We start from the raw sequence: 288,358 nt of genomic DNA on the forward strand, positions 1-288,358 counted from the left end.
TTAAATGAACCTCTGGCTTCTACTGTGTTAAATGCAGTTAATATCCTCATTGCCAAATGGTTGTCAAGGGGATTACACAAGACCCTATACATTGAAAGGTCATTGAAAATAGGAGCAACTGTTGTATATAAACAATGCATTAGCATCCTACATCAGACCTGGTGGGAAGCTTCCCAGGATATAGATATGTCAGGGGGACTTATTCTAGGAAGAGGCCTTTCCTGGAAACTGGGAAGAGTCTCCTTTCTCTGTTTTAGTTCTGGCCATCTGTGAACACCACAGATATCTCTCTCCACCCCTGAGCTTCCCAGAAGATCCTGGGGAAAAGTAGAATAATAAACCATCATCCTTGGTACAATGATCTGGGGATTGGCTAAGGCCCTCCCCTTTGAAAGTCTCCTAAAAATGATACTTAATTTTTTTTTAATCTTTCTAGTTACTTTTTTTTAAATTTATTTTTTATTTATTTTCGGCATAACAGTATTCATTATTTTTTCACCACACCCAGTGCTCCATGCAATCCGTGCCCTCTATAATACCCACCACCTGGTACCCCAACCTGCCATCTACTACCCCTTCTGTCCTCAGTCAAGGGGAGAAATTTAGTACTTAGAAAAGGCAAATTGGAAACTTAATTAGGTAAGTGGCACTTTCATCAATGAATATGGTGGCACTCGCAACACTGAATAGGGTGTTTTTTTTTTTTTTAAACAAAACTGAGGGCAGCAATTAGGTAAATGTTCTTAGTAAATAAGCTTGTATTAGAGCCATTATTTATGGTAGTAAAGAATATGAATGATCATGTGGGCTATATGGAGCTTCCAGAAATAATTCTTCTGGTGATGAGAAAGGCTTGATTTTAGGTAGATTAGGAGAGAATCAGCTGCATCCCATAATGTAAGACCTCCCCAGGATTTACCTCCCCAATCTCCATTCTAGGACCCTCAGAAGGTAGTCAGGGAATATTCATACCAGAGGCAGTCCTCTTGCTCTGCAGGACATAATTGAAATTCACCTTTGGAAGCTGATGAAGCTGAGAACTGGCAAGATGGAAAATGGATGTCTGAGAACTGAGTGTTCTGAATTTGCTGAAAAAAGATTACAGACCCCATGGAAAAGAGAAAAAGTGGGGACAGTAGAAAAAGAGGTTAAATTGTGAGAGAGCCAAGAAACAGGGAAAGTGCAAAATTTATTGAGGGAGATGTTTTAATAATTACATTCTCCAAATTCAGGATTAGGGACATCCCTTTGTCCTAATAGACAGGGCTCACACCCTAACCCAGAGGCACAATATCTGCTCTTCCTCCTAACTCTGTAGCTTAGAACAATTACCTGGTCCCTTTCAGTACACAAGCATTTTATTAGAGTTAGTGTTTAGTCACTCTGGAGACAGGCAGGTGAGGCAGTGTCAGAACAAACCCACTATTGTATCTCTGATGGGCAGGATAAGACACTACATGTGAGCCTTGCAGGCAGCAAGGAGCACTGACTTGCAGACAACACTATGATGAATACAACAGTAAGATCACTACACTCACTTTGGGGGGGTGGATAAGGAATGTTTCTACCTCTAAGAAGACAGAACCACGATATGATATGGCTTCTGGCTAGATTCAAAAAGCAGCTTTTAAGCTCCCATGAGTGCCCAGGGCAGGTACTGGATTTGTAGCTGCAAGGAAAAGGAATGGGGTCAGGAATGGGCTCTCAAGTCTTATCAAAGGGACAGGTGACATGAAGAAATGTCCCATGTATAAAGACCCTCTAAGTGTCCCTGATTACAGGATCAAATTTGTCTTCCAGAAAGGACATGGAAGGTCACAGGAAGCCCATGAGATGCCTGCCAACAGAACAGCAGGGCTGGCAGGCCAAGAGTAGGTTGGGATAAGCTTTTCCCCATCAGGAAAATTCCCTTTATTTTGCAATTAGTGAAATGCACACACACAGGAAAGAAGACTCTGCCTAGAAGTGTCTTTTTACTTCTTTTATTGAACTCCATAAATATTTTCATAAGGCTTTGTGTCATTACAACATCATGGTTTTGTTGTTAAACATTTTTTTAAACACACAACTTTGACACTTGTTTGACAGGGTCAAACAATCAGAAGAAACGAAATAATAACTGGCAAATGCAGAGCAGCAGGGGTAATCAAAATCACTGTTACCCATCCATCCACCCCAGCCCACCCCAGCCCCAAAGCACTAAAAGATCACTATTCGGCTTCACACTAGAATTTTTAGAACTCTCTTGCTGTCCTTGGTAAATCCATTAGAGTTATACACATAGAGAGAAGAGGAAAGAGGGAGAGAGAAAGAGGAGTTAGATTTCTGTGTTAGGACCATCCTACATCAGGGCCCATAAAACACACTAGCAAAGCCTTTTGGAGAGCAAATCCAGACCTCATTGAGTTGCGAAAAGGGGAGCTTGGGGGCCATGCACACATAGAGGAAACTACAGAGTTCTTGGGGGATAGCACTGCTGTGGGAACACAGAATAGACCTGGACCCTGATTCCAGATAACAGGGCTCCCCTTGGGGCTGTTAGACACTGGTCTGCTTTGTTGCCATAGGCTGGGGGAACACTCCAACCAATGGTAAACTGATTTCTGGTTGTTTTCACAAGTTATTGGCATCTGGTGAGGCCAGCGGTTTGGGTAGATGAGAGGTGGATGGCAAGAGGTAATATTCCTGATCCTGGAGCTTTGGACACAGGTTCAGGGGAAAAGGGTATGGAGGGAGGGCAAGGGTACTTGGTTAAGAGATGTTGTAGGCCCAGGGACTTGATTAAGCATTCCCTCTTGGTTTGCTCCTAGCCCCTGGAGAAACATATCAAGGTTAAGCCTAGTGGAGAAGAATGGAAAGTAGGAAAAGAATGTATACTTAAGGGAGGCCTACACAGCCACTGAAATAATGCTCTTTGCCAGGGAAGCCATTGTAGCTTAGGCACTGGATACCAGGTTCCTTGCCAAGGCAGGACTTCAGTAGCTGGATCATTTGCTGAGCAGTTGTGGCCAGTCCCGAGCCCCAGCCCTCTGCCCAGCTCAGGCTTACCCTTGGCTTAACCCACAAGTCCAATTTGAATGTGGCAGAATGAAAGCAAACAGCTTGTAATTTGATTCCCACAGAGGAATAATTCCCAGGCTAAGCAGGGCCTGGTCTGTGTCAGGAGGCATAGAGCAGCAATCAGTTCAGCCGTACTTAGGGCCTCATGCAGCCATGGCTGCTGCTTAGTAAGCTGAGGTCCTTTCATGATGAAGTTTTCTCCTAGGATCCAGAGCAAACTCACAATTTCTAGATTCCTCATTATAGTGGTTCTCCATAGCAGGGCCCATTCTCATTCCTTTGTACTCCATCCTCTTTGCTGTTCAAGGTCTGTCAACCTGAAGGACTATGTGAGGAGGAGGAATAGGTATTCCTGCACCCAATAGGGAGCCTGCCTCTTAGTGGGAGAAGTTAATTTTGTCTAAGTATTAAAGTCTGCCAAAAATCAGCCTGAGGGTAATATCTCTACCTCAGATATTTTCTCCATAGAGAAGTCTCCCTGAGCTCCACACTTACTTGTTTCCAATGTCCTGGGATGGGTCAATGTTGGAAATAGGGCCTTCTTAGAATGAGACTAATTCTTTATGCTAATAGCAGCAATTTTCCTGTGCCAGGAGAACAGGAAAAAGATGGACAACAGGGAGAGGAGAAGGAAGGAATCATGAAAGACTGTTCATGCGATCTGTTAACAATGGGGGAAGTCTCACATAACTTGAGTGGTAGGAGCTGCAGTTACATATTTTGGGCTAGGGCTGCCTCTTTCCATGACCATTCCTGTTCTTTCCTTTAAGAGGTTATGGTCAGCCTTGGATCCTGTCCAGGTCAATAATTTGAAGGCAGCTGATGATCTTGGTCAGATGGGCTCTGTCTTGACCCTTCATAGGCTCCCATAAATGCTGTCTGTAATCTGAAAATGGAAGCAGGGATGACCAGGCCCCTGAAATTATTCCAGTGGGGAATCCCAACTTTAAGCTTACTTGGTACTAGAGGCGGTTGAATTCCTCCCCCAGGGCAGCAGAATCTCAGTCCCTTTGCTTCAAGTTCAGATCTTTTAGGTTAGGGGAGGGAGAGGCCTAAAAGGAACACCATAACCAAAGCAGCTTGAAGAAGAGAATAACTGGCTCAAGCTAAACCCCAGATGCAAAATTGCTCATGACCCAGCAGTGCTATTACATGGGATCCCCCAGTTCTAGGAGAAGAGCCCAAATGCAGAATGTTCCTTGAACAGAAGTCCTCTCCAGAATTACTATACTGACTCTCCCTTGATTCTGTTTGGTTTTGATCCCTCTACGACATCTAAAACACAGTGAAAGCAATAGAAATATCGAGCAGTTATGTCACAGGGCACAACAGAGCATGTCTAGACTGGCATGACTGAGGACAGAAGATGCAGGGAAAAAGCTGTCTGGAGCAACTGCAGAGCTGTAGAAACATTCACAGATGGTCAGCTGAGGGAGATGAGAAAGGTGAATCTTGCCTTTACCCATTGAAAAGTAAAAGGGAAAAAAAATTACACACTCCCAAACTCTATCACATCAAAGTAAATTCAAAAGTTATCAGCATCAGTATCATCAGGAAAGAAAAAACAATACAAACACATCTATGGTAATAATGACAAGTTAATGAATCACTCACAGGGGAGCAAAGAGTTTATCTCAATTAGAAAAGGAACACACAGAAATGTAAATTTCTGAAAATAAAGGGGAGGGAGACAGGGTAAAAACAGAAAACTTCTAAGAAGGGATCACATATTTAGAAGTCATTGGTACCTCTTCCTATCAACTATAGATTTCACTTCCCCAAAACAACAGAAAACTTTTTTTTTGGTCCTTCTGTGTGTGTGTGTGTGTGTGTGTGTGTGTGTGTACTCAAGGGTCTCTGTGTGTGTATATGTGTCTCTCTATATATAAATATATATATCTGTATATATATTTATATATATATAAATTTCAACAGTGCTTCTCCAAAAAAATGTCCATCTATAAATATAATTATATTTACTTTATTTTAAAATTATCTGCCTCCCTGTAGTTATTTTTTGAAGGGGGTTAACCTGCTGAAGTTTTGCCAGAATGGTGACTGGCTGCGCTTGGGTTCGGTGAACTCAAAGACCTGTGACTGAGCGATGCCATCGGGGACCAGGTACTGGCCCTGGTTTAACGGGTCCTGCGGTGGTGGGTAGGAAGGAGGAACTGAGCGGGCAGAGTTGACACCTAGAGTAGATGGGAGAGCAAAGGGAAAGAGTATAAGTTAAGTAGCAAGGAGCTTCTCAAATTACCCAGTGACCACTTTGAACAGACAGTTAAAGGCGGCCTATATTAGAAAGTGTGAACAGGAACTGAAAATCATCCAAAGGAAGAAATGCATTCCTTAACAGACTTTGGAACAACACACACTTTCTTTCCTGTTTACTCAGGTATCACTGAGAATCTTGTGGTGTTGTCACCAGTAGTTTTACAGATGAGGATACTGAGACCTGGGGTGAAATGTCATACCCAAGGTCATAAAGCAAAGGATAGAATCCATATTCTTTGATTTCTCAGTTCAGAGGTCTTTCTTTTTTTAAGATTTATTTATTTATTTGAGAGAGAGAGAAAGCTAGAGTAGGGGCAAGGGGAAGGGCAGAAGGAAAGGGAGAGGAGAAACAAGCAGACTCCAAGCAGGGCAGGGAGTCCAATGCAGGTTTCAATCCCATGGCCATGAGATCATGACCTGAGCCAAAACCAAGAGTTGGATGCTCAACTGACTGCACCACCCAGGCTCCCCAAGAGCTCTTTTCAAGACACCATGATCCATTATGCCAGACTTGGTCCTGCAAATCACCCAACAATTTCCATTTAATTTCAAAGGAATTTGGTTTTCTCCCCCCTCAACTATCCCTGTGTCAAAAGAGCCTGATTTCAAAGCATGTCTTTGGTTGGAAAATGGGTTTCTAAAAGCTAAGGTAAAAGTGGTCCAGTATTCTACACCAGGGTATAGTGATGGAGCCATATTTAATATGAAAGTAGCATTGGTAAATGAGGGAGAAAGCAAAGAAGACATGATTCATGGAACACAGGTAAGACTTGGAATAGATCTGTGACCTTTCAAAGGGAAAAATTCAAAAACTGCAACTTTCATATAAGTTTTTACAAACTTCAAAATTCACATGAATAGGGGATTCCAGGGTGTGTGTGTGTTGGGAGGGGTAAATCTAAAGTTCAATCCTAACGTATATTCAGAACATAATAGCATACCGCATAGGATTCAGAATGCAACAAATACCTCTCTGTTCCTCCCAAATAGCTACCTCATCTGCTAACCAATGTGTGAAATTTCAACATTCCAACTTCTTTGTTTGCCTTTGTTTGATAACTTGATCTCATTACCTTAGAAGTAGTATCATACTAAGCCATAGTCAGCCACTGGCACTTCAATAGGAACCAATGAGTTATTTTCTAAAAGCCAGTATTATTTTGCTATGCTTGGGTTATTTTGTTTTCCAGATTTATTGAGATATAATTGATACATAAAATTCTGTAAGTTTCAGGTGTGCAATGTGCAATATCTATCTATCTATTATCTATCTATCTATCTATACATTACAAGATGATTACTACAATAAGGTTAGTTAGTATATCCATCATTTGACAAAATTACCTTTATTTGTGTTGAGCATTTAAGAACTATGCTCTTAGCAATTCCCAAGTTAAAATATTAACTATATTTACCACATGCTATATATTATACCCCCAGAATTCTTCATCTTATAATTAAAGTTTGTGCCCTTTGACCAACAACTTGATTCTACCCCATCTTCAGCCCCTGGAAACCACCAATCTACTTTCTATTTCTATAACTTTGTTTTTAGATTCCAATATAGGTGATATCATATAGTATTTATATTTTTCATTGTTTGTGCTTTTGGTGCCATATGCAAAAACTTGTTACTAAAACCATGTCAGGGAGTATTTTCCCTATATTTTCTTCTAGTATTTTTAATGGGGTTCAGCCTTACACTTAAGTCTTTAATTCATTTTGAGTTAATTTTTCTGAGCAGTCTATACAGATAGAGGTCTAATACATTCCTTTGCACATGAACATCCAATTTTCCCCAATACCATTTATAAAAGTCTACCCTTCCCCGCTGAGTATTCCTGGCCTCCTGATAAATATTAGCTGACTATGGGTTCATGGTTCATACTTGGGATCTTGATCCTCTCCCATTAATCTATATGTCAGGTTTTATGCCAGCACCACATTGTTTTGATTACTATAACGTTGGAATGAAGTTTGAAATCAGAAAGCATGACACCACCAGTTTTGTTCATTCTCAGGATTGCTTTGGTTATTTGGGGTCTTTTTTAGTTCCATATGAATTTTATAATTTATCTACTTCTGTGAAAAATACCGTGGAATTTGAGATAGGGATTACAATAAATCTACAGATGACCTTGGGTAGTAAGGGCATTTTCACAATATTAATTCTTAAAATCCATGAATATGAAATATCATTCCATTTATTTGTGTTTTCTTCAATTTCTTTTATACATATGAAATAGTTTATAGTATACGGATTTTTAACCTCCTAGGTTAAATGTATTCCTAAGTACTTTATCCTATTTTGTGTTATAGCAAATGGGATTGTTACATTAATTTATCTTTTCAATGTTCATTTTTACTGAAACACATATGATTCTTGTACTTGTATTTTGCATCCTGAAACATTATTGACTTCCATTATTATTCTAGTATTCTTTTTTTTTTCCAGATTGGCTTTTTAAAAAATATTATTTCTTAAAAGAGTCTTTATATTTTTCTTACATAAAATCATGTTATCTGTCAACAGAGACAATTTTACTTCTTCCTCTCTGACTTTCGTGCGCTTTTCTTGCCTGATTGCTCTGGGTAGGACTTCCAACAGTATGTTGAATAGAAGTGGTGAGAGTTGGCATCCTTGTCTTGTTCCTGATATTAGAGGAAAAGCATTCAACCATTTACCATTGAGCATGATTGTTAATAGTGGCAAGCTTGTTACATAAGGCATTTATTATGTTGAAGTATATTCCTTGTATATAAATTTTATTGAGTTTTTAATCATGAAAATATGTTGATGTGATTTCACTTATATGTGGAATATAAGGAATAATGCAGAGGACCATAGGGCTAGGGAGGGAAAACTGAATGGGAATAAATCAGAGAAGGAGACAAACCATGAGAGACTCTTGACTCTTGGAAATAAACTGAGTGTTGCAGAAGGGGAGTGGGCGGGAGGATGCAGTAACAGGGTGATGGGCATTAAGGAGAGCATATGATGTGATGAGCACTCAATGTCATACACAACTAATGAATCATTGAATACTACATCAAAAACTAATGATGTTCTATATGTTGGCAAACTGAACTTAATAAAAAAAGAAAATATGTTGAATTTTTTCAGATGCTTTTATTGCATCTGTATAGATGTGATTTTATCTTATATTCTGTTAATGTGGTGTATCACATTTTTTGACTTGCATATATTGAATGATCCCTGCTTCCTAGAGATGAATCCCACTAGATATTGGTGTATGAACCTTTTAGTGTGCTGTTGAACTTGGTTTGCTAGTATTTTGTTGAGAATTTTTTGCATCTATATTTATCAGAAATATTGGCTTGTATTGTTTTTATATAACATTCATGTCAATGTAACCACAACCTCATAAAATCAGCTTGGAAGTATTCCTTTCAAGTTTTTGGAAGAGTTTCAGAAGGACTGGTGTTAAATTCTTCTTTAAATGTTTTATGGAATTCACCAGAGAAACCATCTGGTCCTAGGTTTTTCTTTTTGGGAGGATTTTGATTACTAATTCAAACTACTTAGTCATTATTGGTTGCTCAGATTTTGTATATCTTTTTTTTCTGTCAGTTTTATTGAGCTAAAATAGACATATTACCTTGTATATGATTAAGGTGTACAACATAATGATTTGATGCTTGATATGTTTGATACTGAAAAATGATAACCATGTTAAAGTTACTTCACATCTATCACCTCACATAGTTACAAATTTTTTCTTTGGATAAGAACTTTTAAGATCTATTCTCTTAGAAACTTTCAAATTTTCAATACAGTATTATTAACTTTAGTGACAGTGCTATATAGAACTTAATTGTTTTGTATCCTTTGACTACCTTTACTCATATCCCCTACCACACACCCCCTTTGACTACATTTACACATATTTCCCACTGCATACCCCCTACATCTGGCAACCACCAATCTGTTCTGTTTCTATGAGTTTGAATTTTCTTACGTCCCACATATAAATGAGATCATAGAGTATTTGTGTTTCTCTGAATTATTTCACTTAGAATAATATCCTCCAGGTTCATTCATGATGTGGCAAAAGGCAGAATTTCTTCCTTTTATGATGAATAATATTCCGTGTGTGTGTGTGTGTGTGTGTGTGTGTGTACTTTATTCACATTTATTTTATCTATTTGTTTGCCCCATTTAGGTTGTTTCCATGTCTTGGCTATTGTGAATCATACTGCAATGAACATAGGGAGCAGATTTTTTTTTGATACAGTGATTTTATTTCCTTTAGATATATACCCCAAACTGGAATCACTGGATCATATAGTAGTTCTATTTTTTTTTTTATTTTTTGATGAATTCCCATACTGTTTTCCATACTGGCTGTACTAACTTACATTCCTACAGTATACAAGGGTTCCTTTCTCTCCATATCCTTGTTAATACTTATTGTTTGTCTTTTTTTTAACATCTTAATTTTATTTTATTTTTTCAGTGTTCCAAGATTCATTGTTTATGTACCACATCCAGTGCTCCATGCAAGATGCGTCCTCCTTAATACCCATCACTGGACCAAACCATCCCCCCACTCCCTCCCTGCTAAAACCATCAGTTTGTTTCTCAGAGTCCACAGTCTTCATTATTCATCTCCCCTTCTGATCCCCCCTTCATTTTTCCCTTCCTTCACCCAATATCCTCCACGCCATTCCTTGTGTTCCACAAGTTAATGAAACCATATGATAATTGGCTTTCTCTGCTTGACTTATTTCATTCAGCATCATCTCCTCCAGTCCTGCCCATGTTGATACAAAAGTTTGGTTTTCATCCTTTCTGATGGCTGTGTAATATTCCATTGTATGTAAGGACCATATCTTTATCCATTCGTCTCTTGGAGGGCTTCTTGGCTCTTTCCAGTTTGGTGACTGTGGCCATTGCTGCTATGAACATTGGGGTACATATGGCCCTTCTTTTCACTACATCTGTATCCTTGAGGTAAATACCCAGTAGTGCAATTGCAGGGTCATAATGTAGCTCTATTTTTAATTTTTTTGAGGAATCTCCACACTGTTTTCCAAAGTGGCTGCAACAACATGCATTCCCACCTACAGTGTAAGAGGTTCCCCTTTCTCCACATCCTCTCCAACACTTGTTTCCTGCCTTGTTAATTTTGACTATTCTAATTGGTATTGCTTGTCTTTTGATAGCCATTCTAATATGTGTGAAGAGATATCTCAATGTGCTTATTTAAATTTCCTGAAGATTAATGTAATGTTGTGTACCTTTTCATGTACTTAGTGGACATTTGAATATTTTCTTTGGAAAAGTATCTATTCAGGTCCTTTGCCTCTTTAAATTAAGTTATTCATGGGTTTTTTGCTATTGAGTAGTATAGGTCCCTTTAATATTTTAGATATTAACCCCTTATCACATATGTAGATTGCAAATATTTTTCCCATTCTGGAGGTTGCTCTTTTATTTTGTTCATTTTTGTTGTGCTGAACCTTTAAATGTCATGTGATCTCACTTGATTTTCTTTTGTTACTTGTGCTTTATGTGTCATGTCCAATAATTCATTGTCAAAACCAATGTCAAGAAGATTTTTCTCCCATGTTATTTTATATTCATTTGAGTGGTATAACATAGGGGTCTAGTTCATCCTTTTGTATCTGAGTATCTAATTTCCCTAGAGCCACTTATTGAAGAGACTGTCCTTTTTTGACTATTCTTGCCTCCCTTGTCAATTTTTACTTGATTGTATATGCATGGGTTTATTTCTGGGATCTAAATTATTTTCTATTGGTCTGCATATCTGTATTTTTCCCAGTACTAAACTGTTCGATAATCATAGTTTTGCAATACAGCTTTTTTTAAAAAAGGTTTTATTTATTTACTTGTCAGAGAGAGAGCAGGAGATCACAAGCAGGGGGAGCTGCAAAGGGAGAGGAAGAAGCAAATTCCTCACTGAGCAGGGAGTCAGATGTGGGGCTCAGTCCCAGGACCCTGAGATCATGATATGAGCAGAAAGCAGACGCTTAACTGACTGAGCCACCCAAGCACCCCTGTAATATAGCGTGAAGTCAGAAAGTGTGATGGTTCCAGCTTTGTTCTTCCTCAAGATTGTTTTGGCTATTCAGGGTCTTTTATGGTTGCATACAAATTTTAGAATTTTTTTTTTAATTCTATAAAAAATGTCATTTGAATCTTGATAGGAAATGCACAGAACCTATAGATGGTTTGGGGGTGTGCAGACTTTTTAACAATATTAATTCTTGCAATCTAGAGGCATAGGATATTTTCCATTTTTTTCATAAATGTGTTAGAGTTTTCAGTGAACACATCTTTCACTTCCTTGGCTAGATTTATTCCTAAGTATCTTATCATTTTTGATACTATTATAGATGGATTGTTTTATTTTGTTTTTTGAATAATTCATTTTTGGTGTGTAGATACTACTGAGTTTTTTTTTGTTTTGTTTTGTTTTGTTTTTTTTTAAGATTTTTATTTATTTGTTAGAGAGAGAGATACAGAGCACAAGCACAGGCAGACAGAGGGGCAGGCTAGAGGCAGAGGGAGAAGCAGGCTCCCTGCCAAGCAAGGAGCCCGATGTGGGACTCGATCCCAGGACGCTGGGATCATGACCTGAGCCGAAGGCAGCCGCTTAACCAACTGAGCCACCCAGGCGTCCCATACTACTGAGTTTTGTATGTTAGTTTTGCATCCTGAAATCTTACTGAATTCATTGATTAAATCTAACAGGTTTTTTTTTTTTTTTGTAGAGTCTTTAGGATTTTCTACATATAAAATCCTTTTTTGTTCTCCTTCTTCTCCTTCTTCCTTTTTTTCCGTGAGTGCCAACTCCAGTCCTTTAGTAGTCCATGCCACTGCTCCTTAGGTCTGAGCCCCTAAGCCCTGATTTGCTCTCTGGCTTTTCCCACAGAGTTCCCTCCAATTCCTGTCCAGACCTTCTGCCAGCCCTGCTGTTCTCCAGCTCTCTTCTTCCCCAGTGAAGGAGCTATAGTTTAATTATGCTTGAGCACTATACTATTCTGTTCTCCTTGCTATAAAACTTCTGACTAATTTAGCTCTCTTGTGTTAAACTGCCAGATGTGGAATATATTTCCCACCAACCTTGCCCTTTATTTCTTTACCTTCTGAAACCTATATGCGTTCCCTGAGTCTTCAAACTAAAATCAGAGCTATAAATGACACCATGCCAGGCATAATGAAGCTTAATCTCTGTTCAAAACATTTATTCATACTGTATTCTAAATGTTCACTTTTGTGTGCTAAAGATTTTTCCAGTAGCAACAAGTCATTAGACAAATAAGTATCAAGTGCAAATCAAGCTAGACCAGTCAATAGTCCCATTCAAAATGACTGGTTGGAACAGATAAATACAAAGTAGAAAGTGGAAAGGAAGTTCCTTCTAATTAGGAAATAAGGTTTTATATGACCTCTCCATCAATATGTTTTATCTTTCTTTTTATCTTCTATGAATTAAGAAATTAATAAGTATCCAGAAAATGGGGATATAGAGAAAGGGGAACCCTCTTACACTGTTGGTGGGAATGCAAGTTGGTGCAGCCTCTTTGGAGAACAATGTGGAGATTCCTCAAGAAATTAAAAATAGAACTTCCCTATGACCCTGCCATTGCACTCCTGGGTATTTACCCCAAAGATACAGATGTTGTGAAAAGAAGGGCCATCTGTACCCCAATGTTTATAGCAGCCATGGCCACGGTCACCAAACTGTGGAAAGAACCAAGATGCCCTTCAGTGGACAAATGGATAAGGAATATGTGGTCCGTATACTCTATGAAGTATTATGCCTCCATCAGAAAGGATGAATACACAACTTTTGTAAGCAACATGGATGGGACTGGAAGAGATTATGTTGAGTGAAATAAGTCAAGCAGAAAGAGTCAATTATCATATGGTTTCACTTATTTGTGGAGCATAACAAATATCATGGAGGACAAAGGGAGTTAGAGAGGAGAAGGGAGTTGGGGGAAATTGGAAGGGGAGGTAAACCATGAGAGACTATGGACTCTGCAAAACAATCTGAGGGGTTTGAAGCAGCGTGGGGTAGGAGGTTGGGGGAACCAGGTGGTGGGTATTAGAGAGGGCACGGATTGCATGGAGCATTGGATGTGGTGCAAAAAATAATGATTATTGTAATGCTGAAAATAAAAAATTTTAAAAAGATGTAGTATTATGTTGCATAGGACTAGTGAGATAGGGCACAACTGTGTTCTTATATTAGAAAAATAGTTTCCAAACTTTCACCATTAAATATGATGTTGGCTGTGGATTTGCCATGTATTGTCTGTATTATGTTGACATAGCTCCTTCTATACCTAATTTGATGAGAGTTTTTATCATGAAAGTATATGCTTTTTCAGAATCTATTGAGATGATTAAATGATTTTTATCTTCCTATTAATGTGTTGTATTAACATCTTGCACCTCAATAATGAATCCCACTTGATGATGCTGTATGATCATTTTAATGTGCTATTATTCTATTTGGTTAGCTAGTATTTTGCTAAGAAATTTTGCATTAGGAATATTATCCTTTGGGTTTCTTTTCTTATACAGTCCTTATTCGAATTTGGTATTAGTGTAATGCTGGCCTCATAAAATGAGTTTGGGGGTATTCCCTTCTTTTCAATTTTTTTTGAAGAGTTTGAGAAGGATCAACATTCTTTAAATTCTCTGTACAATCCACCAGAGAAACTATCTCTTCTTGGACTTTTCTTTGTTGGAAGGTTTCTGCTTACTAATTCAATCTTTTTTGCTCATTTTTAATATGTTCTTTCTTTGTAATTCAATCTTGATACATTGTATTTTTTTGAAATTATTCATTTCTTCTAGGTCATCAAATTTGTTAGTATGTACTTGTTCACAGAATCACTCTCATGATTCCATTTCTGTGGTATCATATGTAATATCTGATTAATTTCTGATTTTATTTCTCTCCCTCTTTCTTAGTCTAGCTAAAGTTTTGTCAATTTTGTTTATCTTTATGAAAACAAACTCTTGATTTAATTGATCTTTTCTACTGTTTTTCTGGTCTCTACTTCTCCTCTGATCTTTGTTATTTCCTTTTTCCTGCCAACATTGGACTTAAACTTTCTTCTTTTGTTTGTTCCTTGAAGTGTAAATTTACGTTATTTGATTTTTTTCTTTGTGCAAGCACTATGACCATTAGCTTCCCTCCTGGAACTGATTTTGCTACATCCAATAACTTGGTTTTTTGTGTTCTCTTTTACATTTATCTCAAGATTTTTTTTAAATTTCCCTTTTGATTTCTTCTTTAACTCATTGGTTGTTCAGGAGTGTGTTGTTTAATTTCCACATATTTGTGAACTTTCCAGTTTTCCTTCTATTGATTTCTAGTTTCACACCATTGTGGTTGCGTGATACTTGATCTAATTTCAGTCTTCTTAAATTTGTAAGACTTGTTTTGTGACCTAACACATACTATTGTAGAGCATGTTTCAATTGTCTTGAGAAAATAGCTGCTGCTATATGTCTCTTAGGTCCATTTGGTGTAAATATATTTCCAATCCAATGTTTTCTTAATCATTTTTTGTCTAGGTGATCTATCAACTGTTGCTATTATTATACTTTTATTTCTTCCTTCAGATATGTTAGTATTTGCTCAATATATTTAGGTGCTCCATATTGGGTACATATATAGTTACAATTTATATATTCATGTTCTGGGTACATACATATTATATCTTGATGAATCAACCCTTTATCATTGTATAATGACCTTCTTTGTCTCTTGTGATTTTTTTACTTATAGTCTATTTATCTGTTATAAGGATCAGATAAATACCCTTGCTCTATTTTTGGTTTTCACTTGTGTGGAATATCTTTTTCCATCCCTTAACTTTGAGGCTATGTGTATCCTTAAAGATGAACTTAGTCCTTTGTAGGCAGTGTATAGTTTTGTCTGTTTTTTCTTTTATCTATTCAGCCATTCTATGCACATTGATAAGACAATTGAATCCATTTACATGCTGGTGGGGTGGGCAAATGGGCTAAATGGGTGATGGGATTAAAGAAGGCACTTATTGGAATGAGCACTGGGTGTTATATGTAAGTGATGAATCACTAAATTTTACTCTTTTCTAAATTATTTTTATTAACATATAATGTATTCTTTGCCCCAGGGTTATAGGTCTGATTCACCAGGCTTACACATTTCACAGCACTCACCATAGCACATACCCTCCCCAATGTCCATAAACCAACCACCCTAAATTTTACTCTTGAAACCAGTACTACACTACATGCTAACTAACTTGAATTTAAATTTAAAAAAAAAATAAATAAACTAGAGGGGTGCCTGGGTGGCTCAGTGGGTTAAAGCCTCTGCCTTTGGCTCAGGTCATGATCCCAGGGTCCTGGGATTAAGCCCCACATTGGGCTCTCTGCTCAGCAGGGAGTCTGCTTCCCTTCCTCTTCTCTCTCTGCCTACTTGTGATCTCTGTCAAATAAATAAATAAAATCTTAAAAAAAAACTAGAAAAATAATAAAGTAATTATTGATAGGTAAGGACTTACTATTGTCATTGTATTAATTACTTTCTGTTTTGCAATTTTTTTTGTTCTTTTCTTCCTCTCTTCCTATCTTTCTTTATGAATCAATGGTTTTCCTAACTGGTATGATTTGATTAACCTCTTTTGTGTGTGTGTATCTGCTGTTAAGTGCTTGCTTTATTGTTACAATGAGGATTACATAAAACACCTTAGAGTTACAACAGTCCATTTTATGCTGATAACAAACTAACTTTGGATACATAATAAAACTACCATTTTACTCCCCAACCCCACATACTGTGTTTTTGATGCCACAATTTACATCTTTTTATTGTTATTCATTAATCAATTATTGTAGTTACAGTTATTTTTAATCACTTTAATCATTTCATACTTTATCCTTATAAATATAAATATAATTAATTAACACACCTCAATATTAGAGTATATTAATTAGAGTATTCTGAATAAAATACTTTCTTTACCTGTGTGTTTTATGTTCATGTTACTACTCAGGACCCTTTCATTTCACCTGAAAAATTCCTTTCAGCATTTCTTGTAAGATAAGTCTAGTGATAATGAACTCTCTCTCTCTCTCAATATCCAGCTCTCACTCTCTCTCAATCTCTCCTTCTCTCTGGGAAAGTCTTTCTCTCTCTTCATGTCTAAACTTCCCTGGTTATAGTATTCTTGGTTGACAGTTTTCTTTTTTAAGAACTTTGAAAGAACATCCCACTCTCTCCTAGTCTGCTAAGTTCCTGCTGAGAAATCTTTGAGTAGTCTTATGTGGGTTCCCTTGTATATGAGGATTTTTTCTCTTGCTGCTTTTAATCTTTTCTCTTTGTCTTTGATTTTTGACAGTTTTATAGTGTATCTTGAAGAACATTTGGGTTGAAATTGTTTGGAAACCAGTGAACTTCGTGAAGCTGAATATTCAAATACCCAACCAGAATTGGAAATTCCTCAGTTGTTACTTCTTTAAACAAGCTTTCTCCCTCTTTTCTTCTCCTGGGAGTCCAATATTTTATGGAATTCTTCTCTTAATCTTATCCCATAACTCAAATCAGCTTTTTTCACTTTTTAAAATTCTTTTTTCTTTGTTCTACTCTGGACGATTTCAAATGACCTTTGACTCCAGAAATTCTTTCTTCTGCTTGTTTGAATTTGTTGTTGAGGTTCTCTATTGCATTTTTTTTTCCATTTCATTCATTGTATTCTTCAGCTTTATAATTTCTGTTTGGTTCTTATGAATTTTAGTCTCTGTTAATTTTCTTGTTTTGTGTACTGTTTTCCTGAATTTGTTGAATTGTCTCTCTATGCTTTCTTGTAGCACACTGAACTTCCTTTAAAAACTATTTTGAAATGTTTACTGGAAAAAATTGCATATCTCCATATCTTTGGGGGGTCATTTATTTAAAAATGTGTTCCTTTGGTAATATCAAGTTTCCTTAATTTTTCATGTTCCTTGTAGTCTTGGGTTGCTGTCTTTGCATTTGAAAAAGCATTCACTTCCTTTAGTCTTTATTGACTGATCTCTTTTTCTATGCATCTAATCAAGGTTATTTGTGGGTTTGTTTGTTTGTTTGTTTGTTTTTCTCCATGAGTAGTCTGGAACTTTTCTGCTGGACTTCTGAACTTTCACAAAAGCACACTCATCTATGGGTGATTGTCAAAATCAATTTTTTTTTTTTAAGGGGGAAGACAGTAGAAAATTATTCTGCCATTTTGATGATGTCCTCTAACAGGCAATTTTTAAAAGTGGTGAGTGTCAGAAATATGAGTGTACTGGGTGCCAACAAATGATATGAGAATACTAGGGAGAAAGTCTGGGAAGTGTTCATTTTAATTTCTCAATTAAGCTTTTTATTTTGAAAGTATCGCAGGTTTACATGCAGTTGTAAGAAACAATACAGAGATATGCTTTGTAGCCTATGCTCAGTTTCTTCCATGATAACATTTTGCAAAACTGTAGTACAATATTACAACCAGGATATTAACATTGTTACAGGACACAGAGAAGAGATAGGACATTTCTGTATCAGGAAATCACTAGTTACTCTTCCATAACCACACTTCTCTCCTGACCTCTCCACTCCCCCTTAACCATTAGCAATCACTAATCTGTTCCCCATTAGTAAATGACAATGTTTCAAGAATGTTACATAAATGGAGTCATACCATATGAGACTTTTGGGGATTGGCTTTTCTCACTTAGTGTAATTCTTTGGATAGTCACCCAAGTTGCTGCATATAGCAATAGCTGGCTCATTTTTATTCATGAGTAATATTCCATGGCATGGATATTCCATAATTACTCACCCACTGAAAGACATCTGTGATCTTTCCAGATTGGGCTATCATGAACAAAGCTGCTATAAACATTTGTTTAGAGGTGTTTTTTTTTCCTCCAAGATTTTATTTAAATTCAAATTATTTAACATATAGAGGTGTTTTCTGTTTGTTTGTTTGTTTTTTTTTTAAAACAAATATTTTATTTATTTCTTTTTAGAGAGAGAGAGAGAGAGCATGAGTTGGGGGAAGGAGCACAGGGGGAGGGACAGGGAGTGGGAAAAAATCTCAAGCAGACTCTGCACTGAGCACAGAATCTGACATGGGGCTGGATTTCACAACCTGAGATCATGACCTGAGCTAAAACCACCAACTGGATGGTTAACTCACTGAGCTACCCAGGGGCCCCAAATATGCAACACAATATTAACTATAGATAATGCTGTATATTGTATCTCCATGACTTTTTTTTATAACTGGAAATCTGTACTTTTGATTCCCTTTACCCATTTGTTTGTTTTTTGTTTTGTTTTGTTTTATAAAAGTAATTTCTCATTTCTCTGGGACAACTACCCAGGTATACTTTCTGGGTTATATGGTAGTGGTATGTTTTGTGTCTTAATAAACCATCATACTATTTTCCAGAGTGGCTGTACCATTTAGCATTCTCACCAGCAAGGTATAAATGATTGAGCTTCTCTAAAACTTTGCCAGCATTTGGTGTTGTCACTATTTTTTATTTTAGCCCTTTTAAGAGGTATATAGTGGCATCTCATTGTGGTTTTCATTTGCATTTTTCCAATGACTAATAATGTTGAACACCTTTTCATATGCTTAACTATCATCCATATAATCCTCTACAGTAAAATATCCATCTTTTGCCCATTTTCTAATTGGAGTGTGTTTTTTTTAACTGCTGAGTTTTGATAGTTTTTTTATATATTCTAGATAATAGTGTTTTTCTCAGATACATGGTTTGCAAATATTTTTCCTAGCCTATAACTTCTCTTTTCCTCCTCTTCATGTGATCTTTCATAGAGGAAAAATTTCTATTTTGATGAGGTCCATTTTATCAATTTTTCATTTCATGGTTCAAGCTTTTGGTATGAAGTCTAAGAACTTCTTTGCATAGCACTAGATGAAGATTTTCTCCTTAAAAAAAAAAAAAAGTTTTGTAGCTTTAAATTTAAGCCCATTATGTATTTTGAGTTCATTTTTGTAAGGTATGAGTTTAGGTTGAAGTTTATTTTTGATCTATGGCTGAGGCAGCATCTGTTAAAAAGACTACCCTTCCTCCACTAAATTTCTTCTACATCTTTATCAAAAATTACTTGGGTATATTTATATAGGTCTATTTCTGGTTTCTTTGTTCTCTTCCACTAATACAATATGTCTATCCTTCTCCCAATACCACACTGTCTTGGCTATTGTACCCATATAATTTGTGTCAAAATCAGTATAGACTGAGCACCCCAACTTTACTCTTCTTTTTCAAGATTATTTTAGTTGCTTTAGGATGTTCATTCGATTTTTGAGATGGTCCTATAGCCTGTGGAGATGGGATCTTTGCTCATGGCCCTATGTAGCTCCATGATGGCAGACTGAAATGGGTTGATAGACTAGGATTTAGTATTAAAATTCCAATATGTTATACATCAGTCTTAAAACTAAGACAGTATAAAAGGTAAACATAAAATGCCTTCCTTGTAGCTAGGCTTTGTCCTCTTTGCTTATCTTACAGATAGACTTCCTCTCCTCCAGAGGAGTTGATAAGGACCCATGGCATTATGGATGAGGTCAGAAGAGAACACTAGAATAATTTCCTATCCAATTACATCTGCCTTAGAGAAATCTTAACAACAATGTTCCCATCACTTCCAGGAAGCGGTCACTGTAAGGGTTAAAGAAACTGGCTTTTATGGGTATCTGGAAGAATTCCCATCTTGTTCTTCCTATGTATAAAACTATTGAATTCCTAGGTTTGACAATTGTTTCCACATGTGCAGTTACCTTGAGTCTCAAAATATATCAGTCATTATAGTCCTGGACTAGGAGAGTCTTGAAAACTAGAAATAGAAATAAAGAAGGAGATTTGTAGGAATTTTGCAAGGTTTGAAAATAAATGAGTTTGAAAACTTTAGAATCGTTTAAGGTGGAAAGTTGCCCATGTGAACCAATGTTTAGATACTGGAGAGTAAGAGAGAACCTGAAAGGAATAGTCTTGTGACTAGACAGGAAAAGGAACCTGACACAAAAGCTTGGTATGAGTGAGTTGGATTATTTTGCAATTTGTTGTTTTATGGTTGTTCTTGTGCTTTAAGAGTTCATAGTGAAAGCAAACAAACAAACCAAAAAATAAACAACAAACACACACACACACACACACACACACACACACACACACACACACACGCACAAACAGCCAGCCTCAGATAGGCTTGAGGGAATCTGAATTGAGGTAAATGGGTCCCATCCCATCATGAATGTCACTGTGGTGAGGATGGCGGAGGGGATCAGAGTAAGAGAAGCTCAAGGTTTAAGAGCCTCCAGGAAACAGGAAGCTATTAAGACAGTAGCCTCTTTATAGCTTGAGGATTCCCCAACTGACTGGGATTCTGTTCTGCTTATATATATGTCTAAGGAAGGAGCACAGTCTCTCATAGGGCTGCCCTAGTCATCCAGATCATATCTCCACTGACATTAACTCCAGATAGCTTTCTAACACTATTTCTCATGTTTTCATTCCCAGGAGGTTAGGAGTGATTGCCTTTAATTCCCTGTCTGAAGATAATCACATTTTCATGATGAGAGAAAGAGCCAGTGAGTGCCTCCCAAGGGCAAGAAACAATAAACAGTAAAAAGGAAGACATGTCTAGCCAGAGGGGCCCCAGCTAGGTGCACTGTTTAATTGGAGATCAGATATTCACAGGCACACAGCTTCCTTGGTGGAAAGGAGCTTCATTTGGGAATAACTAAGGGTGCTTTATGTGGTCACTGGAATTTCAGGCAACTTGAATCTAATCATTTTGTATGGTGACTCATTCTGAATTAAAGAGACTACTTAGAAAGCAGAGGAAGGAGCTGCGGAAAGTGAGGTCTCATTAAGATCACCTACACGTGGGGAAAATGACAGTGGTGGTCAGTAACAGAAGCAACTGTCAGTAATTGAGGAGAGACAAAAAAGTGAGCTGTTCTTTCCCAGCACAGAGAGCCAGCAGAACCCTGAGATAGTGGGGTAAGAACAGTGGACTTATAATCAAGATGAGTTAAGTTCACAATCACTTCACCCCAAAGATCTTATTTCCTCATCTGAAAATGAGGCTAATAATGCCTTCCTTTTCAGAAGTAGCATAAAGATAAAATTAAAGAACTTACATAAAATGACTGGTACTGAAGAGGCTTCATGAATTACTTTCTTTTGTTCAACTAAGCATTTTAATTATGTCTACTTCATGAAAAATGAGAAAATAAAGCTTCATTTGATAATAAAATTGATTCTTAAGGTATTTAGGTATTTTTTTTTTTTTTTTGAGAGAGAGAGAGAGTGCACGCTAGTGTGGGCCCATGGGGGTAGGGTGGGAAGGAAGGGTCAGAGAGAAAGGGACAGAGTATTTCAAGCAGGCTCCAAATCCGGTATGGAACCCAATGTGGGGCTCTATCTTAAGACCTGAGGATCATGACCTGAGCCAAAATCAAGAGTAAGACACTCAATAGACTGAGCCTCCCAGGTGCCTCTATTTTCCTTTTTTAAAGTACTTTAGTTTATGGTTCAGAGAAAGAGAATGAATATATGAATCTTCTGTCTTGGTTCAGTATGCAGTTCTCCATCCTGATTTGAAACTCCTAATCTTGAAAATGCCCACAAGCAAATGAAAGAAAATCGCATACATATTCCCAATATACTTATTAATAAAATTTATAATTATTATGGACTGTCTCTAAATTGTGAATAAAGTTTAGTTTTTCTCTCTCTTTTACTTATGTAAAAAGGAAAAGAAATAGAAATTCTATTTTTTCCTGTACCCAAATAACTATCTTTGGACCTAACTACCTTACAGTATTTACTCCTAAGACTTATGTCTTTAGGACCATTTGCCACCTCTCATCAGGGACACCTGGAAACCCAAACACTCACCAACACACTAAGTGAACATCAGCCTGGAAACAAACCTACAGATATGCAAATCACATAGTTTATGGCTTCCCAGTCTCACAAAGAGAGTAAGTGGGGCTGCTGGGGTGGTGGTGGTTATAGGCAGCTTTACCTTTTTGTTTAGGGACTTTTCTCACAGTCATTGCAGCCTGCCTCTTCTGGTTTTCAGAAATTTCAAAGCCTATAACATAAAAATACATGATTCTGTTATAAAAACATAGACCTTTCTTAAATGTAAAATTAGTACAACTTTTCTGAAAGAGTGATTTTGGCAAGATATAGCAAAAGTCTTGAAAAACAAATAAATAAATAAATGGTGAGCACTTGAAAAAATATTTAGCTATAGCAATGCATTTCATAGTCAACAGAGGCAAAAACAATGAGACCATGAGTTAAGAAGTTGTTAAATGAAGAATGGATGAATAAAGTTTGGTGTGAAGTGGAAAACTATTTCTCAACCACAAGCAAAAACATAAACAAGGAAATAATGAGTCAAAAAATAAGAGATTACAATAAGAGATTTTTTTAAGTCTCAAAAGGAAGAAAAAATCAATAGCAAAAATTAATGAAGTAAGAGAAATGTCTATTTAAGTCCGTTGTCCATTTTTAAAATTAAGTTATTTGATATTTTGCTACTGAGTTGTAAGAGTTCCTTATATATTTTGGAAATTAACCTTCTATCAAACATATAATTTGCAAAGATTTCACATGCCATAGGTTGCCTTTTCATTCTGTTCCTTTGCTGTGCAAAAGCATTTTATTTTTCTGTAGTTTTGTTTTGTTGACTGTGCTTCTGGTATCGTATCCAAAAAAAATCATTACCAAGATCAATGCCAATAAGCTCTTTCCCTATGTTTTCTTCTAGGAGTTTCACAGTTTTGGGTCATACAATCATGTCTTTGACACATTTTGAGTTAGTTTTCATGTATGGTATAAGGTAGGAAATCAACTTCATTTTTTTGCATGTGGATGTCCAGTTTTCCCAGCAACATTTATTGAAGAAAACTCCTTTCCCAATTGTGTATTCTTGGTACTATTGCCAAAAATACATTAACTGTATATGTGTGGGTTTATTTCAAAGCTCTCTATCTTATTCCATTGGTCTATATCCTATATTTATGTCAGAACCACAGTGTTTTAATTCATGTAGATTTGTAATATATTTTCACATGAAACCTTCAGCTTTGTTCTCCTTTCTCAAATATCTTTAGCTATGATGGGTCTTTTGTGGTTCCACATGAATTTTAGGATTGTTAATTCCATTTTGGTAAAAAATACCATTAGAATTTTGAGAAGTTCACATTAAATTTAGAGCTAACATTGGGTAAAATGGATATTTTAACAATATTGTCTGTTTATTTATGTTTCTTTAATTTCTTTCAGCAAGATTTTATATTTTTGGTGTATGGTCTCTTACCTCCTTGGTTTATTCCTAAGTATAATCACATCCATCTTGATGTGATTATAATTGAGACTGTTTGCTTCATTTCTTCTTCAGATAGTTCATTGTTAGTTTATAGAAACACAACTGATTTTTGTATGTTGATTTTGTACCCTTCAACTCTACTGAATTCATTTATTAGATAAAAAAGTTTTTTTTTTTCCTGTGGAGTCTTAAAGGATTTCTATATATAAAATAATGGCATCTACAAACAGAAATAATTTTACTTCTTCCTTTCCCATTTGGATGCCTTTGATTTATTTTTTCTTGCTTAATGTTCTCTCGCTAGGACTTCCAGTATTATGTTGAATAGAAGTGGTGAAAATGGGCATCCTTTTCTTGTCATTGATCTATGAGAAAAAGCTTTTAGTTATTCCCCCATGAGTATGATGTTAGCTGTAGGCCTTTTCATAGACCTTTATTATGTCCAGGTAAATTCCTTCTATACAGAGTTTAATGTGAGTTTTTTATCAGGAAAAAATGATAACTTATGTCAAATCCTTTTTTCTGCATTTATAGATATGATTATGTGATTTCTATCTTTCATTTAATTTTATCACATTAATAGATTTGCATGTTAAGCCATCATTGCATCCCAGGGACAAATATGACTTGGTCATGGTGTATGATCTTTCATGGTGCTGCTGAGTTCTGCTTGTTGTTTTTTTTTTTAAAAATATTTTATTTATTTATTTGACAGAGATCACAAGTAGGCAGAGAGGAAGGCAGAGAGAGAGGAAGGGAAGCAGGCTCCCGGCTGGGCAGAGAGCCCGATGTGGGGCTTAATCCCAGGATGCTGGGATCATGACCTGAGCCAAAGGCAGAGGCCTTTACCCGCTGAGCCACCCAGGCGCCCCTGTTGCTGTCTTATCAAAGATAGTTTCATGTGTGTTCATTAGTGATACTGGTCTTTAATTTTTTTTTTTAATTTTTTAATTTTTTATTTTTTATAAACATATATTTTTATCCCCAGGGGTACAGGTGTGTGAATCGCCAGGTTTACACACTTCACAGCACTCACCAAAGCACATACCCTCCCCAATGTCCATAACCCCACCCCACTTCTCCCAACCCCCCTCCCCCCAGCAACCCTCAGTTTGTTTTGTGAGATTAAGAGTCACTTATGGTTTGTCTCCCTCCCAATCCCATCGTGTTTCATTTATTCTTCTACTATCCACTTAAGCCCCCATGTTGCATCACCACTTCCTCATGTCAGGGAGATCATATGATAGTTGTCTTTCTCCGATTGACTTATTTCGCTAAGCATGATACGCTCTAGTTCCATCCATGTTGTCACAAATGGCAAGATTTCATTTCTTTTGATGGCTGCATAGTATTCCATTGTGTATATATACCACATCTTCTTTATCCATTCATCTGTTGATGGACATCTAGGTTCTTTCCATAGTTTGGCTATTGTGGACATTGCTGCTATAAACATTCGGGTGCATGTGCCCCTTCAGATTGTATGTTTGTATCTTTAGGGTAAATACCCAGTAGTGCAATTGCTGGGTCTTTAGTTTTTTGTTGTTTTTTGTTTTGTTTTGTTTTGTTTTGCTTCTTTGTTTTTGTAATGGAAGACTTAATATTGTTAAAATATCCATTCCGGTGAAGTTTATCTACAAATTCAAAGCAATCCTATCAAAACTCTCTAGTTCCATTTATACAAGGTATGAGTAAGTTCTGTAGATCTGCTGTATAACACTGAGCCTATGATTGATATTACTATATTATGCACTTAAAAATGTGTTAAAAGTATAGAGTTCACGGTGTTTTTATCACATAAAAAAACAGGGTAGAGGTCTCCCCACAAAGGAGAAGAAATTCTTTCTCAGCTTAAGCCCATGTATGCAGAGTCTCAACCGTCTCATGATCCTCCTGCCTATAGATGACAGCTTTGGACTATGCCCATAAGTTTGAGCCTGCCCTTGATCTTGCATTTGACTGCCTGCTCCATAGATATTGGAGTTGCTTAGCCAGGTTTTGTAATCACATAAGCCAATTCCTAGAATAAATCTCTTAATAATACATTGTCTATGAGTTATGCTTCTCTGGTTGAACCCTGATTGACAGAAGGAATTATAGTTAGATTCTATATTCCTCATCTAGAGAGTTATTTGTGATAAATTAAATTAAAAAAACAAGTTATAGAGTAATATGTTTGCTATAATTTTATAAGTAAAAAAGTTTTTAAAAAGCCTTATCTGTATATATGCTTATATGAACAGAAGTATGGAAATAGGCATACCACAATTATACTGATTATCTCACAGAGCATAGGAGTGACAGAGAAGGGAAAATAATGTTAAACTTTATTAGACTTTGGTATGTGTTTAAATGGTTATTAAGGTCATGTATTCATTTTATCATTAAAAGAGAAAAAATAACAAAACAAAACACTATGGTAAATGCATATGACAGCCATAAAAATAATAATTAAAAATATTAATCTCAGGAGAGGCAAGATGGCAGAGGAGTAGGGGACCCCGTTTCCAACCAACCCTCTGTATTTAGCTAGATATCTAACAAATCATTCTCAACACCTACAAAATAAGCCTGAGAGGTAAGAATATATATCTGGGTCTCTATAAGCAGAAAAACACTGCCTGCCACCAGGTAGAAAGGGCAGAGTTGTGAATCTGCGGGAAGATATCAGAAGATAAACAGAAGGGGGAGGGAGCCTCCATAAGCTGGTTCCTGGAAATTTATATAATACCAGAGTGCAAAAGCCTCCTGTGCCAGGGACGGAAAAAATTCACAGAACAGTAGCAGCCAGGAAAGGGCTTTAGAGTGGCACCCAGACATGATCCAGGAGCTGTGGGTTGTGCATGGTTGCTCCTAGTTTTAGAAGCACAAAAGGCAGGGACATGCCAGGGCACCTGGAATGCCCTCTGAGAGAGTCACGGGGGGTGCACACCATCAGAGACAGCAGAAACGGAAACTGTGTTCTGGAGGGTTTAGTGAAGAGAGCAGACATCAAATTCTCTGCTCTAGGACAGATGTTTGGGTGTGGCCATTTTTGCTCTGACCCTTGGAAGAGGTGCAGAAAGCTGCCAGAGAACAAAAGCTCAAAAAAATGGGTTTCCACTGAGACCAGCATTTCCCCAAAGGGAGCAGTGCAAATCTGCCCAAGCAGGGTTGTCTGAGAAACAGTGTGGTAGGACCCTCCCTAAGAACACAGGCTGGAAGAACAAGAGGACCACAACTTTGTGTTCCCCATAAGACTGTAAAATCCCAACACCAGGGGAAAATAGTATATTGAGCTCCAGGCATTTCCTCACAGCTTGTTTATTTTTCAGATACAACTCTGTTTTACTTTTTATTCTTTCACTTATGCTTCTTCTGTTTTTTTTTCTTTTTACCTTGTTCTTATTTAAACTAGATATTTAAGATATCAATATTGAAGATATCAACTTAGATTTCATAATAGCCTTTTAACTTGTACTTTTTTACACCTATATTTTTATAGATATATGTTTCATTATAGTTCTTTATTCCCTTACTCAGTACTTATATATATGTATATATATATGTATATACATATATATGTGTGTTTGTGTGTATGTATATATACATACACACACATATATGTATATAAATACATATAAACAAACATATATACATATATACACATATATATGTGTCCATACACACACACATTATATTTTACTTATAATTTTAGGAAGTAATGTTCTCTAACAAACAGACCAAAATACACTCAGGAAAAACTGAAACATCCAAATTTGTCCACACTGAGAGATTATATGCCCCCTTCCTCTCACCCCCTTTTTAATTTTTTTTAAATTTTATAAATATTATTCTTGTTTTTCATTTTGGTTATTTTTTTGGTGGTGGCTTCTGACCACTCCATATTTTCCTAGGTGCATTTAGCTTGGGTCACGGTTGATATTTTGGGGCCTGTACATTCCTTCAACCAACCCTCAAAACAATGACTAGGAGGAGAAACTCCCAACAAAGAAAAGAACCAGAGACAATGGTCTCTGCCACGTATATAATGGATATGGACATAAGCAAAATATTAGAGATAGATTTCAGGGTAGCAATTATGAAGTCAATAGCGAGGCTTGCAAAAAGCATTAGCAACAATATAAAATCTATAAGGGCAGATATGAGATCTAATCTGGCCAAACTTAAAAATGCTATGAATGTGATGCACCCTAAACTGGATATTCTAACAGGCAGGGTAAATGAGGCAGAATAACAAAATAGTAATCTAGAGGATTGGCTGACAGGAAGGAAGGAAGCCAAGGAGAATAGGGATAAGCAGCCAGAAGTCCATGAGATCAGACTTAGAGAGATCAATAATGCTATGAAATGATCCTATGTCAGAATTATTGGAATTCCTGAGGGGGTGGAGAGAGAAGACTAGAAGGTATATTTGAGCAAATCACAGCTGAGAACTTCCCTAATCTGGGGAACAAAACAAGAATTTGTGTCCAAGAGGCAGAGAGGACCCCTCCCAAGATCAATAAAAATAGACCAACACCCCGGCATATAATAGTGAAAGTTGCAAATCTTAGAGCCAAGGAAGCTATGCTGGGAGCAGTTAGGGGAAAGAGATGTCTTAGGTACAGGGAGGAATATCAGAATAATATTAGAACTGTCCACAGAGACCTGGTAAGCCAGAAAGGGCTGGCAAGACATATTCAGGGTACTAAATGAGAAGAACATATAGCCAAGAATACTTTATTCCATAAGGCTGTCACTCAGAATGTACAGAGATACAAAGAGATCCTAGGAACAGCAGAATCTAAAGAATATGTGACCACCAACCAAGCCCTACCAGAAATTTTGAGTGGGGTTCTATAAAAGAAACACCCCAGGAGTAATATAGACCAGAAATTTACAGAGACAATCTATAGAAACAGGAACTTTACAGACAATATGATGGCAGTAAGCTATTATCTTTCAATAGTTACCCTCAATGTGACTGGCCTAAATGCTCCCATGAAATGGCACAGGGTTGCAAACTGGATAAAAAGATAGCATGCATTCATATGCTGTTTATAAGACTAATTTTGAAACTAAAGCACCTCCAGATTGAAAGTGCGGGAATGGAGAATGATTTATCATGCCAAGAGACCTGAAAAGAAAGCTGAGGTAGTAATTCTTATATCAGACAAATTAGATTTTATTTTTATTTTTTTTAAAGATTTTATTTATTTATTTGACAGACAGAGATCACAAGCAGGTAGAGAGGCAGGCAGAGAGAGAGAGAGGAGGAAGCAGGCTCCCCGCTGAGCAGAGAGCCCGATGTGGGACTCGATCCCAGGACCCTGAGATCATGACCCAATCCGAAGGCAGAGGCTTAACCCTCTGAGCCACCCAGGCGCCCGACAAATTAGATTTTAAACCAAAGACTGTGGTAAGAGATGTAGAGGGGTTATCTCCCTCCCAATCCCATCTTGTTTCATTTATTGGGGAGGGTATGTGCTGTTGAGTGCTGTGAAGTGTGTAAACTTGGCGATTCACAGATCTGTACCCCTGGGGATAAAAATATATTATATGTTTATAAAAAATAAAAAAATTAAAATAAAAAGAGATGTAGAGGGACATTATATCTTATATTTAAAGGGTCTACCTAACAAGAAAATCTAACAATCATAAATATCTATGCCCCCAACGTGGGAGCAGCCAACTAATTAAGCCAACTGTTAACCAAAATAAAGAATCATATTGATAATAATATATTAATAGGAGAACTCAACACTCCACTCTCAGCAATGGATAGATCATCCAACAGAATATCAACAAAGAAACAAGGCTTTGAATGACACATTGGACCAGATGGATTTCATAGATAAATATAGAACATTCCACCCTAAAGCAACAGAATACTCATTCCTCTCGAATGCACAAGGAACTTCCCCCAGAATAGACCACAGAACAGTTCACAAATCAGGTCTCAATTGATACCAAAAGACTGAGATTATTCCTCGAATGTTATCAGGCCACAATGCTTTGAAACTAGAACTCAGTCACAAGAAAAAATTTGGAAGGAATTCAAACATGTGGAAGTTAAAGAGAATTATGCTAAGGAATGAATGAATCAACCAGAAAACTAAAGAAGAAATTAAATAATTCATGGAAATCAATGAGAATGAAAACACATTGGTCCAAAACCTACAGGATACTGCAAAGGCAGTACTAAGGAGGAAATATATAGCCATACAGGCCTATCTCCAAAAATTAGGAAAACCCCAAATGCACAAGCTAACCTTACACCTGAAGTACCTGGAGAGAGAAGAGCAAATAAAACCTAAGCCAAGCAGGAGAAGAGAAATCACAATGATCAGAGCAAAGATCAATGGAATAGAAACCAGAAAAACAGTAGAACAGATCAATGAAACTAGAAGATGGTTCTTTGAAAGAATTAATAAAATCAATAAACCTCTGGTAGACTTATCCAAAAGAAAAGAGAAAGGACCCAAATTAATAAAATCATGAATGAAAGGGGAGACATAATGATTAACACCTAGGAAGAAGAAAGAATTATTAGAAATTATTACCAGCAGCTACATGCTAACAAATTAAGGAACCTGGAAGAAATGGATGCCTTCCTAGAAACTTATAAACTATCAAGACAGAAACAGCAAGAAATTGGGAATCTGAACAGACCAATAACCTGTAAGGAAATTGAAGCAGTTATCAAAAAACCTCCTAACAAACAAGAGTCCAGGGCCAGATTCCCCAGAATTCCCAGGGGAATTCTCACAAATATTTAAAGAATAAATCATACTTATTCTACTGAAGTTGTTTCAAAATATAGAAACAGAAAGGAACACTTCAAAGCTTGTTCTATGAGGCCAACATTACCCTGATCCCAAAACCAGGCAAAGACCTCATCAAAAAGGAGAATTATAGGCCAATATCCCTGGTGAACATGGATGCCCAAATACTCAAGAAGATTATAGCCAATAGGATCCAACAGTACATTAAAAGAATTATCCATCATGAGAAGGTACATTTTATTCCTGGGATGCAAGTGTGGTTCAACATTCACAGATCAATCAACGTGATAGAGCACATTAATAAAACAAAAGAAAAGAACCATATGATCCTTTCAAATGATGTATCAAAAGGATTTGACAAAATGTAGCCTTCTTTTTGGATTAAAAACCTTGAGAATGTAGGGTTGGGGTAACATTGGTCAATTTCATAAAAACCTTGTATGAAAAGACCACACTGAACATCATTCTCAATGGGAAAAGCAGAGAACTTTTCCCTTAAGGTCAGGAACATGACAGAGATGCCAACTCTCACCACTATTGCTCAACATAGTTCTAGAATTCCTAGAATTAGCAACCAAACACCAAAAGAAATAAAAGTCATTCAAATTGGCAAAGAACAAGTCAAAAATCTCTTTTCACAGATGACACCATACTTTATATGGAAAACCCAACAGACTCCACCACAAATTACTAGAAGTCATACAGCAATTCAGCAATATGGTGGGATACAAAAATCAATGCACAGAAATCAGTTACTTTTCAATACATTAATACTATAAGTGTAGAAAGAGTAATTAAGGAATACTTCCATTTACAAGAGCATCAAAAACCATAGGATACTTAGCAATAAACCTAAACAAAGAGGTAAACTATAGAACACTTATGAAAGAAATTGAGGAAGGCACAAAGAGATGGAAAACTTCCAATGCTCATGAATCAGAAGAGCAAACATTGTTAACTATGCTGCCCAGAGCAATCTACACTTTCAATGCCATCCAAATCAAAATATCAATAACATTTTTCAAAGAGCTGGAATAAACAATCCTAAAATTTGTGTGGAAGCAGAAAAGACCCCAAATCACCAAGGAAATGTTGAAAAAGAAAAACAAAGCCGGGGGTACCATGTTGCCTGATCTCAAGCTATCTTACAAAGTTGTGATCACCAAGACAGCATGGTACTGGTACAAAAACACACACATAGATCAACGGAACAGAATAGAGAGCCCAGATATGGACCCTCAACTCTATGGTCAACTAATCTTTGACAGAGCAGGAAAAAATATCTCATTGAAAAAACACAGTCTCTTCAATAAATGGTGCTAGGAAAATTGGACAGCTATATACAGAAGGAAGGAAGGAAGAATTCTGGGGAAGGAAACAAGAATTTCTCTCCAAGAGGCAGAGAGGACCCCTCCCAGGATCAATTCTCTTATACCATACACAAAGATAAACTCAACGTAATACAGGTATACATCAAAATCCTAGAGGAGAACTCAGGCAGTAACATTTTTGACATTGAGCACAGCAACTTCTTTCAAGACACATCTACAAAGGCAAGGGAAATAAAGCAAAAATGAACTTTCAGGACTTCAGCAAGATAAAAGCTATCCCAAAGATACAGATGTAGTGAAAAGAATGGCCATATGCACCTCAATGTTCATAGCAGCAATGTTCATAATAGCCCATCTGTGGATGGAGCCGAGATGCCCTTCAGTAGATGAATGGATAAAGAAGATGTGGTCCATATATACAATGGAATATTACTCAGTCATCAGAAAGGATCAATACCCAATTTTTGCATCAACATGGATGGGACTGGAGAAATTATGCTGAATGAAATAAGTTAAGTACAGAAAGTCAATGATCTTATGGTTTCACTTACTCGTGGAACACAAGGAACGGCATGGAGGATATTAGGTGAAGGAAGGGAAGAATGAAAGGGGGGAATTAGAGGGGGAGATGAACATTGAGAGACTATGGACTCTGAGAAACAAACTGACAGTTTTAGCAAGGAGGGGATCAGGGGATGGTTTGGCCCAGTGATGGGTATTAAGGAGAGCATGTTTTGCATGGAGCACTGGGTGTTACATGTAAACAATGACTCTTGGAACACTACATCAAAAACGAATGACATACTACATAGTGACTAACATAACATAATAAAAAATAATAAATAAAGGGTGCTGGTATTCAAGATCTATAAAGAACTTCTCAAACTCAACACACACACACACACACACACAAAATCAAGAAAAAATAGGCAGAAGACATGAACAGACACTTCTCCAAGGAAGACATACAAATGGCTAACAGACACATGTTCTGTTCAACATCACTAGCCATCAGGAAAATTCAAATTAAAACTACAATGAGACAGCACCTTACACCACCTAGAATGGCAAAAAGTAACAAGGCAGGAAACAACAAACACTGGCCAGAAGGTGGAGAAATGGGAACGCTCTTACACTATTGATGGGAATGCAAAGTGGTCCCGCCACTCTGAAAAACAGTATAGAGGTTCCTCAAGATGTTAAATATACAGCTACCCCATGACTCAAAAATTGTACTACTAGGTATTTAACCCAAAGATACAGATGTAGTGGAAAGAAGGGGTATCTTCACCCCAATGCTCATAGCAGTGTGTACAGAATGGGCAAAACGTGGAAGGAGCTGAGATGTTCTTCCAAAGGGGAATGGATAAAAGAAGATGGGGTATATATATACAATGGAATATTTCTCAGCCATGAGAAAGGATGAATACCTACTATTCATATCAACATAATGGAACTGGAGGGGATTATGCTAAGTGAAATAAGTTAAGTGGAGAAAGACAATTATCATATAGTTTTACCCATATGTGGAACCTTAGAAATAACAGAAAATCATACAGGCAGGGAGGGAAACCTGAAGGGGGGCAGTCAGATGGGGAAACAAACCATGAGAGAATATGGACTCTGGGAAATAAACTGAGGGTTTCAGAGGAGGACGGGCATGGGGTGATGGGGTATCCAGGTCATGGGTATTAATGAGGGCATGTGTTGGTGTGGGTACTGGTGTTTTTTGCAACTAATGAATCATTGAAGATACATCTAAAACCAGTGATGTAATATAAGGTGGTTAACTAAACATAATCTTAAAAAAAATACTGACTGATTTATGGCATAGAAATGCAACTGATATCTGTACAATGATTTCATAACCTGCCCCTTTGCTGAATTCCTGTATGAGTTCTAACAATTTTTTGGTGGAATCTTTTGGGTTTTCTACATAAGAGTATCATGTCATCTGTAAAAAATGAAAGTTTTACTTATTCTTTGCCAATTTGGATGCCTTTTATTTCTTTATGTTGCCTGGTTCCTGAGGTTAGGACTTCCAGTATTATGCTGAATAGCAGTGCTGAGATTGGGCATCCCTGTCATGTTACTGACCTTAGGGGAAAAGCTTTCCATCTTTCCCCAATGAGGATGATATTCACTTTTCTTCATATATGGCTTTTATGATATTGAGGTATGTTCCCTCTATCCCTATACTGCAGATAGTTTTAATCAAGAAAGTATACTGTATTTTGCCAAATGCATTTTCTGCATCAATTGAGAAGAGCATATGGTTCTTGTCCTCACTTTTATTAATGTGGTGTATCACACTGATATGCAGATGTTGAGCCACACTTGAAACCCAGGAATAAATCCCACTTAGTCACGGTGAATAATCCTTTTTATGTATTGTTGGATCCTACTGGCTACTATCATGGTGAGAATTTTGGCATCCATGTTTGTCAGGGACATTGTTCCGTAATTCTCATTTTTCAGAAGAAAGAGAAATTAAGGAATTGATCCCATTTACAATTGCACTAAAACTCATAAGATACCTGGGAATAAACCTAACCAAAGAGATAAAGATGTGTACTCTGAAAACTATAGAACGCTTAGGAAAGAAATTGAGGTAGACACAAAGAAATGGAATAACATTTATTGCTCATGAATTAGAAGAATAAATACTGTTGAAATGCCTATGCTACCTAAAGCAATCACACATTCAATGAGTCCCTATCAAAATACCATCAGCAATTTTCATAAAGTTGGGACAAACAATCCTAAACATTGTATGGAACCAGAAAAGACTCCAAATAGCCAAAGGAATGTTGAAAAATAAAATTAAACCTGGTGGCATCAAATTCCAGGCTTCATGCTATATTATAAAGCTGTAATCATCAAGGCAGTATGGTACCAGCACAAAAACAGACACAAGATCTACGGAACAGAACCCAGAACCCAGAAATGGAGCTTCAACTATATGATCAACTAATCTTTAACAAAGCAGGAAAGATCGGGAGCCTGGGTGGCTCAGTGGGTTAAGCCGCTGCCTTCGGCTCAGGTCATGATCTCAGGGTCCTGGGATCGAGTCCCGCATTGGGTTCTCTGCTCACCGGGGAGCCTGCTTCCTCCTCTCTCTCTCTGCCTGCCTCTCTGACTACTTGTGATCTCTTTCTGTCAAATAAATAAATAAAATCTTTAAAAAAAAAAAAAGCAGGAAAGACCATGGAATGGAAAAACGTTCCTTCAACAAATGGTATTGGGACAATTGGACAGCCATATGCAGAAGAAACTAGATAATTTTCTTACACCATACACAAAAACAAACTCAAAATGGATGAATGACTTAAATGTGAGACAGGAATCCATCAAAATCCTAGAGAACACTTCTTTGATCTTGGCCACAGCAACTTCTTGCTCAAGATGTCTTCAAAGGCAAGGGAGACAAAAGCAATAATGAACTTTTTGGACTTCATCAAGATAAAAAAACTTCTGCACAGCAAAAGAAACAATCAACAAAGCGAAAAGACAACCTACAGAAAGGAAAAGATATTTGCAAATGTCTTATCAGATAAAGGGTTTGTATCCAAGTTTCATAAGGAAGTTATTAAACTCAACACCCAGAAAAGAAAAAAAATCTAGTCAAGAAATGGGCAGAAGACATGAGCAGATACATCTCCAAAGAAGACATAAAAATGGCCAACAGACACATGAAAAAATGTTGCAAATCCCTTGGCATCAGGGAAATACAAATCAAAGCTACAATGAGATCCCATCTCACACCAGTCAGACTGGTAAAATTAACTTATGAGGAAACAAGGATGTTGGCAAGGATGTGGAGAAAGGTGAACCTTCTTACACTGTTGGTGGGAATGCAAGCTGGTATAGACATTCTGGGAAGTTCCTCAAGAAGTTAAAAATAGAGCTACCCACAACCCAGCAACTGCACTACTAGGTATTTATCCAAAAGATATAAACATAGTGACCTGAAGAGGCACCTCAATCTTTATAGCAGCAATGTCCACAATAGCCAAACTATGGAAAGAGCCCATATGTCCACCAATAGATGAATCAATAAAGAAGGTGTGGTATGTATGTATGTATGTATGTATGTATGTCTATCTATCTATCTATCTATATGGAAATAGAGGGTATTATTGTGGGTGAAATAAGTCAGAGAAAGGCTAATACCATATAATTTCACTCATATGTAAAATTTAAGAAACAAAACAGATGAACATAGGGGTAGGGAGGGAAACATAAAGTAAGATAAAATTAGAGAGAGAGAAAAACCATAAGAGACCTTTAACTATAGGAAACAATCTGAGTTTGCTGGAAGGGAGGAAGATGGGGGGATGGGGTAACTTGGTGATGGGCATTAAGGAGGGCATGTGGTGTAATTAGCAGTTAGTGTTATATCCCACTGATGAATCACTGAACTCTACCTCTGAAACTAATAATATACTATATGTTAATTAATTGACTTTAAATAAAATAACACAAATTTAAAAAACAAATGATTTAGAGAAATGCTAATGATATGATATTAAATGTAAAATGAGGATATAAAATTAGAACTGTTCATCATGGAGAGGTAGAGTTTGGGGGAGACATAAAAGAAGATTCAGCCATCTTAGCCCTAGTATTTTATTTATACACAATAGAACAGGAAAGAAATATATCAAATATTTACAAAAGTTATCTCTTTCTGGGTAGAATGTTTTAATGTGATTTTTAATTTTCTATTTTTCTGTGTTTTTCCCCAAAATTGCCTACAACAAAAGTGGTATCATTGTAATTAGAAAAAAAGAATGTTTTAGAAAAGATAATATAGGTTTGTCAGAAAGTAATTTCTGTAGCTCCATCCATGTCATTGCAAATGGCAAGTTTTTGTTATTTTTTATGGTTAAGCAATATTCCTGTGTGTGTGTGTTTGTGTGTGTGTGTGTACTACATCGTGGAAGGAGCTTGAGTGTATTACACTGAGCTAAATAAATCAGAGAAAGACAAATACCATATTATTTAATTCATATGTTGAATTTAAGAAAAAAATGAGACTAGGGGGGACAAAAGAGAGAAGGAAACCAGAAAGAGATTTTTAAAATATAGAGATCAAAGAAATTGTTATCAGAAGGGTGGTGGTCTGGTGGAGGGGTTAAAGAGGTGATGGGAATTAAGGAGTACAGTTTTTATAACAAGCATATGGTGCTGTGTGTAGGTGCAGAATCACTAAATTGTACACCTGAAATTAACATTGCACTTTATGTTAACTATCTGGAATTTAAATCAAAACTTGAAAAAATATTAAAAAAAATACTTTCTGGAGGCTTTTTTATTAGAAGCAGATTCTTTTTTTTTTCAGCAGTATCCCATTGTGATTTTATTTATTTATTTATTTATTTATTAATTTTTTATTTTTTATAAACATGTATTTTTATCCCCAGGGGTACAGGTCTGTGAATCACCAGGTTTACACACTTCACAGCACTCACCAAAGCACATACCCTCCCCAATGTCCATAATCCCACCCCCTAGAAGCAGATTCTTAAAGTTACAGGTTATTAGGGCATTGTGTGGGAAATATCACAATGGAACCAGACAGAATGGTGGGGATCTTCGAGTTGACCTAGGGTCTACATAAAGCACACTAAGACAACTCCTTTAATAGGTCTAACAAACCAGATGGTATCAGAGGCTGCTGCTGCCTGCCACTGAAACAGTCCAATAGTATTTCTGTATGACCCTACATCATGTCCCATTGCAACGCTCATATGTTAAAAGCTATCTGGCTTCAGTGGGACTCTAAATGAATTATTTTTTTAAAGATTTTATTTATTTGACAGGCAGAAATCAAAGGTAGGCAGAGAGGCAGGCAGAGAGAGAGAAAGGAGGAAGCAGGCTCCCCGCCGAGCAGAGATCCCGATGCAGGACTCGATCCCAGAACCCTGAGATCATGACCTGAGCCGGAGGCAGTGGCTTAACCCACTGAGCCACCCAGGTGCCCCTAGTTTGGTATTTTTATGCTAGAATGGCAGGACCATGAGCAAGAGACCACATAGAATTTTGTAAACCACAGAGCTATAGTCAATGGCACCTAAATCCCACAGTTGGAAAGCAGCATGAAAAATCCTTCTACTAGTTATGTACCCTCTGAAAAAGGGGAACAACCTATTAAAAGCAAAAAAAAAAAAAAAAAAAAAAGTATGGTTTAGTGTAACAGAATCATGCAAGTGATCATGGTTTTATACCCAGCTATATTTTCTACAATTTATTTTAAAATGCTTTTATACAGAGAGTGTGATATATACATGCACATTAATTTTAGTCTGTGCTCTAGGGGCATTTAGTTAACATCTGAAGCACCTTAATCAGGCATACACACTCAAGAGGTGATTTGTTAACACAGTAAACACTCAGAAGTCTTTGTTCCAGACACAACTATTTCCAGCAGTTCAGTCACTTTAATACAGGAGGCCTAATTAGCCTAACACATGTTAAAAATGAATTTTCATTGGTAAAATGAATGTTTTTCAAGATGTGTACTAGCCACAAATGTCTTACAGTACTTTGCCCTCACAAGACCTGGGTATAAAAATCTAGTGAACCCTATAGCTTTTACCCTTTAGAAGGAAGCCTTAAGCTCAAGATTTAAAATAGGTATTACGTCTTGTCCTCCATCAGAGGATTTTGTCACCAGACTCTAAGTAGAAAGTTAGTTGAAGCCTGTTGCTATAATATCACCAGCTCGTCCTTGACTAACCTCTTCACAGAAGATGCTGCCATGTATCTAAGAACAAAAATGGGACTTCACTGAGATTACAGAACATGTTGTATGACTTCTTTTGTGTTTATTTGCTAATAAATGTTTTTATGTTTGGGAGAATTGAGACTGAGGTTTGCCTCCAGTGTAATAGTCTTATCTAGGTATGAGACTGTGATGGAGGCAAATTATAACTCTCACTTAACTCTGACTAGTAGAAACTGATAACTGGCAAAAAGGACCTAATAATAGGAGACCACCAAAATAGATTAGGTCAGTTTGCAACAGAAATCTTCCCTCTGCTTCTAGAAAAATGAAAACTAATTCAAATCCTCTATGCTCTTCATAGCTATATTCTTCTTTCTCTTCTCAGGTCACTTACCAATTTTTTCATCTTCCTGTACCATTTTCCTCTCTTCTCTGAAAGCCCTGAGCCAGCGTATTTTCTCCTCCAGCTTTTTGGCGAAGAATAGATGTATCTCCTCAGTCTCCTTGTTGTGAAGCTTGAAGGCATTTTTCATGCTGACATTAAAGTCATCATCTCTGCCATCTTCAATGTCAACTACTTCATATTTATCCATGTCAATGCGGCCTTTGTAGTACAGGATATCTCTTCGGATCAGGTCCTAGGTGAGAAGGAAGAAAAGGCTTTTTACTGAAGGTATGTGGACAGTAGGTACCAGGAGAGTTGGCTCATGGGCACAGCAGGACGCTAAGGCTGCCATTGTTTTGGAGCACCATAAGGGGTTGGTTTGGTCAAATTTAGGCAGGTTAGTTTAGCAGTATGACATTGATACCTTGGTTAGATGCTCTTAGAGAAAGCCTTTGTCCTACAACCAAGGACTCTGTCACAGACCACAGCATCAATCCTTGTGTGTGTTTATAAGACGCATATATGGGAAGCAGGATGTAGTAAACCACACAAGCATTCCTAGCATGGGCCTTTTCTTTTCTAAAATAATTGCAAGCCCTCCAGAACTATGAAATAAGTTAGATGTTTGTCTTGGGCAAACTTGGGAATTCAAGCAGGATAAGGAGCCTGCATATCAGAATTGGGATGAGTGGTAAGAGTACCAAGGTGACCACAGGCTGCTGGACAGGAAGGATTACATGGAAATGGTTGAATACTTAGCACTCTGGGGGATTTTAGAGAAGGCCTAGTCTGGTAGGGGAAGTGGGGGTAAGAGTGAATAAATAGCTTCATATATTGACTTGAATGAATCTCACAAATATTACCACATGAAACACATAAAAGCATAGATGGATACAAACAGTATATGGCCTATCTTTTATTATTGTTGTTTTACTCTCTGGTATCCAGAATTGGATCAATAGTCTCAGTCTATGAGGTACTCATCATTAGTTCACACAGGGTGCTCTTATTCTTCATTTTTTTAATTACTTACTTTTAATAATACATTAAATTTTGGTGAACCCGCTGCTCAATTTAAAAGCTAAGGTGTTGCAACTTCCTACAAGATAAGTCTCCAAAGGCAAAGGAAACAAAAGTGAAAATGAATTTTGGGGGCTTCATAAAGATCAAAAGCTTCTGCACAGCAAAGGAAACAGTCAACAAAACAAAGAGGCAACCCAAGGGATGGGAGAAGATATTCACAAATGACAAAACAGGCAAAAGGCTAATATACAGGATCTATAAAGAACTCCTCAAACTCAACACACAAAAAACAGACAATCATATAAAAAAATGAGCAGAAGACATGAACAGACACTTCTCCAATGAAGACATACAAATGGCTAACAGACACAGGAAGAAATGTTCACCATCACTAGCCATCAGGAAGATTCAAATCAAAACCATATTGAGATACCACCTCACACCAGTAAGAATGGCCAGAATTAACAAGACAGTAAACAACGTGTTGGAGAGGATGTGGAGAAAGGGGGACCCTCTTATACTGTTGGTGGGAATGCAAGTTGGTGCAGCCTCTTTGGAGAACAGTGTGGAGATTCCTTAAGTAATGAGAAATAGAGCTTCCCTATGACACTGCAACTGCACTACTGGGTATTTACTCAAAATATACAGATACAGTGAAAAGAAGGGCCATCTGTACCCCAATGTTCATAGCAGCAATGGCCACAGTCACCAAACTGTGGAAAGAACTAAGATGCCCTTCAATGGACGAATGGATAAGGAAGATGTGGTTCATATACACTATGGATATTATGCCTCCATCACAAAGGAGGAATACCCAAGTTTTGTAGCAACATGGTCAGGACTGGAAGAGATTATGCTCAGTGAAATAAGTCAAGCAGAGAGAGTCAATTATCATATGGTTTCACTTATTTGTGGAGCATAACAAATAGCACGGAGGATATGGGGAGATGGAGAGGAGAAGGGAGTTGGGGGAAATTGGAGGGGGAGACGAACTATGAGAGACTATGGACTCTTAAAAACAATCTGAGGGTTTTGGAGGGGAGAGGGGTGGGCAGTTGGGTGAACCTAGTGGTGGGTTTTGTGGAAGGCACATATTGCATGGAGCACTGGGTATGATGCCTAAACAATGAATTCTGAACACTGAAAAGAAATTTAAAAAAATGAATTTAGGCCATTCTAACTGGTGTAGATATCTACAATATATCTCAATGTGGTTGACATCTCAATGTGGTTTTTGAATCTCCCTGATGGCTAGTGATGATGAACATTTTTTCATGTGTCTGATAGCCATTTGTATGTCTTCACTGGAGAAGTGTCTGTTCATGCGTTCTGCCCATTTTTTGATATGATTATCTGTTTTGTGGGTGTTGAGTTTGAGGAGTTCTTTATAGATCCCGGATATCAACCTTTTGTCTGTACTGTCATTTGCAAATATCTTCTCCCATTCCATAGGTTGCCTCTTTGTTTTCCTGACTGTTTCCTCTGCTGTGCTGAAGCTTTTGATTTTGATGAAGTCCCAAAAGTTTATTTTCACTTTTGTTTCCTTTGCCTTTGGAGACATATCTTGAAAGAAGTTGCTGTGGCTGATATCGAAGAGATTACTGCCTATGTTCTCCTCTAGGATTCTGATGGATTCCTGTCTCACATTGAGGTCTTTTATCCATTTTGAGTTTATCTTTGTGTACAGTGTAAGACAGCAGTCGAGTTTCATTCTTCTACATATAGCTGCCCAGTTTTCCCAGCACCATTTATTGAAGAGACTGTCTTTTTCCACTGTATATTTTTTCCTCTTTTGTCAAAGATTATTTGACCATAGAGTTGAGGGTCCATATCTGGGCTCTCTACTCTGTTCCACTGGTCTATATGTCTGTTTTTATTCCAGTACCATGCTGTCTTGGTCATCACAGCTTTGTAGATATCACCAAACACCAGTTAGAATGGCCAAAATTAGCAAGACAGGAAACAAGATGTGTTGGAGAGGATGTGGAGAAAGGGGAACCCTCTTACACTGTTGGTGGGAATGCAAGTTGGTGCAGCCTCTTTGGAGAACAGTGTGGAGATTCCTCAAGAAATTAAAAATAGAACTTCCCTATGACCCTGCAATTGTACTACTGGGTATTTACTCCAAAGATACAGATGTAGTGAAAAGAAGGGCCATCTGTATTTACCCCAATGTTTATAGCAGCAATGGCCACAGTCACCAAACTGTGGAAAGAACCAAGTTGCCCTTCCACGGACGAATGGATAAGGAAGATGTTGTCCATATACACTATGGAGTATTATGCCTTCATCAGAAAGGATGAATACCCAACTTTTGTAGCAACATGGACAGGACTGGAAGAGATTATGCTGAGTGAAATCAGTCAAGCAGAGAGAGTCATTTATCATATGGTTTCAGTTATTTGTGGAGCATAACAAATAGCATGGAGGACATGGGGAGTTAGAGAGGAGAAGGGAGTTGGGGGAAATTGGAAGGGGAGGTGAACCATGAGGGGTTTGAAGGGGCAAAGGGATGGGAGGTTGGAGGAACCAGGTGGTGGGTATTAGAGAGGGTTCAGATTGCATGGAGCACTGGGTGTGGTGCAAAAATAATGAATACTGTTATCCTGAAAATAAATAAAAAATAAATTAAAAAAAAATAAATAAACAGATTTTAAAAAAGGAAAAAATAAAAGCTAAGATGCTGAACAGACATTTTTCCAAAGAAAATATACAAATGACCAACAGACACATGAAAAAAAAAGTATGCTCAACATCACTTGGCATCAGGGAAATAAAGATCAAAACCATAATGAGATTCCACATCACACCGGTCAGGATGGCTTAAATGAACAACTCAGGATGAGTATTCAGAGAAAGGGAAACTCTCTTACACTGCCGGTGGGAATGCAAGCTGTTACAACCACTCAGTATGGAGGTTCCTCAAAAAGTTAAATACGGAGCTACCCTATGACCTAGCAATTCTGCTACTAGGTATTTATCTAAAGGATATAAATGCAGTGATCCAAAGGGGTACCTGTACCTCAATGTTTACAGCAGCTATGTCCACAATAGCCAAGCTACGGAAAGAGCTGAGATGTTCATCAACAGACGCATGGATAAAGAAGATATGGTGTGTATACACACACACACACACACACACACACGAGGGAATGTTCCTCAGCCATCAAAAACAATGAAATCTTACCATTTATATCTATGTGGATGGAACTAGAGGGTATTATGCTAAGCAAAATAAGTCAATCAGAGAAAGAAAATTATCATATGATTTCACTTATATGTGAAATTTAAGAAACAAAACAGGATTATAGGGGAAGGGAGGGAAAAATAAAATGACATGAAATCAGGGAGGAAGGCAGACCATAAAAGACTCTTAATTATAGGACACAATCTGAAGGTTTCTGAGGGGAGGTGGATGGGGGGATGGGGTAACTGGGTGATGGGCATTAAGAAGGGCATATGATGTAATTAGCACTGGGTGTTATATGCCACTGATGAATCACTGAACTCTACCTCTGAAACTAATAATACACTATATGTTAATTAATTGAATTTAAATAAAATATAAAAAATTAAAAAATAAATAAAAGCTACGATGTCACAGCAACCTTAAATCCCATGCTCATCAATCCCGTGGTTTCTTCCCTATGCAGCCTTATCTCATCTTTATCTATTCCACTTATATGAGGTTTAAAAACCTACAAAGGAATGCCACATAATATATAGGAATGCATACATATTTACATAAATTATACAAAAATATGACAATGACACATGCAAATTCAAGAGAGTACAAAGAGAAAGAAGATGGAAGGAAGGAAAAGAAAGGTAAAGAGCAGAGAGATATTTACAGAAATTATACAAAAATATGACAATGACACATGCAAATTCAAGAGAGTACAAAGAGAAAGAAGATGGAAGGAAGGAAAAGAAAGGTAAAGAGCAGAGAGGGAGAGGAGAAAGAATGTATTTGTAATGAATTATTTCTTAGACTGGGTAGTAAGTACATAGGTACCCATTATATAATTTATGTATCTTTTTGAATGTCAAATATTTTTTTAAAGGTTTCATTTATTTATTTGACAGAGAGAGAGATCACAAATAGGCAGAGAGGCAGGCAGAGAGAGGGGGAAGCAGGCTCCCTGCTGAGCAGAGACCCACCATGTGGGGCTCAATCCCAGGACCCTGAGATCATGACCTGAGCCGAAGGCAGAGGCTTAACCCACTGAGCCACCCAGGTGACCCTGAATGTCAAATATTTTATGAATTAAAAAAAGAGGGATAGATGAAATGACCTGTGGATCTGTGGAATGTAAGGTCTGATAAGTATCTCTCAGAGTGGTCTTTCAGCTCCTCCTTCTCTTAGGACTACTCTCAACTCCCCCTGAGGGCACACTGTAGAGAGCAAAATGGACTCTCTTATGTCAAGCAGGGATCTGTGTCATGTAATGATGGAGGTAGTTAAATGTACTGCAGCTACAAGATATTGTTGGGACCAGCATCAGCTGGCACCCTAGAACTGATAATGAGTGGAACCAGAGGAGGTCTGCAGGGACCCAGAACTAATTAAATCCCTTTAAAAGGGGGAGAATTTTTGCAGCAAACTATCAGACTCTTGAGACATGAAGTCTCTATGTCTGACCACTTAAAAAAGGCAACTGCCACCAAAGGCTCTACCCGATTGATCTCTGACCAGAACCGAGATCCCTCACTGCTTGAACATAATAAGCAGTAAGTGCTGAGAGCTGACCAAGACCAGACTGAGGCCTTATCTCAACGGCACACCCACAGACAGACTTCATGTTTGGTTCATTAACTTCCTACACCCCTTCTGTTATTTGTTGTGTGCTTTGTCTTATGTCCTACCCTGTGTTGCGTAAGTAGCCAAGTTTTATCACATGGTGAAATGTCATTGACTTTGGAATCCTAAACCTGCTTTATAATTGTGATTAACTTTATGACTGAATAAAGTTGACACTGGAAAGACACAACTCATGTGTGCACCTTCATAGCATGCCCATGACACACATCTATTCTTGGGACATGTGATGTGACTAAGTCTGGCCGAGAATATCCTTTGTCTTGAGAGATGCCTTCTAGTAGCCAACTCATTCTGACCAACTTTCCCTCCTCTTTGTATATATTTGGCCTTTTAGACAATTTCACAGAATCAGAAATGCTCATTAATTTTTTGTTAACATTATACAGTTTGGTTAAACTATTCCTATTCTGCTGAATTGTCTTACATGCCTCACTTTTCAACTGCAGGCTACTTGCAAAGAATTTGCCTTTGTAATCCTGACTCTTCACACTGCATGGTAAACTAGGTGTTTTGCTTTGTCTGGGGAGGGCTGTCTTTAAGAATTCCCACAGTAGCTGTGTCAATTTCAAAGTCCAAGGCTATGAAATACAGGTGTTGTTGAATTGATTTGCAAGAAACAATGTCTACATTGTTCTTTTTCATCCCATAATCATTGTGCATATACATAAGCTGTGCTGAGTACAGATGGGTTCTGATTTTTGGGTGTCTCTTGCATCAAGTTCAAAGGAGAGGAAAAAGTCAGCTATACAGAGTGGGCCAATGTTGCTCCAAGATTGATTCAGAGCCTGGGTTCCTTTTACCATACTCAAAATAGACAAGCTCAATCCTGGCCAAAAGGATGGGGTTGTTCCCACGCGCTGACTTCCACAGTCCTCAGGAACACTTATGAGACGTGCATAAAAAGTGGGCCCTGTCAGTCCAATCTAACTACAAAAGCAGGACAAGCTAAGGAGAATGGATTGGTGTAATCTAGTTTGATCTCATAAAGGCCTGAAACATGGCTTAGAACACTTAATACAAATACACATAGACCTGGGAAGCTAGTCTAAACTGTACAGCTAATAGGTAGGTAACCATTTGACTAGAATAGGTAGCCTTAACCACCCACTATTCCTAACTTCAGCCAATGAGGCAGGGAAACTGAAGGACTCCATAAAAATCTGTTTTTCACTCCTTTTTCTGCTTCTATTCTTGCTAGGACATCCATTCCTATCCCACTTTACACACGTTTTGTAATGCAAACAGCATATGTCCTCCTTATAAAGGACAGGAGTTAATGATTTCTCTAGAATAGGTAATATCTAAAGAAGGACCAGATGAGAACGACTGGACAAAGCTACCATGTGTGTATTTTAGACAACCATGGCTAGACCTCTCAATACCAAGGCCCCCTGGCTCCAAAGAATAATATCTGGGCCCTTGTCCTTGTTCTAACTGGTACCTAGATGCCTGAGAGGACAACTATATCAGAGCACCATCTGCAATAAAACCACCCAGACCCTGAACAAATGAGACTCCCACCTTTCCTTTCTTAGTCTCCCAGAAACTCTGTATCTACTCTCTCTCTATGTTCAGGAATCTCTGCTTTCACATCCTGCTGGCTCATGGTTTATTTCCATCCTTTATGAAGCCAAGAACACTCTTGGCTGGTCCTACAGGATCCTCTTTGGGTCTCTGGACCCAGCCTGCCAGCATCACATACAGCTTTCTTTAACTCTGAGTTGGTGAGTCATAATCCTTGTCAGCCTTTAAAATCTTTACTAGTTTCCCGAAACAGGAAAGGATGTACCTGATCTTGGAGCTAAATTAAAAACACCAACTGAAACTCCTATTATTTCTTTAGCTATTTAATGATAACAATAAACTTGAGAGAGTTCTGCTTCTGTGGTAGGAGAGTAGGACTAGACAAATGTGTGATTAAGGTTCTCCCTTTTCCTACTCTTTATAGCTCCCCAAAGTGTTGAATGTGAGTTTTCATGCACAAGATTAGTCATAAAGCCAAGTTTAGGGATGTGATAGGAATTATTAAGAATTACCTACTGTTCAAAAAATCCCATCAGAAAATTGTAGCCAAGGCCACAAAGCAGCATGCAACACATATGGAAAGAGTGTGAGTTATACAGACTCCTAGCTGCTTAACCTACTAGCTATGGCCTTGGGAAAGCCATTTTATCTCTCTGCACCTCAATTTTCTCTAAAAATGTTTGTAAACCTCAAATCTAAACATGCAATTTCCAGGTCATGAGGCCAGCCTTGTCTAATAAATATGGTCCTGAGCTTTCTTGGTCCCAGAATAATTTTTTATTTATTTATTTTTACTATTTATTTATTTGACACACAGAGAGAGAATACAAGCAGGGGGAGTAGGAGAGGGAGAAGTAGGCTCCCCACCAAGTAGGGAGTCTGATGCAGGGCTTAATCCCAGGACCCTGGAATCATGACCTGAGCTGAAGGCAGATGCTTTACAACTGAGCCATCCAGGTGCACCCAGACTAATTTCTTTGGTAAGCCTTCAAAACTCCTTTGATGGACCTAAAAATATCACTTTTTTCTTCCTAATCCATTTAAACTTTCAAAATAATTTAAATATTGTGACAAAAATAAATCAAAGCAAAAGTAACTGAATATTTTAAACTTTACATAGCTACCTCTATGTCCTTGGAAATTCCATTTATCCTTTCAGGGTGGGGGTGGTCGCAGATCTATACTTAGGTTCACACTAATGTGTCCTCCCTGCCCCAACAATACCTCTTATACCAATCCAATTCCAGCCTTCAGGTCAATTTTACAGATTCTTCCTCCACAAGTCTTCCTTGAAGGTATCTCTAGCTCAAGTTGTTGCAATCTCCCTTTTCTGAATGCTAGCACTGATAATGAAGACTCTTATAGAACTTATATTTGGCCACCACACTCCTGAGTTACATTAGTTCCATTTCACAAATGTAGTCTGCTTATTAAGTTGTGCTGAAGTAGTATACCCTCCTTGCTCTTGCTTCACTCAGGGGCTTCCCAGGGAAAAACAGCTGACAAAGCCTCAGAAGTTTCTCTGCTCAGCTTCTGGATATGGCAGAAGAGGGAAAAACCCTCTGGAGTCCTGGTTGTCTAAGGTATCATTGGGACCAGGCTGCCCAAATGCCACATGTTAATGGTGGTCTGAGTGCTTTCATAGGCACATGGTGAATAGGTGTCCACCACAGATGCTATTTAGGTCATCACAAGTTCCCTGCCTAAGAGCGTGCCAGCTTTCCTATTTTTCCCTTACACTCATCCAAGCTGGAGGATATCAAGGGTGCCAGTGCTTCTCCAGAAGGTCCCTGGCAGTCTGCAGACAAGCACCAAGCCTAGCCATTGATCCAGCAAGGAGCCTACTCCAATTCCTGACATTATATAATTCAAACAGTTGGGAGATAATTGAATTTGACTTCACTGGGTATTCATGGGGTTTAGTAAGACACTGCAAACATTTTGTATAAATGACAGATGCTACAATCAGGGGAATGCAACTCTTAGGGACTGCAGTCTGTCTCACTTGCTTGTCAGTAAGGTCTTTTTAAGAGGGGCCCCAGTTACTGCCCACCCCTAGCCTTGACCATCCTGGGTTTTCTCTCCAGAGCCTGAGGAAGGCACATAGGGATGGGACTGGAATTATTTTTCTCATTATTTCATTCCAGCATCTAGAGTACATTTTTAATAACAGAATAATAACAGCAACAATGGTAACAGTTAACACTTAGCATATATCATATGCTAGACACTGTTCCAAATGCTTTTCATTTCCCTAGCTTTATTGAGGTATAATTGACAAAGATTATATATATTTAAGGTATACAATGTGATGTTTTGTTATATGTATACATTGTGAAATGATCACCACAATCAAGCTAATTAACATATATATCTCACATGGTTACTTTTTTGTGATGAGAACACTTAAGATGTACTTTCTCAGCAAATTTCAAGTACACAATATAGTATTGTTAGCTATAGGCACTGTATTGTATACTAGCTCACCAAAATCTATTCATCTTGCATAATGCAAAGTTTTCACCTTTTGACCAGTGTCTCTCAATCTCCCAAATCCCCACCAGTCCCTGGCAACCACCACTCTGCCTTTATGACTTCAACTGCTTTAGATTCCACATAAAGTGAGATCATATGGTATTTGCCTTTCTCTCTTATTTTACTTAGCATAATGTCCTCCAGGTTCATCTGTGTTGTCACAAATGACAGGCACTACTCTATTTTAAAGGCTAAATAATATTCCACAATGTGTGTGTGTGTGGTTGTGTGTGTGTGTGGTTGTGTGTGTGTGTGTGTGTGTATGCATGCATCACATTTTCTTCATGCATTCATCCCTCAGCAGCTAAATGCTTTGCACTTATTAACAGATAATCCTCACAACAATCCTACAAGTTGGGTACTGTTATAACACCATTTTATGAGGTACTATAGTTAGAACAGTTAAGAAGCTTACTCAGGAACAAAAGCTACTAAATGGTAGAGCTGGGCTTTGAGTCCAGACTACCTGGCTCAAAAATCTGTGCTTGTTCAACTATTGCATATACTGTCTCTCAAAAGAGATTTGCTGAATGAATAAATAGTAACACCAAATATGCAGTAATTAAAAAATACCAACAGCTAACATTTACTAAATACTATGAGCCAGGCACTGCAACTATATTGTTTCATTTAACCCTCACAACTTCTCTTCTCTGTAGAACCATTACGATTTCCATTCTGCAAATGTGAGGCACAGAGAAGACACAGCTCATGGGAAAAGTTGGTACCTTTCTGGCTGGCCCTAGAACCTATGCTCTTAATACTATAATTCACTGCTTCCCACTACCTTAGGTGGTCCTCCTCAACACATTCTGAGATTAATTCTATCATCAGTCTGATTTGGCGCTGAAGAAAATATGAACATAAAGTTAAAAAAAAAAAACTGGCCCAAGGTTAGAGACAGTAGAGCCTACGGCCCAGATGTTCTGGTTTCAAATCTGCATTTCTTTTCTGCTCTTTCCCTAACCTCTGTTGCTATTGTTACATTTCTGAGTCCCAAATCACTCATCCTCCAAGTCTGGCCCTTCAGTACATGAAGAAATGGCCCAATGCAGAAAGTTCCTTGAACAGAAGAAGTCTTCCCTCCAGCACTGTTATACTCTATTTAGTGCCTGATCCTCCTAAAATACAATGGAACTAACATAAATAACTAGTAGTTATGAAACAGAGGACAACAGAGTATGTCCAGGAGGGTATAATTAAAAACAACGGATACAGAGAAAAAGCTGTTTGGGACAACTTCAGAGGTGTAGAATATTAGTGGGTGACTGAGGAGAAAGGAAAGGGGATCTCCACCTCTCCTCTGGTGGGGGGGGAAGGAGAAGAAAAGGAAAAATTCCCCAAAGCAGCAAAATAATTTCCAATATAATCATCTCTGGAAGAAAATAACAAAACACATGCATAATTAAAATAACAGGACAATAAGATGCAGTGGAGCAGAGACAGCCATCACAGAAGACAAGAAGAAAGAGAACAAAGAGTCTTATTCTATATTTTTTTAAAGGAAAATTGACAAAGAGGGAAAAATAGCAAAAGTTAAAGAAGGAGTCACAAAATTAGAAGCCACTGGTGTTTTTTCCCACCTACTATAATGACCACTTTATTGGGAGCTGGGGATAATGGAGAAGGAGGGTCTGATGCTCCTGAGGTGCCCATCTCCCATCTCCCTCAAGAAAGAAGGGTTTGGGGTTACCTTCTTGCAGAGAACCATCTGGTGGTCAAACAGGAAGAAGACCCGCTGCTGGTTCCGGCCATAGGGCTGGTAGATCCAGGCCATTTCCCCAGTGTAGATCAGTTCCGAGCTCCTGTCTAGGATGTCCTCACCCTGGGAAGAACATGTGATAGTGAGAGGGAGCCAGGCAGAAGGGATGGACCTGTCACCTGCCTGGAAGCACTGAAAACTGGACATAGACTGGGGCAAGAGGAGTACAAAAAAGGCCTGGTGGGGAAAGAGGGATAGAGAGGACTCCTGGGAATCCTTAAAAGGCTCCATGAGTGGCAAAGACCCATACTCTTGTTCACCCTTGGGCCCAATGAGCCCTACTACTCAGGACTGCTATATTCCTTCTATGCCAGTTGCTCTCTAGCCCAATAGGCACCAAGGTTCATTCTGGTTCCATGAGGTTTCTCTCTCTCTCTCTCACTTTCCTTGTCTTTTTCTCTATTAATTTCTCTTTCTGCATCAGTCCTTCATCCCAGATCTATTCTTTTAGTCTCTTTCTTATACCTGAAGAAGAAGCCTAAGGAAATAATAGAAGTCTCTCTGCTTTCCAAAGGAGTAAAAAGAGGGGACAAGGGAGGGCAAGAAGGAGACAATGATAGAAAGAGAAAAAGAGAATACATTCGGTCTCTTAAAAATTTTTTCTTCTGTCAATTTATTAAAATACATTGATTAAATAGGAATAGGAAATAGGAAACTTCACAACCATATTATTCATAGCCTGAAACCACTCCTCTTCTTGCTGTATAGTCAGACAGAAAAAAAAAAGTACCAACACATCTGACTTCTAGCTAATTCAGTTCTTCAATTTTACAGAGATTCTAAGGCCCCCTTTTCACAGTAACTCTGCTAGGTCAGAGGTACATGGGATATATGTCAGATGCCAAGGCAGATTTGGCACCTGTTCTCAAGAAGCTTACAGTCAGGAGTAAACTAATGCAGGTTGTGCACAGAACTCTTGGAACATGAGGCAAACTACACCAAAGCCCTGGGCACAGGGTGTGTTCCAGGACCTATATAAAGATAGGGATAAAAATCAGTAGTCCAGGATGCTGGAAAATTAATACTAGCATCTATGGGGTACCTGGATGGCTCAGTCAGTTGAGGTTCTGACTCTTGATTTTGATTCAGGTCATGATTTCAGGGCTGTGAGACCAAGCCCCATGTTGAGCTCCATGCTGGGTGTAGATCCTGCTTGAGATTCTCTCTCCTGCTCCCTTTGACCACCCTTCCCCTCTCTAAAAAAATATATTAACACCTATGTGCATCAGACATTTACTTTTGCTCTATTTCTTCTGAGGTATACAAGAAGCCTGGGAGGTGGTCTTACTCTCACTTTATAGTCCAAGAAATGTCAGGTGATCAGCTAAGATCACCCAGCTCATTAGCTAGATAACCATGACCCAAGCCCAATTCTGTCGCTCCAGAAAGTATACTCATTCTTGCCCACTACATTACACTGTCTTTAGACCAGTCAGTCCCTTCCTGGCTCTTGGTCTCAGTTTTTCCAGATGTTAAATGTGGTACATGACGATGATCTCTAAGGTCCTAGCCCTGATACTCCAAAGTTAAGATCTCATCTTTGCACCCCAAATTTTCAAGTCAAGGTTAGAGATGGAGATCCCTGCATTAGCCCTATAAATAATTAGGACAGCCTAGACAGGCCAGTGGGCCAAAGGGAGGGGTAGCTGGAAATGGTATTCTTTAGCATACTACTTTTTTCAGTCTAAGTGATGAGACGGAAAAGGGCAGCTCAGTGGAAATATTTTGTAATAATATAACCTCAAAAAGAAAGCTCACAGATACTGTGACTCCAGTTTCCATTTCAGGGGTTCCTTGGAACTTGAGTAAACATTCATCCTCAAAGGGCCCACATACTAACACAGAATTTCTGGGAGAAGAAGCTCTCAGGGTGAGGGATTTGTGCAGGGCTTTTCTGTTATATGTATGGGAAGCTGAGAGTGGTACCTGTCTGCCACATCCCACCCTGAGACAGGCCAGGAAGATGTGCTACAGTCCATTTTGGATATATATAAAATGAAAGAAAGCCATAAAAACAGGCTAAGCCCAAACAAAGTTGGTCAAGATGACTTTTTTTTTTTTTCAGGATGACTTTCAAAGTTACAACCACTGTACCAGCCAGGAATACTCCTATTGTAAGAACTTGCAACACATAACTCGGAAAGGAAAGGAAAGGAAAGGAAAGGAAAGGAAAGGAAAGGAAAGGAAAGGAAAGGAAAGGAAAGGAAAGGAAAGGAAAGGAAAGGAAAGGAAGGGAAGGGAAAGGAAAGGAAAGTAAAGGAAAGGAAAGGAAAGGAAAGGAAAGGAAAGGAAAGGAAGGGAAAGGAAAGGAAGGGAAAGGAGAGGAGAGGAGAGGAAAGGAAAGGAAAGGAAAGGAAAAGAAAGGAAAGGAAAAGAAAGGAAAGGAAAGGAAAGGAAAGGAAAGGAAAGGAAAGGAAAGGAGAGGAGAAAAGGGAAAGGGAAGGAGAGGAGAAAAGGGAAAGGGAAGGAAAAGGGGAAGGGAGAGGGAAAGGAAGGTGAAGGGAAGGGAAGGTGAAGGTGAAGGGAAGGGGAAAGGAAATGGAAGGGAAAGGTAGGGGGAAGGGTAAGAAAGGGAAGAGTAAGTAAAGGGAAGGGAAAGGAAGGAAGAGGAAAGAAAGAGAGGAGAGGAAGAAAGAAAACACCCTTATGCTCACCAAGTTGATTGATGTCACCTCTCTGTGTGCCAGTTTCCTCATCTTCATTTTTTTTTTAATTCTAAGGTCAATTTTTATTTCTACAAAAAAGGTAATCAAAAGAGTATAAAAGGCATGTAAACTATATTACTGAGTGAACTTCAAGTGGAGGTGAGTCTGCAAAGACTGTGAATCTAGAGGGAGATGGAGGGCCATCTTGATTCTGGGCTGGCCAGCTGCTCTGAAGGAAGAGATCAGCAGACCACTGACAACCCCGCACTGGTGCTGGCTATAGCCAAGTCCTGCCAATTGCAGACAATCTGAACCCTGAAAAGGGTCAAATTGTGCCTAGGGAGGATGACAGTGAGCTGCACTATATTTCCTTATCTTCAAAATGCATTCCCTACACTGACTGGCATCTTTAAAATGAGGGTAATAACAGTACCAATATCATATGGCTGTTGTGTAGATTATGTAAGTTAAAACACGTAAAATGCTTAGGAAAGTACACTTCATACTGTAAGTTCTCTTGATTATCATTGTGCATTCTATATCCTATGTCACATATTCCCATTAATACTCACAAGAACCCAATGAGGAATGTACTGTTATCACCCCCAAAACCAAGATCAGAGGAATTGGAAGTAAGTTGCCCAAAGAATCCAGAATCCAGAATCCAGGCCAGACTCCCTCCAAAGCCACCAAAGAACAGTATAATGATAATCCTTAGTGGAACAACTAGCTACCTTGAAAGATTTATGAGATGAGAATCTCCGAAGACTTGGGTTCTGGGCCCAGTCACCAACTCACTCTGTACCCTTGGGGAGTAGCTTAAACACTCTCAATCTATTTTCTCAATTGAATAATGGATAATACAACAGTTCCTGCTTGTTTCACTTCACATGGCTGCTTGAGGCAAAAATCAGATCATACAAGGGAAATGGCCCTCTCAGAGTTCAGATTTCTCACCCTTTGCCTCTTCCACCACACTTGCACCATATATTTACTTTGTCTTGCCCCCAAAAGTACAATACCTTCCCATTGCCACCTCCCCTATGTACATGCTGTTTTCTTTCATTCCTCCAGGAATTTGCATATACTGTTCCCTCTGCCTGGAACATATTTGCCCCAGTGTAAAACCAAGGCCACTCATTCATCTCAATAGCCCAATGTCCAACACCTCATTCTAGTTATAGGCTGATTTTTCTGATGTGAGGCTGTAGCCTAAACAGATCTAGGGAAAGAAGAACAAGGGAAATACCCTACTTTTCATATAGTTCATTTTCAGTGCTGCCTATTCACAGGATAGCAGGGAAATAACAAATCCAGCCAGCTTTACACTTGATCTCCTGGTCCCAGAAGTATGCCTCATCAAACTACCTTAGCTTTTTAAATAGATGTTTTTCTGTTTCTATGATATTGGGTGTCTGTGTTTCCTCCGACGTTTTGGATTGAATTATCCAATGGTAAACTGGAACTGGTCTTTGGGTATTACACAAGCGGGCTGTTAGGGGAGTGGTGTCACCACAATCATATACAGTCAAATTCTCAAACATGAGCTACAAATTTGGGCTCATGGTAAAAATTTCTGGTGGCGGGGGGAGATTAAAAGGAAGCTTCCAGGGATATGTTCCTTTTCATTTACTTTCAAGTGGATCTAATGAGTGTGAAGGGTAGCAATGTGACAGCTCAACCAACCATCAGCATCAGAGAAATTAGAAATGTAAATTTCCCTAAAATTATAGTCTATAAGAACAGATTCTTCTCCCTGTTGCTTTCTCAGCCTCTCTAAGGTATGGATTATTACTTTAATGTATGGATGATACTCTTACTCATCCATTTATTTTTTAGGAGCCCTGGGCAGTGGGACAGAGCAGAGGGTACTTCATGAACTCTAGTTCTCATGGGAGGGGAGTGGGCAGGGAGCAGGGTTGATAACTAGAGTTGAAAAAAAAAGTCCTGAATATTTATGTAATAAGTTGAAGTAGGGTCAGGTCTGGATATAAAACAAGGCCTCCTACTCTCTATTCAGATATTCTGATTTACTGAGTAGGTACCAATTGCCTGTATGCTGCCAACCCTCAATGATCTTTCCCAATTCTCCTTCAAAGTAGTTTAAGCCCTGAAGGTTTCCCCTATGACTCTTCTTTTTAGTTTGACAAATAAAGCTGAAATTATCATATTGATGCTTTGACAGCCACCGTGTTTGTTCAGACTTCTGGGGGAAGGCAAAAAATCATTTTCTTGATTTGCAAGGCTTGTCCACAGCAGCCCTCAGCAAGCTGTGGGACCTTTCTTTGCTTGTGCAACTGCTTGGACAAGTAGAACATACGAAGAACCTCTATCAGGGAACCAGTAAGGTTTGGCTACTTATGTCAATAGCTAGCAAGTCATGGAGTGGATATGTCTTATTGCCTTTTCAGGGTGGTCCTTCAGTACTCATCAACCTTTAGCCATACTATGGTTTGGATATTTCCCCCAAGTAATTCTTACTACCTGCTTATATATGGAACTTTTACTGCATAAACAAGTCCCTGCAGCATCACAAAGGAAAGCAACTGGGGTGTGGGAAGCAGAAGGTTGAAAAGAGTATGTAGGCAGCAGTGAAAAGAATACCACAGAGAGAATCTAGAGAACAGATTAAAATTTTAGCTTTGTGGTCTTGGTCAAGAATAGGCTTCTCAGACTTTCACCATCATTACAACATGTGTGTGTATGTGTGTGTGTGTGTGTGTGTGTGTGTGTGTGTGTGTCCCTGGACAGAATTGTTGATGGGGAGAGTGGTCCCCTAAAAGCCCTGGTGATTGACATTCTAGAAGTCTTGAAGACTAGATATGACAAACATAAGACACTTTAGGCCTGCCCTCTCAAATGTACCCACCAGGGTTAGATGGAAAAAAGCTTCCTCTAGAGCTAGGACATTCCACAGTGAACCCAGAGTCTGAAAAAGGAACCATAAGGAATTTTTCTTCTTACCAAATTAGATGAAGAAGGACTTCACCAAGTATCAGGGTGTCAGGGTTATACATATAGGCTTGGTTGAGATTAGCATGATTATGCTAACAAAGGAGGCAGAGAGTAACTTCTCCCATTGATCCTGGCTCAAAATTGCCACTTTGTTTCCCATCCCCCACTTCTAGACAAAAGCATATGAAATTCTTTCTTAGATGCTGAGTCTTTAAATCATAGTTCAGTGTTTTTGAGTTTGGTATTAATAAGGTTCCCTGGATAGGGCAAAGAATTTCAAGCTATTGCTGGTCCTCCATGGCTCTACCTTCAATTACTGGAGGCTCAGAGCATATGGAGGAATTAGATCTCGTAGGCATAGGAAGAGGGAAAATGTGCCAGGGAATATGAAAACAACGCTTCTGGGAACCTCCTTTTACAGAGAACCCTGCAGGAGTAGAGAAAAAGAGGCCTGATAACCAGACACAATTTCAGAGTCCCTTGGAGTTGATGGGCTTGTTAGAGGTCATTTAATCTAGCTTTTTGCTTTTGATCAGGCAACTAGCCAAAGTAAGTCAGATACAAGGGAAGAAGAACCATGATTCCCTAGTAAGTCTGGGCCAGTGTTGGTTTCCTCTTAAGAGCAACAGGGTCTCTTCATTCCATTCTATTCATCTCAATCACTCCTGTTTTCTACTCTTACAGCAACATTATCCTTTAAAGAAGACTAAAAAATATGCCAAATGCTCAGAACTGTGGTCTTTAACAGCCATCTACATTAAGAAGGATCAGAGGTAGCAGAATAAACAAAAGATGATTTTTTTTCTGGACTTAAGTAAAATAGCTGTTTGCAAGGCTGATGCTTAATCTTCTTAAAATGTGCTACTGCTTGAAATGCTAGGGAAATACTACCTCTCAATCACAGGAAATGATACCAGAATTGAGGCAAGTGGAATAGGGAACTGGTTCAACTTCTACACTGTGACTATGAAGCTTAAGTTTGCTCTGACCACTTCCTGATAGCATGACCAGCCTTTCCATCTTGGTTACGTTAGCCTACAGACTGTCAGATTTCACAATCTGCATCTGAGAATGTGAAATGCCATGACCCCTGGTTCTCTTGGTGGGCACAAGAGATAAACACTGAATGGTGTACTCAACACATCTACCTGTGAGGCTTTATAATTCACAGCTCTGTTTCTACTGAACAGAAACCCAAAGAACCTCAACAGAGCAGTGGCATGAACAGAAGCAAAATCTCAATTTATTTGTTAGGTTGTATATAGCTTTTGCAAGTGAGTGTCTAGGAAATAAGTCTTTAGTGATCTCATTCACTGAAGACTTTCTGAGTTCAGAGAAGTGGCTGTTTCCAATGAAATAGGAGGCTTTCGGGAATTATTTTTATAAGCAAATGATAAAAAACAGAATTTGGTCTGTCAATTCGGCAGGAATGATGACCTCAGCCTCAAGGGTGCAAGCTTGGGTAGACCTAGTAAATGTGTCAGGGCAAGGTAATCTCACCAATGGAAAAAAGATATATGTTGGTTGGCCTGCACCAGAGAGAGAACCACCTTTATATTCTGTGTCTGGGAGTGAATTAGTACATACTACTTCTTAATCAAGTGTTCACCTGGAGGTGATAAAACTCCAGGACTGGAAAGGAGCTTAAAAGTATATTGAGTCGATCCAATTTGTTTTCCTGGCAACACCCAAAGAGATGAACCTTTCTTTTCTTAATGAAGTGTTGCCTCAAAGATTTTTCCAACCTTCTTAGAAAGCTACTCAAATACACAACACCTCTCATTAGTAGAAAGTTTTGCCTTGGCTCTAATATAAATCCTTTCTGCTGCTCTTTAAATTTAATTCCTTTTCATCCATCTTTGTCTAAGATGTGATGTTCTAGCTAAGCTATTCAGACTCCCCAGTGCCCCTGTTCATGAGGATCCTACCTCCCAGTCTAGGACAGACGCCTGCCACTGAGCAATCTTGTCAATATTCTCCAAACGCCGCTTGCGCTCATTGATCTGCTGAGTCACATTTCTCATGACAGCCAGAGCAGCTGCCACATACCTGTAGTCACTGTGAAGACACAAAAGTACAAGTTAGATGTATCAATGTGTTAGAGAACCAATGTGTTGTGTGCCAACCCTAACATCTATTCTTCTCTTCCTATTTAGTAACAGAGCCCTGATTTTCAGATGGAACCCATGCCACATTGAGTAAAATATTACATTTCCTATCTCTTTACAATAGTGGGTGATTATGTGATGAGTCAAGTGATATGCAAATAATAATTCTGGGCAGAGATTTTCAGAAACCTCCTTTAAGGAAGATAGCATATGCTTCTTTAGCCCTTACTCAATTTTGATGCTTGGAATGTAGATTGATGGTTGAAGTTCCAGCAGTTATCTTGGACCATAAGAAAAACTCCCTACTCCTAGGGAGAGATAACAGAAAGTTGGAAGGAGCCCAAGTTTTTGATAACCACTGAGCTACCACAGCAGTCATGGACTGCCTACCTGCAGACTTTTTTTTTTTTTTTTTACGTAAAAGGGAAATAGACCCCTATCTTTCTTATAGCTCTATTTTTTAAATTTTTTTTTTATTTTTTCAACATAACAGTATTCGTTATTTTTGTACCACACCCAGTGCTCCATGCAATCCATGCCCTCTCCAATACCCACCACCTGGATCCCCCAACCTCCCACCCCCTGCCCTTTCAAAACCCTCAGATTGTTTTTCAGAGTTCATAGTCTCTCATTGTTCACCTCCCCTTCTAATTTCCCTCAACTCCCTTCTCCTCTCCATCTCCCCTTGTCCTCCATGCTATTTGTTATGCTCCACAAATTGACTTTCTCTGCTTGACTTACTTCACTCAGCATAATCTCTTCTAGTCCCGTCCATGTTGCTACAAAAGCTGGGTATTCATCCTTTCTGATGGAGGCATAATACTCCATAGTGTATATGGACCACATCTTTCTTATCCATTCGTCCGTGGAAGGGCATCTTGGTTCTTTCCACAGTTTGGTGACCGTGGCCATTGCTGCTATAAACATTGGGGTACAGATGGCCCTTCTTTTCACTACATCTGTATCTTTGGGGTAAATACCCAGTAGTGCAATGGCAGGGTCATAGGGAAGCTCTATTTTTAATTTCTTGAGGATTCTCCATATTGTTCTCCAAAGTGGCTATAGTGGCTGTACCAACTTGCATTCCCACCAACAGTGGAAGAGGGTTCCCCTTTCTCCACATCCTCTCCAACACATGGTGTTTCCTGTCTTGCTAACTTTGGCCATTCTAACTGGTGTAAGGTGGTATCTCAATGTGGTTTTAATTTGAATCTCCCTGATGGCTAGTGATGATGAACATTTTTTCACATAGCTCTATTTTCTTATCCAATCTGATATAATCAGCCACGGATCAAGAAGGGAACCTTATACCTGGCATGGTCCAGAGCTTTGCCATCTCTTCTACTGCGTATTTCTAGAGAACTCTACCCCAAATCACTGTGAAATGATATCTACTCTTTTCCTCCAGTACAATATACAGATAGAATGTAGCACAGTGGTTAAGAAAAGACTCTGGATCTACACTCTTTGGCTCAGACCCTAGTTTTGTCACTGAGTAGTGGTCTTTGGCAAGCCTCACTGACTCTCTCAATGACTCAGTTTATTCATATGTGAAATGGGAGAATTATAGGAGGGTTTGTTGAGGGTTTAATCATCCACATAAACTGTTTTACTTCTGGCCTATAGTAAATGTTAGCAGTATTATTAGTACAAATAAAACATTTCTCTAGAACAGACACCACATGGGTTACCCTCAAAACCTCTAGTCTCACAAGTGCAACTTTAGGCTCAGTTTCCTGGGACTTTGGATGGCCTACTTGTTAAAGTTTATATTGTCCTTCCCAGTTTTCTCTGCTTGTCTGATCTGACTTCCAATCAAACTGCCCCTATGAAAAGCAGATTGAAAGTGAGATCCCAGACATTTGGTGGTTACAATAGACAGAGAGGGCAAGAGGATGAATTATGATTCAGTCTTAACTAATCTTTCCTTAGAAAAGCTAAGCATGCTTTGTGGTCGTTAACCTGCTCACTGTCCCAGCACTAATTAGAAAAAAAGAAAGGAGGAAAAAGACATACACAGCAATTGTCTTTTTCTTTCCTAATACACTGAAGTGTGGGGTGGCTGAATAATAAGAGGCACAGAGAAAGCAGCAGTTCTAACTGCCAGGTCAGACACCATGTAGCACTTCTTCTTAGATGGTCTCCTGTGTTCTGTGAATACCTGCCAGATCATAGTCTTCAAGTGCTACTAAATTTTATCACCTCCAGTGGTGGGATGCTCACTGTACATCCTAACCAGTTTATTCTGTCTCAAGACAACTTAAATTAAAAAAAAAAAAACCTCTCTTAAATTCTTATTTATTCTGAGCCTTAATAAATGTTAGTTATTAACAGTTTTTCTTCTGGACCCAACTGCTGACTTATATTGAACTCATGGTTGACTAATGCTTCCTAAATCTCTTTAAATTATGCTGTCTAGGGTCACCTAGGTGGCTTGATGTGTTACGTGTCTGCATTCGGCTCAGGTCATGATCCCAGGGTCAGGGGATCAAGCCCCACATCAGGCTCCCTGCTTAGTGGGGAGTCAGCGTCTCCCTCTGCCCTTCTCCCTGCTTTCCTGCTCTCTGAAATAAGCATATTTTAAAAATAGCCTGTCTAGAAGCTGCATCTCTCTAAGCTGTCCTTGAACTCTGTCTCCATCTTGATTTCTTAGACCAAACTGCAAAACCTTACGTTTGTTCTTTTATTTTTTTTATTTTTATTATTTTTTTAAAGATTTTATTTATGTATTTGTCAGAGAGAGAGAGAGAGAGAGCACAGGCAGAGAGAGTGGCAGGCAGAGTCAGAGGGAGAAGCAGGCTCCCTGCGGAGCAAGGAGCCTGATGTGGGACTCGATCCCAGGACGCTGGGATCATGACCTGAGCTGAAGGCAGCTGCTTAACCAACTGAGCCACCCAGGCATCCCACCTTACGTTTGTTCTTTTTTAAAAAAAACCAATTAGTCAATATATGGTACATCATTAGTCTTTGATGTAATGTGCAATGATTCATTAGTTGCATATAACACCCAGTGCTCATCACATCATGTGTCCTCCTTAATGCCCATCACCCAGTTATCCCGTCCCCTACCCACCTCCCTTTCTGCAACCTCAGTTTGTTTCCTGGAGTCAAGAGTCTCTCATGGTTTTTCACTACCTACCTCCCTCACAGCCAACACAGTATGGCAGGCAGAGCTACCAATGGTGGTATTCTCTCACAAAGGGAGAGTCCAGTGTTACCACATTTGGATTCAAATCTGAAATTTGTCCAAGGCTCCGGAAACTGAAGCACATGACCATTATTTGCTAAAGAAAGACCATCAACTTAAAAATGAACCCAGGGACTGGTCCTAGCTTAGCATAAAGAAAACCAACTGACCCATACCCATGGCCTTTTACAACTAGGTCTGGAAGTCAGCTCCAAGAAAACCAGATAATGGAGTCAAGTGAAAGTAGGAAGTGGGTCTAATGAGAATTAGGCTGAAAGCTAAGGGAAATTGGACAACAGTCTTCTTTCTTCTTAGAAGGTTCAATCAAGAAGAAAGCTGAATGAGTCAAAGATCAGGGATTTAATACTAATTAAAGGCAGGCTATAAAAAGGCTAAGGGCTCTAGGTCATAAAGTAAAGCATGTGAAAGAGTAGGGGGGTGGTTCACTCATTGCTGGAGATGACTCTCAGCATATACTTCACTGGTAGGCTCATTTGCTGGTAGGTCATTTCCATTCAGAGAGAGATAAGCTTCTTGGTCATTTTTGGGTTGGTTTTCTCTAAAAAAAACTACTGAAAAATTAAAAAAAAAATAAACTTCAGGAGAAGTCTTAAGTCTCTTTACTCCCCAGTCATGCTCTGAGTCTGCAGAGAAGGCACAATAGGGGCACCTGGGTGGCTCTGTGGGCTAAGCCTGTGCCTTCAGCTCAGGTCATGATCTCGGGATCCTGAGATAGAGCCCTGCATTAGGCTGTGTGCTCAGCAGGGAGCCTGCTTCCCCCTCTCTCTCTGCCTGCCTCTCTGCCTACTTGTGATCTCTGTCTGTCAAATAAATAAATAAAATCTTTTTTTTTTTTTTTTTAAAGAGAGAAGGCGTAGTTGGGATGAGCCAGAAGAGGGTGGAAAAGACTAAAGAATACCAGAGATATAGGCTTGCAGAAGAAATCTAAGGTCAGTACAAGTTATGCAGGCTGTTAACTAGGATATTGAATCTATCAAACAGAGCACAATAGACAGCTGAACAATTATTCCATCTAGATTATTTCCCTTAGCTAAACCTAGGGCTAAGGACCCAGCTAATCTCCCTAAAGGCACGGTGTTAAGTTGTGCCATGATGATAATGCATACTGATTTTTTGTGCATTGTGATTCCCATGTTTATAAGAAACTCTCACAAGCATTCCTTTGCTTTACACATAGAATAACCCTGCGAGGTAAGCAATGATATATTGCCATCCCATTGTGCAGAGAAGTTAACAGAAGGAAGCTCAAAAAAGCTAAAGGACATATGTTCTCAATAAAGACCAACATGTAGATGAGGCTCTCCTAACCCCTACTTTCTTTTTTCTTTTACCTATGGTCCTGGGCAGTATATTTGAGGAGCTCAGCCAGTTGTAAGGGATACTTGCAGATCTTCTGCACAGGAGTCAAAAGGAAACCATCAATAGCAATGTCGATCATCTGCTGCAAGAGGCGACAGGCCTCAAAGAAGTGCTGGTAGCGGCTGTCCTTCATTAGTTTAGAGAGTTCCATGCAGGCATCCAGGTGGTTGTTACAATATTCAGAGTATATCCAGAATCCATCTTGCTATGAACACAGGAAAAATGGAAAGAAAAAAAAGTTTACTGATAATTCCAAAATAAGTTTTGGAGAAATGAAAAAACAGATCTTGTCCTTACCTAGAAATATTAAAATGGTAACAATGTGAATCTTTCCTAAATTGATTCATAATTTTTATAATAAAATAAAGAAATCATTTGGGAAGTAGACAAACTATAAACATTTGTATAGAAAAATATAAGTAGGAATAGTAGTGAAATTCTATTAAAAAATGGTAATGGCAGAACACCGCTCCTCACAAAAGTGAAAACACAGCAATAAAATTCTGGCAATGGATTTTATTTTATTTTTTCAAGTTTTTATTTTAATTCCACTTAGTTAACATACAGTGTTAGTTCAGGTGTACAAATATAGTGATTCAGCAATTCCATACATCACCACCCAGTGCTCATCAAAACAAAGGCACTTCTTAATCCCCACCGTCTATTTAACCCATCCACCCACCAACCTCCTCTCTGGTGACCATCAATTTGTTCTCTATAGGTAAGAGTCTGTTTCTCGGTTTGTCTCTATTTTTTTTTCCATTGCTCATTCGTTTTGTTTCTTAAATTTCACATATGAGTGAAATCACATTGTATTTGTCTTTCTCTGACTGACTTATTTTACTTAGCATTGTATCTTCCATCTCCATCTGTGTCTTTGCAAATGGCAAGATTTCATTCTTGTGTGTGTGTGTGTGTGTGTGTGTGTGTGTGTGTGTGTGTCTGTCTGTCTGTCTTACGCACCACATATTCTTTACCCATTTATCTACTGATGGACACTTGGTATGTTTCCATATCTTGGCTATTGTAAATAATGCTGTTATAAATGTAGGGGTGCGTATATCCTTTTGAATTAATGTTTTTGGAATTTGGGGGTAAATATCAAGTAGTGTGGTTATTGGATCTTAGGATAGTTCAATTTTAACTTCTTGAGAAACCTCCATACTTCTTCCACAGGGGCTGTACCAGTTTGCATTCCCAATAGTGCAAGAGTGTTCGTTCCTTTTTCTCTACATCCTAGCCAGCACCTGTTGCTTCTTGTGTTAATTTAGCCATTCTGAAAGGGGTGAGATGGTATCTAATTGTGGTTTTGACTTTTGCTGATGATGAGTGATATTGAGCATTCTCTCATTTGTCTGTTGGCCAACTGTATTTCTTTGAAGAAATGTCTGTCATGTATTCTATCCATTTTTTAAAATTGGATATTTTGCCTTTTGGGTGATGAGTTGTATCAGTTTTTTACATAATTTGAATACTAACCCTTTATCAGATATGTCATTTGCAAACATCTTCTCCCATTCAGTAGGTTGCCTTTGACTTTTGTTGACTGTTTCCTTAGTTGTGTAGAAGCTTTTTATTTTTATATAGTCCCAATAGTTTATTTTTGCTGTGGTTTCCTTTGTCTCACGAGACATACCTAAAAAAGTTTCTATGCTGATATCAGGGACATTATTACCTGTGCTCTCTTCTAGGATTTTTATGGTTTCATGTCTCACATTTAGATCTTTAAACTATATTAAATTTATTTTTGTTTATGGTGTAAGAAAGTGGTCTAGTTTCATTCTTTTGCAGGTAGTTGATCAGTTTTTTGTTGAAGAGACTGTCTTTTCCCCATTCGTTCCTGCTTTGTCAAAGGTAACTGAACATATAATTATGGGTTTATTTCTAGGTTTTCCATTCTGTTCTATTGACCGATGTGTCTATTTCAGTGCTAGTACCATAAAGTTTTGATTACTATCACTTTATAATTTAATGTGAAGTCTAGAATTGTGATAACTCCAGCCTTGCTTTCCTTTTTCAAAATTGCTTTGGCTATTTGAGGTCTTTTGTATATCCATATAAATTTCAGGATTATTTGTTCTAGTTATGTGAAAAATGTTGTTGGTATTTTCATATGGATTACATTAAATATGTAGATTTGTTTGGGTAGTAGAGACATTTTAACAATATTCATTCTTCCAACCCATGGACATGGAATGTTTTCCCATTTATTTGCATCATCTTCAATTTCTTTCATTGGTCTTTTATAGTTTTCAGACTACAGTTCTTTCACCTCTTTGGTTAGGTTTATTTCTAGCTATCTTATTTTTGGTGCAGTTATAAATCAGATTGTTTTTCTTTATTTCTCTTTATGCCTCTTCATTATTCGTGTACAGAAATGTAACAGATTTCTGCACATTGATTTTTCATCCTGCAACTGCACTGAATTCATTTATAAGTTCTAGCAGGCTTTTGGTGGAGTCTTTCAGGTTTTCTAATTAGAATATCATGTCACCTGCAAATAGTGAAAGTTTTACTTCTTCCTTACCTATTTGGAAACCTTTCATTTCTTTTTGTTGTTTAACTGCTTTAGCTAGGGCTTCCAATAATATGTTGAATAAAAATGGCAAGAGAAGACATCCTTATTTTGTTCCTGACCTTAGGAAGAAAGGTTTCAAGTTCTTCCCAGTGAGTACGAAGTTAGCTGTGGGTTTTTAAAATATGGCTTTTATTATGTTAAAATATATTCCTTTTAAACCTACTTCCTTGAAGGCTTTTTATCATGATTTGATACTGTACTTTGTCAAGCACTTTTTCTGCATCTATTGAAATGATCATATGGTTTTTATCAATTGTCTTATTGTGATACATCATGTTGGTTGATTTGAGAATATAAAACCGCATTTGCATCCCAGGAATAAATCCCACTTGATAGTGGTAGATGATTTTTTAAACATATTTTTGGTTATGGTTTGCTAATATTTTTTGAGTATTTTTGCATGTATGCTCAGCAGGGATATTGGCCTGTAGCGTTCTCTCTCTCTCTTTCTGGTGCCTTTATCTTATTTTAGTGTAAGGGCGATACTGGCTTCATAGAATGAATTTAGAGGTTTTCTTTATTCTTTTATTTTTTTGGAATATTTCAAGAAGAATACATATTAACTCTTCTTTAAATGTTTGGTAGAATTCTCCTGTGAAACCAATTGATCCTAGACTTTTGTTTGCTGGGAGTTTTTTTAATTACTGACTCAGTCTCTTTGCTGGTAATCAGTATGTTCCAGTTTTCTACTTCTTGCAGTTTTGGTAGGTTATGTGTTCCTAGGGATTTATCCATTTGTTGTATTTGTTCTATGTTCCCTAATTTTGTGGCATACAGTTTTTCATATTTTTTAAACAATTGTTTGTATTTCTGTGCTGTTGGTTGTTATTTTTCCTCTTTTAGTTATAATTATAATTATTTCAGCCCTCTCTGTCTTTCTCTCTTTGGTGAGTCTGGCTAAAGGTTTATCAATTTTGTTGATCTTTTCAAAGAACCAGCTTCTAGTTTCACTGATCTGTTCTATTGATTTTTTTAGTTAATATATCATCTATTTTTGCTCTCATCTTTTTCACTTCCTTCCTTCTGCTGGTTTTGAATTTTATTTGCTGTTTCTTGTCTAGTGATAAAGGAAATGTTCAACTATTAATGTTTGTGGACCCTGCTCCTGGGCTCTAAGGGAAGCTGTACTTTTATAAGAATCAGAACGACTTCACCAAACTTCAAAGTATGGGCTCTATATATGCCCTGAGCACACATTGTGCATCTGTTTTGTAGCAAATACCAAAAAAGAAATATTTCAAACTAGAGATAGGAGTAAAAATCTCCCCAAGTTCTATTTCCAGAGCTCTGAAGCCTGCAAACTTGCATATACTAAAAGTATAATATAAAGTTTGTAATTTTCTGAAATGTCCTTCATCATGATTTGTTTACTTTTGAAACAAAATAAAACAAACAAAATGTATATAACCCTGTATAAACATTCCTTTTCTGGAGCACTTTCTTCCATGTTAAGACTGTGTATCTTGTGCTTTTGTCCTTCCTTGGGCCTGAATAAAACTCTCTTCCTTTAAAAAAAAAAAAAAAAAGAAATTCTAAAAGGTTTTATTTTCTTCCAAGTTTTTATTGTAAATTCCAGTTAGTTAACATACAGTGTGATATTTGCTTCATGAAAAGGATTTAGTGATTCATCACTTACATACAATATCTAGTGCTTATCACAAGTGCTCTCCTTAATACCCATCTGGTTACCCACCATTCCTCTAGCAACCCTCAGTTTGTCCTCTATAGTTAAGAGTTGGTTTTACAGTTTGCCTCTTTCCCCCTGTGTTCACCTGTTTTGTTTCTTAAATTCCACATGAATTAAATCATATGGTATTTGTCTTTCTCTGATTTATTTCACATAAATGGCTCCATCCATATCATTGCAAATAACAAGATTTTGTTCTTTTTGTGGCTGAGTAATATTCCATTGTGTATGTACACACACACACACACACACACACACACACACGGATGTATACTTCTTTATCCATTTATCAGTCAGTGAATATTTGGACTCTCCATAATTTGGCAAGTCCAATATTTGGACTCACCATAATAATGCTGCTATAAACATCAGGTGCATGTATCCATCTGAATTAGTGTTAATGTAAACTTTTCTAAATACTTAGTAGTGCAACTGCTGGATCATGGGGTAGTTCTATTGTGACCTTTTTGAGGAACCTCCGTACTGTTTTCCAGAGTGGCTGCACCAATTTGCACTCCCACCATTAGTGTAAGAGGGTTCTCCCTTTTTCCACACCCTTGCCAACATCTGTTGTTTCCTGTGTTATTTACTTTAGTTATTCTGGCAGTTGTGAGGTGATATCTCATTGTTGTTTTCATTTCCCTGATGATGAATGATGATAAACATCTTTTCATGTATTTGCTAGCCATCTGTATGTATTCTTTGGAAAAAATATATATTTATGTCTTCTGCCCATTTTCAACTGGATTATTTGTTTTTTAGGTATTGAGCTTGATAAATTCTTTGTAGATTTTGGACACTAATCCTTCATCAGATACAAATATCTTCTCTCATTCTGAGGGTTGACTTCTAATTTGATTATTGTTTCTTTCACTGCGCAGAAGCTATTTTATCTTGATAAGGTCCTGAGAGTTCACTTTTGCTTTTGCTACCCTTGCCTCCAGAGATGTGTATAGTAACAAGTTGCTATAACCTATGCCACAGAGGTTGCTGTTTGTGCTCTCCTCTAGGATTTTGATGGTTTCCTTTCTCATATTTAGGTCTTTCATCCACTTTGAATTAACTTTTGTGTATGGTGTAAGAAAGTTGTCTAGTTTCAGTCTTCTGCATGGTGTTGTCCAGTTTTACCAACATCATTTGTTGAAGAGACTGTCTTTTTTTCCCATTGGATATTATTTCCTGCTGTGTTGAAGATTAGATTGACCATACACTTGTGGGTCCATTTCTGTGCTTTCTATTCTTTTTTTTTTCTTTTAAAGATTTTATTTATTTATTTGACAGAGAGAGATCACAAGTAGGCAAAGAGGCAGGCAGAGAGAGAGAGAGAGAGAGAGAGAGAGAGGAAAGCAGGCTCTTCGCTCAGCAGAGAGCCCGATGCGGGACTCGATCCCAGGACCCTGGGATCATGACCTGAGCCGAAGGCAGCGGCTTAACCCACTGAGCCACCCAGGCGCCCCCTGTATTTTCTATTCTGTTCAATTGATCTGTGTCTGCTTTTGTGCCATACCATACTGTCTTGATTATTACAGCTTCATAACACAGCTTGAAGATCAGAGTTGTGTTGTCTCCAGCTTTTCTTTTCTTTTTCAGTATTGCTTCAGCTATTTGGGGTCTTTGTGGCTCCATTCAAATTTTAGGATTGTTTGTAGTAGCTCCATGAAAAATGCTGGTAGTATTTTGATAGGGATTGCATTAAATATATAGATTACTCTGAGTAGTATAGACATTAACAATGATTTTCTTCCAATCCATGAACATGGAATGTCTTTCCATTTCTTTGTGTCCTCTTCAATTACTTTCATCCGTGTTTTACAGTTCTCAGAGTACAAGTCTTTCACCTCTTTGGTTAGCTTTATTCCTCAGTATCTTATGTCTTTGGTGCAATTGTAAATAGGATCAATTTCTTAATTTCTCTTTCTACTGCTTCTTTATTGGTGTACAGAAATGCAACAGATTTCTGTATTTTGATTTTGTATTGTGTGAATTTACTGAATTCATGTTATCAGTTCTAGCAATTTTTTGGTGGAATCTTTCAGGCTTTCCACATAGAAAGCCTCATGTTGTCTATAAAGAGTGAGAGTTTTGCTTCTTCCTTGCCAATTTAGATGCATTTTATTTATTATTGTTGTCTGATTGCTGAGGCTAGAACTTCCAATACTATGCTAAATAATAATGGTGACAGTGGACGTCCATCCCTGTCTAGTCCTTCACCATAGAGAAAAGCACTCAATTTTCCCCATTGTGAATGGTATCAGCTGTGGGTTGTTTTTTTTTTTAAGATTTTATTTATTTATTTGACAGAGAGAGACCACAAGTAGGCAGAGAGGCAGGCAGAGAGGAGGAAGCAGGCTCCCTGCTGAGCAGAAAGCCCGATGCGGGGCTCGATCCCAGGACCCTGGGATCATGACCTGAGCAGAAGTCAGAGGCTTTAACCCACTGAGCCACCCAGGCGCCCCTCAGCTGTGGGTTTTTTAATATGGCCTTTATGATGTTGAGGTATGTTCCTTCTCACCCTACTTCGTTGAGGTTTTTATCAAGATGAATGTTGTATTTTGTCAAATGCTTTTTCTGTATCTATTGAGAGCATATGTGAGCATATGATCATATTTCTTATCTAGTTTCAGTCTTCTGCATGGTGTTGTCCAGTTTTATCAACATCATTTGTTGAAGAGACTGTCTTTTTTTCCCATTGGATATTATTTCCTGCTGTGTTGAAGATTAGATTGACCATACACTTGTATCTATTGAGAGCATATGAGAGCATATGATCATATTTCTTATTTCTTATTTCTTATCTCTTCTCTTATTAATATGGTGTATCATCTTGATGGATTTGCAAATATTGAACTGTTCTTGCCGACAATGAATAAATCCCACTTGATCATGGAAAATGATTCTTCTACTGTACTGTTGGATTCGATTTGCTAGTATTTTGTTAAGAAATTTTTGTGTCCATGTTCATCAGGGATATTAGTTTGTAGTTCTTTCTTAGTGGCATCTTTGTCTGGTTTTGGAATCAATGTAATGCTGGCCTCATAGGATGATCTTGGAAGTTTTCCTTCTATTTCTATTTTTTGGAACAGTTTGAGAAGAATAGGTATTAAGTCTTCTTTAAATGTTTATTAGAGGAATAGCTCTGGATCCAGATAGCACCTAGATAGCTCTGTCGGTCAAATGTCTGCTTTCAGCACAGGTCATGATCCCAGGGTCCTAGGATCAGGTCCCTTATTGGGTTCCTTACTCAGCAGGGAGCCTGTTTCTCACACTGCCTGAGGCTCTCCCTGCTTGTGCTTGCTCTCTCACTTTCTCTTTCTGAAAAATAAATATTTTATTTGACAGACAGAAATCACAAGTAGGCAGAGAGGCAGGCAGAGAGAGAAGGAAGCAGGCTCCCCGCTGAGCAGAGAGCCCGATGCAGGGCTCGATCCCAGGACCCTGAGATCATGACATGAGCCGAAGGCAGAGGCTTTAACCCACTGAGCCACCTAGGCACCCCTAAATATATAAAATCTTAAAAAAAAATAAATGTTAATAGAATTCTCCTGGGAAGCCATCTGGCCCTAGACATCGTTTATTGGGAGATTTTTGTTCACTGATTCAATATTTTTGTTGGTTATCAGTCTGTTCAAGTTTTATATTTGTTCCTTTTTTATAGTTTTGGCAGTTCATATGTTTCTAGGAATTTATCCATTCCTTCATATTGCCCAGTTTGTTGCATATAGTTGTTCATATATTCTCTTGAATATTGTTTGTATTTCTGTTGTGTTAGTTGTGATCTTCTCTCATTTGTGATTTTATTTATTTGGGTCCTTTGTCTTTTCTTTTTGATAAGTCTGGATATGAGTTTATTAATTTTATTAATTTTTTCAAAGAACTAGCTCTGTTTTCATTGACCTATTATATTTTTTGTTGTTTCTGTGTCATTTATCTCTGCTCTCATCTTTATTCTTTCCTTTCTTCTGCTGGTTTTGGGTTTCTATTGTTCTTTTTCTAGCTTCTTTAGGTGTAGTTTGTGTATTTGAGATTTTTCTTGCTTCATTTTTTTCTTTTTCTTTTTTTTTATTAAGTTCAGTTAGCCACTGTATATTACATCATTAGTTTTTTTTTTTTATTTCCAGCATAACAGTATTCATTATTTTTGCATCACACCCCGTGCTCCATGCAATCCGTGCCCTCTATAATACCCACCACCTGGTACCCCAACCTCCCACCCCCCGTCCCTTCAAAACCCTCAGATTGTTTTTCAGAGTCCATAGTCTCTCATGGTTCACCTCCCCTTCCAATTTCCCCCAACTCCCTTCTCCACTCTAAGTCCCCATGTCCTCCATGCTATTTGTTATGCTCCACCAATAAGTGAAACCATATGATAATTGACTCTCTCTGCTTGACTTATTTCACTCAGCATAATCTCTTCCAGTCCCGTCCATGTTGCTACAAAAGTTGGGTATTCATCCTTTCTGATGGAGGCATAATACTCTATCCCCAGGGGTACAGGTCTGTGAATCACCAGGTTTACACACTTCAGAGCACTCACCAAAGCACATACCCTCCCCAATGTCCATAATCCCACCCCCTTCTCCCAAACCCCCTCCCCCCAGCAACCCTCAGTTTGTTTTGTGAGATTAAAAGTCACTTATGGTTTGTCTCCCTCCCAATCCCATCTTGTTTCATTCATTAGTTTTTGATGTAGTGTTCAACGATTCATTAGTTGCATATAATACCCAGTGCTCATCAGAACACGTGTCCTCCTTAATACCCATCACTTGGCTAATACCTCCCCTCTGAAACCCTCATTTTATTTCCATAGTCCAGAGTCTCTCATGGTTCGTCTCCCTCTCTGATTTCTCCCTTCAGTTTTCCCTCCCTTCTCCTATGGTCCTCCACGTCATTCATTATGTTCCACATATGAGTGAAACCATATGATAACTGTCTTTCTCTAATTGACTTATTTACTTAGTATAATACCTCTAGTTCAATCCATGCTGATGAAAATGGTGGGTAATCATCTTTTCTGATGGCTGAGAAATATTCCACTGTATATATGTACCACATCTTCTTTAATCATTCATCTGTTAAAGGGTATCTCAGCTCTTACAGTTTGGCTATGGTGGACATTGCTGCTATGAACATCGGGGTGTCTGTACCTCTTCTTTTCACTACATCTCTATCTTTTGGGTAAATATCTTTACTGCAATTATTGGATCATAGGGTAGCTCTATTTTTAACATCTTAAGGAAACTCCATACTGTTTTCCAGAGTGGCTGTACCAACCTGCATTCCGACCAACAGTGTAAGAGGGTTCCCCTTTCTCCACATCTTCGGGTACATTTGTTATTTCTTGACTTGTCGATTTTTGCCATTCTAACTGGTATAAAGGGGTTTCTCATTGTGGCTTTGATTTTTATTTCTGTGATGGGTAGTGATGTTGAGCATTTTTCATGTGTCTGTTAGCCATTTGGATGTCTTCTTTGGAGAAGTGTCTGTTCCTGTTTTCTGTCCATTTTTTGGACCAGATTATTTGTTTTTTGGGTGTTGAGTTTGAGAAGTTCTTTACAGATCTTAGATATCAGTCCTTTTTCTGTATTGTCATTTGCAAAAATCGTCTCCCATTCCATGGATTGCCTCTGTTTTGTTGACTGTTTCCTTTGTTGTGCAGAAGCTTTTTATCTTGATGAAGTCCCCAAAGTTCATTTTTGCTTTTGTTTCCCTTGCTGTTGGAGATACGTCTTGAAAGAAGTTGCTGTGGCCACTGTTGAAGAGGTTACTGCCTATGTTCTCTTCTAGGACTTTCATGGAATCTTGTCTCACATAGAGGTCTTTCATCCATTTTGAGTTTATCTTGTGTATGGTGTAAGAGAATCATCGAGTTTCATTCTTCCCCAGCAGCACTTATTGAAGGGACTGTCTTCTCCTTGTTTCTTGAGGAAAGCCTGTATTGCTATATACTCCCCTTTTATGACCGCTTTTGCTGCATCCCAGAGGATTTTGAGGGTTCTGTTTCACTTTCATTTGTTTCCATATATTTTTTTTTAATCTCTTCTTTAATTTTCTGGTTAACCCATTCATTCTTTAGTAGGATTTTCTTTAACCTCCATGTATTTCTGGTCTTTCCAATTCTTATCTTGTGGTTAACTTCAAGTTTCATAGTGTCATGGTCTGAAAAGATGCATCATATGATCTCAGTCTTTCGCTATTTGTTGAGTCCTGATTTGTGAACCAGTGTGTGATCTATTCTGGAGAATATCCAATGTGCACATGAAAAGTATGTGTATTCTGCTGTTTTAGGATGGAATGTTGTGACTGTATCTGTTAAATTCATCTGTTCCAATATGTTCTTCAAAGCCACTGTTTTCTTGTTGATTTTCTGTGTGGATCACTCTAAGTGGGGTGTTAATATCTCCTACTATTATTATATTACTATGAATTAGTTCCTTTATGTTAATTATTAACTGTTTTATATATTTGGATGCTCCATGTTGGGTGCATTTATATTTACAATTCTTATATCTTCTTGTTGGATTGTCCCGTTTATTACTGTATAGTATCTTTCTTTCTTTTAATTTTTTCAATGTTCTAGAATTAATTGTTTAGTATCTTTCTTTTTCTCTTTTTATAGACTTTATTTTGAAGCCCATTTTGTATGATTTAAGTATTGCTATCTGGTTTTCTTTTGAATCCAGTTGCATAATAAATATTTCTCTATCCCCTCACTTTCAATGTGTAGGGGTCCTTGGGTCAGAAATAGGTATTTTGTAGGCAGCACATAGCTGGATCTTTTTTTTTTTTTAAATTCATACTGTCATCCTATCTTTTGATTGGACTATTTAGTCCATTATATTCAAAGTAATTATTGATACATATTTATTGCCATTTCATTATCTGTTTTATAGTTATTTTTGTAGTTTTTCTTTTATTTCTTTCTTCTCTCTTCCACAGTAACTGTTTTTCTTTAGTGATATACTTGGGTTCCTTACTGTATTATTTGCATATCTTTTACTGGTTTTTGATTTGTGGTTACCATTCAGATTATATGTAACATCTTCTGCATATAGCAGTGTATATTAAGCTGTGGGTGCTTAATTTTGAACTCATTCTTTACTCCTTTCCCCTCCACATTCCAGATATTTGGTATCGTATATCCTTTTGTTTTGAGTTTGTCTTGACCGAAATTTACAGCTATAATTAAGCATGTTTTGCTTTTGTATTCTCTGTTTGTCATACTCTTACTTGGGATTTTTGGATTCCACTTACAGAATGCTCCTGAACATTTTTTGTAGGTCTGGTTTAGTGGTCATGAATTCTCTTAACTTTTGTTTGCCTGGGAAACTGTATCTCTCCTTGTATTCTGAATGATAGCCTTGCTGTATAAAGTATTCTTGGCTGAAGATTTTTTTTGACTTTCAGCACTTTGAATATTTAGACTACATCCTTCTGGTATACAAAATTTCTTCTGAAAAATCCTCTGACAGTCTTTGGGTTTTTCTTTGTTAATTTAATTACTGTGTGTCTTGGTGATGACCTCCTTGGGTTGAATTATTTTGTTGCGGAGGGGAATCTCTGTACTTCCTGATTCTAGATCTCTTTTTCACTCCCCAGATTTGGGAATTTTCCAGCTATTATTTTTTCAAATATATTTTCTGCCCCACACCCTCTTCTTCTGGGATCCCTGTAATGCAAATGTTATTACACTTGATGGAGTCACTGAGTTCTCTAAAGCCTATTCTCATTATGCAGTATTTGTTTGCCTTTCACCTTTTCAGAACAACCTAATTTTTAAAAAAGCAAAATAGCTTATTAAATCTACATTAACATATTAAAATGAAAAATCATATGATCATTTTTGTAGATATATAAACATTTGAAAAAACACATATATGATAAAAAGCCACCAATACACTAAGATTAGAAAGAGAAGCCTCCAATATGATAAAGGTCAACCATGAAAAAAACTAAAGCTAATATCATTCTTAATGGTAAAATACTGAATGCTTGCCCCTAAGACCAAGTACAGATGTCTACTTTCACTATTTCACCAGTGCAATAAGACAAGAAAAAGAAAGAGAAGGCATATAGATTGGATATAAGGAAATAAAAACTAATGTAGCATTGTGTATTAAAAAATTGAAAAATAAATTAAATGAAGAAATAAACTGTCTTTGTTCAGAAATGATATATGATCATATGTGTATACAATCCTAAAGAATCTATAAAAAATACTATAACCAATTATTAAATTAAGTAATATGTCAGGATTCAACATCAATACACAAAAATCAATTGTATTTACCTTGTGTTTATCAATTATTTATTTATCATAGCAACAAACTATAGGAAATTAAAATAAAAATACTCTTTACAGTAGCAACAACAACAAAACAAAAACCAAACCAAAACAAACAAAAAAAAAAACACAAAAAACAAACCAAAAAAAACCACCTAGAAATCAATTTTTAAAAATAAATTCAAGATTTATACCATGATAACTAGCAACAATGCTAGAAGAAATTATAGAAACATAGATAGGTATATGTTCACAGAGCTGAAAGCCTACAAATTTTCCCAAAATTAAATCTACAAATTTATTTCTATCCTAATCAAAATGTTGGCAATGCTTTTGCTTGTTTGTTTTTTGGAAGAGCTTAAGCAAGTTGATTTTCCTCCCAGTTTTATTGAGAAAAGGTGGACATACATCACTGTATAAATTTAAGGTGTATAGCATGATTGTTGAATATATATTATAAAATGATTATATAATAATAACATCCATCATCTTATATAATTACAATAAAGAGAAGAGAAAGGGGTGCTTGGGTGGCTTATTGGTTGAGTCTGACTCTTGATCTCAGCTGAAGTCTTAATCTCAGGTTCATGTGTTCTAGCCCCATATCAGGCTCAAAAAAAAAAATTATTCCCTGTGATGAGATAAATTTATATAGAAAAACAAATCACCTATAATAGCCAAAATTGTTTTGAAGAAAAATTAATTTGAAACACACTACCTGCTTTTAAGACTTGTTATGAAGCTATATTAATCAAGATAGTGTGATTTTTTTTCAACCTATGTATGGTAGTAGATGTTAGCTAGACTTATTGTGATCATTTTGTGATCATTTTGCAATATATACAAATATCAAATCATTATGTCATGCACCTAAAAATAATTCATTATATGTCAATTATATCTCAATTAAAAATAGCAATAAGGGGTAAATACCCAGGAGTGCAATTGCAGGGTCATTGAGAAGTTCTATTTTTAATTTCTTGAGGAATCTCCACACTGTTCTCCAAAGAGGCTGCACCAACTTGCATTCCCACCAACAGTGGAAGAGGGTTCCCCTTTCTCCACATCCTCTCCAACACATGTTGTTTCCTGTTTTGTTAATTTTGGCCATTCTAACTGGTTTAAGGTGATATCTCAATGTGGTTTTAATTTGAATCTCCCTGAGGGCTAGTGATGATGAACATTTTTTCATGTGTCTGATAGCCATTTGTATGTCTTGATTGGAGAAATGTCTGTTCATATCTTCTGCCCATTTTTTGATATGTTTGCCTGTTTCGTGTGTGTTGAATTTGAGGAGTTCATTATAGATCCCGGATATCAACCTTTTGTCTGTACTGTCATTTGCAAATATCTTCTCTGTACCCCAATGTTTATAGCAGCAATGGCCACAGTCGCCAAACTATGGAAAGAACCAAGATGCCCTTCAAAGGACGAATGGATAAGGAAGATGTGGTCCATATACACTATGGAGTATTATGCCTCCATCAGAAAGGACGAATACCCAACTTTTGTAGCAACATGGACAGGATTGGAAGAGATTATGCTGAGTGAAATAAGTCAAGCAGAGAGAGTCAACTATCATATGGTTTCACTTATTTGTGGAGCATAACAAATATCATGGAGGACAAGGAGTGTTAGAGAGGAGAAGGGAGTTGGGGGAAATTGGAAGGGGAGGTGAATGAGAGACTATGGACTCTGAAAAACAATCTGAGGGGCTTGAAGTGGCAGGGGGGTGGGAGGTTGGGGTACCAGGTGGTGGGTATTATAGAGGGCACGGATTGCATGGAGCACTGGGTGTGGTGAAAAAATAATGAATACTGTTTTTCTGAAAATAAATAAATTAATTTAAAAAAAAGGAAAAAACAAAATGAGATAAGGAGATAAATATTCAAAACAAAAAAAATAATAATAAGGAATAACAATATGGTATTTGGATATGAATATTCACACAGGTCACTAGAATACAATAATGTCCTTAAAAATAATCTCTTATATATATCACTGATTTTTGACCAAAGTGCCCAAGTAATTCAGTGTAGGAGTTAAGTTATTTCAATAAGCCATGCTGGAACAAAACTAGATATCCATGTGGAAACAAATTAACTGTGACCCTTATTTTGCAACATATATAAAAATTACCTGATAAAAGATCAGAGACCTACATATAATAAACAAAACAAAATAACTTTTATAAGAAAACAGGAGAAAATTTTGTGACCCTGGGCTAGGCAAAGTTTTCCTAAATAAGACCCAAAAAGACATGAATCATTAAAGAAAAGAGTGATAAACTGAATTTCAACAAAATTGAAAGTTTGTGCTTTTCAAAGACACTGTTAAGAAAATGAAAGGCTAAGCCACAAACTGGGAGAAAATCTTCCCAATTCATATATCTGACCAACTACTTATGAACAGTAAATTAAAAATCTCTCAAAACTGAATAAGAAAGCAACCTGCTTAGAAGTGTGGAAAAGACATGAACAGACATTTCACCAAAGATTTTATACAGATGGCAAATAAATACATGAAAAAATGCTTTACATAATTTGCAATTAGGTAAATGCAGATTAAAATCACAAGGAAATGTCACTATATACCTATTAGAATGGCTAAAAAACAAACAACAAAAAGACACCTAACATGAAACCTAGTAATCCCACAGATGGAAGGAACCTAGCAAACAACCCAGATATCCTGGACTCCACTAGTGAATGAATGGGTGGTATATTCACACAACAGAATGTTATTAATAAAAAAGAACCAACTACTGGTACATGCAACAACAGAATGATATCAAAGGCACTCTGGTATATAAAAGATGATAAACACAAAGACTACTACTGTATCATTCCATTTTTATGACACTGTAGAAAAAGTAAAATTACGGTGACTGAATGCGGATCACTGTTTAGCCAGGAGTGGGAACAGGGAATGGTTACAAAGAGAGAATAAGAAAACTTAATGAAGTGGTAGAAATGTTCTGTATCTTGATTATACGGTAGTTATACAACTATATATATTTGTCAAAATTCATCAAATTGTACACAAAAATTGGTGAATCTTACTATAGGTAAATGACATCTAAATAAAGCTGATAAAAATGACATTGTAGAAGTGAATAAGAAGGTAAACAATCTAATATTTTTTTAAAAAGGCAAACTAACATGTAAAAGAAATGATAATATACATGATCAGGTAGGCTTCATTCTAACAATACAATAATTTAACATATAAAAATCATTCAATCCAAATCCACTGCTTTAATATATTAAAGGGTAGAAGCACTGTGATCATTTCAACAGATCAGTGGTTCTTTTTGTCCTCCAGGTGACATTTGACAATGTCTGGAGACATTTTCGTTGTCACAACTCAGTGGTGCTGGGGTACTACTGGCATTCAGTGGGTAGAGAACAAGAATGCTGTTAAACAGACCACAATGCACAGGGAAGGCTCCAACAAAGAACTACTATTCTATATTCTATTTCCCAATCAACACTGTGATTATGATATCTATATATATTGCTATAAGTTACATACATCTAGTCTGTTATTTACTTAACTACGTACATCTAGTCTATTGTTCTTTGCAACATAATATTCTACAGTAAGCATCCCCTATATGTTTTTTATTCATCTTTTGGTGGTAAATAACTAAATTGCTTCTAATTGCACTCAACCACACACAACACCACCATACAATTAACAGCCTTACAAATGCTCCCTCATGAACCTCTGTAAGAATTTCCCTGGGATATATATGGAAACACTATTTCATATATATTTTGTAAGATACCATGTCAACACTATATCATATACATATAAATACTACCCTGGTGCTTTCTGACATGACTGAACCATTTTAAATACTGTGCAGAAAAAGTTAACATATCAGGCCTGAGACTATGATTCTTAGAAAGACCTCCTTGGAAGATTGGCTCTTGGCTGGTATCTTGGAATGTGGATTTCAAGAGGGGTCTCATCATTCCCTGACATGAGTGGTTCACTATGCCTTCACAGTTTATATACACAATGTGGCTTATGCTGAACACCTGCTTCTCATCTGAGAATCTGGAACTTTGGTACATTCTAGGCAGAGCATGCCCACATGACCAGCCCCCACAAAAATCTTGGGTACTGATTCCCTAATGAGTTCCCTGATAAACATTTCACATGTATTGTAACAACTCATTGCAAGGGGAACTGAGTGTATCTTATGTCACTCCACTGGGAGAGGTATCTTGGAAGCTTGTCCCTAGATTTCTCCAGACTTTGTGCCATGTGCCTTTTATTTCTGCTGATTTTTCTTTGCATCCTTTAGCTATAATAAATCATAACCACAAGTGTGACTATATACTGATTCCTTTGAATCTTTCTAAGAAATCACTGAACATAAGATCAGTCTTATGAAATAGTCCCCCAACAAACATACGGGGAATTTGCAAAAAGATTTACTCCTAGTTGCACACTTTTCTGTGTCATTTGAATTTTGTATCATGTGCACATAATTTTGTATCATGTGCACCTCTTTAAAAATGAATATTTTATGCAAAGGAGAAGAGTTGGAAGAACAACTAAGTCCCCTGTGAATGAACCCCCTCAAAAAAATTAGAGAAGCACAGAAGTGTACAATGAATGCTTCTTATATTCCAGATGAGGAAGCCCAAAGAAGGTAAGGGACTTACCTAAAATTACCTAGACAGTCATTACAGACACAGGACTCAAATCCTTGCTCTCCTGTTTCCTAGTGCTCCTTCCTCTAAGTCACATGACCCCTTTTCCTACATTTATTACTTCCTCTACCTTATTGTTCTCCTCTAAATGCCATAAAGGGGTCTATTTTCATGCTACTTTCATACTTCTCAGATCCCTGGCTTGTCCATGTAGTTTCCAAAACAATAAGTTCCATAGAAACTGATCCCAGCAGGTACAGAATAAAGAAAGTGAAGAAAATTCTACTGGTAGGTTTCTTGAAGGAGAGGAAAAAGGGAAGGGAATGGTTAAGAAAAAGTCCTAGACCCTTCCTCAGTACCTTCCTCAGTCCTCACACCCTGGCAAGAAGGTTACATCAGGGTTGTAGGAATCTATCCAGACCACAGGAAAAAGAAGCTGAGCATGACCATACAGTTCATACACTCCTTCCATTTCTTCCTGTCCCCTTTCCAAGGGGAAGATACTTACGTGCTCCAGGAAGCAGGGTCCTATCTCACTGAGGTGGGGGTCATCATTGTTGTACTGTTTCTCCAGGTCTCTCACGAAGCCCATCTGAAACCTGTAGATGTCTTCAATGTTCCCAAAGATTACTTTCAGTTGCTCATCACTGAACATGTCCCTTCTCTTCCGGCATTGCTTCAAGTAGCCCTGCAAACAAAGGAGAAGCCCAGGATGAAGATGTTCCTGAATCCAGGAACTTTACCATTTATTAAGCACTAAGAAGGTTCAATTCCTACTTTATGAAATTGACACAGAATAATCATTTCCATTTTTCATATGAGGAAATTGAGGTTGAAAGAAGGAAGTCCCTCTACCAGTGAATTATTAGGAAAGCTTCATCACAAGCAAATTTCTTCAGAGTGCAGAATCCAGAGTATAGAGCTTTCCCCACCATTCTCTATGACAAGGACCCAAAAAGCCATAGGGCCCTTTCTCAGAAGCTGATCAAACACAAATATTTTTTACTCATTTTAGGAGTTATTAGATTTAGCTAGATCCATTAACATCTCAAAATTTCCCATTTCTTATAAGACCAATCTAAATCGTATTAATAACATTAACAAAAATTTGGAAACAGAAGCTAAGTTAGGAAAACTTTGAATTAACAAATACAAACCATTCCTTAAAGATAGCTGACCAGCAAAGATCATTTGGATGAGCTTGGCAAGTAAGTCCACAAGTGCCTGGGCATGGTATTTAACAGAGTGAGTACTCAGGACACATTCATGAATAAACATATGAATTAATACAGCTAACCATTGATAAAAGGGTAAATTCAATAAAAGAGATTTTTGATCTGATAAGAGAGTACTAAGATAATACAACCAGACTCAGGGCACAGTGTAAGTCAGGGTAGAAAAAGAAAGAAAGAATTAAAAAAAAAAAAAAACTTCCATTTTGAACCAACTGGTGTAGACTGCTAATGGCCACTGTGTTCATTAGATATTATTAGTGCATGAAAATATTCTTGGTGAGACTAAATTATGGTCATTTACTTTCATCTAAAAGTTAAATGTGATTTTTGTAATTGGGGTCCAAATGAAGAACATTATAATGACTAACAACTGTCTACACCTCCACTTTGTCTCCTCTTTATACAGCTTCCAATGTAACCATCATCTAGGCATACCCCAGGAAAATTCTCATTCCTGACTTCAATGCCCTTTACCAACACCAAGCAAAATCTCACTTCCATGATCACTTCCCACCTTCCAATTCAGCCATTAAATACTATGTGTCTTTCAACAACTTGCAAATTAATAGTCTGTGCCTGTGTTGATGTTTAACTAATGGCTGGTGTTCTCTTTGGTTGACATGCTCAAGATGTCCTGTATTTATTCATATTTAATTCCTGATCAGGAGAAATATATCCTCTATTTCCAGAATACCCTAAGTACTACTTCTTTCAGTGAAGTAATTCCCGAAATTCTGCCTCCCTAGTAATCATCCCTAGACTAAGGGACAGAAAAATAAACTACCTGCCAGAATGCAACTCCCAGAGTTTGCTTGTTTCTGTCTCCTTCCCCCCATCTCTCTTTCTTTCACCCTATCACCTTTGGAAATGTATTAGCCATAGTGGAGAAAGGAAAGCAGTGAGCATATCATCTGGCAGGAACTTTTCCATTTTGACCTTAGGTGAAGGGGCACAGGTTTCCTCATCCCTTTCCCAGTATTCCTCCCTAAGATAATCCTGTGAGCACAGCTGGAAAAAAATGGTAACAATGTCACATCAGCATGTCATTTCTGCATAAATAGTAGGTACTGGTGAGTAACCATACTGGAAGACATAAGAAACCAGCTTGGACAGCTCATTTATCTCCTGAGAAGCCAGTTCAGGAAATACCTAATAGTTCTGCTCACTGCTCCTATTTGAAAGGTCTAAGGGAAATAACAAATTAGCATCACATCCCCAAGGTATAGCAGGGATGCTAGAGCTAAGCACCACTAGAGAATATAACAGAAAAAAAAAGAAGGAAAAAAGTGAGTTCTGTTACAGAAAGAACTGATAGAGATGTCAAAGCAGTTTCCTAATTCCCTAAATATACTATTTATTGCCATTATCAAGAACATCATTTTCTTTCTGTTAGATTATATATGTTGTAGCAAGGGAATATTAACTGTATATAAGGAGAAATGTAACTGCCCATAAGATGGGGGGGACTCTAGAGTGTTGTGTCAACTATTTTTCTTAAAACTCTTTTTTGTAAAAGCTAATGCTAGATATAAATATATTTTGGTGCATTTAGATTGATACAGCTATTAGATATGATGATTAGAAAGACTGTCTAGGTCTCTTCAACAAAAGGTTTTGGGAAAATTCAACAACCACATGCAGAAGAATGAAACTCGACCAATTCCTTATACCATCAACAAAAATAAACTCAAAATGGATGAAAGACCTAAATATGAGACAGAAATTCATCAAAATCCTAGAGGAGAACAAACACATTAACCTTGGATGCAACAAATTTTTGCTAGACATGTCTTCAAAGGAAAGGGAAACAAAAGCAAAAATGAACTACTGGGACTTCATCAAGATAAAAAGCTTCTGTATAGCAAAGAAAATAGTCAACAAAACTACAAGGCAACCTAAAAAATGACAGAAGATACTTGCAAATATCTTATCAGATATAGGGCTACTATCCAAAATCTATAAAGAACTTATCAGATTTGACACACAAACCACCCCCCCCAAAATCCAGTCAAGAAATGGGTAGAAGACAGGTACAGACCCTTGCCCACACCATGTCTCCCAATCAGAGAGTTCTGCAAGGCCTCAATTCTCACGGAAGTAGTATCCGGTTTCATTTAACCAGGAGGCCAGCAGACACCTAGTTAAAACTAGCCATACTCAAGCCAAGGACCAAACACTGTCCCCTGCAGGCAAGGAGAGCCATTGCAAATGACTGCCCTGAAGGATAGTGCAGCCAAAACACAACAGCAGAGGACACTAAGCACATACCAGAGACATTCCCTGAAGCACCAGGCCCTGAACACTACATGATGATCTGTTCTTTGAAAAGCCATTATTTTCAAGAGCAGGACACATAACTAGCATTTCTAACACAAAGAAGGCAGAGAATTAGACAAAATGCCAAGATGTAGGAAATCATCCCAAATGAAATAAGAGGAGAAGGCTGTGGTCAGAGATCAAAGTGAAACAGATGTTTAAAAAAGAAAAAAAGAAAAGCCTGATGGGACATTTAAAGTACCAATCATAAGGATATTCACTGGGCTAGAGAAAAGAATGGAAGATTTCAGAGAGGAACTTCCTGCAGAGAAAAAAGATTTAGAAAACAGAAATGAAGAATGCAGTAACTGAAATTGGACATAAGACTGATGCAATAAACACCAGGCTGGAAAAGCTGAGGAATAATTACAGATACAGAAAACAAAATAACCGAAAATAATGAATCTGAACAAAAGAGACAAAGAAGAATTATGTTACATGAGAATACAGAGGGAACATAGTGACACTATCAAACATTATACCATTCATATTATAGGAGTTCCAGAAGAAAATAAAGGGGGTAGAAATTTTGAGAAATAAGAGCTAAAAACGTATCTAATTTGGGGAAGGAAATAAACATCCAGGTTGAAGAGGCAGAGAACTCCTATCAATATCAACAAAGTCAACAAAACACCAAGACATATTGTAATTAACTTGGCAAAATATAGTGATAAAGAAAAACTCTAAAAAGCAACAAGACAAAAGAACTCCTTAACTTCTAAGGGAAGATATATCAGGCTAGCTAGAGATTTCTCAACAGAAACTTGACAAGACAGAAAGGGCTGGCATGCTATATTCTGCCTTAGAAATACAAAAAAACTACAGCCAAGAATACTCTATCTAGTAATCTCTTTTTTAAGATCTTATTTATTTACTTATTTATTTGACAGAGAGAGAGAGAAGGACCACAAGCAAGGGGAGTGGGAAAGGGAGAAGCAGGCTCCCCATGGAGCAAGGAGCCTGACTTGGGCTCTATCACAGTACCCCAGATCATGACCCAAGCCAAAGGCAGACACCCAGTGACTGAGCCACCCAGGCACCCCTATCCAGTAAGATTATCATTCAGAATAGGAGAGATAAAGAGTTTCCAAGACAAAAAATTAAAGGAATTTGTGAACACTAAACCAGCACTGCAAGAAGTATTAAAGGGGATTCACTCAGTAGAGAAAGAGCCCAAAAGTAAAAAGAAGACCAGAAAGAAACAGAGACAGTCTAAGGAACAGGAACTTAAGAGGTAAGGAAAAACAAAATGAAATAAAAACAGAGGTGGGAGAAAAACCATTGCATTCAGTGACATTAAATTTATATCTTTTAATAATTACTCTGAAAGTAAATGGAGTAAAAATTCAAATCAAAAGACACACAATGTTAGAATGGATTTAAAAAAAAAAAAGAACCATTGATGTGCTGCTAAAGAAAATTCATCTTAGAGCCAAAGGCATGTCCAGAAAATGAGGGGATGGTGGTGGGTATTAAGGAGTATACATGTTATGATGAGCACTGGATGTAACTAATGAATCATTGAACACTACATCAAAAACTGATGATATACTATACAGCGGCTAACTGAACATTAAAAAAAAAAGAAAGAAAATGAGTGGATGGAGTACAATTTATCATGGCCATGAGCATCAAAAGAAAGATGGAGTATCCATCCTTATATCAGAAAAACTATATTTTAACCCAAACACTGTAATAAGAGATGAAGAAGGAGACTATACCATAATAAAAGGGTCTATCCAACAAGAGCTACAATTAAAAATATATATGCCCCAACATGGGAGCAGCCAACTATATAAAACAATTAACAACAAAGTAAAAGAAATAATAATAAAATAATAGTACGGGACATTAACACCCCACTCACAGCAATGGAAAGATCATCTATGCAGAAGATCAACAAAGAAACAAGGGCTTTGAAGGACGACCTAGAACAGATGGACTTCAGATATATTCAGAGCATTTCACCTAATGCAGCAGAATACATATCCTTCTTGAGTGTATGCAACATTCTCCAGAATAGATCATATACTGGGTCAGACCACAATATTAAAACTTAAAGTGAATCACAGGGAAAAAAAAAATTGGAAGGACCATAAACATGGACGTTAAAGAGTATCTTACTAAGGAATTAATGGCTCAATCAGGAAATAAAAAAAAGAATTTTAAAAATACACGTAGCAAATGAAAATGCAAGCACAACAGTTCAGAAAATTTGGGACATAGCAAAGGCAGTCCTAAAAGGGAAGTTTATAACAATACAGGATTTTTTCAAAACACTAGAAAATCTCAAACATACAACCTAAACTTACACCTCAAGGAGTTGGAAAAAGAACAACATATAAAGCCTAAATCTAGCGGGAAAATAAATAAAATCATAAATGAAAGAGGAGAGAACACATCCAACACCACAGAAATACCAACAACATTAGAAGAATATGATGAGCAATTAAATGCCAACAAATTAGGCAACTGGAAAAAAAAAAAAAAGATACATCCCTAGAAACATAAACTACCAAAACTGAAAGAGGAAGAAATAGAAAAGTTGAACAAACCCATAACGAGTGAAGAAATTGAATCAGTAAAAAAAAAATCTCCCAAGAAACAAGCATTCAGGGCCAGATGGCCTCCCAGGAGAAGTCTAGAAAACATTTAAAGAATAATTAATGCATACGCCTCAGAGTCTGTTTCAAAAAATAGAAATGGAAGGGAAACTTGCAAACTCATTCTACAAGGCCAACATTACCTAGATCCCAAAACCAAAGACATCATTGGAAAGGATTATCCCTGATGAAAATGGATGTGAAAATTCTCAACAAAATACCAGCCATGAAAATCCAACAGTGCATTAAAAGGATTATTCACCATGACCAAGTGGGATTTATTCCTGGCCTGAAAGGATAGTTCAACATCTACCAAACATTCAATGTGATACACAAAAGGAATTAAAAGAAAGGATAAGAATCTAAGAATTTGGGGTGCCTGGATGGCTCAGGGGGTAAAGCCTCTGCTTTTGGCTCAGGTCATGATCTCAGGGTCCTGAGATTGAGCTTTGCATCGGGCTTTCTGCTCAGCAAGGAACCTGCTCCCCGCCCCCCCCTCCCCGCTTGTCTCTCTGCCTACCCACACCTCTTTCTCTGGCAAATAAATAAATAAATAAAAATGTTTGAAAAGTTTAAGAATCTAAAAATCATATGATCCTCTAAGTAGCTGCAGAAAAAAGCAACCTTTCTTAATAAAAACCCTCACTGCCTAGGGAGAGGGGGAACATACCTTAGTATCATAAAAGTCACATAGGAAAAATAAGTGAATATCATCGTCAATGGGGAAATAAAAGAGCTTTTCCCCTAAGGTAAGGAATACAGTAGGGATGTCCACGCTCACCAGTGTTGTACAGCATAGTACTGGAAGTCCTAGCCAACACAATCAGAAAACAAAAAGAAGTAAAAGGTATGCAAATCAGCAAAGAAGAAGTCAAACTCTCACTCCTTGAAGATGACATGAAACTCTATGTAGAAAACCCAAAAGACTCCACCAAAAACTGCTACAACTGATATAGAAATTTAGAACTGATATAGGATATAAAATCAACAGAGGCCAGATACATTTCTATACACTAAAAATGAAACAGAAGAAGGAGAAATCAAGGAATCAATCCCATTTAGAATTGTGCCAAAAAACATAACTTATCTAGGAATAAACTTAATGAAAGAGGTAAAGGATCTATACTCTGAAAACTATACAAAACTTATGAAAGAAACAGAGGAAGAAACAAAGAAATGGAAAAACATTCCATAATCAGGGATGGGAAGAATATTATTAAAATATCTATGCTACCCAAAGCTATCTATGAATTCAGTGGAATCCCTATCAAAATACTACCAATGTCTTTCACAGAGCTGGAACAAATAGTCCTAAAATTTTTATGGAAACGGAAAGGACCCCAAATAGCCAAAGGAATGTGGAAAAAGGAAATTAATCTGGTGGCATCACAATTCTGGATTTCAAGCTGTATTACATAGCTGTAATCACCAAGACAGCATGGTACTGGCATAAAAACAGAAACAGGTCAATGAAACAGACAGAAAATGCAGAAATGGACCCTTAACTCTATGGTCAACTAATCTTCGACAAAACAGGAAAGAACACCTAATGGGAAAAGCAGTCTGTTCAACAAATGGTGTTGGGAAAATTGGACATCCACATGTAGAAGAATACAAATGGATGACTTTCTTACACCATACACAAAAATAAACTTAAAATGGATAAAAGAGTCCAACAAATCCTAGAGGAAAACACAGGCAGCAACATCATTGAACTTGGCCACAGCAACTTCTTCCCAGACACAGCTCCAAAGGCAAGGGAAACAAAAGCAAAAATGAACTTTCAGGACTCAATCAAGATAAAAACCTTCTGCATAGCAAAGGAAACAGTCAACAAAACTCAAAGGCAACCTATGAAATGGGAAAAGGTATTTGCAAATGACCTAACAGCTAAAGGGTTCACCTTGAAGTTCTATAAAGAACTTCTCAAACTCAACACCTAAAAAACCAAATAATCAGGCGCCTGGGTGGCTCAGTGGGTTAAGCCGCTGCCTTCAGCTCAGGTCATGATCTCGGGGTCCTGGGATCGAGTCCCGCGTCGGGCTCTCTGCTCAACAGGGAGCCTGCTTCTCTCTCTCTCTCTCTCTCTCTCTCTCTCCCTGCCTCTCTGTCTACTTGTGATCTCTCTGTCAAATAAATAAATAAATCTTAAAAAAAAATAATCCACTCAAGAAATAGGCAGAAGACATGAAAAGACACTTCTCATAAGAAATATAAATGTCCTGCTTTGTCGAAGATTAGTTGACCATAGAGTTGAGGGTCTATTTCTAGGCTCTGTATTCTGTTCCATTGATCTATGTGTCTCTTTTTGTGCCAGTACCATGCTGTCTTGATGATGACAGCTTTGTAATAGAGCTTTAAGTCCGGAATTGTGATGCCACCAACTTTGGCTTTCTTTTCCAATATTCCTTTGGCTATTCGAGGTCTTTTCTGGTTCCATATAAACTTTAGGATTATTTGTTCCATTTCTTTGAAAAAGATGGATGGTACTTTGGTAGGAATTTCATTAAAAGTGTAGATTGCTTTAGGTAGAAGAGACATTTTCACAATATTTATTCTTCCAATCCAGGAGCATGGAACCTTTTTCCATTTCTTTGTGTCTTCCTCAATTTCATTCATGAGTACTTTATAGTTTTCTGAGTATAGATTCTGTGCCTCTTTGGTTAGGTTTATTCCTAGGTATCTGATGGTTTTGGTGCAATTGTAAATGGAACTGACTCCTTAATTTCTCTTTATTCTGTCTTGTTGTTGGTGTACAGAAATGCAACTGATTTCTGTGCATTGATTTTATATCCTGACACTTTACTGAATTCCTGTACAAGTTCTAGCAGTTTTGGAGTGGAGTTTTTTGGGTTTTTCACATATAGTACCATATCATGATTGTGATAGTTTGACTTCTTCTTTGCTTATTTGGATGCCTTTAATTTCCTTTTGTTGTCTGATTGCTGAGGCTAGGACTTCTAGCACTATGTTGAATAGCAGTGGTGATAATGGACATCCCTGCCATGTTCCTGACCTTAGCAGAAAAGCTTTCAGTTTTTCTCCATTGCGAATGATATTTGTGGTGGGTTTTTCATAGATGGCTTTGATAATATTGAGGTATGTGCCCTCTATCCCTATACTTAGAAGAGTTTTGATCAGGAAGGGATGCTGTACTTTGTCAAATGCTTTTTCAGCATCTATTGAGAGTATCATATGGTTCTTGTTCTTTCTTTTATTGATGTACTGTATCACATTGATTGATTTGCAGATGTTGAACCAACCTTGAAGCCCTGGAATAAATCCCACTTGATAGTGGTGAATAAACCTTTTAATGTACTGTTGAATCCTATTGGCTAATATTTTGGGGAGAATTTTCGCATCTGTGTTCATCAAGGATATTGGTCTGTAGTTCTCTTTTTTGATGGGATCCTTGTCTGGTTTTGGGATCAAGGTGATGCTGGCCTCATGAAATGAGTTTGGAAGTTTTCCTTCCATTTATATTTTTTGGAACAGTTTCAGAAGAATAGGAATTAGTTCTTCTTTAAATGTTTGGTAGAATTTCCCCAGGAAGCCATCTGGCCCTGGACTTTTGTTTCTTTGGAGATTTTTGATGACTGTTTCAATCTCCTTACTCTTTATGAGTCTGTTCAGGCTTTCTATTTCTTCCTGGTTCAGTTGTGGTAGTTTATATGTCTCTAGGAATGCATCCATTTCTTCCAGATTGTCATATTGCTGTCATCGAGTTGCTCATAGTATGTTCTTATAATTGTCTGTATTTCTTTGGTGTTAGTTGTGATCTCTCCTCTTTCATTCATGATTTTATTAATTTGGGTCCTTTCTCTTTTCTTTTTGATAAGTCTGGCCATGGGTTTATCAATCTTATTAATTCTTTCAAAGAACCAGCTCCTAGTTTTGTTGATTTGTTCTATTGATTTTTTGGTTTCTATTTCATTTATTTCTGCTCTGATATTTATGATTTCTCTTCTACTGCTGGGTTTAGGGTTTCTTTCTTGTTCTTTCTCCAGCTCCTTTAGGTGTAGGGTTAGGTTGTGTACCTGAGACCTTTCTTCAACAAAGCAGGAAAGAATGCCCAATGGAAAAAAAGACAGCCTCTTCAATAAGTGGTGCTGGGAAAATTGGACAGCCACATGCAGAAAAATGAAATTGGACCATTTTCTTACAACACACACGAAAATAGACTCAAAATGGATGAATGACCTCAATGTGAGAAAGGAATCCATCAAAATCTTTGAGGAGAACACAGGCAGCAACCTCTTCGACCTCAGCCGCAGCAACATCTTCCTAGGAACATCGCCGAAGGCAAGGGAAGCAAGGGCAAAGATGAACTATTGGGATTTCATCAAGATCAAAAGCTTTTGCACAGCAAAGGAAACAGTTAACAAAACCAAAAGACAACTGACAGAATGGGAGAAGATATTTGCAAACGACATATCAGATAAAGGGCTAGTGTCCAAAATCTATAAAGAACGTAGCAAACTCAACACCTAAAGAACAAATAATCCAATCAAGAAATGGGCAGAGGACATGAACAGACATTTCTGCAAAGAAGACATCCAGATGGCCAACAGACACATGAAAAAGTGCTCCATATCACTCGGCATCAGGGAAATACAAATCAAAACCACAATGAGAAATCACCTCACCAGTCAGAATGGCTAAAATTAACAAGTCAGGAAATGACAGATGCTGGTGAGGATGCAGAGAAAGGGGAAACCTCCTACACTGTTGGTGGGAATGCATGCTGGTGCAACCACTCTGGAAAACAGCATGGAGGTTCCTCAAAATGTTGAAAATGGAACAACCCTATGACCCAGCAAATGCACTACTGGGTATTTACCCTAAAGATACAAACGTAGTGATCTGAAGGGGCACGTGCACCCGAATGCTTATAGCAGCAATGTCTACAATAGCCAAACTATGGAAAGAACCTAGATGTCCATCATCAGATGAATGGATAAAGAAGAGTGGTATATATACACAATGGAATACTATGCAGCCATCAAAAGAAATGAAATCTTGCCATATGCAATGACATGGATGAAACTAGAGGGTATCATCCTTAGTGAAATAAGTCATTCGGAGAAAGACAACTATCATATGATCTCCCTGATATGAGGAAGTGGAGATGCAACATGGGGGGTTAAGGGGGTAGGAGAAGATAAATGAAACAAGATGGGATTGGGAGGGAGACAAACCATAAGTGACTCTTAATCTCACAAAACAAACTGAGGGTTGCTGGGGGGAGGGGGTTTAGGATGGGGGTGGGGTTATGGACCTTGGGGAGGGTATGTGTTATGTACCCCAGGGGATAAAAATATATTATATGTTTATAAAATAAAAAATTTATAAAATAAAAACAAAGAAATACTAATGGCCAACAGATAAATGAAAAAGTGCTCCGCATCACTTGTCTCCAGGGAAACACAAATCAAAACCACAATGAGATACCACCTTATGCCACTTAGAATGGCTAAAATCAACAAGATAGGGAACAACAAATGTTGGCATGGGTGTGGAGAAAGGGGAATTCCCTTACACCATTAATGAGAATGCAAGCTAGGGCAGCCCCTCTAGAAAACAGTATGGAAGTTCCTTAGGAAGTTATAAAGAGAGGGTAGGGGAAAGACGGTCAGGAGTAGGGGACCCTATTTCAAGCAGTCCCCTCAATTGAACTGGATATCTATGTGACCATCCTGAACACCCATGGAATCAGTCTGAGATGAAAGATGATACATCTGGATCTCTACAAACAGAGTATCTCTGGTGGTTAGACTTGAGGTATGAATCTGGAAGCTGTGATTCTGTGGGCAGATATCCGAAGATAAATGGAAGGGGAAGGGAGCATCCATGATCTTGCACTGGAAAAGCAAAATACTTCCATGCTGGGGACCAGGCATAGGCTCACAGGTGGGTAGCAGCAGGGAAAAAATTTAGGGCATTCCCTAAGCTGAAACCTGGAGCTTTGGGAGTGCATGTAAGAACTGGGGTGGCTTGTGGTTTTAGAAGCACACAGGACAAAGACATGCCTAGACCTGGAAGTGAGGGCTGGGAGTGCTGCTGTGGGGTGTGCACACCAGGATTCTGCAGTTTTTAGCAGCACAGACAAAAAACAGAGTCAGTATGGCCTGGAGGGCTTTCTGGAAAATAGTGATCACTCTGTTCTGAGACAGAAGTTTGGATATGGCAATTTCTACTCTCTCAGAATAGATGCAGAAAGCCACCAGGGAAAGCCACCAGAGAACAAAAATCCCCCCAAAATGGTTTTCACCAAATCCACCACTCCCCACCACGGAGGCGGGGCAACTTTGCCAAACAGGGTTGCCTGAGTAACAGCACAACTGGCCACTTCCCCAGAAGACAGGCTGGAAGAACAAGAGGCCAACAACCCTAAGGTCCCAAACAGGTGCATCTTGCTTGGTTTATGGTCAATAAAATGGACTCTGTAATTCCCTCATGTACCTCTCAACAGAATGACTAAGAGGAGGAACCCCCAACAAAGGAATGATTCAGACACCGTGGCCTTTGCAACAGAATAGATATTAATACAAAGAAGATGTAAGAAATTGACTTCAGAGTAACAACTATCAAGGCCATATCTAGGCTTGAGAAAAATATTAACCACAATATAGAATCTCTAAGGGCAGAACTGGGGTCTGATCAGGTGGAACGTTAAAATGTTATGAATGAAATGCAGTCTAAACTGGATACTCTGACTGCCATGGTAAATGAGGAAGAAGAATGAATTAGTGAGATAGGGGATAAGATGATAGAAAAGTAGGAAATTGAGATAGCATGGCAAAAATAAAGTAAAATGCAAGGAATCACTGAGAGAGATTAGTGACTCAATGAAACATTCCAGTATCAGAATTATCAGGATCCCTGAGGGGGTAGAGAGAGACGCGGGGGGGGGGGGTGGTCTAGAAGATATGTTTGAGCAAATTGTAGCTGGGAACTTCTCTAATTTCAGGTAGGAAACAAGAAGCAGAGAAGACCCCTGCCAAGTTCAATGAGAACAGACTGATGCCACAACATATAATACAATTTACAAATCTTAGATCCAAGGAAACAATCTTGAAGGTGGCAAGGGGGAAGAGATTTCTTACATACAAAGGGAGGAATGTCAGAATAATGTCAGTCTTCTCCACAAAGACTGGGCAAACCAGAAAGGGCTGGCAAGACATATTCAGGGTACTAAATGAGAAGAACAGGAACCCAATGATACTTTATCCGCCAAGACTATCATTAAGAATGGATGGAAAGGAATTCTTAGACTGGGAGAAAAGACCAGCAGAAACTGAAAGAATACGTGACCACCAAGATGGTCTTCCAAGAAATATTAAGGGCTATTCCACAAAAGGAGAAAGACCACAAGAGTGATATAGAACAGAAATTTATAGAGACAATCTATAGAAACAAGAACTTCACAGGCAATATGATTTCAATAAAAACTTATCTTTCAATAATCACTCTCAATGTGAATGGCATAAATGATCCCATACAATCATACAGGGTAGTCATTTACCCAGTTGAAGACTGGGTAAAATAACACGACCCATCCATATGCTGTCTACAAGAGACATATTTTTTAAAAGATTATATTTATTTATTTGTCAGAGAGAGAGAGAGAGAGCACACAAGCAGGCAGAGTGGCAGGCAGAGGCGGAGAGAGAAGTAGGCTCCCTGCTGAGCAAGGAGCCTGATGCGGGACTTGATTCCTGGACCCTGGGATCATGAGCTGAGCTGAAGGCAGTGGCTTAACCGACTGAGCCACCCAGGCGTCCCAGAGATGCATTTTGAACCTAAAGATATATCCAGACTGAAAGTGAAGGGGTGGAAAAACATCTTTCATGCCAACAGGCCTCAAAAGAATGCTGGGGTAGTGATTCTCATAGCAGAAAAATTAGATTTTAAACTACAGACTGTAGTCAGAGATAAAGAAGGACACTACATCATTCTTAAGGGGTCTGTCCACTGAGAAAATCTAAAATAAAGAGTCAAATTGATAAGAATACAATAATTGTAGGGTATCTTAACATGCCACTTTAAATAATAGACAGATCATCTAAGCAGAAAATCAACAAAGAAACAAGAGTTTTGAATGACACATTGGACCAGATGGACCTCATAGATATATACAGAAAATTCCAAACTAAAACAACAGAATACTCATTCTTCTTGAAAGCACATGGAATTTTCTCCAAAATAGACCACACACTGGGTCACGAATCAGGTCTCAACTGATACCAAAAGACTGAGATTATTCCCTGGATATTCTCAGACCACAGTGCTTTGAAACTGGAACTCAACCACAAAAAAAGTGTTTGGAAGATATCCAAACACTTGGAAGCTAAAGACCATCCTGCTCAAGAATGTTTGGGTCGACCAGGAAATCAAAGAAGAACTTAATCAATTCATGGAAACCAATGAGAATGGAGATACACTGACCCAAAAACATATCAGATAGAGCAAAGGTGGTCCGAAGGGGAAAATAAATACCCATCCAAGCCTCACTCAAAAATTAGATCCCAAACACAAATTAGCTTTAGATATTAAAGAACTGGAGAAAAAAGAGCAAAGAAAGCCTAAGCCATGCATAAGAGGAGAAGTAATTAAGATTAAAGCAGAGATCAGTGCATTAGAAACCAGAAATACAGTAGAGCAGATCAACAAAACAGGAAGCTGGATCTTTGAAGGAATTAATAAAGCACTGGCTGGACTTAGCCAAAAGAAAAGAAAAAGGCCCCAAATTAATAAAATTATGAATGAAAGGGGAGATATCATGACTAACACCAAGGAAATAGTAAGAATTACTAGAAATTATTATCAACAACTATACGCCAATAAATTAAGCAACCTGGAAGAAATGGATGCCTACCAGGAAATCTATAAACAACCAAGATGGAAACAGGAATAAATTGACAACCTGAATAGAACAATAACCAAGAGTGAGATTGAAGCGGTGATTAAAAAAAATAATAATAATAACCTCCCAAAAAACAAGAGTCCAGGGTCTAATGGATTCTTTAGGGAATTCTACCAAATATTCAAGGAAGAAATAATTCCTATTCTCCTGAAGCTGTTTCAACAATAAACAGAAGCAAAACTTCCAAACTCATTCTATGAACCCAGCATTACCCTGATCCCCAAACCAGGCAAAGACCCCATAAAAAGTAGAATTATGAAACAATATCCCCATGAATATGGATGCAAAATTCTCCACAAGATCTCATAGCTCAGAGGAACCAAGAATACATTGAAAGGATTATGCATTGTGACCAGATGGGATCTATCCCTGGGATGCAAGGGTGCTTCAACATTCATAAATCAATCAGTGTGATAAAACACATAAATAAGAGAAAAGCCAAGAACCACATGGTCCTCTCAATTGATGCAGAGAAAGCATTTGGCAAAATATAGCAACTTTTCATGATTATGCTCCTCTTCAGAGCATAGGGATTAAGGGAACATTCCTCAATTTCATAAAATCCATCTATGAAAAGCCTATAGTGAACATCATTCTCAATGAGGAAAAGCTGAGAGCTGTTACCTTAACATTAGGAACATTACAATGATACCCACTCTCACCACTATTGTTCAACATAGTACTACAAGTCCTAGAAACAGCAACCAGAAAACAAAAAGAAATATAATGTATTCCAACTGGAAAAGAAGTCAAACTCTCTTCACAGGCGACACGATAATTTATGTGGAAAACCTGAAAGACTCCACCACCAAACTGCTAGAACTCTTACAGCAATTCAGCAATGTGGCAGAATACAAAATGAATGAACAGAAATCAGTTCCTTTCCTATATCCTAACAATGTAACTGCAGAAAGAGAAATTAGGAAATCATTCCATTTACAATAGCACCAACAACCTTCAGATAACTTGAAATAATCATAAACAAAGAGGGAAATTACCTCTACTCTAGAAACTACAGAAAAATTACAGAAGGAAACTGAATAAGACACACACACACACACACACACACAAACTTAGAAAAACATTCCCTGCTCAAAATCAGAAGTATAAACATTGTTAAAATATCTATGCTGCTGAGAGCAATCTATACTTTCAATGCCATCCCAATCAAAATATCAGTGACATTTTAAAAGATTTATTTATTTATTTATTTATTTATTTATTTATTTATTTGACAGACAGAGATCACAAGTAGGCAGAGAGTCAGGCAGAGAAAGAGGGAAGCAGGCTCCCCACTGAGCAGAGAGCCTGATGGAGGGCTTGATCCCAGGACCCTGGGATCATGACCTGAGCCGAAGGCAGAGGCTTAACCCAGTGAGCCACCCAGGTGCCCCTCAGTGACATTTTTAAAGTGCTAGAATAAATAATCCTAAAATTTGTATGGAGTGAAAAATACCCCAAATTGCCGTAGAAATGTTGAAAAAGAAAAACAAAGCTTCATGGGCATCACGTTGCCTGATTCCACGCTTTATTACAAAGCTATGATCACCGAGACAGCATGGTAGTGCCACAAAAATGGTCAAATAGATCAATAGAAGAGAATAGAGAGCCCAGATATGGACCCTTAACTCTATGGTCAACTAATTTTTGAAAAAGCAGAAAAAAAATCCAATAGAAGAAAGATAGTCTCTTCAATAAATGGTGCTGGTAAAATTGGACAGCTATATACAGAAGAATGAAACTCGACCATTCTCTTACACCACACAGAAAGATAAACTCTACATGAATGGAAGACCTCAATGTGAGACAGGAATCCATCAAAATCCTAGAGGAGAACACAGGCAGTAACCTCTTCACCATCAGCCGACACTACTTTCAAGACATGTCTCCAAAGGCAAGGGAAACAAAACCAAAAATGAATTTTTGAGACTTCATGAAGATAAAAGGCTTCTGAACAGCAATGGAAATGGTCAATGAAACAAAGAGGCAACCCATGGAATGGGAAAAGGTATTTCCAAATGACACTACAGATAAAGGGCTAGTATCCAAGATATATAAAGAACTTCTCTAACTCAACACCCAGAAAATAAATAATCAAGTCAAAAAAATGGGCAGAAGACATGAACAGACATTTCTTCAAAGAAGACATTTATAAGGATAAAAGACACATGAAAAAAAGTTCAATATCACTAGTTATCAGGGAAATATAAATAAAAACCTCATTGAGATACCACTATACACCAGTTAGAATGGCAAAAATTAATGAGAGAGGAAACCACAAATGCTGGCAAGGATGTGGAAAAAGGGGAACCCTCTTACACCACTGGTGGGAACGCAAGCTGTTCCAGTCACTCTAGAAAACAGTATGGAGGTTCCTCAAAAAGTTAAATAGAGCTACCCTACTACCCAGGAATTTCACTACTAGGTATGAACCCTGAAGATACAGATATAGTGAAAGGAATGGACATATGCACTCCAATGTTATAGCAGCAATATCCATAATAGGCAAACTATGAAGGAGCCAAGATGTCCTTCAACAGATGAATGGATAAAGAAAATGTGGTTCACATATACAATGAAATACTACTCAGCCATCAGAAAGGATAAATACCTCTGTTGCTATACTGAGCTTGTGACCTATAAGAAGAGGCCGAGATGTTTGGAAGTTGAGAACGAAAGATCCTTCTAAGACGAAAGGACTCTACTGGGCCAGTGCCAGTGAGAACTCTGAAAAGGTAATTTTGTACATTAGAGACTTAAGTCTGTTACTCTAGAAAATAGGAATAAGGCTAATATCATCTGCCCTATTGGAAAATCACATGGCACAAGATGTAAATATACTTTGCTGAAGATAATACATGCATGTAAGCAACTATATTTTTTCTTATTTTTTTATTGTTACGTTATTCAACATACAGTACATCATTAGTTTTTGATGTAGTGCTCTATGATTCATTGTTTGTGTATAGCACCCAGTTCTCCATGCAATCCCTCCTTAATACCCAACCACAGGCTCACCATTTCCCCTATGCCCCTTCTTTTCTAAAATGCTCATTTTGTTTCTCAGAGTCCATAGTCTCTCATTGTTCTTCTCCTACTCTGATTTCTCCTCCTTCATTTTTCCCTTCTCTTAATGTCCTCCATGCTATACCATATCTTCCTCAAATAAGTAAAAGCATATGCTAATTGGCTATTTCTGTTTGACTTATTTTACTTGGCATAATCTCTTTCAGTCCCATACATGTTGATGCAAAAATTGGGTATTCATCCTTTCTGATGGAGGCATAATATTCCATTGTATATATGGACCATCCCTTCTTAATCCATTCGTCTTTTGAAGGGCATCTTGGCTCTTGTCACATTTTGGCTATTGTGGGCATTGCTGTTATGAACATTGGGGTGCATATGGTCCTTCTTTTCACTACATCTGTATCTTTGGGGTAAATACCCAGTAGTGCAATTGCTGGGTCATACATAGTTCTATTTTTGAAACCTCCACACTATTTTCCTCCAAAATACTTGCACCAATTTGCATTCCCACAGTGTAAGAGGGTTCCCCTTTCACCACAACTTCTCCAACATTTGTTCTTTCTTGTCTTGTCAACTTTTTCCACTCTAACTGGTGTAAGGTGGTATCTCAATATGGTTTTGATTTGAATTTCCCTGATGGCTAATGATGGTGAACACTTTTTGATGTGTCTATGAGGCATTTGTGTGTCTTCTTTGGACAAGTGTCTGCTCATGACTTCTGCCCAATTTTTGACTTGATTATCGTTTTGGGGTGTTAAGTTTAAGAAGTTTCTTATACCTCTTGGATATCAGCCCTTTGTCTGTAGTGCCATTTGCAAATATCTTCTCCCATTCTGTGGGTCATCTCTCTGTTTTACTGACTGTTTCCTTTGCTGTGCAGAAGGTTTTCATCTTGATGAACTCCTGAAAGTTCATTTTTGCTTTTGTTTCCCTTGCCTATGGAGACCTGTCTTTTTTTTTTTTAAGATTTTATTTATTTATGGGAGAGAGAGAATGAGAGAGAGAGAGAGCATGAGAGGAGAGAAGGTCAGAGGGAGAAGTGCTCTCAGGGAGCCTAATGGGGGACAAAATCCTGGAACTCCAGGAACACGGCATGAGCTGAAGGCAGTCACTTAACCAACTGAGCTACTGAGATTCCCCTGGAGACATGTCTTGAAATAAGTTGCTGAAGCCAATGTTGAGCATTTTGAAAAATGCTGTTGGTATTTTGATTGGGATGGCATTGAAAATATAGATTGCTCTTGGCAGCAAAGTCATTTTAATGATGTTTATTTTTCCCATCCATGAGCAAGGAACATTTTTCTAAATTTTTGAGTCTTATTCAGTTTCCTTCATAAGTATTCTGTAGTTCCTAGAGTACAGAGTATATATATTCTTCTGATCCATGAGAATGCAATGACTTTCCATCTTTTTATGTCTTCTTCAGTTTCTTTCATGAGTGTTTTCTAGTTCCTAGAGTACAAATACTTTACCTCCTTAGGTTTATTCTGAGATATCTTATGGTTTTGGGTGCTACTGTAAATGGAATTGATTCTCTAATTTATCTTTTGGTGGTTTCATTCTTCATGTATGAGAAAGCAAACAATTTTTGTGTATTGATTTTGTGCCCTGCTACATTACTGAATTGCTGTATAAGTTCTAGTAATTTGGGGTTGGAGACTTCTGGGATTTCCCTATGAAGTATCATGTCATCTCCAAAGAGAGAGAGGTTGACTTTTACTTTGCCAATTTAAACACCTTTTATTTCTTTTTGTTTTCTGATTGTTGTTGCTAGGACTTCTAATACTATGTTGAACAATAGCAGGAAGAGTGGGAATCCTTGTCGTGTTCCTGATCTCAATGGGAAGGTTCTCAGCTTTTCCCCACTGAGAATGATATTCACTGTGGTTTTTTCATAGACTGATTTTATGAAACTGAGGAATGTTCCCTCTATCCCTAGAAGAGTTTTATTCAGGAAAGGATGCTGTATTTTGTCATATGTTTTCTCTGCATCAATTAAGAGGACCATATGATTCTTGTCTCTTCACTTATTTATGTGTTCTATCACATGATTGATTTATGAATGTTGAAGCACCCGTGCATCCCAGGGATAAATCCCACCTGGTCACAATGCATAATCCTTTCAATGTATTCTTGGATCCTATTAGGTAGGATCCTGTGGAGAAATTTGGCATCCATATTCATCAGGTATATTGGTCTGAAATTCTCCTTTATTATGAGGTCTTTGCTTGGTTTGGGGATAAAAATAATGCTGGCCTCCTAGAAACAGTCTGGAAATTTTCCTTCTGTTTCTATATTTTTGAAACAGCTTCAGGAGAACAGGTATGATTTCTTCTTTGAATGTTTGGTAGAATTCCCCAGGGAATCCATCGGGTGCTGAACTCTTGTTTTGGGGGTTATTGATCACTGTTTCAATCTCCTTACTAGTTATTGGTATTTTCAGGTTGTCAAGTTCTTCCTTTTCAGTCTTGGATGTTTATAGATTTCTAGGAATGCAGCCATTTCTAGGATTCTTAACATATTGGCATAGCAATTGATAATTTCTGATGATTGTTTCCACTTCCTTAGTGTTAGTCATGATCTCCCCCCTTTTGTTCATAATTTTATTAATTTGGTCCTTTCTCTTTTCTTTTGGATAAGTTTGGCCAGTGGTTTATCAAACTTACTAAATTTTTCAAGGAACCAGCTTCCAGTTTTGTTCATTTGTTCTACTGTATTTCTGGTTTCTGATTCATTGATGTCTGCTCTAAACTTAATTATTTCCCTTCCCGTGCCTAGGTTAAGCTTAATTTGTTGTTGATTCTCTAGATCTTTAAGATTTAAAGATAGTTTGTGTATTCTATGTAGAAATAGAAATAGATTTTTCTATTTTTTTGACTAAGTCTTGGATGGGTATGTTTTTCCCCCTTAGGACCACCTTTGCTCTATCCCATAGGTTTTGAATCAATGTGTCTTCATTCTCATTGGTTTCCATGAATTGATTAAGTTCTTCGTTGATTTCCTGATTGATCCAAACATTCTTGAGCAGGATGGTCTTTAGCTTCCAAGTATTTAAATTTCTTCCAAACTTTTTTCTTGTGGTTGGTCCAGTTTCAAAGTATTGTGGTCTGAGAATATGGAGGGAATAAACTCAGTCTTTTGGTACTGGTTGAGACCTGACTTGTGAACCAGTATGTGGTCTATTCTGGAGCAAGTTCCATGTGTGCTTGAGAGGAATGGGTATTCTGTTGTTTTAGGGTGGAATGTTCTGTATATATCTATGTGGTCCATCTTGTCCAGTGTGTCATTTAAAGCTCTTGTTTCTTTGATTTTCTGCTGAGTTGATCTGTCTATCGCTGAGAGTGGAGTGTTAAGATCTCCTACAATTAACATTATCAATATGTCTCTTTATTTTGGTTAACAGTTGGCTGCTCCCATGTTGGGGGCATAGATACTTACAATTGTTACATCTTCTTGTTGGATATACAATTTAAGAATGATATATTGTCCTTCTGTATCTCTTACTACTGTCTTTATTTAAAATCTAGTTTGTCTGATATGGGAATTGCTACCCTATCTTTCTTTTGTAGTCTGTTGGCATGAAAGATTCCTTGACTTTCAATCTGGATGTATCTTTAGGTTCAAAATGAGTCTCTTGTAGACAGCATATGGATGTGTCCTGTCTTTTCATCCAGTCTACTATCTGTGCCATTTTATGTGAGCATTTAGGCCATTCACAGTGAGAGTGACTATTGACAGATAGGATTTTTCATCATTTTGCCGTGAAGTCCTTATTTCTATAGATTGTCTCTTTACATCTCTGTTCTGTATCACTCTTGGGTTTTTTCTGCTTTTATAGAACCCCCTTAATATATCTTGCAAGGCCAGCTTAGTGGTCATATATTCTTTCATTCTGGGCCAGTCCTGGAAGCTTCTTATCTCTCCAACTATTCTGAATGACAGCCTTGCTGAATAACAAATTCTTGGCTGCATATTGTTCACATGTATTACCCTGAATATGTGTTGCCAGCCCCTTCTGGCTTGCCAGGTCTCTGTACAGGTCTGATGTTATTCTGATGTTCCTCCCTCTGTATGTAAGGAATATCTTCCCCCTCTCTGCCCTTAAAATGGTTTATTTGGTTCTAAGATTTTTGAGTTTTACCATCACATGCAGAGGATTGATCTGCCCTCATTGATCTTTGGAGGCTGTCCTGTCTGCCTCTAGAACACAATCAATTGTTTCATTCCCCAGATTAGGGAAGTTCTCAGCTACTATATGGTCAAGTATATGTTCTAGTCCTTTCTCTCTCTCCACCCCGTCAGGAATCCCAGTAATTCTGACAGTGGAATGTTTCATGGTGTCATCAATTTCTCTAATTCTGTTTTCATGGACTTTATGTTGCTTGTTCCAGGCCTCCTCCTGATCCTTCTTCTCTATCAGTTTGTCTTAAAGATCACTAACTCATTCTTCTGCCTCATTTACCCTAACTGTTGGAGTATCTAAATTAGATTCGATCTCATTGATAGCATTTTTAAGTTCTGCAGATCTACTCTCACTTTTGCCCTTAACAAATCTCTGTTGCCATTAATAGCTTTCTCTAGCCTCACTATTGTCTATATAACTGCTACCCTGAAGTCTATTTCTGACATCTTGCTTAGATCCATATCCATCCATTAGATCTGCTGGAGAGGCCATTGTCTCTAGGTCTTTCCTTTGTTGGGAATTCCTCCTACTTGTCATTCTGTTGAGTTGTGGTTGAGGTGATGCACAGCTAAAAATAACAATCACTATCCAGGCAAAGTGCACCCTGGGAGGTTTCAGAGCAATCAAATGTTACCACCAAAAAGAAAAAAAAATCCAGCCAACATAAGCCCCAAGAATAAGATTTATAAAGTACAAAAACAAAACAAACAAAACAAAAGTCCAACAAAATAAAAAGAAAAAAAAAACAGCCCAAATGAGCCCCAAGTGTAAGATTTATAAAGTACAAAAACAAAAGCAAACAAATACACAAAAAGACTGACAAAAGAATAAAAAATAAATGGAGGAGGTGTGAAGGGAGGCTGGTTATAATCCCCCATATGTGGGCAAGGAAAGGTATTTCAGTTCTTCCTGGGTATATCTTGTTATCTTTGTTAAAGAACTCAACTTTCCAGAGATAAGGATAACTAAAACTGGTGTATAAATATATAAAGATAGTATTGAGTAGGGAAAAAAGCACTACACTGAAGCTTGTATCTATCTATCTATCTATCTATCTATCTATCTATTAAAAAAGAAAAAGGAAGAACATTATATATATATGAAAATCTTCAAGTCAAAATGTTATTATGGAATATGTTTTATTGAACATCTAGTTGAAATGGTGAGTGGGTAAAAAAAAAAAGAAGAATCATGAGAAAGAATTTTAAAAAAGAAAGACAAACGTTTTCTCTAAGAAATATAGTCTATAAGGCAATACCAGTAGCTTAATATACTCTTTTCCCCTGGTATTGGGTTTTTACAGTTTTATGGGGGACCCTGTGTTTGTCGTCCTCTTGTTCTTTCAGCATGTCTTCTGAGGTAGGGGCCTGTGGTATTGTTTTTCAGTCTATCCTGCTTGGGTGGAGTTGCCCTGCCCCCTATCAAGGGGCTGGGCTCTATGGAAATCAGTTTTATGGGCTTTTGTTCTCTGGAGGCTTTTGTTCTTTGGTGGCTTTCCATGCCTTTTCAGAGAGAGTCAGAGCAAAGTAAACTGTCTGCACCCAGATCTCTGCCTCAGAGAGAAGGCACAGACTGCTCTTCTCTGAATCCTCCAGAACACACTGTCTCCACCTCCGTAAGCCCTGTTGAATACTGCAGACTCCCACAGGCAGTGAGCACCCTCAGTGACCCTCTCAGTGGTCATCTGAGGCCCCTGCTTGTCTCTGTACCCCTATGCCATCAAAAACGCAAGCGATACTTGTCTGGGTGAGCCCAGTCCTAGTGGCTGCCATTCCCAGGACTCATGTCCAGCTGGATCCTCTCAAGCATGGGTGGGCAGCAGCTGTGGCTGGTCCCAGGTCAGTAGGCTTAGGTCTGCACCTGTGGCTACCTGGTCCCAAGAATTTTCCCTTAAGTCCCTTTGTTCTGTTTGAGTGCTGTTATCAGTCCCTTTCCATCTTGCAGTCACTGGTCTCTCCAAGCTATAGCTGGTCCACAAAGGCAGGATCACTTTCACATTGGGGTATTACTTTCCAATGGCTCATTTCTGGTGGCTCCCTCACCCTTCTGTTTATTCTCTGATATCTGTCTGTGCAATTCCAACTCTGTCCTTTGTACCTTTCAACTGATGAGCCTCTGCCCCCATACAGATCCAGAAGTGTGTAATCTTACATCTCAGGCTGATTTCATGGGTGTTCAGAGAGCTCTGGTAGATATCCAGCTCAATCCAGGGGACCAACTGAAATATGGTCCCTTACCCCTCTGCCATCTTGCCCCCTTAGAGGCCTTGTATTTAATTTTAACTTCCAACAGTATTTACTGAGCACGTGCCATGTGCCAGGAACTGTGCTAGGTTCCTATCCAGAGGAGGAGACAGTGTGTTCTGGAGGATTTAGAGAAGAGCAGTCTGTGACTTCTCTCTGAGCTGGAGATCTTGGTGCAGTCTACTTTGCAATGATCCTCTCTGTGCTAGGTATTGGGGAAATATCAGTAAATTAACAGGTAAAATCCCCTGCCCTTCATGGAATTTATACTCTATAGGAGAGAAGAGCAATAAGGAAAACATGTAAGCAAAACATACAATATGTCAGCTAGTAATATGTAAAAGAGGGAGAGACAGTACAATTACAATTTTAAATAGAAAGTTCAAGGAAAATCTCAAGGAGAAGGTGATATCTGAATAAAGACTTGAAGGAGGTGGAAATGGGAACCATGAAGATATCAGGAGCAGGAGTGCTCTAGGCAGAAAGAAAAGCCAGTCCAAAATCTGTTGCAAGGGGCATGCCAGACATTTTTTTTTAGGAACAGCAAGAGACCAGAGTGTCTGGAGTAGGGACCGAATATGGGAAAGGTGATGGAGATGAAGTCATAGAGGTAAGAATATGTTGATCACACAGGACTTTGTAAGTAATAGTAAGAAACTGACTTTTGCTCAAGGAGAGATTGTCAGCCGTCATAAGGTTTTGAGCAGAGGAGTGATATGACCCAACTTAGATCTTGATAGCATCCCTCAGCTGTAAGGTAAATATCAGACAGACCCTATGCCATTACAAGACAGCTAGCATTTTATAGCAGTGCTCCTCAAACTTTAATATATAATGTAAGTCAAATAGGAACCTTGTTAAAATGCAGAATTTTATTTGGTAGGTCTGAAGTGTAGCTAAAGATTCTGTATTTCTAACAAGCCCCCAGGTGATTCAGATGCCAGTCTAAAGCAGAACACTTTGAGGATAAGAGATATGTCCAAGGCTAGTGTGGAGCAGAACTCTATTATATGTTTGTTGAATGAATGACATATCAGTGGTTTGATTCCCAATGCCACATAGCACATTTCAGAGGGTAATTTTCAGCTATTTGTATGAAGGTAAGGAAGAGGAAAAGATAAAAGAAAGCCATGGATGTTTGGGTGAATAGATGAAAAGGAAAGGAAAAGAAAACTACCTTTTTACAAATGACTATAATATTATGTTTACTTAGTTTATCAAGAACTTAAGGCTTTGGTGTAGTTAAGCCCACTGGACAAATCAGAAAAATAAAAAGTCAGAGGAGTTAAGAGGCAACTTCAAGGCCAAAGAGATCCTAAGTGACTAAGTCAGGATGTGAAAGTGAGCATTCCATGTCCCCACAGGGTTGTTCTTTCTACTCTACTGCTTCATAGAGGGGAAGTGGAAATAACCATCAACCTCCCTGGAAGGGAGGAAAAAAATGAGTTGAGGTGAAAAAAATTAAGGCCCATAGTCCCTGGATTTGATCTTTCTAGATCTGCACTGTCCAATGTGGGTGCCATTTAGTCCTGTGTCTATTTAAATTAAAACTAAATTGGGGCGCCTGGGTGGCTCAGTGGGTTAAGCCGCTGCCTTCGGCTCAGGTCATGATCTCAGGGTCCTGGGATCGAGTCCCGCATTGGGCTCTCTGCTCAGCAGGGAGCCTGCTTCCTTCTCTCTCTCTCTCTCTGCCTGCCTCTCAGTGTACTTGTAATTTCTCTCTGTCAAATAAATAAATAAAATCTTTAAAAAAAAAAATAAAACTAAATAAAATTTAAAATTCCATTTCTCAATCGTAATAGCCATGTCTCAACCACTCAATAGCCATAGAAGGCTGGCTTGTCAGTACCACATTGGAGAATGCAGAAGTATTTTATCACCATAGGGAGTTCTATTGGGTAACAATATTCTAAAGAAACAAGAACTTTTAAAAGTGTCAAATCTGTATTATTGATTCCAGAGCAGGTCCTGACCTCACTCAATAGCACTCAGGGGACAGATATTAGGACCTGACCCCTCATCTGGAAAGAAGGGGATAAACATATTCAAAGTAGAGTTTTCCCTGGGTCAAGCAGAATATTGTGTGTGTGTGTGTGTGTGTGTGTGTGTGTGTGTGTGTGTGTGTGTGAGAGAGAGAGAAAGAGAGAGAGATTTTTTAAAACATTCTTTCCTCCATTTCCCATTGGTATTCCCAAACTGTTCAGTAACATGCCCTTTGAAAATGTCGGCTTGTCTCATGAGCTCAAGAGAGGATGAGAAAAAGGGTTCTCATTCTTACTCAGGTTAGAAAGATGGAAGGGATAGAGTCAGGGAATGTGGAGCCACATCTGGGGAGCAAAGTGGCATGTTGAAGGAGCTGGGATTTATCTACTCCATCCTTATCTCCTCCAGATTCCTCCCCCTAAGCACTATTCAAGTGTTCTTCAAGTGAAGGAAGAGGACCAATAGCATCAGTTACAATAGGAATGCCTCTTAGACATAGAGATGACTTGGTTTACCCCAGACTGAGATTTCACAACTTTGGGGAGGCAGAGGAGGCTGGAATCTGCATGTTCAACAAGGCACTCCAGGACTGTTCTGTACATTTAGGTTTGTGAACCACTGAGTTGGAGAGAGATGTGTCTGTGCTTTAATGAATGAAGTCAGGCTCTTATGTAGTGTGGCAACAACAAAATCAGAAGCTAAAAGCATAGAGGTAGAGGTTGAGGGAAGGGAAGATGGGGTGAGGGAAGCAGGGAGACATAGAAAAAGAAGGAATATGAAAATGAAAGATGAAACTTAGACAGAGAAAGAGAAACTGATACAGGGACTGAGAAGCTCCAAGGGAGCTATTTCACCCACTGAGCAGAATATAGGAGGCCAATCCAGGTGCTCTTTTCAATATCTTGGAACTGTCACAGGAAAGCTCAGCAGCGTTGTTGGTTCTTCATGAAAATGTTCTTCCCCCCCCACCCTGGGTGCCCCCACATACACTATCATAGCTGGGCCTACCTCACAAATGTCCTTGAGGTGCTTGATATAATGACGTTCGGTGCTCATGATCTCATTGATGACATTGGCTCGCATCTGGTCCCGGTTCTGTAGTGGCCGGCCCAGACAGAGGCAGTCTGAGTTGGGGTCCAGGTGCCCATTCTGCACATCACTGGGCCCTTCCTCCACCCCATCCTCCTGGTTCACCCAGAGCTGTGGAAGCAGGCAAAAGAATAATAATAGTTTCCTTCTTTGAAAAGTTTCTAGCCAGGCTAAAAAAAAGGATAAACTAAATTCTTCAAGTATTCAGAGAACACTCAACCAGAGGCCCCTGGTTTGACTCTATGTGGCTTGCTGGCTTTAAGCATGATTTTAATCCTCTCTAGGCCTCTGATGACCTATCTGAGAAATGAAGGATGTGGAATGATACAACTAAATTATCTCCTAGAGGTTTCTTATCTAAGATTTCAGAGGAGAAAAGAGTTACATCAAACAGAACCCATTTTTTTTAATTTGATAGAGAGAGAGAGAGTACACAGAAGGAGAGGGAGAAATATACTCCCTGCCAAGAAGGGAGATGATGTGGGGCTCAATCCCAGGGCCCTGAGATCATGACCTGAGCCAAAGGCAAATGCTTAACTGACTGAGCCACCCAGGTGCCCCAAACAGAACTCATTTGTGCTTGAGCATATCTAAGTAGCACAGCTGGATTAAAAAAAAAAGATGAAGCTATATATCTCAGATATTAATCAAACATAATACCTATGAGCATGGAAACCAAAGTTGGATACTGAACTGAGCATCTTGAAAACGGGACCTTCAGTGTTCATTAACACCAAAAGATGTACAAATAATAATTAAAATTTGACTGTAAAATGCCTTAGGTATGTAAAGATCTCTACATCTTCAATGTTGGAGTGGACATGACAGAATGTCCCCAAACCACATAATAGCAACAGTTGATTGAGCACTTACTATACAGCAATCACTATGCAAAGAGTTTTCAACTGTTACTCAGTCATGCTAGCATATACCATTCTTATCTCTATTTCACAGAAGAGGAGACTGGGGCTCAGAAAAGTTAAGGAATTTCTCCCAAGTCACACAGTTAGGAAAGCAGAAAAGCTGGGATAGGAATGAGGTGGTCTGACTTCAAAGCCTGTGCTCTTAATGACAGTACCAGCATCTTTGCACCTCTGGTTTTATGGAAAACAGGAAAGAGTAGGGAAGGGCTTGGGCTAAGATGATCTGAGAATTATCAGAATCATCAGAAATAGATACAGTTGGTAAGTGTTGAAACTATACATCCCAAAACATAAAGGCAAAGTGATACAGGAAAACCTCTTTTGGGGAGGCTGTGTGAGATGTTTCTGGATCTGGGATGACAGCTTAAATCAGGGAAATGGCTTATCTCCCTAGTCCTAAGAAGGTGGAAGGCCAGGGGGTTGGGGAAAAGGGAAGGGTGGAACATTAGTAGGAGTGGTAAAATCTGCCAGGGTACTTAGACAAAGAGCTTGTCAGTTGTCTCAACAGCTTTAATCAATAGTCCATCTTTCCCTTCCATACCCTTTCCCCCTGCACAAACTTTCTCTACTTTCCTGCCTCCAAAACCTGAGATCAAGCAATTTAGATGCATCACTATTTCTGCCACCAGAAAGGCCTGTTGGTGAGTGGCCTTAGAACGACAGAAGCTTTGGGATGGAGCTAGAGGAACATTAGTTATTTCTAAACTCTGTGTATTCTCCCCTCTCTTTTTGCCTCATAGAGAATGAGGGTTGGTTACCACCCAGCAAACCTAGAAATATCACCAGCATATAGTCTATGTATTTGTCATAGGCCATAGCAAGTAAAGAACACTTCATTTTAATGCACTTTGCATACACAGCCAAATGTGCAAAAATGTATCTCCATTCAGAAACTTTCATCCTTTATAAATGTTCTTTTGGAAGTCTCTCCATCTTTCAAAGGTCAACTTTGTGTCTTCAATATGCTAACAGCTGCCCTATAATACAATCAATAGGCAGTGATGAAGGATGATTAGTCAAGGAACAGATCTGTTCAAAAAGTGATTCTAAGGCATTGAAGCAAGCACATCATATACATGTCATCTATGTGAAACAATAAAAGCCTCATCCTATAATAATCCATTAGGTTTTCCCAGCTTTTCACAATGTAAGCTAAGCTCTGTGATAAGAAGGGTACCAAACACAGGCTTTTAAGAGATTTAAAATGAAACACTTATTTTCATCTCAGGAGTTTAAGACAAGTCAATTCAAAATACTGGCTTTTGGGTGGCTGGAATGAGATGACTCTCTGGAACAGTTCCAGTAGGAAGGAACAAGGATATCTGTCGGAGTGGGATTGAGACAAGCAAATGTCTAGAGACTGGCAAGTTGGAAGACTTTCCTGGAAGTCTTCTCAGAGTACTTGAAGACTATTTTCTTTAACCTTTACTGAACGCTAAACAAAGTTGGGTTAATGCAATGCAATTTGACAAAAGTGTATTTTGGACCTATTCTTTGCCTCACCACTAACTACAAGACACAAGGATGAGCAAGATTTCTAATTCCTCCCCATCCCTCCTGCCTCAGCAGTTCCAGGGAGTGCTTTCCAAATCAGAAAATATCACTGGTCTTCATCTCTTCCTAGTCCATTTCCACTGTCATGGTCCCCTCTCCCTAGGTGATTTCCCTGGGTTATCTCCCAGTTCTAATTCCTCCCATTTGTCATTATCAGAACAATTTCCTTAACTATTACACTGATTGGCTAGTCTCAGCCTCCAAAATCCTCAATAGTTCCCCATTACCAAGTCCAAATCTCTCACCCTAGAATTCAAACATTACCATAATTTGGCTTCAATTTTCATTTCCATCCTTAGCTTCTACTATGTATGTCCTCCAGGAAGACTAGGCTTCTCCCAAACTGGTCTACTTTCTGTCTACAAATATTCCCAACCAGGGTCTTTAATCCCATACTCGATCATGTAAATAATAGAATACAGAGGCTTTCAACCATTTCAGCAACAATGAACCAACATATCAACTTCCTGATAAGAAACTTAAGCCCATAGAGAAGAAATAATGTCCGGGAATTACCAACTTACCAGATCCCCATTTTAATATGCTTTTTTATTTTGTATACATCTTCCTTTTTTTCCCTTTTTTTTTAACTACACAATAGATACAGAAATACATTTGCTTTGTAAAAAGTTAAAATAAAGAAAAAGAAGAAAGCCCAAAATATTAAAATCAGGAATAAAAGACTAAAAGTTACTGCCAAGCTAAAAAAAAATGATTCAAGGGAACACTATGAACAACTGTATGCCAAAAATTAGATAACCTGATGAAATAAATTCTTAGAATGATAAAAACTACAGAATATGACTGAAGAGGAAATAGAAAATCTGAATAAACCTATGACAAGTAAAGAGCAGTTAAAAACTTCTTGGGGCACATGGGTAGCTAAGTTGGTTAAGAGTCTGCCTTCAGCTCAGGTCATGATCAAGCCCCATATCAAGCTCCCTGCTCAGCAAGGAGCCTGCTTCTCTCTCTCCCACTACTCCTGCTTGTGTGGTCTCTCCCTCTCTCTTTCTCACTGTCAAATAAATAAGTAAAATCTTGAAAAAAATTTCTTACATGGGAAAAAGAAAAACAAAACAAAACAACAACAACAACAAAAGGACCAGATTGGCATCACTAGTGAAGTCTACCAAACATTGAAAGAATAATTAACATCAATCTTTCATAAACTTTCAAAAAATAGAAATGCAGAAATTCCCAGCAAAATTTTTGCAAATCAGAGACTTCTCCAATGAAGACATACAAATGGCTATCAGACACATGAAAAAATGTTCATCATCACTAGCCATCAGGGAGATTCAAATTAAAACCACATTGAGATATCACCTTACACCAGTTAGAATGGCCAAAATTAACAAGACAGAAAACAACATGTGTTGGAGGGGATGTGGAGAAACAGGACCCTCTTACACTGTTGGTGGAAATGCAAGTTGGTGCAACCACTTTGGAGAACAGTGTGGAGATTCCTCAAGAAATTAAAAATAGAGCTTCCCTATGACCCTGCAATTGCACTCCTGGGTATTTACCCCAAAGATACAGATGTCGTGAAAAGAAGGGTCATCTGTACCCCAATGTTTAGAGCAGCAATGGCCACGGTTGCCAAACTGTGGAAAGAACCAAGATGCCCTTCAACGGACGAATGGATAAGGAAGATGTGGTCCATATACACTATGGAGTATTATGCCTCCATCAGAAAGGATGAATACCCAACTTTTGTAGCAACATGGATGGGACTGGAAGAGATTATGCTGAGTGAAATCAGTCAAGCAGAGAGAGTCAATTATCATATGGTTTCACTTATTTGTGGAGCATAACAAATAGCATGGAGGACATGGGGAGTTAGAAAGGAGAAGCGAGTTGGGGGAAATTGGAAGGGGAGGTGAACCATGAGAGACTATGGACTCTAAAAAACAATCTGAGGGGTTTGAAGCAGCGGGGGGGGGGGGTGGGAGGTTGGGGTACCAGGTGGTGGGTATTATAGAGGGCACGGATTGCATGGAGCACTGGGTATTGTGAAAAAATAATGAACACTGTTATGCTGAAAATAAATAAAAAATAAATGAAAAAAAATAAATAAATTTTTTTTTAAAAATTGCAAATCAAATCCAGTAACAGATATATTTTAAAAAATCCACATTACCAGATGGAATTCATACCAGGAATGCAAGGTTGATTCAACACATGAAAATCAGTCAACGTAATACACCATATTAATGGAATAAAGGTTTAAAAAATACATAAGCATCTCAATAGACACAGTAAAAACACTTAGAGAATTCCAACACCTTTTCATGATAAAAAAAGAAAACACTCAACAAATTTGGAATAAGAAGAAGCTTTCTCAAACAACTGATAGAAATTTATGGAACACCCATAATTAATGTACTTAATGATGAAAGGCTGAATGCTTTCATCCTACAATCAAGAACAGACATCACTTCCATGCAACATGTATACTGAGGGCTAGAGCAATGGAGAAAAAAAAAATTCAGATTAGAAAGAAAAATTAAAACTATTCACATATGACATAATTTTAATATATATATTTATATAAATTTTATATATAATCATATATATATATTTAATCCTAAGGAATCCACACACACAAAAATCCTGTTATAACTAATAAATGAAGTCAGCAATGTTGCAGGATATAAGATCAACATACAAATTCAAGTGTTTTTCTGAAAATAAAATTAAGAAAACAATCCTATTTAAGTAGCATCAGAAAGAACAAAATCCTCAGGAATACATTTTACAAAAGAAGTGTAAGACATGCACAATGAACACTGAAAAACATTGCCAAAAGAAACTAAAGACCTAACTGAATAAGAAGATATCTCATGTTCATGGATTGGAAAATTTAATATTGTTAAGATGGTAATATTGTGCAAATTGATTCAGATTCAACACAATCCCTATCAAAACTCTCAGCTTGTTTCTTGGCAGAAATTGATAAGCTGATTCTAAATTTCATACTGAAATTCAAAAGACAAGAATAACCAAAATGATTCTGAAAAAGAACAAAGTTGGAGGACTCACACTTCTGATGCCAAAACTTACTATAACCAAGTGAGTGTAGTACTGGCACAATAACAGATTTAAAGATCAATGAAATAGATAAGAGTACAGAAATATACCCAACATTTATGCTAAACTGATATTTTTCAAAGATGTCAAGACAATTCAAAGGGGTAGCATATAGTCTTTTCAACAAATGGTGAGGGGGCAACTGGATATCCATACGCAAAAGAATAAACTTGGACCCACACCTCACACTACATATGAAAATTAACTTAAAATGGATTAAAGACCTAAGTGTAAAAGCTAAAATGATAAAATATGTAAAAGAAAACACAGAAGATTTTTGAGACCTTGGATTTGGCAACAGTTTCTTGCATATGACACCTAAAACAAAAGCAACCAAAGGAAAAAATTTAGACTTTATTAAAATTTAAAAAATTTTGCTTTGCAAATGATAGCATCAAGAAAGTGAAACAAACCACAGAATGGAAGAAAATATTTGCATATACTATATCGGATAAGGATCTAGTATCCAGAATATATAGAACTCAACAATAAAAAGGAAAATAGCCCATTTATAAATGGGCATAGTATCTGAACGTTTTTCCAAAGAAGATACATAAATGGCCAACAAACACATGTAAAGATGTTCAACAGCACTAGCTATCTTGGGAATATAAATCAAAACCACAATGAGGGGGCGCCTGGGTGGCTCAGTGGGTTAAAGCCTCTGCCTTCGGCTCAGGTCATGATCTCGGGGTCCTGGGATCGAGCCCCACATTGGGCTTTCTGCTCAGCAGGGAGCCTGCTTCCCCTCTCTCTCTGCCTGCGTCTCTGTCTACTTGTGATCTTTCTCTCTGTCAAAATAAATGAATAAAATCTTTAAAAAAAATTAAAAAATAAAAAACACAATGAGGTATCATTTTTAGACTGGTTATAACAAAAAACGGGCAACTGCATGTATTGAGGAGGATATGAAGAAATTGGAACCCTCATACACTGTTGGTAGGAATGTAAGTTGGTACAACTACTGTAGAAATCATTTTGGCAGTTTCTCAAAAATTTAAACATACTGTTACCATATAATATAACTCAGCAGTTCTGCTCCTAGGTATATAGTCAAGGCAATTGAAAATATATGTTCACACAAAAACTGGTATACAAATGTTCATAGCAGCATTACTCATAATAGCCAAAATGGGAAAACAATCCAAAAGTTCAACTGATATATTGATAAATCAAAATACGGTATGTATGTGAACACACCCACACACATACAAATATACACAAACACAAAATACAATACTATTTAGCAATACAAAGGAATAAAATACAATACAGATGAAACTCAGAAGCAGCATGCTAAGTAAATGAAGCCAGACACACAAAGAGCCACATATTATACACCACTTATATAAAATGTCCCAAATAGACAAATCCATAAAGACAGAAAGCATATTAGTAGTTTCCAGGGGCTAGAGGGAGGGGAAAATGGGGAGTTAGTGCTAATGGTTGCAGGGTTACTTTGGGGGAGTGAAGAAAATGTTCTGGAATAGTCAGTGGTGATTGTTGCACAATGAATATATGGTTGTTGAACAACACAGATGTTAGGGGTGCCAACTCCCCACACAGTCAAAAATCTGTGTATATCTTTTGACTCTAAAAATTTAACTATTAATAGCCTACTGTTGACCAGAATCCTTACCAATAACATAAAAAATTGATTAACACATATTTTGTATGTTGTATTGTATACAGTATTCTTACAATTATGTAAGCTAGAGAAAAATGTTATTAAGAAAATCATGAAGAATATACATTTACAGGACTATACTGTATTTATCTTTAAAAAAAAAACCTATGTATTAAGTAGACCTACACTATTTAAATCCATGTTTTTCAAGGGTCAACTACACTAAAACCCACTTTAAAATGGTAAGTTTGAGTAATACCCAACTTTTTCATCAACTTGGGTGGGACTAGAGGAGATTATGCTAAGTGAAACAAGTCAGACAGAAAGTCAATTATAATATGGTTTCACTTATTATGGAACATAAGGAATAGTGTGGAGGACATTCGTAGGAGAAGGGAAAAATAAAGAGAAAGAAATCAGAATGGGAGTCAAACCATGAGAGACTATGGTGCCAGGAAACAAAATGAGGATTTTAGAAGGGAGGGAGGTGGGGGGATGTGTGAGCCTGGTGATGGTTGTTAAGAAGGGCAAGGGATTGCGTGGAGCACTGGGTGTTATATGCAAACAATGAATCATGGAACACTACATCAAAAACTAATGATGTACTGTGACTAAGATAACACTATAAAAATAAATAAATAAAAATAAAATGGTAAGCTTTTGGAATATGTAATATATCCCTGTAAAAAATAAAAATATTAAAATAGTCTAGATAAGGTGACAGTCCCCCTTTGGCTACTCCTCATCCTAGTTATTTTCCACCTTTTGTAAGGAAATTATAGTTATAAATTTGTATAATCCCGGCTGACGCTTCCCCATGCTTTTATATACCCATACACATACTCCAGTGAATTCATTGTTCCACATGTTAAACTCATGCTAATTCCTCTCCTGATACACACTCTTCAACATATTTAGTAGCCTCTCCCTGCAAATGGTTTAGTAGTTCTTAAAGGAGAGGTGCCATAATATCCAGTTCTCGCCGGCCCCAGCATGATGCCTTAGCACCTGTGAAAAGTGCAACAGGGGCTTAAGCAGTGTCACAGAAAGCCAGACTAGCCCTGGCTCCAGCAGTGTAATGTTTCTGAGAAGAGAATGGGTAAACAATACTGTCTAAATGTTACCTCAATATTTTCAAAGGTCAAATCTAGTCAGCCAGAGAGGAATAAAAAGTGATCCATCCTCTGAGAAAGTAAAGGGTTACCACCAGTAATATTCAACAACAGAATCTCAGAGTTGTTAGATTGGAGTTATAAAGGAAATGGTAGGTCTCCAAGTCCATACACCTTCATCCCCTCTAATCAGCACATAAACCCCCTTGACAACATCTGCTGCTGATCAATTACCTAGCCATTATGCTTGAACACAACCAGTGATGAAATTGCTATTTTCCAAGACAGCCCTTTCCTTTTTCAGGTAGCTCTAATTATGAGCAGGGCCCTCTAATGTGCCTCTGTTTTTATGAAAGCACCAGCCAAAAAACTCAGCAACAGGGCAAAAGACAGACAAGAGAATGGGATTGGAGGAAATGAATTCTTCCTATAACAGAGATCACTGAAACCCCCTTCTCTGCCAGAACAGTTAATCAATGGAAAAGTGGCTGCAAGGTAGAGGTGGAGAACAGAAAGAAACCTTGTGTGCTATAGGCACAGCTCCCACTTCTTGCACACATATTCCCACCTCTGTCTTGGAGCCTCAGTCCCAGCTTCCAGGAGAATCAGATATGCTTAGAGATGCCTGACAATGCATACCAGGAAGCGTTTTACATTCCTATCTGGCACAAAGCCAAACAGCATGACATGTATAATCAGGCACAAAAACCATTCTTTGCCCCTCAAGGGAAAAAGATTTAATAACTGTCACTAATTACATGAAAGATCATTATAATAAAACTGCTGACAAATTGTTTTCCTTTTCCAGCTTAGACAAAATGAGCAATGAGCTTCAACCATAGCAAAGAAAGTATGAAAGTTTTGGTTATACAACAGACCAAAAAAGAAAAAAAAAAAAAAGACAGTAAAGGAAAAGATAAAATACAAGACAAGACCTGTGTGGATGTCCTGTCTCAACATTCATGGTTACTTATTAACATGTTAGAATGGACCTAGCCCACTGAATTCCACTCCTCCCTAATAAAGACCAGTAACATCAGTCAGGTGGCTCTTGCTGATAATTCTAACACACCCTACTTATATATACCTCTACCCTTGTATCCTTCTAATGGCTGCCCTCCACCCTCCGTACAAGAAGACTGTTTCTCCTACTGTTTCTTACCATCCTTCTATTGTTCTTGGCTTCTCTGAAAGCCTAGCTCAAGAACAGTGCCTTCCCATTTCAAAATAGCCCTGCAAGGCAGACAAATATACCTTTATTAATCCTACATTCTATATGAAAAATATAAGGCCAGACAGGATGATAGATGGCCCACAGTAAATAAGAAGCAGTCAGGATTCAAGCAAGGTCTTTAGACTCAGGCCAAAATTAAGAGAGACTATGATGGAATTGAAGGATAGGGACTTCAGAACCTGGTTTCAAATCCTGACTCTACAATTGTCTTGCTGAGTAATGTAGAATAAGTTACTTAATATCTCTGATCCTATTTCCTCAGCTATAAAATAGAGAATAATATTGATCTACTTCATAGGATTATTGTGAAGATGAAATAGAGTAATACATATGAAACCCTTAGAATATTCCCCAGCACAGAGTTAAATATAACTGTTATTATTATTATTATTATTATCCTCTAAGTTGACACCATCTTCCCTAGAACCACAAGGAAACATGGCATCTGGGAAAAACTGTTCTCTCTAGCCAGGAAAGGGACTTAGGAGGCACTTTTGTAATAAGCTTCATAATTTCCACAAATCTCTCACATTCCAAATGTCATTTCCTTGATAGATTTTTTTTAAGATTTTATGTATTCATTTGAGAGAGAGAAAAAGAGACAGAGGCAGAGATAGCAGAATCAGGGAGAGAGGGAGATGGAGAGTGAGAAGCAGATGCCCTGCTGAGCTGAGAGCTCAACATGGGGCTCGATCCCAGAACCTGGAGATCATGATCTGAGCTAAAGGTAGATGCTTAATCATCTGAGCCACCTAGATGCCCCAACAGGGAGATTCTAAATAGCTGTCACTAAGGGAGACTGAGGCTGAATAGGAGAAGTTGATATCCTTTGCCTATGACAAGGCTCATCCTAAAGTGAGGGTTCAAGCTAGAATGGGGGTGGGCACAGTGAAACACTTCATAGATGACATAATTCTTCCTAGTCAACAAAAGTAGATGCCTTTGGCAAAGTTAGAAGCTGCCAAATCAATATATAAAAGTCAACAGGTTTATTTAAATTAGCAGATATCGTCTAGGGAAAAATATGATTTTTCAATGATATTTATAATTATGAAACAATACGTAACTCCTAAAAGTAAGCCTAAGAAAGTATGCATAAGCCTTTGGAAAGAAAATAAATAAGCTTTCTTGAGAGACATTAAAATTTAAATAGAGAGAAAAACCATGCTTTTAGTTAGCCTCAATATTGCAAAAATGTCAATTCTCTTTAACTTGATCTAGTGACTAAATTTTTTCAACCCAAAATCTTAGTAGAGATTTTAGAACACTTAATAGGTTCATTATAAAATGTATATAAATAAGTCTAAAAAGAAAAACAAGAATAGCCAAGACATGCCTGAAGAAAAAATTAAGGTGGAATGACTTACAAGGATATAATAAAACTATAGCAATGAAGATAAGCCAATGGAACCAAGTAGATGGTACCAGAAATTCAAATATATGAGAATGTGATTCATGAAAGATTACTGCAAATTATTGAGAAAATAAGAATGTATATAATAAATGGAAGAAAATAAAAATCAGGTCCCTTTCTCATACCATATATAATAAATTCTTGAGGGATTATATTCTTAAATCTAAAAGCAGAGCTATAAAAAACTTTCCAAAACAACTTAGAAGAATTACTTTATAGTCTCAGAGAAAATTTCTTAAACAAGAAACAAAATAATTTCACAAAGAAAGTTTGAGTGGGAACTTCTCTCTAAAAAGGTAGCATAAAGTGAAGACAAGCTAGCCATTAGCTGGGAGGAGATGTTTGCATAAATGATTAGTCTTCACAATGTATAAAGAAGGTCTTTAAAATGTATAAAGAAGGTCTTTAAAAATGAAAGAATGACCAACAACACATTAGGGAAAAAAATGGGAAAAAATTTGAGAAACACTGAAGGAATCATGAAAATGGCTCAATCTGTTCAGGTATATTAAATGTGTAAAGTAATACCACAACAAGATATTTTACAGCCACCAGTTTGGCATACATTAAAAACATGACAATGGGGAGCCTAGGGTGCTCATTCAGTTGAGTGACTTGATTTTGGCTCAGGTCATGATCTCAGCATCATGAGATTTGAGCCCGATATCAGGCTCTGTGGTCAGTGGGGAGTCTGCTTAAGATTCTCTCCCTCTCCCTATGACTCTCCTCTTCTCTCTCTCTCCCTCAAATAAATGCATCTTAAAAACTTTGACAACAAAACTGTTCAAAATGTGGGGGTAGAAGGAACTAGATGTCTCTTGTGGAAAGTTTGTTTAAAGAAACCATGGCTGAAAACTTCCCAAATCTGGGGAAAGAAATGGACACCAGGCACGTGAAGCTCAAAGTTTCCTAGTCAGGTTCTATTCAAAGACTTCACTAAGAAACATTATAATAACAATATAAAAAATCATGGCTGTTTAGGTCGTCTCAGTTAGTTAAGCATCTGCCTTCAGCTCAGGCCATGATCTCAGGGTCCTGGGATCAAGCCCCACATCTGGCTCTCTGCTGAGCCGGGAGTGTACTTCTCCCTCTCCTTCTGCCCCTCCCCCTACTCATGCTCGCACTCTCTGTCTCAAATAAATAAACAAAATATTTTTTAAAAATGTCAAAAATCAAAGACAGAAAGAACCTTGAAAGTACCAGAGAAAAGGAGCTCATCACATACAAAAGAATCCCTATAAGGCTATCAGTGGATTTCTCAGCAGAAATCTTGCAGATCAGGAAAGTGGGATGGTTTATTCAAATTACTGGAAGAAAAATAGTGCCAACCAAAAATACTTTACCCAACAAAGCCATCAAACAATTGAAAGAGAGATAAAGACATTCCCAGATAAGTAAAAGCTGAAGCTCACCACCACTAGAACTGTCTTACAAGGAAGGGAATTCTTCAAGCTGAAAAAAAAGATGCTGACTGGGAACACAAAATTGTATCAAAGTATAAAACTCACTGGTAAAAGTAAATATATAGTCAAACTAAGAATACTCTAATAGTGTAATATGGTGGTATGTAAATCACTGAATTCTAGTATAAAGACTAAATGACAAATTACAAAAAAATTATAGTTATGATATTTTGTTAATGGATACACAATATAAAAAGATGAGGAAGTATTGAATCACTATGTTGTACACCTGAACCAATATTAACTAATTAACTAATATTAATTAACTGTATGTTAATTAACTTGAATTTAAATAAAAACTTTTAAAAAAGGGAAAAAAATGTAAGGAATGACATCAAAAACAAAATCTGTGGAGGGTAAAAGCATTGAGCTTTTGTATTTGGACAAACTTAAGCTGTTATTCTACTTAAGAAAGACGGTTAAAAACTCTTAAAGTGTTTTGTGTTAACCTCACAATAACAATAGAACAGAAACCTATAGTAGCTACACAAAAGATAAAAAGGAATCAAAGCACACCAATATGGGAAATCATCAAATCACAAAAGAAGAGATCAAGAGAAGAAGAAAGAAAGAAAGTATCAGTAAAACACCCAGAAAACAATGAACAAAATGACAATTGCAAATACTTATTTTTTTAAAGATTTTATTTATTCATTTGACAGAGCTCACAAGTAGGCAGAGAAGCAGGCAGAGAGAGGGAGAGGAGGAAGCAGACTCCCTGCTGAGCAGAGAGCCCAATGTGGGGCTTGATCCCAGGACCCTAGGATCATTACCTGAGCCGAAGGCAGAGGTTTTAACCCACTGAGCCACCCAGGTGCCCCCTCCTTTTTTAAAGATTTTATTTATGCAAGTACTTATTTACCAATAATTACTTTAAGTGGAAATTCATTAAAATCTCTAATCAAAAAACAGAGTGACTGGATAAAATATAAGACCCAACTATATGCTGCCTATGAGATTGACTTCACCTTTAAGGATATATTTAGGCTTCTTAAATTCTACATGAGTGAAATCATATGTTCTTTCTTTTTCTTCTTTCTCTTACTGACTTATTTCACTTAGCATTATATCCTCTAAGTCCTTTCATGTTGTTACAAATGGCAAGATTTCATTTTTATGGCTGAGTAATATTCCATTCCATATGTATATATTTTCTTTAACCATTCAACTAATCTAGATTGCTTCCATATTTTGAGTATTGTAAATAATATTGCAGAAAACACAGCAGTTCGCAAATCTTTATGAATTAGTGTTTTCATTTTGTTTGGGTAAATATGAAGTAGAGGAATTATTGGGTCATACGGTAATATTTTTTGCTTTTTTAAAAACCTCAATACTGTTTTCATAATGACTGTGCTAATTTGCATTCCCCCAACACTGTACAAAGGTTCCTTTCCACAGCCTTGCCGACACTTGTTATTCCTTGTATTGATTATTTTAGCCGTTCTGAGAGGTATAAAGTGATATCACTTTGTGGTTTTAACTTACATTTCCCTGATGATTAGAGATGTAGAACATCTTCTCATGTATCTGTTGGCCATCAGTATGTCTTCTTTGGAAAAAATGTCTATTCAGGTATTTAAGAAACAGTACAGATGAACAAACAAAGGAAAGAAGAGATAAACAAAAATAGACTCTTGAACGCACAAAATCAACTGGTGATCATCAGAAAGGAAGTGGATGTGTTGTGTATAAAAGAGATAACAGAGATTAAGAATACACTTATCTTTTTTATCTTTTTTTGGAGAGAGGAGAACATATATCTGCATATACATATGTGTGTGAGAATGGGTAGGGGAGGGGCAGAGGGAGAGACAGAATCTTAAGCTTGATCTCAGGACCACGAGATCATGACCTGAGCCAAAATCAAGAGTTGGATGCTTAGTCAAGTGTCGGACTGAGCCACCCAGGTGCCCCAAGAATATACTTAACTTGATAAACACCAATAAATATATAGAAATTTTGAATCATTATTTTGTATACCTGAAACTAATATAACACTGTATGTTAATCATAAGCAAATTTAAAAAGTAAAAGAAGAAAAGGATACATACAGGCTAAAAGTAAAGTAATGGAAAAAAGATATTCCATGAAAATGGAAACTGAAAGAGAATAGGGGTAGCTATATCTGTATCAGAAAAAAAAAAAAAAATGACAGAGCACCTGGGCAGCTCAGTGGGTTAAAGCCTCTGCCTTCAACTCAGGTCATGATCCCAGGGTCCTGGGATTGAGCCCCACATTGGGCTCTCTGCTCAGCAGGGAGCCTGCCTCCCCGTCTCTTACTGCCTGCCTCTCTGCCTACGTGTGATCTCTGTCTGTCAAATAATAAATAAAGTCTTTAAAAAAATGATTAGAAGTTAAAAACTATAATAAGAGACAAACAAGGTAATAATACAATCATAGAGGGGTCAATATATCAAGAAGAATAACAATAGTGAATACATGTGCAATCAACATTTGAACCCTTAAATATATAAAGCAAATACTAACAGACCTAAAGGGAAAAGCAGCAATACAGTAATAGTAGGGGACCTCAGTATTCCCACTTTCAACAATATATAGATCATCCAAGAGAATATTAATTCAGAAACATTAGACCTAAACTACACTTTAGATTGGATGTATCTAATAGACATACACAGAAGATTCCATCAAACAGCAACAGAATACACATTCTTCTTAGGTACTCATAGAATACTTTCCAGGACAGACCATGTGTTGTGAGGCCATAAATGAGTCTTAACCAATTTAAGAAGATTGAAATCATTTCAAGTATCTTTTCTAACAACAATGAAAATCAAAACAATAATGAGATATCACCTTATACATGTTAAAATAGCTAATCAAAAAGTCAAAAGGTAACAAGCATTAGGATGTGGAGAAAAGTGAACTCTTCTGAACTATGGGTAGGAATGTAAATTGGTACAGTCATTATGCAAAAACATTTTGGAGGTACCTCATAAAATTAAAAGTAGAACTGTTATATGATCTAGCAATTTCACTTCTGGGTACATATCCAAAGGATATAAAATCACTATTTAAAAGAGAATTCTATACTCCCATGTCAAATGTCAATGTCAAAGAAGTTCCTGCCTGTATTCTCCTCTGGGACGTTATACAGTTTCATGTCTCACTTAAAGGTTTTTAAACCATTTTGAATTCACTTGTGTGTATGGTGTAAGAAAGTGGTCCAGTTTCTTTCTTATGCATGTTGCTGACCAGTTTTTCCAACACCAATTGTTGAAGAGACTGTCTTTTTCCCTACAGATATTTATTCCTATTTTGTCAAAGATGAATTGACCATATAGTTGCATGTTAATTTCTGGGTTTTTTATTCTGTTCTCTTGATCTATGTATCTATTTTCCTGTCAGTACCATATTGTTTTGATCAAGACAGCTTTGTAATACAAATTGAAGTCTGGAATTGTGATACCTCCAGCTTTGTTTTTCTCTTTCAAGGTTGCTTTGGGTATTCAGAGTCTTTTGTTGTACCATACAAGTTTTTGGATTGTTAGGTTATGAAAAATCTCCAAAAAGTACTAGAAATTGAATCCAACATCATATTTATAAGAGAAAAAAAAATCCTACCACGTTACTGAATTGCTATATGAGTTCTAGTGGTTTGGGGGTGGAGTCTTTTGGGTTTTCCATATAAAGAATCATGACACCTGCAAAGAGAGAGAGTTAATGTACCGAAATCAGTGGCTTTCTTATACACTAACAATGAAAATACAGAAAGGGAAATTAGAGAATCAGTTCCATTTACTACAGCACCAAGAACCATAAGATACCTGGGAATAAACCTAACAAAAGAGATAAAGGATCTGTACTTGAGGAACTAAGAACACTCATAAAAGAAACTGAAGAAGACACAAAAAGATGGAAGACCATTCCATGCTCTTGGATTGGAAGAATAAACATTGTTAAAATATCTATACTGCCTAGAGCAATCTATACTTTTAATGCCATTCCAATCAAAATTCCACAGGTATTTTTCATAGAGCTGGAGAAATAATCCTAAAATTTTTTTTGGAACCAGAAGAGACCCCAAATTGCTAAGGAAATGTTGAAAAACAAAAATAAAACTGGCGGCATCACGTTACCTGATTTCAAGCTTTACTACAAAGCTGTCATCACCAAGACAACATGGTACTGGCATAAAAACAGACACATAGACCAGTGGAACAGAGTAGAGAGCCCAGATATGGCCACTCAATTCTATGGGCAAATAATCTTCGACAAAATAGGAAAAAATATACAGTGGAAAAAAGACAGTCTCTTCAATAAATGGTGCCGGGAAAACTGGACAGCTATATGTAGAAGAATGAAATTCGATGATTCTCTTACACCGTACACAAAGATAAACTCAAAATGGATAAAAGACCTCAACATGAGACAGGAATCCATCAGAATCCTAGAGGAGAACATAGGCAGTAACCTCTTCGACATTGGCCTCAGCAAATTCTTTCAAGACATGTCTCCAAAGGCAAAGGAAACAAAAGCAAAAATGAAATTTTGGGACTTCATCAAGATCAAAAGCTTCTGCACAGCAAAGGAAACAGTCAAGAAAACAAAGAGGCAACCCACGGAAGGAGAGAAGATATTTGCAAATGACAGCACAGACAAAAGGTTGATATCCAGGATCTATAAAGAACTTCTCAAACTCAACACACACAAAACAGACAATCATATAAAAAATGGGCAGAAGATATGAACAGACACTTCTCCAATGAAGACATACAAATGGCTATCAGTCACATGAAAAAATGTTCATCATCACTAGCCATCAGGGAGATTCAAATTAAAACCACATTGAGATATCACCTTACATCAGTTAGAATGGCCAAAATCAGCAAGACAGGAAACGTGTGTTGGAGAGGATGTGGAGAAAGGGGAACCCTCTTACACTGTTGGTGGGAATGCAAGTTGGTGCAGCCACTTTGGAGAACAGTGTGGAGATTCCTTAAGAAATAAAAAATAGAACTTCCCTATGACCCTGCAATTGCACTACTAGGTATTTACCCCAAAGATACAGATGTAGTGAAAAGAAGGGCCATCTGTACCCCAATGTTTATAGCAGCAATGACCACGGTCGCCAAACTGTGGAAAGAACCAAGATGCCCTTCAACAGACAAATGGATAAGGAAGATGAGGTCCATATACACTATTGAGTATTATGCTTCCATCAGAAAGGATGAATACCCAACTTTTGTAGCAACATGGATGGGACTGGAAGAGATTATGCTGTGTGAAATAAGTCAAGCAGAGAGAGTCAATTATCATATGGTTTCACTTATTTGTGGAGCATAACAAATAACATGGAGGACATGGGGAGATGGAGAGGAGAAGGGAGTTGAGGGAAATTGGAAGGGGAGGTGAACCATGAGAGACTATGGACTCTGAAAAACAATCTGAGGGTTTTGAAGGGGTGGGGGGTGGGAAGTTGGGGGAGCCAGGTATTGGGTATTAAGGAGGGCACATATTGCATGGAGCACTGGGTGTGGTGCAAAAACAATGAATACTGTTACACTGAAAAGATATAAAATTAATAAATAAATAGAAACTTAAAAATAAATAAATGAGTTTTAAAATTCAAAAAAAAATCATTTAGCATGATCAAGTGGGTTTATTCCTAGGTTGCAAATGTGGTTTAAATTAATCAATGTGACATTGCACATCAATAAAAGAAAGGATAAGAACCATATGATGATTTTAATAGATTCAAAAAAAGCATTTGACAAAGTAAAACATCCTTCATTATAAAATCCCTCAGCAAAGTAGGGTTAGAGGAAACATATCTCAAGATAATAAAAGCTATATATGAAAAATCCACATCATCCCCAATAGGGAAAAACTAAGAGCTTTTACTCTACAGTCAGAAATAAGACAGGAATGTCCACTTCCACCACTGTTATTTAAAATAGTACTGAAGTCCTAGCCATGACAATCAGACAACAAAAATAAAAGGCATCCAAATCAGCAAGGAAGAAGTAAAACTTTCAATATTTGCAGATAACACAATGTTCTATATAGAAAATCCAAAACATTCCACCAAAAATGCTAAAATTAATACACAAAGTTAATAAAGTGGCAGGATATAAAATCAATGTACAGAAATATGTTGCATTTCTATACAACAAAAATGAAGCAGCAGGAAGAGAAATCAAGGAATAGATCCCATTCATAATTGCACCAAAAACTGTAAGATACCAGGAATAAAGCTAACCAAAGAGGTGAAAGACCTGTACTCTGAAAGCCATAAAACACTGATGAAAGAAATTGAAGATGACACAAAAAACTGGAAAGACATTCTATGTCCATGGACTGGAAGAACAAATAATGTTAAAATGTGTCTACTCCTCAAAGCAATCTACACATTTAATGCAATCCCTATCAAAATACCACCAGCATTTTTTTTACAGAGCTAGAATAAACAATCCTAAAATTTGTATGGAACAACAATTGATGATTTTCTTTTTTTAAATCTCCCTAAACCCTAAAATTTCCTGGCTATATGAGTCAACATCCATTGCTCACAGATCATTTTAAGAAGGATAAAATCCAAGCCTTTTGGCTGGATCCAATTCAAGTTCAGTCATACACAAACATCAGCTAGAATTTCTTTCCCTAAGCAAGACCCATGGAGGGCCACAGGTAATGACTCCTAGAGAATGAAAACAAACAACATACCGATAACATATCAATGTTGAAGGCTAAATAAAGGGTCCACAAGACATATTATTAGCCAAGTGAGATTACAGCGATATGCATCCTGTTTTTAAGGCCTGTTTCTAAGCATTTTCAAACAGCAAAAACTTCCATCATCAAAAATTAATGATGTATTTTATGGTGACTAACATAACGCAATTAAAAAAAAAAAAAACCTTCTAGTAGGCAGCTTACTAGGATTAGTAGGCAGCTTACTAGGATTAATAGAAACAACACTGAGCTCAACAGCCAAAAGGGCTAAATTAGAGATTTGGTTCTGCTCTGCAATTCTAACTTGCTATATAACTCTAGAAAGTTATGTCTAATTTGAGGCCTCATTTCCCTCATCCCCTATCTGCAATGGGTGTGAGAAATACTAGTGATGAAAGACTTTCAAGAGATAGGACATGTCTTAAGTGATCGATGAAAGTTTAAAGGAAGCCCCTAGATAATTAAAGGAACTATCATAATAAACAGGTTTCTCCATTATGACATTTGTTTACCTAGTAAACGTAATGGGAGAATGGGATTCCAGGCTGAGGACATACTGCTTTTAATTGAGCATGCTAAAGCCATGGAGGCTCCACTGGTGAGGAGGGGCTCCATAAACACTTGGTAGTGATGATAATAATGGTGAGAGTGACAGAAGTCCTTCCAGAGAAAGAACTCCCTTCTTCTTCCCATTCATTCCCTCCTTTTCCCTTGGGCTCTGCTCTCCCATTACCCACCCCTGTCCCTGTTATCTGTTTAGTGTCTATCTTGTATTTAGCAAGGCCAAGAAAGCTGATGCAGTTATTTTGTTTAGTTATCTATTATCTGTTTAGGGGCAATTATACCTTCTGGGTCTTCTACTGCTGGGTAGTGGGCAGTGGATGAGTGGTAAGGTGGGTGGTTGTGAAGTGATGGTGGTAAGAGGAAAGGAGGGGTAAAAAAGTTAGATCCCCCAAATGTTATCTTCAACTACTTTTTAACAAGGAACTCTGAGCCCTAACCACCTCAAATATATTTCTCCTTGCATAGCTGCATATTTTCTCAGCAAAAAATAAGAAAATCAAAGTGAAACAGAGAAGTGGCCTTTTATGATGCAGAAAAGGCCTTCCTTCTACCTTTTAGGACATCATCTGCATTTCCAGGAGGCCTTTGTTTTGCCTTCTCTAGCACCACTCCTATAGAAGGATCAAGGCAGAAGCACCTGGGCCTAGCACCAGTTTAGATATTCTGTTGTAGAAAACCTCCTTCCCAGCCTCCCTCTCAATACTATCATACCGCATCCAGTCATGTCAGTTTAATGTTTTATGTGAAGGAACAGAAATTAAGCTGAATGGATATACTTGTGAACTCTATAGTTATTTCTGTTCCAGAGCTGAAGGGTTGTATTTGGAGATAAAAGTAGGGGACAAGCAGGGAATAGTCTCCAATATGTCCCCAATCAAGAAAGAAAAGGGACATCTGGGTAGCTCAGTTGGTTAAGCATCTGACTCTTGATTTCAGTGCAGGTCCTAACTTCAGGGTCATGAGATCAAGCCCCACATCAGGCTCCATGGTCAACACAGTGCCTACTTGAGATTCTCTCTCTCTCCTCTCTCTCAAATAAAAAAATAAACAAAACCTTAAAAAAGAGAGAGAGAGAGAGACAAATAGAACAAGATAGGCTAAAAGAAAAGCTTTTGGAAAAGTAGTAAAGGCCAAAGGGAAGAAGATGGTTTGCGGAGGTTTCTCTTCATGATATACTTCCTTGGAATGGCATCTTATGACTGATAACTTATGAATGGGATCAGCTAGGAAATTCAAGAACTTTTAGGAGACACCCCAACTTAAACCAGTAACTGCTGTCCAGGGATTAGAATTTTAGATCTTTGAGATTGGCAGAGACTTAGTGCTGACCCTTTGTTCTGACATATTGTAGTCCCAACTCATCCACACCCATGTTTGATACCCACATAGCAAAGCAGATCACCTGACCAGATGTACTGCCCTGGGAAACAAGTTATCTCAATGACTGTAACTGGTAAGACCGAGGATGGGAAGGAAAGATAAGAAAGAAGTAGACATAAACCCAAACTTGGTAGACTTGGAGATTTCATAGCCAGGGTCTATCTAAGGTGTGTCCTGATCTCTCTGAGGGGATCAAGAAAAGTAAAGGCTGGCCCTTGCAAAGTCATAAAGAGGTCTGGAGACTAGAAGCCTAGGCAATGTTACTGACAATCCTGGCTTTTGTATGGCTTAGCCAGGGGTAATTTTGGCCCCAGGAGAGGACAGAAACATGCCATCATGAGAGAGCTAATAACCCTGTCATCTTGGAACTTGAACCACAGGACAAGAAAGAACCAAAAGAGAACTGCCAGGGCTAAGCTATCATGATCTAGTGGTCCTGACAGTACCAGTGGCACTCTTTTGCTGGGTGGCTGTCTTCTGAACTGGCCTCTAGTCCTAAACTAAATTCAACTTTCAAGTTTCTCTTTCAAGGGAAGAGCAAACCTAGTCTCTCATGGGGACATAGACCTCAAAATTGCTAACCTCATTTCATAACAAGTAGGTCTTTTGAGCCCCACAATGTTCATGGGAAATGGGGAAAGCATTGGATTGTGAGCCCCAAGAAACTGAGGTTTCAGGTACTACTCTAAGTAACCTGGGTCTCTGGAGAAGTTGGTCTCTGTACTCTGGTATTCATCTGTAACCAGAATTTGCACCTCTCTGCCCTGTTCTGCTAAACTTAGAATTCTGCATATGAGAGATGGTAAATCATAGCCATGTCTGCAAAGACAATATCAAACTGTCACATGTTTTTCAAATGTCAGGGTCTGATATTTGAGAAAAAGCACGGCTCAACATCCTCATTTTACAGATGAGAAAAATTAAAGGTTCAAAGATATGAAGGAATATGTTAACGATCATACCACTCACAAGCACTGGATATAAGATGTGAAGTCAGTACTATCTGACTCTCAGTCCAGTCTTCTAGAATTTGAATTATTTCCTATGGGGCATGGAGCCTTAACCATGTGGAAGGTAAGCTGCCCCCATGGAAATGGAAGTGCTGGGAAGGTGTGTATGCTTATAGCCCTCTCTTCCCATTGTGTCTCTGTGAACATTTTTATTCCCATCCACCTTTTTTTTTTCTTTGCTTAGCTCCTTTCCTTGCTTCTCTCATGGTCCCTTCTCCTCTCCAAATCATTATCAGGCAAAGATTTGATATCAATCATTTATACTTCGGATTGAATAGGCTAAAGTTAATACTCACTTATTTTCTCTCAGTCTGTATCCTAAAACAAAGTTGTAATTACAAAATGAAAGTCTATGATTCCTAATAAAGAGCAACCTGGCTTCAGGGAGACAGTGGGAGAGGCATATATAAAGAGGTGAACTTGAGGTCTGAATATTCACACCTCTGTAAGCTTCCTAGTCAATGGATATGGGTAACTTTGGCAGAGACCAAGAGAAAACTGTTTCTTAACTTAGAGTGCGGCTGCTCAAAGAACAGGAAAGCAGTTTCTGAGATGAACTGGTTCATCATGCCACCCTGTGTCACCCTCCCAGGTAGTACCAACTGGTCAGTGCCTCACAGAAACAGCCTCTTCACCTGGGGATAAGGTGTTACCTGTTAATATGTCAAAGGTCTCTCCACCCTCTAATCAACAACTATAGCATTGAGCCAAATCCTTCCTGTTCCATTGGGAAGCTCTATCAAATTAATTTGATGTACTGTTCTCAGTGGATGCAGACTGGTAAACACAGGTAATCCTGACCCTAGAATCATGAAAAAAACCTCAGATTGGTGCAGATAAGGCCTTTAGAAACCACCTGGTCCAACCCCTTGAGTTGTCATTTGAGACTGAGGCCCAGAAAAGGAAAGTTCCTTGCCTCACATTCCCCAGAGAATTGGAAGCAGAGCTGGCCCTTCAAATCAGGTCTCTGACTTCACAGCCCAGTGTTCCTGCTACTTTCACTGTGCTCTTCCTGCAAAATAATATGTCCAATGTTTTATCTCTCCAAACCCAGGAGCTTTACCATTCTCTATTCATCTATAGAGACTGACCCCTGCTCAACACACACAAACTGACCTTTGTTATGCACACATGGCACATTTCCAATAGAGAAGAACCATTCAACCTCAAAAGGCTAGCATAGTTTCTGCCTAAAACTCCCTATTAATTTGCCTTTCCTGTCCTCTTAGTATCATCTGCCTGTGTTCTTGGTTCCTCTAAGGCAAAAGACTTAGGAAAAGTCAGCCTATGACTCAGGTACCCTGGATCTGAGTTCCAATCCTAATCAAGGAAGGGGGAGGATATTTAGATTCCTTAAGGACACATACATTCAATTGATCAGTCCAGCCCACCATGCTCAGGGAGTACCATCCTTAATGATGATATCTGCCTTCTTACTTAAGGTTCTAGTCTACTTTGCTTTATCCATATCCTCTGAATGGCAATAGTACATATATGTCTCTGAAAGAAAATGGTACCTATATGTATTTAGACCAGGAGGTGTCAGACTCCCTCATGACTGGATCTCTAACAGGAATAGTCCATATGAGGACCCAAACTCTTTGCTCCAACACACATATCCTATAGATTTGTAATTAGTGCTCATGTTCTCCAGAAATTAGTACCCTGTGTCAACTTGAGGAATCAAATCCATTCTGGGAACAGAGATAAAGTAGAAAAAATCAATTCTCTCATTCAACATTAAGATATCCCAAATCAAGTTTTTTCAAAGAAGACTCACTTCTTAAAACTACAAAAGAAACCCCTGAGCTTCTGAGCATGGTTTCTCTGGTAATCCTCCAGTAAGCAGGACAGGGTACCTGGAAAGAGGCCTTTTGAGATGTCAGATACATTTAGCCCTTGTGTACCTGGCCCAAGAAGGCAGCTGTGCTAAGTGCTGAACAGTTACTTTTGTTCAGGGCTTAGTAAATACCTGCAAGGAGATATTAATAGCACTAGCAATGAGAAGCCATGAGGAGAGAAAAAGGTTTACCCTGACTCATAATGATATCTGTATTGATGAAAAAAAAATCATACACACAATTATTATTTTCCAAAATTTCATACATCTCAAAGAGCATTCAGTCAATTATGGTCTTCCTCATCTCAGGTGATCAATACCACCAAGGTAGTATAGACATTGTACTAGGTCAGCACAAGGTAATCTTTAAATGAACCCAGGGATTGGATATAGAGAGAAAAACAGGCCTTGGGGCCAGATCACAGCTTTTAACTCGGGTAGCGAGTCAAATTACTGATTCATTTTATATATCAAGAACTGGGCCTCAGGAGAAAGATCCACCACCAAAAGAATAATACAGACTCTGTTCTACTGGTGCCAGCTTTTAAATATCATTTGCCTACTGAAAAAAGCAATGTGTTTCAAGAAATTAGCTTAGATTACAGCATAAGGATTATCAGCTTTAAATGAGGAAGTAGACAAGTAGTTCAGATTTTCCTGACACAAGTTGGCCAGTTCTCAGAGGGTCAGAATGATTTGGTTATCCTGTCTGGAAGCCATGGGATATACTATATGACCTTCAAGGTTGCTTTAAATTTGGGGGATTCTAAGAGAGATTTGAATTTGGAAATCCCCTGGGTCATGTAACAGCCAGATTTAAGGTATTCTTAGAGCTACAGATGTCTCCATATTTTAAAAAAAAAAAAAACTTTCTTAAAATTTTTTATTTCTTTTCAGTGTAACAGTATTCATTGGTTTTGCACCACACCCAGTGCTCCATGCAATACGTGCCCTCCATAATACCCACCACCTGGTTCCCCAACATCCCCCTGCCCCACCCCTTCAAAACCCTCAGATTGTTTTTCAGAGTCCATAGTCTCTCATGGTCACCTCCCCTTCCAATTTCCCTCAACTCCCTTCTTCTCTCCATCTCCCTTTGTCCTCCATGTTATTTGTTATGCTCCACAAATAAGTGAAACCATATGATAATTGACTCTCTCTGCTTGACTTATTTCACTCAGCATAATCTCTTCCAACCCTGTCCATGTGGATACAAAAGTTGGGTATTCATCCTTCTGATGGAGGCATAATACTCCATAGTGTATATGGACCTCATCTTCCTTATCCATTCATCCGTTGAAGGGCATCTTGGTTATTTCCACAGTTTGGCGACCATGGCCATTGCTGCTATGAACATTTGTGTACAGATGGCCCTTCTTTTCACTACATTTGTATCTTTGGGGTAAATACCTAGTATTGCAATTGCAGGGTCATAGGGAAGCTCTATTTTTAATTTCTTGAGGAATCTCCCAAGATATGTCTCCAAAGGCAAAGGAAACAAAAGCAAAAATGAACTTTTGGGACTTCATCAAGATCAAAAGCTTCTGCACAGCAAAGGAAACAGTCAACAAAACAAAGAGGCAACCCACAGAATGGGAAAAGATATTTGCAAATGACAGTACAGAAAAAAACCCCTTCTAATTAGTCAAAGGATACACTTGATGATCTCATCCAAAGCATGTGCAGTGAGAAGCCAGTAAAATGGATTATGTGACTGCATATTAAGTGTTAATAATGCCATTGGAAATTCTCCCTAGATTACAGAGATTATAGATTACAGATTACAGATAAATCTCTGTAATCTAGGAAGAAAGGACCTTCTTACTAATATCACAGATCCTGTAATGAGTCACCTCTAGAACCACAAATAAGACTTTCTACATAGATGGTTAAGGCTGAAGACCTATCTCCATTTGAAGCTTGAGTGGATAAAAAAGGGCTGGCATAAATTAACTCATTACAAGAAAGCAAAACAGTGTTGCCATTAGCCTACAATGGGAGGCAGGTCCTCAAGTGTTAACAGTCTTCTTAGCAGACCAAGTATATCCTTTCCTGATTGTTCAACAGCCTGGAAGGTACAGGATTAAGATTCAAGAGGGGCATAACATCACTAAAAATTGTAGATTAGGATGCACAAAAAAACCAGTCTCTCCACTGTAATAATCCTTAGCTAGTGAAGACTGACAGGACCAACATTTTCAGAATTCTAGACTCTGATCCAAAACTTATTGTAACCAGGGTTTTTCTTGATGTAAAAAGAGAAAGCTAGAATGTGATAATAGAATACAGAGGCTTTTTTTCTCATTTGACTACTATCCCCATTTCCCCAGCAGCTGAAAGGAAGGTGGTCCATATTCCTCAAATTGTTGGTTCCAGACTAATGGTCTTGCCTTGCTCTTAAAATGGTATGGCTGTGTGTTTTGACCTGTTTGGCCCTGAAGGACAGACACAGTGGCTGACCTTTGCTTTGTACCCTCTCCCCCTTGTGCTAAAGTGGCTTTCTAGCCTGTGACTGCCTCTATTGAAAAATGTAAAGACATACATTGCTCCTGATCACCTTGAGTTAGGCATGGCAGAAGAGGAGAACAGAGAAGAGACCCAACACAGCACAAGAAGGAAGAGACTGAAGAAGACATTTCTTGGGAACATAATAACTGGGAAGGGCCATTGTACATACTGAGGAAATGGGGCACAGGATACATGCATTGGACCAGATGCATGAAAAGATTGTAGGTTTGCACTTTCTGGAGGATCTGTGGGTCCCATGCAAGCAGCAAAGTAAGAAAAGAAAATTAAGGCAGAGCTGTGGGCAGCCTGCAGTAGTACTGAAGAAGTGTCCCAGCTCAGAGCTAAGCTGCAAATACCAGGACATTAGTTGTTTTGTTGTTGTTGTTGTTTTTTCTTAGTTTAGTATTTAAAAAAAAAATCTCTCAGGTCACAGGCTGACCAACAAGAAAACAGAACAGACTTCAGTGACCACACATGATAAGGAATGCAGTCCGATTTTGTTTGTTTGTTTTTAATTTACTTATTTGGTGGGGGGATAGTTTGGAGAATTCACTAAATAAATAGACAACAACAGAACGACCAACAATAGCAAACCCTGGGGAAGGTGGATAATCTGGTTTCTAGGGTTACCACACTATAGTGTTCAAAATGTCCAGTTTTAACAAAAACAAATCAGAAATGCATAAAAAGCATATAAAGGTATGCAAAGAAACAGGAAATTATTGCCCATTCACAGGATAAAAAAATGATACAAATCATATCTGAGGAAGCTGAGACACTGTACTTACTAGACAAATATTTTAAGTGTCTTAAAATTCAGGAGGTCTAGATATAAGTGTTGCCTTTCCACTAACTCTGTACATGAGTAATCAAGTCACTTCCATTCTCTGGATTTATGTCTCCTCATAATCTATACAGTGAGGTGGTCTGGCTGATCAGTGTTCACAAGCTAGGACCTGGAGAGACAATTTAGCCCATAGATGTGTTTCACTTGTCCGTCACAGTGTTTCTTCCCCCCCTCCACCTTTTTTTTTTAAAGATTTTATTTATTTATTTTGCAGACAGAGATCACAAGTAGACAGAGAGGCAGGCAGAGACAAGGAAGCAGGCTCCCTGCTGAGCAGAGAGCCCAATGCGGGGCTCACTTCCCAGGACCCTGAGATCATGACCTGAGCTGAAGTCAGAGGTTTAACCCACTGAACCACCCAGCCACCTCCCTCACAGTGTTTCTTTTTTAAAAAAAGTCAGTCACTGGTCAACATTTTTAAAATATGGAGATTTTTTACATAAAATCCAATATTTGGATTTTCTTGAAAAAAACTGGAGGATGTCAGCCCACTGGACTTTCCTCCCTCCTACACCCTACCTCACCAATGAGAACCATCCAAATCACTTTTGTTCACTTTAGAAGGCAGAGATTTTCCAACTGGATATAGACTCATGCATACTCTAGTCTCAGATTGTTTTACTCATGTAACCGGTCTAGACCCTACCAATATCTAAGTTGCCCACTGCTGACTAAAATGAGTCTTTCTATGTCTAAATCTGCTATTAGTATAAGTTTTCATACAAGTGAATATCTTTCCTAAAATATAGTTAAAGAGATTCTACACAATTAAAAGCCAAGTAATACTCTGAAACAGTGAGCTTCCCCACAAACAGGAGAAGTTCTATTGTGTGACATCTGATCTGTACAATTGCAAGGAATGACAGTAATGAACTAATTACTTCATCCTTTCATACCCTGCCCCAAGCCAGGACAGAAACCAAAGAAATCTAGAATTTGAGGAAACAAGGAAAATATATGCTGATGACATCTGAACGGGCTCTATTATCTCACCAAAACCATGTTTTATCACATAGGCTTCACATACCACCACCAATAACAGGTTTTCATGTGCCCTGTGTACATCCTGTCCTCAAGTGGGGAGTATGTCCTCCCGAGACCATGGCCCAGAGTCAGAAACAAAGCCCTTTTTTACACAGTGACAAAGAAAAAGAGCCTGAATTATTTGAGGTTAGGGTTCAGTATGTAAAAATCCTACCACAGGGGTAGGATTTGTAACTTCTAGGTACCATCATATCCCAGAAGCTTGTTTTCAGCTCCCAAGGGGGAAATCAGCCCAGGAAAGCAGCTAAAGATGTCAACAGTTAGATATGGGGACCAATGTTCAACAAGCAGTAATTTACTTAACCTGACCAACAGCTAGGAAGGCAAATCAACTCCTGTAGTGCTCTTGTGAAACCTTATCCCATGTTCAGAAGGGAGAAAATCTGAGAACACACACACACAGAGAATAAAATTCAGAACAATAAGAGAGGCAGATATTTGACTTTGTAGAAGACACATACACCTAGCAATTTCCTGTAAAATAGCCAAAATGGGACCAAACTTCTTATTTATAGGTAACCAAGATATCACTGGTTACCAATTTTCACAATACTCAGTCATCCCCAATTTACAAGGAGGAAAACTGAGTTTCAAAGATATACAGGAAACTGCTCAAGCTGCACATCTAATAGCACAATAGAAGCAAGAATCTGGGTTTCTTACAAAAGTAAAAATAAACTATTGAGACTTCATCAAACTAAAAAGCTTCTGCATAACAAAGGAAACAATCAATTATAGGTAAATGGGTGATCTACCCATCTAAAGGGAATCTACAGAATGGGAGAAGATATTTTCAAATGAAATATATAATAAAGGATTAGTATCCAAAATATATAAAGAACTTATAAAACTCAACACTCAAGAACAAATAATCCAGTTAAAAAATAAAGAGAAGATATGGATGGACATTTTTCCAAAGAAGACATATACACGGCCAACAGATACATGAAAAGATGCTCAATATCACTGATCATCAGAGAAATACAAACAAAACTACAATGAGATAGTACCAGACACCTGTGAGAATGGATAAAATTAAAAACACAAGAAACCACAGGTTTTGGCAAGGATGTGGAGAAAGTGGAACCCCCTTGCATTGTTGGTAGGAATGTAAACTGGTACAGCCATTCTGGAAAACAGTATGGAGGTTTCTTAAAAAGTTCATATTAGAACTACCCTAAAATCCAGCAAATGCACTACTAGGTATTTACCCAATGGATACAAAACTACTGATTGAAAGGAATACATGTATCCTGATGTTTATAGCAGCATGTTCAAAAATAGCTGAACTATAGAGAGAGCCCAAATGTCCATCAACTGATGAATAGATAAAGAGGATGCAGGGAGAGGGTGCGTGGGTGGCTCATTCAGTTAAATGTCAGTCTTCAGCTCAGGTCATGATGCCTGGGTCCTGGAATCAAGCCCTCTGTTGGGCTCCCTGCTTGGTGGGGAGTCTGCTGCTCTCTCTCCCTCTGCCTGCCATTCCCCCTGCTTGTGCTGTCTCTCTCTGTGTAAAAAAAATAAATAAATAAATAAAAAAGAGGATGGGGGTGTGTGTGAATAATGGAAGACTACTCACCCATAAAAAAGAGTGAAATCTTGCTATTTGCAATGACATGGATAGGGCTAGAGAGTATTATGCTACATGAAATAAATCAGTCAGAGAAAGACAAATAACATGATTTCATTAGTAAGTGGAATTTAAGAAACAAATGAACATGAGGTAAAAAAAGAGAAGAAAGTCAAAAAACAGTCTCTTAACTATAGAGAACGAACTGATAGCTACAGAAGGGGAGGTGGGTGAGAGGATGGGTTAAATAGTTGATGGGTATTAAGGAGTTCACTTGTGATGAGCAGTGGATCTTGTATATAAGTGATGAATCACTAAATTCTACATCTGAAACTAATATTGCACTACATTTTAAATAGCTGGGGAAAAAAGAATCTGGCTTTCTTAGATTGCACACTAGATTTTAATCTGCTTAATGAAAGGTAGGGCTACTTTAGGGGCACCTGGGTGGCTCAGTCGGTTAAGCAGCTGCCTTTGACTCAGGTCATAAATCTCAGGGTCCTGAGATTGTGTTCTATCTTGCTGTCAAATAAATAAATAAAATCTTAAAAAAAAAAATAAAAGGTAGGGCTAGTTGGACAGAACTAAGCACCCTTGATTATTCATCCTAGGACTGGGATGCTCACACAACAATGGGACTTCCAGGAGGGGAATGGGGATTCTACAGTGACCAAGTTGGTTCAAAGATCTACAAAGATGTCCAGCTGGTATGGAATTCAGAAGAAAGTGTTTTACCACCTACTATACTTTCTTGTTATATGCCAAATAACCTAGGGATAGTGTTTTCAAGGTGCTACTGAATCTCAGCTTCCAGTGAGTCTGAATAAAGCAGACAACTGTCCCATAACATGAAAGTTACAGTATCCCAGGAAATCACCCATCTACCTACCAACTACATCAACATTAACGAAGATTCAATAGTTCGGTATGATTCCTCTCAATGTCCTATCTAGACACGTTGGAGCTTGAATAAATTCTAGAAAGTGCTTCAGAGATGGAGTAAATAAAAGCCCATGATCATATACCAAATGGTTGGGAGAGCCATGACTAGAACTCAGGCCTCTTATTTCTTAATATTTTTACTACCATTTCTATAAGACCATTCTACCCTCAATGAAAATCAATGTAGAATAATGGAGATAGTGATTTTATTTTAAAAATATCGACTAGGAAGAAGTCTACATAACCTCCATCATTTAATACCTTGTATATCACAGAATCTTACCAGAAATGTAAACCTAAACATAAATACTCATTAAGGAGAATTGAAGTTCTACCTGTGAGATAATATTCATATCATTCATGCAACAGCCTGACTCCATTTCTTTTTACTGATGATACCAGAACAGTGGGCCACTAAGGTTCTATGGTACTCCCCTGGAGAGATGAAAAGACCATTCAACTATTGTTAAGCAAAAAGGTTCAAAATGATCTAATGTTCATTCTGAAAACAATCTCAGGCAACATATCTTAGTTTCTCAAAGAATAAACATTATTATAGTAGACAGAATAGTTGATCTCTAAGTTATAATTTGGGCCCTATCATTAATGGTCCTGCTCTATTATCACAGTCCTCAGTCTACACTTGTGTTATTTAATACAGTAGCAACTAGCCACATGTGGCTAATGAACCCATGAAATGTGACTAATATTAATGAAAATCTGTTGTCAGTATAGAATACACTCCAGATTTCAAATACTTAGAAAAATATATTTATTAATAATGTTCATAATGATAATATATGATGTTCTATGATAATATTTTAGATACATTGGGCTAAGAAAAATATATTAAAATTAATTTCACCTATAATTTTTTTTACTTTATTTTTTTACTATGGCCATTAGAAAAATTTAAGTTATATTTGTAGCTTGCATTTGTGGCTCACATTACATTTCTACTGGACTGTGCTAGTATAGACCAGTGGTTCCTAACATCAAAGATTCTGATTTAACTAGCTTGGAGCCTGAGTATTGGTTTTTTTAAGCTGCCCAAGTGATTTATTTCATCATGTAGCCAAGACTGAAAACCACTAGGCTAGACTCCATACCATGCATGCCTGAGTCAGCCAGTAGTCTTCTCAAAGGTCAGCTTCAGCCCATGCTAGTGGCTGCTGGGACCGTGTGCTTAGAGATACACTTGTCCTGACCTTGCATGTAAAAGCATAAATGTCAGTTCATTAGTAAGCCAAAGCCTGGCTTTGCCATTTGCCTCTCTGAGTCATTCTGCTTTGCTCAATCATTTTGCCCCATCCCTTGATTTACTGTTTATTATAAAAATGATATTTTGGGGTACTTGGGTGGCTCAGTTAGTTAAGCATCTACCTTTGGCTCAGGTAATGATCCCAGGGTCCTAGGATCCCCGATGAGTGGGGAGCCTTGTTCTCCTTCTCCCTCTGTTGCTTTCTCTGCCTGTGCTCTCTCTTTCAAATAAATAATTTTTTAAATGACATTCCACAGAAAGTGAAATACATTTGGATTGGAATGACAGTTTAGTCCTCCATTTAAAGAAGGATCTGTTAGCCCAAGATACACAAGCTGTTTCTTTATAGGACCTCACACTCATCCCAAAGGGCCATGGTTACTGATGTGTTCTTTCTGACTACCCCTGAGACCAATTCATCAAGCAGCAAGGCTGAGCTAAGACAGAGATAACATTTGAAGACTCAGATGGAAGATGCCACATAGGTAAAAGAAAAAGGACTAGATATTTCATTAGGAGATTCCCAGGACAGAAGAGGATGAGAAATCATTTTGTCCATCCCTCTGCTTCTAAGTACTGTCCTCATCTAAATCATTCTAACCAGATAACAGTATTTCTTGGGTTTACAGTCCTCCAAGGAAAGAGGTCTCATTTAACCATTAAGGCCAGCCTTGATACATAGACCTTTTGGGACTAATAAAGTAGTGGTGGTAATAATGAGCAAGTTACTATTTGCCAAGTACCCAGTGTGTGACAAGCACTATGCTAAATACTTTACTCCCCTATGTGATCTCATTTAATCATCATAAAAAGTCTGTTATCCCTGTTCTTCAGATGAAGAAATCAAGGTTCAGGGAATTAAGTCTTGCCAAAAACCAAGGAGCTGGGAAGTAGGAAAGGTGATATTGCCTTTCAGGTTCTCTGATTTCAAATAATCTGCTCCTTCACTCATGTCACAATATCATCATTGTAGTCTTGAGGCCCTTCATCTTCCAAGAGCCCAAACTACTCTCATCTTTTGTTTGACATCAGGTATCCTACAGAAGATACTAACAAAAGATGATAGGTATGGTAAATATGATCATAAGACATCCTGATGTAGCTCGGGTACTTGTACTGCTACAAAGTTATTTCCATGTGCATGATCTCATTCATTGTGATATCCACTGGGATTAAAGAACTATCAACACCATTTTGTGGATGGGGAAAATCAGAGCTCACAAATATCAAAGAACAGATTCTAGCTCATAATTCGTAAGAGCTGGGATGCCAGGCCAGTGCTCTTACCCTGTAGTATCTTGCCAATTGGTGACCTAGAGGAAACAGAAACTGCTAAGGAGCCCTTTCTCAAGAGCCTGTTCCATTAAAGGCCAGGTTCTTCATGGCACAATGTCAAAAGGGCCAAGGTCTTTTAAGCACTATCAAGTTGCCTGCTTCCCACCCTCAACACATTTTAGATCCCAGACACCTGACTCAATGTAAAATCTGCAATCAGTAAACTGTAGCCCCTGAGAGGGTAGGGAGCCAACAGTCTTATATTAACAGCTGAAGACAACACATGGGGGTATTCACACTTCCCTAAATAAGAAAAAGAAGGCAAAGGAGGCAGAGGGGAGTGAGAAGGGAGGGGAAGGGAAGAGAGAGATCTATAAAAAGAAAGAACAAAAGAGGGGAGACAAGGAAAATAATAAAAGCAGAAAGGAAGAGAGATAAAAAATGTAAGTTCACAGCAATATAGGATTAAAAGAGTCTTCAAAAACCAACCAGACCAAAAGGGAAGTGATTTGTATAAAGTCACAACAGGTAGGAGGCAGGAGACAGACAAATATGGGTATTGTTAAAATAATCAAAGAGAAAAAAAGAAAATAACTCAAAATTAGAGGGGAAAGATTAAAGGAGGCCCATGTCTTGGGTAAAAGACCAAAAAAGGGAAAGGAAATGTGAGAGGAGCCACCAGGAGAGAAATGAGAAGAACAAAGGCTGGAGAGGGGAAAGTCAAGGGTAGGTAGCCAAGGAGACAGGAGAAGAAAGTGAAGGCTGAAGAGAGAGGAGAGTGAAGGCTGACACTCACCCTCACAAAGCTGGCAGGAAACCATCCCTCCTCATCGTCGATCTGGCCCCACCACCAATCCTTGTTGGAAGCATCCAAGACTTTGATGACGTCGCCAGCCTTAAATGCCAACTCCCGGTTGGCCATGGTGACGTGATCCCATACTGCCTCAGCACTAACGATGGAATCTCCAGTGATCAGCTTAGGAGACAAAATGAGAATGTGTTCAGTCCACACAGCTAGCTACCTTACCTGCCCCTTACCCCACCCACAGAACTCTAGTAGTTATGGAAATACTGACATACTGGTGGTGAAGGGTTGGGGAAAGGGAGATGGCACTAGGAGCACAAGCTCCACTGGACCACAAGACAAAAAATACTTGTCAACTCTCCATTAGCCAGTGGGTGGAATGGCCCAGAATGTGAATATGGACTACACAGGCCTCATGTTTTTATTCCTACTCATGAGCATTTTCCCCAGAGAAAAAAAGAAAGTTCAGTGCCAGGAATGGGTGAAGAGGTTGAAATCAAAGGCTAAAATGAAACTCAAACATATTTGCTCTAAATTTCCTGTGTTCTCCCCCTTGTCCTGCTCCTCCTTGGAACTGACCAATTGAGAGCTGGTGGTACATTATTGAACACCACTGTACCCCACCCTCAAGGGGTTACAGACCATGGCATTCCTCACACACAATGGACTCCAGTCCTGCAGTGTCCTGTTCTCACCCACACATGATGCCATCCAGAGAGGTCATGGGTATGAAAGAATATGACTTTCTATGATGCCTTGCTTCCAAGAAACTCAACCTTGTCACAGATTCACTCAGTGATTTGTTACCACCACTCTATGAGATAAATAAGGAGTCTAGATTGAATCCTGCATTTGATGGATGGCATAATTGAGCCATAGTGAATTTAAGGGGTGAGTGCATGATCACCCAGCAAGGCAGGGGCTGTGCAAAGATCTTAACCCTGGTCATTAAAGTCTGTGACAAGTGGGACTGGGCTACAGCAAACAACAGGAAGACATCTATCCCATTACCACATCACACACACACACACACACACATAAACTTATAACACTTGTCTAAGCACAGTGATAGTGATGAAGATGGAGGAAGAGTCTGCCTCTGTTTCTGGCTGCCATCCTGATCCCTGTGTTGTTTGTTCTTTTTCCCCAACTGGTTCCAACCTATACAGGCCATCAATCTTCCTGACATTCGGAGAAACAGATCCCAGGACAAAGAACATATGGCTTGTCAAGGCAAAAGATTCAAGAACTCTTTCTCTAGCACTAAATTTCTGAACATGTTCTCTAGAAGTCAATTTTTCTATCAGTCTGCTTTGAGGAAGAACTGATTCCCCAAGGTAACTGTAGCTCCACAAGACCAAAGACAAAACAGTTCAAACAACAGAGAAAGAATATGAAGCATGCATCCTCTTACATAGGTATGCCTTTCAATATACCAACTGGAGGATAACCCATGGTTATGAAATTAACACATTACATACATATGAAAACACACCCACGTACTGATCTTTTGACTTAGTTAAGTAATTATGTTGGTTAGGTAAGGCATACTGGGAGCTCCTCAGCACGGATGCAAATGAGATTTCCAATGGGGTCTTTTATAACACTATCTTTCAAGTATCTCATCCTTTACTATTTATAAAGTATTTTCCTATCTACTTCACCACTTGATCCTTACTGAATGACTAGGCCTCACTATTACCCATATTTTAAAGATAAGGGAACTAAAAGGCTCAGATAGGTGACCTGTCCTTTGTTCAATCATACAAGTAATAAATTATGGAGCCTGGCCTTCTGATTGCATGTGTTCTAATACCCATGATACCATACTATCAATGCTACAGGGAACTCCTAGAACTCCATCCATAATATCAGAAACCAGATGACTCCCATTTGTAAAGAACTACAAAGAGAGAGATATGGACAGCCACCTTTAGTCACCAATTGTCCTGCCTATGAGATGTTTTGTTTTGTTTTGTTTTATGATGAACCTGCTTTCTTCCAATTGCACTAAAATTTAATTTGTTCTTGTTCTGGTCTCAGTGGAGAATTGCTGGTAGCTGGCCTTAATAACATAAATCTTGATTAAAAAAATTCCCTCTTCTACCAAAGATGGGTTCCAACTGGTGTTGTTAGAGCTCAATAAGTACATACAGCCCCAACCCACAGCACCATGAAAGCCTGTGACTTAAAACTATTACCTTGGCTTTTTAACCAAAGGTCAAGCATATCTTGGCATCAGTTCAGCCCTCAGATCAGGATGCTATCTGTGATGCTGTCTGAGGTACCCTAGGCTGATTGCACTGCCTGTGCTCTTTCTATAGTGGTCATCTTTTTTAGCAACTTCATGTTTGGCTTTTCCCGGCAGCAGTGGGCTCATTCTTGTCCCCATTTAGTTCAGCTGATCTGCCTGAGCCCTCAGATCACAGAGCTCAGCTATACCCTAGACAAGGACAATCTAGGATACGTTGACTATAAACCAACTGGTAATCCTGTTGTCAGGGCCTACCTGGAATCAAAAGCAATCAGAACTAAACAGCATTTTAAAGGTTATCACCCTTAAGCCATTTCATAGATCAGGTACAATATAGCAAGAGAACTTGCCTGCAGTCATCAGATGGCCAGCTTCCTAGACCATGCTTTCCTGAAAGTAACACTATAGATAGAGAAGGTAGAAAAGAACACCTGTATTTAAGACCTTCCTCTGCTACTTGCTAAAGGTGTGATGATAATGATGATGATGTTATTAGCTAGTATGGAGTACTTGTTATATGTCAGGCACTAGTCCATGAACTTCACACACATTAATTCATTAAAGCCTCAGAGTAGCTCTTTGAGGAAATAGTATTATTATTCCTATCTTAGAGGTGAGGATATTGAAGCTCAGAGAGATTAAATAATTTTCCAAAATTTACACAGACAATAAGTATTAAAGACATAATTCAAATGCAGCTACAGTATGGCTCTAGAGTATCTGCTCTTACAAATTATGGTACCACTGAGTCAGTTTCTTTATCTGTTAAACAATATTGAACAAAGAGTTGATGGATATGTGTGCAGACATAAGAGAAGAGTAATCCGAAAGAGGCTGGTAGCTGTATGGGGTTCCTGTAGTCTCCAATCACAAATATAAGCAGAAATAAGGGTATGTTACATGCCTATCCTCTGAGTTGTTTTAAAAGTGAATTAAAACTGGAAGGTATTATGCTCCATGAAATAAATCAGTCAGAGGAAGACAATTATATGGTTTCACTCACATGTGGAATATAAAAAATAGCAGAGGATAAAACTGAATGGGAGGAAATCAAGGAGACAACAAGAGAACATGTGATGTGACACTGAAGATAGACCTTAAAGAATGGGTAGGATTGTAACAGATATGGGAGGGAGAAGGAAAGGCATTTGAGGCAGAGCAATGAGGAATGAGATTACATAAAGTCTCATAGGTAAAGACCATAGGGAATTTGATGGCAAACAGGTAGTAGAGTTTGGAAAAGGCTAGGAAGAAGGGGTTGGGGGAGTTGGGGAAGGAGAGATGGAAAGCTAGGCTGGAGTCCTTTTTGAAGCCTCTTTAACCTGAGGAAAAGGAGGAAGTCTATAGCTTGGCTTTTGCCAATCTCCCCCAAGAAAGCAAAGAGAGAAGGCTCCCAGCTGGTTTCTCTTTCCAGGGATACCAGCCCACCCTGTGAATGACTTTCAGTAGTAGTTCTCGACTTCTTGGGGGACTTATTAAAACACAGATTACCAGGACCCCCAAGTCTAAGTGTCTGATTCAGTTGGTCTCTATTTAAAATTTTATTTGGTTGAGAGAAAGAAACAGCAGAGTAAGAGAAAGAGAATGAGTTGGGGGCAGGGGCACAGGGAGAGGGAGAAGCAGGCTCCCCACTGAGCAGGAAGCCTGCCTCAGGACTCAATTCCAGGACCCTGGGATCATGACCTGAGCCAAAGGCAGATGCTTAACCGACGGAGCCACCCAGGCGCCCCTAATTCAGTTAATCTTAAGCATGACTCAAGAGGTTGCATTTCAAACAAGTCTCCAGGTGATGCCTATGTTGCTGGTTTAGATACACACTTGGACCTTCATAGTTTAGGCTCATCCTTGCCTCTCCTGATGTCTCTTTTTTCCCAGGGATCCCCATGCCACCCTGTAGGTTGGGCTCCCTGCCTAACCTAAAGGTTTTCCTCAGTGGTTGGTATATCTGAGAAAGGATATTTTGGGTCATGTAAGGAGAACTCCCAATGCCAGGCTTTGCCAATATACAAAAAAAGTGGGATCCCAGTTATCCAGAGCCGTAACAACCCTCCTGTCAACCTTTCAAAGCCTCACTTACAGATCAACTCTTATCTTTACCCTGGCAGGGACCTTCCACTCTAGCCAAACTGTTTCTCTTGCAGGCAGATGTACTCTTACCTCCGTGCCTCTGACTCAGACAAAGCCTTAGCCATGGTTAAGTACAGGAACACTAGATTTAGGCTGCCTCTTGCTAGTTGTGTCATCTTCATCTGACTGTTTGTTAATCCCTCACCTGATGACTCCAGTTTGTATTCTTTCTTCCTTTGCCCTTTCACTAATTTTTAAGAAGGATAAGAAGAAAATAAGGCAATATGGACTTATTCAAGTTGTCAACCAGATGTACACTTAGGAAGATCTAAACAATCTGCTTAATTCATAATGCATAGCAGTTTTTAGTCTCTACAACCTGAGCCTTAAAATCAGGCATGTTCTCAGATCACAACAACAGAATTAGCATCTCTGTCAGGTTGCAGAACATACTATGGGGCTAAGAAAATTATTTATGTTATAAGTACCAGGTTGTCTATAGGACAGTCTGTTGTTGATAGGATTTATGGCCAAGTGGCTTGTGGGGTGGGCTGCTAGTTTTGCTGAAGATGGTCATCAGGGAAAGGAGAAAAGATGGCAGGTAAAGAAAACAGGGAAAGGAGAAAAGATGCCAGGTAAGAAAAACACCACTATGAATATTTTTTAAATCCCAAGAATTGATTTTTCTCTTCCCTACAACTTAATAACTCACACCTGGCTGATTTCAGCTTTAACCTGGATGTTGCTATCACCCATAACTAAATAAATGAATAAATAAATAAATAAATGTATGTACTGAAAGGAAGTATGCAAATATCATCTTTTCATGACAGGATCATTTTTCCCTACTTTGTTCGTGTGATTTGTGAGTCACTGCGCACCAGCTTCCTTCAATGTCCCATTGTACCATCCATTTTTCACTTTAAGAAAATGAAAGATCTGAGGCGCCTGGATGGCTCAGTTAGTTAAGCATCTGCCTTCAGCTCAAGTCATGATCCTGGAGTCCTGGGATCGAGCTGCATGTCAGGCTCCCACTCAGCACGTAGTCTGCTCCTTCCTCTCCTTCTCACCTCTCCCCCGGCTCATGCTTTCACTTTCTCTCCTCCCTCTCTCTCAAATAAATAAATAAAATCTTAATAAAATAAAAGACCGATGGTTAGTGTCAGCAACACCTGGCAGACACAAAACCCAGCTGGATCGTTTGATTTGGAAAGGTGAGCCTAGATAAGGGTCAGGTTCAGCAAGAGCAAGATGGATCACCTGAACCAAAGTCCAATATGTATTTGGTCACAAGCCGACTCATACCTGTCAGGACCTAAAAGTTTGGGAAGCCAAGATAAGCTTCTGAATTTTCTCGCTCATTACAGACAAAGAATAACACCTTTCTGTACTTCTTCCAAAGAGATTACATGTGATCTTAGCTATAAGTGACCAAACATATATGAAAGAAGTAGAGTTACTTGCTTGGTCTGGACCTTAGCAATGGACTGTTCTGATAATGAAATTTTGGCCACTAGCTCAACCTGACAGGCCCAGTGAGATGCAGGTACTGCCCCAAAGTTCATGATGTTAAGTATTTGGTCTTGTTGAAGAAATAAGTCCTTTAGAGAAGATGCAACCAATTGATCAAGGATTGGACAGATCGAGAAGACATGTTTCTGGACCACCAATCAAGCATGCCCCTGTTGGCTAGAGAAGTCTCTCACCCAGGGCACCTCCCAATCTGATAAACATCAGCTTGAATGCCCAAAACAGTGGAAATAGTAGTTACTGTCAAGTTATTCTGGGATCTTTTGGCATCACCCCAGTGTCTCGAACACATTAGACAAGGCTTTCAATGTGTGGTTCACAGACCTGCTGCTCAGAATCACCACAGAATTTCTAAAAAGCAGCCCAAGTGATCACGAATCATACATCATATTGAAACAAGTGTCTTAAACTTACTAGAGCCAAAGTTTGAAATACAAGAATTTTCTCTTACTGCACTGGATCATTTGGAAGAAATCAGAATCTCTGAAACTCTGTCTCCTGGCTTATCCTTGTATTAGATTCCAGGCAAGCCAAGGAGTTACAGTAGCTTGTCCAGGAGAATCTTCTCAGTCTACCTTGAGAGGCTATCTGCACCTGCTCTCTTGAACTCCTACTCCCTCCCACCTCTGCCCTGATCTTCAGCCCTCAGGTCCCCAGTGGCCTTAATGGAAAAATCCTTGCATGATATCTCTATGCTGTAGTCTAGAAGCAATTTCCAAGAGCTATGGTCAATCTATTCAAGTCAGACTCTAATATTCTGAGACAAATTATTAGTAAAACAAATAAACAAAGAAACAATGACTCAGCAATGCTCCCTCCATGAGCTGAGTCAGAAGCATACCTCTTGAACTGGAGGTTACCCTGACCCTTCCTGTCTCTTGAGGCAGACTGGGCTCCATCTCCAAAATATTCCTGCCCTGGGCATTGTGATCTTCTTCCTGGACTTGCTGTCTTGCTATGGGTACTAAGTTCCAGCCACCCATTAGCTTCTCTTTGTTGCCTTCAAACCTTGAGAGATGGCCAGGCCAGACCCAAGGAAGAGACAGGAAGCCCAAAAAAACCCCAACCCCTGAGGTTCCTTAGACCTATCTAAGATTCTGAACCTGGGTTCTTGAATTACTTCATGTGGTTCTACTGGGACCAGCCCTGTGATCCTTAACTTCTCTTGGATTGTGACCTGAAGGCCAGCCTTGAAATTTCCTAAGAAGCAGTGGGGGTGGGGATCCTCTAGGTTTACAGAAGGGGAGCGGGAGGGGGCTAGAACTACATGATGAATCTGTCCTCCATGCCTCCCACATGTATAGTTCCATATTCATAAACACCACAGCTAGAGGGTGGGTAGGCAAGGCAGAGAGAAGAAAGGAAAGTCATTTTTTATCAATTTGACAGATGTCGTGTTAAAACATTCTAAGGGAAGGAGGGCTGTAGGTGGGGGGAGGAGCAGAGGGAGAGATAGGTTAGAACTAATGGTTCTAATGTGGTCTTTAAACATGGCCATCTGCTCTAAGGTGGTGAGAACAGGAATAGCACTTATAGGAGCATTTTGACCTGCTCCTATATCTGGAGAACAGGAAAAATAAATATATTTCAATCAACTTAAACCACCTTGAAGTCTATTAAGCATGCTCACCCAGGACACAGATTTGCAAAGACTCTGAGACTTTTCAAAGAGAATGTAATATCCTCCTAGGGAGTCCTTACAACCCAAAAAGGAAATCTGCATTTAAAGAGCCCATCGGAAAGCAGAAGATGGTTTCCAGTGGCTTACTGATTTCCCTCTGCCTATTGACTCACAGTGAGAGAAAAGACATTGTCCAAAGCACTAAGCAGTGCCTTTGATCCCTGTCAGCAATGATTCCTATTCAGGGATGGGCCATGTCTCTAGCAGAGTATAGCACAATCCTGGTTTTCCAGCAGACATGGTAAGTAATGGATGGGTGGATGGCAGGGGTGTTTGGTGAGCAGCCACTGGACAAGGCACCAGAGGACAAAATGGCTGAGTTGGCTTCCCTTCTGGCAGAGGGATGGATGTAACATCTCAACTTAAGCTGTCAAAGAGGACACAAGCACAATCAGACCCACACTCAAGGCCTAGGAGAGATAGCATTGGGTCTTTGTTTGAATAAAAAGTAGTTGTGCTTGAAACAACAGAACTTCAAGTAGGTCATCCAGGCTTATGCAAGACAACTTCTGACTATTTAAGCTAGGTGAAGGAGATGAGGGCAGAGGAAGGAAGGCCCAGGGAAACTGAGGAACAAAGCAACCAGTACAGTGCTAGAACTTGAACCTATTCTTCTTAACTCTATGTCATGTTCAAGAGACTGACAGTGGATTCTTCTTATTGTTGTTGTTGTTATCATCATGATTATTATAGATTTTATTTATTTATTTAATGGGTATTAAGAAGGATACTTGTTATAATGAGCACTGGGTATTACATGTAAGTGATGAATCACTAAATTCTACTCCTAAAACCAATACTACATTATATGTTAACTGACCAGAATTTAAATAAAAAAATTTGAAAATAAGCTATAAGCAGGTTTTGACAAGAGACAGAAAGGAGGTAAAAGGAACAGAGAGGAGGCAAAGAAAATGTGGAAACAAAGAATTCAGAAGAGGGATGAAGTGAGATTTTAAAAAAGGTCAAAAGACAAAACTTGACTCTTGAGTTTTGCCATGAACTATCTCGACCCAGAATAGAGCTCCAGTTCAGGAATGACCTTTGGGTTGTACTATCAGAAGAAAGGGCAATGCCTTCTCCACCCAGTTCAGGCCACTGGGTTCGAGTTATCCAAAGGGGCTTCTATGAAAAGAGTTAAGTAGCAGCATTTCCATGTGCTTAAGCACATTACAGTTTCTAAGTTGCTTTCACATCATTTCATATTCATGAGCTCACTGGATCCTCCTAGCAACTCTAGAAGACAAGCAGAGTAGGAATGAGACCTTACATTTTAAAGATAAGAAAATATCCCAAAGGATGCCAAAGGATGTCACTCAGCTATCCCAGGAGCAGAGGCTAGAAGAGAACCAAGATTTCCTGACTCATAGTACAATGCTTTTCTTATAATAATAAAATATGGCTGACTGCTTACTATGTGTCAGAGATAAATCTAAGTTTTTACATAAACTAACTTATTTGATCCCCATCTTAAAAATGAAGAAACCAAGGTTTGAAGAGATGATGTGATTGCTGGAGGTCACATAGGGCCAGAACCAAAACACTAGTAGTTTTACTATCAAACCAGTGCTCTTAACCTCTGCTCTCCATGACAAAGAACATCCAAAGTATAATAAGTCATAGAACAGTGAATATATTACCATAAAAAAGAGAAAATGAATATATCTATACATGCTCGTATATTCATAGAACATTTCTGTGGAAGGACTCACTGGTGGCCTCCGCAGAGGAAGCCAAGTGGCTGGAGGGGAGGGGCAGGAGGGAGACTTACCATTGTACACCCACTGGTATCTTTTAGATTTTGACCACAGGAATGTATTTCTTATTCAAGAATAGAATAATAAAAAAGGACATGTCTAGAGTCAAGAGAGCTAGGGAAACTGTGTGGCTGCTTCTTGGCAGGACTTTGGCAGCTCATCCTTTCCTATTCACCTCCTTGTCTCTCAAACTTGAAGAACAGAAGGTATCTCTCTCATTTTCCCTTTAGTTTCCACACCCCAGAAACTGTCTAATGCCCTAGAAAGGACCATACCATAGTTATCCTATAGGTTTTAGCAGCACAAGTGAAAAACAACACTTTCAGTTAGGTTCCTACAGCCAATCAGGGGGACATAGGAAAATAATGTATTAGTGGCAGGACAGATGAAGAAGACACAAAAGGCCATCTTCCCCAATACCCAGCACCAAGGCATGAGCTCCACAGATTATTCCATCTCCTTCCTCTCACCAATCAGTCTCAATGTATCTGTCCTGGGTGTTATATACAAACAATGAATCATGGAACACTACATCAAAAACTAATGATGTACTACTGTATGATGACTAACATAACATAATTTTTTTAATGTATCTGTCCTGGGCTCAGAAAGGCAAAAATAAACAATCTAGAAAGGCTCCAGGAAATCTGGCCCAGCTCAAGAGTCTGTGGTGTACAAGGAAAAACACTAAATGAGAAAAAGTCAGCCCAGCTGAGATGTAATGTCCACATCAAGGCCAGGTGAGAATCAGCCTGTCTCAAGGGAATTTTCTAGCTTTGGTTCTTGGATTTCCACTATCTTATCCCTCAAGAGCTGGCAAAATACTCCACAGAACAAGGTCCTCAAACATTTTCTCGGATACCTTTTGACCTAAACCCTCATGCAGGTCAGCCACACAAAGCTTCTGTACCCAGGAAGCTGTGAGGAGGTGGGGGTAGTAGCCAAGGAGGATAACTGCCTTCAGGGACTCTTCTGAAGTAGCTTAAATGGGCAACACAACTCCCTCTCACAACAGCTTAGCATCTTCTCCATTACTTCACAGCTTCTAACCCACAGGTGAGTAGGACATGAGCTACTGTAGAATGGACAAAAGGTCAGTGTGTCTTTTGTGGGGAAGCAGGGTACTGCTGGGGAAGGCTGGGGCCCAGATAGCCACCCCCCCCACCATTATGTTTCAGAGACAAACCTAAGTTTTTAACATATATTAACTTAAGCTGCTACTGGCAGCTTCCTTTAGCACTGGAATTCTGGCTGGTAGCTTGAAGCTATATAGATCTGAAAGCATGATTTCTAACCCTGAATCCACCACTGCCTAATCCTACATCATCAGGCTGGTCCCTCCCTTCTCTAGTCCTCAGTATCCCCGTCTGTAAAATGGAGCCAATATTGGCTTAAAAGAAGGACACGGGGAAGGAGTGAGAAATAAAGAAAAGACAAGCTCCTGAACTACCTCTAAGCTACCTGTAATAATGAGCTGGATGTATTCTTAACAATCCAAATAGCAGCAAAACATGTTCAACATTTTACAAGGCACTTTTCTTATCCTTTGCCATGATGAATTCTTGCACCCAACAATCCTGAGATTTATAATTAAGCCCATTTTACAGACCAGAAAACTGAGGCTTAGAAGAACTTTGCCTACAATATATGGGGTGAAGAGAAATCTGAACTTCAGCTACAGAGTGTAGTTCCTGACCCACCCCCTTTCAGCAAAGCAGGTGAAATGACCCTGAGTACAAAATGGAATAAGGCACTCTCCCCGGGTCAGAACTGCCATTCTAAGTTGCTTCTTCTGGCAGGTGGCAGGTACAGGTGGTCTGACTTTGCTTTTCCTAGTACAGGAAAAAGTCCTTGATCCTGATGTCCTCCACTTTTCCCCACTGCCAAGGGTTCCCAAGGAGTCAAAACTATATGATCACCTAAATGTTGCAAACCTGTTTTCTGAGAAAGGATTGACCTAGCATTGAAAAGTATCTGTAAGGGTGAGGGTGACTTCAGCATGACTTTGCCCAACAACAGTGCTATGAGGTTTCCTTCCCTCAACCCTCTTTTCTTTTTATGGCTACTGTGAGAAGGGTCAGGCCTGGTAGTTAGTGGGTGAGACTAGTTTAGGGATGGAGGTATAGCTTTGTGGGTAAAGAATAAGTACATCTGCAAAGCATTATCTCAACTCTTTCTTTGAGTCTTGCCAGCATCTGAGGGATATACCGACTGTTTTACCTACAGGCCAAATAAGAGCCAGACAGAGGAGGGAAACCTGACCGAGGCACACCATAAGTTGCAGAATAGTAACTGGAATTCATGTTTCTTGATCTCAAGTCCAAAGTTGAGAAATGAGCATAAGGCTGTGACAGTCAACAGTATCCTGCTCAGACTCTGAGGCTGCTGCTGTTTGCTGGTGCAAACCTGGCACACTCTAACCTCTTCACTGCTTCATAACATTCAATCCAGACCCAGTCTAGGATTCTCTCCTTTCAGCTCCAGCCTTTGATTATTAAAGGCCAGAAAGGCCTCCCCAGGATATCCCGACCTGGTTTCCAGCTTGAGAAACTCTAAAAATAGCAGGTCTTCATTAGTGGGGCCAGATGGCTCAAGCTGTTATGCCTAGGGGCAGGGTTGTGGTCATTAAGAATGTGGCTATTCAAGAGGCCTAGGGTGATCTCTGAAAATGGCTCACTATTCATTTGACCCAGAACACCCTAACAAATCACAACAAGAGGTTCAAACCTCAAGAACATACATGAAACTGCCCAGGCAATCGAGGATATGCATATCTGAAAAATCACCAAGTATCTTAAAGATGTCAGTTTGCAGAAGCAGGCACCCCTGTGCCATTCCATCGCTACAATGGTGGAGTTGGTGGATGAAGTGTGTCCAGGCCAAACAGTGGGGTTGGAAATAGGGCCAGTGCCCCCAAAAGAGTACTGAATTTTTACTGCACATGCTTAAAAATGCAGAAAGTAATACTGAACTTAAGGGTTTAAATGCAGATTCTCTGGTCATTGAGCATACCCAGATGAACAACCACCCTCCTAAGATGCAGCATAGAAATTACAAGGCTCATGGATGGATTAACCCATACATGAGCTCTCCCTGCCACACTGAGATGATCCTTACTGAAAAAGAGCAGATTGTTCTTAAACCAGAAGAGGAGGTTGCACAGAAGAAAATGATATCCCAGAACAAACTGAAGAAACAAAAAGTTATAGCCCGGGAGTAAATAGTAAATTCTGCATAAAATAAATGCAAATAAAACTAAAAAAAATATTGGAACACTGCATCAAAAACTAATGATGTATTTTATGGTGACTAACATAACACAATGAAAGTTTAAAAAAAAAAAGAATGTGTTTGTTTTCTCTACCCACCACTGAAACAGGAGAAGTTGGGACTCTTGTACCCCTTATGCATCCTCCCTCCCACAACTTAAAAACACTTGATCTGGCCAAGTTGTTACTTCATTCCTAAGAAAAGAATAAGCTTTAATACCCAGTTACTTTATGTTTTCTAGGGCATTATTCAAAATCAAATTATTCCATGGTGATTTGTTAAGTAGACTGGGGATGGAAGAGCTGGATATCTTTCTGCATTGATCACTGCAAATTTATCTTCTCCATCTGCATATTAGTTCAACATCTGAGTTCAGTTGTAAACATTGTTTGCCTTGAAGACCCTGCTATAACACATACCATCTTGAGCATCCATTTTATTCCTGATGGGGCCATTGCCTTGTTCTACCTATTTGGAAAACTGTGACAACAAGCTGGTCCTAAGGGTAGCATATGTTCTGGATCAAAGTGTGTCCCACAGGGATGTGTGGGGCATGTGAGTGTGTACCATAGGTGTGTTCAAATGTGTCTCATGTGGGGAGGGTGGTTTGTTCAAGTAACTCCCTAAAAGTGTATCTCAGGAATAAGAGTGTATGTCCTGGGGGTAGGAGCACATCTGAATGTGCATCTCAGCATGCCCCATATGTATCTGGGTGTGCAGTTGTGCTTTATATGCATTCATGTATGTCCACACACATAAATTTGCATAATCATGCATCATGTGTATCTTTGTGTATATACTCTGCCTGTAGAGAGTATGCCCAAGTGTGAGTGTACTCCATGGCTAACCGAATGTATGTGCTCCAAGCATGTCAATGTAAAAGTGTACTCCACATGTGTATCCCAAATATACCTCACAGAAAGAAAACTTCCAAAGTGAACATGAAGGGGCATAAAATCTAGGGTTACCCTTCTGCATTTGGCAAGGCCTCTCATGCATCTCTGGATGATATGATATTTGAGGGGACATACCATAGGTGAAATAGATGTATCTGAATTGCCAATTAGTTCGATGCTAATCTAGCCAGAATTATCCAGTGACATCTGCCTGGTTCTATCTGCTACTGACTAACTTTTATAACAAGACTTAGATAGAAGCAAAGTACAGAAGGCATCTTTAGAACAATCTCCTTGCCCATTTGGTATGGATGGGTTGATAACATGCTAAGCTCTTCCTTGCACACCACTGCTTTTAAGAGGCAGCACTGATCTGAGTCAATATGAGCAATTCTCTGAGTTTCGATTTCCTTAGTCATAAAATGGGAAATAATCCTGGCCTTGCTCACCTCATAGCATTGTGGAGAAAAGGCCAATGTGGCAGGACTATACAATGGTCCTTATCTTCTCACCTAGACCCCTAGAGCCATGAGAATGTTCCAGATAAAATGATGTAGGCAAAGGTGAAAATGTTGATTTGTCCTAAGTAGGTCATTTGTCAAAAGCCTGTAAAATTTCTAACACAACTCTTAATCATATCATGAAAACTCAGTAATGCTCATCACAAATCCTAGCCAAGAAACTGGGGGCCAAGAATTGATTTTTAATTGCCAAGTGCCTAGATGGTTCTGGGTTGATGGACTTGAGAAGGCACTAAATAAAAACACAGTTAATTCTGGCTTTCTTCCAAGCTCTTCTTTTAGCTTTGCAGGAGACAGGGAGAGAAAACGTTCCTCTGCTATTCATAGCAGCATGTGTGTGGACTGGTAGGGGAGATGGAGCTGAGGGTAAATAAAAGAAAGCTCCCTATATTAAAAAAAAAAAAATCCAGCTTTCCACCAAGGAATCAAGACATGAGCCAGGTCATAGGACTTTTATACTTTTAAGGGAGGGAAGCAAAAAAAAAAAAATCCTTCATGCTGTGATGGAGAAGGCAAAAAGACAATGATATTTGTTCAATGTCACCCAATGACTGAGTTCATTTGCAGGCTCTCTTAAATCATTCATATGTCTTTCATTAACAAAACCTTTGTAAAGGGCTACTGAGCATCAGTTCCCTCCATTATAGCAGACACATAGAGATTTCTGACCCAGAGAGTTCTCAGGGATTTTCGGCTCCAATTAGCAGAAAAGAAAACTAACTCAGAGAAGCTAAGTAATTTGCCCAAGATCACAGAGCTAAAAAATTATAGATTACTAGTTCAGTGACCCTTTGCTTCCCATCACACTATACAGATTTCCCTCACCACCCCTGAAAGGCAAGAGCAGCTTGTAAGTCATGGGTCCAGGAACTCACATCCTTACTAGGCAACGTGCTAGTTCCAGTACTACTATAAACATACTGTATTTCCTTGGATGAGTTCTTTCTCTTTCTGTGCCTAGTTTCCCAGCTTCCACAATGAAGGAATTAGATTAAGAACAGATTCAATACCCCTTTTCTAGAAGGTATAGCTATCTGGAATGATGTTAAATGGCACTATAACTTCAGAGCTTGAGCCCAGATCAGTTATATGACAATAACTCTTTGAGCCTCATTTTTCTCATTTGTAAAATGATAATCCCTGCCCTTCCTACTTCACAGGGCCACAGAGAAGATCAAGTGAGATAATCTGTAAAACCCAATGATCAGTGTAAAACAATGTTCAAGAAGGAGAGTCAAGAATCAAGTGAGTAACACTAGCCCCAGAAGTCTTTCTCTAAACCCAAGTACAGAAAGTGTCTATGTACATTCTGTTCAATAAATCTTCCTGAACCTTCCTGCGCAGTTCAACCTATATTCTTAAAAACAAACACCTCACTGGTTGCAAGTGCAAAGGAAATTAGTAAGTCCCTCCACTCCCTTTGGGCCTTAACCACAAAGCAGTCTCTCAATTCTGTGTGTGTTCTGAGCCCTCCCACTATACTAGGTCTACCATAGCCACTCCTAGGGATGCCTGGCTCTCCCTTGTCTGCCTCTTTGCTAATACCAAAGCACCCACTACTGCCCAGCCCTCCTGCCAACCAGCAGGGTTCACAGAAGGAGGAGGAAGGAAGAGAGTGGGTGGAAGAGAGGCTGTGGGAGGTACAGCTAAAAGTAGCTACTGTCTTTAGGCACCACATTCTAAGGGGTGGAGGGTGGGCTCTTAGCATATCCTTCCTGCAGCCAGCTGGACATGAAGGTACATGGCTCCCCCTCCTCTAATGAAGGCAGGCAGGTAGAGAGATAAGAGTTGCCAGAACTATTCCCAGAGCTCTTCTGCACCCTGAGGGTAGATGGTTGCACAACACAGTGCTGCATCCAGGGCTCTCTCCCTCGGGAGAACTAATGCAATCTGTAGGAGATTCTAGGATTCCTCTTTTGTGCCTCATCTCACTGCCTGATACCTCAAGGTCTGCTGACAGGCCTGCTTCCCTCTGGTAGGTTATATAATACTACTGTTCTCCCAGTTTCTGTGTCAGCTTGCTTTCTCCAGCCAGACTTGAGGGTGCATTTAGGTCTCTGATAGAGCCAAAGGAGCACTAAGCCAGCATCCTATAGCATAGGTAGCGGTTACAGAGGATAAAGTCCTGATTTGAGGGGTTGGGATCCCAAGCCTATCACTGAAATCTTGGAAAAGTCCCTTTTCCCTTAATTGTTTCACTTGTAAAATAGGAAATGGAAAAGGGAGAGGCATGCTGCCGATCTCCAAGGTATTCTTATCTCTGCCTGAACCTCCTCTCCCACCCAGGGCTGTCCCATCTTCCAAGCAGTCTGTCTGCACTGGGCAGAGCTATCCCCGCTCTCCTAATCCCAGTTCCCCTAGTGACTAACTAAGGTCTACACTGGCAAGATGATTACCTGAAATTCTAGACTCTGTCCTTCACCTCTGTCCTAGGCTGATTTCAATCATACGAGTTCTGCTTTTTTCTGTTCTATATAGAAGTTTCTGGCTCAAATTTCATTTGAGAACATGGATCTTCTATTGAATCCACTCCTCAGTTTTAATGACATGGAAACTGAGGCCTAGTGGGGAAGGGCCTTGATCAAGTTCTGGCAGCAAGGTAGGAACAGGACCATGGCTTGCTTCCAGGGGCCCCAAGGCCACTTCCAGTGTTTTTATTCCCTACTGAAGGTCTGCCTTCCATATACTGTCTCTGCTATGGATGCATTAGTTTCCCTCTCCTCTGCTACCAATGCTTAACCTTGATGCTGAAAGACCAAATGGCCAATTTTTCTCAGGGGAAACTTTCACAAAAGAATGATAAGGACAAGAAAGAACTTACCTCAAACACATCCCTCCTTTAATGTTTCCTTTTTCCTCCAGGTTAGCCCGTTTCTCCTTTCTTTTAAACTTCCTCCTGAGTTCTGCTCTATGTTAGTGGAACCTCTTCAATTCTGAGTCATGACCATATACTGACCAGGGTCCACTATGTAGGCTACACTGGAAGAAGAACTGCAAGATGTGGTATCAAGGGGCCTGGGTCAAGAACTACCACCTCTTGAACTGTGTGACCTTGAGTAAGTCACTTAATCTCTTTATGCCTCAGTTTCCTCAACCACTTCCTGATTTTGGAAGTAGCCAATGAAGTAACTAGGGAACTTTATTTGTTAAAATAAAAATTCTTATTAACAATATTGGTATTAACTAAATAAACAGCTACTTAAAATACCACAGGAAGGAGTCCTGGGCTGTCAAAACAGCCAGCCCCTATCCTCCTTTTCCAGAGCTATGAGACTGATATTTTATCTATAACAGGCAGTTCTCAATTATCCACACAACATGTTTTTTTTAATGACTGCTAAATCTCAAACTGGCATCCCACTGCCACTCAGCTCACTGTAGGGCTCCCCTCCCTGCTGGCAACTACTGTGTGCTCAATGAATACAACCTATAGTTGAGTGTTTTAGAAGAAACTTAAGCCAAATAAAATTAGGAAGGTAAGTCTATTACCCCCAAAATCACCTTATGCATTCCAAATCTGCTATAAGGGATCGGTGGATTACCGGATGGTTTTGAATAATAATATTCTTAATCATTTTGATCATTTTTATTAATCACAACGTAAGCACACATCATTAGAGCCAGAAGAAATCTTTGAAACCAACTAATCCTCCTAATCTTATTTGCAGATGAGGAATCCAAATGTCAAAGGGGAGAAGTAATTTACCCAAGGTCAGTCAAAAATGAACAGGATCTTCCCCACTATTACAGCAAATGCACAGGGGCTCTTTTTCCTAAAGGGTTCAAACCATCTCACAACTAATAATTTTAAATCCATATAGGTCCCCAGACTACTCATTCTCTAGGACTGAGTCCTTTTTAGAGTGGGCACAAGCCCCGCAAATTCATCAAGGCCCCCACAATCCTAGAATAAAATCTCACCATCTGCAAAGCCTGCCTATTCATGTGTGTGATAAGCTAGATTCGGGCTGATCTGACATTTCCTTTTAATATAGCAGTCATCCTCATCCCTGGCTGAACATTCTTGTCATCTCATGGAGCTTTTAAAAAATATTGATGCCAGGGCCTCACCAGATCTCCCCCAGAGATTCTGGGAATTAGTCTTGTTAACTTCCCAGGTGATTCTAATGTGCAGCCAGGCCTGAGAACCACGGGTTAATAGAAACAGTTCAGCCTGGGAAGTCATCAGAGAGGGAGACCAACCATAAGAGACTCTTAAGTATAGGGGAAAAAAATGAGGTTTTTCTGGAGGGGAGGGGGGTGAGGGGGATGGAGTAATTGGGTGATAGGCATTAAGGAGGGTAGATGATGTGATGAACACTGGGTGTGATATGCAACTGATTAATTATTGAACTCTACATCTGAAACTAATGATGTACTATATTTGGCTAATAGAGTTTAAATAAAATAAATTTACATATATAAAGAAATTTCTTTAAATATTTATATGTGTATATACAAAAAGTAAAGAAAAAAAAACAATTCAGCCAACCAAGTGAAACATGCACAAATACTTCCCTGAAATTTTGAAAGCCAAATATATTCTGCTTTAAAGCTATATCTATGATGTCCTGCTTTTTCTAAAAGAAAGTGATGGTACACAGAATCTACAGTTGTGGCACTGGCCTTCAGCAAATCATGGACCTAGTTAAGAAACATAGTTAGAAAGAAAAAGAGAAACATACAGTTTATGGGTATTAAAAGAAATTGGGAACTCTGGAGCCTGCAATAAGATTTACCAGGATTAAGATGCCAAGTGATACATACTCCCTTTTTCCGATGAGGTCATTGGCTTGGTAGATGATTACCACGAACCTAGAATACATCTAGGTTCTACAAAGCATACAACAAATCTATCATGCCACATTTTCCTTTTTTACACATTGGTAGGATAAATGATGGCAGTCCAGTGGATTCTGCACTGGTTGACCAGATATATACAAAAATTAAAGGACTGTAACTCCAAGAAGGGGCTCTGGTGAAATTAACGCCATCATATTTTTTTCTTTTTTTTTATTAACATATAATGTATTATTTGTTTCAGCAGTACAGGTCTGTGATTCATCAGTCTTACACAATTCACAGCACTCACCATAGCACATAACCCCCAATGCCCATCACCCAATCGCCCCATCCCTCTTCCCCTGCCCCAGCAACCTTCAGTTTGTTTCCTGAGATTAAGAGTCTCTTATGGTTGAACATTTCTTTAAATCACCAATTCAGATGGTACTTATTCAGTTTCCAAATAATGCAATGCTAAAAGAAACTGCTAATCTGCTTCATGGCATAAAAAAAAAAAAAAGAAATTAGCCCACCACCCCCCAAGCATGAATACACAAACCGATGGAAATAAAGTTTAACTCATGTACTGCTAGAAGGGAATGCTAATTTGTTGCACAGTATAAAGAAAAAAAAATAAGGCCCATAAAAAGCTAGACTGGACTAACCAAGCAAAATAAAATTTAATAAATTGGGTTCAAAAAAGTCTCAAAAATCCAATTCCACAACAGAGTAGAAGACTGGACTGAACAGCAAAGCGTTTGAGCCTACATTCCAAAAAGGTAGTACAATGGCCCTTAATGCTGACTGCACATTTGAATTACTTCGGGGAGACTTCAATTTTTAATTTAGGGAAAAAAAGTTGCCAGGGACCTATCTCACACCAATTAAATCAGAATTTTTCAGAGTGGGGACTTGGAATGGATATTAAAAACTCCCCAACTGATCTGAATGTTCAGAAAGAATTGAGAACCAGTAGAAGGCAACATTATTAGATATTTCACAGACAGATCAAAGTCCCTTTGTACTTAATCCTGATCAAGTAGCACCTAGAGTAGCGTAGTAGTATAATCAGTTCTGGGCAACACCACTTCATAAAGAAATATAGAAAAATAAGAGTATTTTGAGAGAAAAGAAAATTGGATGAAAACTGCAGCTCCTTCAAAACATCCTGTATTTTAGGCTTCACCTATTCACATTCCTTTCTCTTTAAAGATTCCAGGTACTGAGTTTTCATAAGATTAAAAGAAATTTTCTGATGTATATTTAAGATAGTCATTTTATTGAATGAGAAATTCTATGTAAAATTGCTATAAAAATGAAAAATATGAAAAAGCACTAAAAATATGAGTAAGCTGAGGGAGATAGTATGACTTCAGGAATGACTCACAAACCTACCTCTCCACCTGACCTCATTCAGCTTCACACTAGTTGGGGATGATCAACTCTGACTCTCCCCACTCTCCATTTTAAAGGCAGACCTATGTCCATGGCACCAATATCTCTGACCTTTACTTACCTCATCTGTAAAACAGGGAATAACAATCACCCCTACCCACTTCACAAGGGTGATGTGATGCACAAAATTAGAAAAGAGGTGAAATTGCTTTGTAAATTCCACAGACCCATGTACTGACAAGGGATTACTAGTACTGTCATTACTGGATTTTATCCCAAGTCTTCTCTATCCTCTAGGCACTTCCCCTTCATAGCTTTTCCACTTTGTACTTTGATGCCAAGGTAAACCATGCTTAACTAAATGTTCTTGAGAGCTAGACCCACCTAATGACAGAAGACACTCTGGGCAGATATCAGAAGAGCTAAACTTTGATCAAGGATTCTTAGAAAGCCAGAGCCTCAGTTGGCCTAAAACAAGTTGCAGAACTAGAAATAAAAGCCAGAAAGTATAAAATCCCTCACCTCCATATCATTTAGGGGGCAAAGCAACTGGGGCTGGATCCAGAAGTTTAGTATGAGATCTTCTAAGGAAGCAGTTATTTTGGGAGAACAGGTTCAGTTCCCAATTATGTCCTTGTCCAGAGCAAACACTCCATATACCAAAGGGAGCAGAGGCCAAGATAACAGACAAAGGCTAGGGGGACATGCTTTGGCCCATGTAACTGTAAGTTACTGCAACTGTAAGACTGTGCCTTTTGCTCATAGCCAAGTACTCTCAATCTAAGCCTCACCACAGGGCTAATTACCTTACCCACAGGCTCACTGGGATCTCGAAGCTCTCAATACTTAATCACACACAGTGGTGAATGAGAGAATCAGCCAAGGCCAAGCCCAACCTGTTCACCAGGCCTACAATCAAAATGGCCTTCCTAATTTGCCCAGCCTTCCCATTTGGAAACTCCTCAGAAACCAATGACATAAAAACAAAATCCCCTAAATTCCATACAGCGGCCAGCCTGAGCAGAGTTCCCTAAGCCACAGACAAAACTGGGGCACATTACACAAGTAGATGTTACAGGTTCTGACAGATAGGGGCTGTCTCAATAGGGGAAAAGCACTGCTCAGTTTGTTCCCACCATACTATCCCTTCACCTCCTCTCTGCCTCAGCCAAAAGTCAGGGTGAAAAAAATATTTTTCATGATCTACAGACTTCCTTGCACTAAAACTAGATTGTGAAATGACTCAGTTAATCTTAAGAAGACATTTGGAAGAAAGGAGAAAAGAATTTGAACCCAGGAGCTTTCCAATAAAGACTGGAATGAGGCTAGTATGGTTAATGAGGCTAATATACCTTTTCTGGATGTGTTTTCTAGGCATTTGCAGGCAATGAGGATCTTGTTTCTTCTTTGTTCACCAACCCCCCCACCAAATCATCTCTCCAAGTCCTGCTGGGCTGCAGCTCCCTTTCCCTAGAGCCTTTTGTGCCTGGACCTTTTAAAGGGTGGGCTCCAGAGCTCAGCAGGAGCTAAGTGATGCAGGAGGTTGCTAGGATACTGGTAACAGGCTGCTTTTGAATCCCCTGGTGGGGAGCTGGGAGGGAAAATTTCTGAGCTGGAATTCTGTCCTTTCTAAGAGCAAAAGCTTATCCTCTACCCAAAGAAATCAGAGAAGAGGTAAGGAAGCGAGAAACTTAGTTGGAAAAAGCTGGGACAATCAGAGATGAAAACCCCTCTTCTCTTCCTACTCCTCCTCCTCCCACCAACCACCCACTTACAGCAGGAATGTGGGCAGGGTAGAGGAGGCTGTATCAGAGGGGAGAGTAAATGGAAGAGGGAGAAGAGACAGAAGAGGGAAGAATAAAAAGTCAAATGCAGAGGATTCCACTCCTCTGGGCTGCATTTTTCATTTTCTCCCACTCTTCTCTTTTTGCATATCCTCACAAGTCTGAAGGAGAAATGCCAAACCTTTAGGATTCACAGAAGTAAAAAGTCATACTGCCAACTTTGGTTCTCTACTTCCCAAACTCCCTTTTAGCTGCTCTTGGGTGGCCTGCCATCTGGCTAGCAACATCTCCTTATTTGCCTAGAGATAAGTTAATTTGAAAAATGCTTACCCATTTTGCCAGCTAAATTGCTGATGGAAGGGCTCAATCAAGCGACTCCTTTAGCCTAAGGGGCTGTGGGGTAGGGGGGTTGGAGGAGTGTAGGGGAAATACCCATCCAATCTGGCACCGGTCAAATCCTTACAGGCCCTAGCACAAGGAGGCCATTCAGAACTATGGAACACTCAATGCATGCCCTGCTATTTTTCCTCATTCCTAGCACAACCAACCCCCACCCACTTTCAAGAGTGTGCACCCTCTCCCCTCTATATACACAGAAGAGTGTGCATACACACCCACAAACATACTGCCACACACCCTACACACATACATTCACAAAGGCTCTCTGCCAAGGGTCTGTCAGGCACCCAGAGGTGAAGGTTGTGGCATTTCATGACTTACTTTGCCACAAACCTGGCTCAAAGACTAGCTTTAGAGAACCCTTCTCACCTTAAAGGGGGGTAAAAGCAAAAAGCATTCCATTGCTATAGTCCAGTTTTCTTCCCATAAAGCTAGGTAAAAATTCTCAAGTTTTTCCAGATACCAGCAACCAGGTATTTCCAACCCCGCCCCATCATCCATTGATAAAGATTTCATTTTCCTTTTCACTTGTCTTTCCAGTTCCTCCCCTTCTGATTTCAAGTGCCTCTAGGCACCCAAAATCACCGAATGCAATAACTTGGAGGCCACTTAGTCCAATCATCCCCAAATGCCAATGTTACAGGGAAGCCCAAACACACTGAGAAGGAAAAAAAAAAAAAAAGCCCAAGGTCAAATAATCTCTCAACAGAGAGAACCCAAGTCTGTAGCTGCCCAGCCTAGAGATTTTCCTGTCCAACGTGTCTCAAAACAAAGTGCCCAGCCAAAACATAACCTTATTTTAGATAATACCATTGGAGCTAAGAGTATGTGGTGGGGCAAGAGGAATCACAAGATTTTCTTTGCAAAGAAACAAGTTCAGTTCAATCCAGCCCCCTCCCAACAAAGGAACCAGAGAGTAAATAAGAATCTTCCAAGATCATGCTTATACCATGGTACAACAGAATAATATTAATAATAATTTTTTTTAAAGCCTTTTACCCACTCGGTGCCAAGTGCACACACCCTGAGGCTCAAAACCTCTTTTGACGCCATTAAATAATATTCTCTGGATTCTGAGATCAGGACAATTTCAAATGCCCTTCACAGCCCCTTTCCCTTCATAATCATTTCCAAAGAGATTGAACAATAAGACATGGAACTTGACAGCACAATCCCAGCAGATTTGTACATCACACGTGAGCAGCCATCCCCACGGGTGTAGGGGGAACATGCGTGTAGACTGTATGCACCCTGATTCATTGCCACATGGGCCAGAAACAGCGCTATTTCAAGTCAGATAAACATAGAATGGAATACCTGCCAATCAGTGGGAGGAGGTAGGGGGAAAATAAGTATCTTGTACATTGGCATCAGAGACCATTACTTGGCTTTTCCAAAAGCTTTTTCAACAGAAAGAAAAATATAAAAATAATAGCAATAATGACAGCAATCACCACCACTACCATCTGATAGAGAAATGCAAATATATGTCAAAATTGAATGTTGCTTCTAGCTCCTGTTTTCCCCAGCTCTCAGCCCATTCCATGCAGACTTTTTTTGCGGGGGGGGGGCTGCTCAAAACTTAATTTAGCATGTTACATACTTTCATTTTGTTATGGAAATCCTTCAATTAGAAACTTCTGATCTTTAAAGAACAAGAAAGCAAACAAAACCCACCACTTTATCATTAGCACTAGAAAGTTCTATTTAAAAACGTAGTTCAAGAACATCATTGCAAATAAGATTATCCAAAAGAGGCATATACATGTACCATTATTCCCAAGGCGGGTAAAGAGCTGGCTTTTGTTGTTTTTTCAGAGGACACAGAGAAAATCCACAAACTCAAATCCAGGGGTACAATCTTCTTTGGGAAAATGAACCCAAACAGCTCTTGTCAATATCTCTTCTTGCCAATTCATAAACATCAAAGAAGACTTTAATGCTTCAGTCCATAATTCCAAAAAAACTGACAATTAATGCTATAAGAAATGTTTTAAAGATGGCTTATTTCCAAATTGGAAACTATGAACTAAACCCTAGACAGCTAATTGAGTCAAAGGACACAGTCACCAACTGCCAGCTCAACGCACCCCACCATATCACTTCTCAAATTCTTACTTATCATTAGAAACTAAAGAATCATTTTTCCTGAATTCATTCCTTGTTTCATTTTTATTCCCTCTTAACATCCAGTGCAGGGCTGACTTTCCTAAGATGTCAAAAATCCATCACGCTCTTCCCACAACCATCCTTGTCCAGAAACAAACCCAAATTCACTCCTGATGGCAAGAGATAATTTTTGACTAAAATTCCTTGACGGAAATTATAGGTAGTTTTCAAAAAAATGAACTGAAAAACAAAAACACCACACACAGCAAAGCCACTGTTTAAGGACGCAGATCTTGCTCCGTGAACGCCACATAGATGGAGAATGCACACACACACGCACACTTAAATAGAATACATTTCTTTATCAACTATTTTACTCAAGCAATAAGCAACTACATTCACAGGCATATTTAAAAGACAAGACATGACAAAAGATTTAGGGAGAGATAATATACCAACGTCATACATATCACAGCGAGGCCATGTTGAAGCTCAAAACGTTTTCCCCCCTGAGTAAGAAAGCTTGCTTTCTCTCTCTTTCCCTGTCTCTGTCTGTCTGTCTCTTTTTTATTCTCGGTGGTTCTCGGGATGAAATCAAAGCGAGAGTTCGCAACAGCTCAGGAAGCTGGACTCCATTCAGCGCGTTCCCAGGAAAAACATGAGTATGACATTGACAAGCAGGAGGACTACAATCACGGCAAAAACAACTACAGTTTGCACATCCAGGGTCATGGTGCAATGCAGAACACTGTAGTGTTCCAAGTGGGGGGCCGGCAGATTGGGAGATGTCAGTCTCTGCTCTGTCAGACTGTCCATACAGCCACCATGCTAGAAGCGAGAGGAGGAAGTCGGATGGTTGGGGAAGGGCTGGGTTTGGCGCCCGAGTTTGGTATGGGGGGGGGGAGGATGGGGACAGGGGAGATTGCTTTCCCCCTTCTCAGGATTAAGCTGATTTTTCTTCCCTAGCTGAGAAATCTTAGCTCGCGCTGAAGTCGGCAGAGTCCAGCATTCTCTCTCGGGCGCCAAGCAAAAGGCAAAATCCTGGCTTTTCAAGGGAAAGGCGGGAGGAACCAGTGCGAGGTTCTCCTGCGCCTGCTCGGTTGTCTGTCCGGGCGTGCGTCTGTCCACCTGCCTGGCTACAGGTCAGTCGCGGTCTCCCCTACTCCCTCTAGGTCGCTCGCTTTCCTAGTTTCCTCGTTTTTCTAGCCTGGTTGCTTGCTTTCTCCGCGGGTCTCCCGGCTTCCAGCCTTTCATTTAAATCCTGCCTTGCTGGCTCTCTCCCTCTCCTCTCCCCACCCCCCAAGCCCGTAGGCGGTGTTTTTTATTCACCTAACGACTGTGGGCGCCTGCGTGAGGAGCTGCCGGAGGGGTTGACAGTCCCCTCGGCCAATAGCAAATGCTGCAGCCCTGCGTTTACTCGCCGGGTGGGGCGGAACTTCAGCTGGTGTGCTAGCCCCGGCAACCTATCGGAGGGCCCAAGCCTTCCCTTCCCCCAAACCCCCACTAGCGCAAGCCAATGGCCGCCGGTTCTGGCGTGGGGGTGGAGAGCTTGTTGGGGGTGGGTTGAGGAGAATGTAGGGAGAGGAAGGGGGAGGGTGCACACAGAAGTGGGAGGAAAGGAGAGGGCGTGGCAGGCAGGGACGGAAGGAGGATAAAAGGGAAGACTAATAGAAGGGAAAGAGAAGGAAAGATGGGAGGGAGAAGAAATAGGAATAAGGTGAAGAAAGAGGAGGGTGAAGGAAAATAAGGGGAAAAAAAGGTTGAAGAAGAGGGAAAAGGAGCAGAAAAAAGGGATGGGTGGGTGGGGAGGAGGCATGCCTTGGCATCCTCTTGTTTTGGAGTCTGGGCCAGGGAGATAGCAAAGGTTTCTTTGGCCACTGCCCAAGTATTTACAGGCAACTCATAATTAGCTATACACATTCAAAACAACAACAACAACAACAAAACAAAACAAACAAACAAACAAAAAAAACAGTGCTGTTGACAGAACCACAAGGACACACTACAAATTATCCAAAATCCAATTCTGTTTGGCCTTCTCTGATATCCCTGCACTTGCAGGTCAATTTTCTTTCCTGTTTATGGTTTCTTTAGACTATGTATGCACTCTTCCAGCAAGCTGGGTATTCTGAAAAGACTCCAAGTTTGTGGTTGAAAAGCCTCTACAAAACTTGCAATATGTTTGTAATCACTGCCCTGCTCAATGTTCCTGATTCTATGTCTGGAACTAGGGAAAAGCCCTGGGTGGGAAGGTTTCAGATTTACTCCCAGCCCTATTTTAAGCTTGCTTTATGACTTTTAGGCAACTCCTTTCCCCTCTCCTGGCCTCCATCTCCTTTCTGTCACATGAGGACTTAGACCTACCTGAAAATTCAGTGAAACCTCTGAAACTTCATCTCAGAAAAAATACATGCAATTTCAGTAAACCTCTAAGCCCTTCTTCCTCTTACATCCTAGGACTGTAAAAGTGAGCAGACATATATTGGTGGAAGGGGATAGAAACTAGATTAGCCAGGAATAGGACAAGCTAAGTTCTGGAACTCCTAGAATACTATAGACTCTAAAAGGAATGAGAATTGCTATTTATTCTCTAGAAATCATTGAGGCAAGAACAGTCACTCATCTTAAATAAATGACTAGAAATTCTGAATGAATGCAAGTCATAAACAATATGGCCCATAGCCCTACAAAATAGAATAAAACCTAAAGAAGTTCCCACTTCAAAGGTTTGGGCTTATAACACTACCAATTAATGACTCATGCCAAAACAAATTATATAAACCCTGAATCAGATCAAGCTTCTAGATCAATAATGAATTTATAGAACACACAAAGGACAGAAAAACATATTAAATTGCGATGTGGAGGTAAAGACTAAAAAACAAAAACAAAACAACTACAGGGCCATCAACCTGGATTGTTTTTTCAAAGATTTTATTTATCTGACAGAGAGAGATCACAAGTAGAGAGAGAGAGAGAGGAGGAAGCAGGCTCCCTGCCTAGCAGAGAGCCCGATGCGGGACTCGATCCCAGGACCCTGAGATCATGACCTGAGCCCAAGGCAGAGGCTTAACCCAACAACCTGGATTTTTAACAAAAAATCCAGAGATTTTTTGTTGGGCAGAGGCAGCCCAACAACCTGGATTTTTAACAAACAAATAGGAAGGAAAATTTTTGACTTAGGTGGAACACGTGTGTGTGTGTGTGTGTGTGTGTGTGTGCACGTGCGCACATGCACGTGCATGCATCTGTACACACACATTTGTGATATATGTGAAACAACTGGAAATTTGAACAGGTTGACGCTTGATGATAATAGGAATCACTATTACTTGATAAGATGTTATAATGATATTGTGGCAATTTTAACAAAATGGGGGCAATAGGAATAATTTTGTGACCTCGAATTTGGCAATGGTTTCTTAGATATGACATGAAAAACACAAACAACAACAAAATAGATAAATTGGATGTCATTAAGATTAAAACCTTTCATGCTTCAAACGACACTATCAAGAATATGAAAAGACAACACACAGGATGGAAGAAAACGTTTAGAAGTTTTATCTCTGATAAGAAACTTGTACCTAGAATATATAAAGAGCTCTTACAAGTCAATTATAAAAAGAATAACCCAAATAAAAAATTGGCAAACGTTCTGAATAACATTTTTTTCAAAAGAAATAGTCAATAAGCACATGGAAAGATGTTCATCATATAAGCCATCAGGAGAATGTAAGTCAAATGCAGGAAATGCAAATGCAGGATATTTACTACAGCAATATTTGTAATAAGATACCCCAAGAATGGTTACAATAGAAAAGCTAGATGTGGAGAAATCAGAACCTTCATAACACTGCTGGTAAAAATGGTTGAAGCCACTTTGGAAAACAGTCTGATAGTTCTTCAAAAAGTTAAACATAGGGTTACTATTTGACCCAACAATTCCACTGCTGTGTATATACCTAAGAGAAATGGGAAAAAATGTCCACATAAAATCTTGTACATGAACATTCATAATAGCATTATTCACAATAGCCAAATGATGGAAAAAACTCAAATGTCCATCAACTGATGAATGGATAAACAAAATGTGGTATATCCATACCATGAAATATTATTCCACCATAAAAAGGAATGGAGTACTGTTACTGCAACAGTATAGATGAACTTTGAAAATATTATGCTAAGTGAAAAAGCCAGACAAAAAAGGCTTTTGTATGATTCCATTTATATGACATGTCCATATAATTATGGTTTAATCAAGCTTTTGTTTCTTTTATATATAAAAATAAATGTGTTAATTGTGATGTAAAATTTATTTTTTAAAGATTTTATTTATTGAAGAGAGCACAGGTTGGGGGAAGGTCAAAGGGAGAGGGAGAAGTAGACTCTCCACTGAGCATGGAGCTTGACATGGAGCTCAATCCCAGGACCCTGAGATCATGACCTGAACCAGTCAGATGCTTAACAAACTGAGCCACCCAGGCACCCTGTAAAATTTATTTCTTTTGGCAAGTAATGCCAAAATAGTTTAAAAGCTACTCTGCTAGGTTATGTTGAGACAGATACTAGTGACCAGCACAGTACCATAATGTAAGCAACTAGAATCTTTATCCTTGTTTTTTTTTAAGTTTTTATTTGAATTCATTACTTTTTAACTTTATTTTTATATTTTATTTTATTTTTTATTATGTTATGTTAGTCACCATACAGTAATACATCATTAGTTTTTGATGCAATGTTCCATAATTCATTGTTTGCATATAATTTAACATATAGTGTAATATTAGTTTTAGGTGTACGATATAGTGATTCAACACTTCCATATGTCACCCAGTGCTCATCACAACAAGTATACTCCTTAATCCCCATCACCTATTTAACCCATCCTCCCACAGGTAGCCCCTCTGGTGACCCCGAGTTTATTCTCCATAGCTAAGGGTCTGTTTCTTGGTTTGCTCCTCCCTCTCTCTCTCTGTCTCTCTCTCCCTCTCTTTCCCTTTGTTCATTTGTTTTGTTTTTTAAATTCCACTTATGAGTGAAATTATATGGTTTTTGTCTTTCTCTGACTCATTTTGCTTAACATTATAGTCTCTAACTCCATCCATGCCATTGCAAATGACAGTATTTCCTTCTTTATTACAGCTGAGTAATGGCTGTGTATATATACCACATCTTCTTTATCCATTCATCAATCAATGGGCACTTGAGCTATTTCCATTGTAGATAATATTCTTTTATATAGATAATATTCAAAATATCTTTTTTCATATATATTTTCAAAAAAATATTTTTGTATTTTTGGGGCAAATACCTAGTAGTGCAATTGCTGGATCATAGGGTAGTTCTATTTTTAACTTTTTGAGGACTCTCCATACTGTTTTCCATAGTGGTTGCATAAGCTTGCATTCCAAACCAACAGTGCAAGAGGTTTTCTCTTTCTCCATATCCTTGCCAATACCTACGGTTTCTTGTTCCTTTTGGCCTTGAAAGTGCAATTATATCCTATCTCCACTTCATTGTCTATTGACCCTTTAATCCACTGCAGCCTGGCTTTCACTCCCATCATTTCACAGGAAACTAGAACCGTTTGTGAATATAAACAAATGACCAACTTGTTACTAAATGGTATGACCAATATTCCATCTTTCTTTTCCCTGACTTCTCTCATTCTTGATTCCACTGATGCCTTTCTCCTTCCTGAAATGCTCCCTTTGCCTTGGTGATATCATCCACATGACCGGTCTGGTTATACAGTCTTTACTTCCTGTCTGGGTTCTTCTTCATTCAATCATTTAAGGCCATGATTTCTCAGGGTTCTTCTAATCTCAGTCCCCTTATCTTCATTCTGCACTTGCACTGAATGGTGGACCCATCCATTCCCAAAGCTTGAACTACCAACTACGTTACACACTGATGCACCTCCTTTCAATGAAGTTACTGAACACTAGGGGGAACAAAATCCTTGCCTGCGTACACCTTACAATTCTCTGCTGATGAGTTCCAGGTAGTTCTCTTGAATTCCAGAGACGACTTTCCAACTGCCTTACAGATATCTCCTCCTGAATATGTCACAAGAACCTCTAGCTTAAAATTGAAATCATCTTTTCCCATCCATGCCATTCCTCTTTCCCCTGAGTTCCCTCTCTTGTAGGAATGTCTCCTTGCAAAAACCCTAGGAGATATCCGTAAGTCTTTCTTCTCACTCATCTTTCTTCCAGCCACCCAGTCCTCTAAGTCATGGTAATTCTCTTCCTCCTTAAACTCTTTCATGTGTCCTTCCTCTGTCTCCCTGCTACCGGTATTTTTAATCAGCTCCTCATCATCTTTGATTCCATTACCATCTATTACTTGGTCTCTTATGCTGCTCTCTCTCCCCAGTTCAGCCTCTACTCTCCTGCTCAAATTATCTGTCACAAAAGCACTTCTGCTCCTATCAATCCTATGGTAGATACTATAGACTGGTTGCTCAGGATCCATGCTACCCTCCTTCTAGCCTGCCCTCCTATAATGCTGAAAATCTCAAAACCAAAAACCTACAACAGCCTGTCACTTCTCAGGCTCCTTTGCATCCAGTGTTCTGGATGTGATTTATTTCTGGTAATCATATGCATACACACAATATTTGAAAGGAGGTAATGACGCAGAAGCCATATTTCTGCTGCTTCTGTTGGCAAGCATAGTGATGGAGATTTTAGGGTTTTCTGCAGCCATGTTACTTTCCCAAAGACCCCAGTGTCTGGTCACTGGCTTTGTGTATTTGAGGAACGATAGAAGGGGATATTTTATTCTATATTATTAGCATTAATTATTATTATTTGCTAGTGAGTATCTAGAAGTCATGACGATACTCTACTCAATAGTTAAGGCAGTGGCAGATTCTTGATTCCTAGGCTTCAGATAAGGTGGTGTGTTTCCAAAGTCCCTGGCGCCTCACTTTCCTGCTTGTGGCACAGAAAACAGTTCCCCTGGTATCCTGGGAGTTATTCCTGGGGGCCTAGCCTAAAGGTTGTCCCTCCAGCCCTTAACCCAATTTTAGAAGCACCTGATTTTCTGTATTAGGACTCTTTCTACTGAAAATAACTAGAGTGATTTAATTTCTGCTGCTGAAGCCTGAATTATATAACTCCTCTACTTAAAGGCCTTCCATATCTCCCTACTGCCTTTGTGGCAAATGCCATATAATGCCTTGCTAATCTGGTGTCCTTTGGTCTTTCTAACCTTAGATTTCACTAATTCCTTCTTACTCTGTACTCTCCAGCTAAACAGAGCCTACCATAGTTCTCATAACCATCAAGTACTTTTGCCTTAAGAACTATCCATCTGCTGCTATTCTTCCTGAGCTCCCATCTCAAAACTCAAATTCCACCTCCCCTAGAAGGTTTTTTCTGGTTCTTGCTTCAGAATTATTCTGGAAATATTCTTCTCCCCCAGGACCCTGTATTTGCCCCTCTTAGAATACTTATTAAACTGTATAATAATTTTTTTCTTCTTTGTTTCCTGCACTAGACTGTGGAGCTAAAAGGGCAGAAACCACGCCTATCTTATTCACTGCTTTCTCCCCCAAGCCCAGCACAGTGCCTACCACTTAGCAGATGCTTAATAAACATTTGCTGAATGCACGAATGTCTTCTTCATCCACTTGTTTCCACTCAGAGAGTTTTATCTTCCAACATAGAAAGCCAGAGATGAAGAGACCACAGAGAAAATCTAGTCTAAAACTTATGTTCTAGGTTAAAAAACTGAGGCCCAGAGAATGGAAACAACATGCCTAAGATTACACAGCTAATTTCTGGCAAAGCAGAAACCAAAAAACCCTTGTCACTTGAGTCTCAAAGTACTTTTGGGAGATTTTAGACCCTGGAACATGAAATTTGATCTCAGCTCCATCCATGTGCAGTTAGCATGCTGAGTGAAGTGACCACCCAACTCTGTGTACAATATAAAAAAAAATAGACAAGTCCCCCATATTTCAGCAGCAGTATCCCCACCCCATAGCTAACACTTCTGCTGACAATGTACCAAGAAATCAGAGAATTTGAGGTATAGCAAAATCCCACTCCCATCCTTCAATCCTCCTGCAGTATCCCCACTAAATAGTTATCTAGTCTCAACTCTAACACCCACAACAACGAAAAGGTTCTTCTCTCCTGAAACAGTCTATTCATCTCTGGCACAATCGCAGTTGGAAAAAGTTCTTCTATCTCTTTGAGCCAGATGCTTTCACCACTTCTACCACAGCCACTTCTGAGGAGCTAATCAATCCATGAAATGGTATGGAATATAAATGCTCCCAAACTCACACTGAAATTACTATAAGCTCCCAATATATATCTCAGGATCTAAAGACCATTCATTAGATAATAATACTTATAAAGTGCTTACTCTGTGCCAGGGACTATACTAAACCTTTTGCATATATTAACTCTTAATCCTCACAATCACCCTATGATACTAAGATACTATTACTGTCCTTATTTTACAGATGAGGGAATTGAGGCACAGTGGTAAATAACTTGCCCAAGGTCACATAGCTAGTCAGTGGTGGAGCCCAGATGAAAATCCAAACAGTCTGACTCTACAGCCTATACTCTTAGACACTCTGCTATATAAATACCACTAAGTAATACATATCCTATCTTCCAATAGCATCTGACAAGGTGTCTCCTGTGTCATAGGAATAGGCCATTTCAATGTTCTGATCTGAATCCCAGTGGCCTACCTCCCAGGTGCAAGTCTTAAATCTTTTCCTTCTTTCAGGGCAAAGCCAATGTCTGTTGTATTTTGTCTCTCATGGTTCAAATAGCTCCCAAAGTCACACTTCTTCCAGGAAGTATAACCAAGGAAAGTTCCACATTTTATCCTGATCCCTCTGCTACTCACTTACTGCCATTCAACCCCACCCAAGCCACCTGATAATCTCCACGTTTGCCACAATCTAAAGATATCACATCGTGTATGCTCATTGTCTCGGCTACTGATATGCTAGATACTTTTGCATATTTGTGCATGTCCACCCTATTTAAGAGAATCAGCTCCCTGAGGACTAAGACTCCTGGTTAGTTCAATTATTCAGCACAGAGATCACTGCTCCTCCAAAATCAGTTAAATGCAATAAGCACTTCTTCTCCTTCTCCTTCTCCTCCTTCTCCTCCTCCTCCTCCTCCTCCTCCTCCTTCTTCTTCTTCTTCTTCTTCTTCTTCTTATTATTATTATTATTATTATTATTATTTAAATTTAATTTTATTTTTTTCAGTGTTCTAAAATTCATTGTTTATGCACCATACCCAGTGCTCCATGGAATATGTGCCCTCCATAAAACCTACCACCAGGCTCACTCAACCCCCCCATCCCCCCAAAACCCTTAGTTTGTTTCTCAGAGTCCACAGTCTCTCATGATTTGTCCCCCCTCCAATTTCGCCCAACTCACTTCTCTCTACCCCAATGTGGGGCTCAAATTCATGACCCTGAGGTCAAGAGTTTCATGCTTTACTGACTGAGCCAACTCAGTGCCCAGTAAGCACTTATTCTGACAGCAAAGGGGTACAGAGATGCTCTCAGGAAGCTTACAGTCTAGTGGGAGACACAGCCACACACATAATTTCCATGTCTATGTCATTCCAGTGTCCTAAGCATAATCAGATAATGAATGAAGTTGTTGATGACTATAGAATGAATTATTGAATTTTTATATTCAAAATGGAAATAAAAGGTCATTTCCTCCCAATCTCCTTACATAGGAATCCTCTCTACACTATGTGATGAGGTAGGGGGAATGGAAGGAGAAGGAGGAATCACCTACTTTTAGCATGCATGGTGCTAGGCCTTTCAATATACCATTTTCTTTAATCTTCCCCAGAAGCCTGAAAAGAAGGAATTGTTATCACTACTTTAAAGAGTAAGAAACTAAGGTTCAGAATGTTTACATCAACTCATAGCCATACAAGTAAGATATATTTCCAAAGCTTACTATCTCTTATGAGTTCTGTCCGGCAGCTGCTGGAATATTTTCAGTAACAGAAAGTTCACTCTAAAGCCTTCAAAGCCATTATTTGTTTTTAGTTGAAATTCATCATTCAGTGGTTTTGACCATTTGTTAGAACACTATCCTCTGGCCATACAGAAAAAGCCAAGTACTAAACAATAGTCTTCTTAAAATGTTTCAAGATATCTATCATGGGTTCAAACTCTGATTCTTACCCCCGCCCCCACCATACACAAAAGCACACACCACTTATTCTCTAAGATAAACATGACCATTTCTTTTAAGCTCTTCCTTGTGGTATGGTTTGCAATCCTCCCCCGGCTGGTTGCTCTTCAGTTTGTCCAACATACCACAGAACACATATCCAGGTAGGAGTGACAACGGGGAATGGGAATATCATCTCCCTTATTCTAAACACTAGTCCCTAGGAAGAGCTACCTGTGAGCTCAAATGCAACTAAAATATCTGATACTCATGTGTGCTGCTGTGCTCCCACCATGCCTTGAGAAGTTCATGGAAAAGTGAAAAAAATGCAATGGATAAGAAGTTAAAACTTCAGATGTAAGTCCAGCCTCTGCTTCTTGGTTCGACCTCAAACAAATCTCTTTACTTCCTTAAAGCTCAAAAAGCTATGACTTGTTTTCAGTTGTAACTTAATATAAAGCAGTGTTTTAAAATTTCAGCCGCCTTACCAAAGGTGGAAGGCATGAAGTTGGTATCAAGGTAGCCTGAGGAAAGGGTGATGAGTGATTGCTTAAATTAAAGAATAAGGATGCATAGAATTGTTGGTTGTGAAGGGTAGAGTTTTAGGGTAGGATCAGACATAGGGTTAAGAATTTGACTCTGTTTGGGCACCTGGGTGGCTCAGTTGGTTAAGCAACTGCATTTGGCTCAGGTCACGGTCCCAGAGTCCCGGGATCGAGTCCCGCATCAGGCTCCCAGCTTCATGGGGAGTCTGCTTCTCCCTCTGACCTTCTCGCCTCTCAAGCTCTCTGTCACTGTCTCTCTCTCAAATAAATAAATAAAATCTTTAGGAAAAAAAAAAAAGAATTTGACTCTGTCTGAAAACTTTTCTCCTAGCTCTCTGTAAGTTTAGCTCTTTCATCTTTTCAAAAGGAATCCTTCCCTGACCACCCTCTTTGAAACTGTATCACTACGTTACTATCCTATATCATGATTTTCTTTCTAGATCTTTCACTATATGAAAAGTTATATAATTTATTTATTTATTGTCTCCCTTTATAAACTGTAAACTCCATGAAGGCAGAGATTTACGTTTTCATTGTTTTATCTCTAGCACATAGAGCGGTACTTCACACTCAACAAATATTTTTTTTAATGACTGAATAACTAAATGAATGAATACATGAAAGAGTGAATAAAAGGATAGCTCTACTGACTCGCAATGTTGGATGTAGAGGAAATGTGTCATAGAATGAAGTCAAGCAGACAGAGTCAATTATCAAATGGTTTTGCTTATTTGTGGAGCATAAAGAATAACATGGAGGACATGGGGAGATGGAAAGGAGAAGGGACTTGGGGGAAAATGGAGGGGGAGATGAACCATGAAAGACGTGGACTCTGAAAAACAGACTGAGGGTTTTGGTGGGGCAGGGGGTGGGAGGTTTGCGGATCCTGGTGGTGGGTATTATGGAGGGCATGTATTGCATAGAGCAATGGGTGTGGTACATAAACAATGAATTCTGGAACACTGAAAAGAATTTTAAAAAAATAAATAAAAATTTTAAAAAAGTATATTCTCAACTGCAGCCTGTGAATACCAGTATTCCAGGTACAGGCTTAGAATTTCAGACTTCTTTGGTTTTCTGTTCCCATGGCACAGACTCCACTCAAAACCACCACCCAGAATCCTTTCCCTCAAGAATCACTGCCTACACCAACTTCATGTAGCCAAAGACGGAATATGTACTTGAATAAATACCTAGAAACAGCAGTTCCCTTACATGGATTTATTTCAGGCCTGTTTTGTAGAGGGAGAGAGGCCAAGGAAACTCATTTCAGTTCTATTTCAAGTAATCCACTGGACCAGACAACCTGCCTGTGCTCAAGGTAGAAAGGACTGGTTGGAAAAGAGAAACAACAGTCTACAAGCCCCTTCAGAAGAAGTACAATGCTTTCCTATCAGACTTAGATCTTTCTGGGGCAGCCAAACCCAATCATGCATCAATTTAAGAGTGTTATGAGCAGTGAATGCTTCCCTTAGTATCAGGCCCAGTATTTAGTTTTGTAGCTTAATCTCCTTGACAGTTCCATTTTGGGAACTCATGACTCATTCAACCAGCTACCCCCTCTTATCCCCGTGTCCAAATTTTGTATTTATGGGCTTCACTTAAACAGTAAACTACTGGGCAGTCAGACACCAAGATCTCATTATCAAATTAAGCATGGGGTTTTGCTCATACTCTCTCTCTTCCCTACTCCCCCCTTACTGTTTCAATTAAGTAGGCCACGAACAGCCCTAGACTTAGAAGCAGTATAGCTTGATAGCTGAGAACTCAGGCACTAGCCAGTCTGCTGAGGCTCAACCTTAGTTCTGCCAGTTGTTGGTTGTGTGACCTGGAACAAGATAATGTCTTTTCTTTAAAGTTTTTCTGTTAATTCTGGTTAGTTAACATATAGTGTTATATTACTTTCAGGTGTATAATATAGTGAGTCAACAATTCCATAAATCAACTGGTACTCATCATGATAAACCCACTCCTTAATCCCCATCACTTACTTAAACCTATCCCTCCATCAACCTCTCCTCTGGTAACCATCAAGTAGGTCTCCATAGTTCAGAGTCTGCTTTTTGGTTTGTCTCTTTCATTATCCTTTGTTCCCCTATTTTATTTCATAAATTACACATATGAGTGAAATCATATGGTATTTATATTTCCCCGACTTTCTGCACTTAGCATTGTACTCTGTAGCTCCATCCATATTGTTGCAAATGATAAGATTTCATTATTTGTTATGCCTGAATGATATCCCATTGTGGTTGTGTGTGTGTGTGTGTGCACGCACACACACGCGTGCATGCACACGTGCATGTGTGTACATTATTGAGGATTTCTGCAAAAATTCATTAGGGATATTGGCCTGTAATTCTCTTTTGTAGTAGTGTCTTTATCTGGTGTTGGTATCAGGCTAATGCTGGTCTTATAGGATGAATTTGGATGTTTTCCTTCTTTTTCTACTTTTTAGAATAGTTTGAAAAGAATAGGTATTAATTCTTCTTTAAATGTTTGGTAGAATTTGCCTTCAAAGCATTCTGTTCCTGGACTTGTGTTTGTTGGGAGACTTTTGATGACTGATGCAATTTCCCTGCTGGCAATAGGTATGTTCAAATTATCTATTTCTTCCTGTTTCAGTTTGGGTGGGTTAGATATTTCTAAGAATTTATTCATTTCTTCCAGGTTGTCCAATTTGTTGGCATATAATTTTTCATAGTATTCTCTTATAATTGTTTGTATTACTGTGTTGGTTGTTATCTATCATTTGAGATTTTATTTGAGTCCTTTCTCTTTTTTTCTTGATAAGTCTGGCTAGCGGTTTATCAAATTTATTGATTTTTTTTAAAAGAACCAGCTCCAGGTTTCATTGATTTCTTCTATTTTCTTAAATTTCTATATCATTTATTTCTGCCCTAATACTTATTACTTCCTTCCTTCTACTGTTTGGGGGTTTTGTTTGTTGTTCTTTCTCTATCCCCTTTAGATGTAAGGTTAAGTTGTCTATTTCAGACTTTTCTTGCTTCTTGAGATAAGGATATATTTTTATAAACCTCCCTTTTAGAACCACTTTTGCTGCATCCAAAAGTTTTAGACCATTTGGTTTTCATTTTCATTTGTTTCCATGTATTTATTATTTCTTCTTTTGTTTCCTAGTTGACTCATTCATTGTTTAGTAGTCTTATATTTAACCTCCATACATTTGTGATCATTCCAGAGTTTTTCTTGTGGTTGTCTTCTAGTTTCATAGTGTCATGAACAGAAACAATGCATGGTATACTTTGATCTTTTTGAATTTGTTCAGGCTTGTTTTGTGGGCTAATATGTGACCTAATCTAGAGAATGTTCCATGTGCACTTGAAAAGAACGTGTATTCTGCTGTTTTAGGATGGAATGTTCTCTGTTAAATCCATCTGTTCCAGTGTGGCATTCAAAGTCATTGTTTCTTTGTTGATTTTCTGTTTAGATGATCTGTCCATTGATGTAAGTGGGGTGTTAAAGGCCTTACTGTCATTGTACTCATCAATTAGTTCCCTCATGTTTGTTATTAACTTTTATATATTTGGGTTTTCTCATGTGGGGTGTATAAATATTTACAGTTGTTGTATCTTCTTGCTGGATTGATCCCTTTATTATCAGTGTCCTCCTTTGTCCCTTGTTACAGCCTTTATCCTAAAGTCTATTTTTTTCTGATATAAGTATTGTTACTACAGCTTTCTATTGACATCCATGTGTATGACAGTTTCTACATCTCATGACTTTCAATCTGCTGGTATCTTTGGTTCTAAAATGAGTCTCTTGTATGAAACATATAGATGGCTCTGTTTTTTTTTTTAATCTGTTTTGATATCCTATGTCTTACACACTCTCTTTCATCTTTTCAAAAATGAAACACACACTCTATGTCTTTAGATTGGAGCATTTAGTCATTTACATTCACAGTAATTATTGATAGATATGTGTTTGTTATCATTTTAGTACTTGATTGTGGTTGTTTCTGAAGATATTTTCTGATCCTTTCTTGTCTTTCTCTCATGGTTTTCTTCAGTAATATATTTGGATTTCTTGCTCTTTATTCTTTCCATATTTACTGGCAATTTTTTAAAGATTTTATTTATCTATTTGACAGAGAGAGAGAAATCACAAGTAGGCAGAGAGGTAGGCAGAGAGAGAGGGGGAAGCAGGCTCCGTGCTGAGCAGATAGCCTGATGTGGGGCTTGATCCCAGGACCCCAAGATCATGACCTGAGCCAAAGGCAGAGGCTTAACCCATTGAGCCACACAGGCACCCCATGGCATTTTTTGATATATCGTTGCCATTAGGTTTGTATAGAACCTGTTCTGCATAAAACAGTCTATATTAAATTGATGGTCATTTAATTTTGACCCATTCTTTACTCCTCTCCTCCCCATTTTTTTAGGTATATGGTGTCATATGCCTTTATATTTTATGAGTTCCTTGACTGATATTTTACAAAGACATTCATTTTTATTGCTTTTGTGTTTCCTACTTTCATACTTTTACTGTTGGACTTTCCTTTCACTGTTTCACTGTTTTAGGGGTCATGAACTTCTTTAGTTTTTGTTTGGGAAACTCTCTCTCCTCTTCTGAATGACAGACCTACTGGATAGAGTAATTTTGGCTGCATATTTTTCCCATTCAGCATTTTGAATATATCATGCTACTCCATTCCAGCTTGGAAAGTTTCTGCTCAAAAATCTCCTGATAACCTTATGGGGTTTCCCTTTTATATAACTGTCCAGTTTCATCTTGCTGCTTTTTTTTTCCCTTTATCATTATTTTTGACATTTTAAAAAGATTCTTATTTATTTATTTGTATTATTGAAATATTTATTTATTTATTAAAATATTTTATTTATTTATTTGAAAGAGGCTTGATCATGAGAGGAAAGGAGGGGCAGAGAGAGAAGGAGAATCAGATTGTGAATTGAGCAAGGAACCTGATGCAGGGCTTGATCCCAGGACCCCAAGATCTGACCTGAAGGCAGATGCTTAACAGACTGAGCCTCCCAGGCACCCCATATTTTGACATTTTAATTATAATATGTTGATTTTGTTTGATTCTGTGCCTCCTCAAGCTGATATCTGTTTCTTTCCCCAGATTAGGGAAGTTTTTAGCCATTGTGTCTTCAAATAAATTTTTCTGTCCCCTTTTCTCTCTCTTCTCCTTCTGGGACTCCTATAATGAATGCTATTACATTTGATGGATTCACTGATTTCCCTAAGTCTATTCTCATCTTGCATAGTTAGTTTTTCTTTCTTTTGTTCAGCTTAATTACTTTCCATTACTCTGTCTTCTAGGTTATTAATTCGTTCTTCTGCTTTTTCCATCCTGCTGTTTATTCCATCTCATTTTGTTTATTTAGCCCTTTATCTCTGCTATGTTTTTCCATATTTCTGTGTTAAGGGTCTCACTGATACCTTCCATTATTTTCTCAAGTCCAGTATCTTTGTGATTATTCCCTTAAATTCTCTATCAGGCATGTTACTTATTTCTGTTTCACTTAGGTCTCTGGCCATGGCCTTGTCCTCGTCTCTTATTTGGGACAAACTCTTCTGTCTTCTCATTTTGTCTAAGTCTCTGTATTAGGGAAGGCAGCTATATCCCCTCTTCTTGAGCATAATGGCCTCATGAAGAAGAGTCTTATAATGCCCTGAAGTATAGTGTCTTATGTATCTCCAGTGCATGCCACATGTGCTCTACTGTTGGGTTCTGACTGCTTTATCCTCAGGCCAGTTGTCTGCAGAGGATCCCTTTGCCTGTTATAGGAACTGTTTGGTCCCTGGTCCAAATGTGAATTTTAATTAGGTGTGCTCTAGTCTGCAGCAGCCATGATTTGTTTTTTCTCCTAAACCATATCTCCACACTCTCTGTCTTCTTCAATGCAGCCTGTTCTCTATCTTTAGTTGTGGAGTTTGTTCTACCAACTTCAGGTCAATTTCTGGGGGTATTTACAATGATTTGCTCTCTAGTTGTATTCATCTGATGAGGTGAGACTAGGTTCCTCATAGTCTGCTTCCATCTTTCCTTCTCTCTCTACTTAATGTCTCTGAGCTTCACTTTTCTCATCTTGAAAATGTAGAGAATGGTATAATGTCCTTTACTCACAGCAAGCTCCTATACTCACTACCTTAGTTTCCTCATCTGAGAAACACAGATTTATACAGTTGTTGATGAGGGATTAAAGAGTGAATACATGCAAAGCAATTAAAAAATGTCTGGCATATAATAACACTCAGTAAATACTAACAAATACTTTAATTTGAAGAGAACAAAAACTGCAAGTCCACAAATAGGAAAGCAACCACATTTTTGAAGGTAAGAGTTGCAAAGAATTGACTTGGGGGCAATATAATTGCCAGTATTACGGTGGGGAGGGAGCCCTGCTTATGGAGGCTACCACCAAAGGTTATATGCAGCAGAGCATAAAATCTGAAATTTTAGAAGTCTTCTACCATGGAGGATATGTCTGGCTTAACGGTGCTGAAGTGTTAAAGCAGGGCTGAATCCCAGCAGTTACAGCATGGCCTGAGGATCCTTTGGGTCACAAGAAGAATGGGAGGTGCTAATATGCTGTTCCCAGACATAAGAATGGGGATGCCAGCTTAGAGCAACAAGTCTTGGTGCTGGCTTTCTGCTCTGTTCTGTCTTAAACTGAACTGCTGTGCAGTCACATGACTGCCTTTCTCGGATGGACTGGCAAATTGCAAAAGCATGGCAAGACAGTCCCCCAGAGGATCACTGTGGGTCCAGACCATGGCAGTCTCTAAAATTTCAAGTTTTGAAACTCAGTCACATGCTTGAGATAAAAAAGCTTGGACACAGTCAGGGTGAACACAGAGTTCTGACAGAAACCAGGAACATAAAAGGAGTGATTGGTTGCTCTTCTGTGAGGGCTCTGTGAAGAGTGGAGGGCACGAACTCTCAGGACAGGGGCTAGAGGGTTGGGCACTGCCATTTTCATCCTGCTCATCAGTGTTGAAAGCCATCATGGAGCAAAACAGCACCACATAGTGAAGGCTGGAGGCACTTACAATAAGCCCCACTCTTCCAAGCCCTGGAGGCACATTTCTACTACAGCAAGTCCATCTAATAATCAACACAATAGGCCCTTCCCCCAGAAGAACAGTATTAACAACTCACTCACACCAAGTCTACTGATCACAGTGCTGCAAAACTTCAGCTCTAAAGGAAATAGGATCTAGCTTCCTCTTTATTTTAAATGTTTTTAATTATTATTTTCTCAGTTATTTTCTTATTTTTTTATTTCCTTTATTTTTTATTTATATATATATTTTTTTTCATTTTCTGTTATCTCATTATTGTTATTGGTTCTAGATTCTTTTAACAAGCATATTAAAACATACCCAAGATCTAGATTTTTTTTCTTTCCTCTTGTCTTCTCTGGAAAAAATGAAGAGATAGAGAAACTCACCCCAAAAGAAAGAACAGGAAGAAGAAATGTTCAGGGATTTAATCACTACAGATATAAGTAAATGTATGAACTTGATTTAAAACAACAATTATAATGATACTAGCTAGGCTTGAAAAAAGCATCAAAGATGCTAGAGAATCCTTACTGCAGTGATAAAAGAAATAAAACTTCATCAGGCTGAAATTAAAAATGCTATAATTGAGATACAATCTCAGAAGCCAAAAAAAAAAAAAAATGAGGATGGATGAAGCAGAGGAATGAATCAGTGAAGGTAAAGTTATGGAAAAATAATGAAGCTGAAAAGAGGAGGGAAAGAAAAGTAATAAATCATGAAGGTAGGCTTAGGGAACTCAGTGACATATTAAAACAACAACGTTCATACCATAAGAGTCCCAGAAAATGAAGAAAGAGGAAAAGTGGCAGAAATTTTACTGAAGAAAATTATAGCTGACTTCCCTAATCTGGGAAAGAACACACACATCAAAATTCAAGAAGCACAGAAAATCCCCCATTAAATTCAACAAAAGCTAACCATTGCAAGGCATATCAGAGTCAAATGAACAAAATACACAGCAAAGGTAAGAATCCCAAAAGCAGAAAGGGAAAAAAAAAGTCCTTAACCTACAAAGGAAGAAAGATAGGATTCACAGCAAATATGTCCATAAAAACTTGTCAGGCCAGAAGAAAGTGGTGTGATATATTCAACATGTTATATAGGAAAAATATGCAGCCAAGATTTCTTTATCCATCAAGGCTATCATTCAGAATACAGAAGAGAGAAAGACTATTCCAGACAAACAAAAACTAAAGGAGTTTATGACCACTAAGCCAACCTTGCAAGAAATTATAAGGGGGACTATCTGAGTGAAGAAAAGAAATACTAAAAGCAACAAAGACTATAAAGGACCTGAGAACATTTGCTGGAAACACTAACCTTACAGGTAATACAATGGCACTAAATTCATGTATTTCAATAATCACTCTGAAAGTAAATGAACTAAATGTCCCTAATCAAAAGACACAGGGTATCAGAATGGATTAAAAAAAAATAATATCCATCTATATGCTACATAAAAGAGACTCATTTTAGTACTAAAGGCAGCTGCAGACTGAAAGTGAGAGGCTAGAGAATGATCTATCATTCTAATGGATGTCAAAAGAAAACTGGAGTACTCATACTAACATCAGATGAACTAGATTTTAAAATAAAGACTGTAACAAGAGATGAAAAAAAGGCATTATATCATAATGAAGGGTTCTATCCATCAAGAAGATCTAACAATTGTAAATATTTATGCATCTATTTTGGAGCACCCAAATACATAAAAATTAATAACAAATATGAAAGAATTAATTGATAATAGTACAATGATAGTAGGATCTTTAACACCCCACTTACATCAACAGAGCAGAGAGCCCAGTGCGGGGCTCGATCCCAGGACCCTGGGATCACTACCTGAGCTGAAGGCAGAGGCCTTAACCCACTGAACCACCCAGGCACCCCAGAAACAATGGCTTTAAATGCCACACTGGAAGAGACGGATTTAACAGGTATATTTAGAACATTCCATCCTAAAACAGCAGAATACACATTCTTTTCAAGTGCACGTGGAACATTCTCCAGAATAGGTCACATATTGGTTCACAAAATAAGCCTCAACAAATTCAAAAAGACCAAAGTAATACCATGCATCTTTTCTGTTCACAATGCTATGAAACTAGAAGTCAAGCACAAGAAAAAAATCTGGAAAGACCACAAATACATGGAGGTTAAAGAACATCCTACAGAAGAATGAGAGAGTAAACGAGGACATTACAGAAGAAATTTTAAAAAATACATGGAAGCAAGTGAAAATGCAAACATGGGAGTCCAAAACCTTTGGGATGCAGCAGAGGCTGTCAGTCTGAAGAAGGAAGTATATTGCAATACAAGCCTCAAGAAGTAAGAAAACTCTCATATACACAACATACCTTTACACCCAAAGGAGCTAGAAAATGAACAGCAAATAAGGGCTAAAGTCAGCACTTTTATTAAATAAATAATAAAAAAAAGTAGAACAGATCAATGAAATGAAGAGCTAGTTCTTCAAAAGAATTAATAAAATTAATAAACCCCTAGCCAGACATATCAAAAAGAAAAGAGAAAGGACCAAAATGTAAAATCATGAATGAAACCAGAGAGATCACAACCAACACCACAGAAATACAAAAAATGTAAGAGAATACTATGAAAAATTATATGTCACCAAACTGGCAAATCTGCAAGAAATGGATGAATTCCTAGAAATGTACCAACTATCAAAACCAAAACAGCAAGAAATAGAAGTTCAAACATACCAAGCACTAGCAAAGAAACTAACCAAAGTCTCCTGGAGGGGGGCAAGTTGGTGGCTGAGTAGAGGACTTCAATTCATCTGGTCCCTCCAATTTAGCTGGAGAACAATCAAACTATTCTGAATACACATGAATTCAACTTAAGATATGAGATTTATTTGGATCTCCACAAGCAAGAAAACTAGTACTTTTTGCAAGGTAGGAGGTGCAGAACTTTGTATCTTCAGGGGAAATATCCAAAGATAAGTGGAGGGGAAGGGAGCATCCATAAGCCGGTTGCCATAAAGTGATATAACCCTGGTGCAAAAAAAAAAAAAAAAAAAAAAAAAGAAAAGAAAATCAGCACCCTTGGAAATCTACTGTAGTGAGAGGCATCTCCTACTGAAAAGGGCACAGGGGGCAAATAGGGCAGAATTCTAGGGGGATCATTGTGCCCTCAGGATTCCAGGAGATTCAGAAAGAACAGGGGAGCCTGAACCAATAGAATCCCCAAGCAGTGGAGCGGGGAGACTGGTTACGGTCAGTGAGTCCAGAGAGGACTTCCAGCTCTGGGCACCACGTACCACGAGCAGAGACAGTAGGGAGACAGCCCTCTGCCTCACCACCCTGAAAAGGACTAGAAGGTGTGGGCTGTCTAAGATCCTAAGGGAGATATAGAATGGCTTGTGCCCATGACAGGGACAACTCTCAGGGTGGTGTGGCCCACGAAGAGATGCTGGGGTGGCACCCAGCAGGACCTAGAAGCTGTGGAAGAGGGTATGCAAGCCCACAGCCACTGGCAGTTGTGGAGTCACAAGGCACAGAGATGTTCATGGGTCCCCGTGACACCCCTGGGAGAGGTGGGCAAGGATTGCTAGAGTTTGTGGAGTTTGGTACATGCAGAGATGGACACAGATTGACCTGGAAGGCTTGTTGATTGGGGGTGGGGGCAGGGACTGTGACATTGTGACTGACTTTGGGCTGGAGAGTCCTGCATGGTGATGTTTGCTCTGACTCACTAAAGAGAAGCAGAAAGATGCCAGGGGAAAAAAGCTGCCAGCCAAACAGCTCACATTAAGCCTACCCCCACCCCTGACAAGGGGTGGGGAAACTCCACCCCGACAAAGAAGACAAAGAAGCCAAGCAGCAGGCCCTGGCCCCCAGAGGGACAGACTGCAAGAACAGGTGAATGATAAGCTTATTTCTTAATAAGCTGTAAGACTGTATAATAAGCTGTAAGAACTGTAAGTCTCCAGCACCAGGGAAAAATAATATAGGGTGCTCCAGATGTTCTCTCACGACTTGTTTATACTTCAGGCTAAAATTTTACATTCCTTTTTTAGTTTCTTTTCTTATTTTTTTTTAAACCCTGCCCCATTTCAAATAGATTATTTCCCAGTGTATTTTTTAAAAATAATTTCCTTTTCTCTTTATTTTCTTTTAATTTTATTTTTTCAGTGTTCCAAGATTCATTGTTTATGCACCACAGCCAGTGCTACATTCAATGTATGCCCTCCTTAATACCCACCACCAGACACTCCCAACCACCTCCCTCCCTCCCTTCCAAAACCCTCAGTTTGTTGCTCAGAGACCACAGTCTCTCATGGTTTGTCTCCCCCTCCGATTTCCCCCAACTCACTTATCCTCTCCTTCACCCAATGTCCTTTGTGTTATTCTTTATGCTCCACAAGTGAAACCATATGATAATCGACTCTCTCTGCTTGACTTATTTCACTCAGCATAATCTCTTCTAGTCCCGTCCATGTTGATACAAAAGGGTATTCATCCTTTCTGATAGAGGCATAAAATTCCATTGTATATATGGACCATCCCTTCTTTATCCATTCGTCTGTTGAAGGGCATCTTGGCTCTTTCCACAGTTTGGCAACTGTGGCCATTGCTGCTATGAACATTGGGGTATGGATGACCCTTCTGTTCACTACATCTGAATCTTTGGGGGTAAATACCCAGCAGTGCAATTGCAACATATCTTTTTAAGTGACTTCTTAACTTTTTTTTTCACATATATGTTTTTTAGATTTATGCCCCATACTAGCCCATTATTCACTCTTACTCAGTTTAATCTTGATATATATCTAAGTTCTGATTTCTTTGCAATTTTAAGATATAGTATGCTCTAACACAGAGACCAAAAATGAAGCAGGAACAGGCAGATCACCTTGCTGTGTCCAGCCTGAGAGATTATAATCTGCCTCTCCTTCCCTCTTTTTTTTTTCTCTTTTCTTTTTTCTTTCTTTTTTATTGTTTTGGATCATCTTAGATTTGGTGCTGTATCTATGGTAGCTACTGACCACTTTGTATTTTTTGTAAAGTGCATTATGCTTGGATGCTAGTTGATATTTTGGATTCTGTACATTCCCTCAACCATCCCTCAATGAAATGATTAAGAGGAGGAACTCCCAACAAAGGAAAGAACCAGAGACAATGTCTTCTACCACAGGTCTAATGCATATAGATATAAGTAAGATGTCAGAGATAGACTTCAGGGTAGCAATCATGAAGTCAATAGCTAGGCTTAAGAAAAGCATTAGTAACAATATAGAATCTCTAAGGGCAGAAATGAAATCTAATCAGACTGAACTTTAAAATGTTGTGAATGAGATGCAGTCTAAATTAGATACTCTCACAGCCAGGGTAAATGATGAAGAAGAACAAATTAGTGCCTTGAAGATAAGCTGATAGGAAGGAAGCTGAGGAAGATAGGAATAGACAGCTAGTAGCACATGAGAACAGACTTAGAGAGGTCAATGATGTCATAAAATGTTCCAATGTCAGAATTATTGGGGCTCCTGGGGGGTGGAGAGGGAAGACTAGAAGGTATATTTGTGCAAATCATAGCTGAGAATATCCCTACTCTGGGGAAGGAAATATTCATTTGTGTCCAAGAAGCAAAAGAGACCAATCCCAAAATCAATAAAAATAGATCAACACCCCAACATATAACAGTGAAACTTTCAAATCTTAGAGTCAAGGAAGCTATCCCAAGAGCAGCTAGGGGGAAGAGATTTCTTACATACAGAGGAAGGAACATCAGAACAACATTGGACCTATCCACAGAGACCTGGCAAGCCAGAAAGAGCTGGCAAGACACATCCAGAGCACTAAATGAGAATATTCAGCCAAGAATATTTTATCCAGGGGTGCCCAGGTGGCTCAGTGGGTTAAAGCCTCTGCCTTCGGCTTGGGTCATGATCCCAGGGTCCTGGGATCAAGCCCTGCATCAAGCTCTCTGCTCAGCAGGTAGCCTGATTCCTCCTCTCTCTCTGCCTGCTTCTCTGCCTACTTGTGATCTCTGTCTATCAAACAAATAAATAAAATCTTTAAAAATATATTTTATCTAGCAAGACTTTCTGAATGACACCCAACCATGGACAGAAGATACAGAGCTTCCAGGAGCAGCAGAAACTGAAAGAATATGTGACCACTGAGCCACACCTGCAAGAAACACTAAGGGGGATTCTTAAAAAGAAGGAAGACCCCAAGAGTAATATTGATGAGAAATTAACAGACAATTTATAGAAACAGGAACTTTACATGCAATATAATGACACTAAATTCATATATTTCAATAATTACTCTCAATGTAGATGGACTGAATAGTCTCATCAAATGGCACACGCTTTTAGATTGGATAAAAAAGCAGGACCCATCCACATGCTGTCTACAAGAGACTCATTTTGAACCCAAAGAGACCTCCAGATTGAAAGTGAGGGGATAGAGAACGATTTTTCATGACAATATACCTTAAATGAGAGCCAAGATAGCAACTTTCATATCAGACATATTAGATTTTAACCCAAAGACTGTAGTAAGTGATATAGAGGAACACCATATCATACCTAAAGGATCTATCCAAAAGAAAGTCTAACAACCATAAATATCTATACCCCCAATATGGGAGCAAACAATTACATAAATCAACTAATAACCAAAATTTAAAAAGCTACTGAAAATAATACATTAGCAGTAGGAGACTTCAGCACTTCACTCACAACAATGGAAAGATAGTCTAAGCGGAAGATCAACAAAGAAATGAAAGCTTTGAATGACACATTGAACCAGATGGACTTTGTAAATATATAAAGAACATTCCATCCTTAAAAAAAAAATACAGAATACTCATTCTTCTCGAGTACACACAGAACTTTCTCCAGAATAGATCACATACTGGGTCACAAATCAGGTCTGAACCTGTACCAAAATACTGAGATGATTCCATGCATATTTTCAGACCATAATGCACTGAAACACGAACTCAACCACAGGGAAAAATTTGGAAGGGATGCAAACATTTGGAGGTTAAAAATCATCCTGCTAAAGAATAAATGGGTCAACCAGGGAATTAAGCAGGAACTTAAGCAAATCATGAAAACCAATGAAAATGAAAACACATCAGTTCAGAACCTATGCTCAGAACCTATGCTCCTCAGAACCTATGCTCCTCAGAACCTATGCTCCTCAGAACCTCAGAAAATGAAAACACATCAGTTCAGAACCTATGCTCCTCAGAACTTCCTTGTAGGGAAGTACAGAACCATCCAAGCCTCTCTCAAAAAGTTAGAAAAATCAAATGCACAAGCTAACCTTACACCTAAAGGATCTGGAGAAAGTACAGCAAATACAGCCTAAACCAAGCAGGAGAATAGAAATAATAAAGATTATAGCAGAAATCAATGAAATAGAAACTAGAAGAACAATAGAACAGATCAATAAAACTTGAAGCTAGTTCTTGAAATAATTAAGAAGATTGATAAGCCTCTGGCCAGACTTATCCAAAACAAAAGAGAAAGGACTCAAATTAACAAAATCTTGAATGAAAGGGGAGAAATCACAACCAATACCAAGGAAAAAGAGACAATTATTAGAAGTTATTACCAGCAGCTATATGCCAACAAACTAGGACATCTGGAAGAAATGGATGCATTCCTGGAAACTTATAAACTACCAAGACTGAACTAGGAAGAAATAGACAATCTGAACAGACCAATAACCAGTAACAAAATTGAAGCAGTGATCAGAAACCTCCAAAAAATACAAGAGTCCAGGGCTAGATAGCTTCCCAGAGGAATTCTACCAAACATTTAAAGAATAAATCACACCTATTCTACTGAAGCTGTTCCAAAACATAGAAATGGAAGGAGAACTTCCAAACTCATTCTATGAGGCCAGCATTGCCCTAATCTCAAAACCAGACAAAGACCCCATAAAAAAGGAGAATTACAGACCAATATCCCTGAAGAATATGGATATCAAAATTCTCACCAAGACCCTAGCCAATAGCATCCAACAGAATGTTAAAAAGATTATTCACCACAACCAGGTGGGTTTTATTCCTGGGATGCAAGGGTGGTACAACATTCACAAATCAATCATTGTGATACATTAACAAAAGAACAGATAAGAACCATATGATCCTCTAAATTGATGCAGAAAAGGCATTTGACATAATACAGCATCCTTTCCTGATTAAAACTATCCACAGTGTAGGGAAATAGGGAACATACCTCAATATCATAAAAACTATCTACGAACAGCCTGCAGTGAATATCATTCTCAATGAGGAAAAACTGAAAGCTTTTCCCTTAAGGTCAGGAACATGACAGGGATGACCATTCTCCCCACTACTGTTCAACATAGTCCTAGAAGTCCTAGCCTCAGCAATCAGACAACAAAAAGAAATAAAAGGCATTCAAACTGACAAAGAAGTCAAACTCTCACTCTTCACAGATGACATGATACTGTATGTTGAAAACCCATAAGACTCTACCCCAAAATTGCTAGAACTCATGCAGTAATTCGGCAATGAGGCAGGGTACAAAATGAATGCACAGAAATCAGTTGCATTTCTATATACTGACAATGTAACTGAGGAAAGAGAAATTAAGGAATTTCTCCCATTTATAATTGCACCAGCTAGTGCAATACCTAAGAATAAATGTAACCAAAGGGATAATAGATCTGTGGTATAAAAACTATAGAGCACTAATGAAAGAAACTGAGGAAGACACAAAGAAATGGAAAAACATATCATGCTCATGGATTGGAAGAAAAAATATTGTTAAAATGTCTATCCTGCCCAGACCAATGTACACCGAGGGAAAGAAAACAAAGTTTTCTTGGTTGAAAAAGAAAACCAAAGCCAGTAGCATCACAATGCCAGACTTCAAGCTGTATTACAAAGCTGTAATAATCAAGACAGGATGGTACTGGCACAAATACAGATACATAGATCAATGGAACAGAATAGAGAGCCCAGAAATCGACCTTCAACTCTGTGGTCAACTAATCTTCAAAAAAGCAGGAAAGAATATCCAGTGAAAAATTCTCTTCACTAAATGGTGCTGGGAAAATTAGACAGCCACATGTAGAAGAATGAAACTGGACAATTTTCTTACAACATGCAGAAAAATAAACTCAAAATGGGTGAAAGACCTAAATGTGAGACAGGTATCCATCAAAATCCTGGAGAGTACACAGGCAGTAACCTCTTCAACCTTGTTCACAACAACTCTTGCTAGACACATCACCAATGGTAAGGGAAACAAAAATGAACTATTGGGACTTCATGAAGATAAAAAGTTTCTGCATAGTAAAAGAAACAGTCAACAAAACTAAAAGGCAACCGATGGAATGGGAGAAGATATTTGCAAATGATATGTCAGATAAAGGGCTAGTATCCAAGATCTATAAAGAACTTATCAAATTCAACACCTAAAAAACAAAGAATCCAGTCAAGAAATGTGCAGAAGACATGAATAAACATTTTTCAAGTGTTTTCATGTGTCTGTTAGTCACCCAGATGACTAACAGACACATAAAAAAATGTTCATCATCATAAGTCATCGGGGAAATACAAATCAAAACCACAATGAGATACCACTTCACATCTGTCAGAATGGCTAAAATTAACAACACAAGAAATAATAGGTGTTGGAAAGAATGCAGAGAAACTGGAACCAGGTTGCACTGTTGGTGCAAATGGAAACTAGTGCATTCACTCTGGAGAACATTATGGAGTTTCCTCAAAAACTAATGATGTACTATATGTTGGCTAATTGAATTTAAATTAAAAAAAATAAAGAGAAAAAAAACTAAAAATAGAACTACTCTATGACCCAGCAATTGCATTACTAGGTATTTACCCAAAAGATAAATAAATACAAATTTTATGGGGTACATAGACCTGAATGTTTGTAAAATCATTATCAGGAATAGCTAAGCTATGGAGAGAACCCAAATAGCCTTCAAATAATGAATAGATAACAAAGTTGTATGTGTGTGTGTGTGTGTGTGTGTGTGTGTGTGTGTGTAATGGAATATTACTCAGCCATAAAAAAAGAATGAAATCTTGCCATTTGCAGTATAGTGGATGGAGTTAGAGTATATTATGCTAAGTGAAATAAGTCAGTCAGTAAAAGACAAATACCATATGATTTCACTCATATGTGGAATTTAAAAAATGAAATCAGATGACCATATGGGATGAGGAAAAACAAACAAACCGACAGAAGGAAATAGTCTGTAAGTCCCTTAATGATAAGGAACAAACTGAGGGTTGATGGAGGGAGTTGGGTCAGGGATGAGTATTGAATAGGGCACTTGTGATGAGCATTAGGTATTGTATATAAGTGAAGAATCACTGAATTCTACTCCTGAAACAAATATTGTGCTGTATGTTAAGTAAAATTTAAATAAAAATTGAAAATAAAATATAATAAACGTAATAAAATGTGAAGAATTTTTTATAGTAAAGTTAGGGGGCATAATAAATGGAGATTCTACCTATTCAAGGCTCCCTACTGCCCCCTACATCATGCTGAAGGAGCTCACATCTAAAAGGTAAATGAAGGCCATGAGTTATTTGTGTATTTTTTAAATAAGATTTTGTATATTAAATGTCAGGAGATGAGTCCTGGTTCCCACCTCTCCAACAAAAGTGTCCTCCTACCAGTGGTTGCCACTCCATTGTCAAGTGTTTCCATGTAACTGTTCCTATCTGTAGGAGGTTCTGAGGCATAGTGATGCCCCACCATCCCTAGCAGCTTCTCAGAAAGGAAAGTGGCACCCAGTCTCAATTTCCATCATACACACATATGCCCAGTTTACAAAGTACAATACTATTCACTTAAACAGGATTTGTAATTCTCCAGATCCTGACAACCTGCCCTTACAGGCTCATATTATTACATATAAGCGCCCTTTTATCCCCATTATATGGTTTATACCTCATAACAGCCCAAGAAGGCTGTCAAGGGCTGAGGGGTAATCATTCCTATTTTACAGAAGATAAACACTCTGCTTCTCAGAGGGACAGTAACTTACCCTAGCTCTCACACCTTCCTGGGAGAATGGAAAGAACAAAGGATCAAGAGTCATAAGACCAAGTTCTTAGGAAAGTACTTTTGGAATTTTGTCCTTCCAGGGCCATACTTAGAACCCAAATTTCCTGTCCTCCAGACCATAACTCTTGCTGCACTGATGACAGAGAAGGAAACAGCAAATAAGGACCAAGAGAAAATTATACCTCCAAGAATAACTGCAAATTACATTTAAATAGAACTTCATAACTTCTTAAGTATTACAACCTTTTTTTAAAGATTTTATTTATTTATCTGACAGAGATCACAGGTAGGCATAGAGGCAGGCAGAGAGACAGGAAGGGAAGCAGGCTCCCTGCTGAGCAGAGAACCCGATGCGGGGCTCGATCCCAGGACCCTGGGATCATGACCTGAGCCGAAGGCAGAGGCTTTAACCCACTGAGCCACCCGGGGACCCAGGCACCCAATAAGTATTACAACCTTTTATGGCATTTCAACTTCATGGCAACCTTCAGAGAGAAGTACAGCAGGAAATAGGAATTTAAAATTTTAACTATCCACACACATAGTTATTCCTCTTTCCTGTTGTATTTTTTCTCATTAGCACATAGAACTAACATAGTATGTACTATTTAATCATTTGCTTATCATGTTTTTTCCCTACAGAAATCTATTCCATGAGGACAGGATTTTTGTTTGCTTTGTTCACCATTCAGTGCCTGGAACAGTGCCGGGTACATAGCAGATGCTCAATAAATGTTATTGAATAAATGAATGAATAAATGTGTATGTGGTGTGTACGGGGGGTGTGTAGAAAGAGAGAGACAGGGACAAGGAGAGACAGAGAGAATAAAAGAGAGAAAATGGCCTATTTTGCATATGAGCAAACTAATATACAGAGAAGTTAGTTTTTCCCAGGAAGGACTTCTGAAGTTCACCATTTCACCATTTCCGTCTATTCCCCTCACCTTACTGCCTAGCTGGTTCAGGGACATCTTGCCTCCCCAAGGGAACATTTACTACAAATGCCTTTCCTAGGCCAGCTCCAGGCATGGTGGCCACAGGGTTCACTACTTCATCAGCACATTTTTCCATTCCACAAATATTCAGAGTGTTTGCTATGTGCAGAAAAGGTGCTCTGTCAGGCCTCATTGCCCTTTACACACCCCAAAACTCACAAACACTCAAAAGGTTTCCCTGAGTTTTCACCATCCCTGGACTATATAGTGGTGAGGGAGAAAGGAGAAAAAGTTATTTGAATTCTCGGTATGTGGCCTGAGAGTCCCACAGAATTGTGTCTGCCTCATAGGATATTTGGAAAAAGTTAGATACACGTGCAAAACACTTTGAAAAGTGCCTGGCACAAAATAAATGCTGGCCTGGTAAACATCAGCTATTTTTCTCAAGCCTTATTGCATTCATGATCCTATCACTTGTACCCCTCATCCTCTGGAATGAAGGATGCCAGGCAAACATCCACTTCTGGCAAGTGAGGAGACTAATGCTTGAAGAGTTACTATAAAGTTACAGACCTATTTCTCATCCTGGCTCCGTTGGAGATAGGTGAGTGGAGAAGATACTTCATCTCTCCCAGGTTTAGTTTCTCCAACTTTAAAGTACAAACACTGTCGTGAGACTTATATCAATTCATATGTGTGAAGGTGCTTTGAAAATGCAAAACACCAAAGAAATGTGAGAAATTATTATTGTATTAAAATAATAAAGGTTATCATCAACTGAGCCCTTGCTATGTGAAAGACACTGTAGCAAGTGCTTTACATGGATTAAGTCATTTCATCCTCACATAGTACCAATAACCAACTTTCATAGATAAGGTACTGTGGTTAATTTTATGTGTCAGCTTGAGTGGGCCTTGATGCCCAGATGTTTGGTCAAACGTTATTCTGAATATTTCTATGAAAGTATTTTTGATGAAATTAACACTTAATCAGTGGACTTCAAATAAAATAATATTCCATAATCTGAGTCGGGCTAATCTAATCAGTTGAAGGCTTTAATAGAGCAAAGACTGAACTCCCCTAAGCAAGAAAGAATTCTGCCAGCAGACTGCCTTTGGACTCAGACCTCAACTCTTAGCTTTGCTGGCCTACCTCCGCAGGTTTTGGACATGTACCTCTATATTCACATGAACAAATTCCTTAAAATCTCACTCCCTCTTCCTCTAGACACACACACATGCACATGCACACCCTGTTGCTACTGTTTCTCTGGAGAACACTGACTAATACAAAAGGAAGCTGAAGATTAGAATGGTTAAATCCCTTGCCCACAATTACATGGCTAGTCAGTGGCGGAACCAGAAGCTTAAGGATCATCCTCCTTGTTTCCTTCCTGTCCTACACCTCTTTCAATCAATCCAGCAGCAATTACCATTGATTCTATCTCCAGAATTGATGTTAAATTTGCCCTCTCTCCCCAACTTCACTGACTTCATTTCTGCAGCAATCTGTTCATTGGGCTTGCCATCTCCACTTTTGTCCTCCTCAATCCACTTTCTATAGAGTTTGTAAAAGCTTCTCAGATTAATAAGTCAACCCAATAATTCCACCACTTCAAATGCTTCCTATTGTACTTAGAATAAATAGCCCTTGCCAGTGTCCAGCACTGTCACATACTCCAAGCTTATTAACTCAATCCCCATAACACTATGGGTAGTACCATTATTAACTCCATTTTTGAGAGGGTATATCTGAGGCACAGAAAGTTTAGAGAACATGCTCGTGGACAAAACTAAGTAGCGTAATCAAAATTCGAACCTTGGCAGTCTAGTTCCAGAGTATGTGCTATTATCCATGGAACCTTGCTATCTTTGAGGATAGCCGATACACACCCTCCCTGGGCCTACAAGGCCCTGTGTGAGCTGGTCCCTGCCTGACTCTCTACCATTCTATCATGCCACATGTCCCTCTCTCCTTGTGCTCCAGTCATACTGGCCTTCTTTCTATCCCTCAAGAATAGTAGATTATTTCAACCTCAAGGACTTCGTACATGCTATTCCTGCTGCCTCCCCCAAACTCCCCACAAACCTCATTGTCTGTTTTTTCTTTTTAATCCAGTTATTGGGATCTTTCCCAGAATCTTTACATGGTTGACTCAACTTAATGTCACTTCCCTGAGACTCTTTGACAAAATGTTTCCTCCTGACAATAGGGCTTCTTAGACCTAGCTGAATGCATTTATTTCTACCAACTGTCTGGTTTCCATTACTGAACAGCTTAATCACTTGCAGAACTAGTCATGTTCTAACACACACATAGACACATCAAAAAGAGCATGACGAGAAAACGTCTCAAAGCAATGGGCTCCTAAGAAGTTCCTTTCATCATGTCATGTATTTGGGGCCTTTCTCAGTCTCTCAAGCAGAGAATTCAGGAAGCTTCAGCCTTAGGTGGGAGGATTTGTCCCTCGTGAATGAAATTCTTTTTTTTTTTTAAGATGTTATTTATTTATTTGACAGAGAGTAGGCAGAGCAGCTGGCAGAGAGAGGGGAAGCAGGCTCCCTGCTGAGTGGAGAGCCTGATGTGGGGCTCGATCCCAGGCCCTGAGATCATGACCTGAGCCTAAGGCAGAGGCTTAACCCACTGAGCTACCCAGGCACTCCGTGAATGAAATTCTTATTGCATCTCTTAACACTCAGCAAAAAGTTAGGTCTGGTCTTCTGAGGCCTGAATTCAGGGAAGAAGAAAAGATTGTATTCTGCCCACCCAAGTGTATACCCTTCTGTCCTGTCATACTAATTACTCCTTACATGGGTGGAAAATAGCAGAGATCACACAGCCCTTTCCTGTCTACTCACTCATCTGATTCTCACAACTGACTCAGAAGATAAGCAAGGCTATGTGATGGTTAAGTTTATGTATCAACTTGAGCTAGACTGGGCCACAGGGTACCCAGATATTTGGTTAAACATTATTCTGGGTGTTTCTGGATGAGATTAACATCTGAATCTATAGACTGAGTAAAGCAGAGTGTCCTCTCGATGTGGATGTGTCCCATCCAATCAATTGAATACCTGAATAAAACAAAAATGCTAAAAGGGAACTCCTCCTGCCTGACAGCTTGGGCTAGGATTGCACGCACGCGCACGTGTGTGTGTGTGTGTGTGTGTGTGTGTGTGTGTGTGTGTACTACCTCCAGCTATCAAGGCAACTTCTCCCATTCTCTTACCTCTCCATTTGTGCAATGAAAGGAACCCTCCATCACTCAGTCTTATCATGTCATTGCCCTTTCTAACCAGGCAAAACTTTTGAGTCTGGCATTCAAGGATTCAAGGTCTTTCTTGATGTAGTCCCAGTTCATCTTGCCATAATTACTGGATCCAGCCACACCAGAGCATCCATATTGTATTTCCAGAACATACTATCATTTTCATGCCTCAGTTCTTTGTCTAATATTGTTCTATCTGCTGGGAACATTTTTTGTTTCACCTATGTCTACTCTCCACACCAGGCCAACTCCATTATCTGAAAGGCTTGACAGTACAGCTTAAATACCTATATTCTAGGAAGTCATGCCCAATCCTCTGAATCCCCTCAACCATGTATTTGCTCTACTGTACTCATATCACCGTCTTTGTACCTTCTATAGCATTTTACCCAGGCTGACTTTTATCTCTCCTACTGAATTATAAGCTCCTGAAGGCATAAAGTAATCTTGTCTTGACTATCCCATACCTCAGGTTGAGATAGTGGCCTGGAAGTAGCTGCTTGATAAACATTAATTTTCTGAAATGGCCTGTGAAAATCCATTGCAGCATTGTTTATCATGGCAAATGACTGGAGATCAATAAAGGATACAGTAGAATCCTATGAAGCCATACAAAAAGAGGCATATCTGCAGGTAATGGTATGGAATAATCTTCAAGAGTATTATTAATTGAAAAACAGGCAAGAACAGAGCTGTTGAATATGCTAACTGTATAAAGAAAAGAAGTGTGTGTGTGTGTGTGTGTGTGTGTATATATATATATATATACATACATAAGTAAATGTTTAAAAAGGTGTAGGATATATCTATGCAAACACCTAAGAAACATACTAGACCATGCAACCAAGAACCAGGGGCAGAAAAAAAAAAAAGAAAAAACTTATGAAAACAATTTTTACCTCAATCCCTTCCCTGTTCTTTGAATTTTGTGCCATGTGCATATATTGCCTATTTAGGGTAAATAAATTTTGTCATGCATATTGAGTTGTTATTAAGTATTGACATAAATTTATTTTCACATTAGCTAGAAGGACCCTGAGGAATGTTATATGATTAGTTGGCAATTACAAACAAATGAAGCTGTGGTTCTGAGCCAAATGGGATGGGCTCGGGCTCTGAAAGGAATATAAAAATTAAAACAATAAATATTTATATAGCTTTTACTCTCCTCCAGGCATTGTTCAAAGTACCTTATATGCATCCACTCATTTAATCTTCACAGCAACACTATCAAATGGGTATGTACTACTATCTTCCCAACTTTAAAAATGAGGACGCCGAGGGGTTAAGTAGGCTGCCCAAGACCACACAGACAGTAAGTGGCCAGAGCAAGTATTTGAATTCAGGGAATCTGGTTCCAGGGTCTATGCTCCCAAATGTTATACAATGTTGCTAATACCAAGATGGAGTGATGAAAGCTAGATAACTCTACCTGTTATCACCAGCACCTAGCAGTTTATAAATAATCAATAAATACCTTGGATTAATGTATGAACTGATGGATGGACCAAATAAATTGTTGTGTGCATGGGTGAGTAAATCAATGAGTGGATGAGGAATGGATAGAGGGATAGGGGTGAATGGGTTGTAGCTGGGTGACTGGGTTGTGTAAAGAGTAAGGTTTTTAAAATCAGATCTTGATTTGAAATCTGATGCTGCCCTTTAGTTACCCCTGAGCAAGGTACTTAAACTCTCTATCCCTGTTTCTAAACCAGACTAGGCTATGAACTCCCAGAGGGCAGGGATATTTTTCTGTTTCATTCCCTGCTGTATCCCCAATCACTAGAAGAGTACCTATCTATCACATGGTAAATGCTCAGCAAATATTTGTTACAAAATCTTATAAACTAACAAATGTGGATATTAAAACCCATTTTGTAGGGGCTAATGTGAGGACTGACTGAGATTACATTTAGTGTAACTGGCATATAACATGTGAGCTTCCCTTCCCTTGCCCCCTACTAATGAAGAGTACAGAAGGCACATTTAACTGAGAATTGAGATATGCGGATTCTTTTCCCAGTTACTGAGGGGCATTCAGGAAGGGGTCTGCAAACCTTTTCTATAATGGGTCAAATAGTGAATGTTGTAAGCTTTGCAGGCTATGTGGTCTCTGACAACTACTCAACTCTGCCTTTGTATCATAAAAGCAGAATGGGCATGGCTGTGTTCCCATAAAACTTAATTTATGCACACTGAGATTTGAATTTCATATAAATTTTCATATAATTTCATATATGTGTCACAAAGTATTATTTTTTTCCAATATTTTTTCCAGCTATTTAAAAATATAAAAAACATTCTTAGTCTGTAGGCTGGATTTGAACAGCAGACTGTAGTTTGCTGACCCGTGATCTAAGGACTTGGACTAAATTATTCCCAGTGTCCGTCAGCTTAGACATTATACCTGAGGCATCCCAGAAGTAACATAAGTATTATAAAGAATAAAGCCTGAAACTATACTTGCCATCAAATTCTGGAAAGTAGATAACAGAGCGGACTGGATCTGTTCTAGTTTAAGAGAACACCTCAAAAAAGGAGGAGGCTCAAATTTTGTCCCCACCCCTCATTTACCCAGGCTGAACTGCATTTTGAAATATATCTATTGTCAGAACTTCAACTGTCACTAATACCTCCCAATTCACTGAGTTTGATACAGAGGTCACACACTGCCTATTGGATATGCCCCATACATGGCTATCCAAGCATCTCAGACTCAACATGGCTCATACTGTACTTGCCATCTCCTCTCTCCACCTCTTTCCTAAACACTAGTCCTCATTTTGCATTCCCCATTTCTGGAAGGGATATTCTTATTCATCTGGTCTCAAAAGAAGACTCTGTCACTAGTAGGAAGCAAAGGAAAACTAGGGTATGTCACATCTTAATTGATCTTTCACCAGATTGATGGCAGTATTTTGACTATGGCAGCATCAATCAGTCTATGGCTCACAGTCATATTAAGTCCAGAGATTCTGCGTTTTTACACTGGCAGGTATACATGTGAATTAACTGTGGCAATGACTGTAGATTGTCTTCCACAGCCCACTCTCCTCTTCTTCCTTTGCATCAGAAACTTTGCCCCTGACTGTTGGCTGTGCACACTGCCACCCAGTTTACATGACTACTTTCCCAAGTTTCCCTTGCAGCTGGAAACATTCTTGTGACTCAGTACTGACCAATGAGATATAAGTAGAAATATTAAATAGGACCTTTAGGAAGATTTCTTTAAAAAGGATAGCGAAGTTCTTTTCCTCTTCTTTTAACCTTCCTGTTTCTTAAATTGTGGATGTTAACAGATGTTCTGGAGCTTCCACACCTATCTTGGGACCATTAAGCAACCTCAACAATGAAAGCCAAATGCTCAGATAGTGCAGGAGAGATGTTCCTAAAAGCTTCATGAAGTTGCCATACTGGCCCTAGTATGCCTATCTCCTGACTTCCTTTATGTGAAATAAAACCTGTGTGTTTTAAGCCAGTGTAGTTAGATCTCTGTTATTCATAGCAGAATCAAGCCAACTATCAAACTTACTAATTGGCCATTTTATCTCACCTATGCAGAGGTTTCTACCAACTCCAACATTGTGGATTTTATAAAAAATTTGGCATTGAATTTAGTCTATGATTTCATATTCTCCAAAGCAGTGGCATACTAAATGTGGGACAGTGGAAGTGGGCAACTCTCAATGCAGGCAATGGCGGGGGGGGGGGGTGTACTATCTATAGAATTTTTTTTTAAAGATGAAAAGTCAAATTATTTTTATCACTATGAATCAGTAATTTTAAACAATGTCCATAATAGCATACTCCTCTCTATAGAAAACCTTTTGTTGGTCAAAGTTCTAAGCTACTGTTGTTATTATTGAGTTTTAAATCATCCCTTATATTACTTATCCTTTAATAACACTGCTTTCTACAAGGAAGTGAATTCAGTTGTGCCCCCCACACCACCACCATATACACAGACTTTATATGTGTTCCCTCATTTCCTTTCACTTGCAAAGTTTTAGAATTATTCAAGGTAGCTTTGGGTGAATTTCATGTCTGCAATCCCTCTGGTATTACATGTTTCATCATTTAAATAGTAGGTTCAAAGTAAACAATGATAGCACTGTTTGTAAAGTCAAAGAAACAGAATGTAAGTCACTACAATTCTGTCATTCTATTTGACCAACTGGAGTTTTTATTTGTGCTTAAAATTTAAAACACCAAAAATAATACAAACTGCAATGTGTACTATTTTTGTTTAGTAAGCGCACATTTTAGGTTATATGTGAGATGTTACTGAATTTAAATATCTTTTAAACTGAAATTCATTCCACTTTTTCATTACTAATTATTTTAAAATTAAAATCAAAACAATAAAATAATTATTACTACATGATTATTATTGAAAATACTTTTGTCATATAAATGAGCATATTAAAATGAGTTATTCCAGATATCACATATGCTAAGTATACCACATCTCTAAAGTAGTAATAATATAATTAATCTTATTGTACAGAATTTTAGAAAGCAAGGAACTGGCTTGCTGGTAATTCACATAGAACCAACCCTCAATTAGCCCCATCAGAGGCCAGGAACCCAAAGCAGATCATTTGATCATTGACTTAGAGATGAAATGTCCTTGCCTACATCTACCCATTCTTCATTCATTCTAGACCCACACTCAGCTGTATGAGAATCAGATGGGTGATGAAAGGAAAAAGACACAAAGTATCTACAAATGACTCTGGGTATAGCCATTTTACTCTTGTCCAAGCCACCATCCCCTCTAACCTGGATATTTTAAGAACCTCCTTACACCTTTTACCTTTGTTTCACTCAATTTACTCTGTTAAATTTTAAGGCAGATCATGTTCCTTATATATTCAAACCTTCCAAAATCTACCCATCTCACTCAGATTAAATGTCCCCAGGGAAACTGACTTCCATGCTGTTCCTTAAACAAGCCAGTTGTCCTCTACCTCTCTCCAGCCCCCTTCTCCAGCTGTTTCTTATGTCTAGAACCCTCTTCTAAATATCTGCACAGAGCTTGTTTCTTTATTTCCTACACATCTATCTTAATCAGATAGACTCTAAATCAATCTGTCTAATATATCATCCCATCCCCTATTTCTCTCTATTCTTTTACCAGGTTTTCTTTTTCTTCTTAGTGCTTAGCACCTCCTGCCATATTAATTTTTGTAATTGTTTAGTGAACACCCAACTCCCAGAATGTAAGATCCATGAGAATGGAGAACTTGTTTTTGCTCACTGCTATCTCCCCAGCACCAAAATCAGTGCCAACTCATAGTAGATACTCCATATTTTTAATGAATTAACAACTTCAATAACACCTGTGAAATAAGGTATTTTACACCCATTTTATAGATGAGAAAACTGAGATGAAAGAAGTCTGACAATTGGTAAGTGTTTCAGAGCTGAGAAGTATAAAAGCCAAGACTTCAGCCTCAGACTTCTGACTCTGAGACCACTACTCTTTCTACTCTAGGCCTAACTCAGGACAAACTGCATTGCAAACAGAAGTTATGAATAAATATACTAAACAATTTACTATCAAAAGTGAACTCACAGGTGTTTTTTTTTTAACACTCTCTATTGAGACAGATTTTATTTTGTAAAATCCCTACTGGTGTTTCATGTTCAAGGACTTTCTTTCACATGTGACACGTGCAATCAGTTAAAGTAGTCAAATGTTCTAAAAAGAAATCCCACTGTTATAAAAAGCCTAGTATAAATTTCAAGCACTTTGCAAATGAAAGAACAAGGAGTAAAGACATTTTGACTGGCCACATTATGAAATGGTTGCTAAACAAATAATCCCTATTTTTTTTTCCAAAGTGAGCCACTAGTTACATTTTGTCCAACATTTACTTTTAGGAATCTGGAATCTCAGATCTCCAAGGAATTTTGGTCATCATTAATAGCCCCATTTAACAGGTGAGAAAACTGAGATTCAAACATTCCTATCAAAACAATAGCAGGGCCAAAACTAGAGTTTCCTGCCTCCAGACTGGAATAAATTTTCTTGAATTCTAGCAAATGATTAAATAAACGCTTTCATGATATAATATTCACCACTCAAGTCCCCTAAAAATATTGTAAGAATTCCCCATCAATCACTACAAGGTATCTGTTATTCCCTCCTTTCTCTCACACACAATTGGCAAAACTTCAGATTTCTCCCACTAATTTAATCTGTTGTCAATGGGTGGCTCTGAACCCCAGAAGAGGTGGGAGGTCTCACCCATACTCAGCTACAAGAAATACCAGGACTGTCATGTTTTGTTTTTGTTTTGTTTTGTTTTTCAGGCAAATTTCATGGCATTAGTTCATCCTGAAAGAAGTGTTTCCCAAGATCATTACTATTTGTTCCTCTCTGCCTATCGGCACCACTTGAACTAATGATTTTATGAAGCAGTGGAGAGAGACAATGATAAAAATACAGAAGACTCCTGTGCTAGACACAATTTTGCCTTCATGGAACTGTGTGGCCCTGGGCAAGTCTCTCCCATTCTCTGGACTGCAGCTGTCCTGAATGGATGACAAGGACTTGAAGGTCTTTTCTGGTTCTACAAACATTTGAAACAGCTTTGATGGGACCCCAGGGAAGGAGAGAAGTCTGAAAAGAGTCTCTTAAAGCTCTGGCATATAGGAATATAAACTGGTTGCCTTTAAGAATCAGTGAAATAGAATCCTAAGGAAACCATGAGGAAAGGAGGACAGCTCCTCTGAATACAGTCCTAATCCATACCAAATTCCTCTTCCCTTCCAGAACAGGAGGAAAAAAATAGTTAAATATCAGTTTTTACCCAACTGCTTCAGGCTACTTTCCTTCAGCTGTGGGTTGTGGCTGGCAGTGCAGAAGTGTGGGCTAAGATTGCCAACAACTGCTCCTACCCCAACCCAACTGCCCTCTAAGACCCTCTCGCCCATGCCTCCAACCCCCCAGAGTCTCTGACCAGACTTGAGCTACCCCTGGCTGAGTGAGAGACGCATCATGATGCAGCCACCATTTCCTCTCTTCAAGGGAAGTCATTCCAAGGTCTCCAGGTGGAGAAAGGAGCACCATAGAATAGAATGAACTGTTGGAAGATAATACTAAACACACACACAAGCACACACTCCTTAGATGTGGGGTGGGAATGAGAAAGAGCTCTTCTAACTGAATAGGGCTCAGACATATTTCCAGGATGAGGGTTTCTGCAGGTCTCTCTCCTTTACAAAACCCCGAGTGGACAGGGTGACTCCAGCCCAGGAAAGAAAGAGCTCCAGGGCCCCCCTATGCAGCATCCTTGAGAATCACTCCCTGGCCCTCAAGCCCTGAGACTGGCCAGGGTGAAGGGGTACATGCAGCCTATTTGGGGGACCATGAAGCTCTTCCATACTGCCTTCTCCACAATCCCAGGCTTTTTGATTACCCTCTCCCTCCCAAACCCATAGCAGCTCACCGGCACCTTCAAGACTCACTGTTCCCAGGGAGACCCTCTGCCAGCCCCCCTTGCCCCTTTGCCTTCCAGGTAACCCCCACTCTCATTACACCCCAATGGGGGGGTGTGGATAGGGATGCAGAGGGGGATGGGAGGGGTCTTTCCTCAGCAGGCGATTGAACAAGGGCTCCTAAAATGGCCACAGCAAGCTCGCTACTGTCTCAAGGACAGTGGCAGAGAGGGCGGTGGGCAGAAGCCAGGGGTCTTACTGCAGGGCGGCGGAGGGTGAAGAAGCCCGGGGTGGGGCTAGGGGACTGAGGTTCAGGGAGGGTAAGCCGAGGTTATATGCACTCACCATTCCTGATCCGCCCCTTATCCACTGCATGGTGCCCGTGAAGTCCGGCTTCTCTGAGGCCTGCGTGGCTGGCGCCGGGAGTCTCAGGCAGGCTGGGCTGGCAGGGCTGGATCGAATGAAAGCCCAAGCGCCCCCTCCGCCTCCCCTCCTCCACAGCCCTACAGCCCAATCCCCTCCGCCCCAGATCTCCCCTTCAGTCAGGTTGTTCCTTCCCAGCTGGCAGGCTCTGCCTCTCCGCCCTCCAGCTCCAGAGGTGCTTGACTGGGAGAAGCGTAGGAGGAGGGTCCCAACCGACTGCCTTTGTCCCCTGCCAAGGCTTCAGAACTGGGAAGTGGGGTGCAAGGAGAGGGTGGGTGAAAATGACCTTCACTGGGGAATAGGCGGAGGCCACCTCTTCCTCCCTCCCCACCCGTGCTGTAGTTAGATGCTGTTTATTGTGGGGCTCCCCAGTTGTGTCAGTTGTGTCGAGTCAGCTAAAAGTCCTCTCTAAAGTTGCCAGAGGTGTTGGGCCAGCCTCTGAAATAATAAGATCCCGCCCCAGTGGAGCCCTGCCAACAGTCTCTTGCCTCCCTTCCCCCAGCCCTCCCTCTACATACTCCCCTCTGATCCTCTCTCCTATTGTGTACTCTTCTGGGGCTTTCATCCTCATTACTTTCGTTTCTCAGAACAACCCTGTGAACACAGGCATTAGTATCTTCATTTTACAGATAAATAAATGGAGGTTTAGAAGATGGAAGAGACCTATCTAAGGTCACATAAAAAAGATAAAGCCTCAACTTTACCCTCTGCAGTTTTCCAAGCTTCTTTTTGCTAACGCAAGCGCGCCGGCGCGCGTGCGCACCTCTGCGGCGCGCGCGCGCAGGCGGACACACAAACCATTCCAGGATTTTACTTCACATCCTCAGGAATGTGAAAGGTAGCTTGTTGATGGATGAATTTTCCGTTTAATTATTTTGCTGAGAATGAGTCAAAAGAACATCAGCAAAACAGGCAAACGGAGATACCACCCACCTCTTTATAATGTCCCTAAATCTGGGCAATGCAACCCAGGCTGATACTTAAGCTGCTGAGTGTTGACATTGTTGGTCACATTCACACCCATTATTATTCCATGTAGTCCTTACAGTTACCCTGTAAGAAGAACATGACAGGGAGTGTTAATTAGCCCCCTGTTAAATACATAAACACTGAAGCCCGAAGATTGAAAGATATTTGCCCAAGGTAGCACAGCTAAATAGAATTATAAGTTGTTGTGGTTTTTTTGTGTGTGTTTTTTTGTTGTTGTTTTTAAATCAGGGACAATGAATCACTCACCTTGGTATTTCCTACAGTGGTGACTGTTGCATAGGAGATATCTAATAAAAACTTGGATTGGGGTGCCTGGGTGGCTTAGTGGGTTAAGTCTCTGCCTTCAGCTCATGTCATGATTCCTGGGTCCTGGGATGAGCCCCGCATGGGGCTCTCTGCTCAGCGGGGAGCCTGCCTCCCCCTCCCTCTCTGCCTGCCTCTCTGCCTATTTGTGATCTCTGTCTGTCAAATATATAAATGAAATCTTAAAAAAAAAACTTGGATATTTTTGATGGATGCATTCATTCAATAATATTGAATCCCTATGTGCCAAGAATTGTGATAGATGGTCAGGATGCAAGACAGAGTTCTTCATGGACTTTAAAATATACTTTGAATGGAGGGAAAATAGACAACAAATAAGTAAACAACAGGATAATTAAAGGTTATGATACTTTCAAAGATTATGGACTAATTTATGTGATAGTGAATAGTCCTGGGATTGTAGAAGTTATAGACAACTATAGATAACAAGTTATAGACAACTATATCATTCATAATCCATTCAAGAAAATAGAAACAATCCTAGATCTTTTAAAGAGAGAGCATTTAATATAGGAAATATATCTTACCTGCAGAGCTAAAAATCAAACAGGAGATGGTGAGAAAGCCAACATTTAACAACCACAGAAAACTGCTACCACCCATAGGGCTAGATAGATAATGGGAAAGGTAATGTTGCCAGGACCCAGAAACTGGTGCTAAACTGAAACTAAAAGCAAGGGGTGGGTGGCCTGATGGTTCAGAAGCCGTGAATGGAGGAGTAGTTAAGCAGATGCTGGAATTGTGTAGGAGATACAGCCATTTCCAGAATATACCTCTCTGAAGCACAGGGGTGGGAAGTAAAGGTAATACCCGGTTTCTTCCTTCTACCTGCTCACAAGTCTCCCTCAGGTGTCTCTCATTGGACAAAAGAAGTGAGAGGACAAGAAAGCCTAAGAAATTTAGTATGAAAAAGAAGAGTGGAGAATAGATCCGAGAGCAGACAGCCCTGTGTTAATGTTAATGCTTGTGCCTAGAAACTCTTTCTGAAGAATAAATGTTCATCCCAGAAGTATAGAGGCTATTGAATTCTGTATGTCTTACATACCTATGACCAGTTAGAGGTGATATGATGTAGTAGGTAAGAGTAAAAGCTCTGGTGCCAGAACTGCTTGGATTCAATTATTGGCTTTGTTACTTACTGGAGAAAGTTATTTAATGTCTTGTATCTTGAAAGTTTCTTTATCATAAAATAGGGATAATAATAGTGCCTACTTCATAAGATTTGATGAATTCATCAGTGGAGAAAAAGTATCTACCACAGGACCTGGCAACCAGTAAACATTCAGGACAGGATAACAAAAATTTGGAAAAGGGGTTTCCACAATCTCCTTGTCCCAGATATCTCCCTTAAAGCCCTGTGATCTCCTAAAAGCCCATTTGGTACTTAGCCTGGCACCAAATCTCTAGTGGACAAGTGCCCAATGCTGTCCTCTCTTCAGCCATGAGCAGCTTAAGGAGCAAGACAGTCTTAGTTAAGTCCCCTGTCTACCACATTCTTTTTATTTGAGTCCACAGTGATACAAGAAGCCTAGAGGCAGGCTTCTGGAGGGCAGAGGCAGGCTTCTGGGGGCCAGAGGCACCAGCTTAAGCTGGTCCTTACCTGTGTGCAGAACTGAGTGAAAAGCTGAATTCAATACCTGTGACAGTACCCAGTTTCTTTGTGTCTCAGATTCCCCAACCATAACAATGAACACACTAATTTTCATATACCTAATAGTGTTAAGCAATCAATTATCCATAAATCGGAGTTGGCAAGATCTTAAAGATTATCTCCTCCAACATTATTATTTTACAAACGAAAAAATATACCCCCTAGGAATGAAAGGGATTTCCAAAGTCATAAAATTTGTGGCTGAGCTAGACTGAAAACTCAGCTCTTGATTCTCAACAGTGAGTGGAATGCAACAGTAAAAAAAAAGGACAAAAATTAGAAGTATACAACTACAATAACGCTAGTATTGAAAGCCTAAGCCTGACATCTGTACTATAACCCATGTTGTTTTGAAAAAATGCTATTATTTATTACATAGATCACTACCTATTCTTATTCATTCTCTTGTAAATTTAAAAATAAACAAGTAAATAAGGTAAATAAATAAATGTGTTAATACAGATGGTGATAAATAATAAGTGCTATGAAAGAAAGTGAAAAGATAGTGGGGGAGGGGAGAGAGAATTTAGGTAAAGAATGATTCTCCAAGGAGATGACATTTAGTTGAGGCCTACAGGCTTAAAATAAGCCAGCCAAATAAAGAGGTAGGGAGAAATTTTTCTAGGCACAGAAAACAAAGTCCAAAGTCCAAAGGTTTGAATGGGCTTAGTGCCTCAGGAGTTAGAAGCACAATGAGTCTGAAACCTGGAGAGAAAGGGAGAGAGTTATAGGAAACAAACTTGGCAGAAACCCGGTCACATAAAGCCTTGAAAGTCATACCAGAAAATTTGTATTTTAATCTAAGGACAACAGAAAGAGAAGGGAGGGAATTGATTGGGTTTAAGGGAGAAAATAAATTGATTTGATTTACATTTATAAAAACTGTCCTGGGTGGTAAACAGATTAAAGGAGAGACAAGAAGTTGAAACTGTTGCTGTTGCTGTCATCCAGGAGAGAGAGGAAGTAAATAGACTGTAAGATCAATGAAGACAGCAAACAGAGGTAAACATTCTTAGGATGTATTTTTGATGTAGAAACATCACAACTTGGCAATGGATTGGATGTGGTGTGTGAAGGAACAGAAAGAGGAATTATAGATGACTCCAGGTTTTTGGTTTAAGCAACTAGGTAGATGGTGTCACCATTTGCTGATGCAGGAAGAGTGGAATAAGTGCAGGTTTGAGGAGGGAAAGAAATCAAAACTTCCATTTTGAATGTATTAAAAACTGTGAACTGTCAATTAATCATATTAGAGGAGATGTAAGAAAGACAATTGAATACACAATCCTGGAACTCAGGAGAGAAGATCTGCTTAGAAATATACATTTTAGAGTCATCATCATATAGATGTATTTATTTATGTATTCATGTATTTATTTATTCATTCATTTTATTTAAATTCAACTAGAGTACATCATATAGATGGTATTTAAAGTCAAACAACAGGGGAGTGCGCAGTTGAGTGTCTGCCTCTGGCTCAAATCTCAATCCCAGGATGAGCATCTGCCTGGGTCCAGAGATCAAGCCCCACATTATCAGGCTCTCTGCTCAGCGGGGAGCCTGCTTCTCCCTCTCCTGCTCCCCCTGCCTGTGCTTTCTCTATCAAATAAAATTTAAAAATTTATATATTTAAAAAATATATATACATATATATAAAATATACAATATAAAATGTGTATATATATACACACATATATAAAATATACATTATATATACATATACATATATGTATATATATAATCTTTAAATTTTTTAAAAAATAAATAAAGTCACACAACAGGATGTGATCATCCATGGAGAGAGTATAAATAGAAAAGTTCCCTGAACCAAGACTTGAGGCTCTCCAACGATTGACTAGAGTTGAATAGAAAAAGAAGAATAAAGGAATAAAAATGAATACTGAGAAGTAGTGGTCAGTAAGGTAGGAAATCAGAAGAAATTACATTCAGGTGAAAAAAAGTTTTAAGGAATGACATTGAGAAGTTGAATGGATGATGACAGATATGTCCAATGTATGGCAACATGGTTGCCATTGATGGCTTTAACAAGAGTAGCTTCATGGGCACTAGGGTAACAGAAGTCATTCAGGAGTACTTGAAGAGTGAGTGAGAAGTAAATTGGAGATAAGTACAGAAAACACTTTGGGAAGTTTTGCTCTGAAGGGAATAAGAGAAATAGGGTAATATTTGAATGGGTATATAAGGTCAAGGAAACATTTTTTTTTTCTTGTAACATGAGGTTAGGAGCATGCCTATATGATTATGGGAATGAGGAGAGGCTAACAATATAAAACCTTGCTACTTGAAGCATGGTCTACAGATCAACAGCATCATCATCACCTGGGTACTTGTTATAAATGCAGAACCTCAGGCTCCACCTCAGACCTACTGAATTTGCATTTTAACTAGATCCCCAGGTGATCTGCATGTAAATCAAAGTCTAAAAAGCACTGGTGTAGCAGAGGGGATGCTTGCAGGAGCAAAGTCCTTGAGAAGTTTGGGAGGATGGGGTTCAGAGAAAAGAGAGCAGTGGTTCTCAACCTTGGCTGCAAACTGAAATCACCAGGGGAGTTTAAAAACAAAACAAAACAAAACATTGCTGTCTAAATCCCACCTTCAGGGATTATGACTTCATCAGAATTAGGTATACAGCCTGGGCATCTGGATTTTTATAAATTCCTTAGATGATCCTAAATGTGCAACTAGGGTTGAGAACCCCTGTGTAAGAGAGAATGGAAAAGCAAACATATTAGTGACATACTGTAGTGTGTCCAGGGGATCTAAACTGGACAGAGAAGAAAGGAGGACAGGAGGAGGTATGATGAGTACTGGGTAGGGTTAATGGAACAGTAGGATCAGTAACTGGAGATCTTGATGATGTGGAAGAATTGTTGATTGGAATAGACGTCCCAGAGTAAGTGAGATGTAAAAGTAGGGCAGTGATCAGAGAAGAGATGCCTGAAATCAAGATTCTGGAAGAAACCTAGATCTAAGGTATTACTATAGGAGTCTGCCAGCTTTAGTGAAGTGAGTAAAGAGGTTGTTGAAAGTGAGTCCATGGCTGAATAGGCCATCTAATAGGGATTGTTGAGGTTAGAGAGACAAGAGAAAGATGAAGACAGTGATAATCCAAGAGTTAAAGTCCTCAGTTAGTGAGGAGGAATGTCCAGAAAGACAATCTATCAGCCAAGAATTATGTGTAAAGTACCTACTACATGCCAAGTCCTGTTCTAGGTAGTAGGAGTACAGTAGGAAACAAGACAAACTAGGTCTCTAATTTCAAGGAACTTATTTCTAATGAACGGATTTAGACAATGAACCCAAAAAACCAGTAAATAATATTGGGTATTGAATAGCTACAGAAATAATATATTAGGTGACATAATTGAGGGTAACTGAGGAAGAAAGACACTGTCTTACCTAAATGGCCAAGGAAGGCCTCTCTTAGGAGGTGACATCTGAGTTGATGCCAGAATGATGAGAAGAAATTATTGATGCAAAGATCTGGGGGGAAAGCATTACAAACATGAACAAATGACAAAAGCAAATGTTCAGAGATGAAAATAAGACTGATATGTGCACACATCAGAAGAAGATCAGCATGGCAGAATATAGTATAGTATAAGACAGTGGTGGGAGATGATGTCAGATAAGGAGGCAGGGCCAGAATGTCAAGAGATGGAAGCAAAAAGAAGGGATAGTGGGTGGCAGAGGCAGATGGCATGTGCTTCCAAGAAGCTGGGAGTTGTGAAGGCAGGAGATGAAGAAATGAGAAACATGATAGATGTCATCCCAAATAAGCTAACGTAGGCAAGAATTCAAAATAAGATGTTAGTATAATAGTAAAAGTATGTATAGATTAAATATAATCTATTTTAGACTTTGAAAAATAAAATTTAGCTGGATAAATTTCTAAAGTTGTCTATCCTCTAGTTACTACTCAAAGTTTGGGCCTCAGATCAACAGTATTAGCATCACCTGGGATCTTTTAGAAGTGCAGAATCCAAGGCCCGCCTCAGACCTACTGACTAGAATCAGTATTTTCACAAAATTCTGAGTGATACACGTGCACATTAAAGTGTGAGAAGCCTGGCTCTAGACCAAACTCCTATCTCTATGTCAGAGTCATTGAGATAATTTTTTGCCTAAATAAGAATAGGAAACATCTTCATCTGTATTTAGAACATTAATAGTCAGAGATGTTGAGGACAGTAAGAGTTCTTAATTTGGGAAAGAAAATTTGCTGGGCATGTGGGCTCCTATTTTCTCTGTGGGAGTATCAGCTAAAAGTCATTCACCTGGAAATGCAGTTCCTCATTCCTAGGTTTTCCAAGCAGCTATCTGCCCTTGTAGACCTAGGCCAGAGAAAAGACTCATTAGACCCTATAGCCATCTGAAGCAAGCTCCAAGCAGCTCAGGGAAGTGCAGGGAGGAAGTAGCTATACTTGTCTTTCTTCAGGCCTCAACAGGTAGAGTGTGGAAACAGGGTGAGAAGCTGCTTAATGGGCTGCTACAGAAAGAACCATCTTGGAATGCCAGGAGCCTTGGCCCACAGCCTCCCCACAGGGCCACTTCGTCTTGACCATAGGGACCAGACAGATGAAAACCATATTCCTTTCACTGTGGTTAGGGATACAGTAGTTATTCTCCTTCTCTAAGCTTTCCGTGGGTTGTGTACTCTCAAGTTAGTATAAATGACTCCAAGTTTACCACCCCTTTTCCTAGCACTCACCTCTTTCCTCTTTAGCTCCCTCTTCTTTGTCCCCCATGTCATGCCTTTGGCCTCCAACAACTTTCTGTCTATCTAAGGAATTTGCTTTCTAGCCCACTACTCATTTTCAATACAAAGGCAGGAACTGAAATAACTTCATAAGGAATTTCAATTAGATGAGCAGTTTTAACCCCTATCTAGGTTGAAGTGCTGCTTAAACCACTTGGGCAGATTCAGGACCTACAGAGCTCACAAACAATATGTATCTGTTTGAAGATTTCAGCTAAGCCAAACCCACATGTTAATGTCCAATCTTATGAAGTGATGAGCTTCCCATCATTGAAGTCATCCAAACGAAGTCTGGGAGAGTACTTGCCAGCTATGCTATAGAATGAATCTTCCATCAATGGAGGGCTGTGCTAGAGCACCATGCAAAGAAATCAGTGAACCAAGATGAGAACAGCACTGGACTGGAAGTCTGGTGACTGCTAAATTGCTGAACAAGACACTCAATCTTTTCATCTGTCAAATGGTATTGTTAGAGTTTCTCAATGCTTTCTGACCTGTGCTTTTATAGAACATAAAGAGTGCCCTTCTTGCCCTGTGGGACATGGGGGAGGATGAGTGGGAGGATCTCTGGGCCCCACTTCAACCAAAGTGGTTCTTTTTCCATCTGTTTAATACATTAGTCTTCTAGGTAAGATTGTGATTAAACAAAGAGTCCCTCCTGCTAAAAACAAACAAGTCTAGACTACTTCAGAGGCTATAAGCAGAAAGTCTGGCCACAGCTCACCACAGTGCTTTAAGTTTGTTGGATGTTAAACTATACTATACTATACTATACTATAAATTATACATATAATTTTAGTCAGGATATTTTATAAAATAATCTAGAATTCTAGCTTCTTTTAAGACATCAGAAGACATAATACCTGGGCTAGTATTCCTACCTTACAGTAATCAGCTGTAGCTGGATGACAGCAGCCTCCTTTAGAGCCAGAATCCCTGCCTACAGGACCCTGCCTAGCCTCTGCAAATGTCTGAGGGGTGATCTCTGCACTCCAGGGCTCTTCAGCTTATTTACCTCTCCACAGCTCCAGGCAAACCCAGAATGTGTTGCTCTAGGAATGGCAGTGCCTGTAAAGGGATATAATCTGTGCATAACAGGGCTTTTCAAAGTTAAATTTTCACAGATAGTTCTTGTTAAAATGAAAATTCTGATTTAGTAACTGTAGGGTATGTCCTGAAGTTCTGCATTTCTAAAAAACAAAACAAAACAACTCCCACATGATATGCTGCTGGTCCACGGATGAAAATTTCAGAATTAAGAAGATTGTAGAAAGAGCAAGAAGTGGAGAAGCAAGAGCTGTGACTTCTAGCCCCAGCTCTCACTGACCTTCATTCACAGCATTGGGTGAACTGCTAAACCTCTGTTCAACAGGCCCAGTAAACCATTCTCCAGGGAAGTGGTAAAAAGATAAAAAGAGATTTCCCCAGCCAGAGTAGTGCTTATTTAGGACAAACGTTAAAAAGAAAGTTAGCAAGATACCTGTTTAATGGGAGATGAAGCTCATTTTAGGGGATCTGCCTTCCGCTACCTGGGATGGCTTGAGATACCTTTCAGGTTCCAAGTGCTGACTTCTGAACTTGTTTCGTTGGTGAATATCCTAAGGAGGGTTAGGGAGAGAAAGGTGAAAAGAAGGGAGACAAAAAGGAGAAAAAGATGAGGAGGAAGTTGAAGAGGAAGATGAGAAGAAAAGAAAGAGGCGAGTACAGAGGTGGAAGAGACAGTGATGGACGAAAAGGAATATGAAATTGAGATGAAGAGGGAAGAGGGGGAGGAGGAAGAGGAGGCAGGGGGAAAAGGTGAGCTTAAGGGATCAAGTATCAAGTCTGAGGCTTTTCCTAAAGGTTCCTTCCTTGTTAGACACTTCCATCCTCATTTGCCCCTCTTCACAGTAGGACATCCTCATAGCAGGATCCTGAGGTCCCTTTCTAGATCTTAAACTCTATGATCTTCTGAAATGCTATGGCAACAGGATAAGCTGGCTCCCCCCAGCCTGGCCTCCTGGCTTGCCTATGATGAACTGTCTCCTCTTCCTTACTTGTAGGTAAGGAGACACCCACCCATACCCACACTTCCTTTTCCTGCTATAGATGAATTCATAGAGTTCATTAGGTTGCTATGGAAGCCCTGAGGGGAGGGACAAACCAGGAAGGAGGAGAGAGGACATCACCTCTACATATAAACATAAATTAGTTGCAAAGTCCTGTTGCTTCTACCCCAATGCCATTTCTTCGGTATGCCCCCTCCTTTACATACCCATAACCACTATTCCAGGTCAGACCCTCATTTATGTTTCTCCTAGAAACATAATTAGCCTCCTATTAGCCTCCTAGGTGACTACCTACCTCTGTTTTTGCTGCCTTCCAATCCATTCTCACACTGCTGCCAGTTAGAAACACTTTCAATGACTCCTTATTGCCTATAAGACGAAATTCAAACTCCTTAGCAAAATTTCACAGTTCTCCACAACCTGGCCTGAAATCCCCTTCTAAATGCTCTTCAGTCTTTCTATACATCCACATTTTCCAGCTCATATGCTTTTCTTTTTTAAAAAACATCTAAGAATTTCATTTCTCCTGTTTCTGTTTGTGCAAATCCTAGCCATCCTTCCAGGTTTGGCTCAAAAGCCATCTCTTTTCTAAAGCTTTAACTCAAGTTAAAATCCATGTCCCTTTTCCTGTGTGCTCATGACATTTCATGGGCACCCTTTCTATGTCACTTGATACCACTTACCTTATGTAGTTAGCTATTTATAAGCTTGTCTCCCCCACATAATTTTGCTTCCTCATAGCCTCTAGCAGAGCACCTAGTGTTGAGGGGTTCAGAAAATGCTTGTTGAAGGATTTGATGCTCAAAGAAGTGAGCATAAATGGCTAAGCAGATTCTGAGAGGAACAGAGTAAGCAAATTTCACCTGACATTCTGAGGCATGCTAAAAATGCTAAAAGTGCCTCCATCTTTCCCCCACCATGTCTCTCCTGAGTTCTCACATTCCATGATTAGAATGACCCTCTTTGAGGTTGGAGACATTTTGGAGGTCTCTAAGAAATACAGATAGCCTTAAAAGAGGAAACCCACCCTAAAGCAGTGATTTTCAAAAGGTGGTTTGCAAGCCTTTAACAAATCGTGAAGTAGACCCATTTGGGTGGTAAAAATCAATTAGGCATGTCCTGACCGTGTTTTTTTTTTTTTTTTTTTTTTTTTGTGTGTGTGTGTGTGTGTGTTTTTTAACTGAAGAGAAAATACCAGCCTACAAAGCAAATAGTATTATTCCATGAAAAGTCTGTTTAAATTTTGTATGTTAGTTGTGATGTAGAATATATATATTTTTAATGTGGATCTCACAGTCAGAACAGTTTGAAATATGCTATACTAACATAACATAATTTTTAAAAAAGGAATATGTTATACTAAACCAACGTCAGATAGCAGCAAGATAAATACTTGAGTTAGTTACTTTACTTCTCTGAATATGTTTCTTTATGTGGAAAACAGGAATAATAATAATACCTATATCAAATAGTTACTGCGAGGAGTAAACAAGTGACTAGTCTTTCGCTCAGTGCCTTGGCACAGGTTAGCTCTGGTGATGGTGATTAACTGTGGGTTGGGGTAGGGGTAATGTTAAAGGGATTACAGTAAGAACCTCTAAGAATAGTGAAAGACCTTGCCAGACTTATTTCAGGCCACACGGACTAATACCAATACACAATAGATACAGATATGATGTAAACTATGTACAGTAGTGTCACTCACACACACACACACACACACACACATACTCATGCACCTAATGTCTCCACACAACCTTTATTCTCTACCAGCAGCCAGGTGTGCCTTTTGCTTCACAACTATGAGGAATTTGATCCTGTCATAGAGCAAGATTTGGGGGTCTAATATCCAGGATGGCCAGGAGGAAAATGGGGCCCAGTTTGGGGGGTTAGGAGGAGTGAAAATATGCAGTCTCCAAAACTCAGGGCCCAGTTTGAAAAAGTCTCATTAAACACTGGCAGCCAGGCAAATTAAATACAAATAGGAATAAGACGACTTGCTTATTTTCTATCACTCTTTCTCTCCTTTTGGGGTGTGATTCCTCTGTGACCTTGCCCCAGGATCCTTTCAGGATAGTTAGGCCTACTTTACATTCTTGGAGAGAGGGAAAGCAATAAAAGGAGACATTGCAGGAGAGCAGTTATTTTCATTTATTTATTTAAAATATATTTACTGGGTAGCTTCTGTGTGCTAGGCAATTCCTGTTCCTGGCATTGGGGATTTTTTGGTGAATGAAACAGTCAAAATCCTTGTTTCATAGAGCTTATATTATAGCAGGGAGAGACCAATAAAGAAACAAACAAATGAATAACACTTATGGTATGTCAGATGATTATAGCTGTTGTTGAGGGGGGAAAATGCCACAAGAGGATGGGAGTAGCAAGTGTTCAATTTTTACAAGGATAATGAGGGAAAATTTCACTAAGAAAGAAATGCAGTACAGATATCTGAGGCCAGAGTGTTATAGGTGAAAGAAATAGCAAGCAAGGCCTTAAGGCTGGAATATGTCCAGTGGCTTTGAAGAAGAGGGGAGAACAGTGTGACTGGAATGGAGTGAGCACTGTGGTGAGAAATAAGGTCATGGAGGTGACTGAGGCCTGATCATGTAGGGTCTTACAGTTTATTGGGAGGATTAGGCTTTTAGTCTGAGGGAGTTGGGAGGCATGTGAAGGGTTTTAAATAGAGGACTGACATGTGACATGATTTAACTTGACTCTGGCTTCTGTGTAAAGAATTGACTGCAGGAGGTAAAGGGAGGAGACTGAAAGAACAGTAAGGAGAATAATGTACTTCCAGTGACAGATGATGGTGGTTTAGATTAGGGTGGTAGCAGGTGGAGTTGTGAGAAAGTGATTGATGTTACATGAATGTCAAAGGTAGAATAGGATTTCTGGAGGGATTGCATGTGGGGTGTGAGAAAAAATGAATCATCAAGGATTTTGGTCTGAGCATATAGTAGGAAGCCTCTGGAAGTTACTGTTAATGGAGGCAGAGAAGAGTGTAGGAGAAGCAGATCTGGGGTTTTATAAGAGCTAAGGTTGAGACGTATTAAGTTCAAAATGCTCATTAGATATCCAAGTGGAGTTGTAAAGTAGGCAATAAGATATATGTGTCAAGGGGGGCCATGCTGGAGACATAAATTTGGGAGGCATTAACATATAAATGTTATATAAATCCATGAGCCTAAAAAAAAAAAAAAGAGTATAAATGGAGAAGAGGCCCAAGAACTGTACCCTGGGAACTTCTAACGTATAGAGGATGGGGAAATGAGGAGAAAATAGCATAGGAGTCTGAGAAGGAGTAATCAGTGAGGTAGGAATGAAACCAGAATGTGGTATTCTAAAAACCAAGGAAGACAGCATTTCAAGGATGAGGGAGTGGTCAACTTTGTCAATTGCTTCTGAGAAAGGTTATTTTAGGGATCAGACAGAGATCCAGTCCCATGCCAAGCTGATACAGTGGTGGAATGTGTTCTCAGGGAAGAGTAAATGTTTGTTCCTTAACAGCTCCCTGAGTGGCATAGAGATAGTGTGGCATCAACATTCTAGTTTGAAAGTCACATGGACCTGTGCTGGATTGGCCAGGAATCTTGTATGGTTGATGTGCCATCTGAGGCATATGATTCAGAAAGAACAGCTGGAGTAGTGGACTGGCCTATCAGTCACAGATGTAGAGGGAGTAGTTATGCATAGGGTATAATCAGAAACAGACTAGAGAGGCCTCACTCCCCTATCATGACTCTTCCATAATAAGACCAGTTCTAGGCTTTCTTATTTATTCAACAAATACTACATGTGAGACACTGTTCTAAGTACTTACAAAATAATACCTCATCAAATCACTACAACAACCCTGTGAGATGAGTTCTGTAATTATCTCATTTTTACAGGTGAAGAAACTGAGACAGAGAGAGGCCGAATGATTTGCTCAATTGCACAGTTAATTAGAGGTCAAGCCAGGATTTTAACCATGCTGTCTGCAGTGTACAAGTTCTTAATTTTCTACACCAAACATTAGTAGATGTGGGTTAAATCCTGTCCATGCTGTTTTTATACATTTCTTAAGTGTTGTTAAAAAAGAAGGAAGGAAGGAAGGAAGGAAGGAAGGAAAGAAAGAAAGAAAGAAAGAAAGAAAGAAAGAAAGAAAGAAAGATATGCAACAGGGACATAATCTGGTCTGCAAAGTCTAAAATATTTACTATCTGGCATTTTAAAGAAAAAGTATATCAGCACTGTTCCACACTATAAAATGGAAAATATAACACCTCTAATTTGATTGTGTGTAGATCTAATGATATATTTTGTACCTGCAAGAACTCAAAAATAGAAGTTTCCTATGATTAATGTTATACTTATTCTGTCATCAGCCCTCTGTTTCCTATACTCTCCTCTAAAGGAATTCCTCTTAAATTTGACTCATTCCAAGCCCCCAGATCCTCCCCACAACCTTTGCTTAAAAGTTACCAGAAATAATTGAACTAGACAATGATACTAAACATTATTATGTGAATATCACCCTTGAACACAACACATTAAAAAATGTTAAGTGCGGGCGTCTGGGTGGCTCAGTGGGTTAAGCCACTGCCTTCGGCTCAGGTCATGATCTCAGGGTCCTGGGATGGAGTCCCGCATCCGGCTTTCTGCTCAGCAGGAAGCCTGCTTCCCTTCCTCTCTCTCTGCCTGCCTCTCTGCCTACTTGTGATCTCTCTCTGTCAAATAAATAAATAAAATCTTAAAAAAAAACTCATTTAAAAAAATAAAAAATGTTAAGTGCAATAGGACTTCCAGTTGCCTTAAGATTTCTAAGTGAATTGGATGAAGTAAATAGGTTTTATCTAAGGAAGTCTTGACAACAAAGATTGATAAGAGACCAGGTATTTCTCCAAGATGACAATTACAGGGATGGTAAATCAAAATATGCAACAATGTCTGCAATAGCCAAACCGTGGAAAGAGCTGAGACGCCCTTTAACAGATGAATGGATAAAGAAGATGTGATCCATATATACAATAGAATATTACTCAGCCATCAGAAAGGGTGAATACCCAACTTTTGCATCAACATGGATGGGACTGGAGAAGATTATGATGAGTGAAGTAAGTCAACAAGAGAAAGTCAATTATCATATGATTTCACTTACTTATGGAACATAAGGAATAATATGGAGGACATTAGGAGAAGGAAGGGAAAAGTGAAGGGGGGGAATTGGATGGGGAGATGAACCGTGAGAGCCTATGGACCCTGGGAAACAAACTGAGGATCTTAGAGGGAAGGAGGGTGGGACAATGGGTGAGCCTTGTGGTGGGTATTAAAGAGGGCATGCATTGCATGAAGCACTGGGTGTTATACATAAACAGTTAATCTTGGAACACTACAGCAAAAACTAATGATGTGGAGAAAGGGACAAGATGATGGAGAAGTAGGAGACCCTGTTTCAGTGGGTCCCCTAAAGTGAGCTAATTATCTGACAGAACACTCTGAACACCCATTAAACCAGCCTGAGATGTAGGATTATACACTACTCAATCTCTACAGGGGCAGAAAATGCCAGTGAAGAGGTAAAGCGTACTGGAAACAATCGGACCGATATCCGAGGAGAAACAGAAGGCGGTGGGGAGCCACCAGAGGCAACCCATTGGAAAGTAATACCCCAATACAAAAGTGCCCTGTGATTCGGGACCAGCATTGACTTAGAGTCTAGTTAAAAGCACTAAAAAAGAGCAAAAGATCTTAAAGGGCAGCTGGTGGAATCTGGTGGTCACAGACACAGACTGAAGCCCAGAGACCCAGGTCAGCCACTGCTGGTGACCACCCATGCCAGAGACAGTGTGGTAGGGGAGCATACAATTCCTGGTTCCAGAGGCCCCAAGGTTACATGGCTTGAGGGAGTCTGGTGGGTGCTCTCTAGGGCCACAGCCTTTTTGTACTCTGTGCTCACTGCGTGACCTGGGTCTGAACCGTGCTCCCCACCTGCTCATGAGAGTGGTCCACGTGGGTGCTAGCCGGTGGTCTGTAGGACTTGCTGAGAGACTGAACTCTCCCAGCCCAGACTTGGAGGAACTACCCCAGACAGCAGTCCCAGCAAAGGCAGGTACCAGAAGCAGGCTCCCTGGACAAATAGTGCTTGCAGGTTTGGCACAGGGGTGCAGGGACAGGTGGGTCCTTTGGGCAATCCCTGAGATGGTGGCTGGGGATTTGCACTGCCTGTGGGAAGTTGAAGAGCTCAGCAAAGTTTGCAGAGGGGGAGTCTTTCTGTTCTGGGCGACCCAGAGGGGATCAGACTGAGGCTTCTCTTTGAGGCAGAGGTCTGGGTGGAGTTTGCTTTCCACTAAACCTTCAAAAAGCTGCAAAAAGCTGCAAAAGAATAAAAACCTCCAGAGAACAAAAGCCTGAAAAACCGGTTTCCATAGAGCCCAGCCCTTTGACGGGGGCAAGATGACTCAACCCAAGCAAGATGGACTGAAAAGCAACACTGCAGGGCCCTCCCCTTGAAAGCCAGCCAAAAGAATGAGAGGACAACCACCACAGGCTCCCCATAAAACTGTAAAACCCCAATATCAGGAGAAAACAATATATTAAGCTCCCAGTATTGTCCTAAAACCTGTATATTACATAGATACAACTTTTATTTTTAATTCATTCACACTATTCTTCTTCTTTTTAATTTTTTAACCACTTGCCATTACAACTAGAGATTTAATACAACAAATAACATAAAAACCTTTTAACTTGAACTTTTTTCAAGTACCTGTATTGTTCTTTTTCTTTTCTTTTTAATATACACATAGATATAAGCTTCAAGGTAATCCTCTTTCCCTAATTAATTCTACTCCTATATATAAACCAATTTTAATCTCCCTTTATCTCTGGAAAGCTGAGTCCTTTAACAAAGATATCAAGATATAACCACAAAGAACCAAAATAAACATTCTCAAACTCATCAAGCATTTATAACTACCCTTCCATCTTTTTCTTCTATCAGTGTTTCAGTGTTTTTGTTTTTGTTCTGGTATTATACAGCTCTTATACTTGGTGTTTATTTTGACTGAGTTCTTTTGTTCCCTTCTCATTTAGTCAGTCTTTTACTTTGTCTGGTTTTGTTTGTATACCTTATAAATCTTACCTTTGGGGTCCATTCTGACAGGGTCTTCTCTTTTGTTTTTTCTGCCTCTCGCTTTCTCTCTCTCTTTTTCTTTTTTCTTTCTTTTTGGTGGGGACTTCTGATTACTCAGAAGCGTTCAGAATGCAACTTACCTGGATTATGGTTGGTATATTCAGCTACAAATCCCCTCAACCACCTCTCACCAAAATGATTAGGAGGAGGAACACCCAACAGAGGAAAAATTCAGAGACTGAGCCCTCTCCATCAGAGCTATAGGATATGGACATAAACAGTATGTTGGAAAGAGAATTCAGACTAAGAATTATCCAGGCAATGGCTAAGTTGGAGAAAACCATTAATGACAACATGGAATCAATTAGGGCAGAAGTGAAAGCCACCAGGGAAGAAGTTAAAAATGCTATATCAATGAGATCCAAACTAATCTAAATTCTCTAACAGTGAGGGTAACCAAGGCATAAAATAGAATTTGTGATCTGGAGGACAAACTGATAGAGAAAAAGAACAGAAGCAGACTTGGAACAAGCAGCTCAGAAGCCATGAAAACAGAATTGGGGAAATAAATGATGCTATGAAACATTCAACGTCAGAATTATACGGATCCTTGTGGGGGAGGAGAAAAAAGGAGACTAGTAGATGTAGTTGAACCAATTCTCCATGAAAATTTTTCCAATCTGGGGAATGGAACCAGCATTCATGTCCTAGAGGCAGAAAGAACACCTGCCAAGGTCAAGAAATCTAGAAAGACCTTGAGACACTTAATTGGGAGACTGATGAATCATAATTTTAGAAAAGAGCTCCTGAGGGCAGCTAGAGGGAAGTGATTTCTTAGGTACAGAGAAAGACCCATCAGAATAATGTCAGACCTGTCCACAGAAACCTGGTAAGCCAGAAAGAGCTGGCAAGACATATTCAGGGCCCTAAATGAGAAGAACATACAACCAAGGATACTTTATCCAGCAAGGTTGACATTGAAAATGGATGAAGAGGTAAAGAGTTTCAAAAGACCAGCAAGGTTTAAAAGAGTAGGTGACCACCAAGCTTGCACCTCAAGAAATATTAATGGGGGTTCTATAAAAGGAGAAGGAACCCAAGAGTGTCATAGAACAAAAATTTACAAAGACAATCTATAGAAACAAAGACTTCACAAGAAACATGATGTCAATAAAAACATATCTTTCAATAATCACTCTCAACATGAATGGCCTAAACACTCTCATAAAACGGCACAGGGTTGCAGACTGGATAAAATGACAGGACCCACCCAGATATTGTCCGCAAGAGACCCACTTTGAACATAAGGATACATCCAGACTGAAAGTGAAGGGATGGAGAAGCATCCTTCATGCCAATCGGCCTCAAAACAAAGCTGGGATAGCAATTCTCATATCAGAAAAATTAGATTTTAAACTAAAGACTGTAGTCAGAGATTTAAAAAAAAAAAGACACTACATCATTCTTAAAGGGTCTATCCACCAAGAAAATCTAAAAATTATAAATATTTATGACTCCAATATGGGAGAAGCCAACTACATAAGAAAACTGTTAATCAAGATAAAGAGTCATATTGGTATGAAATCATTAATAGTAGGGGATCTTAACATACCTCTCTCAGTAATTGATTATTGAAGCAGAAAATCAATGAAGAAAAAAGGGCATTGAATGACACATCGAACAAGATGGACCTCATAGATACACACATAACATTCCATCCTAAAACAACACAATACTCATTTCTCTTGAGCACACATGGAACTTTCTCCAGAATAGACTACATACTGGGTCACAAAACAGGGCTCAACTGATCCAAAAATTGAGATTATTTCCAGTATAGTCTCAGAACACAATGCTTTGAAACTGGAACTTAACTACAAGAAAAAGTTTGAAATGAATTCAAACATTTGAAAACCAAAGACCACCCTGCTTAGAATGTTTGGATAAACCAGATAATCAAAGAATAACTTAAACAATTCATGGGACCCAATGAGAATGAAGACACTTCAGCCCCAAAACTATGGGATACAGGAAAGATGGTCCTAAGGGGGGAAGACATAGCTATCCAAACCTCCCTCAAAAAATTGAAAAATCCAGAATACACCAGCTGTCTTTATACCTTAAAGACAGAGAATCAACAACAAATTAACCCAACCTCACACACAAGAAGGGAAATAATCAAGATTAGAACAAAGATCAATGAGATAGAAACTAGAGATATAGTAGAACACATCAACAAAACTAAACGCTGGTTTTTTGAAATAATCAGTAAGAGTTATAAACCATTGGCCAAACTAATCCAAAAGAAAAGAGAGAGAACCCAAACTAACAAAATTATGAATGAAAAGGAGAGCTCATGTCTAACACCAAGGAAATAGAAACAACCATCAGAAATTATTATCAACAGTTATATGCCAATAAGTTAAGCAACCTACATGAAATGGATGCACTCCTGGAAAGCTATAGACTTCCAAAACTGAATCAGGAAGAAACTGACAACCTGAATAGACCGATATCTAATAACGAAATTGAAGCAGTGATCAAAAAACTTCCCAAAAAACAAGAGCCCAGGACCTTGCAGATTCCCTGGAGAATTCTACCAAACATTCAAAGAAGAAATAATACCTATTCTCCTGAAGCTGTTTCAACAAAAAGAAACAGAAGGAAAACTTCCAGACCTTTTTTTATGAAGCCAGCATTACCCTGACCCCCAAATCAGGCAAAGATCCCACCAAAAAATGAGAATTTCAAATCAATATCCATGATGATTATGGATGATAAGATTCTCAACAAGATTTGCTAATAGTATCCAACAGTGTGTTAAAAGGATAAACCACCATGACCAGTTGGGATTCATCGCTGGGTTTCAAGGATGGTTCAGTATTAGCAAATCAATCAATGTGATAGAACAAATCAACAAGAGAAGAGAGAAGAACCACATGGTCGTCTCAATTGGTGCAGAAAAAGCATTTAAAAAGGTACAGTGTCCGTTCCTGATTAAAACTCCTCAAAGTATAGGGATAGAGGAAACATTCCTCAACTTCACAAAATCTATTTATGAAAAATCTACAGCAAGTATCATCCTCAATGGGGAAAAGCTGATAGCCTTCCCTTTGAGATCAGGAACACCACAAGGATGTCCACTCTCATCACTGTTGTTTAATATAGTAGTAAAGTCCTAGCAACAGCAATTGGACAACAAAAAGAAACAAAATGTATTCAAATTGGTAAAGAAGAAGTCAAACTCTCTCTCTTTGCAGATTATATGATACTTTATGTGGGAAACCCAAAAGACTCCACCCCAAACTACTAGAACTTACACAGCAATTCAGTAATGTGGTGGGTTACAAAATCAATCCACAGAAATCAGTTGCTTTCTTATACACTAACAATGAAATAACAGAAAGGGAAATTAGGGAATCAATTCCATTTACTATAGCAGCAAGAACCATAAGATACCTGAGAATAAATGTAACCAAAGAGGTAAAGGATCTGTACCAGAAGAACTACAGAACAGTCATTAAAGAAATTGAAGAAGACACAAAAAGATGGAAGAGCATTCCATGATCATGGATTGGATGAATAAGCATTGTTAAAATGTCTATACTGCCTAAAGCCATCTATACTTTCAATGTCATCTCAATCAAAATTCCACTGACATTTTTCAAAGAGCTGGAATATAGAATCCTAAAATTTGTATGGAACTAGAAGAGACCCTGAATTCCTAAGGGAATGTTGAAAAAGAAAAACAAAACTGGGGGCATAATGTTGCCAGATTTTATGTTTTACTACAAAGCTGTGATCACCAAGACAGCATGGTACTGGCATAAACATAGACATAGACCAGTGGATCAGAGTAGAGAGCCCGGATATGGACCCACAGCTTTATGGTCAACTAATCTTTGACAAAGCAGGAAAAAAATACAGTGGAAAAAAGACAGTCTCTTCAATAAATAGTGCTGGGAAAATTGGAAAGCTTTGTGTAGAAGAATGAAACTCGACCATTCTCTTACACCATACACAAAGATAAACTCGAAATTGATAAAAGACCTCAACCTGAGGCAGGAGGAATCTATCAAAAACCTAGAGGAGGGGGGAGACAAGATGGCGAGGAAGTAGGAGGAGGCGCCCTTTCAACCTGTACCCTAAAGTGAGCTGATTACCTTCCAAAGAACTCTGATCACCCACGAAACCAGCCTGAGATCAGAATTATACACGTCTAGATCTCTACTGGAGCAGAAGTCGCCAGTGGGCAGGTAAAGCGGAGTGGGAAAGTCGGACTGATATTGGAAGATAAACAAAAGGGGGAGGGAGCCACCAGAGGTGACCCATTGGAAAGTAATATCCCAATACGAGAGTGCCCTGTGTCTGGGGACCAGCATTAACTCGGGATTCTGGTAAAAAGCACTCAAAAAGAGCAAAGGATCACCAGGGGGGAAATTGCGGGAATCTGGGTGTTAGGGTCAGGAGCTTAAGTCCCCAGACCCAGGACAGCCACCCCTGGTGCAGAGCCAAAGAGAGTGAGGCAGAGAAACCAGGTCTCAGTCCCTGAACCACCAGCGCGCCTGAGAGCGCATTGGCGCCCAGCTCCCGTAAGGGGCTGGGAGCCTCGCCAGCCAACGGAAGCACAGCCTTTTTGCAGTCCCCACACTAGTGCCCTGCCATGCCATCAGAGTCCGAGTCGTGCCCCGCGCCCTCCCCTGAGAGAGGTGCACACAAATGCCAGCCAGGTACGCTGGGACCTGAAAGACCAGGCACTCCCAGCCCATGCCAGAGGGAAAATCTCAGTGTGCAATCACTGCTTGGAACTTCTCTGGCAGTCTGGAGCTGCCCAGACAGCCTTCGTTGCCATGGTTTTGGGTACAAGCAAAAAATCCTGAGTCCCCAGGGACCGCAACTGGGAACCTGCTCTGCCAGCAGCCAAGGGGGGATTTATTTGGGCTCTACAGCCAGACAGAGGCTTCTCTCTGAGAGGGAGGTCAGGGTGCAGTTTGCTTTCCTCTAAACCTACAAAAACCATCAAGAGCGCTCAAGGCCAGAGAGAAAAACAAAAGTGAACAAATATTAAAACCTCCAGAGAACAAAAGCCTGAAAAAACCAGTTTCCTCAGAGCCCACCCCCTTGAGGGGACGGGAGGACTTAACTCAGAGAACATCATTGACTGAAAACCCACGTGGGAGGCCCCTACCCCAGAAAACCACCCAGGAAAGGAAAAAAAAAAAAAGACAAGATCACAACCACCCCTACTTCATAGGACAATTTTTATTATTAATTTGTTTCCACTATTCTGGCTCATTTTCTTATATAGATAATATTTAACCTATTTACCTTCACAGTGCGATGTACAGTACATCAAATTCCATAATAACCTTCTAATCTGAACTTTTTGATACATACACCTGTGTTTTCCTTTTGCATTTCTATTTTTTTAATTTTAGTTTAGTTTAATCTAGTTTATTCCATTTGTTAATATTTATTTTCTAATATTCATATAGAGTTAAACTTTAAGGTAATCCCCTTTCACCAATCAATGCCACCCCTATAGGTAAACCAATTCCTAATCCCCCTTTATCTTAGAAAGTTGAGTCTTTTAACAAAGATATCAAGATACACCCAGGAAGAATCAAAACAAACTTCCACACCCACACTAAGAATTTACAACAACTCTCCCATCTTTTTCTTCCACCAGTATTTCTGTGTTTTTGTGTTTGTCCTGAGAGTATATAAATCTTACACTCGGGGTTCTTTTTGACGAGGTTCTTCCTTTATTTGCATATATATATATGCAAATATATATATATTTTTTCTCTTGTCATATACTTTTATCAGTCTTTTTGTTTGTCTGTTTTTGTTTGTATACTTCATAAATCTTACCTTGGGGCCCATTTGGGCTGAACCTTCTCTTTTATCTCACCTTTTGTTCCTGTCTCTCTCCCTCTCTCTTTTTTTCTTTTCCTTTTCTTTTTCCTCTCATTTGGGTGGGGAACCCTGATTGCTCAAAAGAGTTTCAGGGTGCACCTTGACTGCACCATGGTTGGTACAACCAGCTACACCCATTCAGCCATCTCTCACCAAAATGACTAGGAGAAGGAATGCCCAACAGGAGAAAAATACAGAGGATGGACCTTCTGCAACAGAGCTAATGGCTATCAACATAGACAATATGTCGGAAAGAGAATCCAGGCTAACAATTATCCAAGCAATAGCTAGGTTGGAGAAAGCCATGGGTGACCAAATGGAATTGATTAGGGCTGAACTGAAAACGACCAGAGATCATGTTTTCAATATTAGGGAAGAGCTGAAAGCTACCAGGGATGAGCTTCACAATGCTCTCAATGAGTTCCAATCTAATCTAAATTCTCTCAAAGCTAGAGTAACTGAGACAGAAGATAGAGGACAAACAGATAGAGAGAAAGGATCAGGAGGAAGCTGGAACAAACAGCGTAGAAGCAACCAAAACAGAATCAGGGAAATAAAAGATGCCATGAAATGTTCCAATGTCAGAATTCTTGGAATCCCTGAAGGGGAGGAGAAAGAAAGAAGTCTAGAAGATATAGTGGAACAATTTCTTCATGAAAGTTTTCCAAATCTCGTGAATGGAACCAGCGTTCATGTACTAGGGGCCGAAATGGTTTCCCCCGAAGATTACAGATTCCTGAAAATCCTCGAGACACCTAATAGTAAGAATGAAGAATTGTAGGCAGAACCTCTTGAAAGCAGCTAGGACAAAGCAGATCCTTACATACAGAGGAAAGCCCATCAGAATAACATCAGACCTGTCCACAGAGACCTGGCAAGCCAGAAAGGGCTGGCAAGATATATTCAAGGCACTGAATGAGAAGAACATGCAGCCAAGAATACTTTATCCAGCAAGACTGACATTCAAAATGTATGGAGAGATAAAGAATTTCCAAGACCGGCAAGGCTTAAAAGACTATGCAACCACAAAGCTGATACTGCAGGAAATATTAAGGGGGGGTCTATAAAAGAGGATAAAGCCCAAGAATAACATTGAACAGAAATATAGAGACAATCTACAGAAAGAAAGACTTCAAAGGTAACACGATGTCAATAGAAACGTATCTATCAATAATCACCCTCAATGTGAATGGACTAAATACGCCCATAAAAGGGCACAGGGTTGCAGATAGGATAAAACGACAGGACCCATTCATATGTTGTCTACAAGAGACCCATTGTGAACCTAAAGATACACCCAGACTGAAAGTGAAGGGATGGAGAAGCATCTTTCAAGCCAATGGGCCTCAAAAGAAGGCCAGGGTAGTGATTCTCATATCAGATCAATTAGATTTTAAACTAAAGTCAGAGATCCAGAAGGACACTACATCATTCGTAAAGGGATTATCCACCAAGATGACCTAACAACTGTAAATATCTATGCTCCCAATATGGGAGCAGCCAATTACATAAGAAAACTGTTAATCAAGATAAAGAGTCATATTGATATGAATACACTAATCGTTGGAGATCTTAACATGCCTCTCTCAGAAATAGAGAGATCATCAAAGCAGAAAATCAATAAAGAAACAAGAGCATTGAATGACACATTGGACCAGATGGACCTCAGATATATACAGAACATTCTACCCTAAAACAATAGAATACTCATTCTTCTCAAGTGCACATGGAACCTTCTCCAGAATAGACCACATACTGGGTCACAAATCAGGACTCAACTGACACCAAAACACTGAGATTATTCCCTGCATATTCTCAGATCACAATGCTTTGAAACTGGAACTCAATCACAAGGAAAAGTTCAGAAGGAACTCAAACACCTGGAAGCTAAAGAACACCTTGCTTAAGAATGCTTGGATCAACCAGGAGATCAAAGAAGAACTGAAACAATTCATGGAAACCAAAGAGAATGAAGACACTTCGGACCAAAACCTATGGGATACAGCAAAAGCTGTCCTAAGGGGGAAGTACATAGCCATCCAAGCCTCCCTCAAAAAAATTGAAAAATCCAGAACACACCAGCTGTCTCTACACCTTAATGAACTGGAGAATCAACAACAAATCAAACCAACTCCACACATAAGAAGGGAAAGCATCAAGATTACAGCTGAGATCAATGAGGTAGAAACCAGAGATACAGTAGAATGTATCAATGAAACTAGAAGCTGGTTTTTTGAAAGAATCAATAAGATGGATAAACCATTGGCCACACTAATCCAAAAGAAAAGATAGAAATCCCAAATTCATAAAATTATGAATGAAAAGGGAGAGATCACAACTAACAGCAAAGTAGTAAAAACAATCATCAGAAGTTATTATCAACAGTTATATGCCAATAAGCTAAGCAACCTAGATGAAATGGATGCATTCCTGGAAAACTATAAATTCCCAAAATTGAAACAGGAAGAAATTGACAACCTGAATAGACCAATATCTAGTAATGAGATTGAAGCAGTGATCAAAAAACCTCCCAAAAAACAAGAGCCCAGGACCTGACGAATTTCAAAGAAGAAATAACACCTATTCTCCTGAAGCTGTTTCAAAAAATTGAAGCAGAAGGAAAACTTCCTGACTCTTTCTATGAAGCCAGCATTACCCTGATCCCCAAACCAGGCAAAGACCCTACCAAAAAGGAGAATTTCATACCAATATCCCTGATGAATATGGATGCTAAGATTCTCAACAAGATCCTAGCCAACAGGATCCAACAGCACATTAAAAAGCTTATCCACCATGACCAGGTGGGATTCATCCCTGGGCTACAAGGATAGTTTAACATTTGCAAATCAATCAATGTGATAGAACAAATTCATAAGAGAAGAGAGAAGAAGCACATGGTCTTCTCAATTGATGCAGAAAAAGCATTTGACAAAATCCAGCATCTGTTCCTGATTAAAACGCTTCAAAGTATAGCAATAGAGGGAACATTCCTGAACTTCATCATATCTATCTATGAAAGACCCAGAGCAAATATCATCCTCAATGGGAAAAAGCTTGTAGCCTTCCCGTTGAGATCAGGAACATGACAAGGATGCCCACTCTCACAACTCTTGTTCAACATTATATTAGAAGTCCTAGCAACAGCAATCAGACAACAAAGAGAAACAAAAGGTATCCAAATTGGTAATGAAGATGTCAAATTCTCTCTCTTTGCAGATGACATGATTCTTTATATGGAAAACCCAAAAGACTCCACCCCCAAACTACTAGAACTCATACAGCATCAGCAACAGGATACAAAGACAATGTACAGAAATCAGTGGCTTTCTTATATACTAACAATGAAAATACAGAAAGGGAAATTAGAGAATCGATTACAATTACTATAGCACCAAGAACAATAAGATACCTGGGAATAAACCTAACCAAAGAGGTAAAGGATCTGTACTCGAGGAACTACAGAACACTCATGAAAGAAATTGAAGAAGACACAAAAAGAGTGAAGACCATTACATGCTCTTGGAATGGAAGAATAAACATTTTTTAAAAAGTCTATACTGCCTAGAGTCATCTATACTTTTAATGCTATTCCGATCAAAATTCCACCAGTATTCTTCAAAGAGCTGGAGGAAATAATCCAAAAATTTGTATGGAATCAGAAGAGACCCTGAATCACTAAGGAAATGTTGAAAAACAAAAATAAAACGTTGGACATCACTTTACCTGATTTCAAGCTTTACCACAAAGCCGTGATCACCAAGACAGCATGGTACTGCCATAAAAACAGACACATAGAACAGTGGAACAGAGTAGAGAGCCTATATATGGACCCTCAACTCCATGGTCTAATAATCTTCGACAAAACAGGAAAAAATGTACACTGGAAAAAAGACAGTCTCTTCAATAAATGGTGCTGGGAAAACTGGGCAACAATATGTAGAAGAATGAAATTGGATCATTCTCTTACACAGTACACAAAGATAAACTCACAATGGATAAAAGACCTCAATGTGAGACAGGAATCCATCAGAATCCTAGAGGAGAATATAGGCAGTAATCTCTTCGATATCAGCCACAGCAACTTCTTTCAAGATATGTCTCCAAGGGAAAGGAAACAAAAGCGAAAATGAACTTTTGGGACTTCATCAAAATTAAAAGCTTCTGCACAGCAAAGGAAAGAGTCAAAAAATCAAAGAGGCAACACATGGAATGGGAGAAGATATTTGCTAATGACAGTACAGACAAAAGGTTGATATCCAGGATCTATAAAGAACTCCTCAAACTCAACACACACAAACAGACAATCATATCAAAAAATGGGCAGAATATAAGGACAGACACTTCTCCAATAAAGACATACAAATGGCTATCAGACACATGAAAAATGTTTTTCGTCACTAGCCATCAGGGAGATTCAAATTAAAACTACATTGAGATATCACTTCACACCAGTTAGAATGGCCAAAATTAGCAAAACACGAAACAACATGTGTTGGAGATGATGTGGAGAAAGGGCAACCCTCTTACACTGTTAAAGTGGGAATGCAAGTTGGTGCAGCCTCTTTGGAGAACAGTGTGGAGATTCCTCAAGAAATTAAAAATAGAGCTTCCCTATGATCCTGCCATTCCACTCCTGGGTATTTACCCCAAAGATACAGATGTAGTGAAAAGAAGGGCCATCTGTACCCCAATGTTTATAGCAGCAATGGCCACAGTCGCCAAACTATGGAAAGAACCAAGATGCCCTTCAACGGACGAATGGATAAGGAAGATGTGGTCCATATACACTATGGAGTATTATGCCTCCATCAGAAAGGACGAATACCCAACTTTTGTAGCAACATGGAGGGGACTGGAAGAGATTATACTGAGTGAAATAAGTCAAGCAGAGAGAGTCAATTATCATATGGTTTCACTTATTTGTGGAGCATAAAAAATATCATGGAGAACAAGGGGTGTTGGAGAGGAGAAGAGAGTTGGGGTAAATTGGAGGGGGAGGTGAATCATGAGAGTCTATGGACTCTGAAAAACAATCTGGGCGGTTTGAAGTGGTCGGGGGGGTGGGAGGTTGGGGTACCAGGTGGTGGGTATTATGGAGGGCATAGATTGCAAGGAGCACTGGGTGTGGTGCAAAAATAATGAATACTCTTTTTCTGAAAATAAATAAATTAATTTTAAAAAAAAGCAAAAAGCAGACAACCATATAAAAAATGGGCAGAAGATATGAACAGACATTTCTCCAATGAAGACATACAAATGGCTATCAGACACATGAGAAAATGTTCATCATCCCTAGCCATCAGGGAGATTCAAATTAAAACCACATTGAGATATCACCTTACACCAGTTAGAACGGCCAAAATTAGCAAGACAGTAAACAACATGTGTTGGAGGGGATCTGGAGAAAGGGGAACCCTCTTCCACTGTTGGTGGGAATGCAAGTTGGTGCAGCCTCTTTGGAGAATAGTGTGGAGATTCCTCAAGAAATTTAAATTAAAACTTCCGTATGACCCTGCCATTGCACTACTGGGTATTTACCCCAAAATACAGATGTAGTGAAAAGAAGGGCCATCTGTACCCCAATGTTTCACGCAATGGCCACGGTCGCCAAACTATGGAAATAACCAAGATGCCCTTCAACGGACAAATGGATAAGGAAATTGTGGTCCATATACATGATGGAGTATTATGCCTCCATCAGAAAGGACGAATACCCAACCTTTGTAGCCACATGGACGGGACTGGAAGAGATTATGCTGAGTGAATAAGTCAAGCAGAGAGAGTCAATTATCGTATGGCTTCACTTATTTGTGGATCATAACAAATATCATGGAGGACATCAGGAGATAGAGAGGAGAAGGGAGTTGGGGGAAATTGGAAGGGGTGGTGAACCATGAGACACTATGGACTGTGAAAATCAATCTGAGGGTTTTGAAGGCGCAGGGTGTGGGAGGTCAGGGTACCAGGTGGTGGGTATTATAGAGCGCAGGGATTGCATGGAGCACTGGGTGTGGTACAAAAACAATGAATACTGTTATTCTGAAAATTAATAAAAAAATTAAAAAAAACCAAACAAACCTAGAGGAGAACATAAGCAGTAATCTCTTCGACATCTACCACAGAAACTTCTTTCAATATATGTCTCCAAAGGCAAAGGAAACAGAAGTGAAAATGAACATTTGGTACTTTCTCAAATCAAATACTTGTGCACAGCAGAGTATACAGTCAATAAAACAAAAAGGGAATCCACGGAATGGGAGAAGATATTCGCAAATGACACTATAGACAAAGGGTTGATATCCAAAATTCATGAAGATCTCCTCAAACTCAACACTCAAAAAGATAATCATGTCCAAAAATGGGCAGAAGACATCAACAAACACTTCTCCAAAGACAAATGGCTAGCAAACGTGTGAAAAAATATTCATCATCATCAGCCATCAAGGAAATTCAAATCCAACGCACACTGAGTCACCACCTTACACCAGTGAGAATGGCCAAAATTAACAACACAGTAAATAACAAGTGTTGGAGAAGACGTGGAGAAAGGGAAACCCTCTTATACTGTGGGTGGGAATGCAAGTTGGTGCAGCCACTTTGGAAAACTGTGTGGAGATTCCTTAAGAAATTTTGAGTAGTGTTACCCTACAACCCTGCAATTGCACTACTGGGTATTTATCCCAAAGATACAGATGCAGTGATAAGGAGGGCCATATGTACCCCAATGTTTATAGCAGCAATGTCCACAATAGTCAAACTGTGGCAAGAGACAAGATTCCATTCAACAGATGAAAGGATGAAGAAGATATTGTCCATATATACTATGGACATAGTATATATGGAGTATTATGCCTTCATCAGAAAGGATGAATATTCAAATTGGTATCAACATGCATGGGACTGGAAGAGATTACACTGAGTGAAATAAGTCAAGCAGAGAGAGTCAATTATCATATGGTTTCAGTTACTTGTGGAGCATAAGACATAACACAGAGCACGTTGGGAGATGAAGAGGAGACGTTAGTTGGCGAAAATCTGTGGGTGAGACAAACCATGAGAGACTGTGGACTCTGAGAAACAAACTGAGGGTTTTGAAGGGGCGGGAAGTGGGAGGTTGAGTGAGGCTGGTGGTGAGTATTATGAAGGGTACGTATTGCATGGCGCACTGGGTATGGAGCATAAACAGTGAATTTTGGAACACTGAAAAAAAAATAAATTCAATTAAGTTAAAAAAAAAAAAAGAAACGTCAACATAATGTCAGATCCCAGGAGATCAATAAAATCAGTCTACACACACAAAAAAACAAACAACAAAGAAAACTAATGTATGGTGACTAACATAGCATAATAAAAAACTTTGTTGAGTTGTATATCCTAAAATGTAAAATTAAAATAAACGTCTGAAAATCTTTGAGGAAAGTAATTTTTCATTTGGATATCATATATAAGGAAAGAATCATAGAACATTAAGGCTCAAAGACTCCATAGAAATTCTCTAGTCAAACATCTCCAGATAAAAGATATGGAACCTTGGGACACCTGGGTGGCTCAGTTGGTTAAGCCACTGCCTCAGCTCAGGTCATGATCCCAGGGTCCTTGGATGGAGTCCCACATCGGGCTCCTTGCTCAGTGGAGAACCTGCTTCTCTCTCTGCCTCTGCCTACCACAATGCCTGCTTGTGCTCTCTCTCTCTCTCTGACAAATAAATAAATAAAATCTTTTTAAAAAGATGGAATCTGAAGCCCCAAAACAAGAAGATATTTCTATATCTGATCACACAGTATATATGGGGCTAGAATCTTGTTCTCCAAACGCTGTATTCTTTCTATTTACACTGGTTGTTAAAAACTACTGTCCTGGGGCTAGATTCTATGTTTAGTTTATCCGAAAAATTTTAAAAAAGCATTTAAAAAGCAGAGTATTGCACAAGAATATCTGGATCCCCAAATTCCCTTAAACAAAACCAAAAGGTCTGGCAAAATAGGTCCACTTTCCCAAATAGCCGGTATCCAGTGGAACTGAGTAGTGGCTGACTCATTTAGTACTGGTCGTAATAGTAGTAGTAATAGTAGTAGTAGTAATAGTAGTAGTAGCAGTAGTAGTAACAGTAGTAGTACTGTGCTCCCCACCTCTCTCAAATACATTCAACCTGAAATATCTCTCATGTATCTTACAAACCAAGCTCCTCACAGACTTCTGTGATTGACCTTTTTAACCCTAAACCTTGTTGCATTCTCAAACAAGAAATGGAAACTCCCTTCTCAGAGTTCCCAGGAGCAACATGAGCTATGGAAGCAGGACCATGAACTATGTATGGTATGAGGCTTGTTCATTGCTCTTAACAGTTGTGGTGGAGAGACTACTACCTACAATAACCTATTTTTGCTTCTCTTTTTTTAAATTTTTTATAAACATATAATGTATTTTTATCCCCAGGCGTACAGGTCTGTGAATCGCCAGGTTTTCACACTTCACAGCACTCACCATAGCACATACCCTCCCCAATGTCCATAACCCCACCCCCCTATCCCAAACCCCCTCCTCCCAGCAACCCTCAGTTTCTTTTGTGAGATTAAGAGTCACTTATGGTTTGTCTCCCTCCCAATCCCATCTTGTTTCATTCATTCCTCTCCTACCCCCTTAACCCCCCATGCTGCATCTCCACTTCCTCATATCAGGGAGATCATATGATAGTTGTCTTTCTTCGATTGGCTTATTTCGCTAAGCATGATGCCCTCTAGTTCTATCCACATCGTCACAAATGGCAAGATTTCATTTCTTTTGATGGCTGCATAGTATTCCATTGTATATATATAACACTTCTTTATCCATTCATATGTTGACGGACATCTAGGTTCTTTCCATAGTTTGGCTATTGTCGACATTGCTGCTATAAACATTCGGGTGCACATGCCCCTTCAGATCACTACATTTCTTTCTTTAGGGTAAATACCCAGTAGGGCAATTGCTGGGTCATAGGGTAGTTCTATTTTCAACATTTTGAGGAACCTCCAAGCTGTTTTCCAGAGTGGTTGCATCAGCTTGCATTCCCACCAACAGTGTAGGAGGGTTCCCCTTTCTCCACATCCTTGTCAGCATCTGTCATTTCCTGACTTGTTAATTTTAGCCATTCTGACTGGTGTGAGGTGATTTCTCATTGTGGTTTTGATTTGTATTTCCCTGATGCCAAGTGATGTGGAGCACTTTTTCATGTGTCTGTTGGCCATCTGGATGTTTTCTTTGCAGAAATGTCTGTTCATGTCTTCTGCCCATTTCTTGATTGGATTATTTGTTCTTTGGGTGTTGAGTTTGCTAAGCTTTTTATAGATTTTGGACACTAGTCCTTTATCTGATATGTCATTTGCAAATATCTTCTCCCATTCTATCAGTTGTCTTTTGGTTTTGTTAACTGTTTCCTTTGCTGTGCAAAAGCTTTTGATCTTGATGAAATCCCAATAGTTCATTTTTGCCCTTGCTTCCCTTGCCTTTGGTGATGTTCCTAGGAAGATTTTGCTGTGGCTGAAGTGAAAGAGGTTGCTGCCTGTGTTCTCCTCAAGGATTTTGATGGATTCCTTTCTCACATTGAGGTCCTTCATCCGTTTTGAGTCTATTTTCATGTGTGGTGTAAGGAAATGGTCCAATTTCTTTTTTATTCGTGTGGCTGTCCAATTTTCCCAACACCATTAATTGAAGAGGCTGTCTTTTTTCCTATGGACGTTCTTTCCTGCTTTGTCGAAGATTAGTTGACCATAGAGTTGAGGGTCTATTTCTGGGCTCTCTATTGCATTCCATTGATCTATGTGTCTCTTTTTCTGCCAGTACCATGCTGTCTTGATGATGACAGTTTTGTAATAGAGCTGAAGTCCGGAATTGTGATGCCACCAACTTTGGCTTTCTTTTTCAACATTCCTTTGGCTATTTGAGATCTTTTCTGGTTCCATATAAATTTTAGGTTTATTTGTTCCATTTCTTTGGGAAAAAAAAGGATGGTATTTTGATAGGAATTGCATTGAATGTGTAGACTGCTTTAGGTAGCATAGACATTTTCACAATATTTGTTCTTCTAATTCAGAAGCATAGAACATTTTCCCATTTCTTTGTGTCTTCCTCAATTTCTTTCATGAATACTTTATAGTTTACGGAGTATAGATTCTTTGCCTCTTTGGTTAGGTTTATTCCTAGGTATCTTATAGTTTTGGGTGCAATTGTAAACGGGATTGATTTCTTAAATTCTCTTTCTTCTGTCTTGTTGTTGGTGTAGAGAAATGCAACTGATTTCTGTGCATTGATTTTATATCCTGACACTTTACTGAATTCCTGTACAAGTTCTAGCAGTTTTGGAGTGGAGTCGTTGGGTTTTCCACATAGAGTATCATATCATCTGCAAAGAGTGATAGCTTGACTTCTTTGCCAATTTGGAAGCCTTTAATTTCCTTTTGTTGTCTGACTGCTGAGGCTAGGACTTCTAGTACTATATGGAATAGCAGTGGAGATAATGGACATCCCTGCCATGTTCCTGACCTTAGCAGAAAAGCTTTCAGTTTTTCTCCATTGAGAATGATATTTATGGTGGGATTTTCATAGATGGCTTTGATAATATTGAGGTATGTGCCCTCTATCCCTACACTTTGAAAAGTTTTCATCAGGAAGGGATGCTGTACTTTGTCGAATGCTTTTTCAGTATCTATTGAGAATATCATATGGTTCTTGCTCTTTCTTTTATTAATGTACTGTATCACATTGGTTTATTTGCAGATGTTGAACCAACCTTGCAGCCCTGGAATAAATCCCACTTGGTCAAGGTGAATAATCCTTTTAATGTACTGTTGAATCCTATTGGCTAGTATTTTGGTGAGGATTTTCGCATCTGTGTTCATCAAGGATATTGGTCTGTAGTTCTCTTTTTTGATGGGATCCTTGTCTGGTTTAGGGATAAAGGTGGTGCTGGCCTCATAAAATGATTTTGGAAGTTTTCCTTCCATTTATATTTTTTGTAACAGTTTCAGGAGAATAGGAATTAGTTCTTCTTTAAATGTTTGGTAGAATTCCCCTGGGAAGCCGTCTTGCCCTGGGCTTTTGTTTGTTTGGAGATTTTTGATGACTGTCAATTTCCTTACTGGTTATGGGTTTCTTCAGGTTTTCTATTTCTTCCTGGTTCAGTTGTGAAGTTCATATGTCTCTAGAAATGCATCCATTTCTTCCAGATTGTCAAATTTGTTGGCATAGTGTTGCTTATAATATGTTCTTATAATTTTTTGTATTTCTTTGGTGTTAGTTGTGATCTCTCTGCTTTCATTCATGATTTTATTTATTTGGGTCCTTTCTCTTTTCCTTTTGATAAGTCTGGCCAGGGGTTTGTCAATCTTATTAATTCTTTCAAAGAACCAGCTTCTAGTTTCATTGATTTGTTCTATTGTTTTTTTGGTTTCTATTTCATTGATTTCTGCTCTGATCTTTATGATTTCTCTTCTTCTGCTGGGTTTAGGGTTTCTTTCTTGTTTTTTCTCCAGTTCCTTTAGGTGTAGCATTAGGTTGTGTACTTGAGACCTTTCTTGTTTCTTGAAAAAGGCTTGTACCACTATATATTTTCCTCTCAGGACTGCCTTTGCTGTGTCCCACAGAGTTTGAACTGTTGTGTTTTCATTATCATTTGTTTCCATGTATTTTTTCAATTCTTCTTTAATTTCCTGGTTGACCCATTCATTCTTTAGAAGGATGCTGTTTAGTCTCCTTTTATTTATTTTATGCTATTTAGTCTCCTTTTATTTCCTCTTGTGATTGAGTTCTAGCTTCAGAGCATTGTGTTCTGAAAATATGCAGGGAATGATCCTAATCTTTTGATACCAGTTGAGAGCTGATTTGTGACCCAGGATGTGATCTATTCTGGAGAATGTTCCATGTGCACCAGAGAAGAATGTGTATTCTGTTGCTTTGGGATGAAATGTTCTGAATATATCAGTGATTTTCATCTGGTCCAGGGTGTCATTTAAGGCCTTTATTTCCTTGTTGATCTTTTGCTTGGATGATCTTTCCATTTCAGTGAGGAGAGTGTTAACGTCCCCTACTATTATTGTATTATTGTTGATGTGTTTCTTTGATTTTGTTATTAATTGGGTTATATAGTTGGCTGCTCCCACGTTGGGGGCATACATATTTAAAATTGTTAGCTCTTCTTGTTGGACAGATCCTTTGAGTATAATATAGTGCCCTTCTTCATCTCTTATCATAGTCTTTGGCTTAAAATTTAATTGATCTGATATAAGGATTGCCACCTCTGCTTTCTTCTGATATCCATAAGCATGGTAAATTCTTTTCCACCCCCTCACTTTAAATCTGGAAGTGTCTTCGGGTCTGAAATGAGTTTCTTGTAGGCAACATATATATGGGTTTTGTTTTTTTATCCATTCTGATACCCTGAGTCTTTCAATTGGGGCATTTAGCCCATTAACTTTCAGGGTAACTATTGAGAGATAAGTATTTAGTGCCACTGTATTGCCTGTAGGGTGGCTGTTATTGTATATTGTCTCTTTTCCTTTCTGATCTACTAGTTTTAGGCTCTCTCTTTGCTTTCAGGACCCCTTTCAACATTTCCTGTAGAGCTGGTTTGGTGTTTGAAAATTCTTTCAGTTTTTGTTTGTCCTGGAAGCTTTTTATCTCTCCTTCTATTTTCAACGATAACCTAGTTGGATATAGTATTCTTGGCTGCATATATTTCTCGTTTAGTGCTCTGAATATATCATGACAGTTCTTTCTGGCCTGCCAGGTCTCTGTGGATAAGTCTGCTGCCAATCTAATATTTTTACCATTGTATGTTACAGACTTCTTTTCCAGGGCTGCTTTCAGGATTTCCTCTTTGTCACTGAGACTTGTAAATTTTACTATTAGGTGACGGGGTGTAGACCTATTCTTGTTGATTTTGAGAGGGCTTCTCTCTGCCTCCTGGATTTTGATGCTTGTTCCCTTTGCCATTTTAGGGAAATTCTCTCCAATAATTCTCTCCAATATACCTTCTGTGCCCCTCTCTCTTCTGCTTCTGGAATCCCAATTATTCTAATATTGTTACGTCTTATGGTGTCATTTATCTCTCGAATTCTCTCCTTGTGGTCCAGTAGTTGTTTGTCCCTCTTTTGCTCAGCTTCTTTATTTTCTGTCATTTGGTCATCTAAATCACTAATTCTTTCTTCTGCCTCATTTATCCTAGCAGTGAGAGCCTCCATTTTTTATTGCACGTCATTAATATCTTTTTTTATTTCAACTTGGCTAGATTTTAGTTCTTTTATTTCTCCAAAAGGGCTTTTATATCTCCCGAAAGGGTTTCTCTAATATCTTCCATGCCTTTTATTAGCCCAGCTAGAACCTTGAGAATCGTCATTCTGAACTCTAGATCTGACATATTACCAATATCTGTATTGATTAGGTCCCTAGCCTTTGGTACTGCCCCTTGTTCTTTTTTGTGTGGTTGAATTTTTCTGCCTTGTAATTTTGTCCAGATAAGAGTATATGAAGGAGCAAGTAAAATTCTTAAAGGGTGGAAAAAACCCCAGAAAAATATGCTTTACAAAATCAGAAGAGACCCCAGATCATGGAGGGAGAAAGGGGATAAAAAGAGGTTCAGGAAAAAAAAGGAAACAATTAAAAAAAGAAAACGATTAAAGAAAAAATATAAAAAAGAAAAATATATATATATATTTATTAGATAAACTAGTTTAAAAACGTTAAAAAAGAAAAGGCTAAAAGTTAAAAACAATTAGCAGCAGAAGAAAAAATATTGAAAAAAACACAAAGACTCTTAATCTCACAAAACAAACTGAGGGTTGCTGGGGGGAGGGGGGTTGGGAGAAGGGGGTGGGATTATGGACATTGGGGAGGGTATGTGCTTTGGTGAGTGCTGTGAAGTGTGTAAACCTGGCGATTCACAGACCTGTACCCCTGGGGATAAAAATATATGTTTATAAAAAATTAAAAATTAAAAAAATAAATAAAATAAAAAATAAAATAAAAAAATTAAATTAACTGCAAGACTAATGAATCATTGGGAGAAAGCCATGAGTTCCGTGCTTTGCTTTCTCCTCCTCTGGAATTCCGCTGCTCTCCTTGGTATTGAACCTGTACTTCTTGGTAGGTGAGCTTGGTCCTGGCTGGATTTCTTGTTGATCATCTGAGGGAGGGGCCTGTTGTAGTGATTCTAAAGTGTCTTTGCCCCAGGTGGAATTGCTCCACCGTTACTAGGTGCCGGGCTAACTAATTCACTCGGGTTTGCTTTCGGGAGCTTTTGTTCCCTGAACACTTTCAGTAGAGTTCCGGAGGATAGGAATGAAAATGGTAGCTTCCCAGTCTCTAGCCTGGAGGAGCCGAGAGCTTGGGGCCTCACTCCTCAGTGTGCCCTCAAATAATAGCTCCCAATAACTCCCATCTCCCTGGCCTCTGGCTGTGCTCTGAGCTCACCCAGGCTGCGACTCGTTCAAGGTAACCCCAATCTGAGAGCTTACTCCTCAGCTCTGTTTTTGTAGCTGGCTTCCCCCATTCTGATACCTGATACCTGACTCAGACACCCCCGATCCTTCTGTGACCCTGCGGGACCTGGGGCTATGCTGACCCCGTGTGGGCTTCACCCCAGTTTAGCCTCTGGAGTGATGTCCCTCAGCGGAATAGACTTTTAAAAGTCCCAATTTTGTGCTCCATTGCTTCACCACTTGCTGGGAGCCAGCCCATTCCCCCACGGTCTATCTTCCTGTCACTTTGGATTCACTTCTCTGTCAGTCCTACCTTTCAGAAAGTGGTTGATTTTCTGTTTCTAGAATTTCTGTTCTTCATCTCTTCGATCTGCCTTTGGATTTGTAGGTGTTTGCAATGTTTAGATAAGCTATCTAGCTGATCTCCTGCTACCTGATGTAGCATCAACCTGCTACTTCTCCGCCATCTTGACTCCTCCCCGCTATTTTCCCTTCTCTTGAGTATGAATGTGCCCAACCTCTTTTGCTACTAAGAGTATCAAATAAGAGGTCAGTGGAAGCATTTTGGTAGACCTTCCAGGGACATTCCTTAAAATGGCAAGAGTCATGAGCAAAGGCAAGTGGGATATATACACTTTCAATTATGGAATGAATTAGCCATAAGAATAAAAGGTACAGCATAGGAAATATATTCAATGGTATCGTGAGAATATTGTATGGTGACAGATGGTACCTACACTTATGGTGAGCATAGCATAATGCATAAACTTACCTGACACTTTGATGTGCACCTGGAAATAATGTAACACTGTGTGTCAACTACAACTTTAAAAAATGGTGACAGGTAGCATATGGCATTTGTGCCCTTCCCAATGTTTATAATATGGATGTAACAGATGGAGCTCCAGTAGCCATCTTACAACCTTGAAGATGAAAACCATGTGCAAAGGATGATGGAGTCACCATACCAGCCTTGAACAACCCACTTCTAGGTACCTTTTACGTGACAGAAAAATATCTGCCTTATTTAAGCCATTGTTGTATCGCATTTCTGTTACTAGCAGCTAAGTGTAATTCCTGTCAGATAAAACAAGCATAAAAATTCTTGGCCTTGGGGTGGCAAAGTTAAATGCTATGCAGAACCATATAACTAATTCTAATCCTAATAACTGTTCTATGTTTGTAAAACACCTTAAAAATAAGCATTTTTCCCTTGGTCCTTCTTCCTGCCCTAGGCATTTCATTTCTTTTTCATAAATTATACTCTTTACCTTTTTGCCTCTAGCCGAGTGTATATACTAGCTCTGAAATAAATACCTAATTCTTTCATTTCAATAGTCAGTTAAGTCTGGTACTGTGCTAGGCAATGGGTTAAAAACAATTGAATGAGATTCCATCCCAATCTGATTGGAACATCTGTAGCATAGTGAGGTGGATAAGAGCATAAACTTAAGAGTTAGATTACCTGGATTCAAACTCAAACTAACTCCACCACTTCTTAGCTGTGGGACTTTGAGATTCTATTTAAACTCTACATGCTTTAGCTTCCTTGTACGTAAAATGGAAATAGTAATACTCTCTATTTCAGAAATGTCATTGTGAGGATTAATTGAGGTTAATACATATTAAACACTTGAAATAGTGCCTGGCACATGATGTGGTAAGCAGAATGAAGGTCTCCCCAAAGATGTCTATGTCCTAATTCCTGGAACCTATGAATATGTTAGCTTTATGACAAAGGAGAATTAAGGTTGGTAATCAGTCACTTTAAAACATGGAGATTATCCTGAGTTATCCAGTGGACTCATGTTATAATCAAAAAAGAGTTGATTCAGAGTGATGTGGTGCAAGAAAGACTTGACCTACTGTTGCTGGCTCTGAAGACGGAAGGTAGCCATGAGCTAAGGAATGCTGGCAGCCTCTGGAAGCTGGGAAAAGTAGAAAACAGATTCTTTTCTAAAGCCTCGATAGAGGAATGCGGTCTTGCTGACACCTTAATTTAAGCTAATGGCACCCATTTCAGACTTGCCTTCCATGACTTTTTGTAGATTAAGACATGTTTGTGGTAATTTGTTCAGCAGCAATAGAAAACAAATACACATGGTAAATGCCCTATAAATGATAAATACAAAACTAAATGACTCCTTTTTAAAAGATTTTACTTATTTATTTTGAGAGAGAGTGTGTGTGTGTGTTTGTGCTTGTACATGTCAATGGGCAGGGCAGAGGGTAAAGCAGTAGAGCAGGGGGAGAGGGACAAGAAGACTCTGTGCCCTGCCACACAGAGCTCAGACCCCTTAGACCCTGACGGGTGTGTGTGTGTGTGTGTGTGTGTATGTGTGTGTGTGTGTGTGCAATCTCACAGTGCTGAGATCAGGACCTGAGCCTAAATCAAGAGCCTGATGCTTAACTGATCTTAATACAAATTTTATTTGCTGAAAAAGTGAAGACATTTTTCATTTGATCCATGCAAACTATCCCTGTTTTATAGTTTGAGAAAGCATTCCAGAAACAAGTAACTGACTTACCTAAGCTCATCAAGTGAGTTAGAGGCAGTATGTTTTTCCCCCTTACTTGCTACCTGAGTGTAGCTATGTGGCTACTTTGTTGACTTGTCTTCCCAGCTACAGCAGTGGCAATTTTGTAGATGGACTCCCACATCTGCTTTAACCAAGGTGTGGAAATTTGTTGCTAAGCCATGTGATTGGTTACTAGGATTCCTTCCCTCATTCTGGTCCCAACATATTTCAACAACTGGAAGTTAATAATCTGCCAGTGAATTAAATTTGGCCAAAACATCAGAGAGCATGTTAAATGGGAACTAGATGACCCAAACTCATCCCAGAGAACTGAGTGACTCTCTACCACGTATAACCCCAGTGTGGGCTGCTGCTTCCCCACCAGAAGCATGAACTCCTGGGCCTCTGAAATCTAAAAAGGGCCACATGCATTTCTTTGAGCTGCTACTAAACATCTTCATACCTTTGCCTAAGCACTTCTCTGCCTCAAATGTCTTAAGCTCATGTTTCCCAGAGTGCTGTAGTTAAGAGGTGATTACAGGTGGTGGAGGCCTTATTACATAGGGCAGGTATTCTTACTACTGGCTATGTGTAAGAATCACCCAGAAGCTTTGCAAAGACACAGAATCAGGAGATCCACATCAAAAATTCTGACTTACTTGGTCTGACTGGGGCCTAGGCATGAGTACTAAAAAACAAACAAACAAACTCCCCAGGTGATTCTCATATATAATCAATGGTGAGAGCATCAGTGGGATAATGATTTAGAATAGGGACCTGCACCTCAAAGACCAGCTCTGCTACTAATTATTCATACAACTCTGGGCAAGTTGTCTAACCCTTCTGAGCTATGGCTTCCCCATATGTAAAACAGGGAAGACAATCTCCCTGTAGCATAATATTGTCACAAGGATTAAATGAGTTAGTACTGTAAAGAACTTAGAACAAGGGGCACCTGGGTGGCTCAGTGGGTTAAGCTGCTGCCTTTGGCTCAGGTCATGATCTCAGGGTCCTGGGATGGAGTCCCGCATCAGGCTCTATGCTCAGCAGGGAGCCTGCTTCCTCCTCTCTCTCTCTCTGCCTGTCTCTCTGCCTACTTGTGATCTCTCTCTGTCAAATAAATAAATAAAATCTTTAAAAAAAAAACTTAGAACAAGATTTATAAGCAATTAGTGTCAAAGCAAAACTAAACTATCAATTAATAGCACTTAGAACTACTCCTAGGACATAATAAGTACTCAACAAATCCTAGCTATTATTACATCAACAAAATCTTTAATGCTTATTTTAAAATGTGTGCTTAGGGACAGATAACTAAAATCAACTTATATAGCACAGTATAAAGCTTTTTTAAAAACAATTGTCAAACTTCTCAAAAGTGAGTCACTTTAAGGAAAGTAAGTAAAATGGTGCCTATAAAAGGTAAAAATTCTGAAGTTTGGAAAACCTTTCTCTAAACTCTTCCTATGTTCCCTCCTTCCACTAACTCTGTATAAAAAGAGTCCTACCTCTTTTTCCAAGCCTAACACAGCATAGATGCCACCTTCATTGTAATCTCCCCTTTTTTCCTCATCTGGAAAAATTTTCCTCCTCTGAATTCCTATGACTTCTTTGTCTTATGGGCATCTCAAACATGGCCAGCAAAAGAAAAAAAAATCTCACTTTTCACTGATTCCCTACCCCCATCCCATTTTCCCCATTTCTTTAGCTATTGGTGCTGATGAGGGAACAAAAGGCTAACTAAAGACAAAGCAGAAGATGGCTCCCTACACCACCCCCTTCACCTTGTGACATCTGTGACATTCCTCAGGAACTGCTGGCTGCCCTACAGAAGAACAAATGGTTGACTAATAGAGATCACAGTCCTTCAGGACAGGAGTCTCCCTCAGTTTACAAATGTACTAGTGATTTACAAGGAAGAGGATTTCTTATCAAATAGGTTAGCTTCCAAAGACCCATAACTCAATTCTGGAAGCCTAACATTACCCTCCCCTCCATAAAACTAAAGGAGGCTGAGGTGAAAAGAAATGTAAATCAAGTTGAATTTCTTCTACACCTAAAGCTCATTGACAAGAATGAGTGGTAGTAGAAATGTGATATTCCACCAGGAATCTCCCAACCTCATTAGAGAAACTAAATAAATAAATAAATAAATAAATAAATAAATAAAAAATAAAACAAACAAACAAACAACACACAGCTTGGCTTAACAATAACCAGGCCTCCAATATCCCAAAAGTCTTCTCTACCATATGTCAGCCTTTCAGAACACCTACTTTGTCCTCACCTCCCCAGCTCCTAGTATATGAGTACATAATCAGCCACTCCTTGGGATCATGGGGCAGCAGCTCTTTCTGCTCACAGTTCCTGTCCCCCATGCTTTAATAAACCACCATTTTACACTAAAGACATCTCAAGAATTCTTTCTTGGTCATTGGCTCTGGACTCCACCCCACTGAATCTCAGTTATATTCTAAAACTTCATCAGTGCCACCACTCACCAAACTGATGGGGCCCAAAACCTAGCAATAATCCTCAATTTCTCACTATCCCTCACAGCCCTCTTCAGCCCACCAATAAAGTCTGTTTATTAGTTTTACCTTCTAAATATATCCAGACTCTGACCACTTGGTCTAAACATGTACCCTTTCTTCCCATTTGAATGTTGCAGAAGCCTCCTCACTCCTGGTTGCTTTGGGCCCTACAGACCATTACCCTCCCAGAAACCAGAGAGCTATTGAAATCCTGTCACTACCCAGTTTAAACTCTTTGGTGGCTTCTCACAACAGAACAAAACCCAAATTCCTCACCATAGACCCAAGTCGTTCTATCATCTGTCACCTGCCAATCTCTCTGAAGTTATTTGCCTAACACTCCTCCGTCCTCCCAACCCCCCAGTTATAGTCATTTGATCCTCCTTGAGGGACTTTATCCCCCCAAAAAAGGAGAACCCTTAAAAGGGTTTGCTTAGATTTCCATTTCATGAAAGACTGTGGACTCTGAGGAACTAACTGAGGGTTTTGGAGGGGAGCGGTGTGGGAGGTTAGGTAAACCTGGTGGTAGATATTGTGGAGGGCACGTATTGCATGAAGCACTGGGTGTGGTGCATAAACAATTAATTCTGGAACACTGAAAAGAAAGGTAAAATTTGAATAAAAATAAAAATAAAAATAATTTTTGGGCACCTAGGTGGCTCAGTTGGTTAACAGACTGCCTTCAGCTTGGGTCATGATCCCGGAGTCCCGGGATCAAATCCCGCATCGGGCTCCCTGCTTGGCGGGGAGTCTACTTCTCCCTCTGACCTTACCCCTCTCATGTGCGCGCGTGCACTCTCTCTTACTCTCTCTCATTCTCTCCCTCTTAAATAAATAAAATTTAAAAAAATAAAATAATTTTTTTTTTTTAAAAAAGGATCACTCTGGCTGAAGTGTGAAAAGCAGATCTAGAGGGTATTTGAAGGTAAGGACTTTCAAAAGGTATTGTTGCCATAGGTGTGGGTGGGAGAAAAATATGAGTTCAAATGCCTGCTCCAATGCTGACTAGTTTTATTATGTTAGATCTCCACTCTGGACACTTGTTAGGCATCAGGCATAATTCTAGATGTTGTGTTTGTAGTAAAATAGCCCTGATTTTCAGGATTCCTGTAAAGATTAAGGACATTATTTATTTTTAACTGGTCTTGTCAAAGTACTTGACACACAGTCAACACTCGATAAATGTTAATTATTATACTTAGCAACCAAGGATTTAGCCTCAGAAAAGAATATAAATGAGTACATTTAGGCAGTATTCTATGGGGATGAGCACAATGCACTTTGGAGGCAGATTACCTGGGCTGTAAATCCTAGTCTTATCATTTACTAGCCTTAGGACCTTGAACATAATGTGTAAACTCCTTATGTCTCATTTATCTCATGTGTGAAATGGGAATGATAATAACTATATCTACCTCATAGGGTAGTTGTGAGGATTAAATGAACTAATATGTGTAAATTATTTAGAACAGTTCTTGGCACATAGCAAATGAGCTAATAAACTCAATAAGCACTGGACTAGCTAATGCTAGCTAGCTATTATCACTATTGCTGCTGTTTGAGTCATATCTGCCCAATTCCACTGAATCGGTTTTTTGATTTGTTCTTTTTTAGTATGCTCATAGATTCAAGACTCTTAGGAACTCAATTCATTTCAATTAGCTGTCATCGTGTGTGTGTGTGTGTGTGTGTGTGTGTGTGTGTGTGTGTGTGTGTTGGATGTTTTTGTTATGTTTATGTGCCAATACTTGGCCAGTGGAAGTGCTTCTAAAGCTCAACTAACTGTCATTCAACAACAATATTACCCCCACACAACTCTGGGAAGTATTCTTTTTTTGTTTTCTGAAAGCATGTAGTATAGTGGTTTCAAGCATGCATCCCACAAAGAACTGGGGTTCAAATTCCAGATCTGCCATTTACTGGCCATGTAGCCTAGAGAAAGGAATTTCACCACTTTGTACATCAGCATTATCTCTATACCACAGGGATGATAATGATACTATTATTACCCCCTCGGGCTGTTGTGAGAATACATGTAAAGTTTGTAGAATAAAAGTTGTGATGGAGTAATACTACAATTGGTGTTGACTATCATTAATAAAAGGGGGCACCTGTGTGGTGCAGTTGGTTAAACATCTGAATCAGTTTTAAGTTAAGCATCTGACTCTTGGTTTCAGCTCACGTTGTGATCTCTGGGTGGTGAGATTAAGCCCCATATCAGCTCTGTGCTCAGTGCTCAGTACAGAGTCTGCTTAAGACTTTATCTCCTTCTCTTTCCACCCATGCCCACTGTATGCTCTCTTCCTCTCTAAAATAAATAGAATGGTCAAGTTTCATTCTTCTGTGTATAGCTGTCCAATTTTTCTAGCACCATTTATCAAACTTGACACTTAAAAAACAAATAATCAAGCCAAAAAAATGGGCATAAGACATAACAGACACTTCTTCCAAAGACATACAAATGGCTAGCAAACATGTGAAAAAATGATTAACATCATTGGCCATCAGGGAAATCAAAATCAAAACCACAATGAGATACCACCTTACACCAGTTAGAATGGCAAAAATTAACAAAACAGGAAACAATAAATGTTGGAGAGGTTGTGGAGAAAGGGGAACCTCTTACACTATTGATGGGAATGCCAGTTGGTACAACCACTTTAGAAAACAGTATGGAGATTCCTCCAAAAATTAAAAATACAGCTACCTGATGACCCAACAAGTGCACTACTCTGGGTATTTACCCCAAAGATACAGATGTAGTGAAAGGAAGGGGTACATGCACCCTAATGTTCATAACATCAATGTCTATGATAGCCAAACTATGGAGGAAGCCCAAATGACCTTCAGCAGATGAATGGATAAAGAAGATGTGGTCCATATACACAATGGAATATCACTCAGCCATCAGAAAGGATGAATATCCACAATTTGCATCAATGTGGTTGGAACTGGAGGGGATTATGTTAAGTGAAATAAGTCAAGAAAAGAAAGCCAATTATCATATAGTGTCACTTATTTGTGGAACATAAGAAATAGCATGGAGGACATTAGGAAAAGAAAGGGGAAAGTAGAGTTGGGGTAATCAGAGGGAGAGATGAACCATGAGGGACAATGGACTCTGGGAAACAAACTGAGGGTTTCAGAAGGGAGGGGTGAGGGGTAGGTTAGCCCTGTGATGGGTATTAAGGAGAGCACATAGTGCAAGGAGCACTGGGTATGATACACAAGTAATAAATCATGGAGAACTAGGGGCACCTGGGTGACTCAGTGGGTTAAAGCTTCTGCCTTCAGCGCAGGTCATGATCCCAGGATCCTGGGATCGAGCCCCGCATCGGGCTCTCTGCTCGGCAGGGAGGCTGCTTCCTTCTCTGTCTCTCTCTGCCTGCCTCTCTGCCTACTTGTGATCTCTGTCTGTCAAATGAATAGATAAAATCTTAAAAAAAAATCATGGAACACTACATTAAAAACTAATGAAGTACTCTATGGTTAGTAACATAACATAATAAATCAACAAATCAATCTTTTAAAAAGAGCACTTTGTCCAAAGAAGATAGTCAATATATGATCACTGTAGTTAGTATTATTGTTACTACAACTCAATGTATATATCACAATTTTTACACACTTTGATACTCATTATCATATTTGAATTATAGTCCTGCCAGATAACCAGGGAAGAGATTAACAAGTCCAGTTCATTGATGGGGAAATTGAGACTTGAACTGGACTCCATTCACATTTCTGATGTTTTATGTGGCCATTTTTAAAATTTTGCATGGAAATTTCCAAACCTCAGCATGAGATTAAAGGTTACTTACCCCAATATAATATTTTTTATTATAGCTATCAATTTATTTATTTTCAGAAAAATAGTATTCATTATTTTTTTCACCACACCCAGTGCTCCAAGCAATCCATGCCCTCTATGATACCCACAACCTGGTACCCCAACCTCCCACCCCCCCGCCACTTCAAACCCCCCAGATTGTTTTTCAGAGTCCATAGTCTCTCATGATTCACCTCTCCTTCCAATTTACCCCATCTCCCTTCTCCTCTCTAACACCCCTTGTCCTCCATGATATTTGTTATGCTCCACAAATAAGTGAAACCATATGATAATTGACTTTCTCTGCTTGACTTATTTCACTCAGCATAATCTCTTCCAGTCCCGTCCATGTTGATACAAAAGTTGGGTATTCATCCTTTCTGATGGAGACATAATACTCCATAGTGTATATGGACCACATCTTCCTTATCCATTCGTCCATTGAAGGGCATCTTGGTTCTTTACATAGTGTGGTGACCGTGGCCATTGCTGCTATAAACATTGGGGTACAGATAGCCCTTCTTTTATCCTTGGGGTAAATACCTAGTAGTGCAATTGCAGGGTCATAGGGAAGCTCTATTTTTAATTTCTTGAGGAATCTCCACACTGTTCTCCAAAGAGGCTGCACCAACTTGCATTCCCACCAACATTGTAAGAGGGTTCCCCTTTCTCCACATCCTCTCCAACACATGTTGTTTCCTGTTTTGTTAATTTTGGCCATTCTAACTGGTGCAAGGTGATATCTCAATGTGGTTTTAATTTGAATCTCCCTGAGGGCTAATGATGATGAACATATTTTCATGTGTCTGATAGCCATTTGTATGTCTTGATTGGAGAAGTGTCTGATCATATCTTCTGCCCATTTTTTGATATGTTTGTCTGTTTCATGTGTGTTGAGTTTGAGGAGTTCATTATAGATCCTGGATATCAACCTTTTGTCTGTACTGTCATTTGCAAATATCTTCTCCCATTCCGTGGGTTGCCTCTTTGTTTTTTTGACTGTTTCCTTTGCTGTGCAGAAGCTTTTGATTTTGATGAAGTCCCAAAAGTTTATTTTCGCTTTTGTTTCCTTTGCCTTTGGAGACATATCTTGAAAGAAGTTGCTGTGGCTGATATCGAAGAGATTACTGCCTATGTTCTCCTCTAGGAGTCTGATGGATTCCTGTCTCAAGGTGAGGTCTTTTATCCATTTTGAGTTTATCTTTGTGTACGGTGTAAGAGAATGGTCGAGTTTCATTCTTCTACAAAGAGCTGTCCAGTTTTCCCAGCACCATTTATAGAAGAGACTGTCTTTTTTCCTCTGTATATTTTTTCCTGTTTTGTCGAAGATTAATTGACCGTAGTGTTGAGGATCCATATCTGGGCTCTCTACTCTGTTCCACTGGTCTATGTGTCTGTTTTTATGCCAGTACCATGCTGTCTTGGTGATCACAACTTTGTAAGAAAGCTTGAAATCAGGTAACGTGATGTCCCCAGCTTTATTTTTGTTTTTCAACATTTCCTTAGCGATTCGGGGTCTCTTCTGATTCCATACAAGTTTTCGGATTACGTGCTCCAGCTCTTTGAAGAATACCGGTGGAATTTTGATCGGAATGGCATTAAAAGTATAGATTGCTCTAGGCAGTATAGACATTTTAACAATGTTTATTCTTCCGATCCAAGAGCATGGAATGGTCTTCCCTCTTTTTGTGTCTTCTTCAATTTCTTTCATGAGTGTTCTGTAGTTCCTCGAGTACAGATCCTTTACCTCTTTAGTTAGGTTTATTCGCAGGTATCTTATGGTTCTTGGTGCTATAGTAAATGGAATCAATTCTCTAATTTTCCTTTCTGTATTTTCATTGTTAGTGTATAGGAAAGCCACTAATTTCTGCACATTGACTTTGTATCCTTCCACGTTGCTGAATTGCTGTATGAGTTTTAGTAGTTTGGGGGTGGAGTTTTTGGGTTTTCCATATAAAGAATCATGTCATCTGCGAAGAGAGAGAGTTTGACTTCTTCATTACCAATTTGGATACCTTTTATTTCTCTTTGTTGTCTGATTTCTCTTGCTAGGACTTCTAATACTATGTTGAACAAGAGTGGTGAAAGTGGGCATCCTGGTCTTATTCCTGATCTCAACGGGAAGGCTGCAAGCTTTTTTCCATTGAGGATGATATTTGCTGTGGGTATTTCATAGATAGATTTGATGAGGTTCAGGAATGTTCCCTCCATCCCTATACTTTGAAGCATTTTAATCAGGAACGGATGCTGGATTTTGTCAAATGCTTTTTCTGCATCACTTGAGAGGACCATGTGGTTCTTCTCTCTTCTCATATTAATTTGTTGTATCATATTGATTGATTTGCAAACGTTGAACCATCCTTGTAGCCCAGGAATGAATCCTACCTGGTCACGGTGGATAAGTTTTTTAATGTGCTGTTGGATCCTGTTTGCTAAGATCTTGTTGAAAATCTTAGCATCCATATTCATCAGTGGTATTGGTCTAAAATTCTCCTTTTTGGTAGGGTCTTTGCCTGGTTTGGGGATCAGGTAATTCTGGCTTCATAGAAAGAGTCTGGAAGTTTTCCTTCTGCTTCAATTTTTTGAAACAGCTTCAGGAGAATAGGTGTTATTTCTTCTTTGAAGGTTTGGTAGAATTCCCCAGGGAATCCATCAGGTCCTGGGCTCTTGTTTTTTGGGAGGTTTTTGATCACTGCTTCAATCTCGTTATTAGATATCGGTCTATTCAGGTTGTTGATTTCTTCCTGGTTCAATTTTGTTAGTTTATATTTTTCCAGGAATGCATCCTTTTCGTCTTGGTTTCTAAGCTTATTGGCATTGATAATAACTTCTGATGATTGTTTCTACTTCCTTGGTGTTCGTTGTGATCTCTCCCTTTTCATTCATAATTTTATGAATTTGCGCTTTCTCGCTTTTCTTTTGCATTAGTGTGGCCAATGGTTTATCCATCTTATTGATTCTTTCAAAAAACCAGCTTCTAGTTTCATTGATACGTTCTACTGTATGTCTGGTTTCTACCTCATTGATCTCAGCTGTAATCTTGATGATTTCCCTTCTTATATGTGGAGTTGGTTTGATTTGTTGTTGATTCTCCAGTTCTTTAAGGTGTAGAGACAGCGGTGTGTTCTGGATTTTTCAGTTTTTTGATGGAGGCTTGGATCGTTATGTATTTTCCCCTTAGGACCGCCTTTGCTGTATCCCATAGGTTTTGGACTGAAGTTTCTTCATTCTCATTGGTTTCCATGAATTGTTTCAGTTCTTCTTTGATCTCCTGGTTGATACAAGCATTTTTAAGCAAGGTGGTCTTTAGCTTCTAGGTGTTTGAGTTCCTTCGGAACTTTTCCTTGTGATTGAGCTCCAGTTTCAAAGCATTGTGATCTGAGAATATGTAGGGAATCATCTCAGTCTTTTGGTATCGGTTGAGTCCTGATTTGTGACCCAATATGTGGTTTATTCTGGAGAAGGTTCCATGTGCACTTGAGAAGAATGAGTATTCTGTTGTTTTAGGGTGGAATGCTCTGTGTATATCTATGAGGTCCATCTGTTCCAATGTGTCATTCAATGCTCTTGTTTCTTTATTGATTTTCTGCTTCAATGATCTGTCTAATTCTGAGAGAGGCGTGTTAAGATCTCCTACAATTAGTGTATTCATATCAATATTACTCTTTATCTTGATTAACAGTTTTCTTAAGTAATTGGCTGCTCCCATATTGGGAGCATAGATATTTACAATTGTTAGATCATCTTGGTGGGTAGTCCCTTTAAGGATTATGTCCTTCTGTATCTCTGACTACAGTCTTTAGTTTAAAGTCTAATTTATCTGATATGAGAATCGCTACCCTGGCCTTCTTTTGAGGCCCATTGGCATGAAAGATACTTCTCCATCTCTTCACTTTCAGTCTGGGTGTATCTTTAGGTTCAAAATAGGTCTCTTGTAGACAGCATATGGATGGGTCCTGTCATTTTATCCAATCTGCAACCTTGTGCCATTTGATGATCACAATTAGGCCATTCACATTGAGAGTGATTATTGATAGATACGTTTTTATTGACATCGAGTTACCTTTGAAGTCTTTATTTCTGTAGACTGTCTCTATATTTCTGTTCAATGCTATTTTTGGGATATTTCTTCTTTTATAGAACCCCCCTTAATATTTCCTGCAGTGTCGGCTTGGTGGTTGCATAGTCTTTTAAGCCTTGCCGGTCGTGAAAACTCTTTATCTCTCCATCCATTTTGAATGTCAGTCTTGCTGGATGAAGTATTCTTGGCTGCATGTTCTTCTCATTTAGTGCCCTGAATATATCTTGCCAGCCCTTTCTGGCTTGCCAGGTTTCTGTGGATGGGTCTGACCTTATTCTGATGGGCTTTCCTCTGTATGTAAGGAACTTCTTTGTCCTAGCTGCTTTCAAGAGCTTCTGTTTACAATTATGATTCATCATTCTCACTATCAGGTGTCTTGAGCTCTTTCTAGATTCTATAATCTTGGGTGGAGACCGTTCTGCCTTTAATATATGAAAGCTAATTCCATTCACAAGATTGGGAAAATTTTCATGGAGGTTTTGTTCAACTATATCTTCTAGTCTTCTTTGTTTCTCCTCCCCCTCATGGATTGGGATTCCAATAATTCTGATGTTGGAACGTTTCATGGCCTCCTTTATTTCCCTAATTCTGTTTTAATGGCTTCTAAGCTGTTTGTTCCAGTCTTCCTCATCCTTTCTATCTGTTTGTCCTCCAGATCACTAATTCTATCTTCTGTCTCAGTTACTCTAGCTTTTAGAGAATTTAGATTAGATTGGAACTCATTGAGAACATTGTGAACATCATCCCTGGTGGCTTTCATTTCTGCCCTTATCAATTCCATTTTGTCATCCATGACTTTCTCCAACCTAGCTATTGCCTGGATAATTATTAGCCTGACTTCCCTTTTCAACATATTGTTTATGTCCATAGCCATTAGCTCTGTTGCAGAAGGCCCAACCTCTGAATTTTTCTTCTGTTGGGCATTCCTCCTTCTATTCATTTTGATGAGAGTTGGCTGAGTGGATGTAGTTGAATATATCGACCGTGGAGCAGGCCAGGTGCACCCTGGAATGCTTTGATGAATCAAGAGTCCTCACCCCAAAAAAAAAGAAAAAAAGGAAGAAAAGAGAGAGAGAGAGAGAGACAGGAAAAAAAATGAAAGATAAAATAAAAGAGAAGGTCCAGCCCAAATGGGCCCCAAGGTAAGATTTATGAAGTGTACAAACAAAAATGGACAAACAAAAAGACTTATAAAGTAGATGACAAGAGAAAAATATAAATATATAAAAACAAAACAAAACAAAAAAAATGAACCTCATGAAGAAGAACCCCAAGTTTTATATACTACCCGAACAAAAACAAATACACAGAAACACTGGTGGAATAAAAAGATGGGAGAGTGGTTATAAATTCTCAGTGTGGTTGCGGAAGATTATTTTGATTCTTCCTGGATGTGATCACCAAGCCGACACTGCAGGAAATATTAAGGGGTGGTTTTATAAAAGAGGAAAAATCCTAAGAAGATCATTGAACAGAACTATATGGAGACAATCTACAGAAAGAAGACTTCAAAGGTAACACTATCTCAATAAAGACTTATCTATCAATAATCACTCTCCATGTGAAAGGCCTAAATGCGCCCATAAAATGACACAGGGATGCAGATTGGATAAAATGACAGGACCCGTACATATGCTGTCTAGAAGAGACCCATTTTGAACCTAAGGATACATCCAAGCTGAAAGTGAAGGGATGGAGAAGCATCTTTCATGCCAGTGGGCCTCAAAAGAATGCTGTGGTAGCAATTCTCATATCAGAAAAATTAGATTTTAAACTAAAGACTGTAGTCAGATATACAGAAGGACACTACATTATTCTTAAAGGGACTATCCACCAAGAAGATTTAACAATTATAAATATTTATGCCTCCAATATGGGAGCAGCCAATTACATAAGGAAACTGTTAGTTAAGATAAAGAGTCATATTAATATGAAAATCATGTATAGTAGGGGATCTTAACACACCACTCTCAGTAATAGATCATCCAAGCAGAAAATCAATAAAGAAACAAGACCATTGAATGACACATTGGACCAGAAGGAGCTCATAGAGATATACAGATCATTCCACCCTAAAACAACAGAATACTCATTCTTCTCAAGTGCACATGGAACCTTCTCCAGAACAGAACACATACTGGGTCACAAATCAGGGCTCTACCAATACCAAAAGATTGAGATTATTCCTTGCATATTCTCAGATCACAATGCTTTGAAACTGGAGCTCAATCACAAGGAAAAGTTCAGAATGAACTCAAACACCTGGAAGCTAAAGACCACCTTGCTTAAGAATGCTTGGATCAACCAGGAGATCAACGAAGAACTTAAACAATTCATGGTAACCAATGAGAACGAAGACACATTGGCCCCAAACCTAGGCAAAGGCAGTCTTAAGGGGGGAATACATAGCCATCCAAGCCTCCCTTAAAAAAATGGAAAAATCTAGAATACACCAGATGTCTCTACACCTTAAAGAACTGGAGAATCAACAACAAATTAAGCCAAGTCCACACACAAGAAGGGAAATAATCAAGATTATAGCAGAGACAAATGAGATAGAAACTAGAGATACAGTAGAACACATCAATGAAACTAGAAGCTAGTTGTGTTAAACAGTCAATAAGATCAATAAACCATTGGCCAAACTAATCCAAAAGAAAAGAGATAATGCCCAAATTAATAAAATTAAGAATGAAAAGGGAGAGATCAGAACTAACACCAAGGAAATAGAAACAATCATCAGAAGTTATTATCAACAGTTATAAGCCAATAAGTTAAGCAGCCTAGATGAAATGGATGTATTCATGGAAAACTATAAACTTCCAAAATTGAACCAGGAAGAAATTGACAACCTGAATAGTCCAATATTTACTAACGAGATTGAACCAGTGATCAAAAACCTGCCCAAAAACAAGAGCCCAGGACCTGATGGATTCCCTGGGGAATTCTATCAAACTTTCAAAGAAGAAATAACACCTATTCTCCTGAAGCTGTTTCAAAAAATTGAAGCAGAAGGAAAACTTCCAGACTCTATTTAGGAAGCCTGCATTACCCTGATTCCCAAACCAGCCTAAATCCAACCAAAAAGGAAAATTTCAGACCAATACCCCTGATGAATATGGATGTTAAGATTCTGAACAGGATCCTAGCAAACAGGATCCAACAGCACATTAAAAAGATTATCCACCATGACCAGGTGGGATTCATCCCTGGGTTGCAAGGATGGTTCAACATTCGCAAATCAATCAATGTGATAGAAAAAATCAATAAAAGAAGAGAGAAGAACCACATGGTCCTCTCAATTGGTGCAGAAGAAGCATTTGACAAAATCCAGCATCCATTCCTCATTAAAATGCTTCAAAGTATAGGGATAGAGGAAACATTCCTCAACTTCATGAAATCTATCTATGAAAAACCCACAGCAAATATTATCCTCAATGGGAAAAAGCTCACAGCCTTCCCGTTGAGATCAGGAACACTACAAAGATGGCCACTCTCACCATTCTTGTTCAACACAGTGTTAGAAGTCCTAGCAACAGCAATCGGACATCAAAGAGAAATAAAATGTATCCAAATTGGCAAGGAAGAAGTCAAACTTCTCTCTTCACAGATCACATGATACTTTATAAGGAAAACCCAAAAGACTCTGCCCCCAAACTCCTAGAACTCATACAGCAATGCAGTAATGTGGCAGTATACAAAGTCAATGTACAGAAATGAGTGGCTTTATTATACACTTACAAGGAAAATACAGAAAAGGAAATTAGAGAATCAATTTCATTTACTATAGCACCAAGAACCATTAGATACCTGGGAGTAAGCTTAACCGAGGAGGTAATGGATCTGTACTCAAGGAACTAGAGAACACTCAGGAAAGAAATTTAAGAAGACACAAAAAGATGGAAGACCATTCCATGCTCCTGGATCGGAAAAATAAACATTGTTAAAATGTCTAAATTGCTTTTGTCTACAATTTCAGTACTACTTCAGAGATTGTGATAACCGCTCCAATATGACCTAGATTAAAAATCACCATTGGTGAAATTTCTTGACAATTACAAAAAAAATGTCTATACTGCCTAGAGCAATCTATACTTTCAATGTTATTCCAATCAAAATTCCACCAGTACTTTTCAAAGAGCTGGAGCAAACAATCCTAAAATTTGTATGGAATCAGAAGAGACCCCGGATTGCTTAAGGAAATATTGAAAAAGAAAAACAAAACTAGGGGCCTCACGTTGCCTGATTTCAAGCTTTACTACAAAGCTTTGATCACTAAGACAGCATAGTACTGGTTCAAAAACAGACACATAGGCCAATGGAACAGAGTAGAGAGCCCAGATTTAGACCTCAACTTTATGGTCAACTATTCTTTAACAAAGCAGGAAAAAATATACAGTGGAAAAAAGACAGTCTTTTCAAGAAATGATACTGGGAAATTTGGATAGCTATGTGTAGAAGAATGAAACTCGACCGTTCTCTTACACCACACACAAAGATAAACTCAAAATGGATAAAAGACCTCAATGTGAGGAAGGAATCCATCAGAATCCTAGAGGAGAACATAGGCAGTAACCTCTTCAACATTGGCCACAACAACTTCTTTTCAAGATCGCTCTCCAAAGGCAAAGGAAACAAAAGCAAAAATGAAGTTTTGGCACTTCATCAAGATCAAAAGCTTCTGCACAGTAATTCTGTAACAATCAACAAAACAAAGAGGTTACCCACATAATGGGAGAAGTTATTTGCAAATGACAGTACAGACAAAAGGTTGATATCCAGGATCCATAAAGAACTTCTCAAACTCAACATGCACAAAGCAGTTAATCATGTAAAAAAAAAAAAAAAGGACAGAAAACATGAACAGATACTTCTCCAATGAAGACGTAAAAATGGCTAACAGACACATGAAAAAATGTTCATCATCACTAGCCCTCAGGGATATTCAAATCAAAACCACATTGAGATACCACCTTACGCCAGTTAGAATGGCCAAAATTATGTTGGAGAGGATGTGGAGAAAGGGGAACCCTCTTACACTGTTGGTGGGAATGCAGTTTGGTGCAGCCACTTTGGAAAACAGTGTAGAGATTCCTCAAGAAATTAAAAATAGAGCTTCCCTACAATCCTGCAATTGAACAACTGGTTATTTACCCCCAAAATACAAATGTAGTGAAAAGAAGGGCCATCTGTACACCAGTGTTCATAGCAGCAATGGCCACTGTCGCCAAACTGTGGAAAGAACCAAGACGCTCTTCAACAGACCCATGGATAAGGAAGATGTCATCCCTATACACTATGGAGTATTGTGCCTACATCAGAACAGATGAATACCCAACATTTATATCAACATGGATGGGACTGGAAGAGATTATGCTGAGTGAAATAAGTCAAGTAGAGAGAGTCAATATGATTGTCGATATGATTATTGTTTCACTTATTTGTGTAGCATAATAAATAACATGGAGGGCATGGGGTGAGAGAAGGGAGTTGGGGGACATTGGAAGGGGAGACGAACCATGAGATTATGGACTCTGAAAAACAATCTGAGGTTTCTGAAGGGGGAGGGGTTTGGAGGTCGAATGAGCCTGGTGGTGGGTATTATGGGCACGTATTGCATGGAGCATTGGATGTGGTGCATAGACAATGAATTCTGGTACACTGAAAAGTAATTTAAAGAAAAATAAACAAAACATTAAAAAACCCTTCACAGAAAAACAAAGAGTCAACAAAACTGAGTCAGTTGCATTTCTATACACTATCAATGAGGCAGAGGAAATAGAAATTGAGGAATTGATCCCATGTACTGTTGCACCAAAAACTGAAAGATACATAGTAATAAACCTAACCAAAGAGATAAAGGTCTGTACTCTGAAAACTATAGAACTCTTAGGAAAGAAATTGTGGAAGACATTACAAAATGGAAAAAAAACTTTCCATGCTCATGGGTTGGAAGGATAAATTTGTTAACATGTCTATGTTACACAAAGCAATCTACACATTTAATGCAACCTCTATCATAATACCACCAGTATTTTTCACAGAGCTGGAACAAACAATTCTAAAATTTGTATGGAACAAGAAATGACCCCAAGTAGACAAAGGAATATTGAGAAAGAACAGGAAAGCTGGAGGCATCACAGTTTCAGACCTCAAGCTGTAGTACAAACCTGTAATCATCAAGACAGGATCATACTGGCACAAAAACAGACACATAGGTCAGTGGAACAGAATACAGAACCCAGAAATGGACCCTCAACTCTACTGTCAACTATTTTTGACAAATCAGGAGAGAATATCCAATGGAAAAAAGACAGTCTTTTCAATAGATAGTTTAGGGAAAATTAGACTGTCACATTCAGAAGAATGAAACTGAATGCTAAGAATAGAGCATACACAAAAATAAATTCAAAAGAGATGAAAGAAGGGTTCCTGGGTGGCTCAGGCAGTTGACAATCTGCCTTTAGCTAGGGTTATGATCCCAGCGTCCTGGAATTGAGCCCTCATTGGGCTCCTGGCTCAGCAGGAAGCCTGCTTCTCCTTCTCCCTCTACTTACCACTCCCCCTCCCCACACACAAACTTTCTCTGTTAAATAAAGAAAATCTTTTAAAAAATGAATGAAGGAGCTGAATGTGAGACAGGAATCCATCAAAATTCTAGAGGAGAGTGTAAGGTTTTACAGGCAAGGTAAACACAGCACCAGGTGAGGTAGGTGCAAGGCAAGATTTATTAAAGACACTCCCTGGAGAAGTTTCAGGGCTCAGGAGAAGGGGAGCCAGGAAAGTCATGCCAGGAGGAGGTCAGCACTCTTGAGCGAGATTCCCCAACTCGGGAAGGGGAAGCTGGGGAAGTTTGCGCTGGGAGGAGGTCAGCATTCTCTGGCAAAGTTCTGCGACTCTGGAGAGGAGAGTTGGGGAGGTCACTCTGGGCAGGAGTCGGTGGGGTCTTTTACTGGGCGAAGGCAAGGCATGTGTTCACATCCATATATGGTAAGGTATTTGGTGATCAGAGGGTATGGGGTAGTCCTGATTCTCTTGTTTCCTGCGTAGGTATCAGGTTACCTATGGAGACGTGACCTCGGCATACATCCTTTTGGCGGGAGAATCAAGGGTTAAGGAAGGGGGGTGCTGGAAGATGGCAGTCCAGCAGTCATTTCTATTGTTCCTCCTGCATTCCTGGAGCCCCCGACCCAAGAGAGAGCACAGGCAGCAACCTCTTTGACTCAGGCTGCAACTGGATGTTAAGATTCTGAACAGGATCCTAGCAAACAGGATCCAACAGCACATTAAAAAGATTATCCACCATGACCAGGTGGGATTCATCCCTGGGTTGCAAGGATGGTTCAACATTCGCAAATCAATCAATGTGATAGAAAAAATCAATAAAAGAAGAGAGAAGAACCACATGGTCCTCTCAATTGGTGCAGAAGAAGCATTTGACAAAATCCAGCATCCATTCCTCATTAAAATGCTTCAAAGTATAGGGATAGAGGAAACATTCCTCAACTTCATGAAATCTATCTATGAAAAACCCACAGCAAATATTATCCTCAATGGGAAAAAGCTCACAGCCTTCCCGTTGAGATCAGGAACACTACAAAGATGGCCACTCTCACCATTCTTGTTCAACACAGTGTTAGAAGTCCTAGCAACAGCAATCGGACATCAAAGAGAAATAAAATGTATCCAAATTGGCAAGGAAGAAGTCAAACTTCTCTCTTCACAGATCACATGATACTTTATAAGGAAAACCCAAAAGACTCTGCCCCCAAACTCCTAGAACTCATACAGCAATGCAGTAATGTGGCAGTATACAAAGTCAATGTACAGAAATGAGTGGCTTTATTATACACTTACAAGGAAAATACAGAAAAGGAAATTAGAGAATCAATTTCATTTACTATAGCACCAAGAACCATTAGATACCTGGGAGTAAGCTTAACCGAGGAGGTAATGGATCTGTACTCAAGGAACTAGAGAACACTCAGGAAAGAAATTTAAGAAGACACAAAAAGATGGAAGACCATTCCATGCTCCTGGATCGGAAAAATAAACATTGTTAAAATGTCTAAATTGCTTTTGTCTACAATTTCAGTACTACTTCAGAGATTGTGATAACCGCTCCAATATGACCTAGATTAAAAATCACCATTGGTGAAATTTCTTGACAATTACAAAAAAAAATGTCTATACTGCCTAGAGCAATCTATACTTTCAATGTTATTCCAATCAAAATTCCACCAGTACTTTTCAAAGAGCTGGAGCAAACAATCCTAAAATTTGTATGGAATCAGAAGAGACCCCGGATTGCTTAAGGAAATATTGAAAAAGAAAAACAAAACTAGGGGCCTCACGTTGCCTGATTTCAAGCTTTACTACAAAGCTTTGATCACTAAGACAGCATAGTACTGGTTCAAAAACAGACACATAGGCCAATGGAACAGAGTAGAGAGCCCAGATTTAGACCTCAACTTTATGGTCAACTATTCTTTAACAAAGCAGGAAAAAATATACAGTGGAAAAAAGACAGTCTTTTCAAGAAATGATACTGGGAAATTTGGATAGCTATGTGTAGAAGAATGAAACTCGACCGTTCTCTTACACCACACACAAAGATAAACTCAAAATGGATAAAAGACCTCAATGTGAGGAAGGAATCCATCAGAATCCTAGAGGAGAACATAGGCAGTAACCTCTTCAACATTGGCCACAACAACTTCTTTTCAAGATCGCTCTCCAAAGGCAAAGGAAACAAAAGCAAAAATGAAGTTTTGGCACTTCATCAAGATCAAAAGCTTCTGCACAGTAATTCTGTAACAATCAACAAAACAAAGAGGTTACCCACATAATGGGAGAAGTTATTTGCAAATGACAGTACAGACAAAAGGTTGATATCCAGGATCCATAAAGAACTTCTCAAACTCAACATGCACAAAGCAGTTAATCATGTAAAAAAAAAAAAAAAGGACAGAAAACATGAACAGATACTTCTCCAATGAAGACGTAAAAATGGCTAACAGACACATGAAAAAATGTTCATCATCACTAGCCCTCAGGGATATTCAAATCAAAACCACATTGAGATACCACCTTACGCCAGTTAGAATGGCCAAAATTATGTTGGAGAGGATGTGGAGAAAGGGGAACCCTCTTACACTGTTGGTGGGAATGCAGTTTGGTGCAGCCACTTTGGAAAACAGTGTAGAGATTCCTCAAGAAATTAAAAATAGAGCTTCCCTACAATCCTGCAATTGAACAACTGGTTATTTACCCCCAAAATACAAATGTAGTGAAAAGAAGGGCCATCTGTACACCAGTGTTCATAGCAGCAATGGCCACTGTCGCCAAACTGTGGAAAGAACCAAGACGCTCTTCAACAGACCCATGGATAAGGAAGATGTCATCCCTATACACTATGGAGTATTGTGCCTACATCAGAACAGATGAATACCCAACATTTATATCAACATGGATGGGACTGGAAGAGATTATGCTGAGTGAAATAAGTCAAGTAGAGAGAGTCAATATGATTGTCGATATGATTATTGTTTCACTTATTTGTGTAGCATAATAAATAACATGGAGGGCATGGGGTGAGAGAAGGGAGTTGGGGGACATTGGAAGGGGAGACGAACCATGAGATTATGGACTCTGAAAAACAATCTGAGGTTTCTGAAGGGGGAGGGGTTTGGAGGTCGAATGAGCCTGGTGGTGGGTATTATGGGCACGTATTGCATGGAGCATTGGATGTGGTGCATAGACAATGAATTCTGGTACACTGAAAAGTAATTTAAAGAAAAATAAACAAAACATTAAAAAACCCTTCACAGAAAAACAAAGAGTCAACAAAACTGAGTCAGTTGCATTTCTATACACTATCAATGAGGCAGAGGAAATAGAAATTGAGGAATTGATCCCATGTACTGTTGCACCAAAAACTGAAAGATACATAGTAATAAACCTAACCAAAGAGATAAAGGTCTGTACTCTGAAAACTATAGAACTCTTAGGAAAGAAATTGTGGAAGACATTACAAAATGGAAAAAAACTTTCCATGCTCATGGGTTGGAAGGATAAATTTGTTAACATGTCTATGTTACACAAAGCAATCTACACATTTAATGCAACCTCTATCATAATACCACCAGTATTTTTCACAGAGCTGGAACAAACAATTCTAAAATTTGTATGGAACAAGAAATGACCCCAAGTAGACAAAGGAATATTGAGAAAGAACAGGAAAGCTGGAGGCATCACAGTTTCAGACCTCAAGCTGTAGTACAAACCTGTAATCATCAAGACAGGATCATACTGGCACAAAAACAGACACATAGGTCAGTGGAACAGAATACAGAACCCAGAAATGGACCCTCAACTCTACTGTCAACTATTTTTGACAAATCAGGAGAGAATATCCAATGGAAAAAAGACAGTCTTTTCAATAGATAGTTTAGGGAAAATTAGACTGTCACATTCAGAAGAATGAAACTGAATGCTAAGAATAGAGCATACACAAAAATAAATTCAAAAGAGATGAAAGAAGGGTTCCTGGGTGGCTCAGGCAGTTGACAATCTGCCTTTAGCTAGGGTTATGATCCCAGCGTCCTGGAATTGAGCCCTCATTGGGCTCCTGGCTCAGCAGGAAGCCTGCTTCTCCTTCTCCCTCTACTTACCACTCCCCCTCCCCACACACAAACTTTCTCTGTTAAATAAAGAAAATCTTTTAAAAAATGAATGAAGGAGCTGAATGTGAGACAGGAATCCATCAAAATTCTAGAGGAGAGTGTAAGGTTTTACAGGCAAGGTAAACACAGCACCAGGTGAGGTAGGTGCAAGGCAAGATTTATTAAAGACACTCCCTGGAGAAGTTTCAGGGCTCAGGAGAAGGGGAGCCAGGAAAGTCATGCCAGGAGGAGGTCAGCACTCTTGAGCGAGATTCCCCAACTCGGGAAGGGGAAGCTGGGGAAGTTTGCGCTGGGAGGAGGTCAGCATTCTCTGGCAAAGTTCTGCGACTCTGGAGAGGAGAGTTGGGGAGGTCACTCTGGGCAGGAGTCGGTGGGGTCTTTTACTGGGCGAAGGCAAGGCATGTGTTCACATCCATATATGGTAAGGTATTTGGTGATCAGAGGGTATGGGGTAGTCCTGATTCTCTTGTTTCCTGCGTAGGTATCAGGTTACCTATGGAGACGTGACCTCGGCATACATCCTTTTGGCGGGAGAATCAAGGGTTAAGGAAGGGGGGTGCTGGAAGATGGCAGTCCAGCAGTCATTTCTATTGTTCCTCCTGCATTCCTGGAGCCCCCGACCCAAGAGAGAGCACAGGCAGCAACCTCTTTGACTCAGGCTGCAACTTCTTGCTAGTCACATCTCCAGAGGCAATAGAAACAGAAGCAAAAATGAGCTATTGGAACTTGATCAAGATAAAAAGCTTATGCGCACTAAGGAAACAATCAACAATACTGAGACAACTGACAGAATAGGAGAAGATATTTGCAAATGACAAATCAGATAAAGGGCTAGTATCCATAATCGATAAAGAACATATGAAACTCAACAAACAACAAAAAAAATCCAGTCAAGAAATGGGCAGAAGACATGAACAGACACGTCTCCAAAGAAGACATTAAAGTGACCACCAGGCACATAAAAAAATGCTCCACATCACTCAGCATCAGGGAAATACAAATCAAAACCACAGTGAGGTACCACTTATCACCAGTAAGAATGGTTAAAATTAACAACTGAGGAAACAACAGACGTTGGCTAGGATGCAGAGAAAGGGGAAGCCTCTTACACTGTTGGTGGGAATGCAACTGGTGAAACCACTCTGGAAAACAGTAATAAGGTTTCTCAAAAAGTTAAAAAAAAATAGTACCACCTTATGACCTAGCAATTGTACTAGGTATTTATACAAAAAATAGAAACATAGTGATTCAAATGGGCAGATGCACACCAATATTTATAGCTGATAGCAGGAATGTCCACAACAGCCAAAATATGGAAAGACACCATATGTTCATTGATAAATGGATAAAGAAGATGTGGTGCATATATACAATAGAATATTATTCAGCCATCAAAAAGAATGATATTTTGCCATTTGCAATGATGTGAATAGAACTGGAGGGTATTATGTTAAGCAAAATAAGTCAGTCAGAGAAAGACAAATACTGTATGATTTCATTCATATCTGGAATTTGAGTGAGAGTTTGACTTCATTACCTATTTGGATGCTTTTTATTTCTTTTTGTTGTCTTATTGTTGAGGCTAAGATTTCTAGTATTATGTTGAATAACAGTGGTGATTGTGGACATTGCTGTTGCGTTCCTGACCTTAGGGGAAAAGCTCTCAGTTTTTCCCCATCAAGGATGATGTTTGTTGTGAATCTATGGCTTTTACAATGTTATGTTCCCTCTATTCCTTCATTGTGGGAGATTTTACCAATAATGGATGCTGTATTTTTCAAATGTTTTTCCTGCGCATATTGAGAGGGTCATAATATTCTTATCTTTTAATTTATTTTTTTTCAGATTTTATTTATTACCTTTTCTTTTATTAATGTATTGTATAACATTGATTTGTAGATGTTGAACCACCCCTGCAGACCCAGAATAAATCTCACTTAATCCCATTTAATAATTCTTTTAATATACTGTTGGATTCTATCAGATAATATCTTGGTGAGAATTTTTGCATCCATGTCCATTGAAGATATTGGTCTTTGATTCTCCTTTTTAGTGGGGTCTTTGTTGTGGAGAGCCATCCAGCAGATGCAAGGAGTCATGTAGACGAAAATGCCTGAAGATTGAGGAAGTGAGAATGATTGGCTAGTTAGGGTTTGGGTGCGCTCGTGGCTGATACATGAACAGCACCAGGAGCCAAGAGAGAAACGCATGATTACTGCTTGAGAACAATAGAGCCCTGCGCGGTTACGTAAGGGTCCACGAGGAGACCGCGTGCACAGGACAGTGATTGGATAGTCGGGCTGGACCGCCTACATTTATATATTGCCAGAACTTGCTTGTAGAAAATGGAGAACAAAGGGAGAACAAAAAGACGCTAATAAAGAAGTTTGCTCCTCATCACGTTTTGCGGGTCGTTCTTGCTGGCGAGAGCGACACTTTGTTTTAGGAATCAAAGTAATGCTGGCCTCATAGAATGAGTTTGGACATTTTCCTCTTCTTTGGGAACAGGTTAGGTATTAATTAACAGAGGTTGGGTATTAATTCTTCTTTAATATTTGGTAGTATTCCCTTGGGAAAATATCCAGCCATGGAATCTTGTTTTTGAAGAGAGTTTTGATTACTGCTTCAATTTTGTTGTTGGTTATGGGTCTGTTCAGATTTTCTCTGTTTCAGTTTTGATAGTTTATATGTTTCTAGGAATGTCTGTTTCTTCCAGATTGCCTAACTTGTTGGCATATAATTTCTCATAAAATGCTCTTATAATTGTTTGTATTTCCTTGTAGTTGGTTGTGATCTCTCCTCTTTCACTCGTGATTTTATTAATTTGAGTTCTTTCTATTTTCTTTTTTGTAAGTCTGGCTTGGAGTTTATCAATCTTGTTAATTCTTTCAAATAACCATCTCTTAGTTTCATTGATTTCAGTAGAATACTGTGTTTTTGATTTTTAATAATTGATTTCTGCTCTAATCTTTATTATTTTTCTTCTGCTGGATTCAGGCTTTATTTGCTCTTCCTTTTACATCTCCTTTAGGTGTAAGGTTAGGTTGTGTATTTTGACTTTTCCAACTTCTTTAGAGAGGTACGTAATGCTATATACTTCCCTCTTAGGACTTCCTTGGTTGCATCCCAGATGTTTTTGACTATTGTGTTTTTGTTTTCATTAGATTAAACGTATTTTTTTAATCCTTCTTTAATTTCCTGGTTGGCCTATTAATTCTTTAGTAGGTTACTCTTTAACCTCCATGTACTGGGGTATTTACAGTTTTTTTTCCCCCTTGTGGTTCATTTAAAGTTTCATAGCATTGTAGTTTGAAAATTTGCATGGTATTATCTTAATCTTTTTGTACTAGTTGAGTCCTGATTATGACCCAGTATGTGATCTATTCTGGAGACTCTTCCATGCAAACTAAAAAATAATGCATATTCTGCTGCTTTAGGATGAAATTTTCTGAGAATATCTGTTTAAGTCCATCACATCCAGTGTGCTGTACAAAGCACCTATTTTCTTATTGATCTTTTGCTTGGATGAGCTGTCCATTGCTGTAAGTGGGGTGTTGAATTCCCTATTATCATATTATTATCAATGAGTATTTTATTTTTATTTTTATTTATTTATGTATCTGGTTGCTCCCATGTTAAGGGCATAAATATTTACAATTGTTAGATCTTTTTGTTGGGTAGACCCTTTTATTAGTATATAGTGTCCTTCTTCACCTCTCATTACAGTCTTCAATTTAAAATCCAGTTTGCAAAAAAAAAAAAAATCCAGTATGTCTGATACATGGATGGCTACTCCACCTTTGTTTTGATATGTGTTAGCATGGTAAATTGTTCTTTACACCCTTATTTTCAATCTGGAGGTGACTTTGGGTCTAAAATGAGTCACTTGTATGGAGCATATCGATCATCTTGGCTTTTTTTTTTAAAGATTTTATTTATTTATTTATTTATTTGAGAGAGAGAGAGAGAGCACGAGAGGGGAGAGATCAGAGGGAGAAGCAGATTCCCTGCTGAGAAAGGAGCCCAATGCATGACCAGGTGAGATTTAACCATGAGTTTCAAGGGTGGTTCAACATTCACAAATCAATCAATGTGATAGAACAAATCAATGAGAGAAGAGAGAAGAAGTTCATGGTACTCTCAATGGATGCAGAAAAAGCATTTGACCAAATACAGCATCGATTACTGATTAAAATGTTTCAAAGTACAGGGATAGAGGGAATATTCCTCAATTTCATGAAATCTATCTATGGAAAGCCCACAGCAAATATCATCCTCAATGGGAAAAAGCTCACAGCCTTCCTTTTGAGATCAGGATCACGACAAGGATGCCCAGTCTCCCCACTCTTGTACAACATAGTGTTAGAAATCCTAGTAACAGCAATCAGACAATTGGCAATGAATAAGTCAAACTCTCTCTTCACAGATGACATGATTCTTTATATGGAAAACCCAAAAGACTCCACCCCTAAACTACTAGAACTCATACAGCAGTTCAGTAATGTGGCAGGATACAAAGTCAATGTACAGAAATGAGTGGCTTTCTTATTCACTAACAATGAAAATACGGAAAGGGAAATGAGAGAATTGATTCCATTTACTATAGAATCAAGAACCACAAAATACCTGTGAATAAACCTAACCAAAGAGGTAAAGGATCTATACTCAAGAAACTACAGAACACTCAGGAAAAAAATTGAAGAAGACACAAAAAGATGGAAAAGCATTCCATGCTCATGGATCAGAAGAATAAACATTATTAAAATGTCTATACTGCTTAGAGCAATCTATACTTTCAATGCCATTCTGATCAAAATTCCACCGGAACTTTTCAAAGAGCTGGAGCAAACAATCCTAAAATTTGTATGGAATCAGAAGAGACCCCGAATTGCTAAGGAAATGTTGAAAAATAAAAACAAAACTGGGGGCATCACAATGCCTGGTTTAAAGCTTTACTACAAAGCTGTGATCATTAAGACAGCATGGTACTGGCACAAAAACAGACACATAGACAAGTGGAACAGAGTAGAGAGCCCAGATTTTGACCCTCAACCTTATGTTCAACTAATCTTTGACAAATATACAGTGGAAAAAAGATTAATTCATCAATGGATGAATTCCTCCATAAGAAAGGATGAATAACCAACTTTTGTATCAACATGGATGGGACTGGAAGAGATCATGCTGAGTGAAATAAGTCAAGCAGAGAGATTAAATTATCATATGGTTTCATTTATTTGTGGAGCATAAGGAATAACATGGAGGACATGGGGAGATGAAGAAGAGAAGGGAGTTAGGGGAAATTGGTGTGGGAGATGAACTATGAGAGACTGTGGGCTCTGAGGAAGTAACTGAGGGTTTTGTAGGGGAAGGGGGGTGGGGGTTGGATGAGCTTGGTGGTGGGTATTGTGGAGGGCATGTATTACATGGAGCACTGGGTGTGGTGCTTAAACAATGAATTCTGGAACACTAAAAAGAAATTTAAAAAATAAATAAAAATTATTAAAAATTATTTATTTGAGAGAGAGAGAGTCAGAGAGAGAGCATGAGAGGGGAGAAGTCAAGGGGAGAAGCAGACTCCCTGCTGAGAAAGGAGCCAGATGTGGGACTCAATCCCAGGACTCCAGGGTCCTGAGCTGAAGACAGTTGCTTAACTAATTGAGCCACCCAGTCTCCCTGGTCTTTTTTTTAAAATCCATTCTAATGCCTTATGTCTTTTATTGGAACACTTACTTTCAGAGTAATTACTGAAAAAATATGAAATTGGTGCCATTGTATTACCTATAAAGTCGCTTTTCCTGTAGAGTGTCTCTGCTTGTTTCTGTTCTTTGTTACTTTTGGTCTTTTTTCCATTCAAAGGGTCTCTCTAAATTCCTTAATGTATTTTGCAGTGGTGGTTTAGTATTCACAAGCTCCTTTATTATTATTATTATTATTATTATTATTATTACTATTATTTTGTCTTGGAAACTCTTTCTTTCTTTTTTGAATGACAACCTTTCCGGATAAAGTATTCTTGGCTCCATATTTTTCCCATTTAGCATGTGGAATATATCTTGCCAGTTCATGCTGGACTGCAAGGTCTCTGGAGACAAGCCTGCTGCCAGCCTTATGTGTCTACCCTTGCAGGTTAAGGGCCTTTATTCCCGAGCTGCTTCCAGTGTTCTCTCTCTATCTTTTAATTTGCAAATTTCACTATAATATATCATGGCATTGACCTATTTTTGTGTATTTTGAGGGGAGTTCCCTATGCCTCTTAGACTTGCCTGCCTGTTTCCTTCCCCAGATTAAGGATGTTCTCAGTTACAATTTGTTCAAATAAACTATCTGCCCATTTTTCCTGCTCTTCCTCTTCTGTGACTCTTATAATGGATATTATTTTGCTTTATGGAATTGCTAAGTTTTCTAAATCCACCTTTTGATCTAAGAGTTTTATTTACTTCTTCCTTTCAACTTCATTAGTTTCCATAATTTTCTGAGCAGATTCAAAAATTTGGCAACTTGAAGCTTAGTTGTGTGCCTGAGATTAAAAACACTTGGTCACTGACTGAGTGAACACAGAGTTCACACGGAAAGCAGAGAGACAAAAGTGATTGGATGCTTTTCTTTGAGGGCTCACTGAAGAGTGGGGGTGGAAACTTTCAGCTCTGGGGCTAGAGAGAGGATACCACCATTTTCATCTCTCTCATTGTTGCTGAAAGCCTCCAGGGAGAAAAAGAGCACCACATAGGGTGATCCAGAGCTGCTTAAATAGAGTCCAGCCCCCAGGGAAGACAGGCACAATTCCACCAGGATGAGGGCACCTGAGAATCAGCAGAACTGGCCTTTCCCTAAGTAGATCAACAGGAGCAACTGGTTAATACCAAGTTTACTGATTATAAAGAACTGCAAGACTTTAGCTCTTGGGGAAAACAGTATATAGCATTTGTGGGGTTTTTAAAGTGTATTCTTTAGAGTTTCAGGAATCATATATATATATATATATATATATATATGTGTGTATATACACACACACACATATATATATATGTGTGTATATACACACACACACACACATATATATATATATATATACACACACAAAATTTGGTTTCCATTCTTTGTATTTTATTTTATATTACTTTATTTTTATAAATATATATATATTTTTCTTTATTTCCTATTTTGGGACCTAGTTTTTATTAACAAGCTAACCAAAACACACCCAGAATCTAGTATTTTGTTTTGTTCTCTTTTGTTTCTGGTTTGATATTTATTTTGTCTGACTTTTGTTTTCTTCTGGTTTGCTTTGTTATTTTTTAATCTTTTTTTGGTGGGGGTACTGTTTTCTCCTCCCTCTTTCTTCTTTTCTTTTCTGGAAATAATGATGAGACAGAGAAATTCACCATAAAATACAGAACAGGAGGTAGTACTCAATGATAGGGATTTAAGAAATATGGTTATAAGAAGATGTACAAACTAGAATTTAAAACAATTATTATAAAGATACTAGCTGGGCTTTAAGAAAACATAGAAGATGCTAGAAAATGCCTTACAATAAAAATAATAGAACTACAATCTAATCAGGCCAAAATTAAAAATACTTTTACTGAAATTAGTGAAAAAAAATGGATGCTGTAACATCAAGGATAAAATAAGTCAAAAGAGAAAGTCAATGATAGAGAAGACAAAATGATGGAGATCAAAGAAGTTGAAAATAAGAGAGAAAGACAACTACTGGATCACTAAATGAGACAGAAATCAGTGATACCATAAAGTGAAATAATATTCAAATAATAGGGGTCCCAAAAGAAGAAAAAGAGAGAGAGAGAGAGAGCAGGGAAGAAGGTTTATTTGAACAAATTGTAGCTGATAACTTCCCAAATCTGGGGAAGGAAACACATTCAAGTGCAGTAGGCACAGAGCACCCACTTCAAAATCAATAAAGATAGGTAAAAAACATGACATATGATAGAGAAACTTGTACATTTTAGAGATAAAGAGTAAGTCCTGAAGGCAGCTCAGGACAAGAGGTCTTTAAACTACAATAATAGAAATAAAAGGCTAATAGCAGGCTTGTCCATAGAGACTTATGCTGGAAAAGACTGGAATAATATATTCATGGACTATATTCTGGAATTCATATTCAATATATTTTCATACAATATATAATATGTTCTAAATGGGAAAAATATGAAGCCAAGAATACTTTATACAGCAAGGCTATAATTCAGAATAAAAGGAGAGATAAGGAATTTCCAGAACAAACAAAAAGTAAAGGAATTTGTGAACACTAAACCAGCCCTGAAAGACATACTAAAGAATCTCTTCAGTGAAGAGGCAGACCAGAAGTAACATAGACCAGAATGAGAGACAATATACAGAAACAGCCACTTTACAAGGTAATAAAATGGCACTAAATTCATGTCTTTCAATAATTACTCTGAATGTTAATGGGCTCAATGCTCCAAACAAAAGAAAAAGGCTATCAGATTGGACAAACAAACAAACAAACAAACAAGAGCCATTGATATGCTGCTTACAAGAGACTAATTTCTGACCTAATGACACCTGAAGTTTGAAAGTAAGGAGGTGGAGAAACATTTATCATGCAAATGGACATGAATAGAAAGCCTGGGTTGCAATACTTCTATCAGACAAAATAGATTTTATTTTATTTATTTTTTAAAATATGTTATTTATTTATTTGACAGAGAGAGATCACAAGTAGGCAGAGAGGCAGGCAGAGAGGGGGGAGGGAAAGCAGGATCCTCGCTGAGCCGAGAGCCCGATGTGGGGCTCGATCCCAGAAACCTGGGATCATGACCCGAGCCAAAGGCAGAGGCTTAACCCACTGAGCCACCCAGGCACCCTGACAAAATAGATTTTAAAACAAAGACTGTAATAAGAGACAAAAAGGATAGCTATATAATCATAAAAGGGATAACCCAACAAGAAGATATAACAATTGTGAGACTATATTCACCCAACATGGGGGCACCAAAATACAGAAAACAGTTAATCACAAACATAAAGGAACTAATTGATAGTAATACAATAATAGTAGGAGACTTTAGGACTCTATTTACATCAATGGACAGAGCATCTAAACTGAAAATCAATAAGGAAACAACGGCTTTGAATGAAACACTTGCCAGATGGATTTAACAGATACATTCAGAACATTCCATTGGAAAACAGCAGAATAAACATTCCTTCCAAGTGCACATAGAACATTTCTCAGAATAGATCACATATGAGGCCACAAATAAAGTCTCAACAAATTAAAAAATTCAAAGTCATGTTTTCTAGTGGAGAGGTTATGAAGCCAGAAATAAGCCACAAGAAATCTGGAAAGTTCACAAATACATGGAGGTTAAATGACATACTACTAAACAATGAATGGTCGAACCAAGAAATCAAAGAAGAAATCCAAAAGTATGTGGAAATGAATATAAATGAAAACACAACAACCCCAAATCTTTGGGATACAGCAAAAGTGGTTCTAAGAACGAATTTTATAGCAATAACAGCCTACCTCAAGAAGCGAGAAAATTTTCAAAGAACCTAAATCAGTACCTAGAAGAGCTAGAAAGAGAACAACCAAGAAACCCCACAACCAACAGAGGAAGGATATAATAAGGGTTAAAGCAGAAATAAATGATATGGAAACAAAACCAAAAGCACAAACAAACAAACAAAACTACAATAGAATAGATTAATGAAACCAAGAGCTGGTTCTTTGAAAAGAGCAACAAAAATCACGAGTCTTTAGATATATTCATCAAAGGGAGAGAGAGAGAGAGAGAGAGAGAATGCAAATTAAAAAAAATGAAAGAGGAGAAATAAAAACTTATACCACAGAAATGCAAAGGACTGTAAGAGAATATTATGAAAAATTACATGTCAACGTATTGAAAAAACTAGAAGAAATGGATTAATGAGAAACCTATAAAGTACCAAAACTGAAACAGGAAAAAAATAGAAAATGTAAGCAGACCTATAATCAGCAAAAAAAGTTTAGGCAGTAACCAAAAAACTCCAAACAAACAAAAATCTGGGACCACATGGCTTTATAAGCAAATTCTACCAAATATTTAAAGAAGAATTAATACCTATTATTAAACTTTTCCAAAAAATAGTAAAAGAAGAAAAACTTCCAAATTCATTCTAAGAGACCAAAATTACACTGATACCAAAAGCAGGTAAAAACACCACCCAAAAAAGAGAACTGCAGGCCAATATAAATACAGATGCAAAAATTATCGACAAATTCCTAGCAAGCAAAATGCAACAATGCATTAAAAAATCATTCATCATGATCAAGTGGGATTTATTCTGGGTTGCAAGGGTGGTTCAATATTGGCAAGTCAATCAACATGGTATATCACATCAGTAATAAAAAGGATAAGAACCATACGATCATTTCAACAGGCAAAGAAAAAACATTTGATCAAAGTTCAACATCCATTCATAATAACAATAATAAACTTCAAAAAGTAGGTTTAAAGAGAACATACCTCAACATGATAAAGGTTGTATATGAAAAACCCACAGGGAACATCATACTTAATGGGGAAAAACTAAGAGCTTTCCCCATAAGGTCAGGAATAAGACAGGGATGTCCATCTTACCACTTTTAGTCAATATACTATTGGAAGTTATAGCCACAGCAATTAGATAAATAAATAAATAAATGGCATCCAAATTGGCAAGGAAGAACTCAAACTTTCACTATTCGCAGATGACATGATACTATATTTAAAAAACCCTAAAGGGTCCATAAAAAGACTACTAGAACTGATAAATGACTTATGTAAACTTTCAGGATAAAAATCAATGAACAGAAATCTGTTGCATTTCTATATACCAATAATGAAGCAGCAGAAAGAGAAATTAAGAAACCAATCCTATTTATAATTTCATCAAAATAATAAAATATCTAGGAATAAATTTAAACAAAGGGGAGAAAGACCTGTACTCTGAAAATTATAAAATGAGGAAAGAAACTGAAGACACAAACAAATGGAAAGAACTTCCATGTTCATGGATTGGAAGAAAAAATACTGTTAAAATGCCTATACTAAGCAAAGAATCTACAGATTTTATGATCTCCCTATCAAAATACCAACAGCATATTTCCTAGAACTAGATCAAAGAAACTAATTTTTTTTAAAGGACCAGAAAATATCCCAAATAGCCAAAATAATCTTGAAAAAGAAAAACAAAACTGGAGGTGTCACAGATGAACATAGGGTTAAAGGAAGGAAAAATAAAATGCGATGAAAACAGAGAGGTTGACAAACTGTAACAGACACATAACTGTAGGAAACAAACTGAGGGTTGCTGGAGAAGAAGGAGGTGGGGGGATGGGCAGTTAGGTGATGGACATTAAGGAGGGCACTTGACGTGATGAGCACTAAGTGTTGTATGCAGCTGATAAATCACTAAATTCTACTCCTGAAAATAATAACATAGTAGATGTTACCTAAATAGAATTTAAATAAAAAATAAAAAATAACTGGAGGCATCACAATTTCAGACAAAAAGATATATTACAGAGCTCTAGTGATCAAGACAATACGGTACTGTCACAAAAACAGACACATAGATCAATGGAACAACACAGAAATAAATCCACAATTATTAATCTTCAACAAAGCAGGAAGAATATCCAGTGGAAAAGACAGACTTTTCAACAAATGGTGTTGGAAAAACTGGACATCTGCATGCAAAATAATGAAACTGGACCACTTCTTAAAACCACAAAGAAAAATAAACCCCAAATGGATTAATGACCAAAATATGAGATCTGACACCATAAAATCCTAGAAGACAGCACAAGCAATCATGTATCTCATATCAGCTGTGGTAACGTTTTTCTAGATGTCTCCTGAGACAAAGGAAATGAAAACAAAAATAAACTATTGGGACTGAATTAAAAAAAAAAAGAAAAATCAGAAAGGGAGACAAACTATGAGAGACTCTTAACTATAGAAAACAAGGTGAGGTTTTCTGGAAGGGAGACTGATGGAGGAATGGGATAATTGGGTAATAGATATAAAGGAGGGCACATGATGTGATGAACTTTGGATGTTATATGCAACTGATGAATTATTGAACCGTAAATCTGAAACTAATGATGTATGTTGGATAATTGAATTTAAAGAAAAAAGAGGAAAAGAATATTGAACAAGAAAACTGAAGCTGGCAGCAAAATAATTCTGGACTTCAAGCTATATTACAAACCTGTAATCCTCAGACAGTATGGTACTGGCACAAAAACAGACACATAGGACAGTGGAACGGAATAGAGAACCCAAAAATGGACCCTCTACTCTGATCAACTGATCTTCAACAAAACAGGAAAAAATATACGGTGAGAAAAAAAAAGACATTTGTTCTTCAATAAATGGTATTAGGAAAATTGGACAGCCACATGCAGAATAATGAAACTGGACCGTTTTACTGCACCATACATAAAAAACAAACTCAAAATGGATGAAAGACCTAAGTGTGAGAGAAGAATCCATCAAAATTCTAGAGAAGAATACAGGCATCAACCTTTTTGACTTGGACCACAGCATCTTCTTGCTAGACATGTGTTCAAAGGCAAAGGAATCAAAAGCAAAAATGAGCTATTGGGACTTCATCAAAATAAAAAGTTTCTGCACAGCAAAGCAAAGAGTCAAAAAAATGAAAAAGAAATCTACAGAATGGAAAAAGGTATTTGAAAGTGGAAATGTCTTATCAGAGAAAGGGCTAGTATTCAAGATCTATAAAGAACTTATCAAACTTAACCCCCCAAAAACAAAGAATCCAGTCAAGAGTGGGCAGGAGGGCACCTGGGTTGCTCAGTGGGTTAAGCCACTGCCTTTGGCTCAGGTCATGATCTCAGGGTCCTGGGATCGAGTCCCACATTGGGCTCTCTGCTAAGCAGGGAGCCTGCTTCCCTCTCTCACTCTCTCTCTGCCTGCCTCTCTGCCTACTTGTGATCTCTGTCTGTCAGGTAAATAAATAAAATCTTTAAAAAAAATAAGAGTGGGCAGGAGACATGAACAGACAACTGTCCAATTAGAAGACATACAAATGGCCAAATGACACATGAAAAAAATGTTCCATATCTCTCGGTATCAGGGAAATACAAATCAAAACCACAATGAGATATCACCTCACTCCAATCAGAATGCTTAAATAAACAAGACAGGAATATGCTTCCTGTCTTGCCATTGGCAAGGATATAGAGAAGGGGGAACCCTCTTACACTCTTAGTGGAAATGCAAACTGGTGTAGCTATTCTGGAAAATAGTATGGAGGTTCTTCAAGAAGTTAGGTATAGAGCAACCCTACAACCCAGCAATCACATTACTAGGTATTTATCAAACATACTAATACAGAATATAAACATAATAGAATACAAACATACTAATTCAAAGGGGCACCTGGACCCCAGTGTTTAAAGCAGCAATTTCCACAATAGCCAAAGTATGGAAGGAGCTGAGATGTCCTTTGACAAATTAACGGATAAAGATATAGTTTATATATACAGTGGAATATTACTCAGCCATCAGCGAGGATGGATACTGACACAGATGGAACTGGAGAGTATTATGCTAAGTGAAGTAACTCAATCAGAGAAGCACAATATTCATATGGTTTCACTCATATGTGGACTATATAAAACCATGTGGAAGACCATAAGTGATGGGAAGGAAAACTGAATGGGAAGTCATTAGAGAGGGAGACAAGCCATGAGAGACTCTTAAGTGTGGGAAACAAAGTGAGGGTTACTGAAGGGGATGTTGGTGGGAGGATGTGGTAGCTGGGTTTGGGATTAAGGATGCTCATGATGTGATCGGCACTGGGTGTTATACACAACTGATGAATTGTTGAATATTACATCTGAAACTAATGATGTATTACTATGTGTTGGTTAATTGAATTTAAATTAAGAAAAAAAGGAAAAAAATATTAAAAAAAAACAAACAAAATAGAAATGCAACTGACTTCTGTGCATTGGTTTTCTATTCTGCCACATTGCTGAATTCTTGTATCAGTTCTAACAATTTTGGGGTGGAGTCTTTTGGATTTTCTACATGTCATCTGTGAAGAGTGAGAGTTTGCCTTCTTTGCCTATTTGGATGCCTTTTATTTCTTTTTGTTGTCTGATTGCTGAGACAAGGATTTCCAGTATTATGTTAAATAAAAGTGGTGATTGTGGACATCCCTGTTGTGTTCCTGACCTTAGAGGAAAAGCTCTGTTTTTCCCATTGAGGATGATATTCTCTGTGGGTTTTTCATAGATAGTTCTTATGATACTGAGGGTTGTTCCCTCTATTCCTACACTGTGGAGAGCTTTTATCAAGAAACGATGCTGTATTTTGTCAAAGGTAAATCTCTCATTTCACATTAGTTCTAAAGATGACACTGAAAAAAGTAAAGATGACTCTATGCTTGCCAGATTTTGTAGGGAGCTGGTAGCTTTAAGTATATGCAATGGGTGGGAGCATGGATGAGGGCTACAATCTCACTGGGTAGACAAGGATTAGTCGCTCAGAAGATTGGTGTGTAATTGAAAGACAATGAGTAGTTGGCAGATCTCAACCAGCATCTTATCTCCCTTCTGACTGCCTGATTCTCAGGAATTGGAAAACAGCTGCCCTTTAGGGATTCTTAGATTGTCTCTCAAAACTGTTTCCATTTCTGTTTTAGAGCTGTCGTAGGTTGGGAGAGAACTGTGGAGTGGAAAATAAGAGAGGCAGTCTACAGGGTGTCTCTCTCCAACTGAGGACCACTTTCTGCCTCATCCAATCTCTTAGAGGAACCCTATTCCCCCAGGTTAGTATCCATATATGTACCCTATAGCCCAATAGGCCTGTAATTAACAAGATGCCTGCTCGTCATATTTTCATTTGGTGGGTTCATATCAGAGCACACTCCAACTCTCCCAGTCCTTTATTCCCCAGTCAAGGAAGGCCTCGTGTAAAATTGTGACACCAACCTTCCCCCAAATCTTTCTAACTCTCTTATTCCTGCAAATTATTACTTTTAATTTTATTGTATAAGAAAAGTATTCCCAATACCACTATGATGAATGGGTCTGAAAAAGTACTAGGGGTTGTGGATTGGGATAGGTAGGGTAACTGGGTGATGGGCATTAAGGAAGGCACTTGATATAATGAGCACTGGGTGTTATATGCAATTGATGAATCACTAAAGTCTACCTCTGAAACTAATAATACACTATATGTTAATCAATGGATTTTAAATTTAAGAAAGGACATATCAATATAAGTACATGAATTTGAAAGGTTTCTGCCATACATTCCAGAAGCTGACCACACTTGTTATGTCTAAACAGAACTGAACTAAACACTTGTCAGTAGTGATTCCAGAGGACATATAGTTTCTGATACACATTTCTATACCATTTTGGACTTTGTAACATGTGTGTGTCTTACTTATTAAAAATGAATCAAGAATACTAATGTCATGGGACCCCTGGGTGCTCAGTGGGTTAAGCCACTGCCTTCGGCTCAGGTCATGATCTCAGGGTCCTGGGATCGAACCCCACGTCTGACTCTCTGCCCAGCAAGGAGTCTGCATCCCCCTCTCTCTCTGCCTGCCTCTCTGCCTGCTTGTCATTTCTCTCTCTCTCTCTGTCAAATAAATAAAACCTTTAAAAAAAAGAATACTAATGTCACAGGCTGCAGCTATGTCATAGATATGGCTCTAGCAGCCTCTAGTGACATCTTGCCTGTTACCAACACTTGTGAAAAATAATCTACTGTACATCTCCTAGCTAACACCAAGTCTTTGGGCCATCACTCTCTTCTCCACTAAATGATCCTAAGAATTCTTGGAAGTTAGCACACACCAAATTTTGAGGTAAAAATAATCGAGATGTGCCTGAGACATCTTGATTTTTCAAAAAGCAAGCCAGAGTAATACCAATAACTAATCTGATATAAAATACTTACTATGGTCTAAGATCCTCTTTGGAATTAACTTATTTAGTTCTCATGGTCACCCGATAAGGAAGATATCATTTCTAACAACTCTATTTTACCGAAAAGGAAACTGAAGAAAAGAGAGGTTGAAGCCATTTGCAGAAGGTCAAAATATTTTCAGAGATATCTGGAAATTTTTTTATTCAAGGACAATTAAGTCAAACAGTGGCAAGTAAAAAAGATAATGACTAAATAAACCAAAGTAAGTCCATGAGAAGAATTGTCTACTCACAAGAATATTTAAAAGTGGTTAATAGGAGACAAGATGGCGGGGAAGTAGGAGGAGGCGCTTTTTCAAGCTGTTCCCTAAAGTGAGCTGATTACCTACCAAAGAATTCTGATCACCCATGAAAACATCCTGAAATCTGAATTATACATGTCTGTATCTCTACAGGGGTAGAAGACACCAGTGGGCAGGTAAAGTGGAGTAGGAACTTTGGACTGATATTGAAAGATAAACAAAAGGGGGAGGGAGCCACCAGAGGCAACTGATTGGAAAGTAATACCCCGATCTGAGAGTGCCCTGCGTCTGGGGACCAGCATTAACTTGGAGTCTGGTTGAAAGCACTCAAAGAGAGCAAAGGATCGTGGGGGGAAATTATGGGAATCGGTGCAGCTAGGGACAGGGGCATAAGTACCTGGACCTAGGACAGCCTCCCCTGGCGCAGAGCCAGAGAGAGTGCAGTGGATAAACCAGGTCTTGGTCCTGAGCCACCACCGTGCCCGAGATCGTGTGGGTTCTGGCTCCTGTGAGGGGCTGGGAGCCTCGCCAGAAGGCAGAGGCTCCAGAGCCAGAGGGCAGGTGCTACAGAGCCTGAGATGCGAGCTACCCCCTGCTTCCCCGCGCTCTTAGACATGCGCTATTCCACCAGAGCCTGAGACGTGCACACCCCCCCTCCCACACTCCCCCTGAGAGAGATGCGAGCAAGCCCGGCACTCTTAGACCCAGAAAGACCAGGCACTTCAGCCTGGGCCAGCGGGAAAATCTCAGCATGTGATCGCTGCTTGGAACATCTCTGGCAGTCTGGAGCTGTTGAGATAGCCACCACTGTTGTGGTTTTGGGTACATACAGAAGATCCTGTTTCCCCAGGGACCGAGACTCGGAACCTGCTCTGCCAGCAGCCAAGGGGGAATTATTTGGGCTCTGCAGCCAGACTGAGGCTTCTCTCTCAGAGGGAGATCAGGGTGCAGTTTGCCTTCCTCTAAACCTACAAACACCATCAAAAGCAGTCAAGGCAAGGAAAAAAAAAAGTGAACAAACATAAAAAACTCCAGAGAACAAAAGCCTGAAAAAAACAGTTTCCTCAGAGCCCCCTCCCTTGAGGGGGGCGGGAGGACTTAACACAGGGAACATCACTGACTGAAAACCCACGTGGCAGGCCCATCCCCCAGAAAACAAACCAGGAAAGAAAAAAAAAAAAAAGACAAGAGAACAAGAGAACAACCACCACTACTTCAAAGGACAACTTTTATTTTTAACTCATTCCCACTATTCTGGTTCTATATATATAGATAGATAGATAGATAGATAGATGTCCAGATGTACTGGACATCTCACTGTGATGGCAAAAAGGGTAAAATATTATATATAATATATATATTATATATATATAATATATATATTCTTTTCATTTTTCTCTCGTTTGGGTGAGGAATCCTGATTGCTCAGAAGGGTTGCAGGATGCACCTTCACAGCACCACAGTTGATATATCCAGCTACATCTGTTCAGTCATCTCTCACCAAAATGAATAGGAGGAGGAATGCCCAACAGAAGAAAAATACAGAAGATGGGCCTTCTGCAACAGAGCTAACGGCTATCAACATAGACAATATGTCGGAAAGAGAATTCAGGCTAACAATTATCCAGGCAATAGCTAGGTTGGAGAAAGCCATGGATGACCAAAAGGAATTGATTAGAACAAATATGAAAGCCACCAGAGAAGATGTTCACAATGTTAAGGCAGAGCTAAAAGCTACCAGAGCTGAGGTTCACAATGCTCTCAATGAGTTCCAATCTAATCTAAATTCTCTCAAAGCTAGGGTAACTGAGACAGAAGATAGAATGAATGATCTGGAGGACAAACAGATAGAGAGAAGGGATCAGGAGGAAGCCTGGAACAAACAGCTTAGAAGCCACAAAAACAGAATCAGGGAAATAAATGATGCCATGAAATGTTCCAACATCAGAATTATTGGAATTCTTGAAGGAGAGGAGAAAGAAAGACGTCTAGAAGATACACTGGAACAAGTTCTTCATGAAAAATTTCTTAATCTTGAGAATGGAACCAGCGTTCATATACTAGAGGCAGAATGGTCTCCACCCAGGATTATAGATTCCAGAAAAACATCAATGCACCTAATAGTCAAATTGAGGAATCATAATTGTAGGTATAAACTCTTGAAAGTAGATAGGACAAAGAGGCTCCTTACTTACAGAGGAAAGCCCATCAGAATAAGGTCATATCTGTCCACAGAGACCTGGCAAGCCATAAAGGGCTGGCAAGATATATTCAGGGCACTAAATGAGAAGAAAATGCAGACAAGAATACTTTATCCAGCAAGACTGACATTCAAAATGGATGGAGAGATAAAGAGTTTCCAAGACCGGCAAGGCTTAAAAGACTATGCAACCACCAAGCTGACACTGCAGGAAATATTAAGGGGGGTTCTATAAAAGAGAAAAATCTTAAAAATAGCATTGAACAGAAATATAGAGACAATCTACAGAAAGAAAGACTTAAAAGGTAATACGATGTCAATAATAATGTATCTGTCAATAATCAATCTCAATGTGAACGGCCTAAATGCACCCATAAAATGGCACAGGTGTGCAGATGGATAAAAAGGCCGGCCCCATCCATATGTTGTCTATAAGAGACCCACTGTGAACCTAAAGATACACCCAGACTGAAAGTGAAGGGATGGAGAAGCATCTTTCATGCCATGGGCCTCAAAAGAAGGCTGGAGTAGCAATTCTCATTTCAGATAAATTAGATTTTAAACCAAAGACTGTAGTCAGAGATACAGAAGGACACTACATAATTCTTAAAGGGACTATCCACCAAGATAATCTAACAATTGTAAATATCTATGCCCCCAATATGGGAGCAGCAAATTACATAAGAAAACTGTTAATCAAGAGAGTCATAATGACATGAATACACTAATAGTAGGAGATCTTAAGATGCCTCTCTCAGAAATAGACAGATCATCGCAGCAGAAGATCAATAAAGAAACAAGAGCATTGAATGGCACACTGGACCAGATGGACCTCATAGATATATACAGAACATTCCACCCTAAAACAACAGAATACTCATTCTTCTCAAGTGCACATGGAACCTTCTCAAGAAAAGACCACATACTGGGTCACAAATCAGGACTCAACCAATACCAAAAGATTTTATTTCCTGCATATTCTCAGATCACAATGCTTTGAAACTGGAGCTCAATCACAAGGAAAAGTTCATAAGGAATTCAAACACCTGGAAGCTAAAGGCCACCTTGCTTAAGAATGCTTGGATCAACTAGGAGATCAAAGAAGACCTGAAACAATTCATGGAAACCAATGAGAATGAAGACACTTTGGTCCAAAACCTATGGGATATAGCAAAGGCTGTCCTAAGGGGGAAACACATAGCCATCCCAGCCTCCCTCAAAAAAATTGAAAAATCCAGAACATAACAGCTGTCTCTACACCTTAAAGAACTGGAGAATCAACAACAAATCAAACCAACTCCACACATAAGAAGGGAAATCATCAAGATTAGAGCTGAGAATAATGAGGTAGAAACCAGAGATACAGTAGAATGTATCAATGAAACCAGAAGCTGTTTTTTTGAAAGAATCAATAAGATGGATAAACCATTGGCCACACTAATCCAAAAGAAAAGAGAGAAATACCAAATTCATAAAATTATGAATGAAAAGGGAGAGATCACAATGAACACCAAGGAAGTAGGAACAATCATCAGAAGTTATTATCAACAGTTATATGCCAATAAGCTTAGCAACCTAGATGAAATGGATGCATTCCTGGAAAACTATAACCTCCCAAAATTGAACCAGGAAGAAATCGACAACCTGAATAGATCGATAGCTAGTAACGAGATTGAAGCAGTGATCAACAACCTCCCAAAAAACAAGAGCCCAGTAACTGTCGGACTCCCTGAGGAATTCTACCAACTTTAAAG

General features: G+C 38.8%; 1 protein-coding gene and 1 pseudogene across 10 annotated transcripts; one reads left to right on the plus strand and one right to left on the minus strand.

Moving 5' to 3' along the window:
• Positions 1-4,987: 4,987 nt before the first annotated feature.
• On the minus strand, positions 4,988-207,982 carry ARHGEF9 (Cdc42 guanine nucleotide exchange factor 9). 10 transcript variants are annotated; one of them, XM_032330550.1, is made up of 10 exons: positions 207,170-207,982; positions 141,867-142,046; positions 107,633-107,824; positions 80,614-80,793; positions 62,865-63,097; positions 58,146-58,275; positions 50,549-50,680; positions 38,961-39,204; positions 22,425-22,493; positions 4,988-5,252 (listed from the first exon to the last, which is right to left on the minus strand). In XM_032330550.1, exons 1-10 carry the CDS (start codon positions 207,197-207,199, stop codon positions 5,071-5,073), a joined length of 1,572 nt encoding a protein of 523 aa, XP_032186441.1. In that variant the 5' UTR covers positions 207,200-207,982; the 3' UTR covers positions 4,988-5,070. The 10 variants fall into 10 exon arrangements, with proteins under 10 accessions (XP_032186441.1, XP_032186445.1, XP_032186444.1 ...); XM_032330554.1 differs by lacking the exon at positions 207,170-207,982 and adding an exon at positions 167,650-167,691; XM_032330553.1 differs by lacking the exon at positions 207,170-207,982 and adding an exon at positions 166,787-167,623.
• On the plus strand, positions 153,790-154,419 carry LOC116582799 (annotated as a pseudogene).
• Positions 207,983-288,358: the final 80,376 nt, after the last annotated feature.

The sequence above is a fragment of the Mustela erminea genome, chromosome X, assembly GCF_009829155.1.
Source record: "Mustela erminea isolate mMusErm1 chromosome X, mMusErm1.Pri, whole genome shotgun sequence".
Classification (NCBI taxonomy): Eukaryota; Metazoa; Chordata; class Mammalia; order Carnivora; family Mustelidae; genus Mustela; species Mustela erminea.

Excerpts from the sequence above, each read along its gene's own strand:
- ARHGEF9 (XM_032330550.1), bottom strand. The coding sequence starts at position 207,199 with ATGCAGTGGATAAGGGGCGGATCAGGAATG. Across the intron at positions 80,794-107,632 it reads ACCTCAAGGACATTTGTGAG|GGCTACTTGAAGCAATGCCG; the intron begins GTAGGCCCAGCT and ends CTTTGTTTGCAG. Across the intron at positions 58,276-62,864 it reads TATACTGCCCAGGACCATAG|TGACTACAGGTATGTGGCAG; the intron begins GTAAAAGAAAAA and ends GTGTCTTCACAG.